General features: G+C 34.1%; 1 pseudogene; it reads left to right on the forward strand.

Annotated features, from left to right (window-relative positions):
* The first annotated feature begins 11,659 nt into the window (after nucleotides 1–11,659).
* LOC117084938 lies at nucleotides 11,660–164,454 on the forward strand (annotated as a pseudogene).
* The last annotated feature ends 89,607 nt before the right edge of the window (nucleotides 164,455–254,061 follow it).

Raw genomic sequence — 254,061 nt, forward strand, 5'->3', positions numbered from 1 at the left:
CTCTCTCCACACACACTCACATATCCTGCTGGTGCTGTTTCTCTGGAGAACCCTAACTAGTGCAATCAGTGACCACTTTTTGATCCCTCCATCCAGCTTCAATTCAAGTTCTTTCCTCACTCTTCTCTATAACAATTTGATTACCTCTCCTCTTACTCTCAAATGGTAGAGTAAACTCTTCAATATGTTTAATAAACACTGGATTCCCCTTCATAGGATCCACTTGGAGGAAAACCTGGGTTATAGAAAAGAAGTTATGGCAAATTTTTACACCTGCGGGCTTTGCCCTGAGTTTAAAAGTTACTGAAAGCATAATATTTTTGGAGTCATGATTTACAAATAATTGGGACAAACCTACAATTATAAAATTCTATGTCGCCTGATGAAAATTTAGACATTTATTTTAAAGGGGCTACAAATCTAAAATTTTGAAGGTTTTCAAAGAACTTTAAAAATCATATAGAATAGTTATATGTGAAACTTTCATCTGTGACTTTCAAATACTTAACCAAAAATACGCTACAGATCATTATTTATTCTTATATTATCATGAACATGTTATGCAAAATATGCTAATGACATTGTCTTGTATTTTCATTCATTAATTTGTGTGATGTTAATATCGAGTTCAATTGGACTGGATTAAAGGATACAAAGCATTGTTCCTTGCTGTGTTTGTGAGGGTGTTGCCAAAGGAGATTAACATTTGAGCCAGTAGACTGGCAGAGGCAGACCTACCCTCAACCTGGGTGGGCACCATCTTTTTTTGTTGGTTTGCTTGTTTGTTTTTTGAGACGGAGTCTCGCTCTGTCGCCCAGGCTGAAGTGCAGTGGTGCAACCACGGCTCACTGCAACCTATGCTTCCCGGGTTCAAGCGATTCTCTTGCCTCAGCCTCCCGAGTAGCTGGGATTACAGGCGCTTGCCACCACGCCCTGCTAAGTTTTGTAATTTTAGTAGAGACAGGGTTTCGCCATGTTGGCCAGGTTGGTCTTAAACCCCTGACCTCGTGATGAGCCGGCCTCGGCCTCCCAAACTGCTGGGATTACAGACGTGACCCACCGCGCCCGGCCTACACCATCTTAATCATTGACCAGTGCAGCTGGATAAAGCAGGATAAAGCAGCAGGAGAAGATGGTAGAGCAGACTGGCTGAGTCTTACAGCCTTCAATTTTCTCCTGTGTTGGATGCTTTCTGCCTTGGAACATCAGACTCCAAGTTCTCCAGCTTTTGGATTCTTGGATTTACACCAGTGGTTTGCCAGGGGCTCTGGGACCTTTGACCACAGACTGAAGGCTACACTGTCAGCTTCCCTACTTTTGAGGTTTTGCGACTTGAACTGATTTACCACTTTCTTTCTTGCTACTCAACTTGCAGACGGCCTATCCTGGGACTTTACCTTTGATCCTTAATAAACTCCTTTTTGTGTATATACATATATCCTGTTAGTTCTGCGCTCTAGAGAACCCTAATACACTTTGGAATTCTCATTGTGTGTGTGTGTGTGTGTGTGTGTGTGTGTGTGTAGTGTCTTTATTCTCTATCAATCTTTTCACATATTTTTCTCTCTTCTCCCAGAATCCCCTTCATATACTAATAAATGAATGAAATATACGGTATTTACTGAACTTACTGTTAAAGCTTCGCATTTATTTTTAACCATATATATATATTTTTCAAAAAGACAAAATAATATATATATATATATATATATATTTTACTTTTTTTAGATGACTATACTTTTTTGGTGTGGATTTTCTCTCCCCGTTCCTCCTCCTCATACCACTTCCTATGCATAGTTTGTGTGTGTTTGTGCATATGGATATGTATGCATTTTTATAGCAATATAGTGGATGTTATATTACATTACCAGTATTTTTCTAATTGATATATTTTTAAAAAATCGTATTGTATCTACTCTGTTAAAAATATGAATATGCTCAAATGAGGATTTATTTTACAAAAGATTCTTCACAAATACTGTCATTAACACATTTGAATATATTCAGCAATCTTTTGAGCACACTTGAAAAGCAAATTTGCACTGGGCTGGTATTTAATACTCCTGATAAAAATAAAATCTAATCACTTCCCGAATGTCTCTAATATAATAAAATTCACTTTTCTCAGACTGCCATTTTATTTTATTTGCATAAAATACAGATTTTAAAATAAACAATATCACCTTTTATTCAATGAAAATCCTCATCTCGGCCGGGCGCGGTGGCTCAAGCCTGTGATCCCAGCACTTTGGGAGGCCGAGACCGGCGGATCACGAGGTCAGGAGATCGAGACCATCCTGGCTAACACAGTGAAACCCCGTCTCTACTAAAAATACAAAAAACTAGCCGGGCGAGGTGGCGGGCGCCTGTAGTCCCAGCTACTCGGGAGGCTGAGGCAGGAGAATGGCGTAAACCCGGGAGGCGGAGCTTGCAGTGAGCTGAGATCCGGCCACTGCACTCCAGCCCGGGTGACAGAGCGAGACTCCGTCTCAAAAAAAAAAAAAAAAAAGAAAGAAAGAAAATCCTCATCTCAGATTGAATATGAAAAGTGCCAAGTGAAGAAACATATGCTCATCAATCAGTACTCCTATAGATTTTAAACACAATCTTTTCAACAGTTGTTGAGTTAAAAAGTCCAATTGCAGGTTGATGTAAAAACACCCCAAGACAAGAAATACATCTATCTCTTTTCTTGTTGTCATTTCATCTTTTAGTTTCAACTAAAAATTATGCTATAAATTCACATATCCATATTTGAGTACCATTGGTGATTATTATTGGATATTTCAAATTCACCCGTCTTTTGTCTGATTCATATTTGAAAGATATGTAATTAGTTTTGCTATAGTAAAGGTTACTTTTAAGTATTAAATTTATCTTTTGATTTTACATGGTGTATTTTAAGAAATTTTCATGATTTATATTCATATAAATTTCTATTTTTTGTGTGATTACATTATTACATTTATCACTTCTATATCCAAAATACATTCTGAACCAGGTGCTCCTTTTTCTCAAGTCTTCATATTTCTATTTTCTAAAGAATAAATCCATTTTCTTTTAGTTTTATCAAGTTATCACTGTGTGTCTTTCTGATAGAGTATGATTTATTTTGAAATTACTTGTTTATGTGATATGTAATATTCTGCATGTTTTATCACATTTTCCCAGTTATGTTTAAGACATTTGTTTTCCATAGTTTAACATGTAACTAACTCCTGAAATTCATTTACACAATTTTACTTAACTTGTCTCTTTACACATTTTTCTGTGCTTATATTGTATTGTGATTAAATCAGTTGATCCTTGTTTCTTATTAAGACTTTGAAGGATTTCAGTTTGGGATTTAATCTTAATATAGTGCAAAGAGAGGATATAAATTTGCTTTTCTTGACTTCTCCTCCAAATACATAATTCGTAATTTGAAAATACGTAAGTACTGTTGGATATTTTTACGTAGTCTACATATTTTTATTTCAACTCAATTTCTGAAATAATCAGCATCGATCACTTTTTAATCATTTTCTAAATTTGCATTTTTTATTTTTTAATTTTTATGGGTACATAGGTGTATATATTTATGGGATACCTAAGATATTTTGGTAAAGGCATGCATGCATAATATTCACATTATGAAAAATTGGATAGTCATCCCATAAGCATTTTAGCTTTGTGTTAAAACAACTCGATTATACTCTTTTAGTTATTTTTAAATGTACTACAATGTTTTCAATGTCAATTGAGCAAAGTCATCTGTATTTATCTATACCTGACTTAAACTGAGCTGATTTGCAGTCAACTGTGATGTAAAATTTGGATCTCTGATTTTGAAATAGTATCATTTTTTGGAGCACAACTTTAACAGTTTTATTTTTGGGAAACCCATTGAGGGATGATCCTGTTTGGCTGCTGCTTATTTGACATTGGTTGGCTTACCTTGTGGTTGGCAGAATAAATTGAGGCTACTATGAAAAAATGTATCAACATGATATCAAAATACATTGGTCATATAATAGTATCGGCTATAATATATCTGGATTAAAATATCTAAAGACAAATTTCTTAATTTTTTATTTGACTTGAAAAATAACAAAGTTGTTATTTTAGTAATAGTCCTAAAATTATTCTAGCAATATCTAAAAAAACACATAAAGAAACCAACTAATAATACCATTTTATTGTTTAGTTACCTTAACTATATTACAATATGTTTAATGTAAATTTTATATCAAATTAACAATACAGAAATAATAAGTTTCACTATAGAGCATTTCAATCTACAAAGTTCCCTAGTGACTAAATACAAATAAAAACAAAGCAATGACAATAACAAAACACCAGCAACCAAAACTACTTGGAATGACAATCTTTTGTTCTTTAATTTCCTATAGCAATGTGTAAATAAGCTTTGGTTTTTATGCTAGCAAATACAAAATCAGCAGACCTTCTTTTTCTGGACACAGATGCCTGCTTAATGAATTTGGAACTGGCATTGCCACAGGTCCAAAGAGTCTAGGAATACTTAATTACTTGTTCTTGAAAAGCTCTGGCAGACTAAAACCAATATGTTTTACTTGCATGTGTCACTTAGAGAATCTTGCTTATTCAAGCACAATCTTCATCTCTTCTACCTGTGCATGTCTACATGTCTTGACAATAAGATTGTGCTGGGCGTTTAAAGTGGTAAAGAGCTTGCCAGTTATTAGAAGAAAATGACTAAACCAAGTATAATATTGACTGGCTAACATCAGAGGCTCAACTTTTTACTACTTGGTCTTTCTCATCATACTCAAATATTGTATCTGAGATGTCTATAAAAACTATTTTTAATTTTCATTTTATAATATCTTTTGTTAAGTCAGTGTTGACCAATAAATTGTGCATTATTCATATGAATCTGTTTTTCAGATGATTCTGTATATTTCATAAATTGTCTATTCTGGTTGGGTAATGAAAATTATTATTTAACAAATAAACATCAGAACAGCTTAGCATATACTATTTTCATGTTTAAATATAAAACCGTACATATAACCTGCTAAAACCATCAGTTTAACCTCAGTAACTAAGGTAGACTAAAGAGGTGAAATTGAGGAATAAAACAAGAAACTGATATGTGGCTTCTCAAAGGGAAATTTTGCTGTTTCCTGACATAATTATTTTCATAGAAAAATAATAGTACTTACAACTCTTTGATAACTAATATAAATCATGGTGTTATGTATACTCATGTGCATGTACATGTAAGTATGTTACATAATATTCATTATGAATTAGTATATATTAAACTAAGTAATATACATTAAGTGAATGTAATTTTAATTTTAACCAGGTTAAAATATGTTTTAAAATCTTTCAAGACAAGAAGCAGATAAATTTAGTATAAAAATTGAAGTGTTATGCCAAATGGGATTATATTGTGAAGGAATAAGATTTTCCTCTCACAAATGGTTTTCATATGTGGTAGAGAAAGTGTGAGTTGATAAACAGAAGTGCCTTCAGATAAGGCATAGATACAATATAATTACATAGGCTGCCATGAAAGTAACTACTTTTTAAGTTTAAGGACACAATTTTGTGTTCCCCCTAAAACAGAAAAATAATTTATACTCTAAGAAAAGATGCAAACTTTTCTTTTTTTTTTTTTTTTGAGACGGAGTCTTGCTCTGTCGCCCGGGCTGGAGTGCAGTGGCCGGATCTCAGCTCACTGCAAGCTCCGCCTCCCGGGTTTACGCCATTCTCCTGCCTCAGTCTCCCGAGTAGCTGGGACTACAGGCGCCAGCCACCTCGCCCGGCTAGCTTTTTGTATTTTTTAGTAGAGACGGGGTTTCACCATGTTAGCCAGGATGGTCTCAAACTCCTGACCTCGTGATCCGCCCGTCTCGGCCTCCCAAAGTGCTGGGATTACAGGCTTGAGCCACCGCGCCCGGCCAACTTTTCAAGACTATGTCAATATTTGGCACATTTTGGCAGGGTGGGTGAGTGATTTTCAAATCTGTAATGAAAAGGATATGAAAAGCAAAATAATTGAGGACTTTTATTTGAATTCAGTATAGGGCCTATAAGAAAAGAAGGAAGAGGAAGAAAGTCTTGGGAGGAATCATGAAACATCTAAGAAATCACCATACTATTAATGAAAGATTCACAAGGAATGCATGAAGCCAAAAGGAGTTGCACTTTTGAACTTTTATAATATTAGTATTCTAAAGCATTGCATTGAACAAATACCGGGGCTTATGATATGCTATTATTATTGTCTAACATTTTTCTCTTAAACATCTATTTTTACCTCTAGAACAATCTCTTCTTACTGACAGCACCCTTTCTTTGTGTTTAATGTATTATGTTTTTTATTACACTGGATATGGTTGTCTCTGTACTTGTGCACATGTGCACACACACTGCCCATATATGTATTTTCACACACACACAACAAATAATAATCTCTATAAAAAATATTTTATAAAGAACAATTTGATGTAAATGTATTTACTGTTTACTTTTGATCCAGAATTATGTTTTTAATATTTGATTCTGCTTTTATATAATAATATTTCTTCTGTATTACTACATAATATCCTATCAAAAACATCCCTGTAAATTATACATTGTGATCTTCAATAATCTTTTGCTAATAAAAATTATATAGCAAGAAACATTATAATTTGGTTCTCTATATTCCTCTGTGCAGGATTTCCCTGGCATTAGTTACACATATATTTAATAATATGCTTTGTTACACAAAGCTGAATAATTACAGAAAGATGTGGATACTGGAAAAGGGTAACACAATTAAGAAATGAGTAAGAAAAATGTTAATGTAACTAAAGCCAAAATGATGAGAAAATAATAAGATAGTGAAGCAGACTCTCTAGTAATTTATCTAGTATCATTTTACAAAGGGCAACAGGAATAAATGGATGATGTAACCTTTAAACAAAGTCATACAGACTAAAGAAACATATAAAGGAAGAGAATGTTTAAGAATATCTATAGACTAGATATAGACCTTCACATAAGAATAAGGCTATATATAAAATATGAAGCAAAAATTAAGGAGTATGACAAACCTATGAGGTAAAAGCAACTGAAAATGCATTGCAAAATTTACCAATATTGGAAAACCAGGTCAAAAGGGACATTTTAAAAAGTAATTGTCAGTAAAACAAAAAGTTCTTAGAATAAACATAATACGAAGAAATAGGAGAGTTAGCTTCTCTTGCAAGAACATTCTGGAAATAAAATAATATTTTTTTCAGTTAGCAATTAGCAATTATGAAAGATTATGTTGCTAGACAGAAGTACAATTTCTTCAAAGTTAGAGAGATAGTCTAAGTTAGATTAGCTAAAATGTGTAATGTTTTTAAAAATTTGAAATTATGAATGAACTGTGAAAAACAGAAAAAAGTTAAAATTAGCATTCAAGAAAATCTCACTGCATAAAAATAAAGCAATTAGAAAACAACAAATATGCAGGAGTATATTTTGAATAATATTACTCTTTGACAGAATTTCTATGCATTTAATGAGAACTCAATTTGCATTTTAATGATTATGTTCATTTTTAATAAAAGTCTGTGTATGAAATATATCTAATTTTCAAATAATAATTCAATGTGATTAATTTTTGCACTTTTAAATTCAATGTGCTTAGCATACTAAAAGTTAGTCATTTTAGGGCAACCAAAATATGAAGGATAAGAGAAACCTGTTATTCTATTTTTCCACTTTCTCTTTTCCTCCCAGAAAATTGTCAATGTAAAGATTTACCTTTGCTAGTTATGTGCTATGTGTTATTTAGGCTTCCCAACCTATTTTCTATCATTTAAGTAACAACACTATTTAAAATAGCCGTGAAATTGATCTCTGCTGAGTAATGAAAAGCAAAGCAGAGTTTGGGAAACTTCTGTTAGTGCTGTGTATGTGTTAGTTGAGATGGGTGAGAATTGATTCCCTGCCAAATCTAAATTTGACATTGCTTTTATAAGTAACACAATTGGAAATGGTCTCAATTTTCATTGATTTGTTTTAAAAAATGCTAAGATCATTAATTACTTTGTCTGAAGGTTATAGATATTAATTAATATTTTTGTTGCCCCTTTTGTCTATTTAAATTAGAACATTTTTAATGGCTTAATTATAAATTGTGACAATTTCTTTCATTTATCTCAATGTATATTTAATATTTTATTGAAATTTTGGGATGCTTTTCTCATGTAAGCAGATATTTTTTGATATCACAAAATAGATTTTGAATCACTTTTGTTAAAAACAACTAACCACAAAAGAGGTATACAGTCTTAAAAATTCTGGAGTGTTTCTGCATGAACCAAGTTTACACCTACTTCCCTAGTTGACTTGGAGGCAATTGTGATTCATGCAGGATTTGTCCTTTATCTGAATAATTCTAAAGACCCATTTCACTGCCAGAATTCTCTGCTGGAATGACTGAGGGCTTCACTGAGACTGTATTTTTCTCCCTCTGCCTAATCCTGATTCTTTTATATATCATCCATGATTGTGGATCCCAAGGGAACATAGGAGAGCAAGATTTAATGGCAGGTGTAGCCAAGTTCCAAGGGTTAAGCTCACAATGAAAATAGCCTGCTCTTTCAAGGTTAGGGATTGGAAAATAATGATATGCAGGATGGTAATATCTGGATTGATACACCTGAAAATCTTGACTCTCCAGATTCCTTTGAATGTCATGACCCTCATTCTTTCAATTTGATGGCTAATGCATCCTCTTTTTTTTTTTTGAAGACTCTTCTCTGCAGGATAGCATACGCCTTCAGGAAAATTATTGATTTTCTGATTGTCAGGTGAAGTTCAATTATATTTATTTAATCAAACTTGTAATTTATTTTACTCAATGCTTGAGTGTTTTATTTTCTATTGAAAGGTTAATATTTTGTACTTAAATATATTATTTTCTATTGAAAGGATATTTTGAATATGTTATTTTACCATATTAGATTTGTCATTTCTTACCATTTTAATTTCATATAAGTTTAATTCTTTATTTTTCAATGTATATGTGTTTATCATTACAGTAGATTCTTGGTAATTTGTATATTTAATCAATGTGAAGTATTTTTGTTTGTGCTATTAATATAAACTTTTTAAAAATTCCTTTTTATCTGCCATGAATATTTATACACCTGTTTTCTTGATAATCTCATTTGCTTTCTGTATCATTTTCCATTCCTTAATTTTCAACTCTTGTTCAATGCTTTTTAGATGTCTCCTAAAGTTATAGCACAAACTACATTTTATTTATTTCACCTATTTTTCTGTGCTTTTTAATAAAGGAATTTTAGGATTATGTGAGTTTTTATTCCATATTCTTGTTTATTTCCTAAATGTTTATGAAAAATTTACCTCAAATTATACCTTGCAGGTTTATTTATTTTCTTAACAGTGGGTATGAGTTGAATTATGTCAATTTAAAAACTCATATATTGATGTCTTATCCCTTGGCTCCTAAGAAAGTAATCTTATTTGAAAATAAGGTCATTGTAAATAAAATTAACTAGGATGAGGTTACACTGGAGTGGGTTAGGTCCCTAATTCAATGTGATTGTTGTCCTTATAAAAATAAAAAAATGTGGACACAGATGCACATAGGGAGAAAACTATCAAAGATGAAGGCAGAGATTGGGTGATGGTTCTACTATTCAAGAAATGCTAGATTTTGCCAGCAAACCACCAGAAGCTAGGGATGAGGCATGTAGCTCGTTGTTTCTCACAGACTTCAGAAGGAAACAGCCATGTAGACCCATTGATCTTGGACTTCTGTCCTTCATAACTTTGAAAACAAATTTCTGTCATTTATGCTCAGTTTTTGGATATTCTCTTATGGCAACTCAAGCAAAGTAATGTACCACTCACCATGTTTTGAAATGAGTTTTCCCTACTTTTTGCATCCTTGCTGGCTAATTGTTTTTATATATATATAACAACCATTTTAACTGGGGTGAGGCAATATCTCATTGCAGTTTTCATATTCATTTCCTTGACAATCACTAATGTTGAGGATATTTTTATACACTTCTTGCCCATTTGTTCATATATTTTTGAGAATTTCTTTATTCAGATCATTTGTCCATGTTTTTAATTAGATTATTCTTTTCTGTTGAGTTGAGTTTTTTATATATTCTGGTTATTAGTACCTTGTTAGATACATAGTTTGCAAATATTTTCTCCCATTCTGTCTGTTGCTTTTTACTCTCTTTATTGTTTCCTTCACTGTGCAGAAGGCTTTGACTTAATCTAATCCTATTTGTCTATGTTTGCTTTTGTGGCTTGGGCTTTTGAGGTATTACCACAAAGAATTTTTACACAGACCAATGTCTTGAAGTGTTTCCTCAAAGTTTTCTTCTATTACTTTCATAATTTAAGGACTTATATTTAGGTCTTTTTGGAAAATAGTTTGGAGTATTCCTCAAAAAACTAAAATTAAAGTGTCATATGATCCAGAAATTCTACTGTTGGGAATAAATGCAAAAGAAATAAAATAATTTTGTCAAAGAGATATCTGCATTCTTATGTTCATTACAGCACTATTCATAGTAGCCAAAATATGGAATCAACCTAAGTATCCTTCAACAGATAGCTGGATACAAAAATGGTATAGATATATACAATGTAATATTATTCAGCTATTAAAAAAACAAAATTCTGTTCTTTGCAGCAACATGGATGAGATTGGAGGATATTATGTTAGGTGAAATATGTCAGTTACAGAAAGACAAATATTACACTAACTCATATGAGGGAGCTTAAAAAATTGTTTTCAAGACTTAAGAGAGTAGAATGATAGTTACCAGAGGTTGAGAAGGACACAAGGAAGGGGGAGATAGAGAGAGGTGGATTATTGTGTAAAAAATATATAGTTAGATGGAAAGAATAAATAGTTAGATGGAAAGAATAAATTCTAGTGCACAGTAGGGTGACAATAGTTAACAACAATTTATAGTTGATTTTAAAGATAGCTAGAAGATTTAGAATGTGAACACAAATAATAAATGTTTGAGGCAATGAATATTCTAATTACCCTATTTTGATTATTAACATTGTATGCATGTATCAAAATATTATAAGAACCCTATAAGTATGAAGAGTTATGTATTAATTGTCTTTTTTATATTTTCCTTTCTGCTTGCCTTTAGCGCATTCAATTATTCTGCCACACACTCCTGTGTAAACCACCCCATGTACTCACCTTCTATTTTCTTATTTTGACAATCAAAATTGCCAAAACTATCCTTATGACAAAATGAGCCCCTTGCCATCATTTTCATCTTATCCAGTTTATCCTCCATATCACTTCGATTTTCAAAACTCATAGATGAATATTCAGATTTATTGGTTCAACTTTTACTTCAGTTTTCCACAGCTGATATGATTATATCTGTTGGAATCTTTGGAATTCATTCTCGACTGTCTATGCTTCTAACGATTTCTACTATCCTCAAGTAAGTTGATCTCAGAGTTTGAAGTTTTTGCTTTATGTGATGCATGAAGAATCATGTATTTCAGCATATGTTGCTCTGAGATTCTATGTACAAAACAATTTTTAAAGCTTTATCAAAGGCAACTGGGCCTATTTGGAGATATTTTAAATCATTGTTTGCAGTTGTATAATTTTTTAAGAGCTATGCTCTTTTGGATTGACTTAGAGAAATGTAAATCTGAGGGTAGCCCAGGTGAGTACTCTCTTCTGATTCTTACAACTCTGCAATTTTACATTTTATGATATAATTGTGAGCAGACTGAGAGTACCAGTGACATAAAGCTTTCAACTAGATTATTTGGAAATGTCCATCTGGTTGTTTTTTCAGGGTTAAGCATTGGTTAATAATGTTAATATGAATATTAGGCCAAGAATTAGGCTTCTCAATTCAGACATACAAATGTCTGAATTACTTAGTGACAGAAAATCTTGTTACACTGTCACTTTAAAAACAAAGCTTACATGGCCAAAGATATGTCTTATTTTTTTCCTATGGATTGTCGTTTTCATATTGAGAGAATGTAAATCAGGAATGTTTTCTTCATTGAAATTATAATGTCCAAGGCCAATTTCTTCATAATACTGTTTACTTCAGGCTATTCAAAAAACAAAATCAATCATGTTGAGTAACAAATTTGTTATTTTATTTTACTTTCATGTTGGTTTTTGTACATTAGGACAATAATGTCAGAAAGAGAGATGAAACAAAATAAAAACTTCAATACTTTTCTATAACATAAAGAACTTTCTATTTTAGATATTTGGAAGTAAATTCACTCTTTTATAATTATTCCTCAGAAGTCTTAAACTATTTAAGATATTCTTAAACTATTATTAAATTTGACTTATCACCTATATTTTTAATGAGTTTATGTCTTTGTGTATGTATGTGTGTGTGCATATATATTATATGTATGTATATTATTTATATATTTATAACATAAAGATACTATTTAAAAATAAAGATATGTCTAATTTAATACGTTTCCTACTTAATTATAATTATTTATATATACATTATTTTATATATATAATATTTTAGAGATGAGGTCACACTCTGTTCCAGGCTAGTCTTGAAATATTGGGCTCCAGGGAGCCTCCTGCCTCAACCTTCCCAACAGCTGGAATTACATGCACGCACCATCATACCCAGTGTACTCTGTTATATTTTAAACACAGTTTTTACACTATGTGGTATTCCTAACTGCATGAAATATACATTCCATTATATTTCCCTTTCGGGCATTATGTTAACCAGGATAAACTGATGAGAAGCACAATGGTAAATAAATTAATAACGACATACAATTTCTTAGAATTCATTTAGGTGAAAAGAGATTCTAAATAATACTCTGGGTATGCTGAGTATTATGCATACATCATTCTTTTTTGATTCTTTTTACCAGAAGTTTTATGAACTGATATAATAATTTTCTTAAATCCATCAACAGGAAATGAATTTCAATGTAATATAAACACCCACGCCCTTGGCAGAACTACACTGCTCTCTATAGTTTTAGTCCTTGGGATGTTATTGTGTAGTTTTTAATCTGTATTTATTCTCTACTTGTTCTTTTAAGAAATAAGCTATTATATTTTATCTCTAGTTTCTTTTTTTTTTTTTTTTTTTTTTGAGGCGGAGTCTCGCTCTGTCGCCTGGACTGGAGTGCAGTGGCCGGATCTCAGCTCACTGCAAGCTCCGCCTCCTGGGTTTACGCCATTCTCCTGCCTCATCCTCCCTAGTATCTGGGACTACAGGCGCCCACCACCTCGCCCGGCTAGATTTTGTATTTTTAGTAGAGACGGGGTTTCACCGATCTCCTGACCTCGTGATCCGCCCGTCTCGGCCTCCCAAAGTGCTGGGATTACAGGCTTGAGCCACCGCGCCCGGCCATCTCTAGTTTCTTTTGAATGAAATTATCTAGCATATTTTGTACATGTTTGTCTGGATTTGCATATTATATGTCATATTTTTCATATCATTGTAAGCTTAGCATTCTCAAATTTAAATGTGTCCTGCAGTTCATTAATAAATAGGAAACTGAAATACTACAAGGAAACTGAAACTTATACTTAAAATATATTTTGAGATAGTGATGACATTTGGGGTTAAAATACACAATAATTCACAGATAATGTTTTACTCATTAGTAAGACTTCTCTATATCAATAATTTAGTGACATGAATTAGCTCTCTAAGTAGAATAAATCAGTTGTGACAATATTTATTAAGCTCAAATCTCTTCTGAAATAAGTTCCTACTTCAGATATGGGTTTTGCATAGAAGAACCACTAAGGACTTTCTTTTCTCTCGTGTGCATTGTTGTTGAGTAAAAGCATTTACTAAAATTTTAAGCCTTCTTTGAAGCTGCGCTAGTTGGTTGCTGTGATTAGCACATCCTTTCAAGTTGAGTAATGATATGAGATCAACTCTCTCCCTTAATATTAAAACAACAACAGACTTAATAATAAAGCAGTGCAATAAAGTTCAGTCAATAGTTTGCAACCATGTTTTCCCTGAAAAAGAATACCATTTTTTTGTGAGGAAAAAAAAAAAAAAAAAAAAAAAACTGCTCTGGGACCACAGTGGAAAGACAGAGGAGTGGAGTGATGATAACCTATTAATTACTTTTATGAACTTATTTATCTTTTTTCTTGATTTATCTGTTTTCAGAGACTGCATTTGTGTATGCTGTGTATCCTGTAAAATGTACAAATCAAAATTTTTGTAAACTTGTTCAGGGGTTTTTAAACCTGGACGGACTCAGGTATAAAACTTTGCGTATTAACTATTATAGCATCCAGCACATAGTAGCTGTGAAAGCCATGTTGAATGAGATAACTGCAGGAGGTAACTCAAGATAGTTTCAACTTTTCGCCAGTGCCCTAGGTTCTTGTAATCTTCCAGGATATAAATCAAGAGAGATAACGAGACACAGCAATGAGGAAAACGTTTATTTAACTTGTGCACAACGGAGCCAGCACAAAAAAAAGGGGGGGAAAAATTGGGGCTGCTTCCTGAAAGTTGTGCAGGAGTCAATTTTACAGGGCTTTCCGAGGGGGAGGGATGATGTCAGGGCATGTACAGGAAGGGTTTTTCTAGCATTTACGCAGTGGCTCGGTGTGCTTTTACATACATCGTGTGTATTATTAGCATTTTAAATCTCCATCTTGGGGCATAATTTTTAGCTTTAAAATGAGGAAGGTCTAATTATAACTTGAAATATGAGTCTAACTGCACATAAAAGGGGCCCTGGGGAAGTCCCTAGTCCCCCAAAGGGGGAACTTGTGGTTAGTGGCTTCTTGAGTCTTTTGTTGGTTATTGGCTGGAAGTTAGGTAATCCACAGCTTAAGTAGGGGCTTTTGCTCTTTTTCTCCAAACCACATCAAAACAGAAAACAGGATACATAGCCTGTCTGTCTCAAATCTTTTTTTCTCTTTTCATTCAGTTCTGCAATTTTACATATGATCTGTATGCAAATGATTTATAAACTACTGAATTCAAGGCATAACAGATGTTAGTAAGGGAAGGTGTTTAAAACATTGAACTTGTAACTGAACTTGACAAGAAGGAGAGTGAGGAGAGGAAGGGATGATTAGAATGCACAAGGTAGATGACTGAACTGTGTTGAGATATTGTCAAAGTCAAAGAACAGTTGTTTTGTATCTGAGTAAGAAACCAAAAAGGATACAATATTAAGTTTAAGAGTGGGAAACCCTATATCCAAATTCAGGACATTAATAAGTGAGTTTGTAGGGAGTTCTACTTGGGAACTAGATTTTTTCTTTTTCTTTTTTTTTTTTTTTGAGTTCAGAAGAAAGGAAATGAAGTGAACTTGATAGTGTGTAGATTGTCTTTGCTGCTATTTAATTCATTCTAGATAATAGTAGGTCATGAGATTGAAAGGAAAGATTAGGTCAAATTCCAAACTTTTTACTGAAGTAAAAATCTATTCATTTAAAGAAATGAATAGATAACAAGGGTATGGAAATATAGTCACACAACCAAAATTGTATCTGTCTCAAGGGAGTAGTGTTAGTTTTAAGAAGACAGAGCAGGATTGATCTGATATTTTCATTGAGGAGAAAGAAGACACGACCACATGACCCTGATGTATGTGAGATACTGTAAAATAACCATCTTCACCTTAAGAATGCTGTAGGGAAAGAAAATTTTAGGGAAGTAGGCCACATTTCAGTTAAGGTATGCAATTTAAGAGGACATTGATAGAGGATGGAACATGTAAGTGTTCCATAATTATGCAGCACAATGTTAAGAGAGCTTTAAGTCCATGATTTGAGGAGAGAAAGAGGATATAGAGAAGAAGATAGGAATCACTAAGAATATATAAATAAAAATATTAAAAATTATTTGAAAGAAGAGTAGTCAGTAATATATTACAAAGGAAAGTCAAGCATGCTGGATTTAGAGTGATTTTTCTCAGATTTATGGATATTTATACTTCACAACATTGAAATAAAGTCTTTAAGGGTGATCTTGTGGGATTCAGTGTTTCTTTAAACTTGGTCTACTGTTTCAGGCACGGATGATGACAGGCAGATGCAAGATTGGCATTAAGAGCTGAAGCTCAAACTCACAATGTTGAGTTGGGAGAACAAGTAAATAGGAGCAGTGGTGTCTGAAATATATGAATGAATGGCAAAGTAGGGTGAACTTTCTTGAGAAGGGTATATAGAGCAAAATACTTTAACCTGATAATCTAACATAACAGTAAATTTAGTTTTACAGCAAGGCTCAACACAAATATTCTATATCAAAGTACACGAGTTATAATTTGCATATAAATGAACTTAAAACTTTATTTTAAAGATCCTAATTCAGTAGATCAGATGTAGGACTTATGATACTGCAATACTTGCAAGTTACTAGGTGATGTCAATGTTTCTGCTTCTTGGGCCACACTTTGATTAACAAGAGCCTGTATGGCTTATGAATCACAGGTGAAATTTCTGACAAATAGCAATCAGAGATATCAAACAATAATACTTTCATTAATGTTGGGAGTTTCACTGTCATTAAGGAGAAAAGTAATGTTATCATGGGAAGTCAGAGGAATTACACAGTTGGACATATCCAGCAACATATATGGAGGAGTGGGGGAGTATGGGTAGGTGGAGATAAGACAATAGGTTGGCTAGAAGACAGGGGTAGTTTAAGTGGATCCATGGATCCCACAGGACAGGTCAATTGAGAGCTTTAAAAATCGTATCAACTCTGCTAACATTCTGGCTAAGAGGCAAATAGAAACATGGACAACACCATTAAATATTTTATTTTGTGATTGTTATTGACTAGATTTGCAACATAATTTATAAATACATTATAGATAGTTTTCTTTATTCTTTTTTTCTTCTCTAAAATTACTCTCTTTCACATCCTCAAGCCATTAATCTTGACTTGCTCTGGGATTTCAAACACGCTTATTTTACTGTCCTTAGATAAAAATTTTCTTCTTGTTAAAATCTATGCTTAATTAAACCATATCTAATTTGATATCTTTCTAGAATATTTTTGTTCTTCCTTAAACTTTATATTAAATTTGGAGTCCCCTTGTTTACTTTTCTTAAAATGCTTATGTTTGGTATTTAATATACTTTATATTTCTCTCAAAATAATTTGCAAATTTTTTATATAGAGCAGAACTTCTCAACTCTGACTGAACATTAAAATTACCTGGAGAGATGTAAAAATGTACATACTAATTAATTAAACTAAATAAAATGAATAATGACTTATGCTCTATCTTTATCTCAGATTGTTAATTTAATTAACAGACTCAGTGCTGGCAGAGGTTAGAATCCACAACGATGGCTTTAATGAGAACACAGAGATGAGAACCATGCAAATGAAATATTTTCTAGGGCTTAAATCTCTGTCTCCTCTATATATTTTATGTTACTTACAGATTCATCTCTGGGCCTGAATCAGTATCATAGCAATTTTTTCACTAAAGAAATTGCCAGTGGTACCGCAGCACTCAGTTTTGGTTTTCATGAATGAGAAACAACATGCAAAAGCCACTTAGCAACATTTATAGCTTTTGGTTGTCAATAACTTTGATAAAATCTTTCTTTTAAAAAAAAGTATGTAGTAGCTAATCACTTGTCCAAATAACTTGAATGCTAAATCACAGACAGCTGTGTCCATATGGTCTCACTGTTTTTTTTTTTTCATGATAAATACACAGAGAAATAAACTACTATAAATAAAATTAATCTAATATGATTATATGCACAACAGGAGCCTGCTGAAAGTTGGGCCATTTTTGAATCTACAGCTCTGTTTATATGCTTTTTGTGTGTAAACATTCACAGATGGGTACACTTTCTCTATTAAGAACACCTGCAGAAGGTTGCTGGAAATATTTGAGAAAAATCTTGAATTATTTTAAAATTTATGTCATACCACCTGCTGATTGATGATCTTGCAAAGTTTTCCTTAGGTAACTGTGCATTACAATATTAAGATTTGTTCACTGCCAGCAGTGGAACTGGATAAGGTGAACTATAGTATTTGTCTTTGCTTCATTCCTTTATATGTTAATTTCTTCCTGCCTTTATTTAGTCATTTATTACTGCATGGAAAGAACTCTGTAAAAAGATGAGTGAAGGCTGGGCACAGTGGCTCATGCCTGTAATCCCAACGCTTTGGGAGGCCAAGGAGGACGGATCACCTGAGGTCGGGAGTTCGAGACCCGTCTGAACAACATGGAGAAACCCCGTTTCTACTAAAAGTACAAAAAATCAGCCAGGCGTGGTGGCACATGCCTATAATCCCAGCTACTAGGGAGACTGAGGCAGGAGAATCGCTTGAACCTGGGAGGTGGAGGTTGCGGTGAGCCGAGATCGTGCCATTGCACTCCAGCCTGGGCAACAAGAGTGAAACTCTATCTCAAAAAAAAAAACAACAAAAAAAAGATGAACAAAGTACAAATAATTCTGTTCAAAATATGTTTCATGACTACCTTCCTGGTGAACAGGATTAGATTATGTAGAAATTTGGATAATTCCTTTTCCCTTTTCTCTTTACTTCAAATTCAATCATCCTTTTCTCTGTGCTCATGTTGTTCCTACTTAAATTATGAAATATTTACATTCTGAATTAATTAAAAAAAGAAAGAGAGCTGCAACACATTTATTTTCATATAATACTTTCTCACTTTACCTATAGTTAGTTTCTCAATCTATATGCCGCTCTACGCTCGCCCTATCCTCAAATTTGCTCTTGATTCAGGCAAGATTTTGAAGAAAAGTTGAATTTATCCTGTTAAAGAAAAGGAATCCCAAGAAGTCCTGAACTTCCAAAGTTGCTATGGCTATTGCCAAGAATTAGGTTGGTACAGAAGTAATTGCAGATTTTGTCATTGCTTTTAAATGGCAAAAACCGCAATTATTTTGCACCTAACTAATACAAAGCTACAAGAGCATTAGCACATTAATGAGATAATACACCATGTCCTCAAATGTATTATTAAATAATTTTATAAGTAAAGCTATACCTATGTTGTGCTTCAACAAAACCATATTTGTTTAATAGATTTTTTCATTTTTCTTCTTTCATGTTCTTTGAAATTGTTTGGCAAAACAAACAAAAAAAGAAATATGATTCCATTGTCTATATTTTATTGAATATGTTTGATGTTCTAATATCTTAATACACTCCTTGGACACATATCAATTAAAGAAAGATTATGATACACCCTTCTCTGGTGAATACATATTTTAGCAGGAAACACCATTAATAAGTATTATTGAAAGGGAAGGTGCTAAATTTTCAATTTATTTGATGAATACAAATTGTACTTTGTCCTCCAAAATATAAATGATAAATGAAAGTTTTAATTTATTATTTGTACAGCATAAAGCTTTGGTTATTAAATGTCAATTTGTTAGAAAAAGAGCTGTTGCATTTTTAGACTGCACAGTCACACACTACAACATTCGTATGTCTTAATGATAAAGGACGCCAGGAAGGTTATCTGGAAACATATTTCCTTTAAACTAGAAAAACTTTCATCCACTATAGAAATTGATGTTGTTTCACTTGAAAAGCAACTCAGGCTTGCATCTTTTGTAGGATAAAAAAAATCAGCTTTCATTTTACTGCTTTTTTTCCCATTCGTTTTTGTGTGGGTAAAATACACATAACACAAAATTTACTATCTTAACCACCATGAAATAAATGCACTTCTCAGTGGTTCAGTGTCCTGTTCAGTAAATACATGCATAATGTGCAACCATCATCACTATCCATCTCCATAAACTTTTTATCTTTTGAACGAAAATTCTATATCCATTAAACAATACTTTCCCATTACCCTCTCCACTTAGTCCCCAGCAACCACCATTTACTTCCATAGTTAGGACTTTGCTATATATTCTGTATTCCACATGTATAAGTGGAATCATACAGTATTTGTAATTATTTGACTAGTTTATGCCACTTAGCATAATTTCTTCAAGGTTTATCCATGTTGTATCATGTGTCTGAATTTCCTTCCTTTTGAAAGGCTGAAAGTTTTATTGTGTGTATATGTCATAATTTACTTATCCATTTGTCTGTTGATAGACATTTGGGTTGATTCCACACTTTTACTATTCTGACTAATGCTGCTATGAATACGAGTATACAAATATACCTTGAGACTCTGTTTTTAATTCTTTTAGGGATACATCCTGAAGTGCAATTGCAGGATCATATGTTATTCCTATTTTTAATTTTTTGATAAATCAACATTCAGTTTTCCATAGCAGCTGTACTATTTTACATTCCCAAAAAGGTGCACAAGGATTCAAAATTCTCCACATCTTTGGTAATGCTGTTATTTATTTTGATAGTCATATAAATGACTGTAACTAACTATTGAGTATAGTTTGGCTTGAATTTTCCTAATGATTATTGATATTGAGCATCTTTTTATGTGCTCATTGGGCATTTGTATATCTTCTTTGGAAAAATGTTTATGTACGCTGCTCATGTTTTAAAGGAAGTTTTCTTTTGTTATTTTTATTGAGTTTAGGAGTTCTCTTTGTATCCTGGATATTAGTCTCTTATCAGATTTATGATTGGCAAATGTTTTCTCCCATTATTTTGGTTGCAATTTTATTCTGTTGCTATTGTATTTTAATGCACTTTTTTATTAAATCAAATTTGTTTATTTTTCCTTTGGTTACCTGTGCCTCAGATTATGTCTAAGAAATAAACGCTAAATTTAATGTTGTGAAATTTTTGACCTATATTTACTTCTAAGACCTTTGTAATTTTAAGTCTCACATTTAGGTCTTTGTTCCATGTTTAATTAATTTTTTACATGGTGTTAAGTAAGGGTCTACGTCCTTTTTGCATGTGGATATCCAATTTTCCCAGCTCCATTGTTTAAAAGACTGTCCTTTTTACATTTTGGCACCTTTGTAAAAAATAATTTAATAGTATATGTGATGGTTTATTTATGAGTTTTCTATTCTATTTCATCAGTCTGTATATAGGTCTTTATGCCAGTATCACACTGATTTGATTATTGTAATATTATACTGACTTTTGATATCAGAAAGTGTAAGTCCTCCAGCTTTACTCTTCTCTTTCAAGATTGCTTTGGCTATTTGTGGTCTACTGAGAGTGCATATTAATTTTAGAATTTTTTTTCTGCAAAAAATTATTGGGAATTTGGCAAAGATCATATTTAATCTGTACTTTGTTTTGGGTAGTATTGATGTCTTAGAAGTTTTAAGTATTACAATTCATAAAGGTATATTTCCACTTATTTATTTCTTTTTTTTATTTCTTAGAGCAATGCTATGTAGTTTTTATTGTATAAAACTTTTACCTTCTTGGTTAATTCCTAGGTATTTTATTTGGGGGCTAATGTAAATGAGATTTTTTGTATATTTTTTTCAGATCTTTCATTGTCAGCATATAGAAAAGAAAGTGTAATTGTGTGATGACTTTCCACTTGAAATTTTGCTAAAATTAATGTATTAGTTCTCATAGTTTCTTTAGGGATTTCCACATATAAGATCATACCATCTGTGAACAGAAACGATTTGACGTCTTCCTTCGAATTTGGATGTCTTTTTTCTTCTTGCCTAGTTGTTTGCCTAGTTCTTTTTACTAATGTGTCCAGTACTGTACTGAATAAAGGTGACAAAAGTGGGTACCTTTGCCTTGTTCCTGATTTTAAAGAAAAAACTTTCAATCCTTAACAATTGGATACAATGTTTGCTGCCAGTTTTTATATATAGTTTTTATTATGTTGAGGTACGTTCCTTCCATTCCTAGTTTGTTAAGTGTATTTATTAGGGTATTAAATTTTGTCAAAAGCTTTCTCTGCATCTATTGCAGTGATTATACACTTTGCTTTCCCCCCCATAATTTGTGAATTTCTGATAGTACCCTGGTTAATTTTCGTATATTCAACTGCCTTTTTATTATAATAAATTCCACTTAGTTATTGTATTAATCAGGGTTCTTCAGAGAGATAGGACCAATAGGATATATATATATAACTTGTATAACATATAACACACACACACATATACGTGTGTGTGTATATATATGTGTGTGTATATATGTGTATATATGTATATATGTGTATATATATACACATATATATATATATATATATATATATATAAGTTTATTAGGGAGAATTGGCTCACATGATTACAAGGCAAAGTCCCATGATAGGCTTTCTGCAAGCTCAGAAAAGAGAGAAGCCAGTAGCATGACTCAATCCAGTCCCAGAGCCTCAAAAAGAAGGAAGGTGACAGTGCAGCTCTTAGTCAGAAGCTAAAGGACCAAGAGCTCCCTGGAGGCTGCTGATGCAAGTTCGGGAGTTCAAATGCTGAAGAACCTGGATTCCAATGCCCAAGGGCAGGAGGAGAGGAAGGCAGTGTGTAGCATGGGAAGAGAGAGAGAGCCAGAAGACTCAGCAAACAAGCTTACCCCCACTTCCACCTGCTATGTTCTAGCCATATTGGCACCCGATTGGATGGTGCCCACCCAAATTGAGGGTAGGTTTCCTCTCCCAGTTCACTGACTCAAATTTCAATCTGCTCTGGCAATGCCCTCACAAACACACTCAGAAACAATACTTTACTAGCCATCCTAGGCATCCCTCAATCCACCATGATGACACCTCATATTAACCATAACGGTTATGATATATAGATATTTAAATAGGTTGCAGAGTTAGCTTTGCTTGTATTTTGTTGAAGACTTTTTACATCAAATTCCACAGGGGATGCTGGTATGTCTTTTTCATTTTTTTGTAGTTGTCTTTGACTTTGGTATCATGATAATGCTGGCCTCACATAGTAGGTAAGAAATGTTCTCTTCTTCAGTTTTTTTTTGTTTAATTTCTTAAAATAATTGGTATTAGTTTATTATTATTATCATTAGTAGTACTAGTAATATTAGGTAGAATTCAAAAATGAATCCAAAGGCACGGCAGAATTTTTCTTTTCTTTGTAAGGAGATTTTTGATCACTGATGCCATCTCATTATTAGTTATAGGTCTTTTTAGACTTTTTATTTCTTTGCAGTGTATTCTTGGTAGGTTTTGTGTTTCTGGGAATTTGTTTACTTCATGTAGCTTATCCAACTTATTGACATATAATTTGCCATAATACTCTCATAATATTTTTCTTTCTTTTGAAACAGGAGTAACATCTTCACTATGACAATTTTAAATGATACTTTTAATAATTTGCATCTTCTCTGTATTTTTTCTTTTTCCATCTAAGTAAAGGTTTATCAATCTTTTTGATTTATTCAGAGAACCAAATATTGGTTTCAATGATTTTGTTAAATTGGTTTTTCTATTCTCTGTTTTTGTTATCTCTGTTCTAAATTTTTATTCTTTTTTACTAGTTTGGTTTTGTTTATTCTTATTGTTCTAGCTTCTTAAGTGTTTGATTGAGATGTTTTTTGTTTTTTAATGTAAATATTTACACCTATAAATTTTCTCCTCGGAGTTGCCTTTGCTGCACTGTATAAGTTTTGACTTTTAAAATTATTTTTTATTCATTTCTAAGTTTTTCTAATTTCCTTGTGATTACTCCTCTAATCCATTAATTGTTTGGTTGTTCAAGTGTATTGCTTAATTTCCACAAATTTGTGAATTTTCCAGTATTACTTCTAATTTTATCCTATTGTGATCAGAGAAGATACTTTGTTTGATATCTATCTTGTAAAATCTACTGAGACTTAATTTATGGTATAACATATGGTGTGTTCTGAAAAATGCCCCATGCGTATTTGAGAAAAATGTGTATGCTGTTATTAATGGATGGCATGTTCTGTGTATATCTATTATATCAAGTTTGCTTATTGCTTTGTTTAAATCCTCTATTTTGTTACTTATCTGATTATTCTATACATTATTGTGAATGGAGTATTGAAGTATCCAACTGTTATCACAGAATTGTCCATTTCTCTCTTTAGTTCTGTCAGTTTTTGTTTTATATACTTGATAGTCTGTGATTCAATGCATAATGTTATAATCATTATATAATATATATAATCATTATATATTATCATTATATATTATATAATCAATATATAATCATTATATATTAATGAAAGATCTTTTTTACATCCTGTACATTTCTTTTTAAAGTCTACTTTTTCTGATATTAGTATAGTCATTCCTACCACCTTTTGGTTACTATTTGCAAAAAAACTTTTTCCTTCTCTTGCCTGATTGCCCTAGCCAGAACTTCCAACACTATGTTGAATAGGAGTGTGAGAGAGGGCATCCCTGTCTTGTGCCAGTTTTCAAAGGGAATTTTCCAGTTTTTGCCCATTCAGTATGATATTAGCTGTGGGTTTGTCGTAAATAGCTTTATTATTTTGAGGTACGTTCCATCAATACCGAATTTATTGAGCGTTTTTAGCATAAAGGGCTGTTGAATTTTGTCAAAAGCCTTTTCTGCATCTATTGAGATAATCATGTGGTTCTTGTCTTTGGTTCTGTTTATATGCTGGATTACGTTTATTGATTTGCGAATGTTGAACCAGCCTTGCATCCCAGGGATGAAGCCCACTTGATCATGGTGGATAAGCTTTTGATGTGCTGCTGAATTCGGTTTGCCAGTATTTTATTGAGAATTTTTGCATCGATGTTCATCAGGGATATTGGTCTAAAATTCTCTTTTTTTGTTGTGTCTCTGCCAGGCTTTGGTATCAGGATGATGTTGGCCTCATAAAATGAGTTAGGGAGGATTCCCTCTTTTTCTATTGATTGGAATAGTTTCAGAAGGAATGGTACCAGCTCCTCCTTGTACCTCTGGTAGAATTCAGCTGTGAATCCATCTGGTCCTGGACTTTTTTCGTGGGTAGGCTATTAATTGTTGCCTCAATTCAGAGCCTGTTATTGGTCTATTCAAGGATTCAACTTCTTCCTGGTTCAGTCTTGGGAGAGTGTAAGTGTCCAGGAAATTATCCATTTCTTCTAGATTTTCTAGTCGATTTGCGTAGAGGCATTATAGTATTCTCTGATGGTTGTTTGTATTTCTGTGGGGTCGGTGGTGATATCCCCTTTATCATTTTTTATTGCGTCTATTTGATTCCTCTCTCTTTTCTTCTTTATTAGTCTTGCTAGCGGTCTGTCAATTTTGTTGATCTTTTCAAAAAACCAACTCCTGGATTCATTGATTTTTTGGAGGGTTTTTTGTGACTCTATCTCCTTCAGTTCTGCTCTGATCTTAGTTATTTCTTGCCTTCTGCTAGCTTTTGAATGTGTTTGCTCTTGCCTCTCTAGTTCTTTTAATTGTGATGTTAAAGTGTCAATTTTAGATCTTTCCTGCTTTCTCTTGTGGGCATTTAGTGCTATAAATTCCCTCTACACACTGCTTTAAATGTGTCCCAGAGATTCTGGTATGTTGTATCTTTGTTCTCGTTGGTTTCAAAGAACATCTTTATTTCTGCTTTCATTTCGTTATGTACCCAGTAGTCATTCAGGAGCAGGTTATTCAGTTTCCATGTAGTTGAGCGGTTTTGATTGAGTTTCTTAGTCCTGAGTTCTAGTTTGATTGCACTGTGGTCTGAGAGACAGTTTGTTATAATTTCTGTTCTTGCCCTGTTTGCAGATGACATGATTGTATATTTAGAAAAACCCATCGTCTCAGCCCAAAATCTCCTTAAGCTGATAAGCAACTTCAGCAAAGTCTCAGGATACAAAATTAATGTGCAAAAATCACAAGCATTCTTATACACCAGTAACAGACAAGCAGAGAGCCAAGTCAGGAATGAACTTCCATTCACAATTGCTTCAAAGAGAATAAAATACCTAGGAATCCAGCTTACAAGGGATGTAAAGGACCTCTTCAAGGAGAACTACAAACCACTGCTCAGTGAAATCAAAGAGGACACAAACAAATGGAAGAACATACCATGCTCATGGATAGGAAGAATCAATATCGTGAAAATGGCCATACTGCCCAAGGTTATTTATAGATTCAATGCCATCCCCATCAAGCTACCAATGAGTTTCTTCACAGAATTGGAAAAAACTGCTTCAAAGTTCATATGGAACCAAAAAAGAGCCCGCATTGCCAAGACAATCCTAGGTCAAAAGGACAAAGCTGGAGGCGTCACGCTACCTGACTTCAAACTATACTACAAGGCTACAGTAACCAAAACAGCATGGTACTGGTACCACAACAGAGAAATAGACCAGTGGAACAGAACAGAGTCCTCAGAAATAATACCACACATCTACAGCCATCTGATCTTTGACAAACCTGACAAAAACAAGAAATGGGGAAAGGATTCCCTATTTAATAAATGGTGCTGGGAAAATTGGCTAGCCACAAGTAGAAAGCTGAAACTGGATCCTTTCCTTACCCCTTATACGAAAATTAATTCAAGATGGATTAGAGACTTAAATGTTAGACCTAATACCATAAAAACCCTAGAAGAAAATCTAGGTAGTACCATTCAGGACATAGGCATGGGCAAGGACTTCATGTCTAAAACACCAAAAGCAACGGCAGCAAAAGCCAAAATTGACAAATGGGATCTAATTAAACTAAAGAGCTTTTGCACAGCAAAAGAAACTACCATCAGAGTGAACAGGCAACCTACAGAATGGGAGAAAATTTTTGCAACCTACTCATCTGACAAAGGGCTAATATCCAGAATCTACAAAGAACTCAAACAAATATACAAGAAAAAAAACAAACAACCCCATCAAAAAGTGGGGAAAGGATATGAACAGACATTTCTCACAAGAAGACATCCATACAGCCAACAGACACATGAAAAAATGCTCGTCATCACTCGCCATCAGAGAAATGCAAATCAAAACCACAATGAGATACCATCTCACACCAGTTAGAATGGCAATCATAAGAAGTCAGGAAACAATAGATGTGGAGAGGATGTGGAGAAATAGGAACACTTTTACACTGTTGGTGGGATTGTAAACTAGTTCAACCATTATGGAAAACAGTATGGCGATTCCTCAAGGATCTAGAACTAGATGTACCATATGACCCAGCCATCCCACTACTGGGTATATACCCAAGGATTATAAATTACTCTACTACAAAGACACATGCACACGTATGTTATTGCGGCACTATTCACAATAGCAAAGACTTGGAATCAACCCAAATGTCCATCTGTGACAGACTGGATTAAGAAAATGTGGCACATATACACCATGGAATACTATGCAGCCATCAAAAAGGATGAGTTTGCGTCCTTTGTAGGGACATGGATGCAGCTGGAAACCATCATTCTTAGCAAACTATCACAAGAAGAGAAAACCAAACACCGCATGTTCTCACTCATAGGTGGGAACTGAACAATGAGATCACTTGGACTCGGGAAGGGGAACATCACACACTGGGGCCTATCATGGGGAGGGGGGAGGAGGGAGGGATTGCATTGGGGAGTTATACATGATATAAACGTTATGCACATGTACCCTAGAACTTAAAGTATAATAAAAAATAAAAAAAGAAAAAAAAAAAAAAAAAAAAAAAAAAAAAAAAAGATTAAAAATAGAGGAATTTAAGAATGAACCTTTGTGTTTCTAAAAATGTAAGAAGCACTGTTTTATGATTTTTGCACATGTTTGGGGAGTTGGGGAAAAAACACATCTGATCTCTCTTTGACTGCAAGCAAAAGTCAAGTTGGTCTAATTTAAAGAGACTTGCTCTTATCATACAATGTCATCTCTTATTTTCAGCAGAGATAGAAGAAATTGAGCGAGAAAATTGAAAAATCATTTTAATGCTCCCAAAAGAAATTGTAACATGAGCTGGAACATATGGGTAATTGTGAAGTAAAGTCAGCTATGGAGTCTAAAAAAAAAAAAAAAAAAAAAAAAAAAAAAAAAAAAAAACTTTTTCCATCCTTGCATTTTCAATCTACTTTTGTCTTTGGATGTAAAGTGAGTGTCTTGGAGACAGCATATCTTTGGTTCATATTTGTTTATTTATTGTGCCAATTTCAGACTTCTTATTAGATAGTTTAATTCATTTATATTTATGTAAGCAATTATGGAAATGGAAGAACTTATCTTTGTCATTTGCTTTCTTTTTTTTAATCATATAGGCTTCTTTCTTTCTTTCTTTCAATTCATGTTTGTTTTCTTTATGCTCTCTTTTTCTAAATTACTGTCTTCTTTTGTATTTAGTTGTTTTTTTCTAGTGAAATGTTTAAACTTTCTTCTCATTTACTTTTGTATATATTTTATAGCTTTTTGTGCTTAAAATGGGAGTTAAATTTAACATACCAAATTTATATACCAGCTCAACTTCAAAAATAAACATAGCTTTGCTTTTCTTAATAATTCTATATTCACCCCTTTGACTTACTGATTGTCCCATCTTCAAATTTGTTGAGTTATTCTTCTGCCAGCTCAAATCTGCCTTCCGACCTTTTTGTAGATCTTTCATTGTAGTTTCCATATTTTCAGTTCCAGAATTACTTTTTGGTTTATTTTTAAATTTTCCATCTCTTTCTTGATATTTCCATTTGTTCATACCTTGTTTTCCTGACTTTCTTCATAACATTCTTTAGTTTTTGAGCATTTTTAAGAGTGTTGCTTTAAAGTCTTGCTAGAAGTTCTTTATCAAAATCAGTTTTTATTGATGTATTTATTTCTTTTGGATAGACCAGCCTTTTCTATTTCTTTGTGTGTCTTATAAATTTTTGTAAAAAACTGAGCATTTAAATCTAACAACTTGGTGATGGTAACTCTGAAAATTAGCTTGTCCATCTTTCCCAGGGATTACTGATTTTTGTTTGTTTGCTTTGTCTTTTTCATTATTGTAGGCTGCCTTTATGCTGAAGAGTAGCCTGAGGTATAAACCTCAGGTCTTCTCTTGTCTTCCCGGAGTCTGCACTAGTCCTTGGGCATGTGAGGTCTTTCTTATTTTCTTCACATATGTAGTTAATTCTGAATGTTCTCATATTTACTGTCTGGCTCCCAAAAGGGACAGAGATAAACATTAATGGAGAATAGGGAGAAACACTAGCTCTTTAAATCCTCTGGAAGTTATTTCAGGCAGAGGTGCAGAGGCTTGCAACAAAGGGGTAGAGTGCAACAAAAATGGCCATCAGACTTTTTGTCTACACTTCTGAGATTGGAAAGAGCAATATGGAATCTGCACACCTGTCTCTAATATTTTGAGAACAGCATGCTTTTAGTATATCCTGGCTTATGTAAGCTACATATGAGCTTCTCATGGAACACAGTTATGGCTGCCTGTCATGGTGCTGAAGATGAGGGACGGTTAGTTACTCTTGTACTAAAACCTAAACTTGAGCAAAAATAATTGTAATTTACCATCCAAGACTATTCCCAGAAGTTTCAAACCTGTACAAGACTCAGATAGATTGGGCCACTGCAGTTGTCTAGGTGGGGAGACAGATTTCTGTGCTTCCAACTCTGTTATCTTTCTTGAATCTTCCAATTCTACTCTTGAGCTAAAATGTAAACTAAATAATGAACATTTTTATATATAATTACACTATTCATTAGTTTGATGATGTCCCATTATCTTTTTTAAATTAAATGCTTAGATTTTAAACTTTTTGTTATATCATCAATCATTTTTGAAAAAACATTAAGTAACACATACCATATAAGAACAGCTGTGAGGCCAAGAATAATTTCGACTGAAGTTGTACTGTAATTGAAGTTCAATTATTCCACCAAGTTGGAAAGGCCATGTAAATCGTTACTTAATTTCAAGGTAGAAAAAATAATTTATTCACAAGTTATTTTTTGGTTTCATTAATTATGCTCAGTTTCAGTATACTGAGGTAGGTTCCTCCTACTCTTGAATTTACCTTTTGACCAGTATATCTAATGCTATACAAAAACATTTTGAATCAGATTAATGTTTATATAATCATAGAGCTAGTCTCAAACTTATATGGATAAACTCAAAATAATCACTGGAAAGTTATTAATCAATTATCATTAACTTAGAACTTATTAAAATCAGCTTTTTCACTATCAAGTGGAAATGTTACCATTCTTCATTATGTTTCTCTGCACTCAATCCATTAATGTCATCTTGTTGGATTCTAAAACAAAGGTGTAAATATTATCTCAAAATTACCATTGCTAAATATTCATAAAAGAAATAGAAAGGAAAGATATGGATGTTCTTAACTCATCATACATTTGAGTTAGCTTCTCTAATTTAAGAATTCGACAAATTATCTAAGAAAATTTTATTGAGAAAATGAAAATTATAGACCAAAATAATGTTTCTATGACATGATGGTAAAAAAAAAGAAATGGATTCTGCATAAATAGTATAACAGGATCATATTGGAGGTTATGGAGTGTATATGGAGACTGAAGGGGGATATGAAAGGTGATTTTTTGCTTGAATCAACATATAAAATAAGAGTTTTCAAAAAAATCCATTTGGTTGTAAAATATTCTGAAAAAAGGAAAGTTTTAGATTAATATTTATCATTAGATGTCAGACTTGGTATGAAAGCTCGAAGCCATCTTTATTGTATTTTTATTTGCTACAAAACTCAAGTCATAATGCTTTGCAAATAAAATTCTAAAAAGCAAAAGCTAGCCGGGCGAGGTGGCGGGCGTCTGTAGTCCCAGCTACTCAGGGGGCTGAGGCAGGAGAATGGCGTAAACCCGGGAGGCGGAGCGTGCAGTGAGCTGAGATCCGGCCACTGCACTCCAGCCCGGGCGACAGAGCGAGACTCCGTCTCAAAAAAAAAAAAAAAAAGTTTAAGGCCAAGAGCATTATCACAAGCACAGTTTTCATATTATAATATAGTACAAAGTACGTGAATTTGGGGGTTAAAAATAACTTGGTAGTTATAAGTATAAAATTAAAATACATGGATTTTATTTCTAAGTTGTTCATCTTCTAGAACTAAAAATATGTGTCCCAAGGCATTACATATAATAAGTAAAATATCAAAATTAACATTTTCATGGTGACATTTAAAATAAATACTAAAATATATGATTGCAAGATAGGCTAAATTATTTCAAATATCAAGAGAAATGTTAACACTTTTTTATGGAAAGATGTGTTTATATTTAAACTTTTCAAAATTTCCTGCTGCACATATATAAACTATTTGAAAAAAATAAGCAAATCAATTAAAAATTTCTTATGTTTTTAAGATTTATTTTTTTCAGGCATACAACATACATAAGAGGCAATACAGCAGAAAGAAAAGAAAAATTGAAAATTTACAACTAATAATTTGTTTGGTGATAACTGAAATTTCACCAATTTTCTTTCTAATCCTTTTTTCACTTTTTTGATACTTTAAAAATAAATTTTACCTTATTTTAAAAGCCTAATGTTTTAATTTTGATGGAATTTTTGTAAAACTATTATGTGTTGAGCAGTTCAGCTATATATATTTACAACACCTGACATGTTTTAAAATATACATTGTTTTCATTGTCTTTCCATTACTTGGTTACTGTAAGAATGTGTGTGTGCATGTGTGTGTATGTGTGTGGACCTTGAGTAATTAAAAACACATTTTCCTAACACTAGAATATTTTATTCCATAAACATTTTATTTTTGTTTCATTGTTTTTTTCAAGAAAAGTATTTCATCAGCAATAAAGATAGTATTTATTTCATTAAGACTGTTTATAAAAAGGCTTACTATATGGACAGTTTCTATTTCACTGAGATTGCAAAAGCCTGTTGATATTAATTTCAGTGCCAGATTGATAATACATGCTATGTGTGTACAGGAATTAGGTTTGACAATCTTTTTTTAAAAAAAAAAATAACACGTGGTACCAAGGTTGTGGTAGAACTCTAGTTAGGATACAACTTCCTGATCAGAGGCTACAGACATTAACCAAAGAAAACTTTTGACCTTTTTAGTGCAAAATATGGTCTTGTTTATTTTTTTAAAAGTACTAAACATTTTTATAGTTATTACCAGTTACTTGTTAAGTGTATATATGAATAAGGGTTCTATAAGAGCAGGTTTCTTTCTTTTTTTTCTATAATATCTTATGGTTTTACTTCTTTGAATAATTTTTTGGTTGATGAGAAAACATGAGCTCATGTCTCAGTTTAAGAAGGTCTTGAACATCTGGCTCTTGATAGAGGAGAAACTTTCATTCTGCTGGTCTTGAACTTTCTTCATTGAGAATCACTTTGCCTTTTTCTGTTCTGTACTGTTAGCAACCTCTATCATGTTAAAAGAATTTCACAATTGCTCCAATCTGGTTTATTAAGGTTCCTCTTTGTGTTTGGTATCAAAGCTTGTCTATCAAAGAAGTTTGTGTGTGTGTGTGATTTTTTAATTTTTTTTTTTATTTCCATGGGTTATTGGGGAACAGGTGGTGCTTGGTTACATGAGTAAGTTCTTTAGTGGTGATTTGTGAGATTTTGGTGCACCCATCACCCAAGCAGTATACATATCACACAGTTTGTAGTCTTTTGTCCCTCAATCCCTTCCCACCCTTTCTCACTGAGTCCCCAGAATCCATTGTGTTATTCTTATACATTTGCATCCTCACAGCTCAACTCCCACTTATGAGTGAGAACGTGCAATGTTTGGTTTTCCATTCCTGAGTTACTTCTCTTCACTGCAAATGTCGTTAATGGATTTCTTTTTATGGCTGAGTAGTATTCCATCATATGTGTGTGTGTATATATCACAGTTTCTTTGTCAACTCATTGACTGATGGGCATTTGGCTTGGTTTGACATTTTTGCAATTGTGAATTGTGCTGCTATAAACAAGCAAGTGCAAGTATCTTTTTCATATAATGACTTATTTTCCTCTAGGTAGATACCCAGTAGTTGGGTTGCTGAATCAAATGTTAGTTTTACTTTTAGTTCTCTAAGGAATCTCCACACTGGTTTTCATAGTGATTGTACTAGTTTACATTCCCATGATCAGTGTAAAAATGTCCCCTGTTCACCGCATCAGTGTCAACATCTGTTATTTTTTTGATTTTTTGATTATGGCCGTTTTTGCAGGAGTAAGGTGGTATCTCATTGTGGTTTTGATTTGCATTTCCCTAATCATGAGTGATGCTGAGTATTTACATATTTTGTCCTGCATTCCCAGGTTTTGAAAAGGATCCTGTCTGCTTATCAAACACTGTCTTAATAATACCTCCCTCTCAGAGCAAAAAGTAATTTCGAGAATAGAAAAAAGTAAAAAGGGGAAATTTTAAAAGTAGCCTTGCAAAGGAAACATCAGATTGGACAATTAAGATCCAATATTCCAATCAGCAACATCAAGGAACATGAAATAAATATTTAATAATTTTATCAATTATTCAAAATTAAATATTAAAATTCCAAAAAGCAAACTTTCCTAACATAAAGGAATGCATATTGATCAAGGCCTATTTATTACCACATTTATATCAAAGTGTCTTTCAGTTGAATTTTTGATCAGTTTTTATTATTTATTTTATTATTTTGGTCACTTTTGATCTATTTTTACTATTTTGATCACTTTTTGTTTATTAAAAAGGGATGATGCAACCTTTTCTCTTTTTCAGTTGACACACACACAGAGTTACATACAAATGTATTAGTAGATAAACCATAAGCTTAATTGATATCTTTTTGATAGTTGGCAAATAGAAAATTTACTCATCAGTCTAATCTATATTTTTCATCTTTTTCTGCAGTATAAATAAACTTTAAATGTAATTCTATATGTCAGGGTAAATATTCTACATTTTCCAGTTTGGGTTTAGTTACATTCGTTAATTACATTGTAACGGAATTTTAGTTTAGGTATTCTACCTTCTTCCAAGAATTCCACATACTTTTTAGTAAATTGTCTATATTATTCTTTGGAATTCCCTGAGAAACCTATTTTTGTTTGAAAAAATAATCTAATTAGTGCCTCTCTTAAAAGAAAAACTTCAGACAAGTTAGGTTTAGCAGAGTTTATTTGAGCAAGGAAAAATTCATGAATCAGGCAGCACTCTGAACAGGATAAGATCATAGATTTCCACTCAGCAGTGTGGGCAGGAAGTATTTATAAACAGAAAAAAGAAAAGTGACTTACAGAATTATCTTGATTGGTTGCAGCTTGACATTTGCCTTATTTCAGTATGATCTGATCAGTTGGCGGCCTGTGGTTGTCTGAAGCTTAGCTGCTGTGACTGGTTAAAGCAACTACTTGTTAAAATAATAAATGCTTAAGTTACAGTTTCTTGATATACTAACTTGGGTTGCGATTTGCTACACACGGACTCAAGATATAGAAGAAGCTTTAGGCCAGATCCAATTTAACACCTCTCATCCTGTATCCAAAGTGATTGGGTAAAAGGTGGTGTTAAGTTTATTTTGTTGAAGGAGACATCAGGAGAAACTGACTGTGGCTCCCAGGAAAGAATCTTGATTAATATTCTAAGGCCCATGTCAAGTTATGAGGAACAATGAATGCCACCACAATAGACTGTTGGCAGTCATCCTCCACCATAAAGAAAGCCAGCCTTAAGATGAACATATTCTACAAGACAAATAGGCTAATTTTAAAAGTGTGTCTTTTTCTGGCATTGTTAAATATGGATCAGTGTTGTCATAAAGATGACCCAGGATATAGACTTTTCAGTTAGTTAGCCAATATATGACTATTTTTATAGTCTATACAAATTGAATTTTCCTTTACTGACATCTAAATAATTCCCATTTGCCGCTAAAAGCCAACTTTTTTTCTAATTTTTTTTACATAATGACACACAATTAAGGTAATGTATGTGTATGATAAACTTTATAATTGAGTAGGCTGCTCATAGGTAGAGATAAATATATTACAATTTTCTTTTCATTTCTATAGAGGCTAGGTTTATGCATAAAAAATCATCATAATTTTGTTTGACTTCTCCTGCTTAGTCCACTAATTTAATGGATATGCTAGTAATAACATATTTCAAACAAAGGAAATAAAATACAGACTCTCCTTGATTTAAGATGAGATTACATCCTAGTAAACTCATTATAAGATGAAACTAATGTAAGTTGAAATTGCATTTGATGCACCTAAGCTACCAAATATCATATATTAGCCTAGTCTAACTTAAATGTACTCAGAACACTTATATTAGCTAGTCTATAATTGGACAAAATCAAATAACATAAAGCCCATTTATAATAAAGTACTGAATATCTCATGGAATTTATTGAACACTGTACTGAAAGTTAAAAAACAATGGTTGTATGAGTACTAAAAGTAGACTTTCTACTGAATGCATTTCACTTTTACACCATCATAAATTGAAAAACCATAATGTAAGTCAAACCATAATGTAAGTGACTGTACTATATTTCATATTCTAGATTCTATTAAAAATTATTTCATAGAAGCTTTAAAGAAGTTAAAATTAATTGAAGATAGCATTTAGTTACAACTGACTTATTGAGCATTACAAGAAAAAATAAAGTCTCAACTTTCTTCACTGAGGAAGTGATTATTTTGTATCACATTAGTCCATAAGCAGTTTTGCATCATCATATTATATTAACATGTTGTCTTCTAAAGCCAATACTTGCAGTCTTGAATTTTGTTTGCCTTTGAGATTGTTAGCACAATTGTAATATATATTTAAAAGTATTGTATTCATGTACATTGCTCTTTACATTTGGTTACATTTATATAATTCCCCCACCTCCACAGTTTACTGTATATCCTTGCATGTTTCTGGTGATTATTTGGAAGCATGAACAAGTCACATCCATCTGGCCTATACTTCAAAAACTCATAATCAAAGAAATATTGGGCTAAAATAATTTATATCCTCTAACTGGCAGTTGTAAAGTTTCCGATGATGTTTCTCTAACAGGTATCTTGATTGTAGATACATTAAAACATCTGAGTGTAACAGAGAAAATGGTGATGTAATATTTTAGCATCAGAATGTAGTACTCTAATTATTTATACCATTTAGTAGTTACAGAAGCAAGCATTGCTCTTTCAGCATCATGCTGTACCTTCCTAATTTAGGAATCAGATAATTCAAATATTATTTGTTATATCAATAACATAAAATCCACTAAAGAAAGGCTAGAAGGATTATGGAGCTACAAACAAAGCTACTCTTACAAATACATTTATTTTCATGTAAATTAACACTTATACCTATAAATGGTATCCTAATATTCTTTTAGCTATACTTCATCTTATTAAAATTGTGAAGACACAAAATATTTTTATCTTCTGTTCATTAAAAGAACTAAATGCCTAGAAATTATCTTGCTTCATTTCCAGGTATTTCACCCATAAACTCTGAAATGTCTAAACTATATACAAATACTAATATAAACAACACTTTTAAATAAACTACTGTAAGGAGTATGTAATATGATTGACAAATAATATAGGTAAATAATATGCCTCACTCTAAGTAAATATAGCAAAAGTGCTTTTAAAATTATTTATGTAATGCTATTTGAGCAGTTTTGAATACACATGCTTTCTTAAGGATTTTTTAGAACATAAAATTTGGATATAAATTGTATATTAAATGTCATATTTAAAATTCATTCAAAAATTGGTTGGCAGTGTCTTTTTATTTTTTTTCAGTTGAAAAACCCATTGATTTTAGAATCTAACCACCTGCTACAGCAGATGAGTGCCTCTTCCTCTTTAAAAGGAGAATGCCTCAATCTGTGCTTTGGATCTCTTTGAACTATTTTCTATCCCACTGCTTATTATCTATTCTTTCTCTTCAATATGCAATCAGGTTCTCTCAATTTGATTCTTCTCATTTTTAAGAGCATCTTCTCTGTTCTCTTTATTTCAAAAATCAATAACAGTAGCAGCAGCAACAAAACTTCTGAATCCTATTTCTTCCTGTTGTCAACCTGTACTAAGATCTCCTTCGTGACTAACACTCTCAAAACATGTGCCCATTCTTACTGCTTTTATTTTGTCACCAACATGTCTGGCAATTGATTGCAACTGGCTTCTGTCTCAATTAATAACTTAAGCAGCTACCACTACTAAACAAAGCCATAGCCTCTGTGTTAGTAAGTCCAAATCTCATTTTACACAGAGTGTTAATACCCCCTCCCCCCACGATTCATTTATTTCTATTTACTTTTACTTGTTTTTTTTTTTTTTTTTTTTACAATATTCTCATCACTTTTTTCTACCTCACTGTCCACCCATTCAGTCTCCTGTGCAAATGCAGTTTCAATAATAAAACCACAGTAAATTGAGTTCCTCCAGACCTAGAAAACCTTCTCTTTCCAATTTATACTCTCTTCCTGGATCATCTTCTCCAAATCTTAGATTTTGAAATTTACTTTATTGAAATAAAACTCACAAATCTATCACCATTTTAGTTATCTCCTCAGAGCTCATGATGGAATATGCTGTTTGGCATCTCTGTTTGTCTAAAAACACTTCACAAATAACATTCTAAAGGATAAAAAAGACTTACACTCAAAAGACATGAGAAACTATTCTGTTATACAGGACAGAAATTTACTTTTGTCTTTCTTCACCCCATCAAACTTCAGCTCAACATCGAACTCTATCAAACTGAACTGTATTAGATCTATTAAATATTCACATTTATCTTCCCAATGCAAACACATTCTCTCCTGTCTCCCTCTTATATAGATACACACACACACAAACTAGTCCAAGATATTTTCATATGTCTTCTAGAATATTAGTTATTCTTCTGAACCTCCTTTTTCTGCTTCCAGTCAATTCTCCATTTCTGCATTCAGAATTCTGAAGCTCAAATGTTACCTGAAAAATAAGCCCTTCATTAAAACGTTTAAATGGCTCTTCAATGCCCTCAGACACTAAAAAAAAGTCTTTAACATTTGTCCCATGAAGTGCTGTGTGATATGCCCTCTACTTGTCTTCCCAGCAACTTCTCACAATGTGATACTGTGAGCAGCACTATGTTCAATAAACTCACTTACTAAAGGCTAATAGTACATTCAGAAACATGAGCAGGTCATAAATACACACCTAGATAAATGTTCATGAGGCAATCACATGTAAGCAACCAGAATATTCATGAGAAATAGACCTTAAGTGCAACCCAGAAACCCTCTCATACTTTCTCCTAGTCATCTCACTCTCTCCTGAAAAGTAACTATCCTTGTATATGCATGATAGATTAATTTTCTTTATGTTTGAAATACATGTAAATGGACCCATATATTATGTCTTATTTTATTTCTGGCAAATTTTATTCAAGATGAGATTTATGTCTTCTGTATAAAATAAGTTTATTTATTTTCTTAGTAGAGAGTTAATGAGCACTTGGGTTACTTTTGTATTTTTAATTAGTACAGTTAATATTATAGCTAGCCTTCTTACACATGTCTTTTGATACATGTATCTATGGGTTTGTGTTATCTATGACAGCGGGTATAAAACTCTGGGGACATATTGTGTTTACACACTCACTTTCATATAGGCTGAAAAGCTGTTTACTAAAGTGGTTGTACTAATTGAGAAGTAGATAAAAGCTTCTGTTATTTCACAACTTTTCCAGCTTTTAGTACTTTTAGTCTTTTTAATTTTAGCCTAATGAGTTATAGAAATACGTTAGAATAGTTCTAGTCTGCATTCTCCTTATTACCATTGATGTGGTACAGATATTCATACGTTTATTGATGCTTTGCATATTATATTATGTAAACGTATTGAGGTTAAGGAAGTTTCTTTTTGTCTCTGGTTTTCTAAGAGTTTTACTCGTGATGGATATGAAATTTGGTCATCATATGTTGTTTGTTCTTTATTATTTTGTTAATGTGTGAATTATATTTATTGACTTTGAAAACAGAAATCCTAGGTACATCTTTGGATTCTGTTTGCTAATATTTTGCATAAGTTTTTCTCATCCATGTTTACGAATGCAATTGACCTGCATTTTTAATATTTTAGCAGGTTTTTAAGTCAAGGTTATTCTGGAGTCAACATGACTTATATGCTTTCTTCTCTCTTTTTTCTCTTTTCATACAATGAACTATGTATTTTCTGTTGCTTTACATCTCTAGTCACAAAATCTCTCTTTCATTGTATAATGTCACTGTTCAATTGACTTTTTTAATTTATTTTTTTTATTTTTTGAGACAGAGTCTCACTCTGTTGCCCAGGCTGGAGTGCAGTGGTGTGATCTCAGCTCACTGCAAGCTCTGCCTTCCAGGTTCACACCATTGTCCTGCCTCAGCCTCCCTAGTAACTGGGACTACAGGCGTCTGTCACCAAGCCCGGCTGATTTTTTTGTATTTTTAGTAGAGACAGGGTTTCACCATGTTAGCCAGGATGGTCTTGATCTCCTGACCTTGTGATCTACCTGCCTAGGCCTCCCAAAGTGCTGGTATTACAGGTGTGAGACACCGCACCTGGCCTCAATTGAAATTTAATACTAATTATGTTACTTTTCAAGTTGAAATCTTCCATTTTCAATGGAGTCTTCCCCTTCCCCTTCCCCTTCTTCTTCCTCTTCTTCCTCTTCTTTCTCCTCTTCCTCCTCTTCCTCTTCCTCTTCTTCTTCTTCCTCTTCTTTTTCTCCTCCTCCTTCTTTTCCTCCTCCTTCTCCTTCTCCTTCTCCTTCTCCTTCTCCTTCTTCTTCTTCTTCTCCTTCTTCTTCTTCTGTTTTGGTAGTAGTTAGCACTGTACCCACTATTTGTGGCCCCCTTTTTAGATGCCAGTAATTTGGTGAAACCAAAAAGGTGAAAGTCTGCATTCTCCATTTTGTCATCTATTTTCTGAAAAAAAAATCATATTATTTTAAATCTCATGCATGCCAACCCCATTATCTTATCTCCACATCCTCTTCCTCCTCCTCCTCCTCCCCTCCTCCTCTCCTCCTCTTTTTTTTTTTTTTTTTGTCATTTGAAGTTGTCCACTAACATGATTGGTATTTTTTTATTAAAACTGAATACTTTGTATGAAAAATGGAGAGATAATTTGAAGCCTGTCCAATGTTACCTTCTTGCAAAGGTTTAATTGTGTTTTCTAACATGCCGTTACAGAAAGCACAGATCAACATATGGAACTGAGTCAATTTGAAGCTGTATTTCAGCCTTTGTGAAGATTGGTTTATTGCAGATTCTACCTTACTTCTTGGGTGTATCCTTAAAAAAACCTTAAATGGAAGTTCAGGATATGATATTTGCCAACATCTCTACTATTTGGTGAACCAGTTTTCGAATTATCTTAGCTACCACTTTCTGGTAAGTTTTTGTTCCTTTTGTTCATTCTTAAAAATTTAGTGGAAAAAAGTGAAGTAAAATGTAAGGCTTACCTCAGTGTTTTTCACTTATTGCCAAAAAAGCTACTTCTCAAATCCCAGCTGCTTTAACCCTAAACTCCTATTTTGTAGCCATAGTCATGTTATGTAAAACTCCAAAACATGTCTTTCATTATTCCAATCCTTTAAGATTATGATTCTGCTTCTTATTCTTTTGGCCCCACACTGGAAAAGAATTAACAAATATCTTAAGGGACAGTATTTCCAAACAAGCAATGTTTACCTTGATGCCTCTCTACTCCCCAGGATTCCGGAATATCATGTCCTCATTGCCTTGGTGGTTCTCCAACACTTTCACATAGTGTGTATGTGTGTGTGTGTGTGTGTGTGCGTGTGCGCTCAGTAGAGGTGATTAAGGGGGCAGTTGGGGAGATGTATGTGTATTGTCATCCAACTTTTCTACCTGTTCCGAATTGAAATGAACTGTCATTTATGAAAAATTCTTCTCTTTATTGCTCATAAAAGGTGACAACTCTTCTACCATATGACCGTGGCATAAATTATTTTCTTTGAAATGTTCTCTTCCCATTCTATTGCTTCCCGCTACCTCACTTTAGTGAACTACCACTTGTCTTTTAATATTGATCTCATTCAATATGTTCCCTGTTCTATGCCCGTTATTTTAATAGTATATAATTTAAAATAACATTTTACCAGGTGTAATTTTATTAATATTTGTATACTTAGCTAAATAATACAAAGTCTTAGAATATTTTAAACCTGATCACCTACCCTTCAAAATTAGAGCTGTTCAATAAGTAAATATGGTACTATTTTTAAATAAAAAAATTAGATGTAATAATTATTATTGCTTTACTTAATGTTTGTTTGCATTTACCTTTTTGTTTATCAGGTTTCTTATTCGGTTTCCTAAGATAACAGTTGTGGAATATTTTCCTTTTTATGCAATGAAAGTAGATTAGTAGTAAATGTTCTCATGTTTCTGTTAAATAAAAAATTATTAATTATGTATTTACTTCTAAAAAGCTAGTTTTCTTGGTCTAAACTTGTATATTTACAGAATTTCATCTCAAAAAAGTCTGTACACGTGTGTGTGTGTATGTATGTGTTTTCTTATTCCTATGGGTGCTATTGAGAAAGATCTGTTCCTTTTAATAATTTTTTGAAAATTTGATTAAGTAATCATTTTTCTCTAGTTGTATTTTTATTCTCTATCTATATTGGTGTTTTTCTCTTTTTCTTTGAGTCTAAAATTGAAATTTGTATTTTATATTGCACATCTCTTGGCAATTGTGGAAAAGTTTAAAATCTTTTGCAAAACCATCCCTTTCCATTCTATTATATTCTATTGGCATAAAATTATTGTGTAGATAAGCCTTGTCACATTGTCTTCAAGGTAGCTTACCAATTCCTTCATCTTTTTTTAAGGTATTCATGAATGTATTTACATCTTTTTTTTCAAGTTCACAATTTCTCTTTTGAAATTTATCTAGTGTGCCTTTTAAAGAGCCTTTGTTGCTTTGATGGTTTGTATTATATTGTACATTTCAAGAAGTATTCATTTTTTAAAACTTGGAACTTTTTTAAATGCTTTCTTTTTGTTCATCTTTAAGCTTAGAATTTTGATTTGAATATAAATTAACTTCTATTGTATTCACCGTAAAACTTCCCAAAAGGAAGAATAAGTCTTTCCCTGTTTTCTGTTCATTCATTTTTCCTGCTGCTGCTCAATTATGATTCTCTTTGGATTGTATAATATGTGTTTTTGATGAATCCAAGTGCTTGGAGAGTTAATCTATTATGATCCTTCTAGGTCTGATTTGAAGATGTACTTTTCCAGAGAAAATCTGCAAATCATTTGTCAATGTGGCTAAGTTTACTAGCAACTTATTTAAATAAAACTGTTTTCATAAATTTTATTTGTAAGTAGTTCACAAAAGCCATTTGAGTTTAGTTCATGATATTTTACGTGTTTTCTCCACAAATTATGTTAAAATTTTTTTCCCCTCTTAATTGATGTAAGAGTCAGGCAGGCTTATTCTTTTAAGACACATTTTTCACAGGAGTTAATATTTTTCTTCAATTTTGTAATAAAATTGTTTCTCTTTGGGGTTCCATTTTTATAAGGTAGTCCCCTATCAGGTACCTTAACATGAAAAAGCATTACCCTCTGAATTATTTTCCAGTGTGAACTTCAAAAGAGAAGCTCAACACTTCAAGCATTTAGTTAAGAGAGGAAGCTATGTAGGATACAGATAGATAATACTGCACCAAATATTTTTGTACTCCTTATAGAACACAAAATTGTTAGTGTGATTGATCAACTAGGGACCACATTACATTTGCCCATGTATATTTATTTAGGTGTGATTATGTGACTAAGTTCTCAACAATGGAACATGTGCAGAAGTGACATGTAAAACTTTGAGGCCCTGACATTAAAAAACTGTCAAATGATTAATAATTCTCTTACTTCTGTCTCATAGTGTCTATGTTTAGACAGTGACAGAGCCACAAGATGCTAAGGTTGTGTCTCTGTATAATAACCTTAAATCAGAGATCTCACACCACTGATTTAGGTTTTAATGGCAAGAACAACTTTTTTTTTTGCAAAGTCACTGATGTTTTAGATTTAATATGACCAGTGCTATCCTTACTTTATTTAATCCATAAATTGGTCACTTGATGTGTTATAATGATAAATGAGTTATTTCTTTAGTATCAGGTGAAAAATAGTAGGCATCATACATCGGCCAATACTTCAAAAAGACCATGTCACTAAATTAGGACAAATAGAGATCTATTGTAGTAGTCATTATTGTTGTTCTCCAGTATCTCTGGTTCAACCCTTTGCTACCTACATACAACCCTTTGTTAATCTTTTTGGTCTCTTTATGGTTTGATGAGGACATGGAATTAATCCTGTCTAATGAGCTATAAGTGAAAATGTTATATTCTCCAGAACCATAACATTTATTTGCTGGTGCTAGACTCTCCAAAGCTCGGTTTCTTTCTACCACAATGGCTGTAAGTCTTCCTAGTAGTAGCTGTGTTATTAACTTTGATCCCAGAGCAAAAACATTGCAAAGTCAAACTCAAAGCCACATTGCTATTGGCACATAATATGAGTTAAATATAAATGTTATTGATCTTATTCCATCGTGGTATATATTGTAGGTTATATACTACAACATAACCTACAGTATAGACATGCTAAAAAAAATGTCAAAACACTTGGAAAAAACTTGCCTGTGATAATTAGAAGTTGGAAGGTAGATCAAGTGTCTGCTGACTTAAAACTCTAGAGGTTAAAAATAGTGTGTGAGATATGTATTGATTCAAACCAATGCATTTAGCAATGTATTAGATGTTTTAAAATTTTTGAGTTCTGAGGATTTGGTAATTTTACAAGTTCAATGGAATGGAGTTCAAAAATTTTGTGTCAGCAGAGTTGCAAAGGATCACTATTAAGAAACCCCAAACATAGTTCTAAGACTGAAGGAGTAACACAATCCACACAAGAGTCAACCCTGGATCAAAAATCAAATGATGATACACCCTTTCTTCCCATTCCTGATGCCGTCTCTCACTAGTTAGAGAGACAGAAGAATGAGGATAAGCGAGTAAAGCAACTCACAATTAATTGAAAAATCAATCTAGGAAATAACTTTGCTTGTGGTTACAAATGCGTCAATCTGTAACAAACACACGAAACAGAAATGAAAAGCTCATAACATTTTTGACGAAATTGCATTGCCAAAGAAATCATGACTTGAGTGTCCAAACCTCAGTACTTAGCTCAAACACGTACAAACAGAAACCTAGTTTTAACCAAAAAATATTTACAATTTTTTTCACAACATAGAGTTGCTGGTTGGAAACTAGCTTTTCTAAGCTTCGTTTTATCTCCGAGTGATAAACTCTTGCAATTGGGACATGGTGAAAAGTGATGCAACACAGTCCCGGACCTTAAAACCTCAAAAATCTCCCAGGTGAGCTACCAAACTAGATATGGCGACTCCTGCAGTGGACTCAAAGTCCCTCATGAATATCTACACAACATGGAAGGAGTCAGGCTTTTAGAATTACCACATGGATTTCACCACTAAACAATTACATTGAACTGTCTTGCTGGGGGCGGTTGTGGGGGAATAAAAAACCTTTTAATGCCTTCAGTCTGAGATTTTGGGTTTGTTAAAGTAAGTATCTCAATATAGTAATTCAACCCCTTTATTCCTGTCTTGAATTTATAGCTTCTGACTATTTCTTTTCTTGCTAAAGATCAACAGGCTTTCAAATATACCTTCATATTTATATTGTCACAAGTTTTTTTTTTTTTTAATTAACTGGAAGAATTTTGCAAGGTATGTAAGTCACTATGCTAATGGAAACATAATTCTATTTCTTCAGATCTTAGCAAATGATACCTCATTTAGGAATACCTTCTCAAGTTTCACTGTCTTATGTTCTGTTCCAATAGAACAATTATACAAATTTAAATATATTATTTACATTTAGTATTATTTACATTTATTTAGATTTATCATTTATGGAAGAATGGCACATTTTTCAATACCAATCTACCTTACTTTAAGATCGTGAAAGCACAGGGTTATTGTTTTAAATTACTTCTGAATCTGCTGAATCTAGTAGAAAATGGAAAGAAAATAAATATTTGTGAATAGTTATTGCTAAATTATATGTTATTATTTTTAAAATCTATTTTTTTTCATATTATTGAACTCATTTATATATCTATTTTAAGGATAGGAATAAGGATAAGGAACAAGCATATTTTTGATATGCATATTCAGAATTTATAACTATAAAAGTACTGTCAAAACATTTTAATATTTTGAATGATGTCAAATATGCCGATTATGAACCAAAATCAACATAGCTCAGTAAACATGTATTTGCTAAATTTACAAAATGTTCAAGGTGCTATGTAGACATTTAAAAACTGAAAACATGTAAGATGGGAAATCTTATCCTCATACTTCAATTTAATTAGAGAAACAAAAATGAATACACAACTCTCACCCAAAGAAGATATAGAGGGTAGCTCTGGAGTGACACAAAATAGGAGGCTGTATAATTAATCATTTTACTTGGCTACTTCTGTGAGTTAAAAAGGATACTATGGACAACTGCTGACAGATACAACAGGCATAACCTGGGACTGACCCAACCAAACTGGCAACTCTATACTGATTAATGATATCAGTGTTGAGTAAGTAAAGATTCCTTTTCCCTGGGAGCACAAAAAAGAGTAGTTCCTTTGGTTTTTGATGGAATTTGACCTAAACCTTGAAAAATGGGTAGAAGTACTACAGGTAAAAGAAGTACTACAGGTAAAACTAGTTCAAGAAACAAGACATTATGCTGAGAAGCAGTGCAAGATGGTAGAATGGAAGGCTCTACTGACAGTCCCCTCTTCAAGGACACCAATGTAATAACTATCCACACAGAAAAGATACTTCAGAATAACCAAAAGTCAGGTGAGCCCTTATACTACTTGGTTTTATCTTTGTATCACTGAAAAGATGGAAAGAAAAATCTTGAAATGTGAATCCCACCCTTCTTACAGCCCCTGGCAAGGCTGCATGCTGGAGAGAGTGTCTCTGGGCATTAGGGGAGGGAGATTACAGCAATTTTCAGGTGTTGAACTGAGTGCTGTCCTGGTAAAACAGAACAGAAAACCAGATCAAACTCAGCTGATGCCCACCCAGGGAGACAGTGTTTAAGCCACCCCTAGCCAGAGGATCCCAGCAATCTGAACTTGAGTTCCCACAAACCTCATCACTGTGGGCTACAGTGCTCTGTGTCTCTAATGAACTTAGAGGACTATCTAGGCCATATAGACTGCAATATTGTTGAAATGTCCACACTACCCAAGGCCATCTACAGATTCAATGCAATCTCTATCAAATTACTAATGATATTCTTCACAGAAATAGAAAAAAATCCCATATTTTATATGGAACCACAAAAGACCCAGAATATCACAAACTTACCTAACTAAAAAGAACAAAACTGGAGGAATTACATTAACTGACTTCAAATTATACTACAGAGTAACAGTAACCAAAACCGCATGGTACCGGCATAAAATCAGACAGATAGACTAAAGGAACAGAATAGATAACCCAGAAACAAATCTACATGCCTAGAGTGAACTTACTTAGGACAAAGTTGCAAAGAACATACACTGGGGAAAGGACAGTCTCTTCAATAAATGATGCTGGGAAAACTAGATATCCATATGTAGAAGAATAAAACTAGACTCCTATCTCTCACCATATACAAAAGTAAAATCAAAATGGATTAAAGACTTAAATCTAAGACATCAAACTATACAACTACCAGAAGAAAACATTGGGGAACATCTCCAGGACATTGGCTTGGGCAAAACTTTTTGAGCAATACCCCACAAACATAGGCAACAAAAGTAAAAATGGGTAAAAAGCATCTCATTGAGGTAAAAAAGTTTCTGCACATCAAAGGAAATAATCAACAAACTGAAGAGACAACCCACAGAATGGGAGAAAACATTTGCAAACTACTCATCTGAAAAGTGATTAAATACCAAACTATATAAGGAGCTCAAACAACTCTGTAGAAAAAATACATAAAAATCCAATCGCTAAGTGGGGAGAACATTTCAATAAACATTTCTCAAAGAAGATATACAGATAACAAACAGCCATATGAAAAGATGCTCAACATCATTCATTATCAGAGTAATGCAAATCAAAACTAAAATGAGATATTGTCTTACCCCAGTTAAAATGGCTTATATTCAAAAGACAGGCAATAACTAATGCTGACAAGGATGTGGAGAAAAGGGAATCTTTGTATACTGTTGGTGGGAATGTAAAATTTTACAACCAATATAAAGAACAGTGTGGAGTTTCCTCAAAAACTAAAAATTGAGTCACCAAATGATCCAGTAATCCCACTGCTGGATATATACTCCAAAGAAAGGAAATCCATATATTGAAGTGATATCTGCACTCCTAAGTTTGTTGCAGCACTGTTTACAATAGCTAGGATTAGGAAGTAACCTAAGTGTCTATCGACAGATGAATGGATAAAAAAAAAATATGGTACATATACACAACGCAGTACTATTCAGTCATAAAAATGAATGATCTCCAGTCATTTGTAACAAAGTGGATAGAACTGGAGATCATTATGTTAAGTGAAATAACCAGGCACAGAAAGACAAACTTAGCATGTTCTCACATATTTGTGGGGGGTGAAAATTAACATAATTAAACTCATGGAGATAGAAAGTAGAAGGATGGTTATCTTAGGGTGGAAAAGATAGTGAGGGTCTCGGGGGAGGGTGGGGATGATTTTAATGGGTACAAAAAATAGAAAGAATGAACAAGAACTAATATTTGACTGTGCTACAGGATGACTAAAGTCAATGATAACTTAATTGTACATTTTTAAATAACTTAAAAAGTACAATTGGATTGTTTGTAACTCAAAGGATAAATGCTTGAGAAGATGGATACCTTATTCTCCATGATGTGCTTGTTTTACATTGCATGCCCGTTTGAAGCATCTTATGTACCCCATACACAGACACACACACACACACGCATATATATATATATATATATATATACACACACACGCATACACACACATACTATGCACCCACAAAAATTAAGAAAAAGATGACATTGACTAAAAACCAGGAGATATCTCTGGGTACTAAATGTTTAATACACAATATAGATATTTTATAAGACCCACAATTCTGATATAAATCAATATTATTCTTATTTTGAATTTGATTAAACAATACTAAAAAATTAAATCTCATGCACAAGTATACACAAATATTTAATTGTAGCATCAGTGCTAGTTAAGATATATAGGACACTAGTGGCATTAGAATAGGTTTCACGAGGAACAATGCAGGGTGTGATGAATTTGAATGCCAACCTAGGAAAAGAATACATCATTTTGTAAGCAATATTAATTCATCTAAAATTTGATTAGGGAAAAGATATATCTTTTGAATAGCAGAATAGTCATAAAATTCTGCAGTGAACTAAAATTATATGAGATATTTGTGTTAGATGGTTAAATATTAATTTAAAATACCAATATTCTCATTAAACACTGTCGATCTTATGATTTGTTACTTCACTTTTCTTTGGAAAAAGTATATTCAATCAGTACATGCTACAGATGCTAGTGTTGACAAGCAACGATTATGGATAAGGCAGAGTAAGGAACTCTCCTGTTTATAGCCTCCCATATGCCTCATATAACACTCTATGAACTAGATAAAATTCATGTCAAAGTCATTTTTTTAAACGACTAAGACAGTTTGATTAATGTCTTTGATGTCAGTAACAGAATAACAAACTTACATGAAAAATTACATTTAAATAATGACACAATTAGGTGATAATCTTGAACTGTCATACAGAGTGACTTAAAATATCAATTTGTTCAAAAGTTCAATATAATTATGAAATATATATTCATGTATTCCTTAAAGCTTTTTTAAAATTGTTCAGAGTAAATTGAATACATATGAAGAGTAAAAATAATGTTTCATGGCCACTAAGTCCATGTTCCATTTTTCAGAGTCTTTATATTAAAAGTTTGCAATATATAACTCTGAAAGGATAATATCCTCATGTTCAATTTCTAAAATTACTTAAACATTTTGTTTTCGCTTTCATTAGCATTGTACTAAAGAGATGTTAAAAAAAATACTTAAGTTACCACAATCTGCAGTTATCTTCTTCCCAAATCTTTCATGATATACATGTCAATTTCTGGCTTCCACATTTGCATGGTACACTAAAAAATATCAGGAACTTGCTCTGCCCCAGTAAAAGATGTTTAGGACCATAATGATTGTATTTGAAATGTAGTTCACTCATAGTCTGTAAGATGTGATGCTTTAACTCTACTTCTTGACATAAACATTTACGACAATTTCCTCATTTTCTTTAATTTTAAAAGCAATATTAGATTCCCTTTATTTTATAATTTTGAATTTTGTTGGAACATAGTACGTGTATATATTTATGGGGTACATGAGATATTTTTGTATTGCATCATATGCATTTTGTATACATTGTATGCCTGTATAAAAATGTGTGTCTGGCAGGAGGATTGCTTGAACCTGGGAGCCGGAGGTTGCGGTGAGCAAAGATCACAGCACTGCACTCCAGCCTGGGCAACAAGAGCAAAACTCTGCCTCAAAAATAAATAAATAAATAAATAAATAAATAAATAAATAAATTCCTCCAGTTCCATTAATGTTATTGTAAATGACAGGATCTCATTATTTATCATGGTCAAATAGTACTCCCTTGCACTAATGTATAAGTACTATCCTTTATTTATCCATTTATCTTCTGAAGGATACTTAAGTTTCTTCCAAATCTTGGCTGTTGGGAATAATGCTCTGATAAACACGGGAGTGCAGATATCTCTTCAGTGTACTGATTTCTTGCTTTTATGTTATACCTAACGATGGGACCGCTGGATAATATGAGAGCGCTCTATTATTAGGTTTTGAGGAAGCTTAAAACTTTTCTCCATAGTATCTATATGACTTTATATTTCCACCAACAGGGTACAAGGGTTCCTTATCTCTACATCATTGCCAGGGTTTGTTATTGCCTATCTTTTGGATATAAGCCATTTTACATGGGTTGAGATAATATCTCATTTTAGTTTTGATTTGCATTTCTCTGATGACCAATGATGTTGAACATGTTTTCATATACATGCTTGCCATTTGTACATCTTCTTTTAAGAAATATTTATTTACATCTTTTTCCCATTTCTAAACTGAATTATTAGGATTTTTATTTTAGAGTTGTTTGAGCTCCTTATATATTCTGATTATTAATCCCTTGTCAGGTGTGAAGTTTTTAAATATATTCCTCCGTTCTGTGAATTGTCTCTTCATTTTGTTGATTATTTCATTTGCTCTTCAGAGTTTTGTAACTTGATGTGATCTCATTTGTCCATTTTGGCTTTAGTTGCTTGTGTTTGCGGAGTATTACTAATGAAATCTTTCCTCACTCCAAAGTCCAAAGATTTTATCCAATGGTTTATTGTAGTAGTTTTATAGTTTGATATCTCAGAGTTAAGTCTTTATTTTGATTTGATTTTTGATATGGCAAGAGATAGGGATATATTTAATTATTCTGCATATGGATATTTAGTTTTCCGAGCACCATTTATTGAAGAGACTGTCCTTTACCCAATGTAGGTACGTTGCACTTTTGTTTAAAACGAGTTCACTCTTCCCAGCACTTTGGGAGGCCAAGACGGGCGGATCACGAGGTCAGGAGATCGAGACCATCCTGGCTAACATGGTGAAACCCCGTCTCTACTAAAAATACAAAAACTAGCCGGGCGAGGTGGCGGGCGCCTGTAGTCCCAGCTACTTGGGAGGCTGAGGCAGGAGAATGGCGTAAACCCGGGAGGTGGAGCTTGCAGTGAGCTGAGATCCGGCCACTGCACTCCAGTCCGGGCGACAAAGCGAGACTCCGCCTCAAAAAAAAAAAAAAAAAAAAAACGAGTTCACTCTATATGTGTGATTTTGTTTCTGGGTTGTCTACTCTGTTCTATGGATCTATATGTTTGTTTTTATGCTAGTACCATGCTGTTTTGGTTATATGACTCTGTAGTATAATTTGAAGTCAGGTAGTGTAATTCCTCTTGTTTTGTTCTTTTTGGTTAGAACAGTTTTGGCTATTCTGGGTCTTTCATGGTTCCATATAAATTTTAGATTATTTTTTTTTATTTTTGTGAAGAATGTCCTTGGCATTTTGATACCGACTGCACTGACTCTGTAGATGGCCTTTTTTAGTATGGACATTTCAACAATATTGATTCATCCAATCCATGACCATAGAATATCTTTCCATTTTTTGGTGTCCTCTTTGATTTCTTTCCCATCAATATTTTATAGTTTTCATTGTACATATCTTTGTCATTTTTGGCTAAATTAATTCCTGGGTATTTAGTTTCATCTGTTGCTGTTTCAAATTGGATTACTTTCTAGATTTCTTTTTCAATTGTTCACTATTGGCATATAGAAATCTACTTATTTTTATGTTGATTTTGTATCCTGCAGCTTTACTGATTTTTTTATGAGTTATAATAGTTTTTATGGTGGAACCTTTAGCTCTTTCCAAATACAAGATCATATCATCTGCAGTCAAGGATAATTTACTTCTATTTTTCCAATTTGTATGACTTTATTTCTTTCTCTTATTTATTGCTCTAATTGGAACTTTCAGTACTATGTTGAATAACAGTGGTGAAAGCAGATATCCTTGTTGTGTTCCAAATCTTAGACAAAAGCTTTCAGTCATTTCCCATTCAGTATGACACTGGCTGTGAGTCTGTCATATATGGCTTTTATTCTGTTGAGGTATGTTCCTTCTATGCTTAGTTTGTTGAGGATTTTTATCATGAAGGGATATGGAATTTCATCAAATGCTTTTTCAGCATAAGTTGAAATGATCCTGTGGTTTTTGTCCTTCATTCTGTTGATATGATGTATGCCATTGATTGGTAGATTTGCATATGGTCAACCACCAATGCATCCCTGGCATAATTCCCATTTAGTAATTATGAATAATCTTTGTAAGGTATTATTGGTTTTGGTTTGCTAGGATTTGTTGGGGACTTTTGCATCAATGTTTATCAGGGATATTGGCATGCAGTCTTTTTTCATTGTTCTATGTCTGGTTTTGGTATCAGTGTAATTCTGCCCTTGTAGAATAACTTGGACGTATTCTCTCCAGCTCTAGTATTTAGAATCATTTGAATATGATTGGTATTAGTCCTCTTTATGTGTTTGGTAAAATTTATCAGGGAAACCATTGAGTCTCAGGCTTTCCCTTGCTGGGACATTTTTATTATTGCTTTGGTCTTGTACCTGTTATAGGTCTGTTTGGGCTTTTTAAAATTATAATTATTTTTTCATGGTTGAATCTTAGCGGGTTGTACATTTCTAGGAATTTATCCATTTCTTTTAGGTTTCCAATTTATTGGCATATCGTTGCTCATACGAGCCACTAATGATCCTTTGAACATCGGTGGTATCAATTGTAAGCTCTGCTTTTTTGGCTATAACTTTATTTATTTGGGTCTTCTTTCTCTTCTGTCCTTTCAGTTATTCTGACTAGCGGTTTGGCATTGTTTATCTTTTCAAAACAACAGCTTTCCTTTTGTTGTTCTTTTGTGTTGTTTTCTTCATTTCAGTTTTGTTTATTTCTGCTCTGATTTTGTTATTTATTTTCTTCTACTAGATTGGGATTTGGTTTGCTCTTGCTTTTCTGGTTATTTAAGATGTATCATTAGGTTATTTATTTGAAGTTTTTCTACTTTTTCAATATAGAAGCTTGTAGCTATAAAGGTCCCTCTTAGTACTGCTTTCACTCTATCCCACAGGCCTTGATATGTTTTGTTTTCATTATCATTTGCTTCAGGAAGTGTTTCATTTCTTTTCTTAATTTCTTCATTGACCTAGTGATCATTAAAAAGCACATTGTTTAGTATTCATGTGCTGTGTAACGTTTTCAAAATTTATCTTGTAATTGACTTCTAGTTTTATTCCATTGTGGTCAGATAAGACTGTATTTTTTTTTTCAGTGATTTAAGTCTGTTACCTAACATATGATCTATCCTTGATAATGATTCATGTGCTGAGGTAAAGAATGTGTATTCTGCTGCCATTGGATGAAATTTTCTGTAAATAATTATAAAGTCCCTTTGTTTCACAGTGCAGAACAGGTATGATGTTTATTGATTTTCTGTCTGGAAGTTCTGTCCAATGCTGAAAGTGGGGTGTTGATGTATCCAGGTATTATTGTATTGGGGGTCTAACTCTCTCTTTAGGCCTAGTAATATTTGGTTTATGTGTTGGTGCTCCAGTGATGTATGCATATGTATTTACAATTGTTATATCCTCTTGCTGAACTGACTTCTTTATCATTATATTATAACCTCCTTAGTCTGTTTTTATAGTTTTGGTTTTGAAATCTACTTTTCTGATATAAGTAGAGTTATTTCTACTTTTTTGTTTTTATGTATTCAGAATATCTTTCTCTATCCCTTTATTTTTAGTCTATGTGTATCTTCAAAGGTTAAGTGTGTTTTTCTTTTAGGTAACCGATTGTTGGGTCTTGTTCTTCCCTTTATTTAACAAGTTCATGTCTTTTGATAGGAGAGTTTAGTCCATTTGCATTTAATGTTGTTATTAGTAAGTAAGAACTCAGTGCTGCCATTTGTCTTATTTTTTATTTTATTTTATTTTATTTTTTTTAGTTTTTTTCTTCCTTCTTTCCTTCCTTACTGTCTTCCTTAAAATGAAGCTGATTTTTCGCTGATGGGTTTTTTTTTTTTAATTTCTTGCTCTTTATTTTTCTCTATCTGTTGTGTGATTTTGATTTGAGGTTTCCACGATGATTGCAGATAATATATTCTAACCCATTGTTTTATACTCATGACAATAGAACACAACTTTTATAAACAAACAGCAAACTAACAAACAAGCAAAGAGAAAACTAATACAAACTCCACACTTGAACTTTGCCTGCTTTTTAACTTTTTGTTGTTTATATTTATATTGTCTAAGTCTTAAAAAAGTTGTTGCCATTATTATTTTTAATGGATTACTTGCTTAGTCTTTCTATTCAAGATATGAGTCATTTACATAGCAAAATTACAGTGTTATAATATTCTGTATTTGTTTGTGTACTTACTATTACCAGTGAGTTTTGTACTTTCAAATAATCTCTTTTTGTTTGCTACTGTCTTTTTCTTTCAGATTGAAGATCTCCCTTTAGCATATATTGGAGGATAAGTCTGGTGTTGATGAACTCCTTCAGCTATTGCTTGTATGTTAAGGTCTTGATTTCTCCTCCAGAAATGAAGTATATTTTCACTGGACATGTTCTTCTACGATTAAATATTTTGTTTTCTTCTTGCAATTTTTGTAATGCCACTTTCTCTCAGCCTGTAAAGTTTCTACTGAGAAGTCTCCTGCCAGATATACTGGAGCTTCTTTATATGTTATTTGTTTCTTTTCTCTTGCTTCTTTAGGATCCTTTTTAAAATCCTTAACCTTCTGGAATTTGATTATTAAATGTCTTGAGGTTGTCTTATTTGGGTTAATTTTGCTTGGTGTACTGCAACTTCCTTGTACTTTTATCCTATTAAAAAATATTTATTGGGATAAAATCCTATCTTGTCAAGATGCAGCTGTATGCATAAAGAGGGTTATATTCCAATAAACCTATTAGAATTTGAAAATATTGTAAGTCAAAAAGGCATTTAATACAAATAGCCTATCAAACATTATAGGTTACCCTAGCCTACCTTAAATATGCTCAGACATTTACCTAAGCCTACAGTTGGGGAAAATCATCTAACATAAATATATTTCATAATAAAATGTGAACTATTTCATGTAAATTAATAAATACCGTTCTGAAAGTGAAAAACCAAATAGTTGTATGCGTGCTCTAAGTACAGTTTCTACTGAGTGCATATTGCATTCATGCCACTATAATGTTGAAAAATCATTAAGTCAAACCGTTGTAAGCTGGGTGTCATCTGTAATTGGTTAAATTTTCATTAATAGTGTATTTTATAGGTTGATTCAACTTTGTTCTAATTTTCTCCACATCAGGATAAATTTGCCATACATTATTAATTATTTAAAATAATTTGAATATGAAATGTGTTCTTTCATTTGAGACAGTTTAGAGTATTAATAACGTAGATTAACAGATCCATTGAAATGATGAAGGAGATATGTCAACCTAGGAAGTTTTACCATACTGATAATGAAAATTTAAGATTATAATATAGTTACCTATTGTCAAAAAGTTAGAACAAGTGCATAAGACCTGCAGGTCCATGCATCCAGGAGTTATTCTACTTGAGAGATAGATGGACCTGTTGGATACTTTATTTAATCATTTAATTAATCAATTTACCTTCAAAACTTCAGTTTTCTTCCCTCTATGTTACTATACTTGATTTTGTTGAAGCATTGTTTCAATTGTGAATACTCATTTTTTTCAAACTTTTCTACTTTAAAAAATTTTATATCTGTAAACATATTACTTTCACCCCAATAGATCCTTTTGCACATTTTCTAATATTTCTTCAAGGCAATATTATACTTACTCTAAAGCTAACCAGTAATTAATTTAGATGGCAGAATGTTCTACTATAGCTAAAGTAAGATAAAATGTTAAAAATAAAATTGTAAAGAACTCACAAAATAAATATTTCCACTCATGACCACTTATTATTTACACAAGTTTTCTCTAGAAATATTGTATTTAAATGGCTAGATACTAAAAGTAGGCACGATAGGATTTAAGGATTGTAATTAATGCTAAATTTATTAACTTAGATTATATATTAATCAGTGTTTTTGCTTTATGATAATTCATAAAGTCCTCAATGCATTATTTTATTTACATGAGTGTAAAGTATTTAGAAAGCTTTATTTTAAAATTATGGGTTATAATTTATTTGCCAAAAATCCTGTCAATATATTTTTATTTATGTGTACATAACTATATAACTTTGACCATGGTAAGTTTACAAACGCCAATTATGAGTAAAGTGTTTTCAAGATTTCTGCAAGTTTGTATTACCCACTTAAGAAATAAAGTCATCCTCAATATCTGTGGAGATTGGTTCTAACTCTCTTGATGACACCAAAATATGTGAATGTTCAAGGCTCTTATGTAAAATGGTGTAGTATTTGCACGTGTTCCCATATACTTTAAGTCATCTTTAGATTATTTATAATACCTAATACCATATAAATTCTATGTAAATAGTTGTTGTACCATACATTTTAGGGAATAATGATAAGAAAAAAGTTTGCATATGTTCAGTATAGAAGCAACTATGTAGGGCTAACTATATTTTCAATCTGCAGTTGGTTGAATCTGTGGATTAGCAACTTGAGAATAAAGAGGGCCAATTGTATCATTTTCCAATGGTCACTACCAAGAGTAAAGAAAAAATAATCAGTGGAGATTTTATAAAAATGGGTGTTTCTGAACTCAATAGACTAGAAAGAACAAGTAACACTGTGGTAAAAGTCTTTGTGTATTTGAAAAATATAATGAACAAAAGTAAATCTTCCTTAAAGATAATAGGCAAACATATTTTTTTTAATTTTTTATGTTTATATATTAAGGGGGTACAAATGCAGACTTCTTAAACATGCGTATATTGCATTTTGGTGAAGTCTGGGCTTTTAGTGTACCCATCACCCAAATAGTGAACATTGTAACTAACAGGTAACTTTTCACCTCTCATCTTCCTCCCATGCTCCCACCTTGTGGGGTTTCCAATGTATATTACTCCATTCTGTGTGTTCATGTGTGCCCATTGTTTAGCTTCCATTTGTAAGTGAGAGCATGGAGTATTTGACTTTCTAGGTTTCTGAGTTATGTCACCTAGGACAATATCCTCCAGTTCTATTCATGTTGCTGCAAAAGACATGATTTCATTCTTTTTTATGGCTGAAGAGTATTCTGTGGTGTGTGTGTGAGATAAATACATAAAACATTTTCTTTATCCAGTCCTCTACTGATGGAAATTTAGGTTGATTCCATATCTTTGCTATTGTGAATAGTACTGCAATAAACATTTGAGTGCATGTATCTTTTGATATCATGATTTCTTTCATTTTGGGTATATATCCAGTAGTGGAATTGCTGGGTCAAATGGCAGCTCAATATTTACTTCTTTGAGACATCTCCATACTGTTTTCCATAGAGATTGTATTATTTTACATTCCCACAAACAGTAGGAGAAATGTATTGGCAAAAATGTATTGAATAGAACATTTAAATATTTGTAAATGCACTGACTAATAAGTCTATAGAAAACCATCTCTAACGCCTATGTTAGGAAAAACTGTGGAGCAAGAGAATGTCAGCTACATAGTAATATTTTTATATAGTGTTATGAAACAGGAATTGGAGTCTATTTCAGCCAAAGCTAAGACATTTCTCTTGGCCCTCAGAAAATGCTAAACATACTTAATAGATGCAAAGAAAGTAGAAATATGGGTGTCATATTCATATGTCATATTCATATTACACATATCATAATTACATGTGTAATACTTTCAATTGAGTACACAAATTTGTATGTATGTTCACTCCAAAATAAATTATGTATTCATTGTGTATGAATGTATGTACATATATATGTATTCATATGTATGAACCATGATATAATTTGTTAATTATCAGTATATTAGTATACTAATGCACTAATGCTAAATGCACACACATAAAACCATGTTAATTTCAATGTTTAAAAAAATTTCTGTTTCAAGTCTTTTTATAAATCTATATCAATTTTAATATGATTGAATAATATTGTATACATGTGGCTGCATACATTTACAAATTTGAGTTCTTAGGTCATATGCATATTTTAATAGCAGCATAGCAAGATAGACTGAAATAGAATACCAAGCTTCATATCTGCCTAAAATCCAATAACACATGCTTAGATAGGGCATCCTCCTGTTTGGGAGCCGATTCAAACAACAGGCACAACTGCAGCTTTACTTCTAAATAGAAAATCAAATTGAGAGAATTACAGTGATTTTAATGAATATTTCTCTATCTTGATGAATTACCCTGCTTTATTTTAGAAGTTTATTTCAGTCTAAGTAACTGAGATTATCCTCTATCTGCCATCTGTTCCCATTTGCCATTACCACAGCATCCAAAATTACTTTGAACATTTTTCAAAACATTTTACAATGTTCATGCTTTAGCTTACATTTTAAAGTGTATGCTGTGAAAAACATATAGATATCATGTATTCCATTAATAACGCATCACAAAAGGGTAGTAATTTGGCAAATATTACTAATCAAATTTTTGAATAATATTAAAATTGATTTTGTGTTAAATCAACAATGAATTCCTTTCTTAAAAGATTTAGAGAATTTGGCCGGGCGCGGTGGCTCAAGCCTGTAATCCCAGCACTTTGGGAGGCCGAGACGGGCGGATCACGAGGTCAGGAGATCGAGACCATCCTGGCTAATACGGTGAAACCCTGTCTCTACTTAAAAATACAAAAAACTAGCCGGGCGACGAGGCGGGCGCCTGTAGTCCCAGCTACTCGGGAGGCTGAGGCAGGAGAATGGCATAAACCCGGGAGGCGGAGCTTGCAGTGAGCTGAGATCCGGCCACTGCACTCCAGCCTGGGTGGCAGAGCAAGACTCCGTCTCAAAAAAAAAAAAAAAAAAAAAAAAAGATTTAGAGAATTTAAGGAAGATATCATGTGACTTTGAGAAAGTATAACACATGATAGATGTAAATATGGATGTTAAATATGAGCATATATGTGTATATCTCTGTATACATGCATACACATATACACGTATGTATTTGTATGTTTGTGTATATGTGTACATATTTGTGTATGTGCATGCATGTGTGTTTGCTTGCATATATATATACTTCCAATTGCTGTAAAAAATTACCCTAAACTAAGTGGCTTAAAACAACACAAATTGTTGTTCGTGTCTGACTCCTAGAACTGTAAGACTGTAGGAATCAACATTCTAGCATGGGTCTCTTTTGGCCAAACTCAATACACCAGCAGGACTGCACTCCTTCCTGGAGATTCTAAGAGAGAATATATTTTCTTGTCTTTTCTAGTGGCCACCTACATTACTTGACTTGTGACTCCTTCTTTCATTTTCAAAGCCAGCAATGTTGGGGAGAGTCCTCATGCTGCTGTCTCTCTAGTTCTGTAGATAGAAAAGATTCTTTGCTTTTAAGGGTTCAAGTGATACATTGGACTCACCTAGAATGTCCAGAATAATCTTTCTATCTATATATACTTAAGCTTAACTGTGTCTGCAAAGACTCTTTTGATATGTAAAATAACATATTCAGTAATTCTGAGGATTGGGGTATGGATCTCTTTGGGGGCATTATTTTGTATAAATCCCCCATAGAATATGAGTTCTGTCCAGTAATATCAAAGGTCATTTGATGTAAAACTTGAAATTACAAGTGCTGCCTTTAAGCTTAAGATGAGTCATGCAATACAGCACACCTTGTATATTTTACATATGTTTTATCTCCATAAACTTTCATATTTACAAAGAAACACCAATTTGTGACCTAAATATCAAATTGTTAACAATAAGACATAGACTAGGAAGAGATATATTTAATCAGGGGAATCTCAAGATCTCCAAACAGAAAATTGTCAACAATACATTATACTGCACACTTGTCTGAAAGAAAGACAGTAAGAAAAAGATAGGGCTGTAGTAATCTTCTGCATATTTTGCTTAGGATTACTGTTTTTAAATTAATATTATGTGCGCATATATATGTGTGTGTTAACATTTCTCAAAACTATAACCAGTTATATAAATCCTGGTAGGTCAACTTTTAATATCATCTGTTTTGTTACTTTGACTTACTTTTCTATTCTTGTATACATACCAGTATCATAATTTGTGTAAGTTTTTTACACTCCCATATTTTTCTACCATTCATAATATTATCAGAAATGTCAACTTATTAAAATTAAATTTTTAAAGAATTTAAAACTTTACATTAAAACTTACAGAACATTGTCCAAAGAAAGTTTGCAAGACAAAAATAAATAGATATATAATCATGGTGATAAATCAGAAAACTCAACGATTTAGATTCATGTCTTCCCCAAATTGAATGCAATTCCAATTAAAATATCAGCATTTTTCAAAGTTGACTATGTAATTCTAAATTTCATTTAGAAATGTAAAATAACCAGAATAGTTATAAAAATATTAAAGAGAAAAACAGTATCAGTTAACTCTGTCACCTAATATCAAGATTTACTTGAAATTTTTACTATGTAAAAGCATGAATTTGGCAAAATGATAAGCTAAGAGATTAAATAAACCAAACAGAGATACAAATACAGACCTACACATATGTAAAAAATTAAATTTGAGCTGGATCATAGATAAAACTAAAATATAAAATAATATACCTAGGAAATAAAAAAACAAAAAGTATATATTTATGACTTTCAATAATGTATATATTTATTGATAAGATACAAAAAGGATTAACTGTGAAAGAAAACATTTATAAATTTGACTTTATTAAAATTGAGATTTTTGGTCACCAAAAGGCGTGTCTGAAAAGGGAAGTCAGGACTCATATCAAGATTATATGATGTATACCTACAAATAAATAGCCAATAGTCATAAAACACAATTGAAGAAAAAACAGCAAACATTTTAAATCTCATTTCATGAAAGAATAAATGCAGAATACCTGTAAGCATGTGCAATGATTCTCAATATCATTAGTCATCAGGAATATGCCAATTAAAGTCTCTATTAAATACTAATACACCTATCAGAGGGCTTTTTAAAAATTTTAATCACAATACAGACTTTGATGAAAATGTGGGGTAACTGAGACTCTGATATACTGTTTTTAATGTTAAGTGCTACAACCACTTTTGAAAACTACAAAAAATACATATACTAATGCTAAATATATACATTTCTTATGACTCAGTTATCTGGCTTCTATATATATGTACAGAAACAAGCACCTATGTACACCAAAGATGTGTAGAAGAAAGTTTGTAATTTATTTATAGTATTTATTTATAATAGCCTCAAAGTAGAAAAACTTAATCCCCGTGAACACTAACGTGCTACAGAACAATCAGTACATCCCAAGTACTCTTGTTAATTAAAGTATACTAGTCCCACATGGCTGACTAGCTTTGTCACTGACTGACGGCAGAGCTCCAGGGCCTTGAGTGAACATAGGCAGTAGCCAGAGAGTAGTTGTAGCAGGTCTTGGGTGACATCCAGTGCTGTACTGGCTTCAGGTTTAATCCAGTGCAGTCACAGATGTGGTGGCCAAAGAGGTGCTTGTGTCACCGCCCTCAGCTTTAGGTAGCTCAGAACAGAAAGACACCCTCTGTTCGAGATAAATTAATGAAAGGGAACAAGGGTCTCTGCATGGTAATCCAGCTAATTCTCCTTTTTTTTTTTTTTTTTTTTTTTTATTGGCAGAATTGTATTTTTTTTTTTTTTCCTGTGAGTAATAGATTTTAACAAAATTATACATTCATTCTGTGATGGTAACAACTTTCACATCATTTGTGGGACTACTTTTCTCAATTGACTCATGACAAAGGCACAATCTAAAAGGATACACTAATACTACAATAACAGTTTTGAACAAATGTGGGCAAAGGACCAATCTGCAGTATTAAATAGAAAACAGTTAAGTATGGATTAACTTGAATATATTTTCATTCCAGACAGTATTTTTACTTTTCAACATTGTCTCATTTTACTATGATGGCAGTTTTAGGTGCCTGGTGAGTTATTCCTAATATCCATTCAACATATAACAATTATAATTAAGCATTCATATACTGAATGGCCAAAGGAACCCAGATTTTTTAATATCTCTGATACTTTAAATGAATTCTTCTGCTAATTCACTTACTTTTCCATTTCAGTTAATCTTCTGAAATTAAATGCTTTTTCTTCTCCTTACAGAATCGAGTAACTCAGCTATTTTACTTTAGATACTTGTTAATTTAACCAAGGATTATTAAACAAATTGAAGAAAAGCCCTCCAATCATAGTGCTTAAAGGCAATATAATATATAATATGTTACAATCAGGCTGACTTGTTTCCTTGAAGGAAATTTTTGGTCTCAAAAGAAACAGTAGGTATTTAAAGAAACTGAAGCAACATACAACTATTTTGTCTGGTAATAAAAGAACCATTTTGAGACGCTGTTCTGCAGTTTATAAAGAACAGCATATAAAATTAAGTGTTAAAACACCAAAAACAGATGTTATTTTTAAGCATTTGCTAAGTTAGAATCCTTTCTCATGAGTCTCGGAATATTTGGAATGTATTTAGAGTCATCAAAATATAATTATGGGAATAAACCAATAATTCAACATTTTTATGCTATGAGGTTTTACAAATCTAGATCTTCTGGGTCACAAAGATACCAAACTTTAGTGTCTTACTCCTTTTAGTCCTAAAGTATCATGTTACTTCCCTGCCTAGTCATTTCATGACGTGCAGGTTTGTTATATAGGTATATATGTGCCATGGTAGTTTGCTGCACCTATTGACCCATCCTCTAAGTTCCTTCCCCTCACCCCTCACCTCACAACAGGCCCTGGTGTGTGATGATTCCTGCTCTGTGTCCATGTGTTCTCATTGTTCAACTTCCACTTATGAGTGAAAATCTGACAAAGGTCTAATAACCAGAATTTACAATGAACTTAAACAAATTTACAAGAAAAAAACAAACAGCCCCATCAAAAGTGTGTGAGGCATGTGAACAGACACTTCTTAACAGAAGACATTTATGTGGCCAACAAATGTATGTTAAAAAATTCAACATCACTGATCATTAGAGCAATGCAAATCAAAACCACAATGAGATACCATCTCATTCCAGTCAGAATGATGAGAAAAAGCTGAGAAACAATAGATACGGTTGAAGCTGTGGAGAAATTGGAATGCTTTTACACTATGGGAAAGTAAATTAGTCCAACGATTGTGGAAGACAGTGTGGGGATTCCTCAAGGATCTAGAACCAGAAATATCATTTAACCCAGCAATCCCATTACTGTGTATATACACAAAGGAATTTAAAATATTCTACTATAAAGATTAGACTGGATCAAGAAAATGTGGGACATATACACCATGGAATACTATTCAACCACAAAAAGAAATGATATCATATCCTTTGCAGGGATGTGGATGAAGCTGGAAGCCATCATCCTCAGCAAACTAACACAGGAACAGAAAACCAGATCTTTTTTAAAAAATTATTATTATACTTTAAGGTCTAGGGTACATGTGCACAACATGCAGGTTTGTTACATATGTATACATGTGCCATGTTGGTGTGCTGCACCCATTAACTCGTCATTTACATTAGGTATATCTCCTAATGCTATCCCTCCTCCCTCTCCCCCTCCCCACAACAGGACCTGGTGTGTGATGTTCCCCTGTCTGTGTGCAAGTGATCTCATTGTTCAGTTCCCACCTATGAGAGAGAACATGTGGTGTTTGGTTTTCTGTTCTTGCAATAGTTTGCTGAGAATGATGGTTTCCAGCTGCATCCCATTTCCGTGCAAAGGCCATGAACTCAATCTTTTATATGGCTGCATAGTATTCCATGGTGTATATGTGCCACATTTTCTAAATCCCATCTGTCACTGATGGACATTTGGGTTGATTCCAAGTCTTTGCTATTGTGAATAGTGCTGCAATAAACATATGTGTGCATGTGTCTTTATAGCAGCATGATTTATAATCCTTTGGGTATATACCCAGTAATGGGATGGCTGGATCAAATGGTATTTCTAGTTCCAGATCCTTGAGGAATCTCCACACTGTTTTCCATAATGGTTGAACTAATTTACATGGAACCAACCCAGATGTTCATAATTGATAGACTGGATTAAGAATATGTGGCACATAGACGTCATGGAATACTATGCAGCCATAAAAAAGGATGAGTTCATGTTTTCCACAACGGTTGAACTAGTTTACAGTCCCACCAACAGTGTAAATGTGTTCCTATTTCTCCACATCCTCTCCAGCACCTGTTGTTTCCTGACATTTTAATGACTGCTGTTCTAACTGGTGTGAGATGGTATATCATTGTCGTTTTGATTTGCATTTCTCTGATGGTAAGTGATGATGAGCATTTTTTCATGGGTTTGTTGGCTGTATGAATGTCTTCTTTTGAGAAGTGTTTGTTCATATCCTTTGCCCACTTTTTGATGGGGTTGTTTTTTTCTTGTAAATTTGTTTGATTTCTTTTTAGGTTCTGGATATTAGCACTTTGTCAGATGAGTAGATTGCAAACATTTTCTCCCATTCTGTAGGTTGCCAGTTCACTCTGATGGTAGTTTCTTTTCAGAACCTCTTTAGCTTAATTAGATCCTATTTGTCAATTTTGTTTTTTGTTGCCATTGCTTTTGGTGTTTTAGACATGAAATCCTTGCCCATGCCTATATCCTGAATGGTAGGTTTTCTTCTAGGGTTTTTATGGTTTTAGGTCTAACATTTAAGTCTCTAATCCATCTAGCATTAATTTTCGTATAAGGAGTCAGGAAAGGATCCAGTTTCAGCTTTCTACTTATGACTAGCCAATTTTCCCAGCACCATTTATTAAATAAGGAATCCTTTCTCTATTTCTTGTTTTTCTCAGGTTTGTCAAAGATAAGATGGCTGTAGATGTGGGTATTATTTCTGAGGGCTCTGTTCTGTACCATTGGTCTATATCTCTGCTTTGGTACCAGTACCATGCTGTTTTGGTTACTGTAGCCTTTTAGTATAGTTTGAAGTCAGGTAACATGATGCCTCCAGCTTTGTTCTTTTGGCTTAGGATTGTCTTGGCAATGTGGGCTCTTTTTTGGTTCCATATGAACTTTAAAGCAGTTTTTTTCCCAATTCTGTGAAGAAAGTCATCGGTGGCTTAATGGGGATGACATTGAATCTCTACATTACCTTGGGCAGTATGGCCATTTTCACAATATTGATTCTTCCTATACATGAGCATGGTATGTTCTTCCATTTGTTTGTGTCCTCTTTTACTTCACTGAGCAGTGGTTTGTAGTTCTCTTCGAAGAGGTCCTTTACATCCCTTGTAAGTTGGATTTCTAGGTATTTTATTCTCTTTGAAGCTATTGTGAATGCGAGTTCATTCATGATTTGGCTCTCTGTTACTGGTTTATAAGAATAAGAATACTTGTGACTTTTGCACTCTGTTACTGGTTTATAAGAATAAGAATACTTGTGACTTGGGCTGAGATGATGGGGTTTTCTAAATATACAATCATGTCATCTGCAAACAGGGACAATTTGACTACTTCTTTTCCTAACTGAATACCCTTTATTTCTTTCTTTTGCCTGATTGCCCTAGTCAGAACTTCCAACACTATGTTGAATAGGAGTGGTGAGAGAGAGCATCCCTGTCTTGTGCCAGTTTTCAAAAGGAATGCTTCCAGTTTTTGCCCATTCAGTATGATATTGGCTGTGGGTTTGTCATAAATAGCTCTTACTAGTTTGAGATACGTTCCATCAATACCAAACTTATTCAGAAATTTTAGCATGAAGGGTTGTTGAATTTTGTCAAAGGCCTTTTCTGCATCTATTGAGATAATCATATGGTTTTTGTCTTTGGTTCTGTTTATATGCTGGATTACATTTATTGATTTGCGTATGTTGAACCAGCCTTGCATCCCAGGGGTGAAGCCCACTTGATCATGGTGGATAAGTTTTTTGGTGTGCTGCTGGATGGATTCTGTTTGCCAGTATATATATATATAATATATATATATATATATATATATTTTTTTTTTTTTTGAGTTAAGTCTCACTCTGTCCACCAGGCTGGAATGCAGTGGTGCAATCACAGCTCACTGCAAGCTCCACCTCCCGGGATCACTCCATTCTCCTGCCTCAGCCTCCCAAGTAGCTGAGACTATAGGCGCCCGCCACCACTCCTGACTAATTTTTTGTATTTTTAGTAGAGACAGGGTTTCATCATGTTAGCCAGGATGGTCTTGATCTTCTGACCTTGTGATCTGCCCGCCTCGGCCTCCGAAAGTGCTGGGATTACAGGCGTGAGCCACCGCACCCGGCCAGTTTGCCAGTATTTTATTGAGGATTTTTGCGTTGATGTTCATCAGGGATATTGGTCTAAAATTCTCTTTTTTTTGTTGTGTCTCTGCCAGGCTTTGGTATCAGGATGATATCGGCCTCATAAAATGAGTTAGGGAGGATTTCGTCCCTTTCTATTGATTGGAATAGTTTCAGAAGGAATGGTACCAGTTCCTCCTCGTACCTCTGGTAGAATTAGACTGTGAATCTGTCTGGTCCTGGACTTTTTTTGGTTGGTAGGCTGTTAATTACTGCCTCAATTTCTTGTATAAGATAATTGTAGTGGTACCTCTATGAGTCTGTAAGAAACACAGGGTTACTGGGCTTGGGGTGTGCCCTAAAGCAGAAACAGCTTAGATTACAACACCAAAGTCATTTTGAGTAACTGGAAAGCCTTCCCAAGAAGGATGGTTGTAAATAAGCCCAGATAGTGATGACTACAGTAACTACCTAGCTCTTCAATGTCCAGACACCAAAAAACATACAATGGAGACACAAAAAATAAAATGCAAGAAACTAAATTTGATATATCACCAGCAAAAATCAATCACCTTCACTATAAGGAAGACACAAAGGAAAGAAAGAAGCAAGGGAAGATGACAAAACAATCAGAAAACAAATAACTGAATGGCAGGAGAAAATCCTTACTTATCAATAACAACATTGAATGTAAATGAACTAAACACTCTAATCAAAAGACACAGATTAGCTGAATTGATGAAAAAACACATTTCACCTATAAAGACATACCTAGACTAAAAATAAAAGGATGAATAAAGCTATTCCATGCCAATGGAAACCAGAAAATAGCAGGAGTTGCTGTATTTATATAACACAAAATAGATTTAAAGACCAAAACTACAAGAAGACACAAAAAAGTCACTATATAAAGATAAAGGAGTCATTTCAGTAAGAAAATATAACAATTTTAACTACTATGCACCCAACACTGGAGCATGCAGAAATATAAATAAAATATTATTAGAACAAAAGATAGAGATAGTCCCCAATACAATCACAGCTGGGTACTTTGACACCTCACTTTAAGCATTGAACAGATCTTCCAAACAGAAAATTAACAAAGAAACATTAGACTTAATCTGCACTATAGACCAAAAGACTTAATAGACATATTCAGAACATTTCATCCAAGAGCTGCAGAATATACATTCTTTTCTCAGTGCATGAGTCATTCTTTTTATAAATATAATATCAGTTAATAATATATTTATAATAGAAAATATTAAATATATTATTTTATAAAATTAAAAAGTTATAATTAAATTTTACATGAGTTTTTCTAGAAAAAATTTAATACATTCTAAATTGTTCATTTTATTTAGAGATGGACACAATTTTTCATTAGTTACTATATTTATTTTTAATCGTTTTGTGGGTGGAATTATTGAAACATTGCCAAGCCAGCCACTATTTTAAAATTGCAATAGCTGGCACGTTTGGAAAATTTATAGATGTAGAAAAGTAATTAGATACAGAGTTAAATTTCAGAAAAACAGAACCATGAAAGAAATTATGACTACTATATATGTGTTTTTCTTGTTTTAAAACTTTCATCAAATTTTCTCATAAATGTTAATTTTATGAGAAAACACTTATTAACTACTTCATATGAAAAATGTTGTTCTGTAAGTAGTTCAACTTGTAAAATATAGTTTTGCTTATAGATATTACTTCAAAATTTTCATAGGCTACATTATGAACACATCTATTAATATATTGATATTTTTTCATTGTATTTTATTTTCTAATATTGATACTCTTATAATCCTGATACAACACTTTCTTAAAAGAAAATCATTCTTAGTTAAAGTAATAACTAAGTTATATACCTACACATTAATTAAGTAAATGAGTTCATCAAAAGTTCTCTAGAAAGTATACTGAAAATATTGTTAAAATATATACAATAAACTAATAAATTGGCATAATAAATAAATATAGATTCTCAACTTATGTTACCTGAAATGCATCAATATAATTTCAATAAATATTTGCTCATCGTATTGGAAAGGTAATTTGGTTATTTTTAGATTAAGAATTGTATTAAAAAGTATTTTAAGTGAAATCATCAAATTCTATGTAAAATGTTATATTACTAACCTAATCTTATCTAACTTAAAACAGGAAAAAAATTTTGAGGATGTTTTACATATTACTAATTTAAAAAATTGTTTCACTTACTGAAATCATAATGTGTTTTTGTAATATAAAAGGGATTTGCAGATTGAAGAGAAGCTATGAATAAAATATCAAAATACCAGTTATTATAGCTTGCCACATAATTTAGCCTTTTTTGTATTTCACCATTCCTTTTTTAAAAGGTGTTAAAATACCACCTAGTGTGTTATTTTATATTAATATTTGAGGTTCCATTATTTTTGTTTGATTTTTTTTTTGACCCAAAGAAATATGTACCAATTGATTAGGAATGGAAAAATATGATACTATTTTTCTTTGAAAATATGCATCTCATTTTTGTGATCTTTACAGCTACTAATGAGCAAGAGGCTATTTTAAAATATTGTGAATTATATATTTTGTATAATAAACAACATTCTGTAAGTCATCGCTCTTGTGATCTAGTTAGAAATTTTATGATATTTGATCAGGAATTAAGAGTGAGATGTATAGATTAGTATAAAAAGCCTGCATTATTATGAAAAGCCTGTATAGATTGGAAGAGACTATTGTCATCAGTGTAGTTTGTATACATTCAAAGTGGTCTTCAGTATTGGATTTTCTTTGGAAATCTATATTCTTGGAGAGTTACCAACAATTTTAGTACATACAAAAAAGAGCATAACAATCACTGAAACTAAGCCACTTGAATATCAGCTCATTTGTTTTACAGAATTCTAGAGTGAGACAAGTTCTTCGGGTCTAATATGTGAAGATTTCCTGTGCAAAATATTTGTTTTGTATTCATTCAAAACTGAGAGAACATTCCCAGTCAAGATGGCCAAACAAGAGCAGCTCCAGTCTGCAGCTCCCAGCGAGACCAATGCAAAAGGTTGCTGATTTCTGCATTTCCAACTGAGGTATCCAGCTTATCTCACTGGACTGGTTAGACAGTGAGTGCAGCCCACGGAGCGCAAGCAGATGTAGGTTGGGCCATTGCCTCACCCAAGAAGCACAAGGTGCTGGGGAATTCCCTCCCCTAGCCAAGGGAAGCCTTGAGGGACCTTGCTGTGAGGGACAGTGCTATCTGGCCCAGATACTATGCTTTCCCCATGGTCTTCACAACCTGCAGACCAGGAGATTTCGTCTGGTGCCTACACCACAAGGGCCCTGGGTTTCAAGCACAAAACTGGGTGGCTGTTTGGGCAGACATGGAGCTAGCTGCAGGAACTTTTTTCCTGCCCCAGGGGGCCTGGAAGGCCAGCAAGACAGAACTGTTCACTCTGCTGGAAAGGGGGCTGAAACCAGGGAGCCAAGTGTTCTTTCTCAGTGGATCCCACCCCCATGGAGCCCAGCAAGCTAAGATCCACTGGCTTGAAATTCTCACTGCCAACACAGCAGTCTGACATCAGCCCAGGACTCTAGAGCTTGGTGGAGGGTTCGGGGACTGCCATTGCTGAGGCTTGAGTAGGTGGTTTTCCACTCACAGTGTAAACAAAGCCACAGGGAAGTTCAGACTGGGTGGAGCCCACTGCAGCACCACAGAGCCATTGTAGCTAGACTGCCTCTCCAGATTCCTCCTCTCTGGGCAGGGCATTTCTCAAAGAAAGGCAGCAGCCCCTGTCAGGGGCTTATAGATCAAACTCTTATGTCCCTGGGACAGAGAAACTGGGGGAAGGGGCAGCTGTGGGCACAGATTCAGTAGACTTAAACGTTCCTGCCTGCTGGCTCTGAAGAGAGCAGTGGATTACCCAGCACAGTGCTGAAGCTCTGCTAAGGGACAGACTGCCTCCTTTTGTGGGTCCCTAGCCCCCATGCCTCCTGATGGGGACTCACCTCCCAGCAGTGGTCAACAGACACCTCATACAGAAGAGCTCTAGCTGGCATCTGGTGGGACAAAGCTTTCAGAGGAAGGAACAGGCAGCAATCTTTGCTGTTCTGTAGTCTCTGCTGGTGATACCCAGGCAAACAAGGTCGGGAGTGGACCCTTCGCAAATTCCAGCAGACATTCCGAACAGGGGCCAGACTGTTAGAAGGAAAAGTAACAAACAGAAAGCAATAGCATGAACATCAACAAAAAGAATGATCATGCAAAAACTCCATCTGAAGGTCACCAACAGCAAAAACCGAAGGTAGATAAATCCATGAAGATGAGGAAAAACCAGTGCAAAAAGGCTAAAAATTCCAGAAACCAAAATGTTCTTTCTCCTTCAAAGGATCACAACTCCTCACCAGCAAAGGAGCAAAACTGGATGGAGAATGAGTTGTATAAATTGACAGAAGTAGGCTTCTGAAGGTTGGTAATAACCAACTCCTCTGAGGTAAAGGAGCATGTTCTAATCCAATGCAAGAAAGCTAAGAACCTTGATAAAAGGTTAGAGGAATTGCTAACTAGAATAACCAGTTTAGAGAACATAAATGACCTGATGGAGCTGGAAAACACACTACAAGAACTTTGTGAAGCATACACAAGTATTGATGACTGAATCAATCAAGCAGAAGAAAGGATATCAGAGATTGAAGATCCTCTTAATGAAATAAAGCACGAAGACATGATTAGAGAAAAAAGAATGAAAAGGAAAGAGCAAACCCTCCAAGAAATATGGGACTATGTAAAAAGACCAAACCTACATTTGGTTGGTGTACCTGACAGTGACGAGAAGAATGGAACCAAGTTAGAAAACACACTTCAAATTATTATCCAGGAGAACTTCCCCAAATTAGTAAGACAGGCCAACATTCAAATTCAGGAAATACAGAGAACACCACTAAGATACTCCTTGAGAAGAGCAACCACAAGACACATAACTGTCAGATTCACCAAGGCTGAAATGAAGGAAAATATGTTAAGGACAGCCAGACAGAAAGGTCAGGCTACACACAAAGGGAAGCCCATCCAACTAACAGTGGATCTCTCTGCAGAAACCCTATGAGCCAGAAGAGAGTGAGGGCCAATATTCATCAATCTTAAGGAAAAGCATTTTCAACCCATAATTTCATATCCAGCCAAACTAAGCTTCATAAGTGAAAGAGAAATAAAATTCTTTACAGACAGACAAATGCTGAGGGATTTTGTCACCACTAGGACTACCTTACAAGAGCTCCTAAAGGAAGCACTAAATATGGAAAGTAAAAACCAGTATCAGCCAGTGCAAAAACAAACCAAAATGTAAATACCATCGACACCATGAAAAAATTGCATTCACTAATGGGCAAAAAAAACAGGCTAGCATCAAAAAAAAACAGGTTCAAATTCACATATAACAATATTAATCTTAAATGTAAATGAGCTAAGTGCCTCAATTAAAAGGCACAGACTGCCAAATTGGATAGAGCCAAGACCTATCAGCCTGCTGTATTCATCAGAACCACCATCTCATGTGCAAAGACACACATAGGCTCAAAATAAAGGGATGAAGAAGGTTTACAAAGCAAATGGAAAGGAAAAAAGTAAAATAAAAATCAGGGGTTGCAATCCTAGTCTATGATACAGCAGACTTTAAACCAACAAAGACCAAAAAAGGCAAAGAAGGGCTTTATATAATGGTAAAGGGATCAATGCAACAAGAAGAACTAAGTATCCTAAATATATAAGCACCCAATACAGGAGCACCCACATTCATAAAGCAAGTTCTTAGAGACCTACAAAGAGACTTAGACTCCCACACAATCCCACGTCAATATTAGACAGATCAACAAGACAGAAAATTAACAGAAATATTCAGGACTTGAACTCAGCTCTGGACCAAGCAGACCCAATAGACATCTACAAAAGTTTCCACCCCAAATCAACAGCATATACATTCTTCTCAGCACCACGTCACACTTATTCCAAAATTGACCATGTAGTTGGAAGTAAAACATTCCTCAGCAAATGCAAAAGAATGGAAATCAAAACAGTTTGTCAGCCACAGTGCAATCAAATTAGAACTCAGGATTAAGAAACTCACTCACAACCATGCAACTACATAGAAATTGAACAACCTGCTCCTGATTGACTACTGAGTAAATAATGAAATTAAGGCAGAAATAAATAAGTTATTTGAAACCAATGAGAACAAAGAACCAACATACTAGAATCTCTCCGACACAGCAAAGGCGGTATTTAGAGAGAAATTTATAGCACTAAATGCCCACAGGAGAAAGCGGGAAAGATCTAAAATGCACACCCTAACATCACAGTTAAAAAAACTAGAGAAGCAAAAGCAAACAAATTCAAAGCTAGCAGAAGTCAAGAACTAACTAAGATTAGAGCAGAACTGAAGGAGATAGAGACATGAAAATCCCTCCAAAAAAATCAATGAATCCAGGAACTTGTTTTTTGAAAAGATTAACAAAATAGACCACTAGCCAGACTAATGAAGAAGAAAAGAGAGAAGAATCAAATAGACACACACACACAAATGATAATGGGGAGATAACCACTGATCCCATGGAAATACAAACTACCATCAGAAAATGCTATAAACACCTCTATGCAAATAAATTAGAAAATCTAGAAGAAATAGAGAAATTCCTGGACACATACACCCTCCCAAGACTAAACCAGGAAGAAGTCGAATCCCTGAATAGACCAATAACAAGTTCTGAAATTGAGACAGCAATTAATAGCCTACCAACCAAAAAAAGTCCAGGACCAGATGGATTCACAGCTGAATTCTATCAGAGATACAAGGGGGAGCTGTTACCATTCCTTCTGAAACTATTCCAAACAATAGAAAAAGAGGGACTCCTCCCTAACTCATTTTATGAGGCCAGCATCATCCTGATACCAAAACCTGACAGAGACACAACACCAAAAAATTTTAGGCCAAATCCCTGATGAACATTGGTGCAAAAATCTTCAATAAAATACTGGCAAACCAAATCCAGCAGCACATTTAAAAAGCTTATCCACCACAATCAAGTTGGCTACTTCCTTAGAATGCAAGACTGGTTCAACATACACAAATTAATAAATGTAATCCATTACATTAACAGAACCAATGAGAAAAACCACATGATTATCTCAATAGATGCTGAAAAGACCTTTGATAAAATTCAACAGCCCGTCTTGCTAAAAACACTCAATAAACTAGGTATTGATAGAACATATCTCAAAATAATAAGAGCTATTTATGACAAACCCACAGCCAATATCATACTGAATCGGCAAAAACTGGAAGCATTCCCTTTGAAAACCAGTACAAGACAAGGATGCTGTCTCCCACCACTCCTATTCAACATAGTACTTGAAGTTCTGGCCAGGGCAGTCAGGCAAGGGAAAGAAAGCACATTCAAATAGGAAAAGAAAATATCAAAAATTCTAATTTCCAATAAAAAATAGAGATTTACAAAATAAAACAGAACTCTGCAGTATTATTTGTTAAGGCAATGAGATTGGAAGTATTATCTTTTGAAAACAACCATAAGCAACTGGCCAATATGCAACAGTTCTTTTTAAGTGAGAGGGCTACTATCCAAAATAAATTATTATGTTGATTATATTGCTATTGTAATGGAAACATGATAATCCATACTAACTTAGGCAGAAATGCTAGTAAGATTGTAAATTTAGGGATTGTAGTAATAATATATGAGAGTTTTATTTTTCAAAGTGCTATGCTGCCAAATTAAATCTTGAATGGAAATTGATGTTTCATTTGATTCTATAATTATTGACTTTGTCATGAACTTACCACTCACTGAAGATAGATATAATGATTGCCCAGCTGTTGATGGCAGGTAGAGAAGTTGCAAATTGAGCAATAGTTTCAACCTCCTATTCAGGTTTCTCTGAATGAATGCTGTAGAAATGATAGGGACTGGCATTTTGAGCCTTATTTATAATCACCATACAATCTCAGGCATTCAAGACAATTGTTTATATGATCACAATTGAATATTACTAATTAAAAGTTATAAAAAGAGCATGCCACTTTAAAATAAAAAGTCCCACTTAGGAGTGAGAACATGCGGTGGTTTTTATTTTATTTTAAAATTAAAAGTCTTATACTTTTCTTCTTTGATATCTAAAAATCTATATTTTAATTGGTGGAAAATTCCTAAAAATGAATACCTATTTTCTCATAAACTAATAAAAGAGCTCTAAGAATTACATTAATATTGTATATTGTTCCAAAACATTTGTGACTTCAGCCTGAAATTTCCTATAAAAATATGTATTTTCTGCAATGTAGAGTGAAAGGTAAACCTTGCTAGACAAGAGGGGATTAAATTCTGAAATATTTGTAACCAATGTATATTTAACAATATAAATTGTAGGCTGGCTTAATTGTTTAAAACACATTTAAAATTATGTTATGGCTTTATGTTCTGAGATTATTAATTTGCTATAAATATGTATATTTTAGGCTAGAATTGTTCTTTTTTGCTGAAATAAAACATCTTTTTGCCTATAGTATTGAATATATACATTTATTTTTGTCAGCAAAACATCAGTATTATTTGCAAGAAATATCAGTTACCAAGTGAAATAATACAAGGTAAAATAATTAGGAAATAGATAATCTAGTTAGACTCCCACTTTCTGATAGCAAAACAATAGATTTTACTTTCTCTTCAAATTTAGTGAGCTCAAAGAACATGGATTACCTGTAAATCATTTAGGCTTTAGGCTACTTTGGATTTGGAGTTGCGATGTTCTTTTTATATTATGTTAAGACGATGTGGAGTTGAATAGTGACCTAATGTTTATTTCTCCAATTAGGTTTGTCATTAATTTATTGCATTTTAGTAAGATTTCTATTTGTCTTTTGCTCCCCAGCAATAAGCCAGATTCTATTTCTTGACAGAAGGCTTAGACGACAGAAGCAACTAACACTTCTGTCTGTTTATGACACTCATTTGAATGATGTATTCATGAGTTGGCAGAGGTGCAGCCATATAGCCTGGCATAGCTGATTATAATGTCTTAGCAAATGAAAAGAGCCCTAGGGCATTAAATATTCTCAGCCATTAATATTGGTTTTGCCACAAGGCAGTTACATAAACTGACAGTTTGGAAGAGGCATGACTCCTTGCATACTCATACACTGATTACCTCTGAAATATCATTAATATTACTAAGTTCTCAGTTACTCATAGTCTAATATAAAGAGTCAGCCTTCCATTGTGGAAGCAGAATACATAAACAGATTTTCTTGGTGTTAATATGATTTCTACCACAACGCAATTCATCAGAATAAATATTTTTCTTTAAACAAAAATGATGAAAATATAGTAAAAAGAGTGAGTTTTTCTTCCCAGTATAAATTATACAATTAACTACAATTTTGCCTATGAAAATGTTCTGTAAATACAATAAAATTGTAATTAAAGATCACATGGATTATGTTTCCAAATTTTAGTCTTTAGAACTTGTCAACCTAAACAACACACAGACAGAGGCTACCTAAAAGAAAAAATGTGTATTCGGAAATAAATCACTGCAGTATAAATACACATTCCGTAGTAACCTATGTACATATTTAGGAGGTGAAAGGAAGAAAGAAGTTTTTGAAGAAGAAAAATTAGGAGGATTAATCAATTGCTTTGAAATAATTATTATTGTGTACAAAGATCAGTAGCAAGAATGATGCCAGTTTGAGATTCAACATGGAATTGGAGGGCAGGTATCTTTGCAAAAATGCTTTTTGTAAAAAGTTGCAATGGCTTTTGTGCAAGGTTGTGTTTTTTGCAGTTCTTTATGATCGTTTTTGTTATCACTCATACAAGCATGAGAACCCTCTCTCATGGGCTTCCTGGCTCTCTTTGTCAGGGTTTTCTTAACATTAGTGACTGCATTTTAATTCTGACAACTTTCACAAACTATATAAGTTTTCTTACAAAAAGAATTTGAACTTAGAGATCATTAAGAATTTTAATAAAAGTAAATTCTGTTAGAACACTAAATAAAATTTTTTTATTAAAAATGTTTTAAAACAAGATGACGTCTTACATAACAGCACATAACAATGCTGAAATTATTACATTAAGAACACTTTACAATAAGTATACTGTAGATAATATTTAATACTAGTTACATGTTGATGAGAAATGTGAAACTAAGAAGTTGCTAAAGTATTCAGCATGAATAATTTAAAGGCCACAATTATTTATATATTTCAATAATTAGAGTTAACCAATTAACCACAATTTTCTGAAATATCAAGGGCAATATTGGAATCAATCATTTGAAATAAACTGAGTACCAATATCATATCTTAGATATATTTTTAGATCCCATGGGGAAGATAGGCTTTCTGCCACCACTTCTTAAGTTTTAGATCAGAGCTAATTTATTAATATAGCAAATTGAAGAACAAGGCTTTAAAAAGTATGTACTCAGTCATCCAATAACCCGGTTGCATCATCTGTCTGCCTATATATTAAATCTAAATTCTTGAATTATATTTTAGTTGAATAATTACATCAATATCATATTCAAATCTTTTTTATGGTTTTCATTCTCCATGCCCAAATTTGAGCAAAAGCAAGTAGATGAGAAAAAGACTGTTAACCATATTGATTATTCTTACTCTAAATAAATGACCACAAATCTTAGGCAAAACCTTTGAAATATCTTGCAATGCTTCTACTTTCTCTAATCAGTCATCACTTCTAATCTCTGAGAATGATCTTTTATATCCTCTTTACTTTCTCCACTCTTTCGACTCAGGACATGAGAAAATTTAAGCAAACAAGTGAGCTACTTTATGTTCTCAGCAGCAGATCCACTAGTCTGACTAAAGTAATACATGTATTACCTGCTCTCTTGGTAGAACTGCTGAACTTCCTGGATGTGCCATGAATCCCGTGTACTCTTGAAATCGAGGGAAATAGCTCTTATAATGCTTTATTTATAGTCCTACTTCATCAAATTTTTCTTTCTTTTGCCTAATAACCCTTATCCCATACCATATAAATAAATTTCCTAGAAACTATACCTACACCTCCAGATGTTTACTCATTAGTCTGTTTATAACAAAACTTCTCCAAAAATGTATACATAACATTTCTCACTTATTTATCTTCCTGTTTCTTATTAACTAAATCCAGGACTTGTTTTCTCTACCACTCCACTGAAACTTGTGTATCAAATTTAAGAACAGCTTCCATCTTGGCCAGTCTGAAGTCCAATATTTTTACATTACATTACCTGATCTCCCAGGAGCATAAATGTCTCCTTCCTGAAATACTTTATTTGCATGACTTCCTTGCCACAGCAGTGTCCTTATATTTTTTCCCTTATCTGGCTGTTCATGAAATGAGATATTGAGCTGGTCAATTAAGGTAACACGCCAAAATGAAAGTATCAAGTCAGTCTTTATTTGCTTATTGTGACAGTGCAAGCAAGGAGCAAACGAGGGAGGCATCAACTCCCAGTATTACATATTTTTTTTTACCAATGCAATTGCACTATGTTAAGATCTGGTGGATTCAGCACAAACAGGGAAAATTGCTTTACTGTGAAAAAGTCCTGAACAGAAGGCCTTTTAATGGACCTGTGGGGCAGAGGGAGAAAGATAGGAAAGAGCTAGGAGTAGAAACATCCTAAGTAAAGAGGAAGAAAAGTACAAGACTCTGATAAAGGGTTTTTGGCAGAGGCACCTGAGAAGTGCTTTAACAAAGGCCTTAGATATGAGGGTCTCTGAATAATGGTGCCTGAGTTAACAAGGCAAGTAAGTGTCTGAGCATGGTTTGCCAAGATAAGGAGAGAGTGCCTGAGCCTTTTACTGCAAATCTTTCCAATAAACATATAATGCATATCTAAACACCAAGTTTTGTGAGGGGAAGACAGCTTCTATCAATGAGGCCAGACAGACAAAGCTTTGCCATTACCTATGGTTAAGCCTGATAAACTACACATAAGATTTTACCCTGAAGCAAGACTACTCAGCCAGCTGACTGACCTTGCTTACACCCCACTCTCTGTGGTTCATTTTCCCAAAAGCAGACAGACAGAGTTTTTATTTTTATTTATTTATTTATTTTTATTTTTATTTTTATTTTTATGATGGAGTCCCTCTCTGTTGCTCAGCCTGGAGAGCAGTGGCATGATCTTGACTCACTGCAACGTTGGCCTCCCAGGTTCAAGCAGTTCTCCCGCCTCAGCCTCCTGAGTAACTGGGATTACAGGTGCGTGCCACCATGCCCAGCCAGTAATTTTTAAATGTAATTATATCATAATGCAAATTCCTTACTATATATACAGGTTCTACATAATAAGGCCCTTGCCTATCTCTCTGACTTCGTTATCCCACTCTAACCACAGTGGCCTTTATCCTACAAGCATGCCACGCTTGTATCTATCTAACCATCTTTATACCTTTCTGCTCAGAAAATATTTTCTCATAGTTTTCTTAATCATTCATATCTTTGCTCTAATATTATCTTATCAAAGCAGTATTCTATGACTACATGAAATAGTGTATCTACTTCCTATATTTATTTGAGATAGAAAGCCCCTAAGGGAAAAATTCTAAACATACATGCATGGGCTTACACAAACAACTTATCTAGAAAACCCCTAGCCGTTTGAGGTTGCAACATACATGCATGTGACCACCCCCTGGGCTTACACAAACAACTTATCTGGAAAACCCCCAGCCGTTTGAGGTTGCGAAAAAGGCGGGAACCAACCAGAAACTGCCGAATGTTCAACTTTAAATGTTAACCAATAATAAGCTTGTAACTACTGTTTCTCTGTGACTTGTTTGTACCTCGCTATAAAAGAAACCCTAAAACAGCAGCCGGGGCCTCTCTCTTTACCTGCCATTGTATAAAGTGGAGAGGTCCGGGTTCGAACTCGTAATAAAGTGACCCCGGCTATTTGGCTTTACTCTGGACTCTGGTGGTCACTTACTGGGGTCTCGCGACTTCGGGCACAACATATTGCTTTAATTTTATTCTTTAAATATAATCTGGTATCATATTACATATTTATTTGCTAACATTTTATTGTCTGTTTCATGAGAATATTTATTTTTATGAAGGCTAAAACTTTGCTGAATACTCATTGACTAAAACAATGTGTTATATATAGCCTATGGTTAATAAATGATAGCTAGATAAATCAACAAATTGAGAAACATAGGTTCAGTTATGTTATCCTATTTCTTAAAGTCAGGAAGTTAATGCATAACAGTTTGCTCTGAAATTTTTAAATAAGAACAAAAGAATAATTGAAAAGGAACATAGTGAAACTATCTGGTGGTACAGAAATGTAAGAATCTCCTGAGATTGATACCTACACCATTAATTTGGTTAATGTGCTTATGCTATCAACATAATGTATTCCAAAAATAAGAATTTTCACCAAAAAATATCACCATCCTAAGACAGTTATATTAAGCTTGATACCTTTAGTATTACCTCTTCTCTAGGTTCGTGGGTACAGTTTGCAATTTCAGAAATGACCTTTATTGTAGTCCTTCCAAATGTAATTATAAACCCTACAATCACTGTCACCTTTGCTTCCATGGTAAAGGTACACACAAGTAGACATGACAATCACAGGGTGGTTAAGCCATCCAGTGGTTAGTTACTGCAGTTAGAAAATCACCTTATGTCATACTTGACCCTCCTTAAAGATATTGTTAATGCGTACCTCTTTTTATTAGTGAAAATTTCTTCAAATTTAATCCATTACTTTATTGGTCTTTAAGGTTTAGCCAACATTTCTCTATAAAAGGTTATATAGTAAATACTTCAGCCTTTGTAGGTAATATAGTTTGTGTTGTAACTATTCCAGTTTCCAGTTTGACACTGTAGTGAACAAAATGCCGTGGATAACTTGTAACTGAATGACCATATCTGTGTTCAAGAAAACATTACAAAAACAGGTTTCAAGCTCAATGTGTCCTGACAGTTGTAGTTTGCCATCCTCTACTCCTCTTTATCATGGACTTTCATAATGACAGGTGCTAATTTGCATCTGACTCTATCTTTTGCCTTTTTCTTGTCCTTTATGCTCTTCTACTTTCTCCACCTATCACATTACCAGCAAATTATTCTAACTTCTCAGACTCTTCTTTAAAGGCTCTAACACTTGGCCCTCCCAGAAGATACTATTTCAAACCTTCCTGTTAAGTGAAGGTGTGGAAGTATATCATATGACACATACCTCTGAATAAAGAAATTAGTTCAGATTACATGTTGCTTCACACTGCTACTTCTAAACTATTACTTTTCTTTTTTAAACATTAAAGGAATTAATGAGTTAAAATACTATGGAAGGGAGCCTATGTTGTTCACTTACTCATTCTTGTTGGTCTTTATTATATACAACCCCTGCCCCAAGACCATTTACTCTTTTTCATCTAAGATTTAAGCAGCTTTCATATTGTCTTCTCTACTCCAATGCTATGTGACTTCACTATCAAATTGACAAGTCACTCATGAACCTGGTCTCTGTATACTCATTTCATACCAGGAATGCAGGGATGATTTAACATATGTAAGTCAATAAATGTGATACACAACAAGTACAGATTTTAAAACAAAAATTACATTATTATCTCAATAGATACACAACAAGTACTTGACAAAATTCAGCATCCCTCTATGATTAAAACTTTCATCTACAGATTCAATGCAATTCCCATGAAAATAGTACCATCATTCTCACAGAACTAGAAATTCAATCCTAAAATTCATATGGAACAAAAATAGAGCCTGAATAGCCAAAGCAACACTAAACAAAAAGAGCAAATCTGGAGGAATAACATTACCTGACTTCAAACTATCCTATAAGATCATAATCACCCAAACAACATGGCACTGGTATAAAAATAGGCATATAGACCAATGGAACAGAACCCAGAAATAAGGCCAAATACTTACAGCTGACTGATCTTTGACAAAGCAAACAAAAACACAAAGTGGGGAATGACACCGTAATCAACAAATGGTGCTAGGATAATTGACAAGCCAGGTGAAGAAGAATTAAATTGGATCCTCATCTCTCACTTTATACAAAAATCAACTCAAGAGATATCAAGGTCTTAAATCTAAGACCTGAAACCATAAAAATTCCAGAAGATAACATCAGAAAAACCCTTCTAGACATTGGCTGAGGCAAAGACTTCATGACCAAGAACCCAAAAGCAAATGCAACGAAAACAATGATAAATAGTTGGGATTAAACTAAAATGTTTCTGCACAGCAAAAGAAATAATCAGCAGAGTAAACAGACAACCCACAGAATGGGAGACAATCCTCACAATCTGTACTTCTGGCAAAGGGCCAATATCTAGAATCTGCAAGCAATTCAAACAAATTAGCAAGAAAAAAACAAACAATCCCATCAAAAAATGGGCTAAGGACATGAATAGACAATTCTCAGAAGAAGATATACAAGTGACCTACAAACATATGAAAAACCGCTTAACATCTCTAATGATCAGGGAAATGCAAATTTAAACCACAAAGTGATGCCACCTTACTCCTGCAAGAATGGCCATAATCAAAAAATAAAAGAATAATAGAGGTTGGTGGGGATGTGGTGAAAAGGGAACAATTTTGCACTGCTGGTGGGAATGTAAAGTAGTACAAACACTATGGAAAATAGTGTGGAGATTCATTAAAGAACCGAAAGTAGAACTAACATTTGATCCAGTAATCCAACTATTGGGTATCTACGCAGAGGAAAAGAAGTTATACAAAAGACATTTGCACATGCATGTTTATAGCAGCACAATTCACAATTGCACAATATGGATCCAGTCCAAATGCCCATCAACGAGTGGATAAAGAAATTGTGGTGTGTGTATATCTATATATATATAGATATAAATATATATATGAACACTATATACAAATACTGTATCTATCTATCTATCTATCTATCTATCTATCTATCTATCTATCTGTCTATGAATACTATTTAGCCATGAACTTTTAGTCCCTTCAGCCATCAACCCATAAGAACACACTGAAAGCTCTCATTAATAGAAACTGTTCTAACTCAAATTCCTAGTTAAATCCTATTGCATCCTAAATGTAACTTTTTGGTTTTCTGATTTTCCTTTCCAACAATGTAAAATGTTTTTGGAATTTATCAAATACAGACTCCAATTCCTTGTGTGAATTTCACTCTGTCAAATAGCCCTGCATTTCCAGCTTTTATTCTGTAGCCAACTTTACCATATTATGCTCACATATTCTCATAGCTGTCTTACCCTTCTGTCTTTTATTGCGTGTAACTGACAAACCTTTATACTTTATAAGAATTTCTAGTTCTTATACCTAAGCAGTACGGGTCTGCTGGAATGAACTACACAGCAAGCAAGAGGAAAGTCACTTTAAATTCATAATTTACTATCTTAATTGAATCATAAGTAACTCCTGGGAAACATACCATTCTCCACGTGCAATTCACTCTACTATTCTAACATGCCAATGCCAATTCTCTCTCACATTCTTTAAACCTTAAACCCCTCACCCCCATTATTTTTTATTCTGTGCAGAAGTTTTAATCTCCTACTTCTAAATTTTTGTTTACATGTGCAAAACTACTTTTATTGGATTTGCTCCATTTCTTCCTTCTCCTTTGACACTAAAGAACATGTCTTTCATCCAAATGTCAATCTCTTCTCTAACCCTTTGAAAACTACCTCTTCTAGTTATGTCTTTCTTATTGAGATAGAATTTCGTTCAGTAATCTAACATTTAGAAAATGTATATTCCTTTGTTTTATATCCGTTTAACCTCTTTCCTTTTTTTCACATCAACCCTACAGAAAGAGTTGTATGTATAGCTATAATTTATTTTTATTGTTTCACTCACTGATACCTATTTCCCCTTTTATTAATAAGAGTACTGAAATTTTTTGGAATCACTGTTTCTCTGTCTTTATTAATGTGGTTCACATAAAGTCAAGTTTTTCTTTGGCCTCAGAGTTGGAAGTGGGAGCATAGCCTGATTGCTGAAAGCTTTGTTTCCTCTTTATAGTATCTGGCTTAAAAAGGCTCTCTGTTTCAATCAGAAACAATTAAAGCTAACAATGACCCCTTCTGATGAAGTTAAAAAGAGGCAGGTTTTTTTTTTTTTTATCAGATATTAAACTTTACAGACCATAAGTCTGGAATTGCTGGTCTAGCCATGAAGAAAGTTTGTCTAAAAATCAGGTTTGTCTAAAAATAGAGAAAAGTAGAGCTAAAAGTTAGAGAAATATAGCCATCTCCTCAGTTGAAGGCCTGGATTGTGTTTTGCCAGAAGGTCTGTCACAAAACTTTAGTGATTCCTTTTTTTTACTAGTTTGATTGTGCTCTTATTACTTAAATCAGATATCCCTAATTTATAAATATAATTTTTATATTTTAATTAATTTGTCATTTTCTCACTTTACTTATACTCAAATGTATCACATGCTCCCCATTATTGCAACAAACAGCTTCTGCTATGGTCACCAAAAGCTGCTACATAGCAAAACCATGGAAACTTTGTCTTTGTTTCATTTAACCTCTCAGCATCATTTGAAAACACTTAACACTTTTTCTTGATAATGTAACACTGGCTAACTATTGAGACAGACTATAAGCAGCTTTTGTAACAGTGCAATATTACCTCATGAATTTTATTTTTTGAAGGAATTCTCATAGGAGCTCTCTGGGATGTTGGCTATTTGGTTCAATAGAAGGTTGCCAAGAATCTGCAATCATACATGAATTAATTTAGTAATGTGAATAACATGTATACATTTCTTTTATTGTTTTACATTATTTATTTTTTTTCAGCTTGCATACTTTTTAAATGTGGGTGCTAATACAAATAATGTAAGAAATATACACGTATTTTCATCAATCTTTGTACAATTTGGATGAGTTTAGTATGGATGTGTAGATGTGTGAGCCTGGGAATGACTTTTTTCAAATCTAAGTTGTGGGCTTTAGCAATAATTATAGTAAGCTCTTTAACTTTAAGTCATCATTTTATTGTATGTGGATGTATGTATTTGTACACATGTATGTTTTCTGGAAGAGAAACAGAAGTGCTCATAAAAAACGTGGCAAGTGATAAAATTTAATAAGTAATATTCACAGAAAACAACTCAGTCCCTATGAATATAATATATTCAATGAAGTTTTTAAAAAATATTTCTATGATCAATGTGTATGACTGTAAATAATCAAAATGGTGAGGATTAATTTCACAAAAAAATGTTTATACTGGAGATTTATATGAACCTTATTTAGTTCCAAAGTATTTGATGCAAGGTGTTATCAAAATTAACAAAAAATTGATCCATAAAATAATAATGTAAAACAAGATGATCAGTCATACTTTTTCACAGCCTCAGCAAATAAAACAAGTTCTGAAGTAAGACTAAATAGTTTGATACTGCAAAGGATATAATATTCTGCCAAAAATTTGTACTAAAATTTATGGTGGAACAGGTTTTGTGAAATCATTAAATGCTATTCATTCTGTGTGATGATGTTATTTTACTGATTTATTGTGTGTAAAATGATTCCTTATGCTAATTTTAATGGGTAGAAGGCTCTGTCATGGAGTCCTTATGCATATGTGCATGAATATTCCCTTATGTTATGCTTGGGTGTTTTCCAATCTTCTCAAAGAGTAAAAAATGAACTTTGGGTGAAACTGGAATTGCTACAAAATACTGACTCCATCAGATATGAACATTTTTACAAATACATTGAATGATATGAAAGAGAAATTTGTCAACCTGAAAATGCAAGCTCATTCACAAAAATAAGGGAACACGCAATGCGTGTTTGGCATTATATAGATAACATTTTATGGGAGCCAGGAAACATAAGTTGGCATTTGAATGTTGATGTTTCTAAATTTTTCAACAGCTTTGTAGTTTGAATATGTAGTTTGGTATGACACTAAGTCACAAGATGTAAGAAATATGTTATAGCTATGTGGTAAATAAAGAGGAAGAAAACTTGGATTGTTGAAATTGTGAAGAACACTTTATGAAGCTCTTGTATGAGGGTGAGACGATTAGGTTCTTAGTGATGTAAAGATTAACTAAATAGCATAAAACATAAGCAACTTTAGACTGCCATGTTGCTTCAGTATTTCATCCTACTTCGTATACATCATATTATTTTATCATATTTAATAAAGTACTATTGTTTATACTTCTCAATAAAATTAAATTTAAGAATGTCTTCTATTTCTTATAATTCACACTGAGCTTACTAAGAACCTTATAATGTCCAGTGATAGTATTTTTCTAAAGGGAAATGTGGTTCGCAGAGAAGAAACAATTGAATATGTCAAAAATTTTGTATATTTTATCCATAAAATATAACCTTAATATCAGATATTTCCACTAAAGAATAAAAAAAGTGATTATAGGCCGGGCGCGGTGGCTCAAGCCTGTAATCCCAGCACTTTGGGAGGCCGAGACGGGCGGATCACGAGGTCAGGAGATCGAGACCATCCTGACTAACACGGTGAAACCCCGTCTCTACTAAAAAATATAAAAAAAATTAGCCGGGCGAGGTGGCGGGCGCCTGTAGTCCCAGCTACTCGGGAGGCTGAGGCAGAAGAATGGCGTGAACCCGGGAGGCGGAGCTTGCAGTGAGCTGAGATCCGGCCACAGCACTCTAGCCTGGGCGACAGAGCGAGACTCCGTCTCAAAAAAAAAAAAAAAAAAAAAAAGTGATTATATTAGACAAATAAATTCTGCAGAAAAATATCAGTAATATGGATTTATAAAACGATATGGGAAACTAATACGGTTCCTTAAAACAGACCAAAAATAACTTTTCTGTACATGGTATAATTTAGTGTTTACCTAATACATATAAGTTATAAACACTTCTTTAATATGAAGATATACAATCTTCTACATTTTTATAGTGCCCCTTTATTGTAAAACAATGTAAATATGCCAATAAAGAGAATATGCTAGTCTCCATATAAATATTTACAACTTTACTTAATGTATTAGTATAATGTTTTAAAACGGTTTAACCATTACAGTGTTTTGCATTAAATTAGTTAGTCCATAGATTTTTGTGTGTGTGTCAGTAAAATTAACTAGGTAATATATGATGGAGACTTAATAGGTGTTGTAGATTCCTGTATTATATCTTTGAAATGGCATTAATTATAAAATATAAATTCAAAAAATATAACAGCTAAAATAAATAGATATTTTATTTTACTACAAATTCTAAGAAATAACGAAAAGATAAGAATGAATTAGAATTGACTTGAAGCATAATACCACATCCCAGTATGTTTATACACATGCTGTATACCATGCTTCATGTTTGCCATTTTTCCAAGTGGTAGATGTCAGTGCAGGAACAGACAACATTGGCAGCAAAAAAGTGTGATACTGCATACTCATGACTGTCCACTTTCACTCTCAACTGTGGCAGTACTTCAGAAAGTAGAACATTTATTTACCATATTACCCAGCAATTGTATTACTAAATAGTTGAAAGAAAACATGTCTGCACAAAAGCTTTGACACCTGCACAGCAGTTTTATTAATGATAGCCCCAAATTGAAAACAATCTAAATACCCATTGACAGAATATTTGGACAAATAATTTGTGTTGTAATCATATACTAAATACGTTTCATCTTAAAAAGGAAATAAATACTAATGTTCACAACATAGAAGAACTCCAGAGGCATCATGCTAAGAGAAAGAAACCATATAAGAGTATGTATTTAGTGTGTGATTCTATTTATTCAAAACTCTAAGAATAAAATACACAGTCTATAGTGGCAAGTAAGATTGTTAGTTGAGTGTACTTTGAAGTCAAATGAGGGAGATGAACTAATCAGTAATACAACAAAATTTTTTAAATTAATAGAAATTATTCTATATGTTGTTTGTGTTGTCAATAACAAAGGTGTATAACTTTGCAAAACTCATTAAATTGCACACTTAAATAAGAAAATGTTTATTTAATTGAATGAACTGCAGAATAAAGTAGACAAATCTTAGAATTAAACTTGTGACTAAAACACAGCAGGTAAATACCCAGGAAATAGAACACAGGAAAATGTAATATAAAAAAATAGGAAAATAAATCAAGGCATAATAAATAGATTTTGAAATTATAAAAGATATCTAAGAGGGCTTCTTAAGAGAGACAATTAAGAGATATATAGCATTTTTAAGTTACATATTATTATCCTACTCTTATTGGCTAAGCTATAGAATATAGCATGTTTGCTTGGCTTATTAATATTTACATCAAATTTACTCTTGTCTGAAAAATTGCTGGTGACAAATTCTATCATATATTTTTCTTTATATGTATATATCTTTATATTTGAATGATATTTATGATGAGTTTTGAAATCTGGATTGGTTTTCCTTTTGAAAACTTAATTGTGCCATTTTATTGTTTTCTATTTTTAATAATTCCTGTTAAGTCATAAGTTGCTCCTTCTCAAGTCTTACAACCATTCCTTACCCCAGCTGTTCAATGACAGTTTATAAACTTTTATTTTTGGCTCTTATTTTTAGCAGTTGTGTCTTCAATTTGTCTTCATTCCACTTGGTGTTGATAAAATTCATCATAAAATTCTCCATCATTATTTTTGAAGCATGTTTTTGTCCCAATCTGTCTTCTCTCTTGCTGTAAGTCTAAATAAATGTATCACAACTGTCTAATGTTCCCTATGCTAGTTCCTATATTTTTATCTTTTTCTCTTTTTCTCTGTACTTCAGTCTAAATATTTTTGTATTGAATAGTCTTCCAGTTTTATAAATCTCTATTCAGTTGTATCTAATTCACTACTACACCCAGTTTTTAAGTTCTTAATCTTACTTATATTACATTGATTGTTTTTTAGAATTCCTACTTAACCTCTTTCATAGGAGTTTAGGTCTCTACTAAAATTTTTCATCTTCTGTTATTTCCTGCTATGGTTCCATTCAAGTCCTACCTATGGTGCTTTTTTCTTTTAATAATAGTTTTGTATTAATGCATCTTATGCAAATTTTATAGTTGTTTTCTTTGGAAGACTTAGTCCAATACATATAACTCCATCATGATTGGACATGAATACATACATTTTAAGCCAATTTTAAAACTTTATAATTCAAAAGCATGTTTTACTATTGTTAAAAATACATGCATATTTGGTTATTAAGGCTGAGATGGCCTAAAGAGTAAAATAAAACTAGAGACTTTACCAATCACAAGCTTCCAATTAAACTCTAACTAGATATTTTCTATGCTAAGCAAACATGTTTTATTTATCTTGCTTCCATGAAAACCTTATAAAAGTCTGTCTCTTGCCACCTTCATCCCCAGCAAAGTGCTAAACTGCTTGCTGACTGATGTTGTCCAATTTATGAATCACTGAATACTGAAATAAACTCCCAAAAATGTAAATGTGTGTCTGTTTAACAACATTGTTTAAAAAAATGAAAAAACAATGGTTAAATATGTGTGTATGCTTGTGTGTGTGTATGTGTGCATGTTTGTGTGTGCACGTATGCATGTGAGGTCTCTACACTACAATGGGCAATGTTGTTAAATTCCATTTTTCAACTTTGGGAGCAGATAGAAACTTCCTGAAGTTCATGCACTATTAAAGTACTATTAAAGTCTAGGCTTGGGATTAGAATGCAAGTCTCAACATATTGCAGATATTAATAAAAATCAGTGGAAGGACCCCAAGATGACCAACTAGAAGCTGCTAGTGGCTCTCATAGAGAGAAATGAAAGGAGCGAGTCAATATAGAACCTTCAACAGCGAGTCAATATAGTGCCTCCAACGGAAATTAGTCCCAATATAGCACTCATTGGGACTAATCAAGGAAGCAACTCGACCCATGGAGAGTGAAGAAAAGCAGGATAACGACCCACCTGGAATCAGTATGGAGCCAGGGGAACCTCCCTCACCCAAAGAAGCAGTGGGTGAATGTACAGCTTCAGGAATCTATGCTTCTCCCATGGATCCTTGCAACCCTAGGGTCAGGAGATCCCCTTGTGAACCCATTCCACCAGGGCCTTCAGTCTGACACACAGAGCTTCCTGCAGTTTCAGCAGAGCAGCTACTCAGGCGCACACACACACACACACACACACACACACACACATACAGAAAGAGAAACTGGGCAGCCTTAGCCACTTAGTGTTTTGAAGATTTCCAGCAAAAGTACATGCAAACTCTGGCAAAGTGGGAGGGTAGTCCTCTATACATAACCCTACGAAAAGGGCTGAAACCAGGGGACTGAGCAACAACAGTTTGCAGGCCCTGATTCCATGGCACCTCACAAGATAAAACCCACTGGTATGAAATTCAGCCAGACCCCAGTAGCACCATTGCACCTCCCTGAAATGGAACTCCCAGGGGGAGGGGTAAGTCACCATATTTGCTATTTGGCTGACTTAGTTGTCTCAATCTTCAAACGTTGGAGAGTCTAAGCTGACCTGGGGCTGGAGCGGGCCCTATCCTAGCACAGCTGCTCTATGAAAAAGTCACCAGACTGCTTTTTAAAGCATGTTCCAAATCTTATTTCTCCTCCTCGGTGAAACCTCCCAAGTAGAGTCTCCTGCTACCCTCTCCGGTGGTCTCTAGCTAACAGAGGTTTCAAACCATCCTAGGATGGAGGTCCTAGAAAAAGGGGTGGGCTGCTATCTTTGCTGTTTGGGGAACTTAGCCATTCCAGCCTTTGGGCACTGGAGTGTCCAAGATGACCAGGGGCTGAAGTGAACCCTCAGCACAGCACAACTGCTCTATGAGAACACAGCTACACTGCTTTTTAAAGCAGGTCCCTGATCCTGTTCCTCTTCACTGGGTGGGATCACCTAACCTGACCTAACTGGGTGGGGTCTTCAACCACCTTCGATAGGTGTGTTTAGTCTGGCAACAGGTTCATACCTTGCTGGGATGGAGCTCCCAAAAGGAGGGGCAGTCTGCCATTTTTACTATTTTGAAGTCTTCACTGTTGATACCTCTAGGTACTGGAAAATCTGAAGTGACTAGGGACTAGAGCAGGCCCCCAGCATACCACAGCAGACCTGTGGGAAATTGGTCAGACTGTGATGTGGGTTCTTGTTCCTATGTATTCTCACCAGGCAAATCCTCCAGGCCTGGGCCTCCAGTCATTCCTTATCAGATCTATTGAGCCAGTAGCAGCTCTGCAGTTCCCAAGACAGAGTCCCTAGGGGCAACTGAAAGCTTCTCTGCCACTGCCTCTGCAGTGGGACTTCCTTTGTTACCCTTGGACTAACAAAGCAGCAAAGACTCAAAGTGCCTTATCCATACCTTCAACTAGCGGCAGTGGACCCAAAGAGAGAAGGCCAGTCTGTCTCTAATGGGTCCTAACCCTCCCCCGGCCCACCACCATGATCATTATTACACATGGAACTCATGGCTTGGATCCACAACACAGACCTTCCTTGGTGGACTGACTGCACTGAGAAGTTGCTGACTTGCATTTCTCTGAGGTAGAGCCCCCAGGAAACAAGCAAAAGACCATTGGTCACCACCACTAGTAAGGCCCCTGCCTCTGCTGCCTCCAAATTGAGAAAGAAACATAAACACTGAGATTGCTCCAGTGCTGCAGTGGGCAGCCAAGGAGTGCCAAGCCGTGATATACAGCCAGAACTCAACGGGGAGGTCGGCTCATACTTTCAGAGCATTGAGCGAGAACCTGGCTGCAAGTGTGGGAAAACATAAGGGAGCTCCACACACAGCCAAGCAAGAGTTTACCAGCTGACTAATGTGCCTAAGCGCCACCTAGTGGATCAGACCCCAAAGCTTCTCAACACCAAAAATACCTCAATATACACCCTTCTGAAACCAAAGATAAGAATTCAACTGCAAATAAAAACCCTGCAAAAAACTTTGGCCCTGTGAAAACATTCAGAAACGAAGTATATTGTCTGTACTCCATCTAAACTGCAGTTAAAGGAATGCTCACATGAAGAGATGAGAAAGAACCAATGCAAAACTTTGGTAACTCAAATGGCCATGGTGTCATATTCCTACAAATGACCACACCAGTTCTCCAACAAGAGTTCTGAGCCAAGCTGAGCTGTCTGAAATGACAGAAATAGAATTCAAACTATGAATGGGAACAAAGACCTTTAAGATTCAGCAGATCTCTCTGCTGAAATCTCACAAGCCAGACGCCAGAAGAGATCAGGGTTCTGCATTCAACATTCTTTTTTTTTTTTTTTTTTTGAGACGGAGTATCGCTCTGTCACCCAGGCTGGAGTGCAGTGACCGGATCTCAGTTCACTGCAAGCTCCACCTCCCGGGTTCATGCCATTCTCCTGCCTCAGCCTCCCGTGTAGCTGGGACTACAGGCGCCCGCCACCTCGCCCGGCTAGTATTTTTTTTTTTTTTTTGTATTTTTTAGTAGAGATGGGGTTTCACCGTGTTAGCCAGGATAGTCTCGATCTCCTGACCTCGTGATCCGCCCATCTCGGCCTCCCAAAGTGCTGGGATTACAGGCTTGAGCCACCGCGCCTGGCCTTAACATTCTCAAAGAAAAAATATTCAACAAAAAATTTTATATACAGTAAAACTAAGCTTCCTAAGCAAAGCAAAGGAGAAATAAGACCCTTTTCAGATAAGCAAATGTTGAGGGAGTTTGTTACCACCAGACCTGACTTACAAGAAATTTTGAAAGGTGCACTAAATATGGAGAGGAAAGACTGCTAATAGATGGTAACAGAAACACAGTTAAATACAGAGACCAGTGACACTATAAAGCAACCACACAAAGAAGCCAGCATAATAACCAGCTAGCAACACAATGACAGGATCAAATCCACATGTATCAATATGAACCTTGAATGTATATGGGCTAAATATACCACTTAAAAGGTACAGAGTGGCAAGCTGGATAAAATGCAAGACCCAATGGTAAGCTGTCTTCCAGAGACCCATTTCACATATAATGACACCTACAGGCTAAAAATAAATGGATGGAGAAAAATTTACCAAGCAAATGAAAGCAGAAAAAAAAAGCAAATGCTGCCATCCTAATTTCAGACAAAACATTTCAAATCAACAAAGATAAAATAAAAAAAAAAGATAAAGGTAGGGAGTTCCATAATGATAAAGGAATAAATTCAGCATGCAGACCTAACTATCCTAAATGTATATTAGAAGCTTAATTTTTACATCTACCTCTCTAGCATAAGATATTTTTGTCAATATAAGTTACCTTTGGCGTGTTTACTCAAACAGGAAAATCAAGTAGGAACAATGTAAAATAGTCAGAAAATAAAATTAAACAAAGGAAATAAATCACTCATAATGAAAGAGATCAAATGAAAAAACTAAAAGGCAGAAATGAAGTCCACAGGCAAACAGCCCGGGCGGCGCCCTGAGCCTAGTTAAAGATTGACCCCAGACCTAACCGATTAGGTTATCTATAGACTCCAGACATTGTAAGGACAAACGTTGTGAAAGTCTCTGTCCTGCTCTGTTCTGTTCTAATTACCGGTGTCTGCCACATATCTTAGTCCTGGGCCCAGTACAAACACATTCCTCTATTTTGTCCCAACTTCCTGAGCCCAACACAAACACACACCCCCCCCCCCACACCTCAGAAACACCACCTAGAGAGCCCCTGATAAGGTCACAACCGTTTGTAGTTTTACTAAATGTGCGGGAACAAATAGAAAACTGTTAATTGTATAACTTAAAATATTAACCAATTACCAGTTGTGATGCTGCAACCAAAAGAATTCCTTTGTACCTCTGTAACCTTACATATCCTGTATGCATCGGGCTATAAAAAGCGGGCACATGCATCATTCGGGGCCCTCTTGTATGTTGTAGAACGGAGGGACCAAGTTCAAACTTGCATTAAAGATCCTTGCTGCTTGGCTTTGACTCTGGACTCTGGTGGTTTTCTTCGGGGAATAAACGGTCTGGGCATAACAATAATTCAACTTCAGAAGCAAACTTCAGAAGTGAACTGCTTAGTAGGATTCTTCTATTCTACCTACTCTCACGTAGTTTATTATGTGAAAAATACTAATAAGCAGTCATAACTAGATATATTCATTATAATTGTTAATTAAATGAACAACCCACTGAACTTAATTTTTGTGGAAAACAAAATAAAATTGTATGTTTCAAATAAATTAACAGTATTCATTTACATTGCTTAATAAAGAAATATATCATTTTACTTAAAACATACCAATACTAGATTTGAAAATAAAAAATTATTACTTTGGATGTCAAAGTTTTAGTTTGGAGCTTCTTAAAATCCTAAAACTTCTTTAGCTTAGGCAAAACAACCTTTGGTTTTCAATGATATTTTTCCCAACTTAAATTAGAGCAGTTACTATTCTCCTGAGTTTACTCTTTTCTTTAAATAAATTGGCTTGTTTTCTTTCAAAATAAGACGATTGTAGGGGGAAATCCACAATATAAATTGTGTGCAATGTTCACAAATCTATCTAAAGTCATACACATTTCTACAAGAGAGAGCTTACATTTTGCCTTTCATATAACATACTTCTTTTCTCCATACACCCTCTCAATCTTGCTACTGCATTTATAGGTAGTTTCAGTCTTCTGTAGTGCAGTTTTTCCCGAAATGTGTATGCGATTTTTGTAGAAAAAATTTTACCTTACCCAAAGAAAGATCTCTGGTCTTTGCTTTTCTCTGCTTGGAAGTGATCTTTGGGCTTGTAGAATGTCATGCTTGATACCAGTGTCTTTGTTTGCCTTGGGGCTCTAGCCACTAGATAGCATAACAATGTGATTTGTGATGGGGGCTTTGGGTCATGCTATGTCAGTTCTTCCTCTAGAGGGATGGGAGATTGAAGACATCAGCTTGACCACTGACAGAGCTGAAGACTAAAGTTCAGCCACATGAGAAGTATGTGATCAAAGTGATGAAGTGCAATTAAAAACTGGGTACCAAGAGTTGGGTAAGCTTTCCTTTTTTGTAATATTGTCACACATTATGGCTGAGAGGAGTTCACATTGTCTATGAATCCATGGAAAGAGGACATTGGGATGCTCTATGTTTGGACTTCTCTTGGACTCTGACCTACCCATCTCTTCTTTGGACTGATTTTGATCTCTATTTTTCCCAGGAATAAACTGTAACCGTGGATATTACAGTCTTCAGTGAGTTCTGTGAGTATTCCTAGCATATCATCAAACCTAAGGGTAGTTTGTAAGTGGTGTCCAAAGTAAAGGCAGCCTTGTGTAGACTGTGTTGCCCTGAACTTCACAGTTAATTAACTCAGATCAATCCAATTTAGTCATCTATAATTTATTTCACATTGTTTTCCTAATAGATTTTACTGAAGTGCAGAGGATGGTAAAATAAAATCACTGCACAGTAAGGAAATGTCTTTTTCATTTCTTTGTTGATTATTATCTCTGATCCTAGTCCCAAAATCTCCTGCCATGAACCTGGGTTTGACCTTTTTATGTATATTTTTCCTGACCAAGGAATTCCTAAGGCCAATTTTTCATAAACAAAAGTATATTAAGAAGTCTTCCCATAAAAATTATATCTGTCTCTCTAAAAATAGTATTCAGCTTCCCTAGGGAAATAAATCAAAATATTGGCATACTGATATTTTTTAAAAATTAATTTAAAAAATTAAAACACAAAACAGCAGAAAGAAAATAGATTATACCCCTTTCCATTATATCTCTCCAAAAGAGACTGTACGCTCCTGGTGGAGCATTTCTTCCAATTCCTGAAATGAGCATTGACTCAGAATAGATAACCAAGTAATAAAATAACTAAAGATAGAAAATGAATATCCATTAGTCTATACCATTACAAATAGATAAATGAACAAATGCACAAGCAGAACGGGAAAAGTCAGAACATAATAAATGTATAATAAATAAGGGAATTTTAAAAAGTATTATTATACAAGAGTACTAATGGCTGTCAGCAATATTCACTGATGAATTTTAAAAGATGGAGAAAGCAAGTTTAAAGAGAAACAGAATATTTGAATAATCCAAAAGCATTTCCTAAATATATTTACTAATTACTGGGGTGGTTTTAACATATATCCTCAAATACTCTAACAATCCTTGCTTCGGACTGTAAGATGTAGTTCTCATCTCAAATGTGGACTGAATTGTGCTATTTATTTCTAATGACTGGAACACATAATGGGAAAACGATAATTTTGTTTTGGAAAAACCTCAATGATGACACCTTAATCAAGTGATAAATGTTACCATTACCAGAAATACATCATGTCGTTACCATATATTTTCCAATATGACATGATAAGCAGGTCACTTTGCCTTTGAGACATTCTTCCCAAAAATCAGTAGCTTCACACTAATCATGAGAAAACGTAAGACAAACATAAATGAAGAGACATTTTACAAAACACCTGTCCAGCAGTCTTCAAAAGCATGGAAGTTATAGTAAGAAGGGCAGACTGAGAAATTGTCACAGATTAAAGCAGGCTAAAGAGACATGATGACTAAATGCACTGAAATGACAGAATCAGAAAAAACAGATATTAGTGAAGACAGGGGTAAAATGTGAATAAAGCCGGAAGTTTATTCAATAATATTATGCCAATGTTAATTTCGTAGAATTTATAATTTTACAATGGTTTTGTAAATGTTGACTGTAGAGAAAACTGGCTGAAGGATATATGAGAACTCTTTGCATTATCTTTTCAACATTATTTTTGTAATTCTAAAATTATTTCAAAACAAAAGTTTAAAACTGTCGATCACCAATATTTCACTATCTTGAATAAGAGAACAATTTGCAACCATCCTTTACAAATACCCTTTTTTGCTTTCCTGGTTTATTTCTCTTCATAATATAGAGGGTTATATTGACAATATGCTATCTAGTTTTCTTACTTGTTTATTGTTGGTTTTGTCTCCTCTAGAGCTAAGCTCCATAACTATAGTAATTTTGTATAAATTACTTCACTATCTACTGTACCCAGAGTTCAGTAAATATTTATCAAGTTGAATGATTCAAATTAAATATTACCTAGTTTAGAAATATGTTTTGTATATAAATACCTCAATCTTTCATTTTGAGGTTTAAGAAAGATACTTATTCTAAGTAGTTCAGCCAAATTTAAACAATACACTTCACAATGTATAGGACATATCTATTCATGATTCTCACAGATATACTGTCTTAATTAGTTCAGGCAGCTATAACACAATACCATAGGCTGGATGGCTTAAACAACAAACATTTATCCCCCACGGTTCTGGAGACTAGCAAGTCCAAAATCAAAGTGGCAGCAAGTTTGGTGTCTGATGAGGGCACTCTTCCTGCTTTGTAGACAGCAGTCCTCTTCTTGTTTCCTTACATGGGAGACAGGAGAGAGAGAATAATAATAATAATAATAATAATAATATACTCTCCTGTGTCTTTTTATAAAGGTACTCATCCATTCACGGAGGGCTCCACTTTTATGATTTAATTACCTTCCAAAGGACAGACCATCATATTGGGGGTTAGGATTTCAACGTGAATTTGTTGTAGGCACAACAAATTCTTACTCTATAGCACTTACTCTATAGCACTAATACTTACTCTATATCAAATACTTACTCTATAGCACTAATACATTTTCTAAATTTTTATTATTCTTTATGTTGGAAATTAGCCAATTCTGTTCAAATCATAGTATATCATTAGTCATGGTTACCATTATAGGCAATTTTTGTCTATTTCCTTAAGAGAGTTTACCATGTTGTTCTTGGTTTAAATGATTGCTGTAATTATTAAATAATTATATAATAAGATATTATATCAGAGTGAACAGATGAGAATAATGATGCCATAAATAATCCTAGTTCGTGTATCTTTTAGACTAAATCTAGAATAATCAGTATAAAAATGTAAGTACTCAAATTATAGTTTAAGATGTTTTATACATTTTCTTTTATGCCAAGACTTCAATACATACTTATTTCTGGAATTTTATAGTTTTCAAATGACAGAAAAATGCAGCGTATGTTTTCTGTTAAAGCTTATGAAATTTTGTTATCTATATAAATCTTTGATTTTCACCCACACGTTCTTAAAATTAATCATATTTGTTCTTGTTTTGGAGTACTTGATAAATTATATTGCTATGATTTGTGTATCAGATACTAAATGTTAAATGTTAAATTTTATAAAATTGTCTCATCCATTCAGTCTCATTCATTCGTTTAGTAGTAAATCAAATTAATAAGGAATGGAAGAAATAAATGAGATCCAATTCCAGAATGTAATACTTTTATTTAAATTCAGTGTATAGATAAAAGTTTTAGTTAATTTTCTTGACAATTTATGCTGTTTTTATACCAAAACTAACAGGAGACTCATTTATCACTCCATAAGGAAGAAATAATAAACTGGAGAGAATTTAAAAATATATAAAAAGTATATATTAGTATATATGTGTGTATATATACACACACACACACACACACACACACACATATATATATATATATATATATATCTGTATGTGTGTATACAAGATATTAGGGACCTAACATGTTCCCTGTATTTGCCCAGCATTTGCTTCTGCTTTTATTAAAATCTTATAGTTTACTCTTTGCCTGGATTTCCATGAGTTGTGAGTATGTCCTTCTAATAGTACTCACCACAAATATAACTTGATTGAAGGCAGTTTAAGTTGCTCTATAAAGGTTATTCCTAACATACTGTGTTTCTCATTGAGATTTCTCTTTGAGATATTACCTAACTTGATCTAGATATTGGGTAGATATATGATATGTTATATTCCAATATGACATGCACAATACATAAGATAAAGCTTTCACACTTTCACACCACTAATTATATTTAAACAATGTCAAATTTTGAAAGCAATTTCAAAATTCAGGACCAAATAGTCTGATAAAGACTTGCAATGAATATATTGATTTTTATGATTATGGTTGATAAACATATTCACTTACATGTATGTGTTTATCAATTTTTGTTAAACATTAATTACATTTCTTAAATAACATACTTGTTGGAGACTGCTTCAATATGTTCATACTGATTTTAATTGCAACTAGTTTCAGTAAAGGAAAAGACAATACTTTATAACAATAAATTTTAAAATTTGAACATAAGTATTTTCCCCCATTGAACTCCAAGTTAAGTAAGCTTGTGTAACTCGTGTAGAAAATCCATCACACCCATCTTTCTGTGTTCCTACCGTCAGCATTTTTCAGTAAGAAAACAATCTCAGAAGTGTAATGAGCAATGTTATATTTTAGTTAAATCACCCAGATGTTCTTTTTTATTATAATTTTCCCCTGGAAAACAAGAACAGGTGGTTACTTGTACTCTGCCGAGAGAGAGAGAGAGAGAGAGAGAGAGATGATTTTAAAAAATATATAGCTGGTCTCATGTCAGTTATTTTTCCAAGAGTCACAACTCTTCCAACAAGAACATGTTTTGTTATAAGCTTCTTAATTCTGCCAAATTCTATTTCAGCTTACTTCATAGCTGGGTCTTTGCCACAAACACAAACTGTTCTATGGTCAGTGTGTTAAAACAATCATCTAGAAACAGTCTGTTTGCATCAATCTTAACTCAAAATATATTATGTATTTCTCACTGGATTGCCAACTCTTTTGCTTAAGCTCACTGTTCAAAACTTTGAAAATGCAAGTCGCGGTGTGTGTGTGTGTGTGTGTGTGTGTGTGTGTGTGTTTTGCTGGTTTCCCTTTGAATCTTAATTCTTTAACAGCACCTATAAGAAAAATCGTCAGAAGCTAGACTGAAATCTCACTTTTAAACCAAGATATGTCTCTTGAAATTACAGATACTGAACATCTTCAAGCATTTCCAGATGTTCTAGCTAAATATGTTAAATGTATTGTGGTGAGGTGCCTGAGCAAGAACATTTTCACAAGTAAGTCCTTTTGATTACTAAGTAAGAATGTTTCTTTTAGTAAAAATAATATTTGCTCATTTTACTTACCAATGGTAAATTTAGCAGCCAGTACTGACATTTGAATATGCACTAAGATGTATTTCAGTTTACAATTCCGATGACCTTACATTTGGATTCTGTAAAAAGTTCGTCCTTCTCTGGGAGAGTGATGATAAGTGAGATGAGGGTAGAAGGAAGGAAGGAAGGGAGGGAGGGAGAGAGGGAGGGAGGGAGGGAGGGAGGGAGGGAGGTTGGTTTTAACTTGAGGTTAGCTAAGTTATTTCTATAAGTGAAATCACATATATTTTAAGCTCTGTGAACCCTATGCTATCTGTCATAGCTATTCAACTCCATGTTTCATAATACAAAAAGCAGACTTAGACAATTGTAAACAAATGAGTGTTGCTGTGTTCCAACAAAGCTTTACCTACAAAAGTAGGATGTGGGCTGGATTTGATCCATAGGACAGCCATAGTTTGCCAGCCTTGGATATAAGTGAATATATAATAAAGATCTGAACATACTTAATGCTGAATATATTTTTTGAGTGAGTGATATTGGTTACAATATTTCCCTCTTTGCGTTTGTTCAGTAATAAACTGAAATATCCTCCACTAATATTTTTAATTTTTATTTTTATAGATTTAAGGCGTATGAGTGCAGATTTCATTTATGTACATACTGTGTAGTGGTAAAGTCTGGGCTTCCAGTGTACCCATCACCCATATAGTAAATATTATACCCAATCGATAATTTTTCAAACCTCACTCCCATTCCACCCTTTCACCTTTTGTAGTCTCCACTGTACATTATTCTACTCTGCTTACCCATGTGTACCCACTGCTTAGCTCCCAGGTTTAAGTGAGAACATCTAGTATTTGGCTTTCTGTTTCTGAGTTATTTTACTTAGAATAATGGCCTCCAGTTCCATACATCTTGCTACAAAAGACATTATTTCATTCATTTTTATGGCTGAGTAGTATTCCATGGACTTTATACATACTACATTTTCTTTATCCAGTCACCCATTGATGGGTAGTTAGTTAGGTTGGTTCCATGCCTTTGCTATTGTGAGTAGTACAGTGATAAACAGTACAGTGATAAACAGTGTGGGTATCTTTATGATGTCATTATTTTATTCCATTTGGGTGTATACTCAGTAGTTGGATTGCTGTGTTTTTAGTTCTCTGAGAAATCCCCATATTGTTTTCCATAAAGGTTGTACTAATTTTCATTTCCACCAAAAGCATGTAAGTGTTCCCATTTTTTCACATCATTCCCAACATCTGCTGTTTTTTAACTTTTTAATAATAGCCATTCTGACTGGTGTAAAATGGTATCCCATTGTGGTTGTAATGTGCATTTCTTTGATGATTAGTGATATTGAGCATTTTTTCATGATTTTTGGCCACTTGCATGCCTCCTTTGAAAATTGTTTGTTCCTGTTTTTGCCCATTTTTGTTCCTGTTCCTGTTTTTGCCCATTTTTTAATGGGGTTATTTGCATTTTTCTTGCTGAGTTTTTTGAGATACTTGAAGATTCTGATTTAGCCCTTTGTCTGATGTATAGTTTGCAAATATTTTTCCCATTTTGTAGGTTGTCTGTTTATTCTGTTTATTCTCTTAATTTTTTTTTTTTGCTGTGCAGAAACTTTTTAGTTTAATAAAATTACCTTTGTCTATTTTTGTTTTTGTTGCACTTGCTTTTGAGATCTTAATAATTAATTATTGGCCAACACCGATATCCAGAAGAGATTTTCCTAAGTTTACTTTGGGGATTTTGTATAGTTTCAGGTCTTATGTTTAAGTCTTTAATCCATCTTGAGTTAATTTTTGCATATGATGACAGGTACAGGTCTGGTTTTATTTTTTGGCATATGGCTATCCAATTTTCCCAGCATCATTTATTTGAATAGATTGTCCATTCCTCAGCGTACATTTTAGTTGACTTTGTCAAAAATCAGTTGGTTGTAGGTGTCTGGCTTTATTTCTGGGTTCTGATTTTGGTTCCATTATTCTGTGTTTACTTTTGCATCAGTACTGTGTTGTTTTGGTTACTATGAGCTTATAGTATAATTTGATATCAGGTAATATGATACTTCTAACTTTGTTCTTTTTTCTTAGGATTGATTTGTTATTCAGAATCTTTACTGGTTCCATATCGATTCTAGAGTCATTTTTCCAATTCTGCGAAAAAGAACATTGGTGCTTTGATAGGGGTGGTATTAAATATGTAAATTGCTTTGGGCAATGTTGATTATTCTAATTCATGAGCATGGGATAATTTTCCATTTGTTTGCTTCATCTATGATTTCTTTCACTGGTGTATTGTAGCTCTTGTTGTAGAGATTTTCACCTCCTTGGTTAAATGTATTCCTAGGTAATTTATTTATATGTATGGCTATTGTAAATGAAATTTAGTTCCTGATTTGATTCTCAACTTAAAAGTAATTGATATACAGACATGCTACTGATTTTTGTGCATTGATTTTGTGTCATGAAATATTACTGAAGTCATTTCCAAAATCTAGGAGTCTTTTGGAGGAGTCTTTAGAGTTCTAGCTGTAAAATCATATCAAGAGTGAACACAAATAGTTTGACTTCCTCTTTTCCAGTTTGGATGCCTTTTATTTATTTCTCTACCCTAATTGCTTTGGCTAAGACTTCCGGGACTATTTTGAATAAGCATGGTGAAAGTGGTCACTCTTTTCTTGACTATATGCCTTGATGATGCTCATCTTGTTAAGTATCCCACAGGTCTCCTCTGGGCTTTTTGTATCTGGACATCTACAACACTAGAAAGACCAGAGAAATTTTTTTGGATTATTTCCTCAAATATGTTTCCCAAACATTTAACCTTTTCTTCTTCTCCCTCAGGAACGCCTATAACTTTTAAGTTTGCTCACTTTACATAATCCTGTATTTTCTAGTGTTTATACTTCCTACGGTGGAATGCTTTCAACTTTTCTCCATTCAGTATGGTGCTGACTGTGGGTTTGTTATACATGGTTTTTAATATTTTGAGGTATGCTACTTCCATAAGTAGTTTGTTGAGAGTTTTTATCATAAAGGGTGCTGAATGTTATTGAATGCTTTTTCCATATTTATTGAGATGGTAATGTTTTGGTTTTAATTATATTTATGTGGTGAAAAACATTTATTGATTTGTGTATATTAAACCATCTTTGCATCCCTGGAATAAGCTCACTTGATCACAGTATATTAATTTTTTGGTATGCTGTTGGATTTGTTTGGTTAGTGGGTTCTTGAGGATTTTTGAATCTATGTTTAGTGGAGATATTAGCCTGTAGCTTTATCTGTTGTATTCTTACTTAGCTTTGGTATGATATCACCCTCACCAGGGTAATACTGGCTTCACAGAATGTGTTAGGGATGAATCCCTCCTCTTCAATTTCTCTGGAACATTTTCAGTAGGATTGTCACCAGTTCTTCTCTGTACATCTGACAGACTATGAATTTGTGTGGTCCTGGGCTTATTTTTGTTGGTAAATTTGGTATGGCTGATTTAATTTCACCATTCATTGTTGGTCTTTTCAGGATTTCTACTTTTCCTTGTTCAATTGTATGTTTTGTCCACTTCCTCTGTTGTTTTCTAATTTGTGTGTGTAGAAATGCTCATAATAGTCTCTGTTAATTTTTGGTGTTTTTTACGTAGTATCTTTGAGAGGTCATCTTTATTATTTCTGATTGTGCCTATTCGAATCTTCATTCTTTTTTGCTTGGTTAATGTAGCTAGCAGTCTTTCTGTTTGATTTACCTTTTAAAAAACCAACATTTTGACTTTCCATTTCACTGATCCTTTATATTGATTTTTGATATGGTTTGGATCTGTTTCTCTGCCAAAATCTCATGTCAAATTTCAAGCCCCAATGTTGGAGGTAGGGCCTGGTAGAAAGTGATTGAATCATGGGGCAGTTTCTCATGGTCTAACATCATTCCTCTTGGTGGTGTTGTGGTGATTGTGAGTTCTCATGAGATCTGGTTATTTAAAAGTGCGTAGCACCTCCAGCCTCCCTGTCTTCCTTCTGCTCTGGCCATGCGAGATCCTCACTTTCCCTTTGCCTTCCATCATGATTGTAAGTTTCCTGAGGCCTCCCCATAAGCTAAGCAGATGCCAGTATCATGTCTCTGTACAGCCTGTGGAACCATAAGCCAATTAAATCTAATTTCTTTATAAATTACCCAGTCTCAACTATTTCTTTTCAGCAGTGCGAGAATGGACTAATGCAATTTTTGTCTCAATTTTACTTATTTCTGCTCTGATATTTGTTATTTCTTTTCTTCTGCTAGCTTTGGATTTGGTTTGTCCTTGTTTATATAGTTCCTTGAAATATGACATTTAGAGTGCAACTTTAACATTTTTCTGTTTTTGATGTAGGCATTTAACACTACAAGTTTCTCTCTTAGCACTCTTTTTGCCTTATCCCAAAGGTTTTGTTATGTTGTGTCTCTATATTCATTTATTTCAAATCCTTTTTCAAGAAAATCTCTACCTGAGTTTGATTGTTTCTCTAAAGATCATTCAGGAGTAACTTAATTTCCACAAATTTGTATATTTTTTAGTTTCTCTTTTTATTAATTTCTAGGTTTATTCCACTGTGGTTTGAAAAGATTCTTGATATAATTTTAATAAAAAAAATGTTAAGACTTGTAATCTGGCATATGACCAATTAAAAAAATAAAGTTTCATGCACAGAAAAAGAAGAATGTATGTTCTGCAGTTTTGGGGTAGAGTGATTTGTAAATGTTCATTTAATTCTAGAGTTTTTTTGTTGGTTTTCTACCTTGATAACCTATGCAGTGCTGTCATTGGGGTGTTGAAGTATTTTCTTAGGTTTAGTAGTATTTGTTTAAGAACCTGGGTTCTTTCATATCAGGTGAATATATATTTAGGATCATTATATATTCTTATTGAACTGATGCCTTTATCATTATCTAGTGACTTCTACTTGTCTTTTTTAAACTGTTCTGTTTTATCCTACATTAATTTAATGTAGGATATAATTTAATGTCTGTTATATCTTACATTAGTATAACTACTCATGCTCACTTTTTTGTCCATTTGCATAGAATATCTTTTTCCAACGCTTTACTTTGAATTTGTGAATGTCTTTACCCATTAGTTGGTTTTCTTTTAGACAATATCTCATTGAATCTGGTTTTCTAAATCCAGTTTGCCACTGTAAATATTTTAAGTAGAGAATTTAGTCCACTGACATTTAAGGTTAATGTTAATATGAAAGGTTTTGTTCTGTCATGATGTTAATTGTTATCCAATTGCTTTGTATTCTCAATTGTGTGCTTGCTTTATAAGATCTGTGAGTTTTAAATTCTCATGTGTTTTTATGATGGTGATTAGCATCCTTTCATTTCCATGGTGTATAATTCCCTTGAGAATGACTTGTAGGATCTGTCTAGTGGTGACCAATTATCTTAGCATTTACTTGCCTGAGAAATTACCATGTAAGGCTTTGTTCCTGTCATTGATGTTGTTATCCAGTTGCTTTGAATTCTCAGTTGCGTGCTTGCTTTAAAAGAACTGTGAGTTTTTAAATTCTCATGTACTTTTATGAGAATGATTATCACCCTTTCATTTCCATGTATATAACTCCCTTGAGAATTTCTTGTAGGATTTGCCTAGTGGGGACCAATTCCCTTAGCATTTACTTCTCTGGGAACTACTTTATTTCTTCTTCAATAATGAAAACTAGTTTAGAAGGATAAAACACTATTAGCTAGCAGATCTTTTATTTAAGAAGACTGAAAACAGGGCCTTAGTTTCTTCCGACTTGTAAGGTTTCTGGTAAGAAGCCTGCTGTTAGTCTGATGGGATTTCTTTTCTTCTTTTTTTTTTTTTTAATTACAGTTTAAGTTCTAGGGTACATGTGCACAACATGCAGGTTTGTTACATATGTATACATGAGCCATGTTGGTGTGCTGCACCCATTAACTCGTCATTTACATTAGGTATATCTCCTAATGCTATCCCTCCCCCCCTCCTCCCACCCCACAACAGGCCCCTGTGTGATGTTCCTCTTCCTGTGTCAGAGTGTTTTCATTGTTCAATTTCCACCTATGAGTGAGAACATGCGGTGTTTGGTTTTCTGTTCTTGCAATAGTTTGCTCAGAATGATGGTTTCCAGCTGCATCCATATTCCTACAAAGGACATAAGCTCATCCTTTTTTATGGCTGCACAGTATTCCATGGTGTATATATGTGCCACATTTTCTTAATCCAGTCTGTCATTGATGGACATTTGGGTTGGTTCCAAGTCTTTGCTATTGTGAATAGTGTCACAATAATACATGTGCATGTGTCTTTATAGCAGCATGATTTATAATCCTTTGGGTATATACCCAGTAATGGGATAGCTGGGTTAAATGATGTTTCTAGTTCTAGATCCTTGAGGAATCACCACACTCTCTTCCACAATGGTTGAACTAGTTTACAGTCCCACCAACAGTGTAAAAGTATTCCTATTTCTCCACATCCTCTCTAGCACCTGTTGTTTCCTGACTTTTTAATGACTGCCATTCTAACTGGTGTGAGATGGTATCTCATTGTGGTTTTGATTTGCATTTCTCTGATGGCCAGTGATGATGAACATTTTTTCATGTGTCTGTTGGCTGCATAAATGTCTTCTTTTGAGAAGTGTCTTTTCATATTTTTTGCCCATTTTTGGATGGGGTTGTTTGTTTGTTTTTTTCTTGTAAATTTGTTTGAGTTCTTTGTAGATTCTGGATATTAGCCTTTGTCAGATGAGTATTGCAAAAATTTTCTCCTGTTCTGTAGGTTGTCTGTTCACTCTGATGGTAGTTTCTTTTGCTGTGCAGAAACGCTTTAGTTTAATTAGATCCCATTTGTCAATTTTGGCTTTTGTTTCCATTGCTTTTATTGTTTTAGACATGAAGTCCTTGCCCATGCCTATGTCCTGAATGGTATTGCCTAGGTTTTCTTCTAAGGATTTTATGGTTTTAGGTCTAACATTTAAGTCTCTAATCCACCTTGAATTAATTTTTGTATAAGATGTAAGGAAGGGATCCAGTTTCAACTTTCTACATATGGCTAGCCAGTTTTCCCAGCACCATTTATTAAATAGGGAATCTTTTCCCCATTTCTTGTTTTTCTTAGGTTTGTCAAAGATCAGATGGCTGTAGATGTGTGGTATTATTTCTGAGGACTCTGTTCTGTTCCATTGGTCTGTATATCTGTTTTGGTACCAGTACCATGCTGTTTTGGTTACTGTAGCCTTGTAGTACAGTTTGAAGTCAGGTAGCATGATGCCTCAAGCTTTGTTCTTTTGGCTTAGGATTGTCTTGGCAATGTGGGCTCTTTTTTGGTTCCATATGAACTTTAAAGCAGTTTTTTTCCAATTCTGTGAAGAAACTCATTGGTAGCTTGATGGGGATGGCATTGAATCTGTAAATTATCTTGGGCAGTATGGCCATTTTCACGATATTGATTCTTCCTATCCATGGGCATAGTATGCTCTTCCATTTGTTTGTGTCCTCTTTTATTTCACTGAGCAGTGGTTTGTAGTTCTCCTTGAAGAGGTCCTTTACATCCCTTGTAAGTTGGATCCCTAGGTATTTTATTCTCTTTGAAGCAATTGTGAATGGAATTTCATTCATGATTTGACTTTCTGTTTGTCTGTTACTGGTGTATAAGAATGCTTGTGATTTTTGCACTTTGAGTTTGTATCCTGAGACTTTGCTGAAGTTGCTTATCAGCTTAAGGAGATTTTGAGCTGAGATGATGGGGTTTTCTAAATATACAATCATGTCATCTCCAGACAGGCACAATTTGACTTCTTCTTTTCCTAACTGAATACCTTTGATTTCTCTCTCTTGCCTGGTTGCGCTAGCCAGAACTTCCAACACTATGTTGAATAGGAGTGGTGAGAGAGGGCATCCCTGTCTTGTGCCAGTTTTCAAAGGGAATTTTTCCAGTTTTTGCCCATTCAGTATGATATTGGCTGTAGGTTTGTCATAAATAGCTCTTATTATTTTGAGATATGTTCCATCAATACCGAATTTATTGAGTGTTTTTAGCATGAAGGGCTGTTGAATTTTGTCAAAGTCCTTTTCTGCATCTATTGAGATAATCATGTGGTTTTTGTCTTTGGTTCTGTTTATATGCGTGATTACGTTTATTGATTTGCTTATGTTGATCCAGCCTTGCATCCCAGGGATGAAGCCCACTTGATCATGATGGATAAGTTTTTTGATGTGCTGCTGGATCTGGTTTGCCAGTATTTTATTGAGGATTTTTGCATTGATGTTCATCAGGGATATTGGTCTAAAATTGTCTTTTTTTGTTGTGTCTCTGTCAGGCTTTGGTATCAAGATGATGTTGGCCTCATAAAATGAGTTAGGGAGGATTCCCTCTTTTTCTATTGATTGGAATAGTTTCAGAAGGAATGGTACCAGCTCCTCCTTGTACTTCTGGTAGAATTCAGCTGTGAATCCATCTGGTCCTGGACTTTTTTTGGTGGGTAGGCTATTAATTGTTGCCTCAATTTCAGAGCCTGCTATTGGTCTATTCAGGGATTCAGCTTCTTCCTGGTTTAGTCTTGGGAGAGTGTAAGTGTCCAGGAAATTATCCATTACTTCTAGATTTTCTAGTTTATTTGTGTAGAGGTGTTTATAGTATTCCCTGATGGTGGTTTGTATTTCTGTGGGGTCAGTGGTGACATCCCCTTTATCATTTTTTATTTCATCTATTTGATTCTTCTCTCTTTTCTTCTTTATTCGTCTTGCTAGTGGTCTATCAATTTTGTTGATCTTTTCAAAAAACCAAATCCTGGATTCATTATTTTTTGGAGGGTTTTTTGTGTCTCTATCTCCTTCAGTTCTGCTCTGATCTTAGTTATTTCTTGCCTTCTGCTAGCTTTTGAATGTGTTTGCTCTTGCTTCTCTGGTTCTTTTAATTGTGATGTGAGAGTGCCCATTTTAGATCTTTCCAGCTTTCTCTTGTGGGCATTTAGTGCTATAAATTTCCCTCTACACATTGCTTTAAATGTGTCCCAGAGATTCTGGTATGTTGTATCTTTGTTCTCATTGGTTTCAAAGAACATCTTTATTTCTGCCTTCATTTCGTTGTGTACCCAGTAGTCATTCAGGAGCAGGTTATTCAGTTTCCACGTAGTTAAGCGGTTTTGATTAAGTTTCTTAGTCCTGAGTTCTAGTTTGATCGCACTGTGGTCTGAGAGACAGTTTGTTATAATTTCTGTTCTTGTACATTTGCTGAGGAGTGCTTTGCTTCCAATTATGTGGTCAATTTTGGAATAAGTGTGATGTGCTGCTGAGAAGAATGTATATTCTGTTGATTTGGGGTGGAGAGTTCTGTAGATGTCTATTAGATCTGCTTGCTGCAGAGATGAGTTCAATTCCTGGATATCCTTGTTAACTTTCTGTCTCGTTGATCTGTCTAATGTTGACAGTGGGGTGTTGAAGTCTCCCATTATTATTGTATGGGAGCCTAAGTCTCTTTATAAGTCTCTCAGGACTTGCTTTATGAATCTGGGTGCTCCTGTATTGGGTGCATATATATTTAGGAGAGTTAGCTCTTCCTGTTGAATTGATCCCTTTACCATGATGTAATGGCCTTCTTTGTCTCTTTTGATCTTTGATGGTTTAAAGTCTGTTTTATCAGAGACTAAGATTGCAACCTCTGCTTTTTTTTGTTCTCCATTTGCTTGGTAGATCTTCCTCCATCCCTTTATTTTGAGCCTATGTATGTTTCTGCATGTGAGATGGGTCTCCTGAATGCAGCAAACTGATGGGTCCTGACTCTTTATCCAGTTTGCCATCAATTGGAGCATTTAGTCCATTTACATTTAAGGTTAATATTGTTATGTGTGAACTTGATCCTGACATTATGATATTAACTGATTATTTTGCTCGTTAGTTGATGCAGTTTCTTCCTAGCCTCAATGGTCTTTACATTTTGGCATGTTTTTGCAATGGCTGGTACCGGTTGTTCCTTTCCATGTTTAGGGCTTCCTTCAGGGTCTCTTGTAAGGCAGGCCTGGTGGTGACAAAATCTCTAAGCATTTGCTTATCTGTTAAGGATTTTATTTCTCCTTCACTTATGAAACTTAGTTTGGCTGGATATGAAATTCTGGGTTGAAAATTCTTTTCTTTAAGAACGTTGAATATTGGCCCCCACTCTCTTCTGGCTTGTAGAGTTTCTGCCGAGAGATCTGCTGTTAGTCTGATGGGCTTCCCTTTGTGGGTAACCCGACTTTTCTCTCTGGCTGCCCTTAAGATTTTTTCCTTCATTTCAACTTTAGTGAATCTGGCAATTATGTGTCTTGGAGTTGTTCTTCTCGAGGAGTATCTTTGTGGCGTTCTCTGTATTTCCTGAATTTGAATGTTGGTCTGCCCTACTAGGTTGGGGAAATTCTCCTGGATGATATCCTGAAGAGTGTTTTCCAATTTGGTTCCATTTTCCCCCTCACTTTCAGGCACCCCAATCAGATGTAGATTTCGTCTTTTTACATAATCCCATACTTCTTGCAGGCTTTGTTCATTTCTTTTTCTTCTTTTTTCTTTAGGTTTCTCTTCACACTTCATTTCATTCATTTGATCCTCAATCGCTGATACTCTTCCTTCCAGTTGATCAAGTCGGTTACTGAAGCTTGTGCATTTGTCACATATTTCTCGTGTCATGGTTTTCATCTCTGTCAGTTCATTTATGGCCTTCTCTGCATTAATTATTCTAGTTATCAATTCTTCCCTTCTTTTTTCCAGATTTTGAGTTTCTTTGCACTGGGTACGTCATTCCTCCTTTAGCTCTGAGAAGTCTGATGGACTGAAGCCTTCTTCTCTCATCTCGTCAAAGTCATTCTCCATCCAGCTTTGATCCATTGCTGGCGATGAGCTGTGTTCCTTTACAGGGGGAGATGCACTCTTATTTTTTGAATTTCCAGCTTTTCTGCCCTGCTTTTTCCCCATCTTTGTGGTTTTATCTGCCTCTGGTCTTTGATGATGGTGACGTACTGATGGGGTTTTGGTGTGGGTGTCCTTCCTGTTTGTTAGTTTTCCTTGTAACAGTCAGGCCCCTCAGCTGTAGGTCTGTTGCAGATTGCTTGAGGTCCACTCCAGACCCTGTTTGCGTGGGTATCAGCAGCAGAGGCTGCAGAAGATAGAATATTGCTGAACAGTGAGTGTACCTGTCTAATTCTTGCTTTGGAAGCTTCCTCTCAGGGGTGTACTTCACTGTGTGAGGTGTGGGGTGTCGGTCTGCCCCTAGTGGGGGATGTCTCCCAGTTAGGCTACTCAGGGGTCAGGGACCCACTTAAGCAGGCAGTCTGTCCTTTCTCAGATCTCAACCTCCGTGTTGGGAGATCCACTGCTCTCTTCAAAGCTGTCAGACAGAGTTGTTTGCATCTGCAGAGGTTTCTGCTGCTTTATTTTTGTTGTTGTTGTTGTTGTTGTTGTTGATTAGCTGTGCCCTGTCCCCGGAGGTGGAGTCTACAGAGACAGGCAGGGCTCCTTGAGCTGCTGTGAGCTCCACTCAGTTCGAGCTTCCCAGCGGCTTTGTTTACCTACTTAAGCCTCAGCAATGGCAGGCGCCCCTCCCCCAGCTTCACTGCTGCCTTGCAGTTAGATCGCAGACTGCTGTGCTAGCAATGAGGGAGGCTCCATGGGCAGGTGTGGGATCCTCCCGGCCAGGTGTGGGATATAATCTCCTGGTGTGCCTGTTTGCTAAGACCCTTGGTGGAGTGCAGTATTGGCGTGGGAGTTACCGAATTTTCCAGGTGTTGTGTGTCTTAGTTTCCCTGGCTAGGAAAAGGGATTCCCTTCCCCCTTGCGCTTTCCAGGTGAGGCGCTGCCTCACCCTGCTTCAGCTCTCGCTGGTTGGGCTGCAGCAGCTGACCAGCACCGATTGTCCAGCACTCCCTAGTGAGATGAACCCAGTACCTCAGTTGAAAATGCAGAAACCACCTGTCTTCTGTGTGGCTCGTGCTGGGAGCTGGAGACTGGAGCTGTTCCTATTCGGTCATCTATGTGCCACATTTTCTTAATCCAGTCTGTCACTGATGGAAATTTGGGTTGATTCTAAGTCTTCGATATTGTGAATAGTGCCACAATAAACATACGTGTGCATGTGTCTTTATAGCAGCATGATTTATAATCCTTTGGGTATATACCCAGTAATGGGATGGCTGGGTCACATGGTGTTTCTAGTTCTAGATCCTTGAGGAATTGCCATACTGTTTTCCACAATGGTTGAACCAGTTTACAATCCCACCAACAGTGTAAAAGTGTTCCTATTTCTCCACATCCTCTCTAGCACCTGTTGTTTCCTGACTTTTTGATTGCCATTCTAACTGGTGTATCTCATTGTGGTTTTGATTTGCATTTCTCTGATGGCCAGTGATGATGAGCATTTTTTCGTGTGCCTGTTGGCTGTATGCATGTCTTCTTTTGAGAAATGTCTATTCATATCCTTTGCCCACTTTTTGATGGGGTTGTTTGTTTTTTTCTTGTAAATTTTTTGAGTTCTTTGCAGGTTCTGGATATTAGCCCTTTGTCAGATGAGTAGATTGCAAAAATTTTCTCCCATTCTGTAGATTGCATGTTCACTCTGATGGTAGTTTCTTCTGCTGTGCAGAAGCTCTTTAGTTTAATTAGATCTCATTTGTCAATTATGGCTTTTGTTGCCATTGCTTTTGGTGTTTTAGACAGGAAGTCATCATTTATCTCATCATCATTCATTCTCCTCCCATTGATTTCTCATGCTACCCTTTATCACATATAGACAATTCTAGGTTGGAGTTAATATTCTCTTTTATTATTTTGTTTATATTATTTTGTTTTGTTGCTTCACACAAAAACTTTATTAATGCAATGTTCTGGCTTTGGAGTACATATGTATACACATTTAAGATGTGTACGTGTGTCATGTATGTGTTGGTTTAGCTATAAATAGAGCCATGTATTTATCACTGTAAGTCAAATATTTTTTATCCTACTTAAAAAAAATCAACAGCTATTTATTGATGCAATTTGTCTCCATATATATATATTAGAATAATTTTATGAAGTTTATAAATCAGTCAAATATTATGGAATATTTTCTCATGTACTCAATTACTTTCCCGTATAATTTTTTAATTGTAAATATTTTATTGTAGAAATATTTTTCATTATTGCTTTAAAACATTTCAAGAAAAAACACTTTTATTGTCCTTTATTTTTTCTACATTTTCTAATTGGGTGTTATATGCAGAAAATCGCTACTTATTTCTGTAGTTTGAACTTGCATCTAGCATTTGTACAGCACTCTGCAGTTTACTTATTCATTCAGCTGCTTTTCTAAATTGGTAACTGTGTCATCTATAAATAATGACAGTATTTTTCCTTTTTTATGTCTATACACACTAATTTATGTTTCTTTCTATGATTACATATTATTTATACTATTGGCCAAAATTAATAACTGGTTTTGTTCATTCTTCTTGTCATATATGTATATTGATTATGTTCACTTCCTATTCAAGAGCTACATTTGGAAATATCTTCAATATTTCTGTGAATGCCAAACAATATTTTATTATACCCTTATAGAGGTCATGGATATAATATTTTAGGTTCAATTGTTTGCAAAGAAAACATGACATGGGAATATGATTCCCTGAAAAACAGAAAACAAATAAGATGTCCCAACGATGATACTGCTAACTGCCTGGAAGCACTTTTAGACTGCAGAGCAATCAGGGAGAAGCAAGAAGAGCACTAACGTTTTGGAGACAGAGATTAAATATTAAAAAGGCTGAAGTGGCTGCAATTCATGGGACAATGTAATAGAAAGAGGGTGGATAACAAAGACAGAGCTCTACAAATCTGCATATAGCATTTTTTGCCTATTCTGGGACTAGGCATTAAATTTAAACCTTTTGAACCACAAAGATAGACAGTGATCTGTAAGCTAAACAATTCTAAAAGATCACACAGAATTCAGATATATTTAAATTGCAATCTGCTGGAATAAAGAAATGTCTTGGCAATCAGTAAAAATTCCAAGAGGGATCAAATAGTAGTAATAGAGCTAAACTGGCCCCTGTATATAGACTAATTTTGATCCTACTCCACCCAAAATATTCAAAACTCAGCTATAAGTGTATGAACTAATCTTTAAATAGCTGCTTAACTGCCTGCCCAAATATACATAAAAACTTTTAAAAGGCAACATAATCAGAAACTCAAAATGTGGCAGTGCACATATATAATAAGAAAAAAATAATACTAGATATATATAAAAATCAGAAAAATGTTATAACTAGGGGAAATATTAGTTTAAAAAGCTGATCTTCAGTTGAGAATGCTCTTGGAATCAACATTCAATGATTTTGAATGACTATCATAAATATGTTAAAGTATTTAAAGAGAAAAACATATTAAAAATTAGGCGAGTAGTATAACATTTAAAAGGAACAAATGGAAATTTTAGAGACAAAAACAAATAAATTATAATAAAAAATTGCTAAATTGCTAAATCCATTACACAGCATATAGATTATTAGAAAATAAAAGAAAATATGAAGATAACGGCATGTAAAACATCCTAATATGAACTTTTTAATATCGTGGATTCAGTTGCATCCAGCAATGTTCTAGGAATTCGATAGCCACACATAATTAGTAGTTACTTTGTACAGTGCCTATTATAAAACACATCTATCATTGCTGAAAGTCCTCTCATTTCTCAATGTCCCATGAAATAATATCAAGTGTTCCAACATATATCATACAATTTCCAAAGGATGATGGTGAGAAAAAAAAATCTACATAAGATAGCCTAAAATATTCTAAATGTGATAAATACTATGATCCACAGGTCTTAAATGAGCAGGAAAATTCAAGCAGAATAATGAGAAAGACGTCTATGTCAAGAGACATCATATCTAAATTGATAAAAATCAATGTAAAGAAAAATATAAAAACATTCAAAGTTAAAATGAAAAGAAAGAAAATAATACCTATTACTCACATTCCAAATGGTAGAAATTGGCCCAAAAAAGGGGGCTACAGACCCCATGCAAGTCTGAAACCCAGAAAGGCAGTCATTAAATTTTAAAGTTCCAAAATAGTCCCCTTTGACACCATGTCTCACATCCAGGACATGCTGATACAATGGTAGGGGGTCCCAAGCGCTTGGGCAGCTCTGCCCCTGTGTCTTTGCAGGGTACAGCCTCCCTCCTAGCTGCTTTCACAAGCTGGTGTTGAGTGCCTGCAGCTTTTCCAGATACATGGTGCAAGCTGTCAGTGGATCTATCGTTCTGGGGTCTAGAGGATTGTAGCCCTCTTCTCATAGCTCCACTAGGCAGTGCCCCAGTCGGGGACTCTGTGTGGGGGCTCCAACTCCACATTTCCCCACCACACTGCCCTAGTAGAGGTTCTCCAGGAGAGCTTCACCCCTGCAGCAGACTTCTGCTTACACATCCAGGAGATTCTATACATCCTCTGAAATCGAGGCAAAGGCTTCCAAACTTCAACTCTTGCCTTCTGTGCATCTGTAGGCCCAACACAATGTGGAAGTTGCCAAGGTTGGGGGTTTTCAGCCTCTGAAGCAACGGCCAGGGTTATACTTTGGCCCCTTTTAGTTATGGCTGGAAGCTGGAGTGACTGGGACTTTGGAAGCCATGTCTCAAAGCTGCCCAAACAATATGGCCCTGGGCCCAGCCCACCAAACTATTTGAGCTTCCTAGGCCTCTGGGCCTGTGATGGGAGGGTCTGACATGCAGGTCTCTGAAATATCTTGGAGGCATTTTTCCCTTTGTCTTGCTTATTAATGTTTGGCTCCCCCTTTACTTATACAAATTTCTGTAGCCAGCTTGAATTTCTCCCTGGAAAATGTTTTTTTTTATTTTCTATGACATGGTCAGGATACAAAGCTTTCAAACTATGCTCTGCTTATTTTTTTAAATATATGTTCTGGTTTCAGATAATCTGTTTTTCCAGACATATGAGTGTATGCTGTTGGAAGCGGCCAGTTCACATCTTGAATGCTTTGCTGCTTAGAAATTTCTTCTCTGAGATACCCTCAATCATCTTTCTCAAGTTCAAAGTACCACAGATCTTTAGAACAAGGACAAAATTCCACCAGTATGTTTTCTAAAGCATAGCAAGAGTGATCTTTGCTCCAATTTCCAATAAGTTCTTCATCTCCATTTGAGACCTCCTCAACCTGTACCTCATTGTACTTATCAATATCAGCATTTTGATTGCAACCATTCAACAAGTCTCTAGGAAGTTCCAAACTCTCCCTCATGTTTCTGTCTCCTTCTGAGCCCTCCAAACTGCTCCAACCTCTAACTATTACCAAAATCCAAAGCTGCTTCCACATTTTCAGTTATCTTTATAGCAATGCCCAAATTCTCTGGTACCAATTTTCTGTTTTAGTTTGTTCTTACATTGCTATAAAGAACTATCTGAGACTAGGTAATTTATAAACAAAAGAGATTTGATTGGCTTATGGTTCTGCTGGCTGTATAGGAATCATGACTGGGAGGCATCAGGAAACTTACAATCACGGCAGAAGGGCAAATGGGAAGCAAACACATCTGTCACATGACAGCAGGAGAGAGAGAGACAGAGTGAAGGGGAGAGTGCCACACACTTTTAAGCCATCAGTTCTAGTGAGAACTCACTCACTATCACAAGAATACCGACTGGTATATTTGTCCCCATGATCAAGTCACCTCTACCATGTCCCTCCCCCAACACTGGAAATAACAATTTAACATGAGATTTGGGTGGGGACACAGTGCCAAACCATATCACTATCAAAGAAGGGTTAAACAGAAAAAAATCACAGTTTTCTCATCAAAAACAATGCTAGCCAGAATACAACAGTATATATTTAATTATTTCTTTAACAAGCTAATACAAAGTCAGTGGGTGGAGTGGAGGAAACCCTGCCAAAGCAGAATTCTATACTGACCAAATTATCTTGCCATAACAAAGCAACATACACAAACAAAATCAGACCACCAATGCTAGAGAGAATTTTTCACTTACAGGCAAATACACCACAAAATCATTAAGATAATTTCTCCAGGCAAAAGTAAAATAACAACGTATGAAACACTGAAAACAAATAAAGAGCCACAAAACAATGTAGATCACTAGAAAGGATAAATATATTGGTAATTATAAAGTATCTTCTCTTTACAAAAGTACTTTGTGAAATAATCACTGAAAGCAAAAGCAAAAATGTATTTTGTAGTATTTAGAATACAAGTAGAAGTAAAATGTGTGGACCTTAACAGCATATGGGGAGAAAAATAGAAGCATATTGATGTAAGGTTTTACATTATGTGTAAAGTGGTATAATATTATTTTAATGTTGGCTGTTTCAAGTTAAAAATTTGTATTTTAAATCCTAGAGAATCCACTGCAAGTATAAAACAATGTGGTATAATAAAAAAAATACTCAATTGAACCTAAAGAAGGCGGTTAAAAAAGAATAAAGAAACCAAGAACAAATGGGGCACAAAGAACAAATAGCAAAATGTAGACTTAAATTTATACACATAAATAACTACACTCAATGGAAAATGTTGAAGCACTTTGAACAAAATATAAAGATTATGAGGCTGTATTTAAAATGTTGTCTACAACAACTACTTAGAATTTATTGACATAAATTTAAAATAAATATACCAAAATTGATACATCATGAAAACACACTAATTATAAGAAAGCTAGACTGGCATGTTCATTTGTTAATAGCAAAAAATAAGAGAGTAAGTTTATAGTTGAAATACACAGAGGAACATAGAACCCTTTCACTTCTTCAGAGTCCCTCTGTCACCCACAGCTACAACCTTTTTGAACTTACAGTCGTTCCACGTGGACTTCAGAAATCCAGGATTCTCCCCGTTTTTCTTTTTAGTTCTTAAAATCCTTGCAAACTGTGCACTTTTTTTCTTCTATTTCTTTTCCTTAATTATATAGCAATGTACAGCTGCTCTGCAAAATTAGAAAGTACAGGTAAATGAAACATAAATTTAAAAAACCTTTTATACTTATCACTGTGATGATTGTTTTAGCATTTTATTATAAAACTTTTCACCTATTTTCTCTGAATTTATTTGTACCCATATAGACTACACAACATACAGACATATCTATAAAACATAGATGAGATACAAATCAACAGAAATATTAAAGCATTTATGTTTATTAATGAGATCCGTAAGAATGATTTTAGTGGATTAAACACATTAAATTTTTAAAAATACACAATGATAATGAAAAAAGAGAATGACAGACATAATACTCACATGTCACTATCTGAGCTGTTTGTAAGGGCAATTTCTCACTGTAAAATTTAGTAACTAAAGGGAAAGATTTAAACACTTACCTTTACTTTCCAATAAACAGTTAATGGAAATTAAATAACTCCAGCTGATAAACTAAAAACATGAATTTAGAGAATAGCACTGCCCAATAATGTAAAATTGTATACAATATAGAGTTAAAAAGCCCACCTTGCATAGTTAGGAAAAATATTTACTAAAAATTTAATAAGTTGTGTTAAATACACTTGTATAATTCAAAGTGAATTGAACTTTTCTATAGTTCTAAAATCAGATCAGGCAGTTTATTCTCTAATCACAACTGTGGGAAAAGGTAACTATTTAATGGAGTATCTGACTGTCAATAGCCTCTTCTAGTGGTCAAGCTGAAGCACGTTATCCAGATATGATATCTTAATGACATTATTTACATAGTCTTTCAACTGTGTATATTGAAGAAGTAAGACAGAATCTCTTGATATTTTGCAACTTTTTCAGGAACCTGAAAAATATTTCAGATTTTTTTTTTTTTTTTTGCTATGTAACATTGGCTTATGTATCCATTACAAAAATCATTTCCACAATTAGCATAGCAATGTAAATTATGAGAGATAAGGTATTTTCGAAGATATGAACTTTGACCTAGATATAGTACTTTGTTGTTTTCATTTATCCTCCCACTTTAGAATTAAATTTTTAAAAAGATGGGTTAGAAAAAAAGATGGACAGACAGGAGAAGGTGAAATTGCCTTGTAATAGGCTATTTAATATATCTAAAATAGGCTAATTAATATACTTAAAAAAATAAAAATATAATAAGTGGTCCTAAAAAGTAAAATCAATCAGTTTTTATTTTTAAAAAATTTTCTTCCTAGAATTTGAACTTGAATTTTTGTTTAAAAAATATTTTCTTCCTAGAATTTGAATTTGAACAGATGCTCTGAGAATATCTGAGTTAGCAGGATGGGAGGAGAAGGGAAGAGAGTAAAGGGGAGATGAGGGGAGATGAAATTGTGTTACTAGGTATGAATGGCATGAATTTGAAACATCACTAATTTCGACATCTAGAAAATTTTCTTGTATTAACTAGTTTTTGAAAGCTGGACTGACATTAGTGAGATAAGGTGGTAGATAAATAGTGATAATTGCTTGGGATTAAAAAAATACAACTTTACTTCAGGTTTCTGTATAAATTTTTAAAAATATGTCTGGTGTGATTTAAAGTCATATTTATTAACTTCTTGAATCTATATTCTATACACATTTCTATATCTAATAATATTAATAAATAATCAGAGGTTCAGCTACAATGCTAATTGCATATTTAGATGATTTTTAAATACCAGAAAGGATTTTGGAAAGTATGATAATGACATTTCATTTACATCTCCATAAATATCATCCTATTTTTAAAAGCCTGCAATTCTATAATGGATATAAAGGTACACAATTGTGATAGTTCAAAGCAAAACAGAATTTAAACATGTATGATGGCGACTGACCAAAGGAAGTATTTTTAGTATTTTGGAAAAATCTTTTTTCTCTTTGCTCCCTCTCAAGCCGAGGGTTGAATTAACAGTATTTCTAATTTCATGCCACATTATCATCACTATACCACTTCCCCTTTCAAGAATATATATATATATATATATTTAGTGCCATTCCCCGCCCCTTCCTCACCCTATATGTCACCACCCATAGACATTCACTCTAATGTGTTTGATAATTATACTTTTGAGTGTATATGTTTTGTACAACACATTGTTATTGTCTGAGTACATATTTTTAATTTATATAAATGGAACTATGAAAGAGCTCCTTTTTTTTCTCTCTCTCATTTCTGTTTTAAAGATTTATCCAGGTAGTTTCCTGGCCTTTACTCAAAGATGCCAATTGTATTTCACAGTATTCATCCATTTTTGTATGTGAGCAACTGAACAGACATCAATTTTATTTTAACAATGTTACATTAAGCATTCACTGCTAAATTTTTACCTGTATTTATTAATATTATTCTGAATGCACAAAGAAAGTTTCTGAACCAGATCACACTGTTATTATTTATGACAAATAATAATCACATGGTTCCACATTCACCAATTCTTACCTATGTGACCATGTGATGAGACTCATATATCGCCTTATATGTAAGGAGGTCCATATTTTAAGGAAGTTACCCACAAATACAAATGTTGCAGCTTATATAGAGAAAAAAGGCAGCTGTGAGCACATTCCTTCTGAAATCTCCTTGAAAGAATGATAAGGTTATCCTGCGTTCTTATTCTTGCTCTTACATAAATAAATCTCTAAAAAGGAGAGACAAGACCACCTTTTTCAGGTTTACAACCAGAGAGTTCATCCTTTTGAAAGGTAAATAGCTATTAAAATAAACTTCTAAATCTCTACAGGGTTATTTAGCCATCCTTAGAGTTAACCCAGGTCTATAATGTGGAGTGGAACTGTTTTGCTCATGGGAAGACAGGAGAGATTTTACTATCTTTGGCTGGCAGCAATTAAGCTGCACTATTAGTGAGACAAATGACAGTAGGTTTATTTCTCTTGTTATGTAAAAAGTAAAATGTTCTTGGGGAAGTGAAAGCAAAACTTCTCTATCTTCATAGTATATCAATTTCTGGGGCTGAGGAGGTTAAGAGTTTACAGAAACATTGAGAAATCCAGGAAAGATTTATTTTTCCACATTCACATATATGTGTGTGTGTGTGTGTGTGTGTGTGTGTGTGTGTATGATCCTCAATGATCTTTTAGAGAATTTCTCTGGGTTGTATGTTCAGGAACTGAATTAATGGGTTATAGGTTTTCTGTCTAAACTCGTGGCACTAATCTACAGTGTTCCTGCATCCCAACATCCATGGAAACCCGTGGCATTAACCAGCTTTGCAATGTTTACCTAACAAATGCATATAGTCATTGATATTTTAGTTTGTATTTATCTTATAAATAATGAGTTTAAGCATTAGCCTTTTGATATTTCTTGTTACATCATTTGTCTGTTTCTCCTTCGGGTCTTTCCTCAGATTTCTTGTCTATCAACTTTGTTTATAGTGCACTTCAGGGAACAGAGGTCTGTGGGCTTGTTTTTTTCTTTTCTTTTCTTTTTTTTTTTCTTTTTTGAAACAGAATTTCACTCTGTCACCCAGGCTAGAGTGAAGTGGTGTGATCACTGCTCACTGCAGCCTCAACCTCCCGGGCTCAGGTGATCCTACCACCTCAACCTTCCAAGCAGCAGGGACTACAGGCACGCACCAACATACTGATAATTTTTGTATTTTCTGTAAAGATGAGGTTTCATCATGTTCCCCAGGCTGGTCTCCAACTCTTGGACTCAAGTGATCTGCCCACTTTCGGGCCTCTCAAATTGCTGGATTTCTTTTCTTTTTCTCTCTCTTTTTTTTTGTAACATGCTCATGCTTTAGGGTCTTTTTAAAGACATTGTTGTCCACACAATATTCCCTATACATATCCTTGTACTTTATATTCAATTATGTCCATAGTTTTTCTGTTTATGGTTTTACCTAATTTATCTCTAATTCACCTTTACATATGGGTCAAAGTAAAAATTGCTTTTCTTTACATACAGTGTGTACTTTCAAAATCTTTTGCTAAACATTGTCAACTCCCCAATATTACGTATTATATATTAAATTAACAGTAATTATATTAAAGATATTAAAAGCATCTGTTTCTGTTTTTCTATTCTGTCCTATGGACACATGCAACTGTTTCATTTCCTCACTTATTTTCATAGATAGGAAAAGTGTTGTTTTTCTTCTGAAAAATTATCTAAGCTACTTACTAAATTCTGTAGTAAGTCAATATATACTATATGCATATATTGCATATGTGTATATTATTATTCTATTTTAATCACTTTACTAAAAGTTTATAATCTTCCTTAAAGGTTTATAATGCTCCTCATATAATCAATGGATTCTTAAAATACACATTGTTTATATATTTTTTCACTAATCTTTCTAACTCTATTAGTTTTCTTGGTAATGAGGGAAAAAGTGGCCTAATCCAATAAAATAAAGCAACGATTGCATAAATGTTTTGAGTTGCATAAAGTAATATAATATAATATAATGTTGTAAAAATATAGGCCAGGCGCGGTGGCTCACACCTGTAATCCCAGAACTTAGGGAGGCCAAGGCAGGCAGATCACCTGAGGTCAGGAGTTGAAGACCAGCCTGACCAATATGTTGAAACCCTGTCTCTACTAAAAATACAAAAACTAGCCAGGTGTGGTGGTGGGTTTCTGTAATCCCAGCTACTCGGGAGGCTGGGACAGGGGAATCATTTGAACCCGAGAAGCAGAGTTTGCAGTGATCCGAGATTGCACCATTGTACTCCAGCCTAGGCAACAACAGTGAAACCCTGTCTCAAACAAACAAAAACTATATATAAATATAAATAAGTCCTTCTTCATTTTCTTCTCTGGGATATTAAGGGAGTATTTATGTGAACAATGAATATTGACTGGTCTAAATGCAACAAAAATATGACCTTCGTTGAGTGCTATTTCAGGATTCCCCAAGAGTATCTTCAGGTTTTATGATTCATTAGAAAGACTCACTAGACTCTGAAGAACTACTGTACTATCAGTTATTTTTTATTACGGAGAAAGAATACAGATGAAAATCAGCAATCAGAAAAGGTGCATGGAGCAAGGCCCAGGAGAAACCAGTTCTGTCAGCAACAAAGATTGCTCCCTGGCATTTGGGCCTCCAACACAACAATTTACACAGCACAAATGCAACTTCTCATTTCTGTATCAATTCCACTGATCACTGTTGATATATGTTTATATGAACATGTATTTTGCATATAATTACTTATAAATGCTTCTGTCATATGTAGTTCATGTAACCATGAACTAAGATTAGTATATTCTTTCTAATATACTAATAATAATTCTTAATATATTTGAAATACATTTTCTGATAGTGGAATCTGTCTATAGGCAAAATTTCTTGTTGTTATATAGTAAATATACATTGAGGTATGCCTACAGCATATGTGTGTATATTTTGTTCAATTAAAATTTACTTTTAAATTATATTTTATGTGCTGCAGAAAGATATCATAGAAATGCCTGTCTCTTTTTCAAGAAACTATTTCTACCAAAAAAGTGAAAATTTCATAATAATTAGAAATAATAAATATCTTCTATTTGAGACTCTTTTGCCTTTCTATAACTGAAATTGTCTTTCAGAAAAGCTGTTACTTATGAATTATTTTCGTGGAAATACATACTCATTTCTTTTATTCCTTTAACTTAATGAGATTAGTTATAATGCTCCAAAAACATGAAAAAATAATGATTTCAAGATATATTTTGCACAATATCAAATAATGTTAAAAAATAGATTTGAAAGTATGATGACTACCTAATATTTTAAGTACTTATGCTCCTGCTTTAATATTTTATGTACAAATGAAACATAGTCAATATGTGATGTATTAATATATTAGATATAGTTCTATCCAAAACTATGGCTAAAGTAGGCAGCACACCTGTTTTTATGGAAAGTATAATAAAGGGATACACATTCAACTAACAATCCTAAAATTATTTCTATCATGATAAAGAGTGTGAAGGAAACCTATCACCTGCTTTATAAATACAGTTTGGGGAACCCTGCCCCCATTTGGTAGATTACTAAGATCTCCCAGATCACTCACTGTTTCATCTCTGACACCACGTCTTTTCTAGATGCTCTTCTATCTCCCAATTATTGAAGCCAGAAAACTCCCATATAATATTTTTCAACTTCTGCTTTTGATTTCATCCAACCTTTTAGGGAATGTTATCTTATCTTGTAATTTAAATCATATTTTCTATGCTGATAAAACCTGTATTTATACTTTGATTCATATGCCTCAGCCACTATATTCAACTATCTCTTTGAAACTTTTTTAAAAATCTCATATTTAATATATCCCAAACAGAAATCTTATCCCCATATCCAAATTCAATCTCAGTAAAATAGGAATCCCCATTCACATAGAGGCCTAAGCCAAAATCCCTAGTCTTATTCTTGACTTCTTTTTCCTTATGCTTAACATCTAATCAGTAAACAAATTCTTCTAGAATGAACCTTTAAAAATTGTCTTCACCACCACCACCACTCCCATGCTAATCCAAGTCACACCATCTTTGATTTATGCAACAGCAGTAGCCTTAACACTTGGTCTCATTGTTTAAGGTCACTGGACCCCCTCAATTCTACCCTCCATTGAATGATCAGAATTGGATTTTGAACCTACCTGAACAAAATGAAAAGACTTTAACTGGGTTTACCAACAATTATATAAAATTACTCTTTGGTTACTAACTTTTCAACTTTTATTCTTCAAATTACTCTTTTCCTAATATACTCTGACTCACTAAATAACATTTTTATTCATCAAATATTCTGTCTTTGTCACTGCAGGCTGCCACAACAAAACATCATAAACTAGATGGCTTAACCAATAAGAATACATTTTCTCACAGGACTGAAGTATTTCCGTGCTCTTCCCTTTCTAAAACAAAACAGCAAAAAAAGAAATGTCCCTACTTAGAAAAATCATGGAAGCTTGATTATATACTTTACACTCTCATGAACTTAACTACAAAATACAGCATTTTCTTTAGAATTAAATAAAATTTAGACATTATTTAGTCCATGTCACCTTTACTAATGCAGTATTTTTTTTTGCAATTTTAAAATCCAATTCATAGATGTAGTCTCACATTAATCACACTTAGCACTTAACAAGAGAGAATGCATTGACTGTTTAATCCTTTCTTTGACACAAGAAATGCAAACAAATCTTGCATACTCACTTTAAGAATTAATCCTTTATTACAGTCATATATATATAAACTCTGGGGCAATTAAGCTCATAAAAGTTGTTTTATTGTTGGCAATTAATGTCTTTAGCAGTTTTTTTTTTTTTTTAACTTGGCATCTATTACAAAAGAAATTCTCAGTTTTGTGTTAAATATACACCAAAAATGTACCCGTTAAGTTTACAAGTGTTTTTAATTCCAAGATCATCTCTTTTACCTTTAGAAGTCTCTGTTGATAAAACTATAGAGTCATGTTCCAGAAAACAAATGAATTAATAGGAATTCCAACAAAAGGCATCAAAGCTGCATGGAGGTGACAAACTGACTCAGAGTCTCAACAGTGGTTATACATTATTACGTTTGTTTTAATTACTGATAGTTCCTTTGAGATTGCCACACAAAGGGAGAAATGTTTCCTCTTGTTGAGTGCCTAGAGGACTCATAAATAATACACACACATTTGCCAGTTAGTACCTGCATTTTAATCAGTCGTCTTCTGTCATATAGTAATGCATTTATACATCTGTTATGTGATTTAATTATTAGTAGCATCTCAATGAGTAATGAGCATATAAAATTATAATATCTGTAATGTAAAAATTGAAAGTTTAAAGAATTTTTTCTCTTTTATAGATGACTGCAATATCACTTTACAAATGTTGAGTGTAAATATGAGAATTAAGTATTTTCTTCATATATTCATCTATGTAGAACTTATGGTGGAACATTAATGTTAGAGATGAGAATACAAATGTTAAACTCAAGATCATGCACCTCTTAATTAAATAGTCATATTAAAATGCAATCATTTGGCTGAGATTAAAAGTCATATTTTACAAAAATATCACATTATTTATTAGGGAATGACAATTCCCTTAAATTAATTATATATACTTGTTTATAAATATTTATCATAAAACAAAAGAGACATGCTTGAGGTGAGGAAAACCCCATTTACCCTAATGTGATTATTTTACATTGCATTCCTATATCAAAATACACCAGATAAATATATCCATCTAGTTTGTACCCACAAAAGTTAAAAAAAAAAAAAAAAAAAAAAAAAAAAAAGGCCAGGTACGGTGGCTCAAGCCTGTAATCCCAGGACTTTGGGAGGCCAAGGCAGGCAGATCACTTGAGGTCACTTGAAGTTTGAGACCAGCCTGACCAACATTGTGAAACCCTGTCTCTACTAAAAATACCAAAATTAGCCGAGTGTGGTGGCACATGCCTATAATCTCAGCTACTCGGGAGGCTGAGACAGGAGAATTACTTGAATCCGGGAGGTGGAAGTTGCAGCGAGCCGAGATCTTTTCACTGCACTCCAGCCTGGGTGACAGGGCGAGACTCCAACTCAAAAACAGTAATAATAAAAAATAAAAATATACATTTAGCAAAATTTTTAACATTGTTTTTATTGTTTTAAACTGTCTTAATTACAAAATGAAATTTTATAATTGTAAGAAATTTAAACAAGAGACCAGTGAGCAAATAATACTTAAAATCTCCCTAACCCCAATTTTACTATCTGGAGTAAACAATACCCTGCCCTCCCCTGACCACCCAAAAAAACGTAACTTTTTATAATTGGCTATTCAACCTCTGACATCCTTCAGTCTTTGAATGTATTCAAAGTGATTCTAGCACACTTTAGATAGATGGGAATTTTATGTTATTAAAATTTGTATAGAGACAAACCATTAAAGATGTCTGAATCTCACATCTTTTTTCATTTGGCATATCTGATGCTTTAACATTTCTTCAAAGATAATTCAAAAAAATGGTTTATTAAAGTTTTATTAACCACTTTTGACTTGGTTTTTCAGGAAAATATCTTTTTTTTTTTTTTTTTTTTGACCAGGTTGGGCCTACAGGAAATGCAGTAGGCTGATCATATAACTTAGTAACGTGTCCTGGCTTTGTCAAGTCCTGGATTTTTAACTATTTCAATCTCCCACAGTGTTGCCCAGTTTCTTACAACACACAAACTTTTCTTCAAAACTCTCATTATCAGGTGTTTATAAAGACATAAATCTGATCAATTTTTCACTTTTCTCTTTCACTTTACTCTTACATCTAAAAAACATAATGCAAGAAAAATAATTTCTGCATTTTCACTTGACCTACAATATCAAGGACAAATGGAAAAAGGCAGTATTGGAACAAACTGGTGACTACCTGTCCTGTTCAAAGTATGTAGCAACTACTCAGCTCCATGGAAGAATGCTATTGTAGTACTGTTGAATTTTCCATATTTTTACAAGAAGCTGGAAATATTTATTTTGATGTAAACTTGATTAGTGTTTACTTTGGCAATAATTATAATTTATGTAAAACATTGTGCATCTATAACAAGTACAAAATTAGATAGTGAATGTTTATCTCGATTTTTAAGTTTATTACATGAATAGTTTTTAACAGTAATTTCAAATACATATATTTTTTAATCCTCATTGTTTGCATCAGTATACAATCTATGGTATTCCCAATACATTTTAGTTTTTTATATAATTTTATTTGTTTTAATTTTTAAATTGATCAGAATTTCAAATAAAAGTATCTCAATTTTCTTTATTATTTTATTAATAAAAAAGATATTTTTATCATTAAATGTATCTATATAAATTTATTCTTTATTAATACATGAAATCTAACATTTCATATATTATTATTTTTATGGATGAAATATACTTATTTTGAAATTTGCATTGTAATTTTTTGCAGTTATTTTCCTTAATCTTTTTCTTTAAAAAGTAAGTGACATTATTCCACTTTTACTATGATAGACTACTTGGTAGAAAACCAATGCTCTTGCAAATAATGACTGAAATTGTTGGCAATAATATAGCTAAAACAAAACAACTTCTTTGAAGCATTGGAGAACTTTTGAGAAAGCCATAATTTAATGGGACCAAAATCCATTAGAAAACAAATTCATGTTTAAATATACATGCCAGTTTTGTTTTGGCTCCATGTATCAATTCTTAAACTGCAGAGAAAAGAGACTGTGAAGTCAGATGGAGAGCTGCCAATAGGAACCAAATAATTCAAATGAGCTCTCAGCAATAATATGGCCCTAAGCAAGAAAATAAAATCAGACTTGCCAAAGTAGACGTTGATGGCCTAGATCTCAGTGATATGGAAGCACAGGGGAGATGTGGCAGACTTATTACTCTGATTAATCTTTCTCTTAAAGATGTGCAAAGCTAGGCATTAGAATTCTGAAAAGATGTCAGACTTCTGCTTCAAGGAAGATAGAGTAGACATTCTTTTCTCAATTATTCCAGCTATGGGCTTCTAAAAGCCCTGGAATTACATATTAAAACAAATATGTAAAGATTTTGAAAAGGTGGACAGAAGGCTAACCAGCAAAGGATCTCGGAGCCTAAGAATTAACACAGTAGTGAATTATTTGGGTTTGCTTTTGGCCTCATCTACCCTAGACTTAGAGCAGAAGAATCCTGCAAAGCAGAAATGAAAACAGGGCAGACAAAAATGCCCCAACAAAAGTCTGCCCTCTCTAACCAAGACAGAAATGTGGAAAACCACCGAAACAGAACACTGTTAGACAATAAATGCTAAACACTACATAATAACAAATTCTGGCCCCACACTCGCCCATGCCAGCAAAAGCTGGTAGGAAAGCCAAGACTTCCACCTTCAAACTGTAAGACGGTATCCCACATGCTGCTTGGGAGCTGCCAAAGAAAGTTCAGCAGGGAGCCAGGGAGTTGAGGCTGTCCTCCCCTCAGGCAGCAACAAAATGATAAAAAAATGGTTTTCTTAAAATATGTGATACTAGTTCAAACGGATATACATCAGGGAAAAAAATTCACCCTGACCTGTACCATAGACATGGCATCAATTCTAAGTAGATGACTCAAATATGAAAGGTAAAAAAATAAAGTTTTTAGAAATAAACATAGGTCAATATCTTTATTAATTTTGAGGGGTAAGAAATACATTAAACAAAATATTAAGTATACTAACCGTAAAGGAAACATTTGGTAAATTGAGCTACATGAAAATTAAGAACTTACATAATCAAAAACGACCACTAAAAGATTGATTTCACAAGCCGCAGAGTGGAAGAAAGTCAATACGGTACCTATGTCTGATAAGAGATTCCATGTAGAATATATAAATAACCAAAATAAATCAATAAGAGAAAGAGCAACAACACAGTAGGAAAACAGTGGAAACTCTGCATCAGATATTTTTAATGATATATGCAAAAAGCCAATAAAAGTGCATAATTTTATCAATAATCAGAAAAAGGAAAATGTAAACCAAAATGCAACAATAATGCTGAGAGGAAAATTTTATTTGTAGGTCTGCATTCTTCATTTCAGTTTCAATAATGCAGTTTTTCACCATCTCAATAAATTTATTAGTTTAACTTTATTACGTAATATATCAAAAAAGTATAAAAGTATACCAGATCTAAGACAAATAAATACTTAATTATCAAAATTGTTCACTGAGTAAAAATAAGAGTGTTGACCGAGAAGCAACTGCAGTGAAGAATATAAAATAGGCCGGGCACGGTGGCTTATTCATATAATCCCAGTACTTTTGGAGGTTGAGATGGGTGGACCTCTTGAGGACAGGAGTCCGAGACCAGCCTGGCCAAAATGGTGAAACCCATCTCTACTAAAAATTCAAAAATCCAGCTACTTAAAATAATTATGTGACACTAAGAAGCACATAAAAATAATAAAATTATTCCAGATTATATAAATAATGAAGTTACCCCAGAGATAAAAGGTTCCTGAGACAAGAGGAAGAGAACTGTCTTGCAGGTTTGAGGATTCAGAAAGAGGTGCACGTTATTATTTCTTAGATACATTTTTCCATGATCACATTGCTTTTCTGTCTGAACCTTAACTTTAACTTTTAAAGGTTTGTGGCTTTAGACTTTGTAAGTTCTGTATATTTGAATTCCTGTGCAACTTTATACTTATGATTAAATGATGGGTCTGATTTCTATAATAGTCTCCCTTGTAGCTTTAGTAGTTAAGGGTCTCTAAATGTTTCCTTTCACAGAGCACTTTTGATTTCACAGCATAAACCGAGTTTCGATTTTCAGCACTGAATCTATTATTTAAGTCTTTTAAAGTGGTTAATAAAACCCTGCTTACTCATCAATTATATAACTACATTTATGCCTATTTGATTCAAATATTAGGGATATTACATTATCCATTGTTTCCTCTTTTACCTCTACCTCCTGTCAATCCACCACTGTTTAGAGACTTAGTGTTACATAGAAGCATATCAATGTTTTACCATTTTACTTTCCACCGGCAATAAAGTCCTAATAGTGGTTTTGTTGCAGTCTCCTTACTCCTTAGTTTAGCGAGGTCCAGGTTCTTGTCCCATGACCAAGAATTAGGCATTCAGACACTGGAGAGTGATGCAGAGTAGGGTTTATTACATGACAGAAAAGTTCTCAGCAGCAAGAGGAGACCCAAAGAGGGTTGCCAGAAATGGGCCTGAGTTCTGGGTCTTTTACGTGGAAGAAACATAGAAGTCTTCTGTGGGGTTGTCCTAATGGGAGGGATAAAGTTTACCCCCTGGGAGTGTTGCATCTGCACATTCCTGGAGTTGGCCATAGTGACTCCATCTTGGATATTACCCATGAGTGCTTAAGCAAAACCCATGGGGGGTTAAAAGCACAATGCTAATTTCATCATGATGGGTTCAGGGTCATTTTACAATGCCCTTGGTCCTTGTCTGCACCTGTGGGGTGGCTGGAAAGTCCCTTCTGAGAAAGTATCTTGGTATTGTGTAAGAGGAAGCTCTTAATCACATTTCCTCCTACTAGCTACATAACAGGGATGGTGCACGTGGGGTCCTACAGGTGTTGTCTGTCTTCCAAGACCCTCCCTCTCTATCTGTCTAACCACCCACTACCTGCCTCCTCTCTCAGTTTGATCTTTGAGTTATCAAGTTCCAGATTCTATTTCAGAGGGTCTGCTTTCAGAGACCATTTTGGACAGCAATTATCTTATGCTATATTCCTTAAAATCAGAACTTTAGATAACTTTTATATACTTATTATTATGTAATAATACTTAATATAAAATATTTGTATTAAATACAAATACACAATGATATTTAAATGTATTTAAGTATTACTATTTAATTATATAATTAAGTATTATGTACTTAATTTTGTATCAATAATTCTATTGACATAAATTTAAACTATTTTAAAGAAACAATATCAAGTGAGGCAGAAAACTGATACAGATAAGAGGAAATAGCCCACATAATGGTACATAATCAAGGCTGGTGCTGTAGTTGCCAGGGGCTCAATGATTGGATCTCTAAGAATTTCATCAGGAGTTCCTTGGAATTTTTCTACCTACAGATGAAAAGCTGGCTCATGTTTTGTCTGTCTCAAGTTCTCCATTTTTGAGAAATACAGTGGGAGGGGCAGGATTTACTTTTCTGTACTTTTGTGCTTCACTTGCCCAGAGGGAAAAATAGCATACTTGATGACAGAGAATGCTTTTGGATAGAATGTGGAAAGATGCCTAGCGTTAGCTGAGACATAGTCAACGAGAGGAGAATCAGATCTTTTGGTCACACAGGCAGCTCACATCAAAGAGTGAGGAACATAATATTGGCTACTGGAGAACCTGGAAGCATCATCAATTCAGGCATAGTACCATGAAGAAATTAGGAGGCCAGCCGTGGTGGCTCATGTCTGTAATCCCAACACTTTGGGAGGCCAAGGCAGGAGGATCACCTGAGGTCAGGAGTTCGAGGGCAGCCTGGCCAAAGGAGAAATCCCATCTCTACTAAAAATACAAAATTAGCTAGGTGTGGTGGTGCATGCCTGTAATCCCAGCTACTCGGGAGACTGAGGCAAGAGAATCCCTCGAACCCAGGAGATGGAGGTAGCAGTGAGCCGAGATCATTCCATCACACTTCAGCCTGGGCAACAAGAACTAAACTCAGTCTCAAAAAAAAAAAAAAAAGGAAAAGAAAAGAAAAGAAAAAGAAAAAAAGAAATACGGAGAAGAGAAGGAAATAATCTGAAAAATTACCACATACTCTTCTGTAAATGTTTGCAATTCCTACATTTTCTCACCTTTGGGCTAGTGTAGCCATCATGTTACTATCCAAGCAACACATTCATATATTTTTACCCATGTGATTTCGGATGGTGCTTATATTACGTCACCACTTCGATTTTACATAAATTTTTATCAAGCATTATATTTACTATTATTACAGGTGCAGAAAAATTTCAAAGTAAATATTATAATCTAGGAAGAGAGAATAAATGATTTAGAAAAATAAACAATTTAAACTGTCATTTAATATGTGTCTAATTGTGGATATATATACATATACCCATAATGTATGGATCATATGTGTGATCTCATTATGACTATGAAAAGATATAAAGCACAATTAATATGGAAAGAGCAAAAGAGTTCAGCTTTTACATTTGTTTCTACCCCAAAAATGATATTTAAAAATATACAACAGGTATATTCATGAATTAGAACTGAAGAAAAAAATTTAAGATATGTTATCGAAATTTATTTTAGGTTTCTTATGTTTACATTTTTCTCATACTTAATTCTTGAAATATATACATATATATAGGTTTTAATTATTTCTGAATAATAATACTTATAGCACAGACTAGTTACCATGACATTTTATGAAGTAATAATTGATGGTTGGATTTGTACATTTTTATAGGAACTACTCTATATTGCTCTAAGGCATAACGAAAGCTACATCACTTGGGAAAAAAACTTTTCAACTCTATTACACAGTCATGCATCACTTTATGATAGAGATATGTTCTGAGAAATCTGTTGTTAGAAGACTTCACCATTGTGTGAACAATATAGATTGTACATACACAAACCTAAATGGTATACCCTACCATACACCTAGGCTACATGGTATAGCCTATTGCTCCTGGGCTACAAAATCTGTAGAGCATGTTATTGTAGCGAATACTACAATATAGTAGGCAACTGTAACACAGTGGTCCGTGTTTGTATATCTAAACATAAAAAGGTACAGTAAAAATATGGTATTATAATCTACATGACCACCATTGTAGGTGCTCTGTCATTGACCAAAACATTCTTACGTACTGCATGTTTGCAAATTATAGAAATGGCTATGAGACATTAGCGGTCTTTTAAAATAATACAACATTCAGGAACTAACCAACTTACCCAAAAATTATTTTTAGCATTGAAAAAAACCCTGAAAGTAATAAAACATAGTAGAAAAAGATGTAATACTAAAAGAGTAAATTTAAGTTGATATTTGCAAGAGTATGATATAATTACTTACATTTTATATTATGTAAAGGCAATAGGCATCAATGGGGCATTTACAAATGGTTCTACAATTTTTGTTTCTCACAAAGACTTTATCCTATAAAATTACCATAAGGAAAATCATTAGGTTAGCATAAAAATCCTTGTTACTAGCACTTTGAAAATAGAAACAGTATCAGCAAATCTGTAATATACCTTAAAAACATTAAGCATATAAATTCCTACTTTATTAATATGTAGTTTTCATGTAAATTAGTCCTGCTACTTCACACAGATGTGTATTTTAGAGACTTTGGCAAACACTCTCTGATATACTTACAAAATTTTCTCGATAAGGTTAGAATTATTTAAACAGTAAATTTGTTTTGCACCTCATACTATTAAAATTGATATGTTAGCATTGATTAAACATACCCACAAATAATTAGGATATATATCATATGCTAACTATCAATAATTATTTTTTGGATTTATTTTAATGATTCTTTATTGTTACTAAATTTAAATTAGAAAGGATTTATGATTAAAATAATATACCAAATACCACATATAAATGTAAGTTCTTATTTCTAAAACTTAGTAGACAAAGAAATTCTGATTACAACAATAATCTGAGAAGACTAAATCACTTTGAAACTTTATCAAAGTCTTAACTGTTAACGAAAAATCTTTCAATGATGAAAAGCCCTCAATAACATTGATTGATCCACCTTTTTACGGGCAAAATAAGGCCATATTTCATCAGGAAGTTTAGACATTGATAAATTTATCACATGAAAACCTTTCTGGTATTCAGCCTGTACAACAGTGAATTGTAGCCTATAGTGAGAATTTACAGCCATAATATGAAATTCATAAACCATCCTTTTATTTATTGTATACATCTCCTGAATACTAGCAAAGTTATAAATGGTGAATTAAATCACAATAATGTTGCAATTTATTCCAAGCCTTCCCTTAAAGAAAAAAAAATGTCTGGGAAATGATTATCAATAACCTAATTTGGTTTATAGCTTAATAATTAGTTTTGTTAGAATATGTAAGATTAAATTACATCATTAGCTAAATGAATTCATTAGTTTTACTGGAAAAAAATGTTGAGATACTTGCAGTTAAATCTCTGAGGTGAAAAATCGACATGACAGTTTTTAGTGTAGAGCTAGGTGCAGCTCTACAGAGTTTTTGCTTCTGTTATAATGTGAATCAACAGGGAAATAGACGTTAAGACAAAGCCTTAGGAAGAATAGATTTTGTTTGTTTATTACATTCAAACAATTTGGTATTGGAAAGTTTAGTCTTTCTTTTCAGAAAGTTTACTATGCCTTAACAAAATCCTAGCTAATATCAAATATTATTTTCTTATGTTCTTAAATTATTTTAACCTTAACAAAAATATTAAAAATAATAACTTTCAGTGATCACTAACTAAAAATTGATTGCATGCAAGCAAATTGTTAATTGTAAGATTTACACCCAGAAACAGACAAAAGTGTGGCTTCAATAAAAATAAAATTAAGCAGAAAATGGAAATAAGTACATTTGCTAATAAAAACAAGAGTATTAATTCTAATCCAGCTACACTAAGGTAGAATTCTCCTTACATTAAAAATTCAGCAAAAAACCATAAAATTCTACCTACAATGGAAAAATGAAGTCTCTATAGTTAAAATGAGAAAATAAATATAATTGGATCACAAATTCTTATATATTTTAGTCATTTCATACACGAATATATTTTTTAAATTTTATAATGCATAAATTGATAAGAAATCTTTATAATGAAAAATTTTAAATGGTACTAAAAATGATAAAGTTAAATACCTTCTTAGCCACCATTTTCCAGGAGAAATTTCTTCTCGCCAAATATATTGTCTTAAAAACAGAATCCAGGGATAAGTACACATTTTAAAGTATATAAAATTTGTTCTAAACTATTCACATATACAAAGGTACAGAGCTTGAAAAAAGATGGAAATTGTACATTTTAGGAAATATAAAGTTATTAATACATTTGTTAAATTGATAGGAAACAACAACATAGATATTAAAAATAGATTATCACAAGGGGAATAAAAAATGATACGTTATTTTAAAATAATTGAAACCAATTCAGTGTATCAAATGGAGGGCAGGAAACATCAGAACAAAAGGAAATTATTTAAAGAATACTCAATAGATGATTAACATAATTCTACTTTGACTCTAATTATACAAAGTTCTGGTAAGAAAAACTCACTAACTAAAAGAAAAAGAATCCATTTGCTGATTCTAATTTGATGACACAAGATACGATGACATAAGATGTTGCTGTGGCAGTAAAGAATTCTTTACATCTAAAGGATATCCGGGTTCAAACACAAAGAAATGGACAAAAACACATTGCCTAAAGGAAAGATGAGTTATGAATTTTTATATCACAAAAGATGCAAAATGATAAGGGGAAAATCACTACGATGCAAATGGTAAATTTTCTGTTAAAATAACTCTCGTAACATCATAAGAAAAAATATATATAAGGCAAAAACAGTTTTATGAAAGAGAAGAGAAAGATTAACAAGTATAGGTGAAGAACTTGTACTTCCATTTCTTAAGCGGATTTCAGCATCTTCCAGATTCCTCTCTTCTGTATTTCCATGTTTGTATACAATTCCATTTCCTCTTTCATAATCAAATTATCATACCTGTAATTAACCTCTTTTTCTCCTTCATCTTTAGCTTTTTTCTGTTTTCTAGATCATCCCTACCAGCATAAAACAGTTTTTTTCCCTCATGTTTTAAAATGCTTTTGACACTGCTTCACCATCAAAACACAATTTTATTTCTTTGTTTTTATACGGAACAAAACTTCTCAAACTTCTTGACTATATTCATTGTCTCCAATTCCTTGTCACTCACTTTTTCTAAAGTCACTCTAATCAGGCTTTCATCTCTAGTAATCAAAAGGAACTCTAAAGCTAAGGTAATTACTGAGTTCTCTGCCACTAAGGCTGAAGGCAAAATTTCAGTCCTATATACTTCTGAAATTAACCAGGCAATTCACTCCCTCTTTTAAAAATAGACTCTCTTATGCTTGCTTGTAAGATAATGCAATTTTCTCATTTCTTTCCATCTCATACTCTAATTCTTTTCAATCTTCTTTGTAACTTTCTTTTCGTCTTCCCAACATAAGATTTCAGTCTCTATATTCATTTTTCCCTTGATGATATAATTCAGTTTTAAGACTTTAAGAACTACTTGCATGCCAATTACACTGCTGAGATTCCCCAATCAAACTTTTATTCTAGAACCTTCTTGATTTTTGAGTCTCTACCTGAGTATCTAATAAACACCAGAAACAAGTCCAAAATGGAATTCTTTTAATTCTGATTATCAGCATCCTAACACAAAATGGAACAAAACTAAAAAGATTGTCCATTTGTCGCTACACATTTCATAAATGGAGAATGTATCATTGGCTTTTCTTGTTCTCTTACCAGCTATATGAAATCCATCAGCAACTTCTGTTGATTATCTTTATAATCTAGTTAGAATCACATCTATCAAATCCCTAGACATAAAACTGCACTATCAAATATGAAAAATACACTGGTTAACACGAACTGATTTGATATTTGAGGAGAAAATATAAGTGAAATTTAAGATATAGTAATAAAAAAACTATTCAAAATTATAAAAATTTGAAAAATAAATTATAAAAATGGAAAGAAGAGTAGTAAGTTTTGGTATACATTCCAAAGGTCTAATATGCATTTAATTGGAGTTACTAAGGAGGGGAGAGAGATGAAGCATTGTGATGATTAATTTTGTATGTCAACTTCGATAGTGTTTTGGGGAGAGAATAGTATTTAAGTCAGCGAGATTTAAGTAAGTAGATTGACTTCCATAATATGAGTGGGCCTCATTCAATCAATTCAAGTACTGAATGGAACAAAAATACTGGTTTCTCGGAGTAAGAGCCTCCTTCGGCCTGCCTTTAGACTTTATATGCAGCCTTATATCTCCTGGGTTTCCCTCTGTTGGCCTTCAGACTTCATTTGCACCATTAACTCTCCTGGGCCTCTGACTGCTGGCTGCCAGACTGTCTGTACCATTGGCTCCCTGTATATTGAGTTGGCTGGCCCATGCTGCAGATTTGTGTTTGCCAGTCTCCATAATCACGTAAACCAAAATTTTATATTGAATTTATTTTTCTACACATATATATCTTGTTGGTTGTTATCCTCCAGAGAACCCTAATTAATACAGATTTTGGTACTATCAGTGGTTTAAATAAACAGAATCTTAAGAATAAATTTCCTGAGTTGGTTTTCGAGTTTCTGAAACTAGTATAATCTAATTAGGTTTAAAGACAACTGTAACTTTATTTCCAGTAGTAAAGAAAGCACTAATAGCCCATGATATAATCTGGCTAATATGCAAAATATTGCCCTCGGGTACACCTAATCAAATATTTATAAAAATCAAGGATCTGATATGTATATGATACTTTTGAACTTTTTTGTCAAACTAAAGAATATGAGATTCGCAGATTGTTCCTAATGTAACTAGACAAAGTGGGTGTCTGTGGGATGAGTTCATGAATTCAAATTCTGAGCTTAACAGCAGCACATATGACCTGAAAGTTTTTATGTCTGGCCTCACAGAGGACCCTTACCTCCTGTAGCTACTGGGTTGCGATTACTGAAAACCAAACTTAGAATTACACTCTATGGCCAGGCATGGTGTCTCACGCCTGTACTCCCAGCACTTTGGGAGGCTGAGGTGGGCCAATCACCTCAGGTCAGGAGTTCAAGACCAGCCTGACCAACATGGTGAGACCCTGTCTATACTAAAAATACAAACAATAGCTGGGCATGGTGGTGTGTGCCTGTAATCCCTAGCTACTAAGAAGGCTGATCCACAAAAATTGCTTGAGCCTGGGAGGTGGAGGCTGCAGTGAGCTGAGATCGCAGCACTGCACTCCAGCCTGGGCAACAGAGCAAGACTCTGTCTCAAAATAAATAAATAAATAAACAGAATGACACTCTATGAATGGCTGGAATGGCCAACTTACATTGTGAATTGAACTCCAAGTGTCACAGTATGTCTATTATTAAAGTGAGGAAATTGATTGGAAAGGAATGCGGTCCTGAAAACAAGAATGAAGACTTGTAGAAAGATCCTAGTGAAGATTGGGTAATTGAGTTCTTAAATTCTAAAGACTCTTCTTTGCCTGTATAAGGAATATCTCCATCACAAGTTGATGCAGCCTCTTCATTCTCACCTGAGAGGGTTAACCCTGAATTGCCTGAAAAAACTCCCATGGCATCCCCTGAAGCAGCTCTCTTGCAAAACAATGCTAATTCTCCTCAGGACCCATTCCTACCACTTCCCTTTGCTTTTAAACTTACTCAAGACTCAAGTTCTAGCAGGCCCCTAGAGGAAAGGTACAAAGTGTGACCCATGAAGAGCTGTGCTACATTCCAAAAGAACTACCTGAGTTTTCTTTTTTTTTTTTTTTTTTCTGAGTTTTCTAATTTATATACAGAGAAATATGGGGGATATGTATGGGAATGGATATTAAGAGGGTAGGATAATTGTGAAGGTAACAAAAAGTTGAATCAGGATGAATGTATTGATAAAGATCCACTGAGCAGAGATTCTGTATTGTTGCAGCTCAGGGAGTTAGAAAGTGTGCTCACTATTTGCTTGGTTATTTGACTGAAATGTGGACCAAAGGTGAAGAAAGTGAGTGAGCTTGAATTCTCAGACTTGAATTGGTCCAGAGGGATTTAAAGGCTTAGGGTATCTAATTTATATACAGAGAAATATGGGGGATATGTATGGGAATGGATATTAAGAGGGTAGGATAATTGTGAAGGTAACAAAAAGTTGAATCAGGATGAATGTATTGATAAAGATCCACTGAGCAGAGATTCTGTATTGTTGCAGCTCAGGGAGTTAGAAAGTGTGCTCACTATTTGCTTGGTTATTTGACTGAAATGTGGACCAAAGGTGAAGAAAGTGAGTGAGCTTGAATTCTCAGACTTGAATTGGTCCAGAGGGATTTAAAGGCTTAGGGAGATTGAAATAGTAGAGTAGATTTGACATTTAAGATCTCTATTCCCCTGACCTTGAAGTGTTCACAGACACACATTTCACCACAACTATGAGAAATAAATTTATGGGGAAAGCCCTAGCATCTTGAACTCTTTGATTACTCTTTGTTAGCCAGAGCTTACAATGGGAACCACAATCATTAAATTGGAAAACCTAAATACAATAAGGGTAGTTGAATGCTGAGGTAGCAAGAGGGAAGTTGGATCCCACTCAAGGTAGCAGGGGCCAGCACCCAACCACCAAATACAAAGTGGGCAGAGTTACCATAATGCACAACAGAGTTAAAACAGTACTCCAGATTACGGTAGTCTGATTTGTGCAGAACCATGGCATCAGCTAGTTGATGATGGTGATTCTAGAAGTAAACTAGATAGAAAAATCTACAAAATTCTAACTTGATGTGTATAAGCAGAAAAGTTTGAGGTAAAGCAAATAAAAGTCAAACCTGAATCATAAAAACAGAGAGTTACAGCCTCTCAATCAATCCTCAGACTTAAGCCAGTTTATAGATGTAGAACTACTTGAATAAAGGGGAGGCTGGATCCCTTTGAGAAAGAAAAATAGTATACTACCAAAAATTTATATTGTTAATATTTCTCTCAGACTTCCCCAAAGGAAACTATAGTCTTTTATCAAGATAACTGTGCATTGGGGAAAAGGAATAATCAGATCTTCCAGGAACTACTAGACACTTGCTCTGAAATAGCACTAATTTCAGGAAATCCAAAATTTTATTGTGGTCCATCAGTAAGAGTAAGAACTTAAGGAGGACAGGTGATCAATGAAGTTTTCACTTAGTCCATCTCACAATAAGCCCAGTGGGTGCCTGCATAATTGCAATAGATATACTAAGAAACTATCAGAATTCCTCTATTGGCTCCATGGCCTGTGGAATGTATGCTATTATGGTGGAAAATGGCAGACGGGAGTCACTAGAAGTTTCTCTACCAGGCAAAATAGTAAATAAGGAACAATACCGTTTTCCTGGAGGGATTGCTAAGATTGGTGCCACCATCAATTACTGAAAAATGCAAGAGTGGTGATTCAAACCTCATCTCTATACAACAATCTCATTTGGCCTATGAAAAAGACAGATGGGTCTTGGAGAATGACAAAGGATTTTCATTTATTTAGGTGGTCCCTCTAATTGCAGCAGCTATACTATATGTGGTTTATTGTTTCAGCAAATTAACATATCCTCTGGTAATTGGGATGCAGTTATTAGTCTGTCAAATGACTTTTTCTCCATTTCTAGTCATAAGGCCAACTATAAGCAATTTCCTTTATCTGGCAAGGCCAGCAATACACTCTCATTTTTCTACCTCAAGGGTATATAAACTCTCCAGTTCTATGTCATTATTTAATTCACACGAATCTTGAATTTCTTTCTTTTCCATAAGCTATCACACACTGGTTCATTAAATTGATTACTTTATGCTGATTGGAACGAGGGATCAAGGAGTAGCAACTACTCTAGACTTACAGGTAAAACTTTTAGGTCCTAAGGATGTTAAATAAATCTCACAACATTTCAGGAGACTTGTACATCAGTAAAAATTTCAGAGAGCCTGTGGTGTGGGGCAATACCCTCTAAGGTGAAGAATAAGTGGTTACATCTGGCCCCACCACAACCAAAATATAGATACAATGCCGAATGAACCTGTTTAAGTTTTGGAGACAGCATATTCTTCATTCAAGGGTGTTACTCTGGCCCATTTACCAAGTGACCTGGAAAGTTACTCATTTTGAGTAGGACACAGAACAGGAGTAGACTCTGCAAAAGGTCCAGGATGCCTTACAAGCTGTTCTGCCATTTGACCCATATGATCAAGCAGATTCTTAAAGTGTCAGTGGCAGATAAGAATGCTGGTGGAAGCCTTTGGCAGGCCCTTATAGATGTATCACAGATAAGGCCCTCACAATTTTTGAGCAAAGCCATGCCATCTTCTGCAGGCAACTACTTTTTGGGGAACAGCTTTTGGTCTGCTGCAGTGCATTAGTGGAGATAGAATGATTAACCGTGGGCCACCAAGTTACCATGTAGTCGGAGCTTTCCATTGTAAATTGGCTATTATCTTACTCAGTAATCCATAAATCCAGGCGTACACCAACACTCTTTTCTCAAATAAAAGTTGTATATACGAGATTGGACCTGAGCCATCCCTGAAGGCACAAGTAAGTTAAATGAAAAAGTGGCCTGAAGTCGATGGTCCCCATTCCTGCTATACTATCTTCGCTCTCCCAGTATGCACCTATGGCCTTACAAATAATTACCTAAGATCAGTTAACAGAGGAAGATAAAACTCAGGCTTGGTTTACAGATAGTTTGCATGATTCTAACCACCATCTGAAAGTGATCAGCTGAAGCACCACAACCTCTTTCTGTACATCCCTGAATGAAAGTAGTGAAGATAAATATTTGTAGTGTACAGAAATTCAAGCAGTGCACCCAGCTATTCACTTTTCTTAGAAGACTAAATGGTCAGACCTATGATTAGGTATTGATTCTTAGGCTGTATTCAATGGTTTGGCTGGATGCTTTAAGACTTAGAAGGAACACAAGGGAAAAATGGACAAGAAAATCTGGAGAAGAGCTTTGTAGATAGACCTCTACAAATGAGTGAAAAATGTGAAGACGTTTGTGTCACATGGAAGTGACCACCAAGTGGTATTAAATAAGAGACATAATTTAGCAATTGAGTGAATAACTATGGATACAAGTCAGCCTCTTTTGCCAGCCATCCTTGTCATTGCCCAATGAACAAATTGGCCATGGTGGCAGGGATGGAAGTTATGCATGGACCCAAAAATATGAACAGCTGCAGTCAACCTGGCTAAGCTTCTGCTGAATGCAACAGAGACCAACATTGAGTCCCTGTAATGTCGTGACTATTCTCTCCTTATTTTGTTGTAACTATGTCTGTGTGTATATACATATAGCAAATGTCTTTGTCTTCTTCCCCCTCTTATCCCCTTCATTTAAAATAAGAGGGATTCATTTTATATCATAGTATTTAAGTATTGTGAACTTTATATCATAGAATTTGTATTAAATATTAATAGTTAATATTAATAGTAATATTAGTAATATTATCCAAGAGAATAGTAAACATTATCCAAGGGATTTGTTTCTTCTTCTAAGATATCTAAGTCTTAAAAATGAAGAACTTCTTGCCATTTGTGACAATATAGATAAACTGGAAGACATAATGCTAAGTGAAATAAGCCAGATGCAGAAAGATTAATACTGTATGGTCTCACTTATGCATGGAATATAACAAAAAAAGTTGAACTCATAGTAAGTGTAGAATGACAGTTAACAGGGGTCGGGGTCTTATTCAGGGGTGAGGAGAGGTATTTGATCAAAGTGCACAAACTTTCAGTTAAAAGAGGGATAACTTCTGTAGACCTAAGGTACAGCATGGTTACTTTAGTTAATAATAATGTGTTATAAAAAAAAATCAGAAAATCTTGAGTAAGCAGATTGCTCTCCATCATTTGGGTGGGCCTCATTCAATAAATTGAAATCCTGGATAGAACCAAAATTCCAGGCTCCTGGAGCAAGAGTGAATCCTCCTGCAGACTGCATTTGGACTTCATCTGTACCATCAGCTCTCCTGGGTCTCTGCTTGATGACTCACACTGACTATTTGGACATGCCAGCCCTCACAATCATGTGAGTCAATTTCTTATGATAAATCTCTTAATTTATTCTTAATTTATATAGATTGTATGTATAAAATATATACATATTATGTATACACACACACACTACCTAATGTTTCTATTTCTCTGGAGAACTATAACTAATACAATCAGAAACAAATAAATGAACTAAAAATGGCTCAATTTTTCCCAAGATTGATGACAACTATAATCCCAAAGAGCCAAGAATAGCAACAAACTACAAAGACAGAATGACGAACAAAACAATACCAAGCCAAAATAAAAATCAAATTGCTGTAAAGCAGTGACAAAGAAAGTACTTAAAAAACAGCTAGAAAGAAGACACATCACATAGAAGAACTAACATAAAAATGACAACATATTTCTTATTAGAAATACTGCAGCAGAGTGGCATCTTTAAGTTACAGAAAGACAAAAACTTCTGATAAACTAGAAATATATAACCAGTGAACATACTTTTCACAAATGAAGATGATATAGACTATTAAAACATATAAAAGCTAAAATAATTTATTACCAGTAGACTCACACTGTAAGAAGTAGTAAACAAAGCTTTTTAGGCAGAAGAAGAAGAATACAAAATGGAAATACAAGCCTATACTAAGTAATGAAAATCAGTGAAAACAGTAAACAATGTGGAAAAAATATCCAGTTGAAAATTTGAAACTGATGCATTTAAAAATAAATCCCACACAATAATAACAGGAGATTTTAACACCCCACTATCAACATTAGAGAGATCAATGAGACAGAAAGTTAACAAAGGTATCCAGGAATTGAACTCAACTCTGCACCAAGCAGACCTAGTAGACATTTACAGATCTCTCCAACCCAAGTCAAAAGAATATACATTCTTCTCAACACCGCATTGCACTTATTCCAAGATTGACCACATAGTTGGAAGCACTCCTCAGCAAATGTAAAATAACAGAAATTATAACAGTCTCTCAGAACACAGTGCAATCAAATTAGAACTCAGGATTAAGAAACACACTCAAAACTGCTCAACTCCATGGAAACTGAACAACCTGCTCCTGAATGACTACTGGGTACATAACGAAATGAAGGTAGAAATAAAGATGTTCCTTGAAACCAATGAGAACAAAGACACAACATACCAGAATTGCTGGGACACATTTAAAGCAGTGTGTAGAGGGAAATTTATAGCACTAAATGCCCACAAGAGAAAGCAGGAAAGATCTAAAATTGACATCCTAGCAGCACAATTAAAAGAACTAGAGAGGCAAGAGCAAACACATTCAAAAGCTAGCAGAAGGCAAGAAATAACTAAGATCAGAGCAGAACTGAAGGAGATAGAGACACAAAAAAACCCTTCAAAAAAACAATGAATCCAGGAGCTGTTTTTTTGAAAAGATCAACAAAATTGATAGACTGCTAAGAATAATAAAGAAGTAAAGAGAGAAGAATCAATAGATGCAATAAAGAATGATAAAGGGGATATCATCACTGATCCCACAGAAATACAAACTACCATCAGAGAATACTATAAACACCTCTACACAAATAAACTAGAAAATCTAGAAGAAATGGATACATTTTTGGAAACAAACACCTTCCCAAGAGTAAACCAGGAAGAAATTGAATCCCTGAATAGATCAATATACAGGCTCTGAAATTGAGGCAGTAATTAATAGTCTACCAACCAAAAAAAGTCCAGGACCAGAAGGATTCACAGCCGAATTCTACCAGAGGTACAAAGAGGAGCTGGTACCATTCCTTCTGAAACGATTCCAATCAATAGAAAAAGAGGGAATCTTCCCTAACTCATTTTATGAGGCCAGCATCATTCTGATTCCAAAGCCTGGCAGAGACACAACAAAAAAAGAGAATTTTAGACCAATAACCCTAATGAACATTGATGCAAAAATCCTCAATAAAATATTGGCAAACTGAATCCAGCAGCACATCAAAAAGCTTATCCACCACGATCAAGTTGGCTTCATCCCTGGGATGCAAGGCTGGTTCAACATATGCAAATCAATAAACGCAATCCATCACATAAACAGAACCAAAGACAAAAACCACATGATTATCTCAATAGATGCAGAAAAGGCCTTTGACAAAATTCAACAGCCCGTCATGCTAAAAACTCTCAATAAACTAGGTATTAATGGGACGTATCTTGTAATAATGAGAGCCACTTATGACAAACCCATAGCCAATGTCATACTGAATGGGCAAAAACTGGAAGCATTCCCTTTGAAAACTGGCACAAGACAGGGATGTCCTCTCTCACCACTACTATTCAACATAGTGTCAGAAGTTCTGGCCAGGGCAATCAGGCAGGAGAAAGAAATAAAGGGTATTCAATTAGGAAAAGAGGAAGTCAAATTGTCCCTGTTTGCAGATGACATGATTGTATATTTAGAAAACCCCATCATCTCAGCCCAAAATCTCCTTAAGCTGATAAACAACTTCAGCGAAGTCTCAGGATACAAAATCAATACGCAAAAATCACAAGCATTCCTATATATCAATAACAGACAAACAGAGAGCCAAATCATGAGTGAACTTCCATTCATAATTGCTTCAAAGAGAATAAAATGCCTAGGAATCCAATCCACAGGGGATGTGAATGACCTCTTCAAGGAGAATTACAAACCACTGCTCAACGAAATAAAAAAGGAGAGGACACAATCAAATGGAAAAATATTCCATGCTCATGGATAAGAGATAATGGACATATTGCCCAAGGTAATTTACAGATTCAATGCCATCGTCATCAAGCTACCAATGACTTTCTTCACAGGATTGGAAAAACCTGCTTTAAAGTTCATATGGAACCAAGAATTGCATTGTCAAAACAATCCTAAGCAAAAAGAACAAAGCTGGAGGCATCACGCTACTTGACTTCAAACTATACTACAAGGCTACAATAACCAAAACAGCATGGTACTGGTACCAAAACAGAGATATAGACCAATGGAACAGAACAGAGCCCTCAGAAATAATACCACACATCTACTACCATCTGATTTTTGACAAACCTGAAAAAAATAAGAAATGAGGAAAGGATTTCCTATTTAATAAATGGTGCTGGGAAAACTGGCTAGCCATATGTAGAAAGCTGAAACTGGATCCCTTCCTTACACCTTATACAAAAATTAATTCAAGATGGACTAAAGACTTAAATGTTAGACCTAAAACCATAAAAACCCTAGAAGAAAACCTAGGCAATACCATTCAGGACATAGGCATGGGCAAGGATTTCATGTTTAAAACACCAAAAGCAATGGCAACAAAAGCCAAAATTGACAAATAGGATCTAATTAAACTAAAGAGCTTCTGCACAGCAAAAGAAACTACCATCAGAATGAACAGGCAACCTACAGAATGGGAGAAAATTTTTACAATCTACCCATGTGACAAAGAGCTAATATGCAGAATCTACAAAGAACTTAAACAACTTTACCAAAAAACAAAAAATCAACCCCATGAAAAAGTGGGCAAAGAATATGAACAGACACTTCTCAAAAGAAGACATTTATGCAGCCAACAGACACATGAAAAAATGCTCATCATCACTGGCCATCAGAGAAATGCAAATCAAAACCACAATGAGATACCATCTCACACCAGTTAGAATGGCAGTCATTAAAAAGTCAGGAAACAACAGGTGCTAGAGAGGATGTGGAGAAATAGGAATACTTTTACACTGTTGGTGGGACTGTAAACTAGTTCAACCATTGTGGAAGACAGTGTGGTGACTCCTCAAGGATCTAGAACTAGAAATAACATGTGACCCAGCCATCCCACTACTGGGTATATACCCAAAGGATTATAAATCATGCTGCTATCAAGAAACATGCACATGTATGTTTATTGTGGCACTATTCACAATAGCAAAGAAGTGGAACCAACCCAAATGTCCATCAATGACAGACTGGATTAAGAAAATGTGGCACATATACACCATGGAATACTATGCAGCCATAAAAAAAAGAATGTGTTAACGTCCTTTGCAGGGACATGGATGAAGCTGGAAATCATCATTCTGAGCGAATTATTACAAGGACACAAAGCCAAACACCGCATGTTCTCACTAATAGGTGGGAATTGAACAATGGGAACACTTGGACATAGGGTGGGGAAGATCACACACCACGGCCTGTCATGGGGTGGGGGGTGGGGGGAGGGCAGCATTAGGACATATACCTAATGTCAATGATGAGTTAATGGGTGCAGCACACGAACATGGCACATGTATACATATGTAACAAACCTGCATGTTGTGCACATGTATCCTGGAACTTAAAGTGTAATAAAAATAAATACATAAATAAAAATAAATCCTTTAGACTAATATTAAACATAATTGGACCAATTAATTAAAATTAGTATTTTATTACTTTAATGTATGCTGGCTCAGATGTATTGATATAGTAGTATTTACTTTATAACTCATTTATTTATTTATTTGTAATAATTTGTTTGAAACAAACTATAAAACTCACTGCAATTTTAGGTATTTGTAATCCTTTTATAAATTATTCCTTTCTTTCTAGGTATTTATTTCTGACAGTTTCTAAACCCAAGGAAACTGAATCTTTATTTCTTTCATATGAGACTAGACCTATTGTTCCCTGCTTTTAAAGGAGGTGAAGATTGGCCAGTTGTAGTGGCTCACACCTGTAATCCCAGCACTTTGGGAGGCTGAGGTGGGTGGATCACCTGAGGTCAGGAGTTCGAGTCCAGTCTGGCTAACATGGTGAAATCCAGTCTCTACTAAAACTACAAAAATTAGCCAAACATGATGGCGGGCGCCTGTAATATGAACTACTCAGGAGGCTGAGGCAGGGAGAATTGCTTGAACCTGGGAGGCGGAGGTTGCAGTGAGCCAAAATAGTGCCACTGTACTCCAGTCTGGGTGACAGAGCAATACTCCATGTCAAAAAAGGGGGGGGGGAAAGTAGGTGAGGATTAAGATTCCATTGTTATACAACTGCCTGAATAGTATAATGATCAAGTCAATGAAGTAACTTTGGACTTATTCATTAGAAAAATTATTCTGAAATGCTTAGAGCAAAAAGAGAAATTAACACATACATCTGCTATATTAGCTTAGAAAATATTCATTATGTAGATGGGAATAGTATGGGAAATGGTTGGCAGTATTTTATAAACTTTAATACAATGTAATTGTATTTTTAGATAAATTAACTATCTAACATATCAAGTTTAACAACATAATATCATATTATAATGTTTAGCATACAAACACAGAGTTTTCTACATTGAAAACAAGTTTATCTGCAAATAAATACAATTTTAATTATTCCTTCCTATCTATATTCTTTTGATTTCCTGCACTGGTTAAGGAGACATTGAAGGAGAATGAAGAGGCAAAACACACTTGAACACTTGATTTGTTCCTAATCTTAAAGGGAAAGTTGCATTCGCTCACATTTAAATATAATGTACCTATAGGTTTTTGTATATAACCTGGTTTTATGTTAATGAAGTTTCTTTCTATTTCTAGTATTTTGAGAGTTTATAATCATAAATGGGTGTTTAATTTGGTTGAATGTTTTCTTTGCATCTTTTGATTTTTCTTATGCAATTTATTAACATCATGAATTAATTTATTTATTTATGAATATTGAGCCCTTCTCTTATTCTTGAAACAAATTCCATGTGATTTTAATATGTAACACATGCCCTTTCACAATGTTACATTTGATTCAGTGATATTTTGAAGGATCTTTGCACCTATGTTCATATGCAATAACATTTGATATTTTCCTCCAGTTAGAAAAATTTTGATTACTGAAATACGAAAAATATAGTATTGAATAAACTAACATGCTAAATCATATTACATTGCAATAATATGATATGTTAATAATTTAATTTCCACAAAACTAGATTCTTGTAGAATGTATGTATATAAGTATTTAACTCAAGTAATTTAATGTGTCTGTTCTTTTAGAACACTGTATTTTTTTTTGTTGTTGTTGTTAGAGACAGGGTTTCACCATGTTAGCCAGGTTGGTCTTGAACTCCTGAACTCAGGTGATCCACCCGCCTCAGCCTCCAAAAGTGCTGAGATTACAGTCGTGAGTCACCACTCCCGGCCTCATTTTAGAACATTGTATTTTGTATAGTGTTCATGTGTGTTGATTGCAGAGTAATGTAAAATAAAATTTTAGGATAGGGTGACATGATTTGGTCAGGCATTACTATGTGGGAACAAATAATCACTGGTTTGAAGTCAAAAGCCTTAAAGTGTGAATCCTGGCTCCGACATTGTATGAACCTAGGAAAATTCTTTAATGTCTCATCAAGAGAGCAGAAAAGTAATGCTATTTTACTCATAGGATTGTACTGAGATTATATAACATAACATATTTAAAACAGCTAGCATGATCATTTTTCAATGTCTACATGTGTTAAAACATCACATCACACCCCACAAATATGTACAATGATTATTCATCAGTTAAAAATAAAACAGGGCCAGGTGTGGTGACCCATGTCTGTAATCTCAGCACTTCAGGAGGCCAAGGCAGGAAGATTGCTTGAAGCCAGGAGTTTGAAAACAGCTAGGCAATGTAGCGAGATCTCCTCTCTCCAAAAAAACTAGCAAAATAAATAAAACAGTCAGGGTAGCTATGAATGTACTGCACTTCAGGCTGGGCAACAAAGTAAGACCATGTCTCTAAAATGAATAAATGAATAAAAGAATGAATACATAAATAAATAAAACAAAAGTTTTTAAAAGATAACATGAGTTCCTACACACAACAAATGTATGTTCATTTATTCAGCAACAATTTATTGAACGTCTGTTTTCTGTGATAGCTGTTAGGCATAAATTAAAATCAAAGAAAACATTCTTTTAGCCCTAAAAATGAGTAATTACTAAAATAATAATTTGATGAATTAATGTTTATGGCTATTAAGCAACATCTTCTGTGATTTGAACAGATGCTTGGCAGAAACTCAGAAGATCTAGTCTCTTCTCAAGGTTTCAGTAATTCACTGAGTGACCACAAGGTTAAAAACCTGCCTTTTTGGTTAGTAACCTAGAAATATGTTGAATTGTTTGAGATATTGCTTTATGATATATATTGTATTTTTTTTCCAATATGGGTAAGACATATATTTTAAGGAATGAGCTCTAGGGTTTTTCTACTTTGATACTTTATTATTATAATTGTCTGACAAGCAATTGACACAACTAAATCTTGACACTTGAAAATGACAAGTTTGAGTTATCTGTATTTTAAACAAATATATTGAACTAAATATAAACTATCTGAGAGCCTGATATTTCAGTAAAACTTGAAAAAAAACCCTGAATATCTGAACATTTAGTACACCTGGAGGGTCAACTAAGATAATTCTGTTGCTATGTATTCTTTAACATTCCTTTATTCTGTAAAGCTTGAATCTTGACATTTTCAACTAATCCTGATAAGCTTAACTTTATAATTTAGGATAACACATTTAATAGTACATATTTTAATATTAGAATGGGAAGCCAAGGCGAGCAGATCACTTGAGGTCAGGAGTTTGAGACCAACCCAGCCAACAGGGTGAAAACCCATTTATACTAAAAATAAAAAAAAAAATTAGCTGGGCGTGGTGGCATCCCAGCTATTTGGGAGGCTGAGGCAGGAGAATCACTTGAACCTGGGAGGTGGAGGTTGCAATGAGCCGAGATTGTGCCGTTGCACTCCAGTCTGGGCACCAAGAGCAAAACTCCATCTCAAAAAAAAAAAAAAAAGAATGAGAACCCAACACATAAGGAGACCTAGACAGTCAGAAATAGATGAAGAAACTCATAATAAAGGATATAAAGTGACATAACCAAGATTACAAATATATAACATGCCTTTGCGTCAGAATTTCAGGTGGACTTTTATCTGCATGTTTTCAGGTGAACCAGTCTTTTATTTTGCTTCTTTTCCATCTCCTAGCTTTTTTAAGTTTAGTATTTTGCCACATTTGCTTCAGTTGGCTCTATACAGTAAAAATGATTACAAATACAGTAATAGTTCCATGTTCCATTGCCTTACACATTATGATTACAGGGTTAATTAGCCCTATGCATGTTTTATACTATTACATATAAATATATACTTATGTTTTGAATATTTTACAACACTTTACACATATTATTATACTTCCAAATTGTTTTACTTCCATAAATGTGATTGTTAAGATTACTTATTTTTATATGTGTATCTATAGATCATTAGTTTTTGCTGCTGTAAACCATTATGTTTATATGTGCTAAGCAGCAGGAATAAGTGGAGGTGTTGCTACCAGTGTATTGATCACCAATGGATGACTGCACATAGCAGTAATGCATTAGACAAGAAACAAGTTGTTTTTCTGCATTAGATATGAGTTGTCAGGCCAAGTAAAACAATGACAGCAATATTAATACATCACCTCCAGGTGATAGTAGAAATAAGAAAGCTATTGATTTTATAACATCTTTAAAATCAGGAATAAATCATTGTTTCATGAACAAAGAGACATGTTTATTTATTTCAAACTTGGGATTTTTCTATGATTTATATGTCATTAACATGACATGCTCTACTTTCCAAATTTGCAATTTTAGTGTCCAAGTAGAGACTTCTAGTTCAACATAACTAAAGCAGATAAATTCTATTACCCATATTTTTTAATGTTTAAGAAAAGAGCACAGAAACAGAATTGTAACAGGTAAGCATGACATGCTGAAATGATGAAAGAATGTTGCCCACAGAGATGCCGTTTTTAATTATTTCTGTAAACTGTCATAATTGCATGGAGTGAGCAGTCTGAACAATTGCACAAAAACAGATTAAAAATCCACAAAGACAGGTTGGTCTTGGCATTAGAGGATAAGTTAAATCCTCAGGAAATTTATGATGTCCAACACAATTTAAATAGAAATTCAAAATAGAGATAGAAGAAAAACAACAAAAATAAGTATGGAAATTTATCAAAGAACTAAAAGTAGAATTCATTTAAACCCATTCAATCCAGCAATTCTATTACTGAGTATATCCAAGGAAAAAAGATCATTACATCAAAAAGATAACAAACATGTATTTTATCATGGCATTATTCACAAGAGCAAAGATATGGAATCAATCTAATTTTCCATCAGTGGGTGATTGAACAAAGAAATGTGGCATGTATACACACACACACACACACACACACACACATATATAGACACACACATATATACACACACATATATACATATATACATATATATGCATATATATAATTAAATATTACAAAATAATGAAATCATGTTGTATTATGCTATTCTTACTTTACTGTAAAGATATACCTGAGACAGGTAATTTAAAAAGAAAATAGGTATAATCAGCCCATGGTTCTGCAGGCTGAACAGGAAGCATGGTCCTGACATCTGTTGAGCTTCTGGGGATGGGGGTGGGAGGCTCAGGAAACTTATAATCATGGTGAAAAGTGAAGTGGGAACAGAAATGTCACATAGTGAAAGCAGGAGAGAGAGAGAGAGGATGTCATGAGAATTGACTCACAATTGTAAGGACAGCACTAAGGAGATGGGATGATGATAAACCGTTGATGAGAAACCAGCCCCCATGATCCAATCACCTCCCACCAGACCTCACCTCCAACAGCGAGGATTATATTTTAACATGAGATTTGATAGGGAAAAACAAATCCAAACTATATCAAGCGTCTTTTGCAACAACATGGAAAGAACTTGTATTAATCCATTTTCACACTGCTATGAAGATACTACCTGAGACTGAATAATTTATTTTAAAAAGAGGTTTAATTGACTCACAGTTCCACATGTCTTGGAGGGCCTCAGGGAACTTACACTCATAGCAGAAGGTGAAAGGGAAGCAGGAACTTTCTTCCAAGGCAGCAGGAGACAGAAAGAGCAAAAGGGGAACAGCCAAACACTTCGAAAACCACTAATTCTGGGAGAACTCACTCACTATCAGGAGAACTGTATGGGGGAAGCTGTCCCCATGATTTAATACCCTCCCATCAACTCCTTCCCCTGACACGTAGGGATTATAATTTGAGATGAGATTTTGGTGGGGAACAGAGTCAAGCTATATTATTCGGTCCCTGGTCCCTCCCAAATCTCACAGCATTCTCACATTTCAAAACCAATCATGCCTTCACGACAATCCCCAAGGTCTTACTTATTCCAGTATTAACTCAAGAGTCAAAGTCTAAAGTTTCATCTGAGACAAGGCAAGTCCCTTCTGTCTATGAGCCTATTAAATAAAAAGCAAGTTAGTTACTTCAAAGATACAACAGGCATTGAGTACATGTCCTATTCCAAATGGGAGAAATTGACCAAAACAAAGGGGTTACTGGTCCCATGCAAGTCTAAAACCTAACAGGGCACTCATTAAATCTTAAAGCTTCAAAATAATCTCCTTTGACTCCGTGTCTCACATCCTGGGCATGTTGATCACCCCAAGGCCTTGGGCAGCTCCACCCCTGTAGGTCTGCAGGGTACAACCCCTGTGGCTGCTTTCATGGGCTCACATTGAGTGCCTGTAGCTTTTCCAAGCACACGTGCAAGCTGTTGGTGGATCAACAGCTCTGGGGTCTGGAGGATGGTGGCCCTCTTCTCATAGCTCCACTAGGCAGTGCCCCCATGGGGACTCTGTGTGGGGGCCCCATATCCACATTTTCCTCCCTCACTGCCTAAGAAAGGGTTCTCCATGATGGCCCTGCCCCTGCAGCAGACTTTTTGCCTGGACATCTAAGCATTTCCATACATTCTCTGAAATCTAGATGCAGGCTTCCAAAGCACAGCCTTTGTCATCTGCACACCCACAGGCTCAACACCACATGTAAGCTGCCAAGCCATGGGGCTTGCACCCTCTGAAGCAGGAGCATGAGTTGCATGTTGACCCCTTTTAGCCATGGTTAGAGTTGAAGCTCCTGGTACACAGGGCATGGAGTCCCAAGGCTGCACAGAGCAATGGGGTTCTGAGTCTGACCCACAAAACCATATTTCCCTCCTAGGCTTTCAGGACTGTGATGCGAGGGGCTGCTGTGAGATTTATGACTTTCCCTGGAGACATTTTCTCCTTTGTCTTGACTATTAACACTTGAATCCTTGTTACTTATGCAAATATCTGCAGCTGGCTTGAATTTCTCCCCAGAAAATTGGTTTCTCTTTCTACCACATGGTCAGTCTGCAAATTTTCTAAACCTTTATGCTCTTCTTTCCTATTAAACATCAGTTCCAATTTCAAACCATCTTTCTGTGAATGCATATAACTAAATGCTTTCAGAATAAGCCAGGTCACCTCTTGAATATTTTGGTGCTTAGAAATTTCTTCCACTAGATACCCTAAATCATCTCTCTCAAGTTCAAAGTTCCATGGATCTCTAGGGCAGGAGAAAAATGTTGTCAGTCTCTTTGCACAGCAAGAGTGACCTTTGCTCCAATTCCCAATCTGTTCTCCATTTCTATCTGAGACCACCTTAGCCTGGACTTCATTCATATCACTATCTGCATTTTGGTCAAAACTATTCAACAAGTCTCTAGGAAGTTCCAAACTTTCTCACATCTTCCTGTCCTCTTCCAAGCCCTTCAAACTTTTCCAACCTCTGCCTGTTACCCAGTTTCAATGTTACCTCCATATTTTCAGGTTATCTTTATAGTAGTATCCCATTCCTGGTACCAATTTCCAGTATTAGTCTGTTTTCACACTGCTATAATGATACTACCTGAGCATGAGTAATTAAAAAAAAAAAAAAAAGAGGTTTGACGGGCTCACAGTTTCACATGGCTGGGAAAGCCTTGGGAAATTTATAATCATGGCAGAAAGCAAAGGGGAAGCAGGCACCTTCTTCCAAGGCGGCAAGAGACAGAGTAAAGGAAGAACAGCCAAACATGTTTAAAACCGTCAGCTCTCATGAGAACTCATTATCATGAGAACAGCATGAGGGGATCCATTTCCATGATTCAATCAGTTCCCACAAAGTCCATTCCCTGACATATGGAGATAACTATTTGAAATGAAATTTGGGTGGGGACACAGAGCAAAGCATATTAGAGCTGGAGGCCGTTATCTTATGTAAAATATATGAGACAGAATAAAGAAATATGACATGTTCTCACTCATAAGTGGGAGCTAAATAATGTGTGCACAAAGATGTAGAGAGTGGAATGAGAGGTGATGGAGACTTAGAAAAGTAAGGGGGTGGGAAGGATGTGGTAGATAAGAAAGTACTTAATAAGGACAATATACATCATTTGGGTGATGGATATCTTAAAAGCGCTGACTTCACCACTATGCAATCTGTTAATGTAGGAAAATTGAACTTGAATCCCATTAAATTTATACAAATTTAAAAATCAATTTACATGAATGAAAATGTAGAAAACATACACAAATGAATGTGATCTGGTAAAAATGTACAAATGAAAATCTCTGTGAGGTGCTTTGGGCTATTACAAAGTAATATATAAGATTAGTTTTGGCTTTTTCTACCAGAATACATGAATAAAAGGAAATTGAACAAATTCTGCAAAGCATGAGGAATCAGATTTTGACCAAAGTTTTATTTAAATAGTCAAATTCTCAGTATAATAACAGGCAGAGATAGGAAAACAATAAAGGTGAAGGAAAATATAAAACCACGATAAAGGATTTGTTGTTTTCAATTGTCTTCTTCAGATGGAAGTAAGGAAGAGCAGTCCAGGTTGGCCCAGGGTTTTCCTAGGTTAAATGAAGAGAATAGGAATAGGTCCTTTTCCATCAGATTTTGTTAAAAACCCTAGGTCCTTCATTAATATTATTTGTAAACATGGGGTCATTGGACAGACTGTTCTCTTTATCCATTTTCACTTGAACCTTTTTTATATATATATAACTTTTTATATAGTGTGATATGAGTGAGTGAGTGTAAAACCAATGGGAACCAATATTAAGAGAATTGACATAGCCATTAATCTGGGGAGAACATTTTCTTATAGATGTGGCTTTTATGTCCCAGAGAAATAAATAGGCATTAACTAAATCAAGAGTGTAAGAAAGATATTGAATTCAATGGGAATGGCATGCACAAAAACTCTGATACGTAAATTTTCTTAAACAAAAATGAGGTTGTGGTGGGATGTTTTTGCATATCATGGAATCAGAAATTTTCAGAGCTATAGAAACCTTGACGAGAATTTAGTCCAACTTCCTAATCTTCCTAAATTGAAATGCCGACAACCAGACAATTAAGAATTCTGTCTTAGATCACATAGGGAAAACAGAAATACAATAATAATTACATTTAGGTTCCCTGATTTCAAGTTTAATATCTTTATAATCTCAACACAGTGAAGATCAGCAGGTGACTTATGTTTTGTTCATCTATGTAGGGCTGATTTCTTACATGATTTATCTTTTTAAATTCTGAAATTAAGTATTTTTGTTAAGTATGATCTTATTGTGTTAAAAGGGAAATTTTAATTCAATTTTTATTTTGTAGAAATACCTACTTTTCATTAAATATTAATTACTGGATGAAAATGATCACCTCTTCTTTCAGCTTCTAAACCATAAGGTTTGTTTGTGCTACACAGCTGTAGAAATTTAAATAACTGGCGTGTGGAGACAGGGTGAAGTTTAGCCTTTTCAAGCAGGTTTTTTTTTTCTCTTAGCACTGACATATTGTCTCATCAACACATCTAGGAGCTTCTATTTTTGAAATGCTTCACTTATCACTTGTGGAGTGTTGAAAGGGAACCTATTTTTTCCCCAAAGAGAACATTCTTTAGCAAAGACAGATTGTCTCATCTGCATTAAGAAACTGTCCCTCATGAAATACTCTACTGAGACAAGCTCATGCTTTCTGCCTGCTAAAGTTGATTTTTTTAAAATCAGAACTTTTTCTTAATCCTTGAATGATAATTTGTGTTAGAAGCAAATAATTTAACTCTTTGGATTTACATTTCTTACAAAGCCTGATTTTTTACAACGTCATACTTCAAAAAAAGATGACTTAAGAGAGATGGGAAATGTACAAGCAAACTGATGATTGAGATTGCAGGTAAAACTTTTCTTGGGTAGTTAGTGTCCCCACCACTCCCAGGCCAAAAGTAAATTTCATTAGAGGTTTTGCACCACATAAAGGAATTATGTTAAAGTTGAGGGAGGTACAAATGTCAAGACTTTGGATGAACTCTAGCAACAGATGAACTCTAGCAAGGGCGTTGCCTTCTCTTGGCATGGAAATGGCCTGAAGTAAAACACAGCTGCTAGTCAGGAGCAAGCTCAGGCTCTGACAGCAGAGTCCAGGCTCAAATCTTCAGATGAACTTCCTCCTGCCTGGTCAATTGTACCAGTCACTCTGCCACTAAAATTCTCAGTGTATATGTGTGTTTATGTATAAAATGAGAAGAATAATTGCAAATAACATGGTGATTTTGTGAGCATTGAATGTGATTCGGAATATAATATACTTAGCATATACTGCTTAGAAAGAAGTAAAATGTTCATATGTCTTTGTAAAACATAAACTTTTTACTGAAGTATAATATTCATTCAGAAAGGTGCTGAAATTATAATTTAAAAGCTCAATCTATTTTGACCAAATCACTTCTGTGTAATCAGTCATGTAACCAACATTCAGATGAAAACATCAAACATTCCCAGAAATCCCTAATCCTCCCTTCTACCTTTTTTGAGTCATTACCTATGCAAGGGTAAATACTATCCTTATGTGTATCCATGAACTTATTTTGACTGTGTTTATATAGAAGAAATCATGCAACATGTACTCTTCCATGTCTTAACTTTTTTATTCAACATTTCTGATAGGTACTCTAGAAATAATTTATAGTTAATTAGATGAGAGATGAGGTTAACAAATAAGTAAATGTGATTGTTTCTTTGTCAATAGTGGGGGACATAAAATTCTTCCATTTTCTCCTTACCACATGCAGATAAAACAGCAATATCTACCAAAATTTATAAATGAAAGCACGTAATTTTACATAGCAACTAAATTATTTCTAAAAAGAAAAAAAAATATGTAATGGTAAAATCCAACCACCTAAGAGAATGAACAAAGCAACTTTAGTTAAAGCATCAAATGTGGGCCTCACATTTAAAATTATGCCTAAACAATTAACTAAAAATATAAATGTTACAAATCCTGTTAGTGTGAATATAGCAACTTAAGAAATAACAATTAGAAGGTAGAGAAGGAAAGGAATGCTAGTGGAATATTTCATGTTTCTTATTCATTAATGAATACTAATCATGTGAATTTGCTAAAGCAAATGAAAAAGTTTTTACTATTTTGTATGAAATCAAAATAAGTAATTAGACAACTTAAAATAACAATATGAATATTTAATATTAGGAAGTAGGCAGGGAAGGTACTTAACTTCTATCAACATATTTATGTTTTCTGCTTGTAAGTATTTAAAAGTTTTTATTTCTCCCTTTCTGATTTCAGTTTCATGTAAGTTTTTCATAACTTATTTACTTTCTTTGCTTATTTCATACTACATATTTCAGCATTTTTATAGTGACTTTTATAGTTAATTATTATACTAAAACAGATCAATATTTACAATTTGTGGTGTCATACTGTTTCTTGCAGCTCACTATTCTCAAATTTTATTTTTACTCAATGTGCAATGAGTATTTTGTTTTGAGAGTTTTAGAATAATAAGCAACATTAGATGTAATGGAGAATCATATTTAAGAAGATGACTCTGGATTGAGACACTATGTTCACATTCTGGCTTGATTATTTATTAGCTCCATGGCTGAGAGCAAGTTACTTAAAGTTTCTCTATACTTTAATATTTTTTCTTTTCATTTGACAAATGGGGATAATTACATCAGAGTATCTCAAGCTATATTTTAGATTTCTTAAATGTTGTCTGTATGTCCTTTGAGATATATAAATGTTTCCAGATTTGAGTTTAGGTCTATTTTAGTTGCCTGTGTGTTTGCTGTACTCCTTTTGTAATGGGATGGTATAGCTTTTAATTTTAAAAATATATGGCTATCAATGGTGATTTAAGTATAGATATAAGCAATGATGTAGACATACATAAATGTATAGATATATATTCCAATGTAGTCAATATGTTTTTTATAGATATTTATTCTTGTTTTACATTTACTTGTTTTTATTTCATGAAGCCATTTTCTGTCTTAGTCATCCCTTATTTATATTTTTGGGCACCCCAATTAAATGTATTTTAAAATTGTCTTTAGCTTAATAATCTGAATAGAAATTATGTGGTGATCATTTATTAATTTACAATATTGACTTTCTTATTAACACTAGATTTTTTCATTAGATAAGACAATTTATAAATTTACTTTTAATGAAAGAAGTTGCCATTGCTGTTATTTCTCTCTGAAAGAGTTATATAGTTGCTCCCTCTAAATACCCAGTGCAGACTAGGTGTTATAATGCCAGTTAGTGTTTTTGTCCCTGTATGATATTGGAGTATAACGCATCCAGTTCATGCGATAGTACCCAGTACTAGTTTACGTGTGGTCAGATTCTTTATTTTTCTTATTTCCATCTCGTTTTTCATTTCAGATCATCATTTTGATCTAGCAGTGCCCCCAGCCTCCTCCAGCTCCCGCTTCCCCCATCTTTTTTTCATCAACATATTTTCTTCAATAATTCTCTTGCTTTTTTTTTTTTTTTTTTTTTTTGAGACAGAGTTTTGCTCTTGCTGCTCTTGTTGCCCAGGCTTGAGTGCAATGCCGTGATCTCGGCTCACCGCAACTTCCACTTCCGGGTTCAAATGATTCTCCGACCTCAGCCTCCTGAGTAGCTGGGGTTACAGGCATGTGCCACCACACCCAGCTAATTATTTGTATTTTTAGTAGAGATGGAGTTTCTCCATGTTGGTCAGGCTGGTCTCAAACTCCGGAACTCAGATGATCAGCCCACCTTGGCCTCCCAAAGTGCTGGGATTACAGGCGTGAGCCACCGCACCTTACCAATTCTCTTACTCTTCTAATCTCGCTTTGAATTCTGCTTCACATAAGACCAGGACTAACCCACTGGACAGCCCTTCTAAGGCAAGGCCAAGTTACTATACTTCACACTTTCTAAAGAATAATAGTGATTGTCACCCTTCTTTGGTTTTGGATACAAGATACATTATTGCATTTGAGACTAACAGCTTGATGCACTTCACAGATTGTGTAAAAGGATGCCATTTTTGAGTGGAAATAAAAGGAATAGATGGCTTTCTGGAAAGTCCTGGCTGTCATGCAGATGCTTACAAATATAACTTAACTACTACACAGATCTTGTGGTGCTAGATGAATCTGTGGTAGATAAGGTGGTCTTTGTTTGTTTTTTTGTTTTGTTTTGCTTTTTTTTTTTTTTTTTTTTGCTTTAGAGATATGGTCTCACTATATCGCCAAAGCTGTAGTGCAGGGACTATTCACAGGTGCAATCATCACAGCCCAGTACAGCCTCAAATTCCTAGTCTCAAAGAATCCTCCCACCTCAGCCTCCCAAATAGCTGGGACCATGAGCACATGCTGCTGCACCTACTCAAGGCTGTCTTTCCCTCAACTGACACTTGTAACCTCATAGAAGATACTTTATGATCAACTGTTAGAGGAGAAAAAAATAAACCAAGTCTGATTCATGCATCATGTATTCATGTGTTCATGTATGGATCAATTCAGTGTGTTTGTACAAGCTGAAAACCAACTTCTGGTACACTAAATGTTCACACATTTGTGCCCTGAGAGGAATGCTGTCAGGGTAAATCCCCCCAGTGTGCAGCAATGGCCATTCCTGAGTGCTAGATACATCAGGAGGAGAGACAGTATAGAGCCATGCTACAATACTATCCCTCAAAATAATCAACTGGAACATATGTGACAATTTGATTATGTCAAACACCATCCACCTAAAACATATTTTAAATAGTCTTTACTGAGACTCAAGCACATTGCAATGTGGATTTGTTTTTCTGTCTCACGGTGTCTTTACTAGCATGGCTATTGAAATACCCACAGTCTCTGATTTACTGACATACAATTGCACATGACATTGTCTCTGATCAAGTGATTCACTGTGTCACCAAAAAGATGTGAAAATTGGCACGAGACAATGGAAAGTACTGGTTATACCACATACTGAACTATCCAAAATCTGCTAATCTTGCAGTCCAGGAAACTAGCCCCATAATACCTCATATAAAATGTCAATTTGGAGAGAAATCCTGTGTAATTGGTGCACTGTCTGTTAGCATGCAGTGTGTATTATAGACAAGTGATGTTTTGTGCTCAAAGGGAAAAACACATGTATCCAGAAATCATGGCTGAGTGAACACTGCAGTGGGCCACTCACCATCACTTGCAATGTTTGTGCTTTCTGCTTTTGAAACTCAAAGTTCTATCAGTCCAGAGATCTTCATTCCAGTGAGGGACGTTTCCACCCAAGTTACAGTAGGCATTTCACTAAATTTAAGTTCCTCTGCTGCTAGGTTATTTTGTTATCCTCATGTCAAAAAGGTAGCAAGGAAAGAGGAACTATCTTGCTCATATTGTAATTAACCTTGTTCATCATGAAGATGAATGAGGCCAATTGGTTTGTGCATTAGGGCCAATCATAGTATGCCATGGCCCATTTCAGCCCTAAATAGGAAGTTACAACAACCATGGCCTAAATAAAATTATGAAAACCAGTATATTATGCAACAAAGTAAGCCACTTAGACAAGAAGTGCTGGTTGAGGGCAAGGGAAATCTAAAATGGGTGATAGAGGGAGGAAAAAATAAATATAGCCTTGGCACCAACTGCAACAGCAGGGCTTTTGTGCATCTCATTAACCTCTCCTTTTATATTTTTCCACTGAATTATGATGAATCACCACCTTGAAAAAAAAATAACAAAGTTTGGTTGGAATACACTTAATATAAAGTATAATGGGACATCACAAGTGCAAGGGATTCCTGAAGCAGATATGTGAAATTCTCAACCCAGGTCACTTCATCTCTCCTGTACTTCTGCTCTGCTTCTAATTACGAGCACCTGTGACTCTCCTGAGGCCTGTCCTCAAGCTGCTTTTTCCCCATGCATAAACTGTTGGAGCTTCCTAAGAGTTTACATCTTCCAGGTGTGGCCTTCACTAGATGACTGATTACTGTAGCAGTATAAAAGCTTATTTCCTTAACTTGAGTATGAAAAAAAAAAAATAGGTCTTAATTTACATTCCAGACTTCCCCTGCAAAGTCAGGCTGAAGTTACACTCCATGGAACTTTCATTAAAATCACCCCTATGCTGGGCTTTGTCCCCTTGCCTGTCCTGCTTTCTTCAGGACCTTACTGGTTTCCTACTTGCACATAAATTCTTCTCAAGATGTGTTTCCAGTAAGTGCACCCTAAGATTACTTCTTACAATGTGCACAGTTATGGAGATACAATTTTGAACAAGACAGACATGGTCCTTCTTTTACTAGAGCTCATTTCATAATAGATCTTAGCAGCTAATTATGGATTTTAGTAATTTTAATGCAGGTCAGAAACAGCCAATTGCAGTGACTAATCACTGGGGCATTTTTAGATTAAATGATCAAAATCTGACAGTCTCATCTCTGTCTATTCCTCTGCCACCAAAATGCAGACTGTTGCTTTATTCACTTCTAGCACAAAGCAGTGAGTGTGAACTTGGAGTACCAAGAAGTGTAGAGTTCCTTTTAAATAACTATTCTTTCATTCTTTCATTCTTAGTGGAATGCATGTAGTAATTCTCTGAACATAAATTATAATTACTCCCTACCCAGAAACACTCACCTAAGACCACTGAAGGCAGACTCTTATGATTTAGAAATTGTAGCCACATACAAGGAATATAACATATCAAATTAACTTGTCATATCAAATTAACACAAATTTGATATGACAACAAGTAATCGCCAATCCAGTAAAAAAACTTTAGACAATGACAGAAAAGTGACATTGCTTATCAACATGACAAAATGAAAAGACCAAGGAAACTCCATCACAACAAAATACCCTAGCAGGGTGGGAAAACATACAGCAGGAAAAAAACAATTTGAAAAAGAAAGCATAGCTATAACAATATAAAGTACTTATACCATTTTATTAGAAATAATAGAGGAATTACTGTGCTGTGCCACAAGAATGATTAAGCAAGCAATCAAGAAGATATTATATAAATAAACTTGTAAGTCTGAAGAAACAGTCACAAAATGTATAAAGTGGAAAGGTAATTATATAGTTAATCACGGTATAATTTCTTACCCAAAAAAGAAAATAAAACAAACTAGATTTTACAACACACACACACATACACACACAAATACACGCAGACACATACAAATCTAATTATCTCGTTATAAAATATGAAAACAAAACTTTCAATTATTTGAATGAAAATGTATAAAAACTATATTCTTAATTTGAGGATATCAAATAAATTTTTAAGCAACACACCAACAGCAAATCTACATAGACAAAACATTTAAGTTTAATATTATTTAAAATTACACATAGTAATCTGTACATCAGAAACAAACAGAACAGATGAAAATGTAGCTATACGTGGGGCGCTATCAGGGACTTGTCCCTGGGTATCCCTAAGGAATTGGTTGTAGGACTCCCACAGATACCAAAATTCATGGATGCTCAAGTACCTGACATAAAACGACATCATATTTGCGTGAAACTTACACACATTCTCCCGTATATTTTAAATCATCTCTAGATCACTTACGATACTTAATACAATGTAAATGTTATGAAAATACTTGTAGTTTTTGTAGAACGATAAAAAAAAAAAAAGAAGTCTGTGCATGTTCAGTACAGACGAAACTATCCATTAAAAAAATATTTTCTGGTCGTCGGGAGAGCCCGAGTCCTGTACTCTCGCTCTCCTCCCAGAAAAGCATGAGCTTCACCTCTCGCTCCACCTTCTCCACCAACTACTGGTTCCTGAACTCTGTCTAGGCGCCCAGCAAGGTGCCGGTCAGTAGCGCGGCCAGCATCTATTCAGGCCCTGGGGGCTCTGGTTCCCAGATCTCCGTATCCCACTCCACCAGCTTCCAGGGCGGCATGGGACCCCGGGGCCTGGCAGTGGGGATGGCCGTGGGTCTGGCAGGAGTGGGAGGCATCCAGAATGAGAAGGGGACCATGCAAAGCCTGAATGATTGTATAGCCTCCTACCTGGACAGAAGGAGGAGCGTGGAGACCACTAACCGGAAGCTGGAGAGCAAAATACAGGAGCACCAGGAGAAGAAGGGACCCCAGGTCAGAGACCGGAACCATTACTTCAAGACCATCAAAGATCTGAGGGCTCAGATCTTCACAAATACTGTGGACAGTCCCCACATCATTTGGCAGATCGACAATGCCCGTCTTCCTACTGATGACTTCAGAGCCAAGTGTGAGACAGAGCTGGCCATGCACCAGTCTGTGGAGAGCGACATACATGGGCTCCACAAGGTCACTGATGACACAAATGTCACTCAGCTCCAGCTGGAGACAGAGATCAAGGCTCTCAGAGAGGCGGTGATCTTCATGAAGAAGAACCATGAAGGGGAAGTAAAATGTCTACAAGCCCAGATTGCCAGCTCTGGGTTGACTGTGGAGGTAGGTGCCCCCAAATCTCAGGACCTCGCCAAGATCATGGCAGACATCGGGGCCCAATATGATGAGCTGGCTTGGGAGAACCGAGAGGAGCTGGACAAGCACTGGTCTCAGTAGATTGAGGAGAGCACCACAGTGATCACCACGCAGTCCGTCTAGGTTGGAGCTGCTGAGATGATGCTCATGGATCTGAGACATACAGTCCAGTCCTTGGAGATCGACCTGGACTCCATGAGAAATCTGAAGGCCAGCTTGGAGAACAGCCTTAGGGAGCTGGAGGCCTGCTACACCCTGCAGATGGAGCTGCTCAACAGGATCCTGCTGCACCTGGAGTCAGAGCTGGCACAGACCCAGGTGGAAGGACAGCGCCAGGCCCAGCAGTAAGAGGCCTTGCTGAACATCAAGGCCAAACTGGAGGCTGAGATCACCATCTATCGCTGCCCACTGGAAGATGACGAGGAGTGCAATCTTGCTGATGCCCTGGACAGCAGCAACTCCATGCAAACAATCCAAAAGACAACCACCTGCCAGATAGTGAATGGTAAAGTAGTGTCTGAGACCAACGGCATCAAAGTTCTGAGACATTAAGCAAGCAGAAGCAGGGTACCCTTTGGGGAGCAGGAGGCCAGTAAAAAGTTCAGAGGAAAACAAAAATTCTATCTGCTGTAGGTTGAATCTGGGAATGTAGAAGATGAATGTAGAAGATAACTATCACTGACGGAAAGGGCCGACTGTATTTCCAAAGCCTGTGCAAGTAGCACAAAGAAACTCATTAGATCACTAAGAGCTTAAAAAAACATATAACAAACACGGGACTAATATGCTGAGACACTTAGCAGAAGAGAAAAAGAGAAGGCAAAATATAGTTCTTCTTCCTGGGAATTATGTGAAGAAATATGCAAATATACTCAATATATCATTATAACCATGAGATTGGCAAAAGTTAAAGTGTGAGCAAATTACACTTTGATAGTGATATGCAGAAATGAGAAACTCATATACCCACTGTAGACAACAACTGTGCACTATTAACAAATCTATAAGTTGTACCAAACTTATCACATACATACAAGAGAAAAAGACCTGTGCATATTTGCTTTACCCATTGTTCATAACAGTTACAACCTGAAAAAGAATCATATTCATTGCCAGGGGAAGAGATAAATGATTAGTGTGTATGTCTACATTAAGAAATGACATGCATAGTCAGTCCCTAGGAAATTTCACAAAGATACATGTATAAGAATATACATAGTATTATTTTATAATAGCAAAAATTTAGGCCCCATATATATGTTTTTAATAGAATGCTTTAAATTTATAATTGATGTGTAAAAATTATACAGGTTTGTGGGGTACAATGTGATGTTTCAATGCATGTATACATAGTGTAAAAATTAAATCAGGATAATTGCCACATCTATTTTAAACATTTAACATTTCCTTGTTGTGACAACATTCAAATTCTTCTTTTCCAGCTATCTTCTCGAAATATACAATAAACTGTTATTTGCTATAGTCACCCTACTACATAATAGAACAAAAAATGTTACTCTTCCTGTCAAACAGTAGCTTTATAGCCAATGACCAATGTCTTCCAATCCCCTTCTCCCCACTACATTCCCCAGCTTCTGGTAATCAATCCAATTTCACTACTTCTAAAAATTAACTTTCTGAGATTCCACATATGAATCAGATCATGCTGTATTTGTCTTTCTGTGCTTGGCTTATTCCACTTAGCATACCATCCTCTAAGTTCATCCATGTTGCTGCAAATGACAGGATTTTATTCTGTCTTATGATTGAATAGCATTCCATTATGTATGTGTGTATTCCATTAAGTGTATACATACACACATACACACACATGTATACACACATATATACACACACTATATACATATATACACGTATATATTACAAACACACACGCATAAACATATGTCACATTTTTTGATCCATTCATTGTTAGATGGGCATTTAGGTTGACACTGTATGTTGGCTATTGTAAACAGCATTGCAATAAACATGAGCATTCAGACGTCTCTTTGGAATTACAATTTTCTTTGCTTTGGATGTATACCCAGTAATGAAGTTGCTGAAAAATGTGGTAATTCCATTTTTAATTTTTTGAGGAACCTCCATACTATTTTCCCTAATGGTTGTACTAATTATTATTCCCACCAACAGTATGTAAGAGTCTCCTTTTCTCTGCATCCTTGCCAGCATTTATTATTATTTTTTCTTATTTTTGGTAATATCCCTTCTAACCTGGAGCAGGTAATGCTTCACTGTGGTTTTAATTTGCATTTCTATAATGATAGGGATGTTGAACATTTTTTCATATGTTGAATATGTGGTTCAAATGTTGAACATTTCTGCTGTCCATTTGTATTTCTCCTTTTGAGAAACGTCTACTCAGGTCTTTTACCCATTTTTAATTTGAATTATTTATGGTTTTTTATACTGATTTGCTTGAGTTTCTTATGTAGTATAAATATTAACACTTTTTAAGATACATAATTTGCATATACTTTCTCTCATTTTATAGGTTTTCTCTTCACTTTTTTATTATTTTCTTTGCTGTACAGGAAAAAAAGAAACATTCAGGCCAATATTCCCAATGAACAAATCCTTAACAAAACACTAGCAAACCAAATTCAACAACACATTAAAAAGATCATACACCATGATCACATGAGATTTATTCCACAGATGCAAGAATCATTCACCATACACAAATCAATAAATATGATATATTAACAAAATTAAACACAAAAAATATATGACCATTTCAGTAGATGCTGAAAACACATTCAATACAATTTTAAATCTCTTCATGGTAAAAACGTTCAATGAACTGAATCTAGAAGAAACATACTTCCACACAATAAAGGCCATATATGATAAACCTACAACTAACATCACAGCAAACAGGTAAAAGTCAAAATCTTATCTTCTGAGATTTGAAAGGAGACAAGGATGCCAACTTGTATTTAGCATAGTACTAGAAGTTCTAGTCAGAGCAATAATAGGCAAGACAAAAAAATAAAGGACACCCAAATTGGAAAAGAGGGAATCAAATTGTTCTTGTTTGCCAACAACATGATGATATATAGAGAAACTCTTAAAGACTCCATCAGAAATTTGGTAGAACTAATTAATAAACTTAGTAACGTTTCAGGATACAAAATCAAGATATAACAATCGATAGCATTTCTATATGTCAACAGCAAACTATCTGTAAAATAAGTCAAGAAAACCGTTTCATTCACAATAGCTATGAAAAAAAGAAAGACTTACAAGTAGATTTCACCAAGGAGATGAAAAGACCTATGCAATGAAGACTATAAGACACTGACAAAAGAAATTGAAGAGACCACAAATAAGTGAAAAGACATCTTGTGTTCAAGAATTTGAAGAATTAATGTTGTTAATGTTGTTAAAACATCCATACTAATCAAAGCAATCTACAGATTCAATGTAATCCCTATCAAAATACCAATGACATTATTCCCACAAAGAAAAAAAATCTTTAAATGTATGTGGAATGGCAAAAGACTCTGGATAAACAAACTGATCCTAAGCAAAAACAAGAAAGCTGGAGGTATCATGACACTCCCTGACTCCAAAATATAGCAACCCAAATAGCATAAAACTGAGTACAGTAACTAAAATAGCATGGTCCTGGTGAAATAAAAAGCAAAACAGGCATATATATCAAAGCAACCAAGTAGGAAATACAGACATAAATCTATGCATTTATAGCCCCCCAAACATACTCTGGGGAAAGAACAGTCTTTTCAATAAGTGGTGTAGGGGAAACTGGATATCCATGTGTAGAGCAATAAGACTAGACCCCTATCTTTCACTGTATACAAAAATCAACTCCAATGGATTAAAGACTTAAATGTAAGGCTCACAACTATGCAATTACTAGAAGAAAACAAAAAGGAATTGCTTCATCAAATTAGACTGCATAATGATTTGTTTAAGATAGGACCTCAGAGGCACAGTCAACAAAAGTAAAAATAGTCCAACTTATATATTTCTTAGTGCTCTTCTCAGGGCATTGTGTATGTTAATAAGTCTTCACAAAATCACTTTGTGGTAGTTTTAGACAGTGTCTCACATTTACCAAAAGGGAACTAAGGCACAAAGTCATTCAGAATACTGCCAAAAGCTGTTCATCAAATGAAAATAGAGTTGGACCATAAACCCAGCCACCATGGCTGTAGAACCCATTATTTTAACCATTATGATAAATATTCATTGTGAGTATGAGGACTCAACAGTGATGTACTTGTGCAAGAGCACACTGTGTAGTATTTGAAATAATTAAAATTATATTACATACATTAACCTTGATTAACCTCAAAAGGTTTATGTGAGGCAAAAAAAAAATGTGGTAGAAAGTCAGCTATAGAATATGAAACATGTATGTACACAAGTTTAATAATATGCAAAAACAAAACCATGTAATCTGTAAATATGTACATATTTTTAAAAGAAAATGACATGTAAGAGATAAGCAATACATTAAGGGTGGTTGTAATTCTGAAGTGGTATTGGGACTAGAGAATACAATTGGGACTAGAGAATACAATTAGGAAGAGGTCCATAAAGACTTTAATAAAATTATTACTTTTTAGATAAAGAAGCAGTGTCTCATGCATTAAAAAGGGCTGTAAAAAAGAAAGAAGCGCTGTAGAAGAGAAAACATATTAATCATTTATGTGCATATTGGGGATTTTTGATAATTCACTGACTCAGAATGTCATAATGCCAAAAAGTGGAAGGAAACATTTTCAACCCATTAAAGGAAAGTCAAAAAGCTTCCAGGTGTTGTGTTTAGAGTGGGAGCACTAGACAGCAACCTGTCCTCTCACAGATGAGCTCTTCTGAGAATGAGGTGCTCCCACATGTTTCCACAGAAACTTAAAGCCAAGCACATTCTTCAAACAGTTTGGATTAATAACAATCTGTATAGATCAACAACATTAAATGATGAATAAGGAAAAATATGTAAGGCTTATGATATAAGAAAAAATAATGCACAATTCATAGAGCTCAGAATATCAGTGTAGTTTTTTTAATAAACTTCCATCAGCAGGTAGAATAAAATTTGAGAAAACCATCACATGTAAAGATGTATTAGAAATGACGCATTCATGGAAAATATCATAAAGCAACAAAATGAGAAAAGGATCAAATCAAAGGCCACCACGATATGATAATGAGCCACCAGTATTAAAATTAAGAGAAAGCTATTCTCTTACTAGCTCTTCTTAAGAAGAAATAGTTGGCCGGGCGCGGTGGCTCAAGCCTGTAATCCCACCACTTTGGGAGGCCGAGATGGGCGGATCACAAGGTCAGGAGATCGAGACCATCCTGGCGAACACAGTGAAACCCCGTCTCTACTAAAAATACAAAAAAAAAAAAAAAAAAAAAAAAAAACTAGCCGGGCGAGGTGGCGGGCGCCTGTAGTCCCAGCTACACGGGAGGCTGAGGCAGGAGAATGGCGGGAACCCGGGAGGCGGAGCTTGCAGTGAGCTGAGATCCGGCCACTGCACTCCAGCCTGGGCAACACAGCAAGACTCTGCCTCAAAAAAAAAAAAAAAAAAAAAAAAAAAAAGAAGAAGAAATAGTTATTGATAAATACAACAGCATTTAAATGTGCATGCATAAAAAGTGACGCAAAGGTTTTCCACTAGAAGATATTGCAGTGGAACGAATTGTACTGCATGAACTTCCTGAAACAAAATTGTGAGAACAAAAACACTAAATATAGATAACCCAATTTATAATAGAATTAGAGAGTTCTAAGTTTCTAACATAGATGATACTTTATTTTCAAAAATATGAAGTTGCAGTATGATAGTCGGAGAAGAATCAGAATATAAAAATCAACTATGGATAGAAATGACTTGAACAATATAAACTAATAATAAAAATGAGGATCTGTCATAAGTGAGGCTTACACACACACACACACGAGAAAACTAGACAGAAATTTGTGTATCTCATAAAAAAGTTTCAGTATAGTTAGATGTAGATAGTATAAGGTTGGCAATGTGAAGTGTTAGGTCCTTGGCCTTTTTTAACTAATTGGTTTGTTTAATGTAGCGCATACTTTCCACAGAATTCATGATACCTTGACTCATAGTCCAAGGCGACTGAAGCTCTAGCCATCATGTCTACATTTCAGCTATGCTATGCAAGCTCAAGAAATCTATCTAAAAGTATCACCTAATATTCCTGCTGACATCTCATTTATTAGAACTTAGTCATATGACCAGAGACCAGGCCTGTTACTGTCTGTAAAAAAAAAAAAAATATATATATATATATGTATGTATGTATCATAGGCACTTGCTTTTTTATTTTTTTTATTTTTTTTTGAGTTGGAGTCTCGCTGTCACCCAGGCTGCAGTGCAGTGGCACAAGCTCCGCTCACTGCAAGCGCCGCCTCCTAGGTTCATGCTATTCTCCTGCCTCAGCCTCCTGAGTAGCTGGGACTAGAGGCGTCCACCCCTATGCCCAGCTAATTTGATAGCTAATAAGTAAAATACAGGACATTTTATCTGAAGAAGAATGAAGGTTATGTGCTTGGAGTGTTCACAGAGATGGCATCAAATGTCTCGGTGATGATAGGTGCAGATCTGTCCATTTTACTATCATTTCAAATGGTACATATTTTTATACTTAAGAGACATATATAAATAATATTAACTTTTATAAATCAATTTTAAAAGGTTATCACAGTGGTGCATGCACCTGTAGTCCCAGTTGCTTGACAGGCTGAGAAGAGAGCATCCCTTGAGCCCTAGGGTTTGAGACTACCCTAGGCAACATTGTGAGAATGCCCCATCTCAATAATAATAATAATAATAATAATAAATAAACCATTAAAATGTTGAAAATGCATTTAGTACACCAAACCTACCAAGCATCATAGCTTAACGTAGACTACCATTAATGTGTTCAGAACAGTTACATTAGTCTGCAGTTGGGCAAAATTACCTAACACAAAGCCTTTTTTATAATAAAGTGTTAACTATCTCATGTAATGTATTGAATACTGTAATGTAAATGGAAAAACAGAATGGTTGTATGGGTACCATGGTAAAGCCAAAAATTGTAAATCAAACCATTGTAAGTCAAGGATTGGCTACGGAGACACATACACATACACTATGTACTGCTACCAAGTTTTCCTTCAGAACTGAGACTACTTTCATTAGCTGCATGAGCAGATTAAGTATGTATCTGACTGTCTCAGTTGAGTGTGACTCTGTACAGTTACTTCACACAAGGTCATGTCCTCCACCCTCTGAAGAGAGGTCATGTTTACTGCCTCATCTACGTGGGGGTAAGAAGAATGGTATAAACATCTAACCCCTGCACATAAAGCCATTAAAGCTCTGCTGAAACTTTTGTTGTAACTGAATTCAACTCTTCTCTCCTCCCAATCTGACTTCCTTCTCTTCCTTCAAAGATTATTCCTCAAAGCACTCCCCAATACATTTTTCCTAAATGCAATGACCCATTTCAGAGTCAATCTTCCAGAAAACCACCTAAGGAAAAGAGGCCTAGGTTGGGTGCGATGGCTCATGCCTGTAATCCCAGCACTTTGGGAGGCTGAGGTGAGTGGATCACGAGGTCAAGAGATCGAGATCATCCTGGCCAACATGGTGAAACTCTGTCTCTACTAAAAATGCAAAAATTAGCTGGGCGTGGTGGCGCATGCCTGTAGTCCCAGCTACTCGGGAGGGTGAGGTAAGAGAATCGCTTGAACCCGGGAGGTAGAGTTTGCAGTGAGCTGAGATTGCGCCAATGCACTCCAGCCTGGGCAACAAACAAGACTCCATCTAAAAAAAAAAAAAAAAGAAAAGAAAAAAGAAAAAGAGGTATAATGCCTATGTGTTCACAAAAAGTTGAACAATTATTAGATAAAATATTGTATAAAAATTGGAAGTGTTTAATGACAAACCATTGATGAACACACTTGTAAAAAAAAAGCCATTTTTTGTTTTCATAATCATACATGAGCACTGCTTAATTTTGCAAATGCTTCCCTGTTTAAGATTTTGTTTGAGGAACCAAGAAATATCTAATATATTTCAAACTGCTGTATAAATTATAGGTATCATAGCTGAATTATTAATTTCCAAAGAGTTAAAATGCAAGGCAGTTTGGAGGGAAGAAGGGGTGCTAAATAAATCAATGGTGATTTTAATAAACTAGAAACTTTTAGGTACTAAATCTGTCTGCATCTGATCTGAATTGCAATTACCTGTCAAAAATTCATCCATCATCACAAGCTCCAAACAAACTTTCTTGGCAGCAGATGTTTGAGAAAAGCTATTTTGTATGGCAAATTTTTCTTGTGGCTTACAACATCCTCAGAAATGAAAAAAATTTCTGGGAACAATTGTGTACAACTCAGCAATAACCTGTTAGGTATAAAAAATCATGGTTTACTTAGTTAATATAATTTATAAATACATGCCCTATAAAAAATCATTAATTCATAAATAAACGGTTTGACTTCCATTGTTTCTAACACACATAAACTTTTATTTCAATATCTTATAGGAATATCTAGAAATGTATATGTTGATAATAAATTTGAAGAAAACATTCTAATTTCTTAGTATTTTTTCACTTTAAATTGGTTGTAAATAGTATTTAGATAAAATGAATTCAATGTAGTAGTATTTTGTACTCTCTATTGATAACTTAGAAGAGTCCCAGAAATAGCATCTACAACAGCTTGATAAAAGCTTTAATTAAGGAGGGATATTACTGGTTAAAAAGTAAACTATTTTTTTTTAACCTTAACTCCTTCACATTTATCTTTTCACTGAAAATAGTAGTGCCAGTTTTTTAAGTTTTTGTTGCCAGAAGTGCATTTCTAATTTGACTTTTATCTAAAAGTTGTTTATAAGTATACTGTCTGGTACATAGTACATTTTCTAATTAATGGTTTATTGATTCACTTATACATTAAGTGTATGAATGCTTTTTGTCCCTTTTTTTACTCATAATAATGTTTATTAAATATTTATCATTTTGTGAGCAAAAACCAAATATGTTTAAAGGAAAACATGAAATAATACCTGGTGACTTAAATAAAAAATGTTTTTTTCTATAGTTTTCTTAGACAAATAAGAAAAATCTATACATAAATTTCCAAAAATATATGATAAAGTTGACTTCTTGATTTAAAATATCTGCTATTCAAAATATATAATCAAGAAAATGAATAGAAATGTCACAGATTGGGAGAAAATATCCATAAAACATATAAAAAGTTCTCTTATAACTCAGTAATGAAAAGACAAAAATTTCCAATGAAAACATGGAAAGGTTTTTCAATAAAATTCTCAAGGATTTACAGATATCCAAAAACACAAACATAAAAATTGCTTAACCTTGTCACCATGATAACTTTAGTTATTTTATACTAAAGTGAAGTGATAATTGAATGTAGCTAAAAATGGGCAACATGGGGTTCCTTATGATGATACACCTATTCTGCATCTTACCTTTATCACGTTAATATTCTAGATGTGGTATTGTATTATTGTCCAGCATATTCAATTAGGGGAAACTGCATAAAGATTACACAGAATCTCTTTGCATTTTTTTTCAAATTTCATGTGAATCTAAGATTACCTTGAAAGAATGTATAATTCAGAAGGTAAATAAAAAACCAGAAATAGATGAACAATTTGAATCTACTTAAGTAGCAAAAATGTCATAATGAAGTTTGAGCACAAATCAGTGAAGTAGATAATAGAGAAATGAGATAAAATTAGCAAGGATAAAAGGTAGTACTTTGAAAAGATCAGTAATACTGAAAAACTTCTAACAACTTTGAGAAAGGCAAAGAAAGGGGGTGTGAAACAAGCAAGAATGTATGGACCACTCTGTGACAAACAAATTTTACAACTTAAAAAATGTAAATTTAAGATAAAGCAGAAAATTTTATGTTTTTTTTTTTTTAAATCTCAGATTCAAGGGGTACATGTGCAAGCATTTACATGAATATTACTTATGTAATGGTGGGTATTGGGCTTCCTGTCCAGTCATCACCCAGATATAAACATTGTATCCACTAGTAATTTTGGAGAGTTACCAGTATCTATTATCTGCATCTTTATGTCTGTGTGTATCCACTGTTTAGCTCTCACTTGTGAGGAAAAAGTGATATTTGATATACTTCTGAGTTAGTTGACTTAGGATTATAACCTCCAACTCCATCTATGTTGCTACTAAGAACATGAATTTTTTTTCAGTGTGGCTGCATGGTATTCCATGGTATATGTATACCACATTTTATTTATCCAGTAAACCACTGGTGAACACAGAGGTTGGGTCCATGACTTTGCTATTGTGAATAGTGCTGCAACAAGCATCTAAGTGCAGGTGTCTTGTTTATATAATCCTTTCTTTTCTTTTGGGTAGATTCCCAGTAGGTGGTTAGTGGGTTGCATGGTAGTTCTATTTTTAATTTTTTGAAATATCTCTATTTGGTTTTCAATAAGGTATGAACTAATTTACATTCCCACCAATCACATCTAAGTGTTCTCTTTTCTCCATATCCATGCTAACATCTGTTGGTCACCATGTTGACCAGACTGGTCTCGAAATCCTGACCTCGTGATCCACCTGCCTTGTTCTCCCAAAGTGCTGGGATTACCGGCATAAGCCACCATGCCCGGTCAAGAGTTTCTTTTTAATGTGACTTCTTTTGCCAGTGTCATTCTGGGACACCATCACCCTTTCTGTCACAACCGGTGATCTCATTTATGTAGATAAATTTGTCTTCACTAAATTCCTGTGGCTGCATATCTTGAATCTTGGTCATCAATTTCTTCTAATTTCCATGGTTTTCTGTTGTGTCTTCTGTTTCTTCATTTTGGTTCAACTGGAGTTTCATGTTAGCATTATCATTCTTCATTGTTTGCTATACTTCCAGATCTATTGTTCCATCCCTTCTTTCAATAATTCAGTTGTGTAAAATGTCACATGGTTTTATCATTGGGAAACAAAAACTGACACAACCCCACACACTTTTGTATCTGTGCATGAAATGAATAACGGATACACTGTGAAAAATCAGTGAAAGATTTTGAAATAAGTGATATAGTTGGTCACTCACCATGATATGCTCCTGTTATTTACAAGGTGACTTATGGACTGAGGACTAGCAGCAAAGCTTACACTTATGCAATTACTCGAAGTTAATATCCCACAGCAATTGAAATCTAAACTACTTTGTTGGTTGACTGAAATTAAACTAAAACCAGGTAACTGAAATTCATTCTTAATAAAATTATACAAAGCCAGAGCCATCTGTGTTTGAGTGTGTGTCAATTTGCATGTGTGTGTATGTACACTTGCATGCATACAAACGTGTTTGTGTTGTGGACAGGAAGGAAGGAATAGAGAGAGAGAGAGCAAGCAAATAGAGAGCAAGCAAAATGTGAACAATTGCTAATCTGTATGAACCTGTATATGGGACTTCCTCGTACTTTTCTTATAATTTCCATAAATGTCGAATTATATCCTAATAGAAAATTATGAAAAAGAAATAAAGAAACACAGAAATTTAAGTAGCAATTTATCCTCTAAGAACATTCTTTATGTAATTGAATATTCCTCAGATTACAGTTGAGTATTAGGAATCTTTTATATTCATCAGTTTTATAATCCATTTTTTACAAAACTTATCTTAACCTCATTATCAGATACTGTACCTATTTCAGAGTAATTATGTAGATGAGACTTCTTGAAAATGGCACTTCTATCTCAGCTGCACCATAATAAATGTGACTACAAGTTTGTTTAGGTGCTGTCTGCATATAAAGTAATTAGAGAATTTTTGTGACATCCCTTCTTGTTACTTAATAGTAACATTCATAGAAAGAAAATATGGTTTGTGATCCTCACAACTTGAACCAAGATTGGACAAGATATGCCCCATATCTGGTATAATGGCTAAATACTATGTTGCTTAGGAATGCCTGATTTATTGAAGTTCTAGTTTCTCAAAACAGAACTCACAAATTTATTTGATTCAAGCAGTGATAGTTCAAACAATTAATACACACTGTGTCTGATCTAAGTGACTGGGTTTATTTTTATTGTGGAATATTTTGTTTTGACATACAGATGTGCTATTCCTGAAATTATTGTGCAAGATCAGCAATTATTCATTATCATATCAAAAATCAGTGAAAAGTATTACAAGTTAAAGTTTTGGTAGGGATGCCTGATGCAATTAGAGATGCTATGAGCACAATGCTAGAATAACAAATCAATCTATGACTTGAAATATAATTGTACTTGTCACTTAATGCTGCCTACCTTTTGAATTTCATTTATTTATCTATTTTAGGAACAAAAGTCTGACTATGTTGCCAAGGCTGGCCTCTAACTTCTAGGCTCAAGTAATTATCTGCTGCAACCTCCCAACTAGCTAGGACTACAGGCATGAATTATAACACCCTGCCTTAATGATGCCTTTCTAACCAGTAGAAGATTAGATAAGTATGAGGTTTTCCATTTTACAAATAATTTTTAAGAAAGATACGCTTCACAGCTTGATCATGATTTTTATTTTTATTTATTTTTTAATCCAGATGTCCAGCTCTACAACCTGAGATATCTATCAGATGCATTTTTTTAAATAGAGATATGGCAATAAGACTGTTATAAATATTTTTTCATACATATCTTGATTTTCACTTATAGTTTTTATTTCATCTCCTGTGAAAACCGTGAGCATTTTTGCATATAAATAATTGGAATTAACCTGAAACTACTATAAATTATAAATATCCCAATTATTTTATAAAAGTTTTAATTTGTCTTCCATTAGCTCTTCTCAATATGTTTTCCTTTATTATTTCATTTTGAAACTTGATTTTGGCATAAAAAGACAAAGACAAAAACAGGACTTATATAGAAATAGAGCATATATTCTTGTACAAACTTAGGGAATTAGGTCTTTGCCATAGACACTATAGTCTCCTAACTATATCCATAACCTTCTTGACTGATGCTGCTCCAGTGTAGGAGACATTACATAGATTATAAGTAAATCCTGTTGCCCCAACAATATTTTTCTCCTCCCAGAAGAACGCTGTCATTCCATGGGGCTGATTAAATGGAGACCGTTAGAAAGACCAAACCGCTTGCTGCTAACTGAGAATCCTTTGGAAAGACCATCCCATGTCTATAGATTTGGTAGGATACCTGAGGTCAACTACGGTCACTCTGCAGTTCAATTTCTTCCTCACTCAATCCTTCTTCCCTCAGGTGTTGTTCCTCAGGACATTTCATAATTAAACCACTTGTATACAAATTTCTTTTTGAATCTGTTTTTGAGAGGCCCAAATTATGATGGACAAGGATAACATCCCTGAAAAACAATTTTGTTGACATAATTATATTTTAATTTTTAAGAAAGGTTTGCTTTATATGTTGTCATTCCTTCAAACCCTTTGACATTTAACACAAATGTTTAATTTTTTGTGCAACAAATATTATGGGTATGAGATACATCAGAACAATGTATCATAAAGGTGCAAGAAGCTATCTAACAGCAATGGTCCACAAACTTTATTGTTTCTCAGGAAAACATTTAAGGCTGGAAAAAAAACAGGTTGTGGGGTTTTACCCCCAGAATTTTATGAGACAGCCCTTAGTAATTTCTTTTCTCTTTTCTCTTTTCTCTCTTCTCTCTTTTCTCTCTTCTTTTCTCTTCTCTCTCTCTCTCTTCTCTCTCTCTCTCTCTCTCTCTCTCTCTCTCTCTCTCTCTCTCCTCTCTCTTCTCTCTCTCTCCTCTTCTCTCTCTCTCTCTCTCTCTCCTCTCTCTCTCCTCTCTCCTCTCTCTCTCTCTCATCTCTCTCTCTCTCTCTCTCTCTCTCTCGCACCATCTCAGCTCACTTCAACTTCTGCCTCCTAAGTTCAAGCGATTCCTTCTGCCTCAGCCTCCCGAGTAGCTGGGATTACAAACAGGCATGTGCCACCACGCCCAGCTAATTTTTGTATTTTTAGTAGAGACGGGGTTTCACCATGCTGGCCAGGTTGGTCTCTAACTCCTGACCTCAGGTTATCTGCTGGTCTGTGAGCCACCATGTCAGGCCCCTTAGTAATTTCCTAAGTGGAAAGAAAAGTGATAAATGTCAGAAATTTTAATGATGTCACATGGGAAGTTTCATTTAATAAGAAATTTTGACAAATACAAAAATAGAGGATTGCTTATTATTTTGATTTCATATAGTTTATCTTACTATACATAACTGTATAACTATAATTATTTTACATATACATACATGTTTTATATATAGATGCATACATATATGTAGATATATGTAACTATATGATTAAAATGCCTCTCCTCATTATTACCATATCTCAGAGTACTGCTGATAGCACTTGATAATGCAACTGGCAAAGAGACTGCAATTGGAGGACATGACTTAAATTTCAGACCATGTTTGCTTTGGTGTTTTACAACAATTCCCATTAAAAACTTAAACCAGTAGTGAGCACTTACAAATAATTTTAGAATTAAGTAACGAATTTAAAGAAAATAAATCAAGCTCTAAATATTCTACTGTATTTTATATAATTATCTGTTCTACAGCCACAATATAAGCACTACAGTGGTTATATTTAGAAAAAACATATAACAAAATATAGTAGCCATCTAGAAGGAAAAGTCACAAACAATAATTCAAGCAAGTCTTGAGATTTTAATATTAACATGTCATGTTTGCTTGTTGAATATACTGCATGTGACAGTAACAATCCTATCTGAACATAATCATAGCACAATATTTAATAAACTTATGTGTCATATTGGAATAGTAAACTCTAATCAGAGACCTAAAAGAAAGTGCAATGAAATAAAATATACAATGATATCTTAGGTATTGATCCACCATTAAAGTGCAATGCTATACCATAGAATTAAGAAGAATCTAAAAAACAGTTTGAAGTCAAGCAGAAATATTTAACTGTAAAATAATAGATAAATATGTAGACACTGAAATTTTAAAATGCATATCAGACAAAAATGTTATTGTTTTTCTCCCGAAATTAAACAATACCTCACAATGTTTCACTATGGCATCTAGGTGTTACCAAGTATATACATTAAAACTAGAATGAACCTAACATCAACTTTATAGATTTTAATTTGATGAAGTAACCTCTCTCCATTCATCAAGTAAGTCACACACTAGCATTATATATTATTATAAAAACAAGTACATATTTAGTGGAAAATTGATAGAAAAATATTTTCCTATGACAATATCAAAATATTTATTGAAACTTAAAATTATAAATATAAGAATCTATATATACATAATTTCAAATTCTAAATATGTCATTGTGTTTTATCTAATTCTCTGTTCTACAAGTGCCAAATAGGAACTGAAATGCTTATACAGACAAGGACATATGACTAAATACAGTAGCCACCTACATGAGAAAGTTACAGACAAAAGCTCAGTTAAACATGCATACATACACACACACACATAAGCACACACACACACACACCACCAGTTAACACCAACAAATGTACAGTAGTGACAGTGAAGTATATGTAAAAAAATAAATACCCCACAATCAGCAAATCTACAGCATAAAATGTGAATGTGTGAGGACTTTATTAATGGAGGATATGAAACAAGTCATAATTCTATTTGTTTCTGAAAATAAGTGCATGGATGGTGAAACTCATAAGGTTAATATTTAACTTGAAGAAGATGGATATCTAATACAAAGATGAAAGAGGTAAAAAAAAAAAAACCCACAAAAGTTTATACAAAAATAAATTTAGAAATTAAACTTCTATGCAAGTAGTATGTATTATAAGACTTACTAGAAAAGACCATGCATTCTAACAGCCTAACAGAAGTATTTTCATGCATGTTTATGTGACATGAAATTGTTACACTATACATGCATTTTTATGTTAAATTGTTGCAAAAATTATCTTTAGTCACATACCCACAAAGCATTAATGTTTTGCAATCAAGACGATATATGACAAAGATCTAATTGACATAATTCCACTAAAATCATTGTAAATAGTTACTATTGAGAATCTTCATAGAATCAAATTACAAGAGAAAATAACTGTAAAATTATCTCAAACTTCAAAGAGTGAAGTTTTATCAAAGAGTGAAAAACTGTTTTCAAAACAAAATAGGGCAAAAGAACCACATTGCAATATGTTGACAAAAGAATCCTTCTATAAAGACTATATATAACATCAGATAAAGACAATGTTACTATGTTCCCAGGAATACTTAGCCAAAATTATCATAGGGAGATAGGGTTACTGCACTGTTTTAGGCATCATGGCTATATAAATAAAAAAAAAATAACAGATTATTATCTTTCAGAAACTTTTATTCTGATTGAAGAAAAAGACAATTCAACACATGCATAGACATATACAAACACACAGAAGATCAAGCATTTGTACCTATTTGGTACAAATAAAGTGTAAAAGTGGTAAAAGTGTAAATCAAAAGTTACAATCTTATCTAAAAACAAAATAAAATTAGACAACAAAGGCATCTGCAGTTGCAGGAATATGAGATTAAATAAACAATGTGATATAGTTTATATGTTGAAGATATATAATGGAATAATGAAAAAGACATACAAAAATATTTTAAATAATATAAAAATACAAAAAATAACATGCATAAATCTGAGGATGTTTGAAGAAAGAAGAAACAGTTATGTAACAAAACAGTAACAATATACATAATATAGTCTAATAAAATAATAAAATATAAACAAAAAATTGTAAAAAAAGAATTTATTCAAAAAAGGACAATAAAGGGGTCATTAAAATCCTCATGCACTCTCATAAAAATTGTAAGTTCCTTATGAAGAATTCCTTATTAAAAATTTTAAATTCCTCCTCATAAGGAATTTAAATTGCTTATGAGGAATTTAACATTTTTATGATGAGTAAAAGATTTCCAAGTCATATTACCAAGGTTTATGAGGTTTTATTTTGGAAAATGAAAATTGAAAATAAAATAGAATGATAATATTTTAGACAAAACTTTCTAGAATATAAAAAGATGAAAGTCTAATAGTAAATATATATTTCATTAAAATAGAACAAGGATTAAAATATTGGGAAGAAATCAAAAGAAATATTAAATAAGATATTCTAAAAGCTATGATGATTTTTTGCCCACTAAGAAAGTCTCTGATTTAAGGATGTATGGACTGCTTTTAAAATGTTATAGTACTTAATAATAGGTTTCAGGGATGTGTAGAAGGATAAATTGTGATTTCGTAATATTTTGGTATATTAAACTGAGAGGGTGTGAATTTATTTAATCATATAGTTTATTTTTCTCCAATAATAACCATTGTATGGAAGGATTAAGGAGACACTGGCCATAAAATACAAACTTTCAGCTATACAAGAGGAAAAAACTCAGAAAAATGTTGTACAATATGGTGACTATGGTTAATAACAATGCATTGTATATTTGAAAACTACTGAAAGTATATTTTAAATATTTTCATCAGTTAAAATTTATTTGCTGTTCTGAATAGTCTCTTTGCTATTGCGAATAGTACTACAATGAATGCGCCAGTTCACGTATCGTTTTGGTAGACAGATTTGTTTTCTTTTGGATACATACCCAGTAATGGGATTGCTGTGTTGAAGGTACATTATAAGTACTTTGAGAAATCTCTAAACTGCTTTCCATAATGGCTGAACTAATTTACATTTCCACTAACAGTGTATGAGTGTTCCCTTTTCTCCCACGCCTCACTAGCATTTGTGTTTTTTTTTAATTTTTAAAATAATAACCATTATGACTGGTGTGAGATGGTATCTTATTGTGGTTTTGATTTGCATTTCTCTGATTAGTTAGGTGGAACATTTTTTCATATTTTTTTGACTGCTTAAATGTCTTTTTTTTTTGCGAAATGTCTGTTCATATCTTTTGCACATTTTTAAATGACATTAATTTGTTTTTGCTTGTTTAATTGTTAAGTTCCTAATAGATTCTAAATACTAAAGCTTTCTTAAATGCATAGTTTGTGAATAATGTCTCCCATTATGTAGATCATCTGTTTACTCTGCTGTTAGGTTCTTTTATCAGACAGAATCTCTTTAGTTTAATTAGGTGCCACTTGTCAATACTTGTTTTTGTTGCAATTGCTTTTGAGGACTTAGTCATAAATTATTTTCGAAGTCTGATGTCCAGAATAGTATTTTCTATGTTTTCTTCTAGGTTTCTTATAGTTTGAGTTGCTACATTTAAGTCTCTAATCCATCTTAATTTTTCTGTGTGGTAAGAGATGCAGGTCCACTTTCATTCTGCATATGGCTAGCCAGTTAGCCTAGCACCATTTATTGAATCGTGGCTCCCTTGCCCTATTGCTTATTTTTGTCGACTTTGTCAAAGACCAAATAGTTGTAGGTGTGTTGCTTTATTTCTGGGTTCTTTATTTTGTTTCCTTGGTCTAACATGTCCGTGTTTGTAGCAGTACCATGTTGATTTGGTTATGTACCCTTATAATATAGTTTGAAGTCAGGAAATATGATGCCTCTGGCTTTACTCTTTTTGTTTAGAATTGCTTTGACTATTCAGAACCTTTTTTGGTTCCATAGGAATTTTAAAATACTTTTTCTAGTACTGTGGAAAAATGACATTTTGAAAGGAATAGTGTTGAATTTGTAGATTCCTTTGGGCAGTATGGCCATTTTAACAATACTGATTCTTCCAATCCATGAGCATGGAATGCTTTTCCATAGGTTTGTGCTGTTTATGATTTCTTTTGGCAGTTCTTTGTAGTTCTCCTTGTAGAGATATTTTGCTCCTTGTTTAGATGTATTCCGAGATATCTTTTATATGTGGTTATTGTAAATGGCATTGTATTCTTGATTTGGCGCTCAGCATAAATATTATATGCATATAGAAATGCTAGTGATTTTTATACATCGGTTTCATATGCTGAAACTTTACTGAAGTCATTTCTCCATTTCAGGAGTCTTTTGGCAGATTCTTTAGGTTTCTCTGAGTATAGGATCTTATCATCCATGAAGAGAGACAGTTTGACTTATTCTTTCCCTATTGCGATGCCATGTGTTTATTTCCCTTGCCTGATTGTTCTGTCTAGGCCTTCCAGTACTATGTTGAATAGGAGTGGTGAGAGTAGGTATCCTTGTCTTGCTCTAGTAATTCAGGGGTATGCATCTAGTTTTTGTCCTTTTAGTATGATGTTTGTTATGGGTTTGTCATAGACAGCTCTTTTTATTTTGAGTTATATTCCTTTGAAGCCTAGTTTGTTGATGATTTTCATTAAGGAGCATTGGATTTTGTCTAATGCTTTCTCCACATCTATTGAGATAATCATATGATTTCTGTTTTGAATTCTGTTTATGTGGTGAATTACATTTATTGTTTTGCATATGTTGAATCACTCCTGCATCCCAGGAATGAAGTATATTCGATCATGGTGAATTAACTTTTTTTTTTTTCTTTTTTGAGACGGAGTCTAGCTCTGTCGCCCAGGCTGGAGTGCAGTGGCCGGATCTCAGCTCACTGCAAGCTCCGCCTCCCGGGTTCACGCCATTCTCCTGCCTCAGCCTCCTGAGTAGCTGGGACTACAGGTGGCCGCCACCGCGCCTGGCTAGTTTTTTGTATTTTTTAGTAGAGACGGGGTTTCACCATGTTGGCCAGGATGGTCTCGATCTCCTGACCTCGTGATCCGCCCGTCTCAGCCTCCCAAAGTGCCAAGATTACAGGTTTGAGCCACTGCGCCTGGCCGTGAATTAACTTTTTAATATGCTGTTGAATTCAGTTTGTTGACATTTTGAGGATTTTTGTATCTACATTCATCAGGGACACTGGCCTGTAATTTTCTTTTTTTTGTGGTTGTTTTGCCACGTCTTTATATCAGGATGATGGTGGCTTCATAAAATGAGTTGAAGAGTCCCTCATCAATTTTTTGGAATAGTTTTAGTAGTAGTGATAACAGCTTTTCTTGTATGTGTGGTAGAATTTGCTTATGAACTCATCAGGTCTGAGGCTTTTTTTTGGTTGCTAGCTTTGTTATTACTAATTCAATTTCAGACTTGATATTGATCTGTTCAGTGTTTCCATTTCTTCCTGAGTCAATCGTGAGATATATTTCCAGTAATTTATGCATTTTCTTTAGATCTTCTGGTTTACTTCTAGAGATGTTCATAATCTCTAAGTCCCTTTTGGATTTCTGTGGGATTGGTTGTAATGTCACCTTTGCCATTACTGATTGTGCTTATTTGCATCTTCTCTCTTGTTTGATAATCTAGCTGGCAGCCTGTTGATCTTGTTTATCCTTTCAAAGTGCCAACTTTTGGTTTCACTAATCTTTAGTATGAATATATGTGTCTCAATTTAGTTCAACTCTGCTCTGAACATAGTTATTTCTTCTATTCTGTTAACTTTGGTATTAGTTTGTTTTTGTTTTTCTAGTTCCTCTAGGTTTCAGGTTAGATCATTAACTTGATATATTTCTATCTTTTTGATGTAGGCATTCAGTGCTATAAACTTTGCTCCTAACACTGCCTTTGCTACATCATTGAGATTTTGGTATATTGTATCTGTGTTTTCATTTATTTATTTATTTTTAATTTCTGCCCCACTCCTTTTGTTTACCCAAAAGTTATTCAGGAGCAATTTGTTTAATTTCCATTTATTGATGTGGTTTTGAGAGATCTTCTTAGTACTGATTTCTATTTTTATTTCACTGAAGTCTGAGAATATGGTTGGTATCATTTCTATGTTGTTGAATTTATTGAGACTTGCTTTATGGGCAGCATGTGGTACATAATGGAGCATGTTCTATGTGCAGATGAGAAGAATGTATATTCTGTGGTTATATTAAGTCCAATTGCTCAAGTGTTCAGTTGAAGTCCAGAATTTGTTAGTTTTTTGCCCTGATGATCTGTCTAATATTGTAAGTAGATTGTTGAAGACCTGCATTACTATTGTGTAGCTAACTACATCATTTCTTAGGTCTAGATGTGCTTGTTTTATGAATCATGGTCCTCCATTGTTGGATGCATATGTATTTAAGATAGTTAACTCTTCTTATTGAATTAAACTCTTTATCATTATGTAATGACCCTCTTTGTTTCTGGTTACTGCTATTGGTTTAAAGTCTGTTTCATCTGATGTAAGAATAGTGACTCTGGTCCTTTATTGTTTTCTGTTTGCATAATAGATATTTCTCCAACCTTTTATTTTGAGCCAATGGGTGTCATTGCATGTAAGATGGATCTCTTGGAGATAAGGACAGCTGGGTCCTGTTGTTTATCCAACTTGCCACTCAGTGCCTTTTAAGTGGGGGCATTTCAATCATTTCCATTCAAGGTTAATATTGATATTTGAAGTTTTGCTCCTATTGTGAAATTGTTAACTTGTCACTTTGTCATTTCTATTGTGTGTCTGTTTTACAGGGTGTGTGGGCTCTGTACTTAAGGGTATTTTTCTGGGAGCAAGTATTGTTCTTTTTTTTCCATGTTTACAGTTCCCTTGAGGGTCTCTTGTAAGGCTGGTCTAGTGGCAAAAAATTCCCTAGTGCTTGCTTGTGTGGAAAATCTGTTATTTCTCCTTTGCTTATGAAACTTACTTTGATGGCGTATAGAATATTTTTGGAACTTCTTTTAAGAATGCTAAGAATAGGCCCCTAATCTCTTCTTGCTTGTTTTTAAAAAATAAACCTGAAGTCACATACAGTAGTCTATAGTTTGTAGAATTTTCTTTCTTAATAAGCACAAATATATGTACTTACAAACACATTTTTAAAGACACGTATTTAACAAACATTTTATTTATTTATTTATTTATTTATTTATTTATTTATTTATTTATTTTTGAAAGGGAGTCTTGCTCTGTCGCCCAGGCTGGAGTGCAGTGGCCGGATCTCAGCTCACTGCAAGCTCCACCTCCCGGGTTCACGCCATTCTCCTGCCTCAGCCTCCGGAGTAGCTGGGACTACAGGCATCCGCCACCTCGCCCGGCTAGTTTTTTTGTATTTTTTAGTAGAGACGGGGTTTCACTGTGTTAGCTAGGATGGTCTCGATCTCCTGACCTCGTGATCCGCCCGTCTCGGCCTCCCAAAGGGCTGGGATTACAGGCTTGAGCCACCGTGCCCAGCCTTAACAAACATTTTAAATGCATTTAAAAACAATGTATATAACAAAATATACACCAATTAAAATGTAAATAGAAATTCTGAAATAGAAGTGAGAAATTCAATTCTATTTTTTGAAAAATATATTTATGGTTATACAAATCATTTAAAATATATTGCATGTATACTGAATTCAATCAGCTACACAAATTATTGGTTAAACTTGATGTATATTGTTCTTTTGTTAATAAGTCATTTTCTAATGAATATTCTATACCCGTTTCAAATTAAATCTCACTCTCCTACTCTACTGTTTGTTTTTTAATATTATAAATATTTGAAGAAATATGTTCATATTCTTGTGATAAAGTCAGAAGAATATTTTTACTGAAACCTGGATTATTCAAAACATAATTTACTTCTATATCATTTTATACTGTCTTAGTGAATTTATTTAGGAAACATATATGTTGTATCATATTTTTAATAGCTGAACTTTAGTAAAGAGCTACTTTTTTCACTATAGAAGATTTTTTAAAAATCTGAAGTATGCTGTTTGTGATATTTTGTCTGTGTAAATATTCTAGGAACGATTTTACATAGTTCAGTATAAATTAGTTAAGCTAACTTCCCTTCACTTTTTTTTGTTGTTGTTGTTACACCTTTTGTAAGGAAATTAAAAAATGTTCCTTCAAAAGAATGCCTTTTTCTTATATAGCAAAGATAGAAATCCTTGTCCTTCCTGGGACAAAAGGAAAGGGGAGCGTGGATAAGTGTATACTACATTTATGTGAAGGAAAAATAGATGCTTTATGGGAGACACAAAATAGAGCAAGTGGTTTATGTCTTTGTAGATTATAAATCGAACTGTAACTGACAATTGAAAAACATGTTGTCATTAAAAATTTCATAAATGTTTTCTGAAACTATGTTTTTTTTCTGTCATATAGTCTATGCCACACACCACAATTGCCAATGCTTTTTTAAAATAGACAGGTGTTTCCTATTTACTTCCCACTTAACTGATCTTTGAAGGCTTATATCGGAAGCATTGTTTATTCACCTATGAAATTAATTTTACTGATGCAAATACATTTGCTTAGTTTTAAATCATCATGGGATATGTCAATATTAACTTTACTGACTAAGATTTCAAGAAATATAATTATATATCTTTTTTTTTTTTTTGAGATGGAGTCTTGCTATTTCACCCAGGGTAGAGTGCAGAGGTGAGATCTTGGCTCACTGCAAACTTCGCCTCCTGGGTTCAAGCAATTCTGCTGCCTCAGTCTCCTAAGCAGCTGGGATTACAGGCATGCGCCACCACACCAAACTAATTTTTTGGTATTTCTAATAGGGGTTTCACTATGTTGGCCAGGCTGGTATTGAACTCCTGATCTCATGATCCACTCACCTTGGTCTCCTGAAATGCTGGGATTACAGGCTTGAGCTACCACATGTGACCAATTATATCTTATTAAAACAACAGACTGATCATCTTAACATTGTAAAAAAAGATTTGCATTTATTGATTTACTTTACATTTTACAGACTAAACAAAATTTTGTGTAGATATGTTCTTTATTTTAAAACCACTACTGCCAAAATATTAAAATATGAAGGCTCATAAAAAGATCATGACTGTATTTAGTATTTCAGCATATATAAATGAATTGGTTATATCAATTTTATATAAAAATGTTTATTACCAAAACAAGTATGGTAAATCATACTTATTTGTTTTCTACTTTACTATACCATTCAATATATTGTATTATAGTGTGACTGAAGACAGTCACACTATAATAATTAAGAATTTAGTTGTGTACATTTTAAAAGTTTTACTTTTTAAAAATGTGGCTGTACTTTTAAGTTTCAAAGCAGGCTATTTGAAAATGACAGACAACTTCAATATTATTTATTCTTCCTGTAGAAAAGAAAGTCATAATTAGCCAGGTGTGATGGCACATGCCTGCAATCCCAGCTACTCAGGAGGGTGAGTCAGGAGAATCGCTTGAACCTGGGAGGCGGAGGTTGTGGTGAGCCAAGATCGCACCACTGCACTCCAGCCTGGGCAACAAGAGCAAAATTCTGTCTCAAAAACAAAAAAAAAAAAAAAAAAAAGAAAGAAAAGAAAAGAAAGTCACGATCCTGTCATTTGGTTGTATTATCTAAACTTTTTCAAAACATAATAACCTCTATACATCAAAATTATCTTTATAAATAAAATTCTCCAAGCAATGTAAATATTGGACAAATTCAAAGGTCAGCAATTGAATTATTTAGGCAAAATAGTTATTAAAATAAAATAGCATGAATCATAGAAATAGTTTAAGATACATATGGATATTAATATCCTTCAATGTTCAAAACAAATGTCTTTAATACTTTGTTAATTTGGGTATCAACACCTTCATTTAAAAGAAATTTATATAATGATACATATTTTCTCACAAAATGATACATAATGTTTGCTTGTAAGTTGTAATTATGCAATACACATTTAATAGACTAAGTGTAACCCAACCCATTTTAATAGGATAAAACATTTTGATACAAAAGTAACAATAGGAATGATATGTTCAATCTGTTTACTCTTTTCTATGCTCATAAACTAAACTCCTCTAAGAATTTATAATATGGTAAGTTTCAAATGTTTTGAATTGTCAGTTCATCAATCTTACTTTTAAATATCTGTTGAAATCTGCCAGAAAAAAATAGGTTACATTATTCTAGATTATTTAGGATTGATGAAAGAATTTTTTCCCTCGAGTCTCAAAACTGTGATATTAATACAGTCAAAATTTAAATGCAATTTTAAGTAGGAAGACCACAAAATTAACTGAATGCCTTAAACATAAAATTTAATATCAAAGTATTTATGGCTAGATAGGGACATATATAATTATACTTCATTGTATTCGAATGAAATATAAACTAAAATTATTTTAACAGTGTATCATAGTTAACAGAGTAAAATAGTCTTCATCTGTAACCTCACAAGAATTTTCCAAATGGAGTAATAGAAAATAAAACATATAGCAGGAGGGAGTTTAGCTCAAAGGTAGAGAATTGGACTGCAGATCAAGAAAATAAAACATATAATGTAGATATTAATGAATGTCATATTGCCAACTTTCCTGACAAAGACAATGTTTTTGTAATTATCTGGAAAATTATATACAACATTGTCATGTAATTTAGTGTTCAGAAATTCACGAGTTTGTTCTTTCACCTGACACATATTTCAGTCTTACTATATATTTTGTAAATAGAATAAATTAGAGAAAAATCTAAGATCCTGACTTCACGAATCTTACAATACTGATACAACTGTTAGTAAAATAATTATACAAGTGAGTGTATTTTACTAATTTTTACAACTGTTTTTAAAGGAAGGTATAGGTGTCAGTAGAGGTTATAACTAGAGAAATGAACTGACCTGTGGGATGTCAAATAAGGATTTATGAAGATATGATGAAAATCAAACCCAGCAATAAATAAGAACCATAATATGACATGGCCAAGCAGTGTTACACCAGGAATTCAGGATTGATTTTTCATATGAAAACTAATCAATGCAATTCTACATATTAAGAGATTACAAAACAGTATTTGACACAACTGAAAACTTGTTCATGCTGAAAACTCAGAAAGTTATAAATAAAATTGAACTTCAAGCTAATAAAGGATATGCATTAAATACTTAAAATTAATATTGTACTTACTAGTAACAGACTGAATGCTATCTCTATGAATCCAAGAAAAGTAAAAAGGTCCACTCTCACCAATGCTCTTTATTATTACAAAAAGATCCTAGGCAAGGCAGGAATGCAAAAAAAGTAGCATAGATTTCCAATTTTGCAGATATAGTAAACTTGAAATGCAAAATTGAAATTAAAAAACCTATGTTTATAAGAAAAAAACATGATTATTCAGTAAATCCCATTCAACAAAAACGCTGTGAGAAAAAAATAATTAACGCGATTTTAGAATATCATGTTCGTATTGAAAAAACTACACTTTTATACTATAAACAAATGATTAGGAATTCAAATTCAAAAAGATAAATTTTCAATTTACCATAGAATGCAAAAGTATGAAATGATTAAGGTTATATAGAATAAAACATACAGATGATCTTTACAATGATAAGTCCAAATGTCACAAAGATAAATATATATGAAATATTTATATATTGAAAAAATCAATATTGTTAAAATTGAAATTATCTTAAAATTATTCTATCATTTTAATACAAGTAAAATAAAAATTCCAGTTGACTAATTTTTGGTGAAATTAGTACACTCATTACAAACTTTGTATGCACACATCATAGAATAGCCAAATCTTTTTAAAAATTAGAGAAAATGTGGAGGACTTACCTTACATGATTTGTTTCACATATTTCTGTAAATCTAAAATGATCAAAACAGTCTAGTAGTAACATTAATATAAAGAGAGAGAGGTTGATGAAGCAAAATAGACTATCTCAAAAATACCTGGATATATGTGGCCAGTTGATTTCTGAAAAAGGGGTTAAGGAAATTTAATGGAAAAGAAATAGTTTTAAAGAGTTTAAAGTGCACTGAATCTGTAGATTGGGCAGAATTGTCATTTTAACTGTATTGATTCATCTAATCAATGAGCATCAGAGTTTTTTTTTTTTTTTTTTTTTTTTTTTGCTTGTGTCATGTATGACTTCTTTCATTCATATATTACAGAGATCTTTCACTTCTTTGGTTGAATATAAACCTATGCTTTCAATTTCCTTAACTTTTCCCCGTTCCGTATAATGTTGGCTGTGGGTTAGTTATATACTGTTTTTGTTATTTTGAGGTATATTCCTTCAATGCATAGTTTGTCAAGGGTTTTTATCATGAAGGGATGCTGACTTTTATTGAAGGCTTTTTTCTGCATCTATTGAGATTATCTCATTTTAAAAATCTGCTTATATGGTGAATTACATTCTTTATTTGCATACGTCGAACCATTCTTACATTCTTTGCATAAAACCTACTTGATCATGGTGTATTATATTTGTCATGTGTTGTTGGATTTGGTTTGCTAGTCTTCTGTTAAGGATTTTTTCATCTATGTTCACCAGGGCTATTGGCCTATACTTTAGTTTTTTTGTTGTGTCCTTGCCTGGCTTTGGTATCAGGGTGATACTGATTTTGTAGAATCAGGGAGGATACTCTCCTCTTTGAGTTTTTGGAATAGTTTCAGTAGAATTGCTAACAGCTCTTCTTTGTACATCTGGTAGAATTCAGCTGTGAACCCATCTAATCCTGGGCATGTTTTTTGGAAGAATTATTATTATTGATTCAATTCCACTGCCTATAGATTTTTTCAGAAATTCTATTTCTTCCTGGCTCAATATTAGGTTGTATGTTTCCAGGAATTTGTCTATTTCCTCTAGGTTTTTAAACTTATGCATGTAGAAATGTTCATAGTAGTCTCCAATAAACTTTTGTATTTCTGTGGTACCAGTTGTAATGTCACCTTCGTTTCTGATTGTGCTTATCTTAGTCTGCTGTCTTATTTTCTTGGTTATTCTAGCTCGTAGTGTATCCATTTTGTTTACATTTTCAAATAACTAACTTTTTCTTTTATTGATCCTCTGACTTGTTTTTTTGCTATCAAATTGATTTAGCTCTGCTCTGATCTTTTTTATTTCTTTTCTTCTGCTACCTTTGGGTTTTGTTTGTTCTTGGTTTTTCTAGTCCTGGGAGTGCAACATTAGGTTGTTCATTTGTGGTTTTTCTATCTTTTCAATATAGGCATTTACTGCTATAAATTTCCCTCTCAGCACTGCTTTTGCTGTATTCCAGAGGTTTTTGATGTTGCTTCTCTACTTTCATTTGTTTCAAAAAGTTTTTAAATATCTCTCTTTATCAGTGATCCAAAGATCATTCAGTCATATGTTCTTCAATTTCCATGCATTTATATGGTTACGAGATTTCCTCTTGATATTTACTTCCAGTTTTATTCCACTGTGGTATGAGGAGATACTTGATATGATTTTAATTTTTGAAATTTATTGAGACTTGTTTTGCTACCTAGAATATGGTCTTTTTGGAGACTGTTCCATGCCCAGATAAGAAGAATGTATACTCTGCGGTTGTTGAGTAGAATGTTTTGTAAATGTCTGTTAGGTCCAAATGTTCTGCACTTCAATTTAATTCCAGTGTTTCTTTGCTAATTTTCTGCCTTGATGATCTGTCCAGTGCTGTGAGTTGGGCTATTACTATATTGCTGTCTATCTCTTCTCTCAGGTGTAGTAGTGTTTGTTTTATGAATCTTAGTACTCCAATGTTGGATGCACATATATTTAGTATTATCTTCTTGTTGAGTTTATCTGTTTATCTTTATATAATGACCATCTACTTGAGGCTATTATCTTAAGTGAAGTAACTCAGAAAACAGAAAGTTAAATGTTGAATATTCTCACTTATAAGTGGGAACCAATGGATACATATGGACATATAGAGTGGAATAATAGACACTGGAGAATAATAGACATTGAAGACACCAAAGTGTGGGAGAATAGTAGAGGAGTAAGTGATGAGAAATTACCTATAGGGTACAATTTACATTGATCAGATAATGATTACACTAAAAACCCAGTCTTCACCAATAAACAATATATCTACATAACAGAAATGCACTTGAACTCCCTAAATCTACTTTTACGAGGGTTTGAAAAGATTACAAAAATGAAATTCAACCATTTTCTTATGCTACTCATAAAAATGAACTAAAAATTAGATACAAAAACTAAAACTTCTCCAGGCCATCATAGGACACAGTGATTATAACTTTAACAGTGGTCAAAAGATATTTTAATTAGAACAAAAATGTGGAAACAATTTTAAAAATTGATAAATTGTACTTATTTAAAATTAAAATATTTGTTCATCAGAGACATGGTTAGGAACATGAAAGTGCTGGGCGTGGGGGCTCATGCCTGTAGTCCCAGCACTTTGGGAGGCCGAGGCAGGCGGATCATGAGGTAAGGAGATCGAGATCATTCTGGCTAACACGGCAAAACCCTGTCTCTACTAAAAATACAAAAAAATTAGCCAGGCGTGGTGACACGTGCCTATAGTCCTAGCTACTCAGGAGGCTGAGGCAGGAGAATCACATGAACCCGGTAGGTGGAGGTTGCAGTGAGCCGAGATTGTGCCACTGCACTCCAGCCTGGGTGACAGAGCGAGACTCCATCTCAAAAAAAAAAAAAAAAGAACATGAAAGAATCACAAAATGACTGAGAAGACATGCACGTTGTAGTTAGATGATGGGCTTGTTTCCTAAATATATAAAATATGATTAAAATTCCATAATTGGAAATAAAAAAACTCAATAAAAACTCAATAAAATTGATTAAAATATTTACACCAGACATTTCACAAAAGAAGACATAGAAACGGTCAATAAAATAGGTTCAACATCATGATTTATATGGTACATGCAAATTAAAATGCAATAAAATGGCCACTATATACCCACTAGAATTGTTAAAATGAAAAAGACTGACATTACCAACAGTTGGTGAGGATATAGCGTAATTGGAAGTTTTATATATTCCTTGATGAATGCAAATGATTCCACTATTTTGAAAACAGTTTGTCTATTGTTTAAAAAGTTAAAATTGGACTTTCCATCTGAATCAGCAGTTTCACTATCATGTTATTTCCTACAAAATATAAAGTACCCACAAAATTGTGTGCAAACATTTACAATGTTATTAAAACATGTATATTAAGAGGCAAATGGACAAATTGTAAAAAATCACCTAATGGAATACTACTCAACAATGAAGAGAAGTAAATTAAGATATTCATATGTTATATAGCTTATCAATACAATTTAACATCAAAATATACTAGGTTCAGATGTTTTATTATATTTATATAAAATATTAACAACTTAAAATCTCATCTATTATGACAGAAAACAGATCTGTGATTGCCCTGAGACCATGAATAAGATGTGCTTTACTGAGAAGGGGCACAATAGAACCTTTTATAGGTATAAATGTTACATATTTTGATTGTGGTGGTAGTGCAGAGGTAAATAAATTAATAAACATTTATTAAACTGTGGACTATAGATTAATATTTTATTGCATTTTAACTATTCTTTAGAAAGTTGAAAAAAGACAAAAAATTTAATAAAGGTTAATTTACAGAATTACAGAATTAATTAAATTAGAATACACAGATAACTGGATTTCATTCCTTCAGCAATACAAAAACCAGTTATTCTACATTGTACTTTAATGGCTAGAGGATAGAAATACATATTACTAATTTCTTATGTTTCCATTTTGTGCAATATTTCTTCAAAATGTTATTTAAAAATAGATTAATATTTATACAAAAGTTGTGAAAATAGTACAGTAATTTCTATTGTCAGCATCAAATATTAGCCTGGTATATTTGTAACAACTAATGAATAAATATTGATATATTACTAATAAATGAAGTCCATACTTTATTCAGAATTTTTTTTACCTAATGTTCATTTTCCCTTTTGGAATCCCATTCAAGACGACACATTATATTTAGACAGCATATGTCTAACTACTCTTAGCTGTGTCAGTGCTCAGCCTTACCTTGTTTTCTATTACCTTCATAGTGTTCAGAAGTGCTGGTTAGATGTTTTGTAGACTGTCCTAAATTATAAATTAAGTGTTTGTATTTCCTATGTTTATACTGAAATAACTTTTGGCAGAGGAGGAGAAAGATTCAAGAGGCAAAATGTCATTCTTATATCAAAGATATGAGCTACCAACATGACTTATTACTGATGATGTTAACCTTAATTATGAGTGAGATAATGTTTGTCACATTTCTCCACTTTAAAGTTATTCTATTTTCTCTTTTTTCATGAAACACTTTTGAAGGATGTCATTATGCACTGGCCACACTAAAGGGGTGAGGAGTTAAGTTCCAGCTCAGTGAGGATGTATTATCTACTTAAATAATTTGGAATTTGTCTATATGGGTGATTTATATATTTACTCCATTTATTTATTAAATAAATTATTTTTAAATTTCAGAATGGATTTATGAATATGAATTTTATACTTTGGGTGTTACTTCTACACAACATTTTAAATTTTTTTCCTACTCAATTTGTTCCAGCTTTGTCTGCTGGAAACACTTTCAGTTGGCTTATGTGTCTATCTGACAAGCCTCATCATTGTTTTTGTGCTACAAGATGTATAAAACTCTTCTTTGCTATTCTGTGCCCCAGTCTTAGACTCAGCTATTTTTTCTGAATTTCCTTCTTTCTCATATTTGAGAGCACTATATGAAACGAACATCTAGGTACTAGATGGATGTGCTTGTTGTTAGTTAGGTTGTTTCTAGGCCCTGTAAGTTGACAGAGCAAAGAAATACGTGTGTATATATTAACCATGCATATATAAACTTCTATAAATATGTATATAAATACATATATATACACACATACACACACACACACACATATATATATATAATATACACCAACCTGTGTTAGGGTAGATGAAAGTGCATACTGAATTATCTGACCCTAATCTAGTGCTTCCATAAATAATTTTAGTCATCTACATTGCTTGTCTGTATGCTTCAACTTCAACAGTGAGAAATCTGTCACCACCATAATTCACTTAATTGCCTAACTATACTACACACATACAGAAGTATGAGAATTATTATCCTGTAATACTATGTTAAATAATTTTACCAACTATATTACAATGCTTATGTATAGCCTCGTTTGCCATTAATCTTACAGTTTTCCCTTGTTTCTAAAGTTATTTAGGCCAGTGATATACTTTGGCTGTGTGTCTCAGCCAAACCTCATAATTATAATTATAATTATAATGTTGAATTATAATTCTCAATATTGGGGAAGGGACCACGTGGGAGGTGATTGGATCATGGGGGGCGGAATTCCCCCTTGATGTTCTCATTATAGTGATTGAGTTCTCATGAGATCTGATGGTTTAAAAATGTGTGGCACTTTCCCTTTCACCCTCTTTCTCTCCCTCTCTGCCATTCAAAGAAGGTGCTTGCTTCCCCTTGGACCTTCTGCCATGATTGTAAGTTTCCTGAGGCCTCCCAGGCATTTATCCTGTACAGTCTGTGGAACTATGGGTCAATTAAACTTCTTGTCTTCATAAATTTACCCAGTCTCAGTTAGTTCTTTATAGCAGCGTGAGAACAGACATTAGACCATTGCTGAATTAACAGCCAGCAACTTTTCTCCTACCCTCTTCCATGAGTTAATTTTATACATTTGTTATATGGTTAGATTCTTTTGTCTGCATTTAATCCTGGGGTGACATGCCCTCCTAAATCTTTTTTAATTTGCATACAATAGGCTTACTCTATATAGTAAATGTTTGTGGGTTTTAAAAAATATTTAGTGTTATGTACTACTGTAGTAGTACCACACAAAATCATTTTGCCACCCTAAAGTCTACTCCTTGCTCTAGTTATTCAACTCACTGCAAGCCCCAAACCCCTTCCTCTTGTTTACCATATCTATGGTCTTGCTTTTTCTAGAACGTTATATAAACGATATCATACAATATGTAGCCTTTTTGAGTAACTTCCTTCACTTTGTAATATGAATATAACATTCACTCATGTTTTTGCATTGCTTGATGGTTTATTTCAACACTGAATAGTATTCTAGTATATGGTTATACTATACTTTGTTTATCCATTTCTGGGAAGATTAGTAATTAAAGATTCAATTTATTTATTTGTGTAGATTATCAAATGTATATTGTTTCTTGAATCTGCATTGAAATTATAGAGCTTTAAAATTTACTTCTTGTATTGATTTGCTAGGACTGCTATAGGAAATACCACAAATTGGGTGAATTAAAGAATATTAATTTATTGTCTAAAGAATTCAGGAACCTAGTAGTATGAGATCAAGGTGACAGCAATGCTGTATCTTTTTAATGCTATGAGGAAGAGTCTATTCCATGGAAATCCTTGGAATGTCTTGGCTCGTAGATACATCATGCAACCTCTGCTTTCCTGTTCAAATGGTGTTCTATCTGTAAGCATATGTATTTTAAACTAGCCTTTTTTTTTATAACAACACTTGTCATACAAGATTGGGACCCACCCAACTCCAATATGAACCCATCATAATTGAATTAATTACATGTGAGATTTATTTCATTCCCATACAGGTTCACATCCTGAGGTACTGAGGTTTAGGACTTCAACATATGCATTTCAGGGGCACATAATTCAAATCGTAACAGTCCTTTTCATATTTACTGATACATAAAATTTATAACTACAAGTTGCTTATGTTTCCTTCGTATTAGTTTTCAAATCACTGCATGGCCACAGAAAAACTTTTGACAATTCTGTAATGTAAGTTCAGATGTACCTTTTAAATATCCAGGCATATGTTATATCTGGTTTGTTTTAATACCCAAAATGATGATTTACTACCCTTTAAAAGAGTGTTTTGTGACTATTGATACATAGGCTTTGACCATATTTTGACTTTCTTTGTATTTATCTACAAAGTTTTGGCTCTTTTTCTTTACTTACTTATGTTATTGGGTGGTCGGCTTTAATTCCCATATTCACTGTACTGTATAAAATTTGGTGCAAAATTTTTTGCTCCTTAGTTTGATTAAATCCTGGTTCTTGTCTCACAACTAGGAAAAATTAGGCACGTGGACACACTGAAGGGTGAGGAGAGTGGAATTTATGAAAAGAAAGCTCTCAGCAAATAAGAGGGGTTCCAGCCAATAGACTCCCACCTCACAGACTGAATACCTGGCCACCACACGGGAGCTGAAGAGGCCCAGCTCCTTCCCCTGCCTAAGGCGTGAATTCCTGGTGGCTCCACCTTATTCTGCCAGTGCACATGCAGGCCCCCCAGTCCCTTGTGGGCATGCCCAGGCAAGACCCTGTGCGGGTTCCCCTATCTGCCTCCTGCATCTATCAGAAATATATTTAATCTTATTATTTTAGTAGATATACTTCACCTTTTACCATGCATGAGTGAAGTAATTTGATTAGTAAAGTTATCTTAACACCAGCCTTATGAAAATACGAATAATTCAAATATCGTATTCATTCACCACAAGATTACTACTGTGGTCTATTATTTTACTTATGTCTATTTTTAACTTCCTCTAAATAGATACCAGTGTCATGAGCATTTTACATAAATTATCTTGCATTTTTTTCTAAAATTTTTATTTATTCACAAAACCTTTCTTCATGCTTTATATCATAGATATTTCAGGAGGTCATGCTTTTCTTCCTGAAACATATCTCTTTTAAATTCTTTGAATACATGTCATTGGTAGTAACACTTTTTATTTTTTATTTTATTTTATTTGAGAAAGGGTCTTGCTCTGTCACCCAGGCTGGAATATGGTGACTCAATCTTGTCTCACTGAAACTTCCGCCTCCCAGGTTCAAACAATTCTCCTGCCTCAGGCTCCCAAGTAGCTGGGATTACAGGCGTGTGCCACCATGCCCATCTCATTTTTGTATTTTTATTAGAGATGGAGTTTCACCATGTTGACCAGGCTGGCCTTGAACTCCTGACCTCAGATCATCTGCCCGCCTTGGCCTCCCAAAGTGCTAGGATTACAGATGTGAGCCACCGTGCCCAGCCTTATTTTATAACGTGAAAATTAAATTTGTCTCTGCTTATGGGAAATAATGTAATAGGTGTAATATTGCCCTTCAAAGATACTCATGCTCTGTTCCTGGGACCTATGAATACATTAGATAGCATGACAAAGGGGAATTAAGTTAGCAGGTGAAATTAAGTTTGCTAACCAGCTGATCTTGAAATAAAGTGATTAGCCTGGGCTTTTAAGGTGGGTCCAATGTAATTCCTGAGGTCAGAAAAAGAGATGTAAGCTAGATTGGTGGCTCATTTGAGATACTGAGGTGGGAGGATCACTTGAGTCCAGGAGTTAGAGGCTAACCTGGGCAACAGAGCAAGACCCCCATCTCTACTAAAACAAACATACCAAAAAAAAAAAAAAGGCATGGTGGCACATGCCTTTAGACCAAGCTACTTAGGAGGCTGAGGTTAGAGGATTACTTGAGCCCAGGAGTTTGATGATACAGTGAGTTATGATCATGCCACTGCACCCCAGGATGGGCAACACATCAAGACCCTGTTTCAAAAAAAGAAAAAGGAAAAAGAGATGTAAAGATGGGAACAGGGTCAGACGTGCTGTGTTGCCAACTTTGAAGGTAAAGGAAAGGCTATGAGTGAAGAAAGAAGAGTGGCTTGTAGTCTTTGAAGAGAGTAAGGAAACGACTTATCTCAGAGCCTCCAAAAGAAAACTGTAAGATAATTCATTTGCATTGTTCAAACCGCTATATTTGTGGTAACATACTGCAGCAGCAACAGAAAACTAATAAAAACACTTGTTTGGCACAAAACTTTAATTTGACAAATACTTTTTTTAACCATTTAATATAGTTCTGTGTCTACTATGGCTTCTACTGACTGTTCATGTCAAAAATGTTTTTGTCTTAGTTAGTTTTAAGATTTTCACTTTGTATTATTCTGGTATTTTTGCTAACATTTTCCCATTTATTCAACTGAGCTTTCTCTTTCTTTGGCTCACTTGTTTTATTAGTTCTAAAAAATACTTAATCCCTCTTATATAGTTCCTCTATCCCATTATCTATGTCCATTTTTTTCTAGGACCCCATTTAGATGTTTGTTACAACTTTTTATTCTACCTTTCTTACATTTTTACCTTTTCTATTTTCATTTTTAAAAATCTCTCCGTAACACATTATGCTTCGTTTTTTCAGGTCCAAATACAAGTTTCCTAATTCTCTTAGAAGCTCTTATTTCATATATCATAATTTTGAGAAAACTTGAGAGAAATAATTTGATAAATATTTATTTCTGAGAAATATTTTCTTTAGCTTCGTCATTGGAACCAAGGAATAATAGCAACCTGATACACCTCCAGGTGTTTCTAATTTTCCCTGACTTAATTGGGGTTCCTATAATATCGCTTTCTTATCTGACTGGCAGTGTATTCTTTGGTGTATTGTTTGTTGTATTTGTCCATATACAGATATCGATTCCATTTGGCATGATGTCGATGTGTCTGTAGTTGGTGTTCAAAATGCTTTTCTATAAATATTGTAATATTTAAACAGAATACTTAGAAAATGGTTAAATTTACATAGGTTAGGTATAAATTTGAGAGAATAAAAGCAAAAATACTTAAAAAGATACAACTTTTTTAAAAATTACATTCTTAATGTATGTAAATCTATAAACTGTCAGGCCTCTGAGCCCAAGCCAAGCCATCGCATCCCCTGTGACTTATACATACACGCCCAGATGGCCTGAAGTAACTGAAGAATCACAAAAGAAGTAAAAATGCCCTGACCCTGCCTTAACTGATGACATTCCACCACAAAAGAAGTGAAAATGGTGGGTCCTTGCCTTAATTGATGAAATCACCTTGTAAAAGTCCTTTTCCTGGCTCATCCTGGCTCAAAAAGCTCCCCCACTGAGCACCTTGCGACCACCACTCCTGCCCGCCAGAGAACAAATCCCCTTTGACTGAAATTTTCCTTTACCTACCCAAATCCTGTAAGACGGCCCCACCCTTATCTCCCTTCGCTGACTCTCTTTTCGGACTCAGCCCGCCTGCACCCAGGTGATTAAAAAGCTTTATTGCTCACACAAAGCCTGTTTGGTGGTTCCTTCACACTGAAGCGCATGACATAAACCTCAGATTTAATTTTCATTTTTTTAATGCTCTGTATGTGATTGAAAAAATAAGTAGAACCAAACTCTGCTCTCAAAAAGCTTCCAAGATATCTAAATTTGTATGTAATTGTGTGTTTTAAAGTTATGTGAGTTTACATGAAGGGGAATAAGTCAGTGTTGTAAACATTAGAGAAAAGCATCCCTGCTTTAAAAAGTCCTAAATGTCGAATATATTGAACATTTTCTGGCTTATGTAATTTCATCAGTATTTACAAATGAGGTACATATCTTATTTAACAAAGACAGCAAAATAGGAAAATAGACAACAGCAAGCAAACTAATGGAACTAATTATTAAATACTATACCTTCATGTTTGGACGAACGGAGGCAAGATGGTGCACTTCCGGGTTCTTCTTCACCAACTTTTCCCGCGGGCGCGAAAATGCAGCCGGCGCCCAGGAAGGTGCAGACCAACTGAGCATGCGCCAGGTGACGTCAATCCGAAGAGACCAAGATTTACCTGGTCGCACCTGCGGAGCGCCCCCTGACACGCCCGTGCCCCGCCTATTGCCCTCCCACTCCTAGAAAAGCCTTTTTGGAGGGACGCCACGCGCGGCCTTCTCACAGCCCCACTCCAGTCGGGATGTCGGGACTGTGTGAACTCCGTTGGAGCGCCCCACCGGAGGACTCTGTCGGCCTTCTTTGCTGGAGGCCGACAGACCTCTTCCCCACATCTTAGCTGACCAAAATAAACTTGCAGTTTTGCTCCTACACTTGCCTAGTCGCTGGTTCTTTTGTGCCCGCTCTGGTGGTCTTAGAAAAACAAATCACTTCATCTGTTCAGCATCAAATTATCTCACATTATGTATATGTATCAGAATATAAATATTTATTTCTTTTAAAATAGAATTAACTGGGAAACCTTTGTATTTTTTTCTTTTCATTGACTTTTGAATGAAAGATAATTAAGCATTGCTTTTTTACCTTTTCTACTGGAATATTGGGAATTTGAGCTTTTTCTGCTGTAAGAAAAAGCCGATTTAAAATATATATATTTTTACTCAGGGTATATTGTGAAATTTACAAAAAAAGATTTTATTTTGCTTGGTGAACAGGTACAGCGTTGGAAGTTAGCAGTTAGGGTGCACATCTCAGAGGAGATTCTAGGGTAGGGAAGTAAGTTGATAAAAAAGTCAGTAAACCCAGAAAATGACCAAAGAGTGTAAAGAGTTCAGTTCCCTTTGACCAGCCAGTAAAATTTCATTTAAAACAGAGAGCTCCATTATCTCCCATTGGCAGAAAGAACTTGTGGCTCTCTGTAACACCATCCTTTTCTTTAGTTGCCTGCCATGTGACAAGGCTGACTGTGCCCTCCATTTTATTACCTCATTGGCATTGTTGGAACCCCGATTACAGATGGTATTTATGAGAAAATACAAGATTCTGAAAAAGTATGTTTATTAATATTTGTTTTTATGCTAAGTAAAAAATTCAATGACAACCTTTGTTTTTAATATCCAGTACCTAAGTATTGATCTGTATTGCAAAGCACTGTACTTATTCCACTAGGTAATTACTGGGAAATATAGACTCGTGTGTGTGTGTGTGTGTGTGTGTGTGTGTGTGCGTGCACGTGCGTGCATGTGTGTGTTGGTTTTCATGATTCAATAAGTTGATTTAAATAAATAATGTATTTCACATAGTAAACACCCAATACATTTTAGTGTTGCTTTTGTATTTATTATTAGGCCCCCATAATAAGTGAGACCTAAATTTTAGCTTGTGCATTTTCTTTTTGTAGGAATGAATGTAACTCTATTGTAGAGTCATATCTAAGAAATTGCACCTGACAGGGTTAAACAAGCAAGGAAATCTATTTAATATCATCGAAACAGGACAGAGAGACTGAGCTGAACTCCACTGAAACAAAAGGCAGGAAGATGCTTAAGCACTGGGGTGAGCTAGTAGAAAAACACTGTAGGACTATAGAGATCAATGTGAGTAGGCCAATAATTAGAATGTTAGTGCTAATTGTCACTCACTGAAGTTGTGCTCCTACCTTCCCACAGAGACTGGAAGATAAGAGTAGGCACTAGCTCCTTTGATTATATTTCAAAGGGGTAGCTCCCAGAGAAAACATTCCTTGAGAAACATTTTTTGGGTTTTAAGAACTCACGCAAGGCTGGGAGAAGATTTACATTTCAAAGGAGAAAAAGGGCTAAATTACAAGTTTTCTAAAGTAAATGTTCTGAGAAAAGGGAGGTCAGGCCTATAGTCAGGAAGAAATCTTTCTAAAGTTAACTAAAGCTGAGAGGAACATTAAGGCAGTCTTGGTGAGCTCATATATATTAATGTAAAAGGAAAGAAGAGGTGGGTCAAAGTTTCTTCTGAACTATCCTGAAAAAATGATTTGCCCTTAGGTTAACTGTGATTGTAATTAGCCTGGAATTTAGAAAAACTGAAATTTCAGAATAATTTTTAAAGAGGAAATATACTATTTTGTTTTGATAAAAACAGAACAATACTAAAAGGAAAGTTTGCCAAGTAAATATTCTTCTATATTCCTTTACTTTTATTACTGAAGAGACATGGTTCAGGAATCTGTACAAAGTAGACAGAGCAAATATCAAAGTTAAAGCAAGGATTTTCTTGAACTCTGAGCAGATAAATTATGCCTTTGAAGCATATTCTCTATTTCAGCTAATGGGCAAAGCTTAATGTAATGGTTGCTTAATGTTTATCTAGATGGAGCAATATGAAGAAATTGCAGTACTGAGCCAATTTTAAAGTATTTTAATGACAATCTAAGGAACTATGCTGATATCTTTAATATATTTGAAATGATTAAATGGAGAATAACAGCACATTAAAAGTCATCTGAAAATCCATGAGGCATGTCCTCAGTAAAACAATCATCAAGCCAGATTTTTAAAATACAGATGACTGAATGTCAAAATAAAAGGTCAAACTATGCTAGAATTTAAAATTAAATATACAGCCTTCACTGTAAGACATATATTGAAGTTATGAAGGTTAAAAAAAAGTTCTAAATGTACTCAGAAGAGGATAACATGAATATTCAAGTCTTTGTATGAGTTGTTAACAAAAGAATCATTGTCTCCATTTCATAAGGGCTTAATTTATGATAAATCTTATATATTTGTGTTTCTAGGTGAATTAGATTAGACAAAATAATGAAAATCATTTTTAAAATGAGAATTGGCAGCATCAGATATTTCCATATTTTGTCTTCTATATTTTTACTACATTTAATAGAAATCTGAATAAAATTTGATTTTTACCTGATAATATTTCTACTGAAAATAGTGTAACCACCCAATGGGCTTACCTTGTCTGTTGTCTAGACAGAGCCGAAATGGGCTTACCTTGTCTGTTGTCTAGACAGAGCCGATTTATCAAGATGGGAATTTCAATGGAGAAAGAGTAAATCATGCAGAGCTGGCTGTGCAGGAAACCGGAGTTTTATTATTACTCAAATCAGTCTCCCGGAGCATTCGGGGATCCGCGTTTTTAAAGATAATTTGACAGGTAGTGGCTCTAACCCATATCTTGTAGGTAATTTGTTAGTCCTGCAAAGACAGACTGGTCCCCAGGCAAGAAGGGGGTCTTTTCAGGAAAGGGATATGATCAATTTTGTTTCAGAGTCAAACCATAGACTGAATTCCTTCCCAAGGTTAGTTCTGCCTATGCTCAGTAATGAACGAGGACAGCTTAAAGGTTAGAAGCAAGATGGAGTCGGTTAGGTCTGGTCTCTTTCACTGTAATAATTTCTGCAGTTATAATTTTTGTAAAGGCGGTTTCCATCGGATAAATGTGTAATCTGTAATCACAAACAAATGTCAAATAACAGTAACCTGAAAAGTATGACATGTTTGAATAGAGAGTCCATTTAGTATTCTTCAGGAAGTCATTTTAGAGGTCGTACGGGACTTCATATGGCCAGCTGCAATAATCCCCGAATTCCATTTTGTAACCAATGTTGATAAAGAGGGAACTATATATAAATATCCAAAACTGGTTGGCTGTGGTGGCTCATGCCTTTAATCCCAGCACTTTCAGAGACGGAGGCAGTTGGATCACCTCAGGTTGGGCTTTCGAGACCACCCTGACCAACATAGAGAAACCCTGTCTCTACTAAAAATACAGAATTAGCCAGGGTGGTGGCACATGCCTGTAATCCCAGCTACTCGGGAAACTGAGGCAAGATCATCGCTTGAACCCGGGAGGCAGAGGTTGCCGTGAGCCATTGCACTCCAGCCTGGCAACAAGAGTGAAACTCCGTCTAGGGGAAAAAAAAAAAAAGAATTACATTTTGAGCATGAGTTTTTCAATTTTTGTTCTTTTTACTCATTCATCCTTCAGAGAGTATGCACAATGCCTATACTACTTTAATCTTTTAAAACTCATTGACATAATATTAAATGTATTTTATATAAAATATCATATAAATTTACTTAATTGATTTTTGACATAAAATCCAACTCTACCCTTGGGAAAGAAAAATGAAGAGTTGAAAAAATCTCAGGTTAATCATATTTCCAAAGGCAGCTATCCCGAGTGATTATAAATTTTTGAGGATGTTAAAGAGTATTGAAATGAACAATTTAAAGCAAAACCAGTTCATGCATTTGCAGAAAAAAATTCCTCACTACCAGCAAGAAGTAATTTTCATAGTGAATTATTTTTCAATGCCAACAATTTTTAAGATTTAATCTGTTTTCTCTATGAAATATTTTTCATATGTTACAAATTGTATGTTGAACTAAGGATATCCAATTAAAAATTCAGTTTATTTTTTGGGCATTAGAGTTATTAAATTATTGAATTTAAATACTGTGAAAATTGTTCACCAATGTTAACCATTTGCACATTGCTTTAGTTATTTTAAGTAGTTTCACATATATTTCCATTTATTTTAAAACTAACCATTAGTGAGTATGCATATGTATAAACTTTACATACATATACAATTAATTTAATGGCATGCATACTTTCTTTTTTCCTGTAAGTGTATTGTCATTCTTCTATTCCTTGTTTAAGTTGATAACATTATTTTTACTCTCATCGTAAGTACATTTTGTTCACAACAAAGTATGCATCTTTCCACATTTTTGAGTAGAATGTAATATATTGTATACTTATATGTAATATAATTGTTTCAATAATCATGTAAATTTTGGGGGAGTATAGCGTTACTGATTTCTTTTCAACAATTGGATCCTAATACATAAACCTTTTTGCATTTTGGTGTCTCAAACTTTCAGAAAGCCTTTCAAGTAAAATAAGCTGACTTTAAGTTAATCTTAATGGCAAAAATGAATGAACTAATGTATTCTTTACTCATCCCTTCTCTCTCCTGATGTTCATTCAAATTGTTTTTGTTATTTTCATTCTAGAAATGATGTTCTTGCACCAGTATTCTTAGGCTATTATTTCCATAAATGAGATTTGGGTTAAAAAATATAGTATGAGCAATGCATTATGCATTTTCATATTTTCTTTCCTTTTGCTTTAATATGTTTATTGTATTGGGTTCAAAAGACATAGGAGGCACCTGTATCCAGTCTGCCTATGTAAACCATATAAATAAATAAAATAAATACATGCAATTTAAATTTCTCCACAGATATTAATTTTAATAATAAAAAACTTAAATATCATACTGGTGATGAGTAAAATAATTCCCATACACAGTGATAATAAATAATCTCATTCTACTAAGAATAAATTGTCAAGAATAATAGCCTACTATTATATCCAAATGTTTAATTACTTCGAATTTTAAAAGTATTGATTTTATTGTTAAAAGCTGAAATTTTAATCTTTAACTCTGGAAATTGCTGGACAAATAACTTTTTGTCCCATGTCTCAGATTTCTCATCTGTGAGAAACTCAACAGTCGTGAAAATTTGAGGAGATAGTATGTGCAAAAAAAAAAAAAAAAAAAGAATATGTAAAACTATATATAAATATTAATAAAGACAAAAATTATAAATTTTAGGACATGATTTCCAGAGGTTTGATGGAATAAGTGATTCAGACCACGTTTCTTTTGAAAACAACAAAGTGAGGTGGGGAAACATTTAAATAAAAGATCAAACACATTTGAAAAAATTGCTAGACTAAAATGCAAATAAATGTGAAATTCAGGAGTTTAGGCATAGTCTCAATTCTGAGTTTGTTGTTCCTTTTATTTGGGAGGAAGTGGGGGTACATTAATTGTAAGAAATAATATTAGCTGTTTTTCCAAATGTAACTATCATTGCATTTATCCGTCAAAACTTTTGTGGCCATAGTTTAATTTACCACATTGCTTTATTTATTTATGTACTACAAACACAGGTTACCAAAACAAATATACTTATCAAAGACTTCTTTGTTGATAAGTGTATTTGTTCTGACGACTTATGTTATTGTTGCATAAATAATATGTATAGATCAATACTTATATAGATAGCAAACATAAACTCTACAAACAACGTTAAATTCAACTACTTTAAGTGCTGTAAAGCAATTTAAAATAGGAAGAAACTGGGAAGTTATACTCCTGAAAAGAGTATTTCCACTGTGTGCTTTTGCCAATTCAAAAGTTTTGCCTGAGCGCAGGTCACAGTCAGGGACATGAAAGGAAATCAAAACTCAGACTAAAAGTTATGATTTGGTGTTTGGGTTTTAAATTTATTTTAATGATTCATAATAATTATACATATTTATGGGGTGCCTGTGATATTTTGATTCATGCAAACAACATGTAATGATCAAATCAGGGTATTTAGGATCTCCATCACCTCCAACATTTATCCTTTCTTTGTGTTGAGGCTTGAAGAACTAGAAGATTGATTGATTTGGGGGGAGAACACAGAAATGAAGAAAATTAAAAAGGGAATTCCTAGAAAATAAGGAGCCGGAGAGTAGAAACTTAATTGTAAATATACATTCTTCCACAATATATAGCTAACACCTATGCATTTGTGGGCAAATTACAAGTGACCAAACTAAGAATATTAGCAGAGCAGACAGCGTGACTTTTGCTTATTTAAGAGTAACAAAATTTGAAGTTTGAATAAATTCAAGTTAGCTCCCTGCTAAGCAAAACAAAATCAGCCCTTTTCAGAGAATTATAGAAAACTAATGTCTACAAAGTAACATTCAAAATGGCTAAGATATGATAAGAAACACATAAGAATAACCTTATCTATACACAACAGAACACGTAACAATGGAGGCTAACAGTAAGATGAACCAAATGTTGCAATCAATAACAATTTTGAAAAGCAATATATCATTATAACTAGTTGAACACAGGTTCAAAAATAAAGGAAGCTATGTTTATGTAGAATGAGTTGAGAAGAAATCTAAACATAAAAAAAAGTGTTCATAAAAGGACTAAATGTAAAATTTTAAAGTGAAAAATACTATATCTGAAATGTGAAATTCATCAGATTGGTTCAACAGCAAATTAGAGATAAAAGGTAGAGGTATTAAAGGCTGATAAATATTATTCGATCTAAAAGATAATTTTAAAAAATTAACACATACTCAAAAATTGCCAGACAATATTAAAAAATCTAACATGCATAATTGGTAGTCCCAGAAGGAGAAGAGAGAATGGAAAAATTCTGTTTTAATAGATAAAGCCTGAAAACTCCTCAAACTTGAAAAGCAAACTTACAAATTTCACTTTAAACTCAACATTATAACGTTGTGTGTTGGTTGATAACATAGATGTAATATGTGTGTACATATAGATAGATAGATATGGCATTAAGGATAGGAGTGTGGTCATACATAGTTGTAAGATCCTCGAATTTCATGTAAAGTGGAAAATTATTGAATCTTAGCAGACTGTGAAAAGTAAAAGAATGTGATATTCTTAGAGAAACCATGTAATATAATTTGAAGAGATTTAGGTAAAAAGCATACCTACTAATTACCTTCCAAATTCTAATAAACACAAAAGAAGTAAAATGGAGAAACAGTAAAAAATTGGAATAATCAATAAACAAAAAACAGTGCAAATATATCCAACCATATCATCAATCATCTTAAAATTAAGTGAAACAAAGTACAGAGGCTTCAAGATTTATAAGATGAGAAAAGACACAGCTATATGCTTCCATAAAAGACTTAAGCTGAGGATAAATGAATGGAGGACTACACACAATAAATATAGAAACAAATTAACAAAGATAAGTGTTGAATAATGAAAAGATGGTCAATTTATCAGAAACATAAATAGAAGCTTCTGTGTATTATTAGGGGTTTAAAATAAATTTTAAAACTTTAGCTTATACGAATAAGAAATAAATATGCTTCATTTCAGCAATTGACATAACACCTAGCAATAAAAATCAGTGAAAATAATATTTAAATAATATTTTAAACCATGTAGGGCCAAGTGACAGCTATAAAGCTATACCAAATACATACAATATGCATTATTTACACAAAATAGACCATACACTAGGTCATAAAATGATTCTCAATAAATACATAAGATTTTAAATGACTATGTTATTTGTTCCAGAGTATATGTTCTCTGAGAATGAAATTAAGTTAGAAATCAATAAGATACATAGCACATTCTAGACTTTTGGAAAGTGTATAATACATTTGTTAATAGCCCAGGGTAAAAATAAAAGGTGACAAGAAAGTAGGAAATAGTTTGCACTGAAAGATTATGAAAATAAAACAGATGCCAGGTGCGGTGGCTCATGCCTGTAATCTCAGCACTTTGGGAGGCTGAGGTGGGCGGATCACCTGACGTCGGGAGTTTGAGACCAGCCTGACCAACATGGAGAAACCCCGTGTCTACTAAAAATAAAAAAAATTAGCCCGGCATGGCGGCACATGCCTGTAATCCCAGCTACTCAGGAGGCTGAAGAAGGAGAATCGCTTGAATCTGGGAGGTGGAGTTTGCGGTGAGCTGAGATCATGCCATTGCACTCCAGTCTGGGCCACAGGAGTGAAACTTTGTCTCAAAAAATGAAAAAAAAGAAAAGAAAACAGACAATGAACAGGATGCAGAAAAGCAGTCCTCAGAAACAAATTTAACACTGAAATATTTATGTTAGAACATTAGAAATATCTACAATTCTACCGTGATTCTAATTTAAGAAGCAGAAAAAAAATAAAAAATGGAAGAAAATAAATGAAAGAAAATTTAACAGTGGAATTAAATATATAAAATAGGAAATTAAAAAACATATTTGACTCATTGAAAAAAATCAATAAAATTTTGAAATGACAAGCTATAAAAACTATTATGATCATAGATACATATATATGGTAAATCTGAACTCAAGTCGTTCTCAGAGTTTATCTCTGCCAGGACTTTTCCTTCCTTTTTCCACCTAAACTCCAGAGCTATATTGATTTGGCTTTAATTTACCAAGAATAAAATGTTACTGCAAGTCCAATAATCATATTCCTTATTCTTTTATTATTGATTCTACTACTACCCAAAGTAGTACTAACATTACAGCACGCTGAAAATTCAAGTTTCTTAACCAATGCAAAGGTATTGAGAAGCAAACACGTGTGGTCTTTTCTTTTCTTTTTTTCTTTTTTTTTTTGAGACTGAGTCTGGCTCTGTCACCCAGGCTGGAGTGCAGTGGATGGATCTCAGCTCACTGCAAGCTCCGCCTCCCGGGTTCACGTCATTCTCCTGCCTCAGCCTTGCAAGTAGCTGGGACTACAGGTGCCCGCCACCTCGCCCGGCTAGTTTTTTGTATTTTTTTTTTTTTAATAGAGACGGGGTTTCACCGTGTTAGCCAGGATGGTCTCAATCTCCTGACCTTGTGATCCGCCCGTCTCGGCCTCCCAAAGTGCTGGGATTACAGGCTTGAGCCACCGCGCCCGGCCACGTGTGGTCTTTTCTTACCCATAGGAAGTAAAGCAGGGGTCTGCAACCCCCAGGCCGTAGATGGCTACTGGTCCATGTCCTGTTAGGAGCTGGGCCATACAGCAGGAAGTGAACAGCAGGCAAGTAAGCATTATTGCCTGAGCTCCACCTCCTGTCAGATCATGAGATTCTTATAGGTGCATGAATTCTTTGTGAACTGCACATGTGAGGAATGTAGGTTGCCCACACTTTATGATAATCTAACTAATGCCTGAAGATTTGAGGTGGAAAAGTTTCATCCTGATATCATTGCCCACCACACCCTGTCTGTGGAAAAATAGTCTTCCACAGAACCTGTCCCTGGTGCCAAAAAGGTTGGGGACCAGGGCCATAGAGGATGGTTTCTAAACATTTTGTTTGTTAAGAGTCTTGTGTCCATTAAAGAAGAAAAAATCTTTTTTATGTAGGGTGAATATGATTATGTGTATAAATATATATATATATATATTAGATTATACTTTTTTTCAAGGAAAAAATAAAAAGGGGCACATTTTTTTCCTAAATAAAATAAATCTCTTTAAGTTTTAATGTAGAACTATGTTTAAAAAGCTAAAATTAAGGTAAAGACGTTCTGAATTGTTTTTAAACATTCATCTTGTTTAGCAAGATCATTTTAAAATTACAATGTGTATGTGACTGTATCTTTTTACATTTGCTATGCTCTCAGTCTTTATATTGCATGTTTAACATAGACGCTGTTGTTGAGATATAACTTATACTCTGAAGGACCATGAGAAACTAATCCTTGCCTATATTTTTAATTGGAATTTAATTACATTATGTAACCTGTTTATTAAAAGATCTGTTTGTTCTTAAAAAGATTCTATAATAATCCCTTCTCATTCAATTTATAATCAAATTTAAGGCTATTATTTATTTCAGAGTTTTGAGGTATCAGCAGTACTAATCTAGATGATAGATTAAGTTTGGGTCTGCGTATGTATCAGAATTATTTACGCATGGGTTTGTATATCTCAATTACGTATATATATATTTCAGAATTATACACATATAATGTGTATGTGCATATCAGAATTATATACGTATGTGTATTTCTATCAGAATTATATGTGCATATCAAAAATATATATTTATCAGATATATATTAGAATTTTCTCATGCTTAATTTTTATTGCATATTTTTTCAAACAACAATTTCTGAATGGTAATAAAATATCTTCATTTTTCTATATATAAATTTAAACACCATGTCTAGTAATTTCCCCAAAGGTCAGAAGGCAAGTTCTTAATCAAATCTGGCTTTGCCATTTAAGATTTACATTTAGTCCATTCAGGAAGAATCTTTGTTTCCTCTCTGTCATCAATGATCATACGCATGTGTTTGGTTCTAGAACAGTTTCTGTTTTAAGCCTCTTGTCTGGATTACTTATTATTATTCCCCCTTCTTACTCTGAAATATTCCTCTGTTTGAATAATAATATATATGCTCTCCAGCCTCTGGCAGCATTTTATTTGTAAGGTTTATGCATCACCATGTCATCTGGAGTAGATACCTACCCTCTACTCTGTCAACTCATCACCATGCACATACTGAGATATAAGCCATATCTTTCTCGCTCTGATTTTATCCACCTAGGTTTCCTGGAGTACTACTCCAGTGACTCTTTTGTGCAGTCACTGGTCTGGGCAAACTAAATTGTCTTCTTTCAGACAACAAAGTGTCCATAAATCTGCTGGCTTTTTCAATCATTTTTTATTCTTCTCTGGCATCTGTGAAAATTTGGATCGTCCCTTAAGACTTTCAAAATATAGGAAAATGGGGGTAAAAAGTAGCACTATGACTCTCTCTGCTTAGACCCTTGATGCCACCACTGGTACTCTACTTACCCTATCCCACTATGAATAGGTGCATGGAAAACATTTACTGCCAAAAATCTCACCTTGGAGGTTAGTATATTTCTTCTCGGTGTTTGGATTACTGACCTTAGCTGGAAGTTGATTTTTCTACCCATCCAGGTCTAGACCTCTAGGTGGGATTGGGCAAAGAGTCCTCATCACTGACTCAAAATATCTCATAGCCTATTGATAGCGGCAGGAGACAGATGAATTCTGAGACAGACAGGGATGGGTCTCCAGTGAAACGTGACCTTCAAGCCAAAGACAATTTAAAGCCTGAAAACTGAGCTGCCAGTTCCAGATGGAGTACATGGCTGTAGTGAGAACTTCCTCGATGTCTTTTAGCCAGTTGAATGGTGCTTTTTCCAGGATGGTCCATGGACAATTCAGCACACGCTTACCCATTATGAGCCGGTAAAACTCCGGACTCAGCCGCAGAGATGGCTACCTGCTTTTGGGCCCCCTCTAAAACAGAAGGATACCCACTTCGGGTCCCCTCTTGTGTTGAAAGCTTTTATGTCACTCGATAAAACTCTTGCTTTCCTTGCTCACTCTCTGGTGTTCATGTACTTCATTCTTCATGGTCATGGGACAAGAATCCAGAACCCGCTGAGCTGTAACACCTTCCCTCCGGCTCTTGATTAACAGGGGAGAAAAAGCTGCTGGGTGCCACATGCTCACACTGGCCAAGCTGTGGGCAGTGGAACTGAATGAGGTGTGATCCTTCCTGGGGGCTCAGACCTCTGGTCTTCTCACACAAAAGCTGTTAACGCTCCTTGAAGCTCAGCAGTTGCTGGTATCTCCAAGTTCTTGGGTGATGCAATATGCCCCTCATCCACACTCTGGGACTCAAGGCAGAAGCCAGTTACAACACACCTGGACTAGCCATAGGCTGAGCACAAAACCACTGCAGGCACAGAATCTTAGTTGATATTGTGAGTAGCAGAGCACAGCGTGCCGGGCTGAGTGGGCGGAGCGAGGCCAGCTGGCTTGAGCAAAGCCTGGGCAGAGGGACTGCCAGTCATAGAGAATTCCAATTGGCAAAGTGGCACCAAAGAACCCCATGTTAATATTATAACTCTTTGTTTCCCCTAGCTCAGAAAATAGTTACTTAGTCCATATAATGTTTAGGGGGGCACAATGTGCACACAAAAGAAAACTTCAAATTTATCCCACTTTTATCTATCAAAATAACTGTGTGAAATTGCTACAATTCAAGAGTTTTTGAAGAGGTGGTATATTCTGGTCCCAACATTAGCTCTTTCATTTAGAGGAAAAAAGTCCCTCTATGAGTAAAGTATGCCAAATAAAGAGTGGAGTTGAAACACAGGGAGAAAAATAATTTTTAGTTATGAAGTGACTGTACCATCACTCCATTTTAGATAAGGGAGTGGGGCCAAGATAGTTTAAGCAACATGGTCACAAACTAGTAGCTTATTAAGATAATTATATGGTAGCATAAAGTAAGAAAAATAAAGTTTAAAGTGTCTTTAGTTTTTACATATTGCAAAATATGTTGCTATACATTATCAGATAGTGAGAGATTCTTAATACACAGTGCCCCAAAATAGAAAAAAAATTGTTTATCACTATAGACAGTCAACATAGGTATGATAAAAGTGAAGCCAGTCACCTACAGGAACAGAACCAGTAGTGAGGTCATAGCTACAAAGTTCAGAACCTCTCTTAAAAGAAGAGTTCAGCTACAGCTTTTCAAAATTTTCAAAAAGAGAGCTCTCATCTGAAGTTTAAGAAAAACAAAATGGGTAATTTCTGACTATAATTTATTTCATATGAGAAAGTAACAGATTTTGTTGAAAAGTCCTTGAGAGTAATACTTATCATTTGCTTTTTTCAACTTAGATCTTTGAAATTTTCTTTTTTTTTTTTTTTTGAGACGGAGTCTCGCTCTGTCGCCCAGGCTGGAGCGCAGTGGCCGGATCTCAGCTCACTGCAAGCTCCGCCTCCCGGGTTTACGCCATTCTCCTGCCTCAGCCTCCCGAGTAGCTGGGACTACAGGCGCCCGCCACCTCGCCCGGCTAGTTTTTGTATTTTTAGTAGAGATGGGGTTTCACCGTGTTAGCCAGGATGGTCTCGATCTCCTGACCTCGTGATCCGCCCCTCTCGGCCTCCCAAAGTGCTGGGATTACAGGCTTGAGCCACCGCGCCCGGCCGAAATTTTCAAAAGATAGTAACAATTTTGTTGGGTTCTTGAAAAGGATAAAGTAGCCAGCCTTCCTTGATTTTCATTGTTGTTCTCTGAGTGTTGCTAGTGATTTTTGTTTAGTTCTTTCCTTTTTTGATGTTTATTACTTTTATTGTTAATTCATTAGGTAAGAGTAAAAGTTCATGGTATGATAATCTTTACAGGAAATTACTTTCCCTCTCTTAACATACCCCTACAGATATACTAACCTAAGAATTGACAGAATTTTGCTCATGCCTTTAATTCCATAGCTGAGCAAAAATTCACCTGACTCTTCAATTTCAGAGTCATTATGTGTTTGAACTCTGTGTAGGTCTTTATGGGCTAATGTAGTAGAATATTGAGAGAGAACCTATCTGGCACTGTCATATAGTTGCCATTTTAAACTCGAAGATAGTAATTCTGAGGATAATGACATAGGTCAGGGGAAAGAAAAGAAACTACCAATAAAACATTATTATTGGGTACTGTGTAGTTTTTTTTTTTAAATAAATCATGTAATAGGAAATGTAATAGAAAATGCCAAAAACGTCAAGGCACCAAATACCTAATTAGATAATCGAAGGCAAATCTATTAAAATTTCAAAACTTGCATTTTATACAATAATTTGCTTTTCTTATTTTATTTATTTTTATTTATATTTATTATTTTTGAGATAATAAAATATCTGAGCTCACTCTGTTGCCCAGGCTGGAGTGCAGTGGGACGATCTCAGCTCACTACAAGTTCTGCCTCCTGGGTTCACACCGTTTTCCTGCCTCAACCTATCGAATAGCTGGGACTACAGGAGTCTGCTACCATGTCTGGCTATTTTTTTTGTTTGTATTTTTTTTGTATTTTTAGTAGACACAGGGTTTCACCATGTTAGCCAGGATAGTCGCCATCTCCTGACCTCATGTTCCCCCCGCTTCGGCCTCCCAAAGTGCTGGGATTACAGGCATGAGCCACCGTGCCTGGCCAACAGCATTTTCTTCAATAAGTGAGGTGAAACAACAAAATTGCCTGAAGCAAGATTCAAATAGGATATAGAAGCAATTAAATCTTAAAGTTAAAAATATCAGAATACATCTAGCAAAAAAATATTTAAAATATTACATGTATTTAAAAATCAACATAATATTATGGGCATACATATTTTGTTGGCAATTTAAAAAATATTTAGCAGGTACTTGAATTTTTGAAATTATATAAAACCAATTAAAATGTATTTGGAAGAGAATGCAGGTATTTCAGGTAACATATCAGAGTATAGTTAAAGCCTTAGAGAAATTAAAAAAAATAAAATAAAACTTCACAGTATTACTATGTTTGACAATTATGATTCCTCATATGTTAAAAATTGTTAAGTCATTATAGGATACTAGAAGTCTCAGCTGATTGAAAACATAACCTTGCATCATATTTTAGTATAATGCATACAAATTATATGCATACCAGCATATATTAAAGAATCAAACATTTCAGGCAAATTTTTGTTGGGAAATTTTTGTCTTCCACCTTTTCTGTTACAAATTTGTTAACCAAGGTGTGGGTAATGAAGTAAAATTCACATGACATAAAATTCACCATTTTAAAAGATATAATTCAGCCACATTCAGTACATACATAATGTTGTATAACCACTACCATCTATTTTCAAAACATGTTTTTCATCTCAGAAGAAAATCCAATACCCATTAAATAATCATTCCCCATCATTCCCTCCCCTCAGTCTCTGAAAACCATCATTTTGCTTTTTGTCCCTATGGATTTACCTGTTCTGAATGTTATACATAAATAAAATTCTAAATATGTATATGTTTTTATACACACACACACCCACACCCACACACACCCCACATTTTGTTTATTCATGAATCTGTTGATGACCATTTGGAATGTTTTCACTTTTGGCTATTGTCAGTAGTCTTTCCAATTTAGAGAAGTAAATATCTTGAAGTGGAATTGCTGTGCAATATGATCATTCTATGTTTAAATTTGACAGAAGAACTGCCAAAATTCCTACCATGGCTGCAACACTATACATTCCTATCAGTGACGTGCAAAGGATTCCAATTTCTACACATCCTTCCAAACACTTTTTATTTGCCTTTTAAAAAGTCGTTATAGTCATTCATGGATTTGAAATAGTATCTCATTGTAGTTTTGATTTGTATTTCCCTAATGGTCAATAATGTTAAACATCTTTTATGAATTTTAATCAAGGTCTTTTATGATAATATTTTCCCAGTGTGATATTGCCAGTTTTTTCCCCCATGGTAAGGGATAATTATGAACATTGCAGAAATTTCCAAACTCTCTAAAAAATGATTACTTTTAAAAAGATATAATTAAAAATGTGTATTACAACCACCTTAACAAAATTCAGTGACAAAACCTGAAAATATTTAAAATGTCTTAGCTTCATTTTAATATGAAAAAACATACAAATTCATAAGAAAACTCTAAAAATGTGGACAATAAGCAAACAATAAGGCTTGATAATTTATATACACATTAAAATGCATGAGTAGCCATATATAGCATGCTTGAACTCTAAACTGAAAAATCAAAAATGATGAATTTATGGTATATATGTAAGGTATGAATGTAAACTTTCTGAGAAACTAATTTTATAGTGTGTATTAAGAGTCTTCAAAAACCGTCATTCCAACTGATCTCATGATTTCTTTGTACAATTTATCCAACAAATAATCAGATAAAGTAAAAACTTATCAGTAAATATCCATCTCACCAAAATATTATTTATCTCTGAGTAGTAAATATTATGGTCTTTTTTGTCATAGTTTTAGCACTACTCAAAGGTTAGTTTGGTTCAAGTAAAATGATGTTTTTTCTGGATTAAAAATGGTTGACTGTAGGCATTTACATATGGTGTAACCTACGTAACGCTTATATAAAAAAGTATAGTTAAAAAAAGTGTTGGAGAGAACTCAGTATTTGATAAACCTGCCCCAAGTTTGTTTGGTTTTGGTGAATTATGAGATGTGGTGGCTGGTGGTGTTTTTGAGCACCATTCTGTTTCTTACCCTTCCTCAATAATGTTGATGCCTTTCTTTGAGGCACTGGTGTATTTTCCATAGTATATTCCGGTTACACCTAAACTTACAGGATACAGTACATATCATTTAGCTTTTGTTGCATAATAAAACATATCAAAGCTTCATGTCTCAGAAAAAAATTGAATTTATTCGCTTAAAATCCTGTGGGTCAGCTGGGTGTTACTTTTAGACTGGTCCAGGTGGGCTGATCTCTGTGGTAAGCTAATTGCTTGCTTGACTGTGACGGGATGGTCAAAGACATCCTCACCCTTATAACTGGGGTCTCATCACTGACATATGGGATTGCTGAGGACTGTCTATACATGGTCTTTCTTCCCCAAATAGGCAAGCCCTGGATTATTCACATAGTGGAAGGGTTTGGGGTGGAAATAAAGGGGCAAGCCCAGAGCAGAAGCACTTTTCAATTCTCTGCTAGCATCATAATTGCTAATGACAACCAGACGAAGTAATACATAAGACCCAAGTCCAGATTCGAGAGTGGAAAATAGATTCCATTTCTTCATGGGATAAACTACAAAATATTGTATTTTCCAATCTGAACAGAAGTGTTTTTCTGTTGTGGTGTGTTGTTTTTCCAATTTACTCACAGGGACTAAGTTGAAGCAGGTTAGAAGTACCATGGTATTTTTCTGACCATCTTAACATATGAAAGTAAATGGTGGCAGAATGAATGTGGCTTATTACTTCCATGCCTTTTACTGAATCTGGAAAGCATGATGCTTCCATTAGGGGTGATTGTTGGCTATATGTGAAGAATATTCAAATTTTTGTTAAATAATAGTAACTGTATGTTTGAGTGTCCTTAAAAAAATATCTGTGAGAGACCTGCAGACCATTTTCTTTCCTATTCTAATAACGACAAGCTTTGAAGATGAGTGGTGAAAGTGGGTCTGAATTACCAGATCAAATTCACTGTGAATGACTCCAGCTTTCACAACTTTGAAATCAATGGACTGATGCAGAAGTAAGAGTAATGACCATTTTAAATGCTTACAGTGTTGTCTGTCATACGTGAGTTTTTCTTCTATTGAACACTGCAGCAATGAGTTTGAAACTTCAAAGTGGCAGTCATAACAGAAGAGGTAGTGCTTCGTGGACTACTTTAAGAAAGCACAGTAGAATATATACACCATTACTCAGTTTCTGGATATCACCCATAGCATTGCATTTAGATCATTAATAAAGATTGTATTAAAAACATTGAGGTATATTAGATAAACTAGTGTATTTGAGTAACTAGTGTGAAGAGACTAAACTATGAATAGACACTAGAAGATGTCAATAAATGTAAGAAAATAAACCTAGAGGAAGTGGGTAGTAGAAATCTGTAACATAAAAGGATTAAGAAACTCAAAATTTTTTTTTTTTTTTTTTTTGAGGCGGAGTCTCGCTCTGTCGCCCGGACTGGAGTGCAGTGGCCAGATCTCAGCTCACTGCAAGCTCCGCCTCCTGGGTTTCCGCCATTCTCCTGCCTCAGCCTCCCAAGTAGCTGGGACTACAGGCGCCCGCCACCTCGCCCGGCTAGTTTTTGTATTTTTAGTAGAGACGGGGTTTCACCGTATTAGCCAGGATGGTCTCGATCTCCTGACCTCGTGATCTGCCCGTCTCGGCCTCCCAAAGTGCTGGGATTACAGGCTTGAGCCACCGCGCCCGGCCCAAAATTTTTATTGTCTATAGTAGAATTCCAAAATTGAATATTTGAAATTAGTTATGATACATGCAAATTGGGAATAATAATACTTATTTGCAATTTTGATGAAGATTTATTTGAAGCACTAAAAAAACCCCACATTTTCCAAAACATAAGTTTAATAAATAATGCTTTATTTTCCACTATAGAGAGCTGAAACACAACTTCTTAGGACAATAACTGTCACTGACACCAGAGTCTTAGCTATAACAAGAGATAGGTTTGAAGCCCAGGAATTTAGAATAGAATAGAATAGAATAGAATAGAATAGGCATTAAATTGAGTTAAAAAGTATTCAGGAAGGGACCTAGTAAATTAAATACTGTATTAGATTGACTTATCAACTTTTTTAGAGGAGTAAATTCAAGAATCTGTGAACAAAGACTAATTTTATGGGATGTAGTATGTTCATTTTCACGAATGTACACATTTGTTTCTAAGAGACTTTCAACCTTAATTATCAAAATAACAGTAATTTATAGTTAGAATTGCTAAATTATCTTCACAAAATACTTCATGTATTTAGAAGCAGAGCTGAAATCATAATTTATGTATTCCTAGTTATATGTTCAATTAGTTGAACTTATTCAAAAATTCCCAATTGAGTTGAAACAGAGCAGGTATTAAATTGGTTATTGTATGGAGTGAACCATATATGCTAATATAAAATTCAGTGCCCAAGTAAAAATATTTAATTTTAGATGAAGTTTTTCCCAATGGATAACATCCTTAACAGTCCATTTCTAGACAAATTATAATGGAAGAATTGACAGTTAGACTAATGAGTTTAAATTTTTATATCACAAATAATTTTGTCTTGTATACATTATATACCTTCAAATCAATTTGTTTTAATAATAAAGAGAAATAGTGCTCAGGGATTGCTTGAAGTCAACAGTACATTGCAGTTAAATGTGGTTCTTTATAAGTGTAATGGTTCTTGTTTTCTGTCAAACTCCTCTGAGCTTAAAGGGAAATATGGCAACAAAATTTTGACAATTTCTCATAAAGGCAATTCTGAATGTGGTGAAATCTACTCTAAAATCTCAGTGTTGAATATTGAACAACCAATTTATTATGGATAGATTATTACCCATATAAATAATGTGAATGTCTAAAATGAAAAAAAAAAAAAAAATCCTAATCAAGAGTCTCTAACATACCTTAAAGTCAAAATGGCAACAACCTAAAAGCTCTATAGCCCTGACAGTCTGATGAAAAAGTTTCCATTGTGGCACTATCTTTTAGAAAATATATTAATCAAGTGGTTACAACCACTCTTTCTTTTTTTAAATTGGCCTGTAAAGTTACTGGCAGAAAATCTTTAAATTCCAAATGAAAAATAATAATGCAATAACCACACTCAGCTATGACCTGAAAAAATGTATAACAATCAATGTAATAAAGACTGTGTAAACTTGAGTGTGTGTGTGTGTTTTTAAAGACAGAATAACACATCCATATATAAAGGTCGTTTTGCCAGCCAAATGTTTGCACCTCCTCTGCAGGAGAAAAATGCTGATAAACATTCATTTTCCTTAAGTTGTAATATATTTTTTATATCCTAGAAATTCAAGAATTTTGTTTCCAATGTTTAAAATAATCCTCTGGGATCTGACAACATCTCTGCAGGAGGTTATTGTAAATATATTTATCATCCATGTTGTATGATTGTGAGGAAAAATATTTTTAAGCATTAAATATTTTAAACTACCATGAGTTCAAAAGTCTATATTTGTGGAAAAAAAAAAAAAATTCTTGGCTGAGAAAAGCCTTTAATATAGGCATACTATAATAATTTATGTGTATTCTGGATATCCATGCCTAGCAGAAGATCCCTTGTCTTTTAACCATTGATACCGACACTTCAAACGAAAATCAAAAGATAATCCACTATGTTCTAAACAGAAGTTTATACAAATTGTACAAAAAAGTTATATTATTTATTATCTCTAAATTTTATATTAAAATTTAGATATAATATAATATTTATTTCTAAATTTTATGTTAAAATTTAAAAATAAAATGCTTTATAGTGAAGATACCATAGCTGTCCCTGTAAATTACATACCATTGCACACTACATAGATGGATCAGAAGGTATAGATTAATCTTTTAAAAAATTGAATTTCATGTTAACATGATGGCATACACTATTTGTGTTGAAGTTCTTTCCCTTAGAACACTTTTTGGATGGATGTTGGGACAAGGTATAGTTTTGGGATGAAACTGTTCCACCTCAGATTATTATTCTCATAAGGAGTGCACAACCTAGATCCCTCACATGTACAGTTCATAATAGGGTTTGTGCTCCTATGAGAGGCTAATTCAGCTGCTGATCTGACCAGAGGCGAAACTCAGGCAGTAATGCTTGCTCGCCTGCCACTAACCTCCTTCTGAGCAACCTGGTTTCTAATAGGCCATGGACCAGTATCGATCCATGGCCCAGGAGTTGGGGACTTTTTTTTTAGAGTAGTTTTTCTTATGTGATTGTGATATAGTATATAGTGTATAGTAGAAAATGCACAAGTGTTAATGTCAATCCAAATTTAGAGTTAGACTGGGCTCTGCTACTTCTTACTTTGTGATCATGGGAAATTTTATTAACCTTTTTAGTGTGTTATTTGTATCATATCTGGGAAGGTTGTTGAGAATGACATCTAGGGCTTTTAAATCCCTTGCTATGTCATAAGTATTCAATAGATTATAGACAATTTAGCTATAGTATTTACATTAATATTGAACCCATTATTACTGAAACCTTAATTTCTTGGTCTGAGCTTTTATTTATTGAGGACCTATTATATGCTTGAACTGAAAAAGAGCTAAAAACACCAAAATGAAAACACAGACAAATAACCCCGTGCTCTTAGAACTTTCTGGCAGAAAAGAGAAACATTAAATATATCTGTCAGTAAAATTTTGTGAGTGTTTTAATCCAAAAACATATCAGCATAGCATAGGGGTATAAGTTAAGGATACCTAGGGATATTATGTTAAGTTTGTCGGAGAAAATGACAATTCAACTGAAATATAGATAAACAGTTGTAATTAGATCAGTGAAGGTGGAAAAGTGTAGAATTAAAACATTGACTCATAAACTATGAGTCTCAACTTTGGCTGTACATGAGAATTAGCTGGAGAAGTTTTAAAAAATCTCACTGCAGACATCAACTAACATAAATTAAATCAGAAGCTCTGTGGATGAGATCTAGGCATAACTTTTTAATGATCCTCAGGTGATTCCAATACACAGCTAATTTTTGAGAACAACTGACTCAGAGAAATAAAACTATAAAATTTTAAAGAAATTATTTCAGTTGTGCTAAAGTATAGAATGAAAAAAAAAAACCAGTGGGTTTAGAGACCAGTGGACATAAATCCCAAGTTTAATTTTTTAAAATTTAATTAGAGTGTTTCAGTTATTCAGTAACAGCTAACTAGATATGATGTAAACTTTCTTTTGACCACATTTGTGGCTCTTAACACCTTCCAATTTTTCTGTTATGGTACCATGTCATGTATTTTAATGTTCTGTTTGCTATCTTCTGGGCACATTCCTTTGTTAATGATGTCCTTATAGTGGGTTAATTAGGATATATCACAGTGCCCTAAATTGGGTCTGAACAGAAAAGACAGTGAAATACATTCACCTCACTTGCCCCATGTCGGGGGAGGGGGTGGTGTATTTGATACTTAACAAAGAATGCTGTGATGATTGAAATAAACTGGAATCAATGGAGTGGTGTAGAAAAAATACTGGACTTGATGACAAGAAGCGATGTATACAAATTGCTAACACCTCACAGAATGACGTTGGGAATTTGGACCTACTATTGAAGAATAAAGTGAGCAAAGGAAAACAGTTCTATGAATGGCAATTAGTAGTAGTCAAATTATGGTTTCTGACTTTTTTTTCTACTTAGTTCTCTTTTTGTAAGACGAGACACATTTTCTAAGGTCCTTTGCAATATTATGAGCTTATCTGCAAACTGTTTATCTATACACTGTTAACACTTAATGGAAATATAATGAACACTAAGTGCAGTGTAAACATAAGTTTTCTTAAGCAGCTCAGTTCTTCCTAAATCATATTCTGAAAGCTATAGTTTTTGACCTTGTGAAAGATAATTACCCTTATTATGTCTTTGACTTCAACTGTGTAAAGAAAACCCCATAGACTATTAACTATGTTATAGAAATTGTGAGATGCTTATAGAAATGCATCTAATTATGTTTTCATGATGCTTTGAAACACTTGAAAAAATGTTATAAAATAGCACAGGCTCTTTTAAGTATAGTGTTTTCTTTTGTGATCATTATTACTGTTTAATTTTTATAGAAAATTATTTATCGTTACTGGTGGAAAGTATCAGAGTCACATGGTGATGAATCCGTATGGGTCTGCAGGAACCTTAATTCTTGCCTCCTTAGAAGAAAGAATTTAACTGAGGGGCATAAGGCAGAAAAATAGACGGAGGCAAGTTTCAGAGCAGGAGCAGAAGTTTAGTAAAGAAGTTTAGAACAGGAAGGGAAAGAAAGAAAGGAAGGAACGTACAATTGGAAGAGGGCCAGGCGGATGATTTGAAACCAGGTGTACCGCTGAACCTCTTGACTTGGGGTTTTATACATTGACATACTTCCAGGATCTTGCACTATTTCTCCCCAACCCTGAGATCGTACTGGGAAGCTGCTGATCAGTTTCCAATGTTTTCTATCTATATCAATTAGGAGACTGCCTTTCCCTAGTCATGGCTGTGATCAATTATTGGTTTAGAGAAACAGTTAACAGCTGCCTGACCATCACCTGATGGTCGTTCAACACTCCTAGTGTGTGAAGGGTGGTGGTGAAGGGAGAGCCCTCTCCTACCCTGCTCATACCTGACTAGCTACCTACTGTAACATTAATCACTATCTTTTATTAAGCATTGATGTTCTGAGGACTGGTGTAAAGTTTTAAATTTATTCAATTATTTTTTTCACTAAAATCCTATAAAATACTTATTAGCTTTATTTTACAAATGAGGAAGCTTATGCAAAAGAGAAAAAGTAGCTTATCCACTAACACGCAGTAGGAATTAGCACTCATAGAATTACATGATTCAGAGTTTATGGGAATCGATTTTATTTCAAGTTTCTTTTCTGTTTGAATATTTTAATCACTGGCATTAAGAATAATCTGTGTGAGTCATGGCTAAGAAAGATTAATTAATAACCCACTGTCAAACAAGGTCAAACAAGGTGTTAGTCACTAAAGTATGGTGGTGAATTTATGTAGGCGTTTATTTGCCATCAGACAATTAAGAAAAAAAGTCTCTAACCAGAACTGTATAAGGTGAGATTGAAAGAACAAAATAAGAAAGGCCTATGAGAAATGAGAGAATTTCAGCCAGAGGAAATAACATATCCAAAAACTATGTGACTTCTATGGTTGTAGCAGGCTCATTAGGAGAGGGGTGAAATGGAATATGGTTGAAGCACACATGGCCTAAAATATCATCATAAAATATTTGATTTTCATTTTAATTCCAACAATAATTCATTCCAGGTTGGTTTTTTTTTAGTTTGTTTTGTCTTACTGTTTGTTAATTCAATGAATTATTTCTTTCTGTATCTTATAAATTGTATTATAAGTAACATCTTAGATATGGACTTAAATGGCAATATTGATAATTGCTAGAGGCTTAATGTGGAATAAGACTCTGAAGTCTACAGGGCCACAGCCTTAAAGAAGCCCCACACATTTGTGGGATTTACCTCCAGAAACCCTGCCAGGTTCTCAGTGAGGATCCAAGAAAGATGCCCTCAAGACTCTGGTTACCCTTAGAGAAGAGTGGCACCCATTGTAAAGCCTCTGTCCTCCATTACAAATGCTCACTCTCCAGTAGTTGGATTTTGTTTGAGTTTGTGAAGTAGAATCCTCTACACTTTTCTTCCTCTCCAGCTTTCCTGTGTCATTTAAGGGGAAAAAGCACAAAGTTAGCAAAAAATATGGCTTCAAGGAAACAACACTGGGAATGTTACAGTCAGAGAAATGAATAAAAGGCAAGGAAACAAACAAACAAAAACAACAACAACAAAAACAAACAACTACACCACTGGACATATGATATAAATGTTAACAAAAACTATTACCAAGACAGCCTTAAAGTTCCCCTCAGTTTGATTAAAATTTACACAGGCTTCTTCAGGCCCCTGACCTTCATTTTCTCATTTACTTTAGAAAACTGGGGTGTAATTGTAAATTATTTTTCTGCTCCTCTGAGATGTAAAAGTTTGAAAAAACTCTTGCCAGGACTTTCTCAAGACCTGGGGGCCATCCCTTTGAAACACAATCAAGGAAGATAGTCCCCTGTCTCTGTTTCTGTGGGAGGGTAGGATCCTAATCTTGGTGCTCCAAGCTGTGAAACTACCTTCTGTCAGGAAAATAGAAACAAGCTTACTTTTCCTTGGAGTATAGTCAATTAGATGGCGTAAGAGCCACCCATCCCAGTTTTTAAAAGCTCTCCTGTCTTTTGTTAGAGTACAGTTGAGTATCCAGACTTGGAATGTTCTCTCTCCCACATGGCTGGCAATCATATTGGAAAAGAAAAATCAAAATCAATTTCTGTTTATTCATCTTTGTCCATTGTGATACAGTTATCTTTTTATTTTTATTTTATTATTTTTTTTTGACATAGGGTCTCACTCTGTTGCCCAGACTGGAGTACAATGACATGAACACAGGTCACTGAACCCTCCGCCTCTCAGGCTCAAGTGATCCTCCCACTTCAGCCTCCCAAGTAGCTGGAACTACAGTCCTACACCACTACATCTGTCTAATTATTCTATTTTTTGTAGAGTGAGGGTTGCATCATGTTCCCCAGACTGGACTTGAACTCCTGGGCTCAAGCGATCCATCTGTATTGGCCTCCCAAAGCGCTGGGATTACAGGTATGAGCCTCTGCACCTGGTCCAGTGTGATTTTTTAGCAGTTCGTTGGTGCCATGACCCTGATCAGGACTGGTACCTCCATTAAACTCTGGATCTTTCACCCTAAGGAAAGTGCACACCCCTCACACCCATGTTGACTTTGGCTAGACTCTGGGAGATACTTCAGTGAGTCTGAATCCTGATTCTATGCTATAGACATTTTGAGGCATGACAGGAGTGGGTTTTGATTTTTTTGAGCAATTATATAAGGGTTAGAATCCCCTTTTGGGTTAATATCCTTGCACATTTTAGAGTCTTACAAAACCAGAGATCTCCGGTTATAATGGAAATAGATTCGCAATCTACTGATACTCTTCTGCCTCATACTCCTGCTCACTATGTGCTAGGGCACTAAGATACATCCTCTGTCCACTTTTTTTTTTCCTTTGGCATGATGTTAGAAAGGATAATTTAAGACTTCAATTGCCTTTTTGGAAAACAGGATGTCCTGAAGCTGTTTCATCTAAAACTTCTCCCTTCTCTCACTCCCACTCTTCTTTCTCTCTTGCCCACCTTCAAGATTTCCTGTAGCTCCCTAAAATCCTTTGATCTACCTTCTCCATCCCTTTATCTACCCCTGAGTCATATTTTCCTTCCTACTTCAGCCCCTCGAATCCCAATATTCACTTGAATTTTGGGTCCCATGAACTCTTCAGAGCACTGAAGGGGTCCATGCAACCCAACAGTAACCCCTTGGTACCAGAAGAGCTAATAGAAAACAGATGGGGTATTTCATCTATTCACATGGGTTTTGGAGACACCCAGATATCTTCTTGGTGTCTTTTCAGTCCCTCACCAAAATTTAGTCTACAGCCTTCACAAAATTACATATCAGTGCACAAAACAATATTAAAAGCCTTCTTCACAAATATTGGTGGGAAGCTTTAGCCCTCTTATTGAGCCAGTAACCACAATTTGTCTCAATTGTCAGAAACACAATTCTGACAAAATCTAAAATCAAACAGAGTTGAGAGTCAACAGCTACAAAAACAGGTGACTTTTGTATTGCTGTGTTTATGCCTGACTCATAGCTAAAGTTTTAGAATGAAAGCTAAAAGATCTTTATTTGCATCTGTCTCATATATAGGTATGTATGGATTAGGTTACACATGTGACATTTTTCTACCTCCAGATGGTATTACCAAATTCATTTATAGAATCACTTAAAAGAGCTCTATTATATTTGCCATAGAAATAACAGTGCTAATATATTAAGTAATCCTAAATATAGAAATTAACCCAAATGTTTTGAAGATTCAGATTTATATAATTTGAGTAAGCCTTTGGCAAATAAGACTTGTGCAGTATTTGTTTACATAACAAAGGCTATGTCTTCTGAGTAATCAGCATTAAGTATACTAAGACATGTATTTTCTTCTACATAGGTTTACTAATTGAATAAGCTAATATTATATCTATAGAATATTTAATATAAAAGTCATAAATTTGATTTGATCAAATTGAATCATTATGACAAATTTTATTTAAAAATAATATATGTTATAATATGTCTGTTTTAAAATAATTTTCAAAATATGTTTGGTAACTTGAAAACTTAGAAATACTAAATTAAATAATAAATACTCATCAAACATTGACATTATTCTAAGTGAGATAAAATACTGAAACTTTAATTACTAAGCATAAGTTTCAGTTTATATAATTTTGCATCTTATTTTTATATGGTATGCAAAAACCAAGTATATATGAGTCTGTTAATAAAAATGTTTATTTTTAGCTCACTGAGAATCTAGAATATAGATTATTTTAGAATTTATAAATTTTAATATGACGTGATGCAGATAAGATAGATAGTGTTTCTAATATGTATTCAATACTGTTGAGTGATATTTCAGTGAAGTAAATAATATGTCACATTTTATAGAAAGTAAGCCAGATGCTTAGCAATTTAAAACTAATCTCCATGAGCACTAATTTAATAATAGAAGTTAAATATGGAAATCTAACCAATATCTACTCTCTCCAAACTTGTTTAACATAGTTTAGTAGCAAAGAAATCAGATGTGGGAAATTTATTTTCAAATCCTGATTCTGCCACTCTTAAGCAATTGAACTCTAATGAAGTTATTTAGTCTCCCCAAGGTGCAGTTTCCTCACAAAGATAATAATACTTAGAACTCATAACTGTGTGTGAGTATTCAATACTATTTATGCATTTGAAAATATTCCTGTAATCCCAGCACTTTGGGAGGCCGAGATGGGCGGATCACGAGGTCAGGAGATGGAGACCATCCTGGCTAACATGGTGAAACCCCGTCTCTACTAAAAAATACAAAGCTAGCCGGGCGAGGTGGCGGGCGCCTGTAGTCCCAGCTACTCGGGAGGCTGAGGCAGGAGAATGGCGTGAACCCGGGAGGCGGAGCTTGCAGTGAGCTGAGATCTGGGCACTGCACTCCAGCCCAGGCGACAGAGCGAGACTCTGTCTCAAAAAAAAAAAAAAAAAAAAAAGAAAAAGTAAAAAAGAAAATATTAAAATATTTACCCAGTAAAACACTGGGCAGTTTTATTAGCAAATATTTTTCAAAGAGAAAACTAAACCTTCATGTATGTGGAAATAAAAAAATCCAATTTGATTATATTTGTACAAAAATATATTTATTATATTGCACAAAAATATTTATTCAAATATATATTTTGAATATAAAGTATTCTGGGACTTGCAGAGTCATTGCACAACAGAAGGGCCAATGATCTAGAGAGAAAAGAATGATAGAGAGGTGAAATTATATTCTGAAATTCTTTTTTCTGGATGTAATTTACTAATATTCAGATAGGACAGCTATTGCAGGAAGTCAGGGACCCTGAAAGGAGGGACCGGCTGAAGAAGAACATAAATTGTGAAGATTTCATGGACATTTATTAGTTCTCCAAATTAATACTTTTATAATTTCTTACGCCTGTCTTTACTGCAATCTCTGAACATAAATTGAAGATTTCATGGACACTTATCACTTCCCCAATCAATACCCTTGTGATTTCCTATGCCTGTCTTTACTTTAATCTCTTAATCCTGTCATCTTGGTAAGCTGAGGAGGATAAATGTCGCTTCAGGACCTGTGATAATTGCGTCAACTGCACAAATTGTAGAGTATGTGTGTTTGAGCAATATGAAATCTGGGCATCTTGAAAAAAACAGGGTAACAGCAATATTCAGGGAACACCAGAGATAAGGCTTCTGGCCACTGGTGAACCGGAGGGAACAGAGCCATATTTCTCCTCTTTCAAAAGCAAATAGGAGAAATGCCACTGGATTCTTTTTCTCAGCAAGGAACATCCCTGAGAAAGAGAATGCGCCCTGAGGGTAGGTTTATAGACGGTCCCCTCAAGGCGTGCGGTCTTTTATGGTCCAAGCCCAAGGGATGAAATAAATCCCGGTCTCCTGTAGCTCTCCCAGGCTTATTAGGACTAGGAAAATTCCTGCCTAATAAATTTTGGTCAGACAGGTTGTCTGCTCTCAAATCCTGTTTCCTGATAAGATGTTATCAATAACAATGTATGCCGAAACTTCACTAGCAATTTTAATTTCGCCCCATCCTGTGGTCCTGTGATCTCGCCCTGACTGCACTTGCTCTGTGATATTTTATTATCTGGTGAAGTATGTGATCTCTGTGACCCACACCCTATTCGTGTACTCCCTCCCCTTTTGAAAAAAAAAAATAGAGAGTTTTTGTAGTGTTGTTTTGCTGAATAAACTAGGTTTAACGTTTGCAAACTGATGATGTGCTAGAATAAATACATCAAGAATTAGTTGATGACAGATTATTATAAAACCATCAGATCTCATGAGAACTCACTCACTATCAGGAAAGCAGCATGGGGGAAACCGCCCCCTTTATCCAATTACCTCCATGTGGTTCTGCCCTTGACACATGGAAATTATGGACATTGCAATGTAGGTGAGATTTGAGTGGGGCCATAGAGCCAAACCATATCAGGCCACTTGCCTCTAAAAAGGGATATCTGAGACTGGGGAAACTATGAAGAAAAAAGGTTTAAATACCTCATGGTTCTGCAGGGTTTAGAAGAAGGACAATACTGCATCTGCTCTGGTGAGGGCTTCAGGGAGCTTACAATCATAGCAGAAGGTGAAGGGGGAGCAGGTGTGTCACATGATGAGAAAGGGAACAAGAGAGCAAGGGAGGAGAGGTCCCAGACTTTTAAACAACCAGATCTCATGTGAACTAACTGAACAAAAACTCACTCATCACTGAGGAGAGGGTGCTAAACCATTCATGACAGATCTGCATCCATGATTTAATTACCTCCCACCAGGACGCACCTCCAACTTGAAAATCAGAATTCAACATGAGATTTGGAGGGAATCTTTAAAGTCCTCAAAGAAAATAATTTCTATATCCTTTAAAATCTCTTTCAATGGAAAGCAAAATAATGATAACTTTGTGCAAAAAAGTTAAGAAAATCTATAACAAGTAGAAGTACATTAACAGAATACTAAAAGCAGGTTTTTAGGAGGAAGTAGTTGATGATAGCAGGAGGACTGAAGGAAATGCGGGAAAGAATGCAAATCAAGTATAAGATATATATGTGAGAAAAAAAATAAATAGCCAGGCACGGTTGCTCACACCTGTAATCCCAGAACTTTGGGAGGCCGAGGTGGGTGGATCACGAGGTCAGAAGATTGAGACCATCCTGTCTAATACGATGAAATCCCATATCTACTAAAAATACAAAAAAAAGGAAAAAAAAAAAAAAGCCAGGTGTGGTGGCGGGCACCTGCAGTCCCAGCTACACAGGAGGCTGAGGCAGGAGAATGGCATGAACCTGGGAGGTAGAGTTTGCAGTGAGCCGAGATCGCATCACTGTAGTCCAGCCTGGGTGACAGAGTGACACTCCGTCTCAAAAAAAAAAAGAAAAGAAAGAATATACATGTACGTGCCTATATTGATTTAATTATATGCAGAAATACATATGTAGAAACAATAATTCAAAATGAAGGAAGGGCAAGTAGATTTTTGTGTTGTATGGTTTTAATAGTTTAGGGAAGTTATAAAAGTAATTTTATACTGTAGTAGGTCACTAATGTATATTATAACTCCGTTATAACCACTGAAAAAATAATAAGATGCTGTATATCAAGTTAATGAGAAAAATAACAAATATTCCTTGAATCTAAATAAAGATACTCAAAGAAAATACAAAAGTTAAAATAAAAACTACAGTAATATGATATAAACACAAGTTTGTCAGTAAATTAAATATAAGTAAGTGATTTATAGGTACCAATTAAAAAATTGGAGTGTTAGAATGAATTACAAATTTTAAAATATCTGCATATAAGGAATAGAGCTTAAATTTAAGAATAAGAAAAAGTAAAAGGATGAAAACAGATACAAGCAAGTGGTATTAAAAGAATATTAGTGTATATACACTTATTGCTGACTAACAAAAAATGAAATATAAAGGAGATATCGATAATGATAAAGATGAAAATATCAACATGAAGTTACATTTAAAATCTGTGTGTACTGAATAGTTTTAAGTACATAAAACAAAATCAAATGTATGAATAGGAGAAATTGACAAATCTATCTCCAAATTAGTTAACATATTTTCTCAATTGGTAAAACAGGTGGTAAAAAGTCAGTAACAGTTTAACAGATCTATAAAACAAGCTGAGAATCATAACATAAGCATGATGTCAAACCAAAAATGCCACACACATAAGATGAAGCCATTTAAATTTTAAAAGCAGACAAAATGTAGCTATGATCTGATAAATCAACATGAGGTTACCTATGAGTATGTTAATGATTGTGAGGGAGCACAAGGGAAAGTTTGGAAGTTTAAGTTATTTTCTGTTACTATACATGGTGCTGGTGACACGAGTCTATTCACTTCATGAAAGTTGAAGTTGTACAATTATGGATTATGCATTTTACATATGTTACATTTTTATAGAACATTTTCTTTAAAACATGCTATCCACAAATAAACACACACACACACTTGCACATATATATATGTATATATATACACACACACACACACACAAAAAGGTATTATGTGGTTAAAGAATAAAATAATAGCTTGCTTTCTTTTGAGATGAAAAAGAAGCAAAGCATCCCCAATTTCTGACAACTTTAGAGACATTTCAGGATACTGCATCAGAATTTCTTGTCTTGAGAAACTTTCTTTGTATCAGTTATCTTAACATTCCATTGAGTCACTTCAAAAAGTAATAATAAAATAGCTTGATTCTCTTTCCCACTCCTAGGCAGAAGGAGGGATAAAACTTGACAAACTGTTTCACTGAAACTGTCTGGCAAGTGATTTATAAAATCAAAGGTGAGAAGTGAATTGGTGTCCCTAAAATTTAAGAGAAACCACGTTGGCCACACAAAATAACATATAGGCATTACCACTCCATCTATCTCCGTCTAGCACATACCACCCCTTTCTGTTTTGTTTCAACACAATATTCACTTTCCCTACCTGACATAGTTTAATTATTTCATGTAAATCAAAAGCACACTTTGCTCTCCTTTAAGAAAGAATAGAACCAAACTTCAGTTAGTGCTGAAACTGAAAGTTCAAGATCTCGAAGTGATGTTCCTTCCGTTTTGAGTTGCTTAAGCCACACCTAATTTTATTATTACACATTGTATACATGTATCAAAACGTTACACTGTACCCCATAAATGTGTATAATTATTATGTGCCAATTAGAAATAAAATGAAGTATTATGGGCCAATTGACATATTTACTAATAACACCACATTGTATATACAGTTGGCTAGGCTTTGTCAGGGTATGTAAGGCAATTCTTTGCCTTTTTATATTGCCTCTTGGGTTTTTTCTGGATTCCATTCTTACGCCACTTACATAGAAGTAACCCAGTTTTCCCTTAACTTCCATAGAGAAATCACAAAGTTAATATTGTAAGTGTTATGCATGCCTGTTTGCTTCCTATCCTGATGAATCTAAATAGCTAGGTAACCTTCTGTGTTTTCAATTCTCTGGGGAAAAAATGTGTCCATTATATTTATTTTTGCCTCTATTATTAAAGCCTGAAATTCCATACAGCTGAGTATGCCGGGTAATAAAATATATTTCTATATCACAGGAGGGTTATTATTTATGATACCAAAAGTCCTGTCATGAGTTTTTGCTTCCAAAAGACAAATAACAGATTTTGGTCAATATTTTAGAAAAAAATTTGAAAATAAAGTATCATAAAGTCTTAAGGTTACTTGAGGGGCAATCTGTAACTTGGCAACACTGTATCATCTTTACATTTGTTCAAGTAACTTGGAGTGTATCTGATAATGTAATAAGAAACTCTGATCAAAGTATCACAACTTAATCAATGTTGGGTAGACACTTAGTCATTGGTGTGGAAATGGAGATATTTTAATATAAATATTGCATATAATATATGCACATATTTTAATAAAAATAGGTGTATATTTTTACTATCATCTTTTAAAGCATTGAAATAAAGGCTTATTTAAAAATTCTTTAAGGCTGGGTGCCATGGCTCATGCCTGTAATCCAAGCACTTTGGGAGGCTGAGGCGGGATGATCACTTGAGGTTAGGAGTTCAAGACCAAACTGGCCAACATGGCAAAACCCCATCTCTACTAAAAACACAAAAATATTCGCCAGGCGTGGTGGCACATGCCTGTAGTCCCAGCTACTTGGGAGACCGAGGCATGAGAATCGCTTCAACCTGAGGGTTGGAGGCTGCAGTGAGCCCAGGTCACACCACTGTACTCTGGCCTAGGTTACAGAGAGACACTTTGTTTAAAAAAAGAAAAAAAAAAAAATTCTTTGAAGGAAGTGATGGGAATCATATACTTTAGAAGACTTTACCTAGTAGACCTAGTGCTATAGATTGAGAAATAACACACAACATATATCTTATTAGACTATATGAATCTTTAATAATTGTAGATGTCTCTTCTATTCTAGAATTTTAGAAGTCTACTTATTACCCAAAACATAACTTAAGCATTTTTAACTTGTTTCTTCAATATTAGAATAAATGTTGTAGAAATAATGTTAGACTTTGCTACACATCACATCAATAATATAAAGTAGCAATTTAATTTTGGTCAAAAATAGAAATAAAACTATTATCTTTGGCTCATCAATAAGGGGCTATTTTTTTCTGGTTTCATGAGCACAAAATATATGGAAGTACTAATATATGAAGTCACATTTTTCCCTTCTATAGAATTTGATTCAATGGTCAACTATTGTAGTGCCTGACATACATAAATATACATATGAATTTGTTAAAAAATATCACATGAAATATTCAAACAATTAAAGAAATATAGAAAACTAGTACAACAAGATTGTGGTATAAAACATAATATGATGAATAATATATTTAGCATCGTGATAGGGATATGGCTTATAAAATTAAAACAATTCATAAATGACTTCATTGCCTCTTTTGTATGATTTCATTTATAGGAATCATTAAAAAGTAAATCTTTGTCTAGTAAAGAAATTCCCAGATAAATAGTCTCAGGAAATTTGGGTGAAGGTTTACAGTGAGAAGTAGGATACATTTTATATTATTACTGCAGGATTCTTCCTTATATTATTACTGCAGGATTTAACTGGGCTCTGTCTGAGACTTGATTGAATCAGTAAACTTAAATATGGGGACAGGATTATTTACCATGGTGGCTCAGTCACGTCTCTGTTCATGTTATCTTGAGCACTTTGTTATTGTTATTTTTGCTGTTATTTTAAAATAGTACGGAATTTTTAGGCTTTCTATTTATTTTGGGCTTATTGCACCAGTAGATTGAGCAAATCTGAAAACTACTTAGTATGGTCATCTCACATTTTCTCTAGTGTTTCTGTCTGACACATACCATTTCAAATCCTACTATCTCATGTAAAAACTGAGAGCTGAATTCAACTGTGTGTACCATGCTTGTCCCAAAGTAACATGATCTATTAAAAGATGATGGTGCTTGTATAGTTCTCAATGCTTTGTAAGTAAAATATTTTCCATATTTATTTGTAACTTTTATTAAGCAAATAGTTTTACATTGCTATTATATGTCAGGTTCTATTCTAGACACATTCAATAGTGAATACAATTAAACAAAAATTCTTGTGCTTAAAGAACTTATATTCTAGTTGAGGAACTCAGATAATAGATAAATTAGAGAATAAAGTACAGAATATGCTAGAAGGTTATATGACTTTGGAAATATTAATAAATCAAGGACAAGGGTACGAAGTGTTGGGCAAGGGTGATGCAATTAATATGATATTCAGGGAAAATTCCACTGAAAATGTAGCAATTGAGATAAGATATAAATAAGTGAGGAAGTAAGCCATGTGGAATGTGGGGCAGGAGAAGGGAGCTGGCCAAAAAAAAAAAAAAAATAGCAAATGAAAGGTGCTGAAGTGGGACCTTCCTTGGTATGTTTGGGGAACAGAAAGGAATCTGGTGGGGCTTGAATGAAGGGAGAGAGGAGAGATTGAAGAATAGATTATAATAAATTCATCTGCATCCTGCCCCCATCATCATGTTACTTTTATCTTGGAGAAATTTAGAAAACTTCTTTGAATCACTTTGCCAAACTTTTCCACTGGTACCAATGAGAGAGGATAGGTCAGCCCTTCAAAGCATCTTATGAATATCTCTTTGATTTGCCTCCTGAAACACACATATAAGACCTTTGAAAATGGCTTTTTTCTATTATGACAATTATCTATACATTCATTTAGGTTGTTCTGTGTATTAATAGCTCATTCCTTTGGTTGTTGAATAGTATTGCATGTATGAATGTACCACCATTTATTCATCTATTCAAGGATATGTAGAGTGTTTCCAGTTTCAGACTACTATAATGACATTGTTATAAACATTCATATACAAAATTTTCTGTGACCATGTCTTGATTTCTGTAGAATATATGTCTAGAAGTGCAATGACTGGAATTCATAGTATATGCATATTTAGTGTTTTTTAAAATAAATTCCCAAACTGTTTTCGGGAGAGGCTCAGAAACTATTAAGTTTGCGAAGAAACAGAATCACTCATACACTGCCCTACTGACAACAAGCTTGCCAGCATTTTATATAATTAGTTTATATTTTAGCTATGCTGATAGGTATGCATGATATCTCATATTTTGAAAGCAAATACAGTTTATTGTTTTAGAGTAGTTATAAACTTACAGAAATATGGTCAAAAAAATTAAAAAAAAAAACAAAACTTCAGAGTCCTCATAAACCCCCTATAGATCTTTATAAACAGATTACATTAAAGAATACTTTAGCAATTTTCAAATAATAAATTCATTCCAGTAGTTTTACCTCTCTAAGGCATTAATTTTTCTCCTATAAATTTCCAGTAAATTACTGTTAACTTTATTTGACAAAGGCAATAACTGAGTCCATGTTCAGACAACTTACCAATTAAATATACAAACCATGTCTTTAATGCTATGATATTATTTCCAGATTTTTGGATAAGTGCATCTATATTGATTCACATACCTTGATTTGTCATATTAGGTCTCTCACAGTAAAAATCAATTTGTAGTTGTATTTTTCACATATTGCCTATATTAAGTATGAAATTTGTTCTTTATTTTTCTGTATAGTTCTTTTTATGTTAAATTTAAATTTGTAATTGACAAATTCAATTGTAGTTGACAAATTCAATTGTAGTTGACAAATACTCAGAATAGATTTTAGTTATAGATCTGGATAAATGAGGGATAATAGAGATGAAGTTAACTCATTGCAGCGTAATGCACTCAAGAGATGATGAGGCAGAATGATTATCGAGGTTAAAGGGTCATCATTATACAGCAGGAAAACAAAAAGAACATTGACAAGAAATTATTACTAAGTACTGTTTTTTGGTTTTTGAACACTCTTATGTATCTCTGTTTCAATTCATGGAGTCCTAGTATTCCTAAATCACTACTTTATTCTTATTGAAGTTTTGAATAGTATTACTTCAACTGATGCTGAATTCTAGGTTAGTATTCCAGAATGAGAGAGAAAAATTCATTTTGATAATTTTTTCAAACACCCTGGTGTTTTGATGCTTTTTGGAGAAGTGAGGAGGTTTAAGAAAAACTTTGATATTCATCTCTGAAATGATGTGGGATGTATTGAATTTGGGAAGTATTTGGGAAACAGCAGCATATAGATAGATATTAAAGCCAAGGTACTAAATAAGGTCACCATGTAAATGAATGTGGATAGTGATGAGATCCAAAATCTAAGACCTAAGCTGCATCTCGGTGAAGTACTTAGGAGAGGAAGTGGCTACAGCAAAAAGACTGTAAAATATAATCTAATATAGGAGAAAAACTAGGAAACAAGGAGAGTCTCCACTTTAGTATTCTCCACACGACAGCCAGATGGATCCTGTTAAATGGCTAAAATCCTCAAATATAATTTAATTTATTTCAAGCATTGTGATTAAAAGGAAAGGAAGTAACTGACACTTTAAAATGTTGCAGACAGATAAATAAGAACTAGCATAGTGAAATGTTTGAGTTAGCAAAAACATAGTCATTGTTGGTGTTGTCAGTGTCAGTAGAATAGTATTAGAAAAATTCACATCAGAATGGATATGAGAAAAATTGGAGGAGAATGTATTGTCATTTTATGTGGGAAAATTTATAAACAGTTCTCTTTAAAAGGCAGCAGAAAATCAAGATAGAAGCTCCAAGGGGAAACGTAATTAAACTCTTTCCTTTTCACATGGGAGAAACCACAGTAATGATCCAATCAAAAGGTCACCAGCCAGACTCTTGGCGTTTCATTTATTGGCCAATTAATTTCATTAACTTTTAAGATAGCATGAATTTATACACAATGAGGGGCGGATGTTGCTTTATGTAGCTAATGGATCTCGGTTTGAAGTCCTGTTCAAAATATGTCATTTTGGGACAAAGTAACATCCACAGCTCTCTCTAATCTCTGCTTCAAGCCAATCTTAAGTAGCAGGGATTATTGTAGTGTGTATGGGGATGAGGGAGGATATTAATATGTTCTGTTTGAGATTTAGGGATTGTGTTTCTTTTAGCTTTTGTGGTTTTTCTCATCATTTGTTGTGAATCACTAACTACTGAATTTTTCCTCTTCTTTCAGCAGCTTCACATATTGCAAATATTTCTCTGATTATCTAACAGATGAATTTCTTGTTTATATGGTGATTTTTGTTCACATTTTTTCTTCTGTCTATGTTTTCTCATCTTTTCAGTGTGAACGAGGGACACAGGCATGCCTGAAACATGAGAAGGCAGGTAGACAGTGTAAGCAACGAACTCCACACATTTTTTTTTTTTTCCTGTCCAACAGATGTATGTAGCTAGCAACACTGGAGAAACATAATAACAAAAATACGTTTTACCTATGTTTTACAAGGTTTAACGCAACTGGAGATTTGGGCGATCATTTTCCAACAACGGTTAAGGCAGAATTTGAATCTAAAGAATTAGAATTTCCATAATCTCTCAATTTATGTAAGGATCATAGAAGTTTGGAAGATTTTTTTCTATATCATAAAATAATTATAACATTTAAAATAAATACAACAGTAATAAAATTAACTTTTAAAAACATGGTGAATTAAAAAAGTTAATCCACCATCCCTAATATATGATATATTACATATACACAATATCATCATATATTATTAATTGATAAGATGTATAATTTAATGTTAATAATGTCACTTTCAAGAGTATACCTATTATATTTTAAATGTGAAATTTATTTGTAATACTTTATAGAAAATTGTCTTTATTATAAAAATATACAATCATTAATTTGTATAAGTACTATATACTTATGTCACTGACTGAAACAGTAATATTGAAGCAATTACATAGCATATTAAGAAATATGATAAAAATTGTAGCAGATAAGAACAGGTTTAGTTACAGTAAAATGTATTATACATCTTAATAAAATTAAGAGCTTATTAATTATGATGCCCCAAAATTCCTTTGACAATCATATACTTTTGCAGCCAATATATTTTTACAGAAATCTATGTAAAACATAGAAACTGCCGATATGGAGGAGTGACATCAGCAAGAAGTTAGAATAGAAATTTTCAGCATTTCCCTTCTCAGTAACATCAACTTGAATAACTATGCACAAAAATACTTGTATAAGCTAGTGAATGCAGAGGAGAGATAATTGTACCTGGATGTATGTATCACAGAAATTTAAAAAGACACATTGAAGTGAATACAAAGGACAATTTCACATCAGCCACATCACCCTACCCTAAAGTCCAGGCAACACAGCATAGAGAGAGACACCATGTGGAGCAGGGGTACCCAACCCTGGGTATCCTGGGTACTAAACGAATGAGTAGCAATGCAATAATAGTAAGAAACAAATATTACATTAAACAGTAAATCATTAAAAAATCAGTGAACTTAAATAGAGATCATATGGCCCTGACAGCCATATACAGACCACTCCATCCAAAAGTAGCAAAATGCACATTCCTTTCAAATGAACATTAAATGTTTTCAAGGATATATCATGTATAAGGCCAAAAAAAAGTCTTAGCAAAATTAAGATTGAAATAATGTTTCTTTTTTGACCAAAATGGTATAAAACTAAAGATCAGTAACAAGAAAAAAAATGGAAAATTTACAAAACTATGAAATTAAATAATAGAATCCTGAATAACAAATGAGTTAAATAAGCAATCAAAAGGAACATACCATAGCTTGAGTCAGATGAAAATGGAAGCACAATAAGCCAAAACCGATGGGATACATCCAGAGAAGTTCTAAGAGGAAACTTGGTAGTGACAAATTACTACATTAAACAAAGAAGAGCTCAAACAACCTAATTTTATATCTCAAGAAACTAGAGAAGGGACAAACAAATCCCAAAGTCAATAGAAGAAGGCAAATCATAAAATCAAAGCAAAAGTAAATGAAATAAAAACTAGAAAACAATAGAAAAGATTAATGAAATTAAAAGTTGGTATTTTTTTAAATAAGCAAAATTAAGAGCTTTTAGCTAGATTAAGAAAAAAAGAGATAAAAACAAATATTAAACAAAAAAGGAGACATCACAATTGATGCCACAAAAATAAAAAGAGTCTAAGAGACTCACATGTGAACAAAATGAATAATGTATTAGGTTGGTGCAAATGTAATTGCAATTTTGCCATTAAAAGTTTTGCATTAAAAGTAAGTTTTTAATGTTAAAAACTGCCCTTACACTTGCAACAACCCAATGGAACAAATGGATATCTTTCTGTAAATGTATAACCTATGAAGACTAAATTATGAAAAAAGAGAAAATCTGAATAGAACTAATAATAAGGATACCCATTCAGTGATAAAATTTTCCATCAAAATATGCCCATGACCTGATAGCTTCACAGCTGAATTTTACCAAACATTAAAATAAATGCAAAATATTTTCAAAGTCTTCCAAAAAACTTTTTTATTATACTTTAAGTTCTAGGGTACATGTGCACAATGTGCAGGTTTGTTACATATGTATACATGTGCCATGTTAGTGTGCTGCACACATTAACTCATCATTTACATTAGGTATTTCTCCTAATGCTATCCCTACCCCCTCCCCTCCACCCAACAACAGGCCCCAATGTGTGATGTTCCCCACCCTGTGTCCAATTGTTCTCATTGTTCAATTCCCACCTATGAGTGAGAACATGCGGTGTTTGGTTTTCTGTCCTTGCAATAGTATGCTCAAAATATTGGTTTCCAGCTATATCCATGTCCCTACAAAGGACATGAACTCATCCTTTTTTATGGCGGCACAGTATTCCATGATGTCTATGTGCCACATATTCTTAATCCAGTCTATCAATTATGAACATCTGGGTTGGTTCCATGTCTTTGCTGTTGTGAATAGTGCTGCAACAAACATACGTGTGCATGTGTCTTTATAGCAGCATGATTTATAATCCTTTGGGTATATGACCAGTAATGGGATGGCTGGATCAAATGGTGTTTCTAGTTCTAGATCCTTGAGGAATCACCACACTGTCTTCCACAATGGTTGAACTAGTTTACAGTCCCACCAACAGTGTAAAAGTGTTCCTATTTCTCCACATGCTCTCCAGCACCTGTTGTTTCCTGACTTTTTAATGATCACCATTCCCAAAAAAATTAAAGAGGAAATAACTCATCCAAACTCATGAGAACAGCATTACCCTGATACCAAAGCCAGATAAGACACTACAAAAATAAATAAATAAATAAATAAATAAATAAATAAATAAAATAAAGGTCAATGTTCTGATTACTATAGTGCAAATTTGCAACAAAATACTGGCAAACCAAATTCAATGACACATTAAAGGAATCATAAATCATGATCAAGTAAGATTTATCCCTGGATACAAGGATGTTCATGGTTTAGCACTTGCAAATTGATAATTATGATACACCATATTAAGAAAATGAAAGATAAAATTATGTGATCACCTCAATGGATGTGAAGCAGAAGTTAAAAAGAAGAAAAGGAAATTTTTCTCCTTTAGACTGCTTCCCTTTCAAGTCCCCACCCCCCACCCCGCCATGTGCTATTGTACCCTGTTTGGAAAGTTCTGTAAGTTTGCAAATTCCTGATTTCTGTAGCTGGTTTCTGTAAGTTCCTGCTTCCCATTTGAGCAGCACAGCAAAGCACACAAGATAAGCTTGAGCAAGCCTAGATTACAGTCACCTGGGTCACATAGCAGGAATCACATCATATGCTTAAGCAAGCCTGAGTTACAGGCCTGTCACTGTTTGATAAACTGCCTTTGTTCTGCTTCTGTAGACCTGCTTTCGCATCACTGCCTTTCGTGCCACCGTAAGCTTGTTTCAAACTAGCCAATCCTCTTTCAGAAGTGTGTATAAAAGTCAAGCCCTGTCTTTGTTCAGGGATCAGTCTTTGGATGTTAATCCTCTGGGCCTGAGTGCACTCAGTAAAATCCTCTTGTTCTACCCATTAGTCTCTTCAGTCTCCTGATTCCCACAACAGATGTAGAAGAAATATTTTATAAAATGTATTTTTATGACAAAAACTCTTAAATTAAGTACTGAAGAAATGTTCTTTAACATAATAAAAGTTATATATGACAAACTCACAACTAACATTATACTCAACATTGAAAATTTGAAAGCTCTCCCTGTGAGATGAGTAACAGTACAAGGATGTCCACTCTTATCACTTCTATTTAACATTGTATGCAAAGTCCTAACCAAAGCAATTATACACTGGAAAAGAATAAAAATCACCCAACCTCACCACAAAACTGTTAGAACTAATAAGTAAATTAAGTAAAATTTAAAGATTCTAAATCAACAAAAATCAGTAGTATTTCTATATGCTAACAATTGACTATCAGAAAAAAAATCAACAATCCCAATTCCAATAGCATAAAAAAATTAAATGTTAGGAGCACATTTAACCAAAGAGATGAAATGTCTATACAATGAAAACTATAAAACATTGATAAGAGAAATTTAAGAATACACAAATAAATGAAAAGCTATTCTCTATTCATGGATTTGACTAATATTTTTTAAATTTTCATACTAACCAAAGTAGTCTAAAGATTCAATGTAGTCCATATCAAATTTGCAGTGACACTTCCTAAAATGTATAACAAACCACAAATAACCCCAATAATCTAAAGTAATCTTGGATAAAAAGAAGAGAGCTGGAGGCATTGTACTACCTGATTCCAAAATATACTGCAAAGCTATAGTAATCAATACATCATGGTACTGGCAAAAAAAAAAAAAAGACACATGAAGAGAATAGAGAAGAGATTTCAGAAATAAATCCATGCATTTACAGTTCATTGATATTTTACAAACGTGCCAAGGATACACAATGGAGGAAAGGGCAGACTTTTTAATAAACAATTTTAGGAAAACTAGGTATCTGCATACAGAAGATTGAATCTAGATCATTATCTTGTATATGAAAATCGACTGCAGATAAATTACATGCAGACTTAAAGGTACGCCTTGAAACTGTGAAGCTGCTAACAGAAAACATAAGGAGAGCTACTTGCTAGTAGTCTGGGCAGTCATTTTTTGGGTCTGACCCCAGAAGCAAATGCAACAAAAACAAAAATAGACAAACAGGACTGCATCAAATTTAAAAGCTTTTGAATAGCCAAAGTAATAATTAACAGAGTGAAGAGACAACCTACTGGCTAGGAGAAAATACTTGCAGAACTTGCATCTGATAAGTGGGTAATATCCAAGATATATAAAGATGTCAAACAATGCAATACAACAAAACAGATAACCAGATTTAAATAAGGCAAAGGACCTGAATAGCCTTTTTTTTTTTTTTTTTTTTTTTTTTTTTTGAGACAGAGTTTCACTCTTGTTTCTCAGGCTGGAGTGCAAGGGTACTTACCATCTCTGCTGACTGCAACGTCTCCCTCCCAGTATCAAGTGATTCTTTTGCCTCAGTCTCCCAAGTAGCTGGGACTACAGGTGCATGCCAACATGCCCAGTTAATTTTCACATTTTTAGTAGAGATGGGGTTTCACCATGTTGGTCAGGCTGGTCTTGAACTCCTGACCTCAGGTGATCCACCCTCCTCAGCCTTCCAAAGTGCTGGGAGTATAGGTGTGAGCCACTGCATCTGGCCTTGAATAGACATTTTTAAAAAGATATCCACATATCTAACAGGTATATGAAAACATGCTCATCATGGCAAATCACTAGGGAACTGCAAATGAAACCATAATGAGGCAACACTTCAGACCTGTTAACAAGATAACATGAAATTTTTTATGACAAAAACTCTTAGACTGTTAAAAAGATAACGTGGTGGTGAAGTTGCAGAAAAAATGAACTCTTTTATACTATTGTGGGAGTGCAAATTAGTACAGGCATTATGAAAAACAGCATGGAGATTCCTCAACAAATTAAAAATAGAACTACTATATGATTCAGCAATTTGATATCTTGGTATACGTTCAAAGAAAGTGAAATCAGTATGTTAAAGAGATATTTGTATTTCCACATTTAATTCAACATTACTCACAATAGCCAAGATTTAGAGTCAACCTCAGTGTCTATTGATGGATAAAGAAATTTGGATATACACATACACACACACACACACACACACACTATGTGGAATATGCATATGAGTGTGCATACGTGTATGTGTACCACATATATGTTTATCTTTGTGTGATGGTTTACATCCACATAACAGAATATTGTTCAGCTGTTTATTATTTATTTTTAGAGATGGGTTTCTACCACATTGCCCATACTGGTCTCAAACTTCTGAGCTCAAGCGATTCACCAGGCTTGGCCTCCCAAAGTGCTGCGATTACAGGTATGAACCACTGTGTCAGGCCCTGTTCAGCCTTTGAAAAGAAAAAACAAAATAGAATATACTGAAAAGAAGGAAATTCTGTCCTTTGCAACAATGTAGATTAACCTGGAAGATATGTTAAGTGATAATAAACTAAAAACAGGGATTAAATACTGTATGATTTCACTTGTATGTGGAATCTAAAAAAGTCAAAATCATAGAACCAGAGAGTACAGTGGTGATTGCCAGGGGTTGGGAGTGGGAATAATATTGGTAAAAGGCTACAATTTCAGTAGACAGGATGAATAAATGTTGTCTGAATAAATGTTGTCTAAATCAATAAATTATATATTAAAAAACATGTTGACTATAGGTAATGATAATGTATATTTGAAAATTGCTGACAGGTTAGATCTCAAGTGTCTTCACCACACACACAAAATATCTATGTGAGGTGATGAATATGTTCATGAATTTGATTATGGTATTTATTTTATAATATATAGTTATATTAAGGCATCATGTGTACCCCACTGATATATGCAATTTGTTATACCTCAGTAAATCTGATGAAAGAAATTGGGTGTATAGTAAAAAATATAAATTATTCAAATATAAATATATTTAATTTAGATACAAAATTAACACCATATTATTAAATTCTGATAGATGTACATTTTAAAATAATATAGCACTTAAACTTCATTTTGGGAATCATAAAATTATATAAATGACTTCCATTGCAATATTTTAAATCTCTTTCACATTCAAAGTAAAATTAATGCTATGATTAACAAAAATGAACATATATTTGCAGATACACAAATATACACAGCTAGTTCAAGTTGCAATTTTAGAAAATACATTTTGGATAAATGCCTTAATATCTAAATGTGCTACTAAATGCTTAAATTTTCAAAAACGATCTACTTTTCATGACAAATTCATAAACAAGTTCCTGGTTTTCCACCTCATTGTGCAATGTATCTATCTGAACATGTTATAGCCACTTACCTCTATTGGTTAAAACTACACCTCGAAAAACAAAATGTCTAGTATATATAATTTTATTAACTGATAAAACATGATTAGTATTATATGTTATTGTAATTAAAGTTGAAAAAACAGAAATGAAAATATATATTTTATTGCAATGAAAATAAATCTCAGCACATAATCACTCTAAAAAATCATTACTGTCCATTTTATCACACACATATTGATTATCTAAGTCAACATTTAGGAAAACATTAAATTTTATAGATAATCTCCAATGACTAAAATTTTTTCAATCACTTACATATTTATTTGTATTAACCAAGTCATTTTTTAAAAGTCGTTCAGTATCAAAGTATTTTATTATTGTTATATTTCCTCCTTATAATGAATCTATAATATTCTTTCAGTGATGCAACAATTTCTTTTAACTTTTACTACGAAATTTCTTTATGTTTCAAGTTATGTAATTCATTTAGACTAAAATAAAGTTTACTCTAAAGTAAAATTTATACTACATTTAAAGCATTGATAAGTGGCATTATTTATTTATGACATACTCAACGTGAAAGAGGATTGTATCTTATATTCTGATGGTGAAGTATACAGTATAAAAATTTAAATATGTTTAGGGTGAAATAAAATACTTTTTATATTATGGATGGGATTACTCAAGGAATAGTTCTTAAAACGTTATACATGAAAATACATCCAGATACCAAATTTGCCAGCTCTTCTTCTTAGATAGGGCATTTAGCAATTTTTAATCTTTACATATGAAAATTTATGGAATCAATGAATTAAAATTATTATAGCATTTAAACTTACATTGTATTTTTCCATATAGTTATCTCATTGATCTTATTTGATGTAACATAATAAACTTGTTCTTGACATAAGATTTCAGCCTTCATATGAGAAAATTAACTTTACGAGAAAATTATTATTTTTTTCACTATCTCACCATTAAAGTGGTGGTGAAGGAGTTTCAGGAAACAAAACACAACAGCAGTCACTTTTGTCCTCATTGGGGACAATTACACAAAGTATATTTATTAATATATTTTGTCTCAATAAGCAAATAAAATGTGTGGTCCATGTCATTGGCATTCTGCCCAAGTCCTGTTCAGTATTTAATATTTTTGTCCACACCAGACTAACTTCCAACTGCCAGCCTCTGTGACTTTCTCCCTAAATATATTTTCTGCCGTCTGGAATTTGCTATGTCCACACCACATGTAAGTGCCAGTGAACTGACATGTTCCTGGGAGCAGCTCTCAACCAGTGATTGATGGGAGTTGATGTGGATATACCCCAGATCCCTTGCCTCCAGGTGAGATCATTCTGAGCAGTTTGTACTGAATGGAGTCCCATAGTTCCAAAGCAGGACTTATCCTCAGCTGCTCACTATGGTAACTTGTTTAATAAGGCACCCTGTATTGGCTTCTTTTCCTTTCCTGTCTCATTTCTCCTCTCCTGTACAAATGTTTCCTGAGAACAATTTCCACAAGAATTTTATGCAGATCCTCATATCACAGTCTGCTCCTTGTGAAACGCAAAATAATGCAAGCAGTTAGAGCAATAAAAATTATATTTACACTTCTTTCAAATAGGCCTTAATAATTAGTAAGCCATTGGGAAAATAAGCTTGCTTCTTGTTTAGGAATCCTGAGAGACTTTGATCAACAAACAACTAATTTCTGTCAGAGAAAGTGCTAAAAGAGAATCCTGGTCAAAGGAGGGGATTCGCTCAAGGGCTTCTTTATTTGACAGCCATTACAATACATTGCCCTCATCAGATTTCCCTTTTTGAACAAGCAACTAAAGATAGAGACTTATTATATGAATCATTAGTTAGCCTTCCTGTATGGCATGGTTGCAATCTTCTATGTTTAATCTAGGAAATGAAACACAAAGTTAACATGTGGACTCTTTCTCTAGATATCCCCATTTTGGGCCTTGATTCTGTGTCGTGATCAGCTCTAAGTAGGTAGATGGAATTCTTAAATTCCAGATCAATACAAACACTGTTTTGTCCCAATAATAGAAATTGTTGTCTCTCTATAAAACATTTTTCTTTCTCTACATATAGTTTTGAGTAATAGGGAGAAAAGGCACTCCTTTGTTCAACCCCTTCATTCCCAAACCTGTGTATTCTGACTATGGAACAAAGAGTACTGTAAGTTACTTCTTGGTTCTGAGCTTTTATGGTAGCTAGAATTTGCTTTGTCAGGTGTTGCCACCCAGTTTCTGATTCTTCAATAAATTCCCTCTTTTTAACTGGCCAATTTATTTAATTTTTTATTAATTCATTATTTAATGAATTTATTTAGCTGGGTCATTTGGTGCATGAGCCTATTTCCCCACTTTGTTTGCTGTACTTTTACAGAAAAGCAATATTACAGAAAACCATGATGATAAGTAATGGATTCAGTAAGTTCAGAGATAGTGCTAACAGAACCATTAAGGGCAGTGCAAGAGTTTATTCCAGTGCCAAGAAATCTTCTAACAAGACATTTGAAAAGTCCCTAAACAACAGGAATATTCTAGATTGGCTTGCCAGATTTCCATTGATTCAACCCATAAGAAATCAATGAGCCTAAATGGATTTAGATAGTTTATTTATTTTTATTTTTATTTTTATTTTTTGAGACGGAGTCTCACTCTGTGGCCCAGGCTAGAGTGCAGTGGCCGGATCTCAGCTCACTACAAGCTCCGCCTCCCGGGTTTACGCCATTCTCCTGCCTCAGCCTCCCAAGTAGCTGGGACTACAGGCGTCCAGCCACCTCGCCTGGCTAGTTTTTTGTATTTTTTAGTAGAGATGGGGTTTCACCGTGTTAGCCAGGATGGTCTCAATCTCCTGACCTCGTGATCCGCCCGTCTCGGCCTCCCAAAGTGCTGGGATTACAGGCTTGAGCCGCTGAGCCCGGCCTAGATAGTTTATTACTCACAGTCCAGCAGAAACCTGGTGTGTGCATTCATTCCCGTTGTCTCTTAAGTCCAATACTTCTGGATCAGAATAAGCCCAAGTGAACACTGAGCACAAAAGAGTCTGTGCCAAAGCTGAGCAATACTGAGCATAGCCAGCCCCTAATCCTACAAGGAATTTGACAGCAAACCTGCCCATCGTTTGCCCTGGAGGAAGACTATATTATACTGGTTAGGAAACAAATATACCTTCTGACCTAGAGGAAAATTCAATCTTTAGCCTTTAAGGCTGTTTGCTATGGAGATATCCTTGAAAATATATTCTTGGAGAAAAGTTATCATAAGACATACAGGAACACCACAAAGCATAGTCTCCAAACAGCTTCCAAAACAGGAGGTCCAATGTAATAAGCATGTTGATAGGCACTGATAAATTGTGTCATATAAATTGTGCCTTTGGTCTTTGCTTTTCAAAAGTTAAACATTCAACAGTAGTACTACCGGATGGCTCTTGATGTGGAAAAGCCCATAGTATTAGCCCATGTAGTTTTTCAATTAAAATTCTACCACTATTATCACCGTTAAGGACTGTTGAGTCTAACACTGAGGTACCTGGAGAGAAAGACTAATAGAGTTTGAGCCATATTGCTTATATTGAGTCATAGTCAGCATAATGATAATTACCTTATCATTAAGAGCTTCCTATGCAGGGCATGTCTTATGCAGGTAGCCCTTATTACATCCTGTTTCCCTCAGTAAAGATCCATTTTTTTCTACCTCTTCCTGTGCTTCTTATCACACTCTTGAAGTCATGTCCTCTTAACACATTTGATATCTAGGTTAATCATTAGTGACTGCCTACAAACTTATGTGGATTCATATCTCTGATTATCTCTTAATTTTGGAAAACCAGATAGACATCTTAAAATCCTACATCTTCTACTTCATGTTTCTCCTTGATAAAGGATAGTGTTCCTGAGTCCACATGCATGGTGCTGGTATTTGTCAAACAACTGCACGCAGGGAAGTTCCCATGAGGCTTATTGTATTAAGTTGGGGGAAAAGGTCCCTGCAGGAACAATGGGTATTGTCAGTGCTTGAGGCACATGATTATGCCAACAGGATATGCTGAATGAGCTGTACCTATTTAACTTCCTGGCTTGATGGGTCAGTTCATGAGTGGCAGCTCAGATTGCATGGTCTATTGGTAACATAATTCAGGACTTTAGTCTTTACAAGGCTCAGTGCAAGTTTGGGGCTGTATCTCAAGAGGAAAATAGTTTTCTGAAGAAAAGAATCTATCTTTGCTCCAAAATCTAAGAGTTTGCTCTGCTATTCTTTTATTGTAGCTTTTCAAAAGGTCCCCTGGCAAACATTATCTCCTACTGAAAAATGTAAGAAAAATATCTGCCAAAGTATTAAGCCAAAGTGACAGAGTTCCTGCATTACTCTCTGGGCCTGCTGAAGAGTTTTCTCTTGCTTTGGGTCACAAAAACTGACAAAAATAGTTTTCCTATAGAATAAGAAAGATTGTCATAGGAAGTCCAGGCTATGTAAGTCCATCAACCTAAAGAAACGTCATCAGTCTCCACCTACCCTTAAAGCTGTGCTGAATTGCACGGAAAGGAGTCTCATTGGATAAGCTGAAATCATAGTTTCACTCTTGTGGAAAATTTTGAATAGGCTTATGCCGTGACATCTTCCTGTGACCAGAGAATGAAAAGAGTAAACACAAACTACTTGAAGAGATGAAGGCAGAGTTTCAACAATAGGGTGGTTGCTGTGACAATAGTAGGAGGCAGTCCTACACTTAAAATTTTATGGAGTGGATATGACATACAGAATTTTTTATTATTAAAAATGGCTAGCTAACGCCAAACCGTAAGAGAGCCTGAATAGTTTTACTCGATGATGTTAGAGAATGGTAATTCCACAATTTTATGTAAATTAAAATGTAAAAATAACTTATTTTCTATATCAAAAAATGTGAATAGAACAGTATTTTCAAAGGTATATTTTGCATAAATCTAGGAACATAAAATTCTTCACACACACGTATGTGTATGTTTGGGATTAACACATGGCTGATCCAAATTAATGCATATTAGTCTAGGAAATTTCTTGAGACGTCTGCTAAAGAAATCTTTTTAACCTTGTTAATTACCGAATTTGAAAAACTGATGAGGACAGAGAAGCTTTTATCAGTAAAATTCCTGTTGATGTGTAACTACTAATTTTGGGACAACTGAGGAAATACTAAAGAGAATAAATCAATTTTTTATTACTTTATAAAAATATAGGAGGAAACACCTACAAACAATTATTCACTTGTGTATTTATTATCAATGGATACCAATCCAGTGGCTTATTAGAAGAATTTGTGGATTTTTTTAAAAATGTCTTCTTCCAAGCCACAGTCCAAGTACATGTGATTACACAAATACAAAGATAAAATCTGGATTGAGAAAAATGTATTAAGCATATATTTAATATCTATGTTTCCTAAGCCATCATTTATTCAAGTGCAGGGAAGGTTTCTAGACTGTGTGAAACTTTTAAATCTTTAGCTAATATTTCTTCCACATGATAAAACATGTAATTTTTAAGTGGAAGTGGATGCTCTGATGAAAATATACAGTGATTCAATTCAAAGCCACTGTTAAGTCTTTATTCATATTCTCTTTTACAGCATTTGTGGATTATTAGAACACAACATTCAGAGGCCTGTGAAACTGCCTTAATGATAACTGCTCATGCACTTAGTGCTTCAGAATCCCCATGAATATAGAAATCAATTATGTGAGCAGGTGCACCCAAGTAACTAGGTTTTATGCTCACTGGGATAGCACATTTAAATTTGATAAAGTTAGTCCCCAAATATGTACATTCATACACAGGAGTAAGTTAATATATGTTCATGAAAATGCAAATAGAGAAACCAAGGCCTGGAAAAATGATTAAGATTGCTTTTTAGAAAATTGATACAATGATTTCAGCTCCATATAAGATTGTTTCTGAGGATAAAATCAGCATAGAAGAAAAAAATAGGCTGAAATATTATCAACAATACAACATTAACTAGAAATTTGGTGATTCTTATTAAAATAGGAAAAGGAAAGCAAAAAAAAAAATAAAATAAATTATTGAAGTTTGCTGCAGGGGTGGAACCCTCATGCAGAACCTCTGCTAGGATAGTGTGGATGGAAAATGTGGGGTTGGATCCCCCACACAGAGTCCCCACTGAGCACTGCCTAGTGGATCTGTGAGAAGAGGGCCACTGTTGTCCAGATCCCAGAATAGTAGATCCACCAACAGCTTGTACCTTGTGCCTGGAAAAGCCACAGATCCAACGCCAGCCCATGAAAGCAGACAGGAGTGAGTCTGTACCCTGCACACCACAGAGGCGGAGGTGCCCAAGGCTGTGGGAGAGCCCACCTTTTGCTTCAGCATGTCCTGGATGTGAGACATAGAGTTAAAGAAGATCATTTCAGGGCTTTAATATTTGGCTGCCCTTCTCGATTTCAGACTTGCATGGGGCCTTTAGCCTCTTCATTTTGGTCAATTTCTCCCATTCATAATGGGTGTATTTACCCAATTCTTTATCCCCATTTTATCTAGGAAGCAACTAACCTGCTTTTGATTTTATGGTGTAACAGGTGGAAGGGACTTGCTTTGTCTCAGATGAGAATTTGGACTTGGACTTTTGGGTTAATGCTGGAATGAGTTAAGACTATGGAGGACTGTTGGGAAGGCATGATTGTGTTTTGAAATGTGAGGGCAGGAGATCTGGGAGGGGTCGGGGTGGAAAGGTATGGTTTGGCTGTGTCCCCACCCAAATCTCATCTTGTATTGTAGTTCCCATAATCCCTACATATCATGGGAGAGACCAGCTGGGAGGTAATTTAATCAGGGTGGTTACCTTCGTGGTTACATTCTTGTGATAGTGAGTGATTTCTCATAAGACCTGCTGGTTTTATAAAAGGCTTCCCCCCTTTTCTTGGCCCTTCTCCTTCATGCCATCATGTGAAGATGGTTGTGTTTGGTTCCCCTTCCATCACAATTGTAAGCTTCCTGAGGCCTCCCCAGTCATGATGAAGTGTGAGCCAATTCAACCTTTATTCCTTTATAAATTTTTATCCTTTTATCTTTATAATATGATAAATTACATTTTTTTTTTATTGTTTAACCCATCATTCAATTTCCTGTTAACACCACTTGGTCATGATGTATAATTGTAATTAATTTTACACCCAGTCTCAGGTATGTCTTTATTAGCAGTTTGAGAATGGACTAACATTGCCTCCCGGCCACAATAATTCACCTTTTCCTACAATCAAAATATGTTCAATCCTCCTTGCACAGCATCAAAGTTTTCTCCCTTTAGAACATCAGCCCTAAGTCCAGAATTTCATTATCTAAATAATGTATTTATAATGATGAGGCTCTTTGTGTGTGCTTTCTTGAATACAGTTCTTTGTATATGGTACTCATCGAGCTAAATACCTGTGAAGGAAGTCTAGTTACCTGAACTTTCACTCACCCAATATATAACTGTGATAGAGAGGAATGATAACCCCATGAGGCATTCCTAATCAAAATGAGAGAAAAATGAGCACCTACATGTAGCCTACCTATGTAGTAAGAGATTTTTACAGGATAGAACATCTGTTCCAAGATAGAGGATTACAAGGTGATCATTTAAATATGAGGTTGCAGAAGTTTCCAGGACAATTATAAACTTCATTTACAACTGGTACTATAACTTATATCACAGTTGTTTATGTCAGTCACAGTGTCTACCCAGAATCAAGGGGGTAGAGATTAGGTATCTCTTAATGTAAATGCTTATATTATTAAAGAATAAAGTTTAAAAATATATAATCTAAGATTATTTTTAAATAATTGAGGGGAAGGGAAGCAGATAAAGCAAAGTAAGTAAAATAAATGGAATAATAAATATATCAGGAAAATGAATAATAACAAAAAAACAGAAAGTTAGTAAAGTTGATTAGTAAAACTGATAAAAGACTTATCAAGAATAAAAGGGAAAACAGAAATCATCAATATTAGAGCTAAAGAAGGAAGATACTGTACAAGATACAGTATCTTTTCTATAGATACTGTAAAAAATAAAATGAAAATAAGGAAACATAGCAAAACTTAATAATACATTCAATAACTTGTGTAAAAAAGATGAATCCTTTGATTAAACACGATCAACACTAAGAACAAACAGAAAATTTGTATAACCTATGCTTATTAAACAATTTTAAATTCTAATATATCC

This window comes from Trachypithecus francoisi, unplaced genomic scaffold (genome assembly GCF_009764315.1).
Source record: "Trachypithecus francoisi isolate TF-2019V2 unplaced genomic scaffold, Tfra_2.0 Lachesis_group1, whole genome shotgun sequence".
NCBI classification, from domain to species: Eukaryota; Metazoa; Chordata; class Mammalia; order Primates; family Cercopithecidae; genus Trachypithecus; species Trachypithecus francoisi.